Source organism: Xiphias gladius, chromosome 4 (genome assembly GCF_016859285.1).
Source record: "Xiphias gladius isolate SHS-SW01 ecotype Sanya breed wild chromosome 4, ASM1685928v1, whole genome shotgun sequence".
In the NCBI taxonomy this organism is placed as follows: Eukaryota; Metazoa; Chordata; class Actinopteri; order Istiophoriformes; family Xiphiidae; genus Xiphias; species Xiphias gladius.
This window is the reverse complement of record NC_053403.1, coordinates 7021801-7265593: the sequence shown is the minus strand read 5'-3', so window position 1 is coordinate 7265593 and position 243793 is coordinate 7021801. Positions and strand designations below refer to the sequence as shown.

At 41.4% G+C, this 243793-nt stretch overlaps 9 protein-coding genes and 1 long non-coding RNA gene across 23 annotated transcripts; 5 read left to right on the top strand and 5 right to left on the bottom strand.

Annotated features, from left to right (window-relative positions):
- Positions 1 to 3201: 3201 nt before the first annotated feature.
- Positions 3202 to 15136, bottom strand: rab15 (RAB15, member RAS oncogene family). 3 transcript variants are annotated; one of them, XM_040125665.1, is made up of 7 exons: positions 15083 to 15136; positions 6601 to 6661; positions 5886 to 5946; positions 5434 to 5511; positions 4696 to 4785; positions 3679 to 3744; positions 3202 to 3499 (listed from the first exon to the last, which is right to left on the bottom strand). In XM_040125665.1, exons 2-7 carry the CDS (start codon positions 6645 to 6647, stop codon positions 3338 to 3340), a joined length of 504 nt encoding a protein of 167 aa, XP_039981599.1. In that variant the 5' UTR covers positions 6648 to 6661; positions 15083 to 15136; the 3' UTR covers positions 3202 to 3337. The 3 variants fall into 3 exon arrangements, with proteins under 3 accessions (XP_039981599.1, XP_039981597.1, XP_039981598.1); XM_040125663.1 differs by lacking the exon at positions 15083 to 15136 and adding an exon at positions 14888 to 15044; XM_040125664.1 differs by lacking the exons at positions 4696 to 4785; positions 15083 to 15136 and adding an exon at positions 14888 to 15044.
- Positions 15137 to 16474: 1338 nt separating this feature from the next.
- Positions 16475 to 42877, top strand: fntb (farnesyltransferase, CAAX box, beta). The gene is made up of 12 exons (XM_040126127.1): positions 16475 to 16928; positions 19891 to 19955; positions 23420 to 23492; positions 25722 to 25813; positions 30835 to 30981; positions 33031 to 33114; positions 35329 to 35415; positions 35557 to 35686; positions 38647 to 38779; positions 39441 to 39552; positions 39674 to 39788; positions 42409 to 42877. The coding sequence occupies exons 1-12, from the start codon at positions 16830 to 16832 to the stop codon at positions 42574 to 42576; spliced, it is 1305 nt and encodes a 434-aa protein (XP_039982061.1). The 5' UTR covers positions 16475 to 16829; the 3' UTR covers positions 42577 to 42877.
- Positions 42878 to 43239: 362 nt separating this feature from the next.
- Positions 43240 to 55426, bottom strand: max (myc associated factor X). 9 transcript variants are annotated; one of them, XM_040125459.1, is made up of 5 exons: positions 55202 to 55425; positions 54885 to 54911; positions 47027 to 47185; positions 45466 to 45601; positions 43240 to 44848 (listed from the first exon to the last, which is right to left on the bottom strand). In XM_040125459.1, exons 1-5 carry the CDS (start codon positions 55235 to 55237, stop codon positions 44661 to 44663), a joined length of 546 nt encoding a protein of 181 aa, XP_039981393.1. In that variant the 5' UTR covers positions 55238 to 55425; the 3' UTR covers positions 43240 to 44660. The 9 variants fall into 9 exon arrangements, with proteins under 9 accessions (XP_039981393.1, XP_039981395.1, XP_039981396.1 ...); XM_040125461.1 differs by having other exon boundaries at positions 45466 to 45604; positions 47060 to 47185; positions 55202 to 55423; XM_040125462.1 differs by having other exon boundaries at positions 47060 to 47185; positions 55202 to 55423.
- A 6587-nt stretch (positions 55427 to 62013) lies between these two features.
- Positions 62014 to 71009, top strand: slc10a1 (solute carrier family 10 member 1). Its single transcript, XM_040125829.1, has 7 exons — positions 62014 to 62232; positions 62350 to 62436; positions 63292 to 63404; positions 66084 to 66288; positions 67299 to 67477; positions 67956 to 68155; positions 70860 to 71009. The coding sequence occupies exons 1-7, from the start codon at positions 62014 to 62016 to the stop codon at positions 70919 to 70921; spliced, it is 1065 nt and encodes a 354-aa protein (XP_039981763.1). The 3' UTR covers positions 70922 to 71009.
- Positions 71010 to 71154: 145 nt separating this feature from the next.
- srsf5b (serine and arginine rich splicing factor 5b) lies at positions 71155 to 77503 on the bottom strand. The gene is made up of 8 exons (XM_040125830.1): positions 77311 to 77503; positions 76906 to 77053; positions 75749 to 75819; positions 75497 to 75610; positions 74968 to 75040; positions 73514 to 73587; positions 73238 to 73345; positions 71155 to 72796 (listed from the first exon to the last, which is right to left on the bottom strand). Exons 2-8 carry the CDS (start codon positions 77029 to 77031, stop codon positions 72475 to 72477), a joined length of 888 nt encoding a protein of 295 aa, XP_039981764.1. The 5' UTR covers positions 77032 to 77053; positions 77311 to 77503; the 3' UTR covers positions 71155 to 72474.
- Positions 77504 to 78293: 790 nt separating this feature from the next.
- Positions 78294 to 116199, bottom strand: susd6 (sushi domain containing 6). 2 transcript variants are annotated; one of them, XM_040124872.1, is made up of 7 exons: positions 116048 to 116199; positions 104901 to 105086; positions 84418 to 84612; positions 83686 to 83880; positions 83421 to 83559; positions 81701 to 82176; positions 78294 to 80717 (listed from the first exon to the last, which is right to left on the bottom strand). In XM_040124872.1, the coding sequence occupies exons 2-7, from the start codon at positions 105043 to 105045 to the stop codon at positions 80692 to 80694; spliced, it is 1176 nt and encodes a 391-aa protein (XP_039980806.1). In that variant the 5' UTR covers positions 105046 to 105086; positions 116048 to 116199; the 3' UTR covers positions 78294 to 80691. The 2 variants fall into 2 exon arrangements, with proteins under 2 accessions (XP_039980806.1, XP_039980805.1); XM_040124871.1 differs by lacking the exon at positions 116048 to 116199 and adding an exon at positions 112783 to 113009.
- On the top strand, positions 115753 to 120938 carry acot20 (acyl-CoA thioesterase 20). 2 transcript variants are annotated; one of them, XM_040124870.1, is made up of 4 exons: positions 115753 to 115834; positions 118009 to 118575; positions 118687 to 118889; positions 119365 to 120938. In XM_040124870.1, exons 2-4 carry the CDS (start codon positions 118119 to 118121, stop codon positions 119953 to 119955), a joined length of 1251 nt encoding a protein of 416 aa, XP_039980804.1. In that variant the 5' UTR covers positions 115753 to 115834; positions 118009 to 118118; the 3' UTR covers positions 119956 to 120938. The 2 variants fall into 2 exon arrangements, with proteins under 2 accessions (XP_039980804.1, XP_039980803.1); XM_040124869.1 differs by lacking the exon at positions 115753 to 115834 and adding an exon at positions 115851 to 116031.
- A 667-nt stretch (positions 120939 to 121605) lies between these two features.
- gpr176 (G protein-coupled receptor 176) lies at positions 121606 to 138085 on the top strand. 2 transcript variants are annotated; one of them, XM_040124495.1, is made up of 4 exons: positions 121606 to 122116; positions 123036 to 123412; positions 132055 to 132307; positions 136004 to 138085. In XM_040124495.1, the coding sequence occupies exons 2-4, from the start codon at positions 123184 to 123186 to the stop codon at positions 137238 to 137240; spliced, it is 1719 nt and encodes a 572-aa protein (XP_039980429.1). In that variant the 5' UTR covers positions 121606 to 122116; positions 123036 to 123183; the 3' UTR covers positions 137241 to 138085. The 2 variants fall into 2 exon arrangements, with proteins under 2 accessions (XP_039980429.1, XP_039980430.1); XM_040124496.1 differs by lacking the exon at positions 121606 to 122116 and adding an exon at positions 122772 to 122854.
- A 25009-nt stretch (positions 138086 to 163094) lies between these two features.
- LOC120788904 lies at positions 163095 to 200304 on the top strand. Its single transcript, XR_005707320.1, has 3 exons — positions 163095 to 163303; positions 181794 to 181860; positions 200206 to 200304. It is a non-coding gene; the product is annotated as an uncharacterized LOC120788904 (long non-coding RNA).
- On the bottom strand, positions 197799 to 211179 carry thbs1b (thrombospondin 1b). Its single transcript, XM_040125159.1, has 23 exons — positions 210937 to 211179; positions 210690 to 210774; positions 209894 to 210453; positions 209564 to 209639; positions 209114 to 209197; positions 208857 to 208966; positions 208259 to 208384; positions 207149 to 207245; positions 206066 to 206239; positions 205668 to 205844; positions 205397 to 205570; positions 204990 to 205117; positions 204710 to 204862; positions 204242 to 204460; positions 203967 to 204074; positions 203419 to 203578; positions 203173 to 203291; positions 201807 to 202041; positions 201422 to 201649; positions 201049 to 201320; positions 200849 to 200946; positions 200613 to 200752; positions 197799 to 200476 (listed from the first exon to the last, which is right to left on the bottom strand). Exons 2-23 carry the CDS (start codon positions 210751 to 210753, stop codon positions 200469 to 200471), a joined length of 3510 nt encoding a protein of 1169 aa, XP_039981093.1. The 5' UTR covers positions 210754 to 210774; positions 210937 to 211179; the 3' UTR covers positions 197799 to 200468.
- Positions 211180 to 243793: the final 32614 nt, after the last annotated feature.

The following is a 243793-nucleotide window of genomic DNA, read 5'->3' as shown; positions in this document are numbered from 1 at the left end:
GTAGATGATGGTGATGACGGCCTCTGCTCAAAACAGTAACACTGAATTCCCTCCTTGTGTACATATGTGTGTGTGTGTGTGTATACATGTGTGTGAGTGGGCGCTATGTGTCAGCGTTCAAGCTGAATTGTTATTCTGTGCGTGTGTCCGTGTGTCACTCAGCCTCGTGATAGATACTGAGCTGTCATATCTGTCAACCAGACAACAGTCCCGCATGCATATTCATCATTATGCTAATTTCACCCAAAGCGCTTTAATGAGTTCACAAGATTAACAACTCAGATGAGCTGTTGAACAAAAGCTTTGCAGCTTTTTTTTCCTGTATTTTTTACTTTGAAAACCCCATCACTTACTTCTAATGACAAATTTATATGGCTATAAATTTTTCTGGGTTCACTAAATTAGTTTGTAGGGCCCTGTGCTGTAGTAAAACCATCAGGCTTTAAAGGGGTTCAGGAATAATGTGGACATTTGGCTATTTAAAGTATTCCGATTATGTTTAATTACAGTGACCACCGGATGACAGTTACATGTATGTGTTGTAACAGTTGGTTTTGTTTATTTACTGTTGTAAATATTTCGAATGGAACACTTTATGTGACTAATAGATTCCTCACCGTGACGCAGTTTAGGTTCCTTACACTCTACAGCGAGGGCAGGCTCCGAGGAGTAGAACGAGATAATGGGGTGAATCTGTCATCTAGTGGTCAAATTAAGGAGAGACACAAAACGTTGTGTCAAGTTTTGTTTTTTCAAGTAGAACAAAGTCTGTCCAGAGTGCTGTTGACAGAGCCTGTGCAAAAAGAGCAGTAGAACACAGTTAACTGCCTAGAACATCAATTTGGTTACTCACTATGTGATTTAACATACATACGCCATATCCTGATTTTTAGTCATAAGGCTGAGTCATATGAAAAGACAAGAAAAATGTGTTAACTTTCATAGATTTTTCTGTACTTCTACTTTAAAATTCTTGAATAAAAAAAAATAAAATGTTCTGCTTACAAATCAGAAGTTGAATCCAATACACTCAAGGGTTTTGCTGCTGCAGCCTAATTTGGTCTGGTATGACCAGTAGCTTATGCTAGTTGATGTTAGCTAACTTTAGATATTAGTGCATTTCTGGCATTACTGAGTCAGCTCACTGCCTTTATGACTCTTCTCTACTTGTGCTACTTTAACACTACTTTCTAGGATTTACCATTATCCTGTAACATTATACTGTTATACAGTTGCACTTAACCTGCCAAAAAACAGAAATTTCCATCAGGTCATTTTACCTATAAAAGGTTTCAAACAACTGAAATTCCCTGAATATCAGTATCATAAAAATATAATTATTAATATTGTGGTATTGTTGTCAGCCAAATTAACCCATCCCTAATTTGATGTGTTTTCCATTATTTTCTTCACTTTACATCTAATAATGTATTGCACTGAACAAATTCTACTAAGTTGACTCCCATCCCTTATTTTCTTGCTTTTATGTTTAGAGGATGAGTGCAAAATTCAGTCCATGAAGGACGAATATGGTTGTGCTCTTGCCTGCTGGATTCATGGGTCTCCGCATAACCAAGAAGCCACCCCTGGCACTGAGCCATATATCTGCAAGTATTTACTCATAAACATCGGACATCTTTCCTCCAGGAATAATAACATGTTGCGGTTTACATGTTGCATGTAGTATATTTCCACAAATACAATTAAAGTAGTCTAAAAGAAAGAAAAAAAAAAAGTTCTTGCAAACAACACAGATACATTTTGTATCCAGAACATCATTCAGTACAACACACTGCCAACTAACTTGAAAAAAAAAAAAAAAAAAAAGCCAAAGTTTGTCCTATCATGGTCATTCTGTGTAAGTCTCAAATAGGCAACTCTGGTCAAATGCGATACTTGTATTATGGTCAGTTGATTATAAACTTCATTGAAGTTGCAATAAAAGAAAGGAAAGAAGAGTGAATCGCATGCAAAACTCTCACTTGTCCCTTGTTGAATCTGATGGGAAAAAAGAAATGGCATCTCCAATGGACTCTGTACAAAACAGTGAGGACAAAAATGACCAAGACATTATCGTATTCACAGAGGGAATATTTCAGACAAACTTGAATATCACTGTGGACTTTTTTTATACAGCCGTCTAATTGTAATCTACAATCTACAATGCTGTGAAAATCCTGTTATGTACAATGCAGTGATGGGCAGTTATCGAACCATCCAACTATAGGATCGTTTCTGCTATAAATGTAGACTATAACATGAAAAATGTCCTCAGCTGTGCTACAGGGAAACTGAATAATTTTGCTCACAACGTTTCCCTCCCTCTCAACGCCTTAGGTGCACGTGGCCGCCTAGATAAAAGATATTACAAGCCGCGCAACTTTCCGTGTAGCCAACATTTGCATGAAAATATTGAAGCAAAAATGATAAAATGGCTGCATATATTAAGAACCCTTTCGCCCCCACTGAAAGTAGCCATTGCCAGTATAACTACAACCAAATTCAGACACATAAGAAAACAAGAAACAGTGTATTAATGTAACTTAACACTGAACAACTCTCAAGTGTGTGAGCTGTTTCCGAAATGCATGTAGCACCCTCTTGTGGTGATTCCTTACACTACATCTAATGCATTCAGTTGTGGAAAGGCTACGGGCGCATGAGTGCTAATACTCACACAAGGGGACACACTAAAGGGGGTGGAGGAAGGCCAGGTGTAATCAATCCTATTGTTGATTTGCAAGGCATATCAGAGACCTCTGAAAAAAAAAAAATAAATAAATACAACATTGTGAAGAGTTTCAAGTCAGGGCTGAACCATTCCAAGTCATTCCCTATCCTCTAGGTGCGGACTGCTGTACAAATTCTGTAAAGAAAAGATGATAAAAGCTTCTTTTCCAGTTCCTCTGGAAGTTTTGTATTTAGTCTTTTCAACAGTATGTCAAATGCTGAATTTGTAGCGGATGGGGATTGCAGTCGGTTACATCAAAGACACACCGAGCCGAGCAGGAACTAGTGCTTCAGACAATGAACATTCTGTCCCACTGAGGGAAAACTTGACATTTGGACAGCCTTCTGTTAGTTAATTCACCGCACACTTGGCACTTGGTGGCAAAATGTCTCTACCCGTGCTCTCAAATGGCTCTTTCTCTGACACACTGCTCCGTGAGACAGAGGGATATACACTGGCTGGCTTCAAAGCTGCAACTAGGTGCGCCTCTTTATTTCACCCTACTGCAAAAGGAAACACAGGAGAAGACGCAATTTTTTTTTTCCAAGAGTGTGCAAAGTGTGTGGTGATGATGACATATATTCAACAAAAATTCATGCTATCACTTCAGCACCAGCAGCTTTTGGGCTGGTCGCCGGCCGTGCTGTCACAGAGTCCCTCCTCTTCCTCCAGAGCGGCAAGGTTGAGCTCGTCGTCGGTGGACATCCGGAGAAGATCCAGGTCCTTTTTATTGGCCGCCAGCACCTGTTCAGCCAATCGTGTGAAAGTCTTGGAGGGAGAGGCAGCCACAGGATAAGAGTGAAAATCTGCACTGTCATTTATCAAATCATTTCCTCCCATTATAAAATTATGACTGCATGCAATGCTCTAATCTTTTTTAATATTCTGCACATGGTCATGAAATGTCGTGAGTTCCGTTTAAGCAGTGACTCTCCAGATCGACTCACCTCTGTTATATTATGGTTGGTGAAGGCACTTGTCTCATAGAAGTCCATTCCATAAGCCTTAGCCAACTGCAAGACAGATAACACTGACACATTAAAAAAAAAAAAAAAACAACTTTCTCTTTTGTACTTTTTGATTTAGGAGCACAGACAACTGGCTAGCTATTTCCTTTTATTCAGGCATGACTGTCTGCTGGCAGTCAGATAAAGTGGTGTGTTCAAGTGCAGCTTTTAATGGAAAATGTTGTCTGAGGTGAGATTGGTGCATCGGAGCCCTTAGAGCTTGTTTATGGACTAGAAAGCCATGCCTACCCCTGCAGCTTCAAACATGATGAGTACACGCTTTTGGTGAACTCCGGCCCAGTTCTGTCCCAGAACACAAATTGAACCAAAGATTACATCGAAAATTGATCCAAATTTTCAAGCAGAACACAGTCCGACTCATAGCCTCCCGATTTCTGTCACTGCATAAGTGTTTATTCATGCCTTATTTCATCTTGTATGTTATGTCCCATTGCTCAAAGAAAACACACACGCACGCACACACACACACACACACACACACACACACACACACACACACACACACACACACACACACACACACACTTGTTCAGAGCTTGTGGTGGACTTGAAAACAAAGGTTCGACCAGAACCTAAATGAAAAGGCCAAAAGGGATTAGGAGCTAAAAATACAATTTTCTCCTTTGGCTTCCCCCTTTTCTTTCCTCTCTGTCTCTGAATAATCTGTATCAGCTTGTTGAGTGAAATATTCAAACCCAAGATGCTATAGTTTTTATGGCTACAGCCGGCCAGCAGATTGACACATTTTAGATGTCTTGTGCATCATTTGATGAACATTTTCCAAAATTCAGCCTGACATATTTGGTATCTTTGGAGGCTACGGCATCTCAACTAAAATAAAGTTGATTTTGAACATTACAGTCCCTGTATTTTACAACACGAATTCAACCTAAACTAGTTTTCACTACTTTAACGTAGAACCAGTGATTGACCCACCTTGATACCTTGCTCTGTGGCCACCTGCCTTTTGTCCACCTCATCTGACTTGTTCCCTACGAGGATCTTCTGGACCTTGTCAGGGGCATACTGCAGAGGTTTGTCATGTGAATGTGAAGGGATATTTACAGATAAGAAAGAGGAATGAAAAAACAAAATTAAAGAGATTGCAAGAGAGAGAGAGAGAGAGAGACAGATTTCAAATGTCAAGAGAATGCAGAAGGGAGAAAACACAGGAGCGACAGCGCTCAGGAAATGAGACCTAGATTAAAAATAAGTGGGAAGCATGCCAAGATCAATAGTGTATATATTCAGATAAACCCACAGAGGAAATTGGATCCATAATGGCAAAATTAATAGAATAAAATCATCTGGGAAATGGCAGGGGGAGGCAGGGCAGACGGGACTGCTTTACAGAGACTGAAAGCCAATAGAAACAAAATGACTTCTAGAGGAAAAAATGTTCTAATATTTATGACTACACATTTGAAATTATGATGACAGGTATTTGAAAATGAAGATGGAACATAATAAACACAGCATAGGTGTCAGGTCAAAGCATTTGGTTTTCATCACACCGTGTCAGACATCTGTTCTTTGTCAACTTGGAGCCTCGGCACAGTGAGTAGTTTTGTCAGTTTTGCCCTTTTTAAAATGCAGGGGGGAAAAAAAACGTCGCTGATTTTCCACTGTGCCTGATTTATCTAATTCTTAAATCCCCAGAACTCCGTGACTCACCTCGTCCACGTCACTGGCCCACTTCATGATGTGCTGGAAGGATCGCTCACTCGTGATATCATACACCAGGAAGATTCCCTGAACAGAGACGGTCAAAGATTTAAAAAACAGATGAGAACTAGTGTATTTTAAAGCACTTTAGAGAGTCCTGTTCTCGATTTCTTGAACCTTAAAAGCTGCATTTTTAAAATCAGTACATCTGGACACACTGATAAGATTACTGTAAATCAACCAGACCACCACTTGGAAAATTTGCAGCCTCTACAAGCAACGCGTATCACGTTGTACGCAACCGGCTGGAAGGGAAATCTGCTGAATTGTTTCATAGCACACAACCGGAACGGGACACTTTCCTTCTAATTTCATTGCCAGTTTCTGGTAAATGGACAGTGCAATGTGTGGCAAATCACCTGCAGCGACAGAGTAGATGGAGGAGACTTAGGGTTAACTACCTGTGCTCGTCTGTAGTACTGCTTAGTGATGGTCTGGTACCTTTCCTGGCCTGCGGTGTCCCTGAACAGACAACAAACACATATGAATATGCACGCAGAACATTTGTGAGAGTATAACATGACAACATGCAGGGCAGTGGCCAGGATTTTAGAAATACTGAGGTCATGAGTTGACCTCCCAGTGCGTCCCCCTCAGAAACCTAGAATTCAAATTTCATTTTCCATTTTCCAACATGACTGCTATACATAACTGCTAAACATCAGCATGTTAACTTGAATGATTTCTTTCTATATATCAGGGGCTAGGGTAAGTTTAGGAGAAGACCGTGGCTCCAGTTTTTAAAAGCTGACTTTAATTGCAGATCTATGACGGGACAGAAACCCCAGTGCAAGATGTAAAAGTCAGATGTAAACATACTGAGTCTAAAACTGCAGGAATCAGTTTACAAAGCGCTCTCAATTGCACAGCTTGAAATTCCTCCAGGTTTCTGAAACCCCGCATTTTTCAACAAATACAGAGGTCACGACCTCAGTGTTGTCGTTGGCAGCTACAGCCATGGACATGACCAGACAACTGTAAGCTATGACACTTATGGCACAGTTGCAAACAAAAAATATCCTCTCTGTAAGAACTGCTGTCGAGTAATATCCAATAACATTTCGTGAATCTCCTGTACAAGGCGTTCCAACATTGTGCCTCTTTCCATTATCTTACCATATCTGTGCCCGTACTTTGATACCATCTATTACTAGTGTCTTCATTTTGAAGTCGACTCCTGCAAGAGAAGAGAAGATATGAAAAGAAGATAGGAAATACAATATTGCATTCACAGAGTAGCTCTGGGTTTTTTTTTGTTTTTTGTTGATACAGTATTTCTCCCAAAACCTGCGAGTGCCGTGCTCGGGCTAAACGTTCTGAACGTTCTCAGTGACGTGTGCACTTTCCACCCAATAAGTGACTGAAATCCATTCACCCGGCATGCCTTTGGGATAAAGGTTGCAGATAAAGGTTCATCGGGGTCTGCTGCAGCTTTGTAACATCATAGAGGGCATTAGCAGACTGGGCTAATGATCCAGTAAGCGGAGTCCTCGTTCAGATCTTTGCATCGATCGCATGGGAGGTGAAATAAGGGAGAAGGGCAGAGCGAGGGCTGAGCGCTGCGTAACACCCCAGAGGAACAGATGAGAGAAGGGGACGCAGAGCTGAGAAGATGAGGGGTTAAGCAAGAGGTCGCTCACACTCCGGCGATCCCTGATCTGTTTCAGACGACTCAGTGTGGTATTGCTCATCGACAGAAAATCCCAGGAGGGGACATGTATTTTACTTCCACAAAGGCTCAGCCTGTGCTCATTTTTTCAAGGCCAAAATTGATACGGACATTCTTGAGGAGTAGCTGCTGATATTTGGTCAGAGTGGAGGAAGATCACAGGACAGTTTAAGTCTCTATCCAGGATACAACATAGTACCACCAGTACTATTCAGGGTTTTAGACATACTGAGGTCTGAGACCAAATTCCCCCAGCACAACCTCACCTCCCTAAGACACTTTTCACCAGACCTGAATCATTTAACCTTTAAGTAGATGTTAAGTAAATGCCGTTGCCCTATGTGATGGTATAAATGTTGTTTCAAGCTTTTCCTCCATTTCCAGGTGTGTAATTCTGGTATCTTTTATTCATTTATCCCAACAGTCAAATTTCAAGATATTTACTCTAACAAAAAAAACAAAACAAAAAAATCAGAATCAGGCTTAATGAAAAAAGTGTATGCAGGTAGTAGAATGTTAACTCCTCTTCATGTCATTAATCAACCCCAAACTCCCAGAAATAATTGAGAGGACCATGGATGGATTACTGGGCACAGGCCCCTGAAACCACAACCTCTGTTTAAAGTGACTGTTATTCACATCTCTAACTGGAAAAAAATAAAAGAACTCAGTGTGTTAAGTGTTTTTTCTTGTTTTTTTTTTACTCCTGATCCCAGTGAGTAATTTAATATTGACTGTGCCGATACCTGAGGTTTCTTGGATAAATTCCTACAATTCATGTGCACAGCGTCTCATCGTTTGGGTATAATGTAGGATTCTGCAGTGCCAGAAAGCTCTGGGGAGGGTTTAGACAGTTTACCTTTATCTACAGCATTAAGAAAGTACTGACGCTCGGGTGACCTCATTGTCCTCAATGGTAGCTGCGGCCCTGGTGCCACTGTATGCTGTACCACTAATACTACCAACAACAATAATGAGCAATGACATGTATAGTCTGTTTATCTGTCATGATAAGATATAATCAAAACGCCTAAATAATAGTATTAGGTTTTTAACATTGAACCCTGCCTCTACATTCTTTCTCCTAATCTCTTTTCTCCATGATTGTCTCCTCACACTAATGCATCCAAGTCAATAAGAAGCAAACCCACCAGCTTCTATAGACGGCACTAATCCCTGAGAAATCAATTAACAGTTCATCCCAATTAACCTGACACTCAGCACCCATTGTGTCACACCCGGCATCACGCTCAGAGAGCCACTGGGTCCAATCGATTCACGTAACCGGAAGAACTGCTGTTTGTGGTTTTTATAGCTGCATCTCTGCGGCGGTTGTATTCCAAAAGACTGACATCGGGAAACAGCGGACAGATGTATTATAGCTGACTATAGCTGGCCTGGCGGATTTTTAGGTTCTGCACGCCGGCTAAGAATAAGTTGGAGTCAAGCGAGGACTCCGCGGAGTCTTCAGCTCACTGACTTGACAGTGTGAGGCCTCATTTAAGTCGCGAGGCGGCCTTTGCCTTTGACTGGAGAGCATTCAGACCAAGAAGTGAAAGGTCAGCATAACAATCAGCTGCTTGCCTTGCCTGAGGCTTGAGAAGAGAGAGAGGAGACTAATGAAAAAGAGGCTGTCCTCCAGTGTGTGTCATTGTCCAACTGTGTTAAACTCCAGCCAGAATCCATCCATGTAAACAGCAATGGTTTCAATATGAAATGCAGATACAGACTTATGGATTCTCCCGTTGTACAGTCAGTGTCTAAAGTAACGGGGTGGATGAAATCTGAAAACTTGATAAATGAATCAAGATGACTACACAGGCCAGTCCTAATAGAAAATCGAAAATCAGCAGCAAGTTGCTTAGGTATGTTTGGAAAAAGCGTAAACAGAGCTTCAGCCCACACTGTGCTTCCAGCTGTAAAACAAATCAATTTTATGGGCACCCATCGGATTGCTCTGCATTGTTTTATAACAGCTTAGCAAAGTGAGATCATTTTATTGGGACAGATGCACTCCTGACGTGTAAACCATGGTGCAAACAATGAATGACCTGAGACACAGTAGGCTGAGGCTGGTGTGAAGGTACACAAGATATCTCTCTTTATTAGAGGTTTATTATTAAGACTGTTCTGGGTGTTTCCATTTGCTGCACAAGTGCCCAATCTGCATGAGAAATTGTGTGGCAATTGACCGTTACTGTTAGGGGATAGATTAAAGGTGCATACGTGTACTCTGCAGCCAAGAAGGTTGCATTCAAGAGCAGCCTTCAGAATTATGGTGCCAGTATCTGGATTCAGTTGGACAAGTCAGTTGTTACCGTTTGTTTTATATGTACCCCGGACTCCCCGGAAGTCAGTGTTGGTACAGAGTGGATTATCTCGATGAAATAAAGTAAACAGAACTAAACTGAGCTGAGTCTGTGACTTCTACACATTCGACTTAACGGTGCTTTTTCTGCATAGCAGACCTTACACCTCACGCTGACGAGGGCCTTTGCATTCGCCAAAGGTTCAAGAAAAAAAAAAAACAGCCGTTAAAAATATGTTAACTCCTAAAAACAGCTTCCCCCCGTCCCCTCAGAGGGATCTGCGACAATGGGGACAAACACAATGTGAAAGACAGCGGTGAATTTAACACGGCAGCATTTCACAATTAGCAGTGTGAAAGCCATGCAAAAGCAAATGCGTACACACCCAAAATGGACTTGATTCATTACAAGGATGACTGCGTTCGACTATCAAGACGGATTAGGCTTTGACGCATGTCAGTGTGCCGTGGGTAATGGTGACAGACTCACCAACGGATGGACGGATGGATGCTCTGGCACTGACACAAATTCACTGGAGAATTGGTCTGTCATCCATGACTATCATTACTAGCTGAGGACAGCCAACAACAGTCAGCAGCTGCTGTCTCCTGGCCACAGCAGGACAAAGGACAATCATTTTTTTTCCCAATTATAAACTTGTCCCCAATCTGTACTGAACAATTAAGCTTCCTAATAACCTACCACATGAAATTAAACATGTATAATAACTCGGTGATTATTTCATAGCAGACCGGTGTTCCACAACATTTGCCTGTAGTGCAGGATTTTAGTCAAACCTTCAAATGAATCCGGATCCAGGCCGAGTGAAAGCTGAAGTGGGGGAAAAACAGTTTTGCTAAAAATTAAAAAAAATCTTTTAGAAATCCAGAAACAAACTTAATTTTGAGGCTACACTTGAGCCTGGCCGATAAACCTGCCAAACTGATATATTGGCATATGCGTATATCAGGGCAAACAAGTGACAAGAAATTGCAGTAGAGAAATGCCAAACATATATACAGTATGTCTGAATACAAAGGAGATGTCACTTGATGTCACAGAGCGGGCTACAGACCTCTGTAGCCCGCTCCTCCCCCCTGCCCGAAGCTGGAGGCCTGACGTTACACTAGCCGCTGCTGGCATAACACACAGGAATCCCCAACCGAATTGCCGGCAGTTGGGCTCCATAGAGGGTAATGTGGGCGCCGGGCTTTGACAAAGAAGAAAGAATGTGTGGAGTACAAAAGATGATATATCTGGTCATGCTGCATTGATTTTGATCTTTTTTTTGACTGTGCACCGTGAGTGTGACATTGCTACTGCATCGGAGTCGGTGGAGTACCCTTTTAAGTGTTATATTAGAAAGTAATATTTGCCGATATATAAATATCAGATTTTTTTAAAGCTCTCAAATATTTATTTTGGTATCAGCCTGCAATGTGCAGATCTTGTCAGGCTACAGCCCGCACCCTATGGTATAAAAGCCACACGGTAAAACTCAAAATTGCCTCATATAACAGCCAACCACAAATGAACTGGTTCCTTGGTTCATGGACTAAATTTCCACCAAATTTCACTGAAAATTGTTTTTCCTTTTTTTCGGCCATTTTTCGGCCTTTATGGAGAGACACAGTAGAGAGATGACAGGAAAAGTCGCAGAAAGAGACATGCAGCAAAAGTCCCCGGCCAGACGCAAACACGGGACGCTACAGTTAATGGTCTGCACTTTGACCTCTAGGCCCCCAGGAGTGGCCCCTGTCAAGCAGTTTTTGACATAAGCTGCCACCGGAACTAACAGGATAACAAACAAACAGGATCACAACTGTACCCACCTTGGCAGAGCTATAAGATCACGCCGTCTAAGTTCCTAGAAAGCCGGGTCGAGACTATGGCAACAGAATTCATGTCACTGATGACCCTTTTTACAGCAGGGTGGCCATCTTTGGTGGCTGTGATCCACGCCTGGCCCCCATTTAGGCTAATGAGCTCGTCAAACAGCAGAGGGCTGAGCGTATAACCAGGCCGTGGCCATAACACCGCTGGGATCACCGCCGTGTGGGCGCCTGCTTATTGAGCCCGGATACAGGGCAGGACCGCGCCCATACTTTTGACAGGCAGTAGCTCCGAGGAGTCCGGTGAGGAGGCTGCCGAGGTAACAGCGAAGAGGGCTGCGCCCAGCGGTGTGACTGAGTGCCGTTACTGAATCATCTCTACAGCTGTTCTTTGCCACAGAGATGTGCACACTGGGCCTGGATGAAAAATCTTACGCGGGAAGGGAGTGACCCGTTAAAATGAAATAGGATGGCTGGATGAGCAAGTGTATACTAATAGTTCAGGTGAGACCGGAATTCCTGCTGCTCCGATGATTTGGGACGACGTTTGATTTTTATTGTTTGAGCTTTTATTTTATAGTGAGCTATAAGCAGGGAATAAAGTCATATCCTTTGTTGATCCAATTGCCAGTTGTGCTATTTATTGCTCTCCTATTTCTGAGTGTCTCGTTTATTGTCGAAAAAGCCTTGGTGGATCAAATCAAAGACAAAAGTCTTGGCTTGAGTTTGAATGCAGGTCTCGGTCTGCGGTTTCGACACTCTTTCTTCTCTGTGGGAATTCTTTGATAGTGTGTATATAAACCCAGACTGTCTTTCAATTTCTCGAGGATTACAGAAATAACTTTACGAGAGCACAAGGCTAGAATATTCAGTATGTCTGCTGTATTTCATGTAGCCGGTAAAGACTATTAACAAGATCAGTGTAAAGGTTTCCCATTGACCCGTCAAAGGATGCAGAGAAAAAGCTGTGTTAAACGTGAACCCAAATAAGTATTTTAAAAAAAAACTAAAGTTCTTGAGACTGAATGGTAACAAATCCCCGTAGCCAGGGTCCAAAATCTCTCGGTAAGTTTTCCCTACAAGGGTGGAGGCTGTTACAGCAGCATTGATGCCCATGGTTTTGAAATAAGATGTCCAACCGTCAAGTAATGGGTGTCCACATACTGTATCAGCATCCGTTCATCGTCACACTGTTTGGTGGGAGCTCTCGGTGTGTGAATTCTTTGGGTTTTTCTTCTTTTGCGTAAATGCAGGAGATGCTAAATAAGACGTCGGCCAGCTTTTTATCCTCTAATGTTTATGTAAAAAGTTGAACGGCTTTGTCGGATACATCCCCCTCCTCTGTGGGTGAGAGGTCCCAGCAGATTCTGAGATAATTAAGAGCAAAAAGTGATTGAGTGGACTGTAACAGGAACTGGTGACTAATGGAGGTACCCTGGGGGGGGACACGGGAGAGGATTTATATCCCTCCGTCACCATGAAGGTCGGGAAATTATTTATTGATCCACCGCAGGAGGGGCACTGATGGTGGTCACTCTTGATCTCTCTCTCTCTCTCTCTCTCGCTCTGAACTTTGTTGGGCCTGTTTAGTCTGAGGAGAGTTTTGAATTACTGCAGGCCCATGAAAGACCCCCCCAGCATGGCTTATAGACAGCCTGCTGCCCGCAACCGTTCAGTCCAGTATAAATATGTGGACTGAGCTGCGCGCACGGACGCAAGAAACCGATTTCTAATCATCCAGCCCTGGTTGCGAAGACTTGGTACGCTGCAACGAAAACCACAAAAAGATCAATATCCTCATCTTCTTTTAACGTGCATAGGGGGGCTTTTTGTTTCGTCTAAGAGTCATCAGAAAAAAGGCTTGCAATGTACAATATGGGCATGACTCTACAGGGTGGAAGCTTCCTGTAGAGCAGTATAGGTGCACGACTTAATATAGCATACGGCAGTCTCTGTAAGCACGTGAGCATATATCGTAAACTGCCCAGAGCAGGTGGAACAACAAAAGAATTTGGGGTCCAGCGTGATGGGCTCTGTGTAATGAGCAGAAGAGCGCGAGACCTGAGTTTGAGCCTCATGCTGCGGCTGTTTGCAGCAAGCCCACTGAGCACTCAAAAAATCACAAAGGCTTTGATTTTGCTATCAAAGCTGCCGTGTAAACAAATCAATGGTCGAAAATAATGTTAAAATGAATAATTGATGGTGCAATTGTATCCTCGTTGTCTTTCCCTTTAGATCTTTTTAAGAAACAGCTGTCGGCAGATCCTACCCTGAACAAAAGTTTCATGGTTCGACGCCTCGACCTTATTTGGACAACATATCCCGTGCCATCCATCACAACCAGGAGGAGCATTTCCGGACTTTTACTCCACCCTCCAGCCACATGGATTTCTGTGTTTTGTCTTCTCCGTATTGTGGCCAATTACTGCAATCAATGTCAGAAAGTAGATGCTGCTTCAAAAAAAAATAGGAGCTTCCTAGGAGAAAATATGTCTATTAAGTGAATACACACACACACACACACACACACACACACACAAACACACACTTGGGAAAGACAGAACAGGTGCCACAAAAAAGAGGAGATAAGAGACTCCCCATGTCAAAAAAAACCACTGCTTACCGTACATCCTTATTTCTCTAACCGCAAAGCGAACCACGGTAATGTGCCTGTCATGGTCCACCCTCTGAATCCAAACTATGCAGACAGACACACTGCACAGCCGTTGACTGTGAGCAAAGAGGCCGGTTGAGCTTTACTGCGTTCATTTTGAGGGACGTGGCGAATCCGTGACTTCGTGTAGAAACCGATACTTTTAGTTTGTTTCTACAAATAGAGAGGGAGCTGACTTTGTCAAAATCAGCCTTGTCATGCAAGTACAGAAAGGTCACAATTCTCCAGGAACCTCATTTTCTCCACTAAGGTTTGATCACGTTTCCATTTTTAAAAAAATTCTTTTTCCAGCAACATGACCCCAAATCTTTTATTTCATCTTTTCTTTTAAGATGAGATTTCATATACAAGCCCGACATGATATTTAGTGGGCACAGTAACTATCTAGACACAAATGAAACAAGATGAAATAAAAACAACGGATCTCTTTGATCGGGAACCCCTTGGAGCCAGCAAAGGGGGACACCTGGGGACCCGCAGACTCCAGTTTGGCAGGTAACATGGGAGCAAAACAAAAGCCCTTTGCCATACGTGAAAGTCAGTGCCAAGTGCTGATAGTTATTAAACTCATCTGCGTGGCTGCCAAGTGTTGGATTCTTTTCTTCCTCAACCAATGCAAGCACGTTGATTTCACAGTTAACACTCTCGTTATTCCACGTGAATTCACTCCTCTAATTGAACCGAGACATAGCCTTTAAAAAGAAAAAAAAAAAAAAAACTCTATTTCTGGGGTGTAGATTGGAAATTCAGTGGCCACAAAGAAGAGAGTGATGCGCAGATGACAGAGATTAAAAAAATAAAAAAAATAAAAAACAAAAACGCTGAAAGAGCATTCAAACGGACGGGGGGTGCTCATTAAAACAAGTGCAGAATGAAAAAAAGAGAAGAAATAACTCCGGCTGGCAGCGCAGAGCCTTACCGATGGTGGAGATGTGAGACGGGTGAAATTCGTTGTCCGTGAATCTGCATAACAAACAGGTTTTCCCAACCCCAGAATCTCCGAGAAGCAGGAGTCGGAAGAGAACATCGTACTGTTTAGCCATAGTGTTGGACGTAGTGTTGATTTTTTTTTTTTTTCAGCTAACTCAGCGATGGATGACCAATCCCTCCCCACCTGTCTCCCATGTCTGCTCCGACGGTCAACACAAGGGGCTCTGGCTTCGCCTCGTCCCCCCTCGTCGTCTGGCGCTGGGTCGGTGGGCAACGAGACGGGGATGCTCTAGCCTCCCAGGCAGCCTCCAGCTTCCAGTGGGTGCGGTGGACCACTGTCGAGTCGAGCCCAATGAGGACGGAGCACTTCTGGTGGTGCTTTCCAGCATAAAAGCCCGGGCTACCTGGGAACATGTTGATTCCCGTGATAGAGGGAGGATTGGAGGAATGCTTTTTGTAGTATACTGGGTAGCAAATAGCATAACTGCATGGTAACCCCCCCCCCAGGATATCATTATCACTTCACAGTATTTGTTATGTCCGATGACGCTATACATTCACTCATCTGCTGTTTCTGTACTTAACAAAATCTACTCATAATACGTTCTTCACACATTAATCATCATTCACAATCCCACCTCCCATTTGCCATGGCTATTCATAATTTAATAATTATATTGTATTCTGTTATTTGTAATGCTGTATAACTTGATTTGATTTGATTGATTGATTGATTGATTTTTTTTCTTAATACTTCAACTCAAAAGGGCTAAAATTTGTTCTGGGCACCTGTGTAAGTAATAATATAATAATCATAATCATAATCATAAACATAATCATAACATACGTTTGTAATTAGTGACTAGTTTGTAGCATTTTGATTAAACATAATTTTATTTTGTAAATTGCACCTTTTTGTAACCTTATTGCACCTTATTTTGTAAGGTGCAGGGGTTGCCTTAAGGGTTCCCATAACTTAAAAGCCTATTTTTACCCATCAGTTGGGCCATCGGTGTCCATACAGCTTATATAAAAATTAAAGAATGTATTAATGCCAGGCTGGGTTAGTGGGCAAAGTGGGCAATTACCCTGCCCTTAGTCCTAGACCCTCAGGAGCTCCAAAAGCCTTAAAAGGCTAATTGTGGAACAGTTTTTTTTTTTTTGTTTATGTCTGGTAATTCGATTACTTGCAAATTTGTTTGGGAGTTTTGACCGTCTTGTAGAAGGGCCACGTGTTGAAATCTAGATCTAAAACATAAGTTTTTAATTTTTTATATATATATATATATATATATATATATAAAGCTCTGACTCATCAGATTACCACAACCTAATTGACACACAGAAAACCAGGGACCAGGTAGTTTTCCAGTATAAGAGTACTGGTGGGTTTCTGGGTGTCTACATCTGCACTTAACGTGAACTTAAAGGCAACGGGGGTACCCAAGGGCTGAGGTGAAGATTTTTATCCGTCGTTTGAGTGTTTATTTTGAAGGCTGAAAGGCCCCATGTCCGGTACTTCTTTGTTTGGGCAGGGCTGACTTGACTTGAAATAATACGCGCGGTTGCATTGCTTCTTTCGACGTCAATATCAAAACACCAATGAGAAAACAGGAATTAGATGGAAGCTTGGAAAAAGACCGTTACAAATACAAACACACTCGTCGACATATATGTTAAACTACAACTGATATTTCAACACTTTTACGAGAGGCTTTGTATGTATTTGTGCGCCCTTTTTCGCACCGAGGTAAATGAAAGAGGTTCGTTCCCTTGGAGACTCCGTAGCGGGTGTGCGCGCAGTTTCCGCCCACTCCGACCTCGGCAGGAAGTGAGCGGAGCCCAGTGAAAGTGAGCGAACTATCAAAACAAACTACGTGCACCGCCTCAGCTCCAGCTTCACTCCAGATAACGGGTTCCCTGACATCACCATGGACGGTGTACCGGCGACCCTGCGGTGCTCCAGTGAGTGCCACTCCGCGGAGATGTTCGTGGATGATGCGGTGGAGACGGTGACTTCAGTGGAGCAGGTGAGCTTCGTTAGCTAGTGTGGCTAATGCGAACGCTGCTTGGACTGACTCTTCCACTCTGGATGGAAACGTGTGGCAGAGAATCAACTGTCATGCACTTATTTATTTATTTATTAAACCCACGAATTGATCCTTAGATTAGAAAAATGATCATTCATGGTAATTACCTCGCCGTGCTTTAGCCAGCAAACGTGAGCTTTTAGGTAGCTAGCATTGTACCTTAATTGGATTAAGTTTGAATTAATTTAGCTGCTTGTACGGTAGGACGCAGCAGGGGTGGGAGATAATATAAAATACGTTACACCAGGGTCAGAATCACCGTAATCAGTATATCATGATAATGATGCTTTTTACTGTTAAAAGAAGCTCATTTATAATCACGTTAGGGAGAGAATTGTGTCATAATTTATGCTACTTCTGAATAAATGTCATGTACTCGATTAATTGATTGATATGAGAAATGTCCAAAAAATATTTAAAAATGCCCCTAAATTTTTCCAGATCTCAAGAAGACATCTTCACATGACTTGATTTGTCAGAGAAACAGTCCAAAAACCAAACGGATTCTGGTTACAGTGATATGTGGTAGTGAAAAGCGTTAAATCCACACTTTTGAGAAGTTTGGTACAGGAAATGTTTGCCATTTTTACCTGAAAAAAACGAGTCAGTTTCAACAGCTCTTTGAACCAAAGAGGTCATCACTGCGGACATGCACACAACATCAGCAGAGATCCAGCAATAAGAAGAGTATTCGTGTGGTGGAGGGATGGATTTTATTTTATTTTTTTGAATTTATTTTTTTGGTTCAATCCTATTCACACAAGTATTGATACCCAAAACAAATTTAATACCTGTAGCATTGATACTTTAGGGATCGTTCCTCTTACGATGCAACCAAAAAAAGAATTTCCATACCTTATAGTTAACATGTGGGGAGGATCACTCAGGGCCATAGCTATACAATGAATCCAGAGAGCCTGTGAAAGAATAGTGCCCCCCTTGCTTCATTTTTATTTTCCATCTCCAGCAACGTGCCCCTAGGATAGGCACCATCTATTCTACCTAACCAACCTACTTCTCTAAAGTGGGCTATAAAAATGAGAGCCTGACTGATGAATTCGCTTAGCTGGTATTATCGGCCATTATCAGTTAATCGCCAGTGTACAGTGCTGAGCAAGAAGTTTCAGCACCAGTGGGCAAATTACATATTTTGTTGATTTTTGAAGTAAAAATAAGTAAATACACCTACTTGAGCAAACAGACATCAGAAGAAAAAAAACAGAAATTGTGGCATGCGTAAAAGTTTGGGCGCCCTACAAAGTCAGTACAAAGCCCCCCACCCCCCTGCCAGCTGTAAAGCATGGTGGTGGAAATATTGTTCTTTAGGGTTGTGTGGCAGCCAGTGGTACAGGACACAATGAACAGACAGAGGGAAGAATGGACTCCACTGTTTGCTGATATGCAAATTCTGGAGGCAAATGTCCTGCAGTTAGTCAAGATACTGAAACTGAAAAGAGGCTGGCTTCTACAGGAGGGCAACGATCCAAGGCAAACTTCAAAATTCACCATGAACTACTTCAAGAAACCCAAGCTGAGGCTTTTGGAACGGCCCCCACTCTCCCCTGACCTGATAATTACTGAAAATCTGTGGAACCTGAAGTGCTCCTGCCGGCGAAGAGGTTACTAACTACTGATTTAGCAGGGTGCCTAAACTTTTGCACATGCTACAAATTACTGGGGGTTTTTTTCTATTTTTTTCAGTTCATGAAATAAAAAAGTAAAAATGCAATAACATTTGAAAAGTGGTTTCTTTTAAAAGGCTGTTTGCTGTTGTATTTACTTCTTTTAATTCAAGAAATCAACCAAAAATGTAATTTGCCCCGGGGTGCCCCAAACTTTTTCATACAGCTGTGTCGGAATTGGCATATTTGATTTTATTATTTACTTTTTTAACATTGCATGTTAAACAACGCAGATATTTGAAAGACATCAATGTAAATGTGCTGGGGTTAGTTCAACAGCTAATTTACACCCGTCACGATAAGTCGTCATTGTGTAGTTTGTTCAGCAGACCAACACTGACAAGTTTATTTTTCAGCTGTAATGTTTCATGCTCAGTACATATCTTGATCCTAGTTCTTTAAAAACCAAATTTTTATCAAAACTGAATATTGGCCCAATGTATAATTTTTTAAGCTCTCAAATATTGATAGTACCCTCAAAAATCAAGTACTGGTCAGGATCTAATCTACATTAAACATACTGACTGGTCAATACTTTGTCAGTTAATATTCGAAAGCAGAGATTTTTCTGCCTAGGACTTAGGACTTAGACTTTTGTTTTCAGGGCCAATAGCACCACCAAATGCTCAGAATCTCAAACTTGAAGTTTAAAATCTGAACTATTTGGGGTGATTAGGGGCTTTAATAAAATCAGGCAGTGTATCTTCAATAGTAAGCCAATGCATCCTTTCTCTTTATATCACGTTTTTATATCAAGTATAAACTTTATCATAATTAAAAGACATGGAGAAAGGCTATTCCCGTGGCCTTTTTATCTTAAATATTTTTGAAGTCCTTGAAGTTGCTTTCAGAAAATATATCAATTAATGTTTTGGATCCCTCCCATTATAAATTGTTGATTATTCATTAGTTATTGTTTATTTACTTTTTGTCATATATATCTTATTACAATTAAAAAGCATTTTAAATTGTAACTAATGTGTTGCATATGTTTTACAAACAACCCCTCACAGGGACCACGATAGAAAATACTGCAATCTTTGTATTTTCAGGTCTGTTGCAACAACTTGCAAAAAACAAAAACGTCTGCTCCGCTTTCGGCTTGTAGTAATGACTAGCTGATGAAAGGCTGATTTAATTATTGGTATTCATTAGCTCATGATGATCTCTATAATGACTGTTTACCCTGTCTTCTTTCCTGCTCTCTCTTTTTTAATTAGAAAAAAGTGGAATGCAGCATCGAAGAAGTCATCAGTGTTTACAAGCAAATGCACAACTTGCCACAGTAAGTATTCACAGTGTCAACAGGTTGGAGGGTTTTGTCTTGGGTTTTTCACTGACAGTTTGTTTTTCCCACTATTCCCTTTGGTCTTTTCACATAGAATTTTCTGAAATTCAGGCTTCATACTGTAATAAGACGTCTGACTTGAAAAGTGCCTAAACTTCGTGATCATAATAAGATCACAGTGGAGACTCTTTTAAACCAGATTTTCTGTTGTGTGGCTGTTCCAATTAGGTCTAAGTTGTTTTCACGTCGGTGGTTGTGACAACGTCACGCACTGCTTATTCACCCCATATCTGACAAGAAAAATCCCCACCAGGAAATACTCCTGCAGAAGAACTGTCTCCTGCAGACATTATTGCTACTTCCCAGCCTTTTCCTCTCAACTCTCAAAAGACGACAAAATGAAAATTCCAGCAAAGTGGGTATATCTTAGACCATTGTTATTCCTTAAAGGACTAGCATAAGATAGTTTTACATCCTAAATATTAAATATAAATGAATCAAATATTACATTTTTTTTAAAAATGCAGTTTGAGCTAATGACAAGCACATCACCTAGTAGCATTTAAGACAGGAATGCAGTCTTATTTTTGCAAAATGTTTTTTAAGCTTTCTCCTTAAGAGAGGTGGAACCGCCCTGTTCACGTGCAGAAGACGGACAATGAAGTTGCTCTGCTTTTGCTTCAGACATGTGATTCTGTTGGGTTAGATATTAATACAATAATTATGTGAAACTAGGACACACTAAATGGGCCTGACCCCAGTTCCAGCAGACATGGCTGCATGGAGATGCATGATGGTTGTTGTCTAAATGATGTGCTGTTCAACCCACATGCTTTGCTCCTGTTATCAGCTGTCGTCCGTCCTCTTTTAATGGGGTGACTCATCTCATTTCTATGACAACTGCTTGACACAGGCACTGCAGCCAGCGGGGATTTGTTTTTTTCGAAATGGTATGTGATATATGAGGGCATATGATAAGAAAATGACTGGTGTTCATCAGTAGAATTCATGTGTTTAGTAGTGATCATTGGTCTTTGTGTCATAACACATGTTCAGCAAATAGGAGAAAAGGTTAGCTTTCCGCATTCAGTTAAAAGGTAAAATAAGAGGGAGAGGTTTTGAGTTGAATTGAAGTCATAAAAAGGAAGGCATCCAGGCCTTGGTTATTTTCTGTTCTGCTTACCATAATTTTAGCAGTGTAATCAGAAATGTACTGATCCGTTGTTGCTGTTGTTTTGTTTGTTTGTTTGTTTGTTTGTTATTTTGTTTTTACGTCACTGCTGATATGTAGTATTTTTCTACCCATATCGGCCAAGTCAAATATAGATTTTTGTGTTTCTTACAAAAACATACTGGTGCAGAACAGGTTAAGCTTTGTTGATTTGCCTCCTGAATCGCCCAGTAATTTATTTCTCTTGGTTATTTGACTGTTGTGCTGAGTGGAAAAAAATAATTAGTGAAGAAACAAAGAAAAGCTCTTTTTATGGACTTTATATCAAATCTCTTGAATTTCTTTAGCATGCTGTTGGCTGGAAACAAAGATCCATACAGTTTAGAAAGGGCGAGATCTTCTTCTTTTTTTTTTTTTTCTGCATTAAATTAATAGCAACAACTCGCCTAAACACATTGACATTTCAAACTCTGCCTTCACACATGCTGACGAAGGCAGCATTTAAGTTCACTGTCGCTATTAATGGAAGAGAAATGCCAGAAGAAAATTTCTACGACTGGGGCCGCGGCCAGACTTTTAGAAATCCTGAGGTCAGAAGTCAAACTCCACCCACTCTCCCATGAGAGATGTTTGACTAGACACTAAGAAAACTTTCTTCCAGGAAACATTTATTCATATTCATTCAACTGCAAACTTATATTTTCTGTGAATTCCGACCTCCTACATGAAGAGTTTCTCACACTGCCAGGAATAAAGTTTAAGACAAAAATTCCTTCAACTCGTTTTTAATAGAACTTATAAAGATACTGACCTCGGAGAGTTTTAGAATAAGACCTTTAAACCCACCGCATATGATTTTCGTGTGATTTTTAGAATGTGAACTTCTCGGGTTGTTAAGCCCCCAAATTACAGGAAACAATACTGAAAAAATGACCTTGCTGCTTTCAGTGGTAGCTACAGCCCCTTGCACTACACACAAAAGTCACAAAAATGACCTAATCCGCTAAATATTGATAGTAAACTGAATATGAGACAAATAATGTTTTTTAAAGCTGATATCTCTGCCATTATCTGAGTGCAGGATTAATGGAAGTACAAATGGTAGGATATCAGTAGCATGAATTATTAAGCCTCAAACATTAGAGTAGTTGCTCCCTTTTCTGTTTCAGGTGTTTGTTCTGCTGAACTTGACACTGAGATTACGGGTTTAACTTACTGGCACACTCATCTGCAGGCCCCGCCCGCCCTCAGCATTCAAACAGCCGAGTTGAATCCTCATCTGATGCGCATAACTGTGGTGGGCGGGCCGACTTTTAGCTGCCTTGCGCTTGTCCTGTGCCCCCCACTGATTGTTGTTGTGTTGCGGAGTCGCTGCTATGAAACCTCAGGCGGTGATCTGTGACCAGCCCTGTGTAGGTAGAGTGTGATTTCAATTGTTGGGGCAAACACTGCGTGAAAAGGGCAGGCAGCGAATAGGACTGGGTGGGTGGTTGACTCACTGGCACACTTACTCTTGTCTATGTAAAGAGCTACAGATGCACTGGTGTTCCCACGGTGCAAACATGCACACTGACGTTAGAACCGTGGGAGGGAAAATTGTGTGACAAAGGCTCAGTTTTCTTATTTTTTCATATGATCACATGTACTGTATATATCTACTTCACTTTTGTCACTTTGCTCAGAAATACGAGGAAACGGAACTGTTGTTATAATTTGTACTTCTTTGTTTTTTTTGCACACATACTATATCAATGCACGTAAAGCACATTCATGTAGTTTTTGTATGTGAATATTCCCCTGCTAATTACAAGTGAATAAAAAAATTGAGCAGAAAATGAAGAGGAGACACTAATCAGGTTGCAGCAGAGCTAATAAAGTATAAAAGAACTAATAAAGTAAACTAACTTTTGTGTACTTTTTTATCAATGAAAATGAAAAATGAAAATAAAGAGCCTTATATAAATGCCAGGATGGAGTGTATGGTTGCACGTGAGTAGACAGATTGCTTGAAACATAAAACCATTTTTCACTTTGTACTACCTGGGTTGTTATGACTTGGGGTTACATATGATATTCAAAATAGCAAAGACAAATGTACCTCTGTGTCAGCTGAGCCTGCAATATTTTACACATGACTGTGGCAGAGAACGCCCTTTCTAAAGGTGAAGAGCCGAGTTCCTTCTTTCAGCTGTTTCTCCGATGTCTGTACCACCATTTTCTGTTACATTCTACCTGCTACGCATTTGAGACTGATCCTTCCACCCTGTTTTTTTTTTTTTTTGTTCTTCAGACCGACGTTGTTGCGGGAACAACACTACCAGTATCTCAAGAAGGGCTTACGTCATTTATCAGACGCCTATGAGGTATGGTGTCACACCTCCAGCATGCAAAGAACACATAGTGAAACACCCCTAATGGACATGTGCATGTGTGCTGGCTAACCCTGATGACACATGCAAGCGATTTCTCCCCTTCAAGCCAAGTTTTTCTACTCAAGTTCCCCCAGAGGTTGCATCCGTTCCAGTGTGTCAGTGATAACCTGTGCTGACCTGAAGGACAGTAACACTCACTCCCTCTGGATAGGTGCCTGATTGACTCTCTCTGCTTTAAATAGAAATACCATTGCATTCACTTTTCAAAAAAATATGCTTTTCTGCTCTCGGGAAAGTCACCTCTTTTTTTTACGTGTGTGTGTGTGTGTGAACTATTCTCTACTGTCTCTACAGAAAAGAGAGGGAGAGGAAAGAATTGGTTGCTCTCCCTACTTCCAGCTCAGTAACAGACTGACTTGACTGAAAACCAGATTGACAGCAAGCGTGTTCGTAACGCCGTGACAGTGTGCCGTATTTCTACGTTCAGCTAAACATTGGAGCAGTGTTGAAAAGACTCCGCAGTGGAAATTAGACGCTGAGTCATAATATTATGTAATAAAAACAGCACAAAAGACATTATATCACTATATCGTAGTGGTTGACTGATATGGGTCTTTCAGTGGCTGATGCTGATATTTAGAGAGCAGGGCGGCATGACAGTTATAGTACAGGGCTTGAAAAAACCTTTTTCACCACCTTCCCAAAACTGCCCCGAGGCATACTTTTATACGTTTGTTTATGTTTGTTGACGGACTCAGTTACAAGCCAAATGGCCACTGTAAGTGATCAAACACATTAAAAAAATAATACATTTGTTCACCCGCATTGCACAGCCTGCTCATATCATCTACCAGGTAACTAGAGGTGACAACAGTGTGATAGAGCGGAGATTCTGTCCCGCGAATCCACTGCTATCTCTCATTAGATACTGTGCCCTGTTAGCTCGGTGAATTGAAGCACAGACACACACACGCTCATGCAGAGGGAGAGAGACGTGCATAAGAGTGCAGAAACGTTAGCTAGAAGCCCATAACGTTTGCTCCCCGAAACATTGCTGGCCAGTTGATAACGTTAACACTAGCTTTCTGACCCCTGTAAACATAAGCCCACTTGTTGAGGCTATCTCTAGCCCATTAGCAAATGCAACCAACTGTAACTAACGTTGTGTATCATATAACTATCTAATCAATCGCTTTTCGATTGTCGATTCGAGACGAGAGGAGATGTTTATCGATCTTGTCTTCATCCTTGAGAATAGTTCTGCTAGCTGCTGGCAAAACTTGCACTGGCATAATCATGTACTGTATATCGGTGCCATTGATGAAGAAAATGTTTATGTTATGTAACGTGCGTAACAACGGCAGACCACAGGCTCACCAACAATAAAAGGCTTCACGGTTACACTTGTTTACCGCTCCACAACCACCCAACGTTTTGCGACCCCGGCTCGTCGGGAGTAGGAGTGGGGGCTGAGGACGCCCATACAATACTTTCTCAACCCTGTAAGCTGGTTTAGCTGGTTGAAGGCTTGCTGCTGTTACTATTCCCAGCTAACGTTATTCACATTCTCTCAGTAAAAGACCAGAATCAGTCTAATTATGCAGACCGTAAACATTGTGTACGTCATCAAGAGTGGCCAATTAAATATATTGAGCTTTGAAAGCTAGGAATTTAAGTCTTACCGTTTTCTCTCAGGTATGTTATATGCAGCATTGGCACGTTTCCCAATGTTCCTGAGCACCCAAGTCCAAAGGTCAAACTACCTGTATAGTAGAATGGCGGAATTGGCACAAGGGGGAGCGCTAACGTCGTTCCACAGCAGCCACAATGATCTGCAGACTTTTTTTCTTTTAATCGGCCTAATAAGCTCAGGCATCGACCGCTGCTGATTATCTCAAAATGCCAAAGATCGGCCCAATTGATCGGCCGACCAGTTGATCGGCTGACCACTACTTTATTGTTTGTGTCATCAACCCTAAATATGATCATGTATTTACAAACTGTCAAAATAAAGGGTGTTATACTTTTCCACGTGTCTCAGCACTATCATCTTCCTCCTTGGCCTCTTCTCCGTCTGTCTGGCAGACTTTTTTTTCCCTCGTGTCTTCCTCCGACTGACTGATCTCACTATCTCGTTTAATGCTATAATTGGTCATCTAATGTCCATCTGATCATGTGATGTGTGTGCTTGTATGGTGCTGTCTGTCTCCGTGCAAGTAGTGTCTGGATGCTAGCAGACCGTGGCTTTGCTTCTGGATTCTTCACAGTCTGGAGTTACTAGAGGAGCCCATTCCCTCTGCTGTCGCCTCAGAGTGAGTCACGCACAAACACACACGGACACATACTCCACTACTAAACTGCTACCAGGGGCAAAAATGGAGCCAAATAAAGTGGGTGCGCTGCCAAATGCTTTTTATTATTTATTTCCATTGCATAGTTCTCATAATTACTAAATGCTGCTGACAAAGCACATGCTTGTGCAATGCAAAATTGTTGATAGATAAGGAGCAGCAGGAGCTACACCTAAACTGTCTTTGCAACAATGGGAGTAGTAGTTTCTGTCCATTGTGTCATGGAAAAATGTACAAAATCACAAGTAATATAATCCTAATGCCCACCCCACATTGACTTCTGAGACACCAATCTAAGAGTATCAGCAGTATATATTGTACTGCAGTGTTTCCCACACATTTGTGGCAGCCCGCTACAATATCAACATTAACCGCCACGTATTGATTTTCTATTTTTCAAATGGGTAAAATCGTATTTCACTGCAGAGCTGTGCTCAGCGCATCGAGTCACTCAGCCCCTCCTTGCCCTGCTCTCTCTCTCTCCCCCTCAAAAACATATTGACAACGGACTCGACTCTGAATAGCCCCTCCTCTTCGTCCACACTGAATCAAAACACGATCATGCACAGGGGGAAGGATTCTTGTTGGATTTTCCCAGCAGAGAAGGCGGCTAGCATAGCTGCTAGTCAATAGCAACTGCTGCTGCAAGTAGATAACGTTAATGTCAATTCTTTAACCCTGACGCTGAATGTTTGCTCCCTCAAGCCAGATGAACATTGAAAAATATAAAAGACTCAAAAGTGCTCATCCTGAGGAGGCACAAAAACAGTCTGGACCACAGGTAGCCAAATGGAGTACCTAGAAACAGAAAAAAAAAAAAAAAACACGTGGGAAAACTGAACAGTCCGACCAGTGTGATTGGCTGTCCAATTAATTTGTCTTGAATATTTCGATGCTTCACCCAGTGCTGTTGTGGAAGGTGAAACAGCAATAAGAAGGTCTGAAAGGGATAGCTGTAGCTAATGAAGAGAGAGATGTATGCGAGGAGGAGGAGGAGGAGGAGGAGGAGGGCAGCAGCCAACATGCTGCTTTGGGAGAGCCAGCTAGGGCAGAAGCAACAGGTGAGATTGACAGCAAGCACAGAGATAGAGCTTTATATAGTGTTCAGTTATTTAGGTGTCACAAAGCACTCGGCAATTAATATATTTCCAGTGGAGCAGCTTATATATGAGGTATTAGATACAGTATTAGCTACCGTCAGCTACCACCACAAACAGAATCTAATTCTGTGGGAGACACGGGCACTGTGCAAAAGTCTTAGGTGCTAAATGTGGAGGCTGCCTTCAAAAACAATGCTGTGAATAGTTTTATATCCATCTATGAATTTTATGCAAAGTACAGTAAACGGACAAAAACCTAAATCAGATCAATATTTGGTGGTACACTTGCACACAGTTTTTCAAGGCACTTGGCAGGTAGGTTGTCCCAAGCATCTTGGAGAACTTGCCACAGTTCTTCTGTGGATTTAGTCTGTCTCGGTGTCTCCTGTCCTCTTCGTGTGATCCCAGACTGACTCCGTGAAGCTGCGATGTAGATAGTTCCCGATGACTCTGGCTCTCTGTTTGGGCTCCTTGTTGCGAAGAACGAATTTGGAAGCAGTCAGGCGTCTCACAATGGTACGTGCTGCGTGATGGATAAGAATCTAAACATCCAAAGAGCCCTAAAACGTTTGCACAGTACAGCACAAGCGATAACATTTATTACAACCACGGTTCCAATATGTTTAAAGACAGACATAAAATATGTAACCTATTCTGTATGTCCTTACTTCAAGCACTATATTGTACTGGTACACACACCTTCCTTCATTTTATAGCCCAAATTACTATTGCAGTGGTGAATCAATATACAATACAATATGTACACTATGTACTGTTTTAATCATATCTTGCCTTGTAGTTTCCATAATTAAGTGCAACAATTCATCTTAAATTTCCTCTGTAAGTGAACCCAAACAGTAATAAATAGTCATGGTGTTGCTCTAGGAAGCTGTGAAATTACTGTTTTTACTCAAACTACCATGACTGATAATTGAGATTAATAACAGTAATGACAGTATTGAGCAGAATAAGCGGATGTATTATCTTAGATATGTTTATGCAGCCGTGACTTCAAACAGTGCTGTTGTTGTTGCCACCAAAATGTCACTTGATCAAATTATTGCCAATCGAAAGTCACACTCTGCAAACCACGTAGCAAGGAGCAATGCCAGGCTGCATTCCCACACTTTCATTATTACTGTGAGGCGTGCCAACACACCGGCTGGCATTCCCCAGCGCTAATCTGACGCCCCCGTGCTCACACGCACAAACAGAAAAGGCCCTGTTCAAGGATTTGTAACAATGCAACCTACGACAGATTGCTTTTTCTGTCCCGTGAAATGTCAGTGTTGGCACTGGGCTGGTTGGCCAAAGTTAATGTAGGTTTCCCTTCTCCCTCAGTTGGCTCAAGGCATTCTCACAGTTTTGTGATTTCTCTCCATGGTCGGAGGATGAAGAGGACATTTTTTAGAGAAGCAGCTTGGTGCACGGAGGCTGGAAAGAAAGGAAGCTGTGGTTGAGATGGTGCCACGTCAGCTAGAGGGAACTAAACCAGTGGTGCATGTTTATAGTCTGCTGTGGCTCTGCAGGCCTGAGATGCAGAATCGGAGCGCTGATGATCTGAGGCACTGTGACAGTGTTGTTTGTGTGTGATATGCAAGAAAGGTGGTATGTCCCAGTGATGTTACTGAAAGAAATCTGTTTCATTGTACATTTGTTTTTGAATTTTTAGGAAAGCTAATTGAAAATGCATGATCTGCACAGTAAGTGACATTCACATGTGGGATCTGTCTTGTACAACCTCTGCTAGAAACTGAGTAGCTTCACTGGAGGTTAGTGAGAGAGGAGGACTTGGACTTAGTTAATAGTATTTAGCAGTTGTCTTTCTTATAAAAGTAGGGAAAGTTTTATTTCATTCATTTTTTTAACATTTCATTGAATATTTCTTATCTGTCACTGCAGTTATAATCTACATTGAAAATAATTCCAGATTCTTATGTAAACTTAGTGCATTAAATGTGCAGCATCTGAAAGGAACGTATAACTGAGTAGGCCAATCATATCAGGAATATACAATAACATAGCACAGTACTAGGAACACCTGCTTATTCATGCATTTATCCCATCAGCCAATCATGTGATAGCAGTACAGTGCATAAACTCATGCAGACACTTGTTAATGTTCGCATCAAACATCAGAATGGGGGAAAAGTTGGATCTCAGTGATTTTAAACCGTGGCGTGACTGTTGGTGCGAAAAAAAAGAAAACATCCAGTGAGCAGCAGTCCTGTGGACGGAAAAGCCTTATTGATGAGAGAGGTCAAAGGAGAATGGCCAGACTGGTTGGAGCTGACAGAGAGGTCACGGTAACTCAGATAACCACTCTTTACAAGAGTGGTGAGCAGAGAAAGCATCTCAGAATGAATAACATTTCCAACCTTGGGGCACATTGGCTACAACAGCAGAAGACTACGTCGAGTTCCACTCCTGTCAGCCAAGAACAGAAATCTGAGGCTGCACTGGGCAGAGGTTCACCAAAGCTGAACAGTCAAAGATTGGAAAAACGTAGCTTGGTCTGATGAATCTGGATTTCTGCTGAAGCATGCAGATGGAACAATGGCATTAGTCAATGGACCCAACCTGCCTTGTGTAATCAGTCCACGCTGGTGGTGTTGCTGTAATGGTGTGAGGAATGTTTTCTTGATGCACTTTGGGCTCCTTAATACCAATCAATCATCGTTTGAATGCTACAGTCTATCTGAGTACTGTTGCTGACCATGTGCATCCCTTTAAGGCCACAATTAACCATCTTCTAATAGCTACTTCCAGAAGGATAACGCGCCGTGTCAAAAAACAAAGCAAAGTTTCATGAACGTAATAATGAGTTCAGTGAGCTTCAGTGGCCTCCCCAGTCACCAGATCTGAATCCAGTAGAACACAATTGGTATGTGGCAGAACGGGAGATTGGCAGCATGAATGCGCAGCTGACAAATCAGCAGACATTATGTGATGCAGTCATGACAACACGGAGCAGAATCTCAAAGGAATGTTTCCGACATCTTGTGGAATCAAACCCACGATGAATTGAGGCTGTTTTGAGAGCAAAGGGAGGCCCTACCCAGTGTAGTGGTGTTATCTATAAAGTGCTTGGTGAGTGTCTTTTATCAGACACTATGCGGCAGGACCTGTTTTGCAATCAACATCAATGTATAGCTTCTATCAACATATATTCAGCCTCCACAGATTTTCCAAAACAGGCACCCTCATGGTGTCAGTCAACTATGCATATGAGATGTAAACTGTAGATTTGCAGATTCTTCTGCTGCTGTTGAAAGGTAGCCATATTTTCCAGATTAGCCTCTCCTCCTCGTAGCTACCTTTCTTGCCTGATTTCCTTCATTTTTTTAAACCTGTATCCAAAAGACGTTTTGGGGTTGCTGGCCTGCATTTTATGTATTTATCCTAACTTTTTAAAATAGCAGTGTGATGGCGACCAAACCAAATGTTATCCTGAGCCCCACTTGTCTTGTTGGGTAATTAAAGCTTATCTCACATACTTTCTCCAGACAGATGAGACAGTCTTTTGTGTTTTGTGATCGACGCTCTCATTTTAGAACAAAGTTCTGCGAGACACAACTTCCAATATATGCAAACCCACTTGTGATTGTTTTGATAATAAGATACTCGTGTTTTTATAACCATGTTTGATGTTTACATCTTCAACACATAAATCTCCATTGGTTAGGGTTACATAATTAGAGCAGATGTAGTAATCAAGTATGAAAGAAAGCCTTTGTTGAACATCATCTTATACAATATTTTAGTATCGGTATAGCAATATTCCATTGCACCCCTCTTTCTTATGGTGTCTATTTGTGCAAGTACATTTTTTTTTTAAAAATCCAAAAAAAAGTTCATAAACTTCTGCTCTTGTCCTCCCAGCGTCTGTCAGTTCCTGGCTCGTTGTCAGAGCCCAACGGGGGGTTTTGCAGGGGGACCAGGACAGCACGCCCACCTAGCTCCCACCTATGCTGCCGTCAACGCCCTCTGTATCATAGGCACAGAAGAGGCCTATAAGGTTATAGACAGGTATGGTACCGGTCACACAGCAACAGTTACCCCACTGTGTTGTACCACACCAAATAGTACCATGGTTGTAAGAAACACAACATTAAAGAACATAGAAAAGCAGATGGTAAACAGATTTACTGATTGAGTTGATTGTTTTGTTATTATACTATTTCATATTTAGTTTTTATTTCTCTGTTTTAATGTTGGACTATGTAATATTGTAGGTTAAAAGTAATCCTCAAGTCAAGTAACAAATTTTGATTACAGTAGAAAAAAAAGCCCTGTGTTCCAACATTAATATCAAGTATCGGGTATGTACACAGAAAAAAACCACTTCTGTCTACAAAAAAAATGAATTCAGCACATATTTAGAAAAGGACATGTACTGTATATCTGATGCCAAACATCTCAGCAGCTTTGATGTAGAGCAGGAATTTTGTCAAATTTCTCAAAGAGTCTTTGATATCGTAAGACTCCCAAGATCAGCATGTCGCGGTGACTTTCTTGGAGAGACGTAACTCAGAGTTGCGCAATGTACTATAAATACACACAACACTGCATGTATCAAATTGCCTTAAGGGTATCACAGTGTTTTTGTAATGAAATCTCATGCAGTCTGAAAAAAAGGGCTTCAGATTATAAAATAACTAAAACAAGGGTTTTCTTCATTTACAGTCTAGACCAGAAGTATTTGAAAGAATACACGTTTTTTTGTTCTTCAGGCTTTGAGCTTCATCACATTCAGTTTGAAATAAAATGATGGATACTACATTAAAGTGCTAAGTCTCAGCTTTAACGTGAGTAGATTTATATCAAAATCGAAATAACTGTGAAAAATAAAGCCCTTTTACCACACAGTGCCCAAATTGCAAGATTGAGGTGGAGTTGTCTGTCAGCATGAGGGGTAAAAGGAGACGGTGCGAGTGATGAAGATAATAATGTGGCTCAAACAAAGCAAGAAAGATGTCAAAGGAAGTTGGTTTGCGAAAAATCTACTGTTGGGTACACTCTTAAAAAAGCTCGAAAATGGACAACAAGTCTTGTGCAGAGAATCATTTGCATGGTGAAGAAAAATCCCTTCATGATTGTGCAGCAGGTCAAGAAACGCTCTCCAGGATGTAGGCAGACGCGTTTCCTTGTCAACGATCGGGAGAAGACTTCACGACCGTAACCTCAGGGGATTCACCACGAGACGCAAACCCCTGGTAAACATCAGGAGCAGAAACGCCAGGCTGCAGTGCAGAAAAACAATAACAAAGTTATTCCAATTAGTTTTGACGCCCTAAACCTTGGGCACTATGTGTTAAAAGGGCCGTATCTCCCACACAGTTCTTTCTCCATTGATGTAAACCTACTCACATTTAAGCTGAGTCTCGGCTCTTTAGTGTAGAATCCGTCATTTTATTTCAAACTGAACGTGATGAAGCACAGACCCTGAAGAACGAAAAAATGTGTAATCGTCCAAGTACTTGTGGTCTGAACTGTATATTGTGTATATCAGTTCAATTTTTTCACACATTTTAATAAGTCTCTGTATAATTATGTTTGAAATTGAAGATGAATGAATTGATCCATTAAAATCCTCTTCATTGTAATTGTATTTTTCTGCAGTGCTACATTATAATAACTATGACATTGTTACAGTTGTAGGAGAACATTACAGAAATCTTTTTTTATTTTATTTTTATTTACCCAGAAGCTAATTATAACCATCTGTATCACAGAGGCAGTGTTTACATGACTTTTTGCTCCTGATTTTCTCTGCATTTATTTATATTTAATTCTGCGGAACCGGCAGCAGGGTGAAGCTACTAATGTTTGATGATTCCTGTTTCATTGATGTGAAGCATCAATGAAGGTGTTGACTTAGCATTAGTGCTTTATTAAATTTGCAGGACTTACACTGTTCCACTTGCCTCCCACCCCTTCCCTCTGTCCCTTCTCTGCCTTATCTCTTTCCCTCCATCCACATCTTGCCCTTTTCTCCGGTTTTCACCACACATCTCCTCCTCTTCTTTCCAATCACCCCCTCCTCTCTCTCTTTCCTCCTGTACCGACCTTCTCCAGGGAGAAGCTGCTAGATTTCCTATGGTCAGTGAAGCGCCCAGATGGCTCGTTTGTGATGCACGTTGGAGGCGAGGTGGATGTCAGGTGAGAACCCAGAAGATAACGCTACCTCCTCCACCCTCGGGCCTCTATTCTTTCCTCTTTATTTCATGCCTTTCCCCAGTTTAGAGTTTGCTTTATTGGCATGAAACGGAAGGATCGGAGAGGATGAAAAACATACAGTAATAAGACATTATTTATTTTAAAAAACATTTTGTGTCCACGGTGATTGCACATTACTGTACAACAGTCAAAATATTTTACAGCTAACTTTGCAGAGTCTTCTTATCAAATGAGTAGGACGTTTTTAAAAGGTGCATCGCCCTTTCTTTCCCCTTTTAATTTTTTTTATGCTATTTTGTTCCTCTCTGTGTTGATATCAAAGAGGAGAAATACCCACATCTCTCTCGTGTGAAAGTGGATTTATGTTATTTGAGTTACTCTGTGCGTGTGTGTGTGTGTTTGAAGCGGTGGGTTTCTGATAAGCAGCTTTATCGTCTTCTGTTTCAGCGGAGAACCTCAGAAGTCACGGTTACCTTTTCAGTCTCAGGGGATTCTGTTATCTGTTGCCAACCAATTAATGTTCTGCTGTCATTTTATATTATTCAACTCTTTGCTTATCAGTTGCTGCCCTGTGAAAACCATGTAACTCCAAAATGTCATTTCATGTCTTTTCATGAACTTTGAAGCTTTGATTTGTGGGCCAATCCAATGGGTTTTAAAAGTGCTTTATTTTTCTTAGAATTTTTTCAGTCTTAAAGAAGCGTTTTATCGTTTGTTTCTAATATATGGACCCAAGACTGCTCTGGAAAGAAGTATTGATACAAAGTGGATTCTCCTGGTGAAATTAAGTGAACTAATCCTGCAGTTACATGGTTTTCACTGGACAGCGACCAATAAGCAAACCCACTTTCCTTCAAACGCTGGCAATATTCTGTGTTTTTCTTATTGACAACAAGTCCCATGAAAAGACCGGAACCAACAATGAAATTGATGCTGTTAATAAGACGTATCTTATTCCTCTGTGCCGTAGACCTCCGTCGCTGTCCAAAAGCTATTAAAAACATATGTCATGTTTTTTTTCATAATGGTGAACATCGTAGATAATTTTGTCTCAGTCTCACGTACACCATCCTGCTGCTGGAAATACTCAGTAGGGCACTAAATGTGTATTAATCCACAGCTGAAAACAGTCCCCCAACAAATGCACTGTTTAGTGCCAGGTTTCAGTAACGTCTGCTCGAAACCATAGTGCTCGCTGCTTTTGTTAAGGATCAACGTTCAGTCTGAGGAAGAAGGGGCCGGTAAGTCTGTCTGCCTGTGTTGAGAGAAAGACTGACACATTGGTTTTGTCTCTTCGTGAGATATGTTGACAATAAGAAAACCACAGAGCAGCACCAGCCTCATCCTTCAACTCATACGTGATTCAGTTCGTTTACACGTACATATAAATATGCTCTCTACAGACAGAGGGGGTGTTGTTGACTCATTTGCATTGCTGCCATTTTCTAAATGAGAACAATTGTTTTTAAAAAAAAAAAAAAAAAAAAAATTTTTTTTTTTTTGATTCAATCCACAAAATTCCCCTGAAGAGACCAAATCCAGCAATTAATCTGTCCTGTTACCAATTCTGAAGACTGGTGTAGTTTATTGTGAAAGAGCTCTCGGACTGTGTGGTTCTTTTTTTATTTTTATTTTTTTAATCTTTGTTGAGTAGTTTTAGTTTTTGAGCAGACATCACGAAGCGTGCTCTGGGACTTGCTTTGGCATTCGCACCGTTTAACCAAAATGACTGAATACGTCACCCAAACACAACAATTTCGCTCTTTTGCCGTCTTTTTAATAGTTTCTGGATGACAGCAGAGTTCTGTGGCACGGAAGAATAAACTGTTATGGGCTTATTTGCGGGACAAATCCATTGGTGGCCGGGGTCTCTGCAAGCGACGTGTTAATAATGAGGAAAAGGATAAATTAGCACCAGCCTCGTCCTTGAATTCTTGATTCTTGAAGTCCTATATTCTAAAAGTTTTTCAGTCTCCTGAAAGCAGTAAAAAAAACCGAAATATTTACAAGCTGAGGTGACTTGACAAACAGGGGAACACAAATAGCAAAATGGATGTTTATACGTGGTCTATTGGGGGTCTAAAAATACAGTGCTTTGGAAGATTATGTGCAAGTGTAGGAAGAGCAGACTTCCTGCTCCGCCACGTCTCCCTTTGTTGATCTGTATCAACATGCCTGTGTTTTTTCCTTTCATAGGAGTGCATATTGTGCAGCGTCTGTAGCATCGCTCACAAACATCCTCACGCCTAGACTGTTTGAGGACACGACCAACTGGATCCTCAGGTACAACAAAACCACCACAGCGGCTCATTCTTCACCTATTAAAGACCGTCTTGTTCCCCCTGCTTCTCCATAATCGCGGGAGTGTTTTATTGGGGTTTTTTTTTTTTTTTTTTTTTTAGTGACTATTTTCTCTGCGTCCAGGTGTCAGAACTGGGAGGGTGGTCTGAGTGGAGTGCCAGGCTTGGAGGCCCACGGCGGCTACACTTTCTGTGGCACAGCCGCCCTCGTCATCCTGGGGAAAGAACATATGCTCGACCTCAAAGCCTTGCTGGTGAGCAACCCATATGACCTTTTTTTTTTTTTTTTTCTTTCTTTCTTTCTTCTATCAAGGCATATTTTTGAGGTTATTGAACATAAAAAAAAGCATTAACATTACCGTACAGTCCTAAAACCCAAAAACGATGCGTTCGGTGTAAGTCACAACAGAGCCTTAGTGCTAAAGTAACACCTCTGTTATAGGCTTCTGTGAGGGACCAAGCAGAAGCACATAGATGTGATAAATTAAGAATACAGTGTTATGGCCCAAAGCGAGATTTCATTAAGTAAAATGACTGATAACGCCTGGTGAGAACCCATTTTAGCCTGAAATATGGGACAATATTGCTTATTTTAGATTTTATTTTAGACATTTCTGTTCAGAGATGGCACTTTAAGCAGTGCTTTGACATTATTTCATTTTAGTAATTTATCCGTCTAGCCACCGGACTCTTCGCATATCGGAGGACAAAGTTTCCATCAGTTTCTCCGACAGTGGCTTGTATTGTGACTGTTGGGATCCAGTGTTTTATCCCCAAAGGGAAATTCTCACGTCGTTTTGCCTGCTTCCACAGAAGCTAGAGATCAGAGCAATAGCCCTGGAGCTTCAGTGTGGGCAGAGCTTTGGTTGGAGCCTCTGCGGCAGGGCGGCTGCTTGCGGACACGAAACTTAAGGTCATCCGGAAGAGAGAGAGAGAGAGAGAGAGAGAGCGTGTGTCACCAGTAGCCCGGCCTGCGGCAGTTTTCACATCTCTTATTGAAAGGAGGAACACAGCTCCTGTTCAGAGCCAGCTCGGTTTCTTTTAGCCATATTTGCATTGATGGCTTAGTGAGAAAAATGAGGGCTTAAAATTCAAAATGTCATGCTTCTACAGCACCCTCCCAGCAACGGCCACCACCCTTCAAGCACATATTCAAATTTGGTGTGGTTAAAAAAAGTTACATTTGCATGGGACTGGTCAGAAAACCTGTTCCCCAGAATGCTTAGCAGGTTGTAAAATCGTCCGTCCGTCCTTTAAACGGCCTCCCAGCTCCGTGGTGATACTCACGCCACACTCAGCCCATGTTGCAGGTTAACAGGAGCACGCCCTCTGAGGTGTCCCGCGTCACTGTCCCCCCGCCCCCCCTTGAGACCCAAGCCGTACGGCTTTCTGTCTCAGTGGTTTGACCGGAGTGCCGGTGGAGCTCGGGGTGCCAGCTGGGGCAGGGAGGGTTTTTGGTGGCGCGGCAAAGGTTGTAAGTCGACACCAGGTTGAGAATATCCGCAGCAGCATGACTCACCTGCTGTGTCTCCTCTGCACAACACTGTGTCGCTGGTTTACAGCAGATACAGCAGGATTGAGTCCTTTGTGTCCAGTAATGCTGCAGTTTTTTTCTCTGCTCTGTATCATCATAAGATGAATACTTTTAGATTTTGTACTGTTGGTGGCGCATAACAGGCAATCTGAAGATGCCAGCTCGGGCTCTGGAAGCAAGTCAGTCAAGTGATCGAGAAATAATCAACAGATTATCCAGTAAAGAAAGGAAACATCTGTCTGTACAGAGTCCGGTCTCTGATTTATAGTAGCACAATCATAATGGGGTTTTCCAAGTCTCTGAGTTCCAAACTGTGTTAATATTTTTTTGAGAAAAAATTACGCAGTGCCGGAGTGGGTATGAAGAAAAATGCCTTTCGTGAAGTTGCCCTTTGCCTAGTGATGTAGGATGAGTCACGCTGCACAAAAACAGTCCCAGTTTCATCTCTGAGAGGACGAATCAGTCATTAACGGAGAGAAGAGATTCATGTTGGTGGCAGCTGTCAGATTCATGTGGCCTTACCGCGTTTTGTTTACCTGCTGTTGCCGGACTTTCATTTCACAGGACTGACTATTAACAATCGAGTGATGAGCGGGGACATTTTTCTCCTTGGGAACTTGTACAGCCAGTACAAACCTGTGAAAACCACCAAATGCCGCTCGTAAGAGTCTCATCGACTATATGAAACCTAAGAAAAGGACAGTCTGAAGTTCCAGGATGCAGTTGATGTGATAATATAATGTAACCCGTGTATCAACACCGGCTGCCTCATTTGACCGCGAGAACCTGCACCGGCGCTGCAGAGCGCCGTATCACACATGAGCTGTCAGGTAAAGAGGAAGGGAAGCGACGGAGTTCCCACAGTGCAGCCTGGCCAGTGAATTTCCGGCCCGTCTATTCCAATCGAATAAAGACTGCGCTGGACTCGGCGGCAGCGTGCGCGGAGCATCTGCGGTGCGGGCCGCCGATCAAAGATCGATGCGCGTGTCAAGTGCCTTCTCAGAACAGCTCCAACATTGGCACGTTACAGCTGAAAACGTAGCTGTGTTGAGTCTCTCTGCCATTTGTGAAGGCATTTACTCCGGCATGTTTACGAGTATACATGTATCCACCCTGCACACATAATATTTCACGTGGCGGAGCTGCAGCAAGGCTGAATATCTTCTCTGTTCACCGAGACACTGTTTTCTCCCTTTAGTGGCTGGAACGAATCAGCGAAACTAATGTTAGTAGGCTAAACATCGTCCTCCCTCTTCCGCGGGCAGTCGAGACCCCAGCCGGCATTAAACCCCATATCCCATAATTACTCGATCCAAGCTGAGCAGGCTGGATGGGCCACCGATTAGTGGTTACCGTGGCAACGGTACAGCGAATTCCTTCCCTTTCTGGACGTGTTTAAGACACCGCTGTCCTTTGCGCCTTCCTCTTCATCGCCACCCCTGGTCCCGTGTGATCCCGTGGGGCTCCAGCTCTGGTATAAATAGGAATTTCTCGTGTCAGCGGCAGCGTTCGGGGGAGACGTGAATACGCTGGAACACACTGTGAGGTCAGAGTTAAGCCTCCTCGTAGCTTCGACGGGATGCACATGTCTTAAAACACGCCGTGGTCTTTTTTGGGGGGGGTTTTTTTTTTTTTTTTTTAAAGCATATTAAATGTGTGTTTGTCGCGTTCCTTCCTCAGCGGTGGGTGGTCAGCAGGCAGATGCGGTTCGAGGGAGGCTTCCAGGGCCGCTGTAATAAACTGGTGGACGGCTGCTACTCTTTCTGGCAGGCGGGAATCCTGCCTCTACTCCACAGAGCCTTATTCAAAGAAGGTACTGTGTCCCCGGTCATATCCCCGAGGTTAAACATGATACGGATATGGTGTCGGGGGGAAAAAAAGAAATCCCTGGAAATACCGGAAAGCTTTGTGATTTTTTTTTTTTAACCAGTCATATCAATTTCTACTTAGTGGGATCTGTTGTTTTGTACGAAAAAATATCATTATAACTAAATAATGTAACCACATTATCAGGCACATCATTACTGCTCTTCTTCCCGGAGCGTCAAATCAATATCAGTTGAACTCGCCCACAAACACAAGAAAAATGGTGAAAACAGTGTGAGATTTCTCCTCAGATGCCACAAAATAATCAGCAAAATGTGTTTTTGCTCACAATGAACCATAAAATCCTCCATGTAGGGCTTAAGTGTGGTTAATAAAGTTTTCACTTCAGAGCTACACTGGACGGATGGATGGATTTAAGAGTGCTTTTTCCTCTGCTGGCTTGTGTGTCAGCTACACTGAATGAATATTAATGTGTTATGCTCTGGGCATTGAAGCCTGATATTGATAGAGCTGGGGAGAAGGAATGTGGGCTCACCATTTCCAGCTTTGCCGGTGTCTTTTACTTTTTTTATTTTATTTTTTTTATTTATTTATTTATTTTGGTGTTGTCATGGGTTTTGTGTTTTTACTGAATTGTGTTTGCGCAGGAGAGTCGGAGCTGAGTCGGCAGCGGTGGATGTTTGAGCAGCAGGCCTTGCAGGAGTACATCCTCCTCTGCTGTCAGAACCCAACAGGGGGCCTTCTGGATAAGCCTGGCAAGTCAGTACCACACCATCTGGACACACACACACACACACACACTCGGCACTGTTAAATGGGATTCATATGGTTTTACTCAGGCATATCATTTATACGCCATTATGTCTTCGTGTGCACACAGATCCAGAGATTTTTACCACACGTGTTACTGCCTGAGCGGCCTCTCCATAGCGCAGCACTTTGGAAACACGGACCTCCATCACGAGATGATCATCGGCAGGGAGGAGAACAGATTGGTGAGGCTGCAGCGGCGACGGGGAGGGAGGAATGGAAAACTGAGGGTGGATTCATTGACAAATCTACCATTTAAAGAAACTGAATATTTTTAGTGAAAACAGATGAGACCGTAGTAACAGCTAACGATGTCTCCAGCATTATACCTTTAACTTCTAACCAGTTCCGTAAGAGAAGAGTCCCTTCAGTACATCGGAGGCTCAACAGTATTACGTGAATATTGGTGTATATTTTGGCCTATATGCAAAATTGATTACAGAACAAAACGCAGATATGCAGATGTAAGAAAGACAGAAACCTCCGGAGACTTAATTGCTTATTATACAGTGGTTTTCAGCCTTTTTGGTTTCAGGGGATTTTAATCTGCATGTTATTTAATGATGCTAATTATATAAAATGGGTTGTGTTACAAATTTTTTCATACAATGTAGATTAATCCTGGAATTGTCGCTATTAGGCCGGGTTTTCTTTTTTTTCTTTTTTTTTTTGGAGTAGGTTTGGTCAAGTTTGCATTTGTGCTGCTGTCACTCAAAGTTTGGTGTTTCACTCATTTATCCATTACTGTTCAAGTGTCTATTTCAACTTCTCTGCTGGCCTGCAAAACCCGCTCTCACACACGGTTAATTGCAGCGCGTGGCGTTAAAGAAATTATGTGCAGGAAATGTGCTCTCTTGCCGAGAGTCAGAAGATTCATCCCACTCTCGTCGCCTGTCCGCTAAATAAGGAAACTGCAGCCAGCTGTTGGTTAGTGTAGATTATCATTAAGACTGAAAACAGCAGGAAACAGCTTAGAGGAGTCGAACTGACTCAGCTGGAATTCCTGGCCTGTGCAGTCTGCCTATCGTAGCAAGTAGTTTATTGGTTCGTGTGACAATAAAGATACTGAATATTAAGCCTCACACCAAGGCTGCAGGACACAAGTATGTGGGAATACTTTCAGTCATAATTTCAATTTTTTTTTTTTTTTTTTTTCCAAATTAGTTGAGCTACTCCACAATCTTTCCATGCGTCCCCTGGCTACTGCAGAAACAGCCCTCTGGGGTGCCCCCCCCCCCCTGGGCGGGAACCGCCGGTTAATTGGGCGCTGCTGCAAGAAAAATCTTCACAGCTGCACAGACAGTCGTGTGGAGTGTGGAGAACTTCTGTTAAGAATAAAACGCGAGTGGTTATGTAAATATATACAAGGAAAAGTGTAGGCTCATGAAGAATTATCAGATTTTTTTTTATTCCTAATTTTCTGTTTTGTTTTTTTTAAAAAGAAGAGTTGTTTTGTTTTGTTTTAATTTTTTGGTTTGTTTCATTTTCCCTTCGATGCACTTGCACCTTTTAATTTCCCCAGTAAATAATTAAACTACGGGCTTGTCATTTTTGCAGCGTGTCGAATTCATTTTCGTGTGAATGTAATTGCACGCGCCTGCATTAACTGTCAAGAGAGCTTCCATTTTGACACAAATCTCAAATGAGAAGCACTGGCAGACGTTTTAACGTTGGGTGGAGTTGAAAAGTAAAGCAATCGAAGACGAAGTGGTTACACTTAGAGATGTGAACAGCACTAGCAGTGGCGTTGGTTTTATTTTCCTGTTTCCTGTTGTACTACTGGCACTTGCAGTTGGTTACGGTCAGCCTGCCTCCCCATGCACGCCTCTGCAGATCAGCTCTTAGGTTGTAATAGAGCAGCCGCCTTGATGCCTTAGACTGGAAGTGGTTTTGTGTCCCGTCGCGTCTGTCTAAAAGAGGACATTGGGCTTCAGGTCAGAAACCACAAGATTTTTCTCAGGCTTCTCCATCTGTAGTGTTAAACCCACCGGGTTTGGACAAAATATCAGGAAGACATGTACAGTTAAAACAATTCAGTATATGAGCCCGGCAGCAAATACTGCCTCTGTGAGCGTTATGATGCTCTGTGTTTTTTCAGAGAGGTGTCGATTCAACTCAAACTTCAAATTTCTGAGCTTCTATTTTGTGGCGGTGTTGCAACGTCTCATCCGCTACCACGAACTGCCAAAATAAAAGGAAAAGGTTTTACAAAGGTAGTATTTATCTCAGGGCTGCTGTTGCGCGTGTTGATTTTCTCACCACCAAATTTTTTTTTTTTTATGTCTTGGTATCTTTTTGTTCCGCATTTGTTTTGTTATGTTGCTTTCTGAGACGTGTTGCTAGCTACGTTATCTGCCTCCATTCATGCAGATAGGTGATGAAAGAGCATGTGAAATTTTTGTTTTCATTCAATTGAAACTGGTCAAAAGTGCAATTTTTTTTTTTTTTCCTTTTTCTCCCAAGTATGTGAGTTTTACATACAGCTGCACACAGTGAAGAAGTGTTTAAAGAAATGGATTCTTCTTTAGACGGCCTGTTTCATTCACAGAAATCAATGAGAAGTGTCCATGGATAGCGGAGGGAGTAGAAACTGTGCTATCGTGGTTAAGACGTATTGTATAAGCAGTAGTTAAACTATAATTACACTCACACCAGCTTAGATAAAGAGGCTGGGAAATTGGGCCACTTTAGCTACAAATAATGTGATACGAAAAAGATAAAGGGGCCAGAAATAGGAACAAATAGATGCTTAAAAAATACTATGGTGTAACAAATGTCTTGTTTTCCTTTTGCTCTCTCCTGTAGGCTCCAACTCATCCAGTTTACAACATTTGTCCAGAGAAGGTGGCTCAGGCCCTGGAGCACTTTCACCGGCTGCCCGTCCCCGAGGACAACCGGCAGCCGGGAGCCTCCGCTGACGACGGGCAGCCGGACCCCGCCAGCGCCTCTGGATCACCTGACCATCAGTCCTAGTTAGTCCTCAGTGGAGACGTCACTGTGTGTGAACCAGCCAACTCTGCGGAACAGACTCGTAGCAGCAAACGGCAGTCAGGTGTGATGTGGACGAGGCCACGGACCGGCAGGATGGTGGACCCTCAGTAGAAACAAGGGCCGGAGGTCAGGAGGAGTCTGCCCGAATAAAGCTCAACAGCTGTGTGTGGGTAGCTTTGCATACAGCTGAATTTTTGCTTTCAATGCCTGCGGTTTTCATTCTCTGAAATAAAAATGAAACTTTATAAGGTTTCAGTATGACTGACGTTAATAAAACTTTATATAGCACTTTTCATTATGGTGTTGTAAAATGCTTTGACTTCTAAATGTGTTGGTAAAATATTTCAGACACATTTCAGACGAATCGTAATTTAAAATACAGGCCGGTACAACAAGCACCTGCAAAATCTAAATAGTATCCATACAGTATAATTTTTCTAAGATCCAAGAACAGACTGAACGTGGGGCTGTAGCTACAGCTGAGGACATTGAGGTTAAACCCACAGTAAAAAGTACATTATGCCCTCAGTCTTCCTCCAGACACCTGCCAGCAACAGGGGAAAACCGGAAAAACCTGAAGTCGTGCTTTCAATGCTTAACATTTTAACCCTTTGGTCTTGCAGCCAACAAACCACAAGGAGCGTGTTAAAGGATAAAATAGTTTATTTTATAGTCTCATAGTAAAGGTAGGCCTCAACTTGCAAGACAATTGTTGGCAGTATGTACAACATACTTGTAATTTCCATGGAATGGAATCGGACAAACAAAGACCTATTACACTAATTATATCCTCCTAAATGGAAATAAAATGGAAACAATATACATACACACACGTTTTTCCTAGACACGCAAAATGCTTCCTTTTTTCCTTGGGGGGATTCAGCAACATTGATTTTTACTGTGTAAAGCACAACACATTGACAGGGACTTGTTTCGCTTCCTTGTACTGCAAAAGACAGGAGCTACCTTTTGACATTCAATACCTATTATCATACCCTTAAGGAAAACTACAAGTGACAAATTGGCATTTTCCCATGACTTGTGAGATAACTACAAAATGCATAACACATTTTTGAACTTGAAAACATCCAATCAACGCTTCTTATAATATATAAAACGAGATGCCTAACGTATTCAGCCACCTAAAGTCATTCACTACTTCAAGCTAAAGGACAAAATACGATACAAGTTTAGGAATATTCTCCTTCAAAACATCAATTTCAACAAAGGAGTCATGTTTTCTTTCTTTTTTTAATCTTGTGTTAACAAACATGTCAGGCAGAAAACATCTGCAATCCAGTGGGCCTGAGGTGGGTATCACTTTAACATTTGCTTCAAAGCGTCTTCACATTCTTTAGTGGAAAAAGTAAGCTACAAATGTTTGTTTTTTTTATTATTTTAAAAAGGTAAACTTCTTCTCCAGGACCATTTATCTAGGTGTGTGTGTGTAAATTCTAAACAGGTTTTTATCAAGAATAACAAAATAAACAAAAAAAACAAAAAAACAAACAAAAAAAAATATATATAATATAGCAGTGCTAGGAGGAGTACGCCTGGCGCACCCCCCCACCCCCCCCAAACAACACAGGTAGGAGGAGGGGCTTTATTGAGGGTACAAAAAAAGCATCAAGTCCTTAAGTAGCCAAGCTGCCTCTTTTTGGGTTTTGGACTGCTGACGTTGCTAGAGGGGGAATACCAATGACGCAGAACCAGAGAAAAGAGAGAGGGATGGGAAGGGGAAAAAACCTGAAGCTCTCTAGATGTACTGAAGCAGTCGTCCTCCACCCCGCTAGCTTCCTCCCTCCTGTTCGCGGAGATCAGGTGGTACGAGAGGACTGTGATGGCGGTGTGAGGAGGTTTGAGGGGTCATGAGTCTCCAGTGCGAGCCCACCCAGAGATGGAGGAGAGAGAACGAGGACGACGGTAAGGGAGGCCGGTGGTGGTGGTTGTTGGCATGAGGGGGGAGGGTTCAATGAGCCTCGAGAGCTTTGAAGGCTGCGTTTCCTCTCACCCTCCCTTGTGCTCCGCCACCTCGACCTTACGCCAGGTTTTAGCTGCTCGGCTTTCTAGCTGGCCTCCACGCGCAGCTTCTTCCTGTTGGGCGGCTCCTCGGCCTCTGACTCGGAGCTGGAGTCGGAGCCTCCGTCGAACGCTGACACCGCGCTGCCTTTGGGGTTGGTGTACAGGCTGCTGTCAGACGACGAGTAGCTGGCCTGGAGCTGGGCTGAGCCCTTCACCTTCTCCAGAGCACGGACTGCATGGACAGACACAACAAACGCGGATGCAGACAGAAGGTGAGGAAGAGACACAAGTGGATTTCAAAATGATTTAGTCAGAGGAAAATCAGGCCGGGGACACATTACTTGGCTGTCCTTACAAGGCCCAGTCAAACCAGGAAATCTGTGCTGTTGACAGATTACAAGCAGTCTTGACGGCGCTGACCTTCGAAGAGATGCAGATAACCAGAGAATCCAACATGGACGAAGCCAAGACATTAGTTCTGTCTCACCATCCATTCTTATAGAACCCAGCTAACCCTGAGTGGGAAGCAATTTCAACAGAGATTTCTTCTTCGCACCCGCTTTGCCACAAACGAAAACTTGCCCAAATCAACAGGACCGCGCCAGACGTCGCAGCAGAATTTTGCCGTGCCACGTTCTGGTGTAACTCGACCCGTACAGGTAACTTAACTCACGCACCCTTTTGGCTGAATTGTAACAAAAGCCTCAAACTAGCAGTTTCCGACTTTGAAATTAAATTCCGGAAAAACAAAATTACAGGTACAAGCAGTAAAAAACCTCGTGTAAAGTGTCCTCCAGCCTGAGGGAGAAAATGATGGCGAAACAGTGTGAAATCCAGCTGTGTTGTTACCTTGCTGCTCCAGCAGTGCGTTCTGCCTCTTCAGGTCGTCGATGTCCTGCTGGTGCGTGTGATTTTTTCGCCTCATGTACTGGATGTACTCTGTGGCTTTGTCTAGGATTTGAGCTCGAGACGCCTGTTTGGTAGACTGCTGTTAGTGACACATGCAAAAATTGAAGCAATGACGCAAGTATACAGAGTCCTTATCACATTTCTAACACAAAAATTCATGCTCATGTCATGATGCTACACAGACTGGTGACTGCAGGAGACTACGGGAAAAGCTAAGACTAGGCTGTTTGTTTCTGCATGGCTTGCCTTCTCTTAACCTCTCAAAATCTTCAAGTACTTCAATCTGACATCCACGGGGCTAGGTCGTGACCCTGAGACAGTATTGTCACGTTGCTCGCCTCGATTACACCAAACAAAACTACCGCTGCAGCCTGTTAGTAGACTGCAAATCAGCTCCGTAATGTTCAGGGACGACGGACATTATCTGACAAACATTTGCAAGATCGCTGATTGACGCAGCATTGCTGTTATGCTTCTTTAGTCCAATTGGTGAGGCCGCTCACTGACTTAACACATACTAATGCCAATTCTTCACCCAAAGTTCTGTATTAATATCAAAACCAGGATTTCCAGCAGTGTTTTATTTCCTCTGAAGTCTGGCGAATGTTGTTTGACACTGGCCTAAGCAGAGGTCTGCGGTCCACTGAGTGCATTTTCTACTTTTTTTTTTATTGATTTATCTGCCAATTATTCTCTTTGGTAATTGGTTTAGTCTATAAAAAGGTCAGAAAAGATACTACATTTGAAATGCACATCGCAATTTTGACCAGTCATCGAACGCCAGTTTTTCTAGGTACTCAGCAGTCTTCGATACATGGGGCTAAAAATGCATTTCAGTGTGTATCGAGAAAGTATCGAGGCTCCATACCCAGCCCTAATGTTCACTGCTTCTACTCTGCTTCCTCTCACCAGAAACAATACAGCGTTTCAAAACAGAGCTATAATAGCAGTGTGGTCATGGGAAGAGAGGTGGGGGTCGAGGTCTGAGGCAGCTGTAACCAAACACTTCATACAAATTATGAGCAAAAGTCCCTCACAGCATCTCGTAAGCCCCCGCCCTTCATGCTGTGAGAGAGCCTCGAACTGGTCTTATAGGGGAAAATAAAACACAATGTGCCCAGTTACTGAACCCGCTCCAAGTGCTCTCAGTGTCATGGATGTCAAAACAGGAAGAGAGCAACAAAATTTCCCCATAATAACTTCCTGACACAGGTCCAAGTATTTAGACTGCATCACTGTCTTGCTGCTGCCAATCTGCACTCTTCCGCCATCTGCCCTCCTCCCAGTACAACTATTTCCGTCCACTGACACGCACATATTAAGCAAGTGAAGACATCTGCATCTCTGAATATTCACCCAAAAAAAAAAAAAAATCATTAAAATTACCTCATGGTACAAATGCTCTCATCCCTAAATCTTCTTAAAAGTACATTTCATACTGAACACAAATACAAACATCTTAGCAAACACATTTAAAATACAAGAATAAAAATGATCTTACATGACTGTGATGATCATTGCCTGGAGGACTTACACTCTGAGCTTTACCAACCTTTTCTCCCTGCAGGGCGGGCACCGAGTCCCGGAGGCTGTGAAAGCTGTCTTTGATGTGGTCCCTACGCTTGCGCTCCAGCGCATTGTGGTGTGCCCGTTTGTCTGCCTGCAATGACAAGAGTCACAAGGCCTTCAGCCTGGCAGCAGAGCAGCATGGGTAAGAGGACAGTGGGTGTTCAAGCCGCCGGTGGTCAAACCTACACAAACCGCTCTGCTGCCAAGTCCCAGTCTGCCTTCACAGCAAGAACAACACTGTCTTTGTAGTAATTATCATTCAAACCAAAAAAAAAAAAAATATATATATATATATATATATATATTCAGCTTTATTTTTTAGCCACCTTATGAGAGGTGAACGACGACGACCAGCTAGTATCTGACTTTTAAGAAGAGGCCAACATTAACAAGATGACATTACGGCTCCAACTAACGATTATTTTCATCATCGATTAATCTGCCAATTATTCTCTCAATTAATTGCTCTCTCTATAATAAAATACTAAAACATTCCCACCATAAATTCCTAATGCTCAAGGTGGCATCTACAAATGTCCTGTTCTGTCCAGCCAACACTCCAACATGCAAAGATATTCAGTTTACAATCACATAAGACAGTAATGCAAAACCTGATGGGGAAAAAAAGATATGTGATTCATTTTCTGACTTTCAAATAGTCAACTGATGGTTGAGTACAGCTACAGATGACACACTGATCTCACACTACTGTCTGTCAGTTTCATGTCAACAAAAGCTCATCCTCAAAGTTATTATTCTTGGTTGGAGAATATTTGAAATTAAGCTGCAGTTTTAAACAAAACCTCGACAAAAGAAGTCGTAACTAATGTACATCTGAGCTGTCCTTGGAGCAGTTATTGAGTTTTGAAGATAAAACCTGTCTTTTGAAGTAGACATCAGGTCTTAACATACTATCATGGGTTCTTGTGGTAGTTTAAAAAAAACAAAAACAAAACAGTTACTGACATGGATACCATTATGTGGCATAGACCTTCTGAAGTCAGTGAGTCAGCTAAACAACCGAGATGGGAAAAAAATCATCATCTTGCTGCAAATGCCGCTGTATTTTAGTTGTTGTTGGTGAGGGAAATTTCACTTTTAAAAGCACGTTGGAAAACTGCAACACTGCAGCAGCAGAACTGTCAGAAATGAACAAAGTCTAGACATTAAGATACAAGTTACCAAAGTCCAAAGTGACACCTTAATATTCTTTAAAGTTGTTTAAAAAAAAAAAAAAAAAAGTCATATGAAAATGTCAAGACCAGGCAAATCCTTATTATTACATTTGTGAAGCTGCAACTAGCAAATATTCCATATGTTTCCTAGAGGAACCAGAGAACACTTGGACCATGTATTTCAACCAAGGCTGCACAATCAAAATAAATTTAAATTATCACAGAAAACCTCTTACACTTTTGTATCTACACTGATATACAAATAGTAATAAGAAAACCACGGAATAAACACGCACTTTTTTCTCATTCAATTAATGAAAAAAATCTAAAATGTCTAATCTCACAGTGTTAGAAATGAATTTCCTGCATCACTTTAGTTTAAAGCCAAACCAAAAACTAATCAAACATTTCTTGGCATCAACTATACATGCAACAAACTTCGGTAAAACCCTTAACGTTTTTGGGATATCCTGCTAAGAGACACGCACAACTCATAATTAACCAACTTGGTAGACATGAAGACAAATAATCAATCATCTGCAATGTCACTGATTAATTTTCTGTTGTGGCAACAAGGTCAACAAACTGTAAGAAAAAGCTACTGTAAAGTTCAGTTCTAATCGCTAGTAGCTGCTGCATTATGTGACCATTTGTCCGTGACCAGATCAAAGTCAAGATGCTCGGATGGGATGAGAGCTGGGCGGACGACAACAGCAGATCCTGGATGAGGATTACACCGACTGAATTAAAAAAACAGCACAGTGACCAACAAAGGCCTCGTGAAATGCAGCGTTTTTGTGTAGTTATCATTGGATATTTGCTTTTTGTAGTCTAAGATTCAGGGTTTGTAAGGAGTAAAATGTAGCTCAATGATGTGCAGAAGTGTTTCGTTTCTGTACTGAACATTCATCTTCTCTGGTCTGCCCTGTACTTTCTAAATTACACAGCTTCAATCATATGACTTCCCGTGCACGGGGCCAAATTCATGGTTAGTTTCAGGCTGCCGTACCGAATCAAACTCCACGTTTTTCATGTCTTCTCCCAAGTTTTTAAAAATAACTGACTTAATTCTCATCGTATACATCATCAATTGACATGCAGAGGCTCATGTAACAGCATCCAACAGGCTGCAAATTTCAACCACACATTTGCATTCTAATGAGACTGTAAAGACGTAAGATGGCTGCCATAATCACATGGCCAGGGCCGGGCAGGAGATCAGTTTGCTGCCTGCAGTTCAACCTGTTTTTAGGCCAAACCATCGCGGCCTCCAATCACATCTGATTACGGACTAATCCACGCTGTCATTAGATCCTGTATGCTCAACTTATCATCTTGCTTCATACACCTCCAACAAACCAAAAGGCCTGGATTTAAATATTAGCTACGTAACAGCAGGGTGATGCAAGTGGTCACGACATTGCATCAGGCCGAATGGGAGACAAATTACAAGTCATGTGGTCTGGCATCATCTGACTCCTTTTGTCCATGGATCACAACGAAAACCAAACTCGCCACGAGTGAGACAGCACGCAGGTTAAAACAAGCCTTCACTGTGTCATAGGTTCGTTGGGAGGGACATCGTGTAAGGCGTGACTCAAGGACTACCCTTTATAACACACAGAAGAAAAACATCCTGCTGAAGTCGTTGACCATTCAACTGGTTAGCGCTTTAATGTGAAGAAACAGGAAGTGACCAAAGCCTACAGTATAAACTATCACCCAAGATGTCACACAAATGAAACTGAAACCGTAGTAACAACCATTAATTGAAATTCGCTGCACATTCTCCAAAATGTCTGTCTTGTGAGTAATCTGGCTGGCATGGTGACAGCTGCTCCTGCGGCACAAAAGCAACAAACCATCCAGGAGACACAAATCCACCAGGACCACGTGCTTCCTCGTATCATACAAACAGCCACTGAGAGGCGTGCCTCCAATCACGCTATTAACCCTGGCATAAACATATGACTGGTATCGATGGCATGTGCAACAAGTCTCACGCCCATTTTCATATGCAGGGTTACTGTGAAAAGAAAGTAGGTTCAGAAACTTACGCATTGCTGATTTCCTTATCCAACGAGTCTGGGAGAGAATATTAAAACCTTGAATACACTTCTGACTTTGCTTCTATTGCGGAGTCATCAATCTCAAAGTTGCAGTTAGCATAAAACATCTGCATTTTCAAGTTGTGTAAAAGTTTGGCGACACACACTACGCACAGATAATTTTAGAAGTGTGTGAACATCAGCTTAAAAGTATGACTTGTTTTAACTCTTAAATTTTTTTTGTTTTGTCATTAGGCATTGAAAATGAATTAGGATCCAGGGATCTACTCAGGCAAGACTCCCTGGAGTCGCTCCATCTACAATTACTAGGCAGTTTGAGCCATTAAGTGCCCCGGGTCATATAAATAAACTCTTGCCTATTAGCCAATTTACTACTTCTAACACTCCAATAAAGAAAATAAGGTGAATAAGGTGAAATCATCCAATCATTTTTAATCCAATAATGACATAAAGCTGAATTTTGGGTTTTATAGATTTCAACTATTCTTGCTCTTGCTCAGCATTTTTCTATTTAGTGAAATAATGTAATATAACTACAGGGTCTGCTGCAGTATTTTATAGTGGAGATGAGTCAACTCGCCTGAGATAACGACCACCTTCATTAGCAAAAAAAAAATAAAATTTTTTTTTAAAAATTGTGTACATTTTTATAAAATTAAACATTAGATTTTATGGAAAAGGGCCAAGGTTATGTTTCACACAGCACAGGCTACATATTTTATCATGTTTATTGGTTTAAATTTAAAATTTTTTATATATATTATATAAAATCAAAATTATATATAGAATATTTATCTTAACCTTAATGTATTGACTTGAAGTTGGTGTGCAGTATGATTGACGGTGTCTACCATTTTACTGTATAGATTCTGATTCATCTTAATTGAGTAATTGTGAGATGAGTGAGATTTTTCCTTACTTTCTAGTACAGTTGAGGATTATGAATAAACTCCTAAATCTACGTAGATGTAACTTTATATCACAATATCAATATGAATAACAGTATAGTAAATGCTCTGTAAAATCAAATTTAAAACCGTTGGAAGGATAAAATTAACAGACAGGATTGTCTGTTTCTGGCTGATCCAGAGAATTAAATCGCTAAAAAACCAACACATATAATTACATAAAAATCAAGTACTTCCTTAAAGCTTTACGTCTTAATGATTTGCAACAATGCCAATACGCCCTGAGAAATTAGACGCATAGATACAGCAGCAAAACAACTGATGGGTCTCCCAGTATATACTGTCACAATGCCCAACCCTACTTCTTAAAATTCTGTAAATTTCCAAGCTAACCCATTACTAGAAATTGAAGTATTTTTACATATATTTCAGACTAATGTAGCAAAATTTTATTGCATTTGAGTTTTAAGAACTCACAAACTGTAAGAACAAACTGAACTACAACCATATAAGTCATGAGAGCCAATGACCAAAGGTTCACTGATATAAAACTGGCTTTAAATGCAGCTAGCAGTACTCAGAAATGCTGCAGTGCCTTCCTTGCTATATGGTACGTGCTATCTGAGTAGTTAAGCACAGCAGCCATGAAAAACAGGTGTCCAATTACCTTACCTGCAACCATTATCAGATCATCATAAAACCGATACCTTTTACTGGCAGCCAAAAAGGGCAAGTCAGCTGAGCTGCTCCCTCCATTCTATTCATACCTGACCACGACACATTGCATAACTGCTCCAGGTGCCGAGTGGAGGAGCTGGTACCTGCCGCTTCCCAGCTACTGATGGTCATCTCACATTCTCAGCATGAAAGCCTACAATTTCTGTCTGGCTGGTGGAGATCATCGACAACCTTCTTGCACAAATAACTTGTGGAAACACAAATAAACCAGTTGCTCCCACCGGCAAATGAGACCAGTGTTGCAAAAATAAAATATAAAGTGTAAAATAAACGACATGTTCTTTCCAACTTTGAAGCTAAATTCAAGAAGAGCTGCAAATACCACAAACTTTTTTTTTTTTTTTTTTAAATCACTTTAACTACCAGTTATTTTCTTAGTTAACTGTTTGGTCTATAAATTGTCAGAAAAAAAAAAAACTTCCATCACAGGGTCTCAGAGTGCATGGCAACATATTCAGATGTCCTGTTTTGTCCGACTAACAATTTACAATTATATAAAACAAAGAAAAGCAGCAAATCCCCACATTGGAGAATCTAAGCCCGTAGATTTTTGCCAACTTTACTTTAAAAGAAAAAAACAAAACAAAAAAACTAGCAATTATCAAAATGGTTGCCCATAAAGTTTCTTGTATTTTTACCTCTACAAATCAGGCTCAACATATGACACAATGTGGACTATATGTTAAAGTCTTTGGTGCTCGGCGCCCGTTTCACCTTTTAACTAGTCAGTCGGTCTCTTCACTCACCAAGTAAGACATCTACAGACAACAGACCCACTGTCTACATTTGGAAACCCTTTCAATGTCTGCCACACTCTACCCACAATCAGTGTTTAAAGACATTTTTTCCTTATGTGCTTGAAAGGTTCACTGGTTTTTCGCTTTTATATGGAAGTCACAAGTTGTGGAATTTAAGAGCTGCAGTTTTAAATTTTAACTTTCGTTATCAGCAGTGTCTTAACAAGCCGTAGGCAGTGAAAGTTTAAGCCGGTTGCTGTTGATTTCACCAGCCATGACTACTGTCGGTAGTAAATTTACTCAGCTGAAGCTAATTAATGTTAATTCTGCGAGAAGCCAGAACCACAAAAAAGAAATCCTGGTTCCTGCCTGGTTTACAGGCTCTCTGTAGCCACTGTTGGTGAATTTGTGCATGGCTAATGATGGTCTTGTGGCAGAAGAAACACCGCTCTATATCATTTCTGATGTACGAAACAACAGGGTTTTTTTTTCTTTTTGCTGTTTCTAAAAGACCAACAGTCTTTTTCTACATAAACAATCTAGGTGAGCTGAATAGTTGTGGAGCGTAAATGACAGACATCTTGTGAACAGCTGGCCAGTACGCCGCTGAATATAGTATTTGAGTCATGTCAAGTATACCACTAATGTAATAGCTTAATGAATCAGAGCAAAATGTATTAATTTTTCTAGAGAAAACTACACACGTTTAGTTCAAAGTTGAATCTTCTCTACCTAACTGCTCTGATTTTATTAAAATAAGTTAGTGATTAGTGTTGGTGAAATCCTGTTTGATGCAGACCACAAATAACGGGCCGTGGTTTAATTTGTGGAAGGGAATCACAATTTTAAATAGCAATGTTTGACAGCAAAATCGTTCAGCCTTATTTGTGCTTTGTCTTATGTGCAAATTTTAAGGCCACATTCTCAGTCATTCGGGACAAAATGTGCAGTGTTGGAAGCAGCTGTCTGACTCTCAGAGGCACACACAGCTCTAAGGACATACATATTTATGCTTATAGCTTATGTAATCGAGTTAAATGACACTAACTGATCTGAAATCAGGTTTGAGGCTCTCATGTGGCCCTTCAATTGGGCTGATGACTGCTTTGAAGCAAGAAGGCCTGAGGTCTGTTGGAGGTCACCAGCATTAAAGCTCTTGTCTACCTTTATATCGCTAATGTATATTCTAAAATTTAAGACTAGAGCCCTAAATGGTTTTTCTGCATTTAAATTGCGGCTATCCGACTGGAGGCAAGACGTCGTGCTGTGCAGCCTGTGCATTAACCAAGTCGTGCAGGGTGTTTTTTTTTTTTTTTTTCTCCCTTCCCTCGCCGGTATGCGATGCAGCTATACGTCATTCATTTAGGCTGCCAGCCCTTTAGTGGCCTGTAGAGAGAAGATGGCTCTAATCACTGGCTGCAACACAGGAAAACATCCCGCGGCACCCCTTCCTGACACGAAGGCTCGTCCGAGATGCAGGCGCGGCCGCCGCCGCTCCACACATGCCTACAGCCCCCCGTGCCCCTTTGCCGCTAACGTCCTCGCCGCGGATGCAGCGCAAAATGTAAGCGGTCCCTCTTTACCGAGATGACCTAGATGTATAATTTGCAAATCACGAGCGGAATCCCCGTGGCGTGAAATGCACCGCCGGCGGAAAACGACTCGGAGCGACTAACCGGCTACTAACTCGCACAAAAACTAGCTTTGGGAAAAAAAAAAAATACACATGCAACAATAAAAGGCCTTTACAGCGGGATAAACATTTAGTGTAAATATAGATGTGTCACCGTCTCCCTATGGCCGCGTACACACAGGATGGGGGATACCCTGCAATGCACTACCAACGCCGATGCCGAGGAACAATCGCGGCACAATTAGAAATGCACGGGTAACTAGTTCAGCGCTGTAGAAAATAGACGGAAAGTTGCTGTGCACAAATTGTTAAATTAGGTCATACATTTTAGGCTGAGAGCAGCACTTTCACGACCTCTTCGAAGTAACGTCAACCATCCACAGTGCAATCTTACCAATCGATTAAATACTAAAAAAATAAATAAATAAATTAAAAAAAAAAAAAAAAAGATTGTGATGGATGAATTAACTTTGCAAACAACAGTGAGACATTTCTCGACAGTGGACAAATCCCCCCCCAGCATTACGCACCACAGAGTGATATCTCGGTGATTCTTCCTGCAAAGAAACAGAACAAAAAGTACAATTGTAGCCATAACTGTTCTGCAATTCTCACTGTTTCTCTGAGGTTACTAGAAACTAAAATAATTTAGCAGATTAACAATGCTCTGAGGCAAGACAGGCTAGTGCTGCTTATTGATTAACAAGAATCCCGACAAAAATACTTCTCACAGAAAAGCAACGCTAGCCAGCCTGCTGGTAGCTAACGCTAGCTGGGCAGCTAGTTCAGTTAAATCGCCAGCCAGCAAAATAACATCCTTAAAAAAGCGAAAAGTGGCCATACTCACGTCACTATCGACTTCGATGTCATCGTTATCACTCATTCTTCGATAAAATAGTCTAGTTTAAAGGGACGGGAGGCTAAAAAAACAACATGAATCGGTTTAGCACCGAGCGGCGCTCCAACAGTCAGACTGCTAACAGTTCACGTTCTGTTTAGACGGAACCGAAGTGGATTCTACCGTCTCCACGTGACTACACTACACACACAAGCCAGCCGATGCGTACCACGCATGCGCCACACCCAGGGGGGCGTCCGGGAATCGTAGTTGCTGTGTGCGGTTTTTCTGCGTATCATTTTAAAAAAACCGATACATTCTCGAAGGATTTTTAATGCAGACATGTATAAGGAGGCATCTTTGACAAGCGATGAGCCGAGCAAACATTAGCAAGCGGCTTTAATATTATTTAAACAGAACGCTAAGTTTATTCATAAACTACAACATCCAAGAGTCGTTGAGCTTGCTTGTGACATCACAACGTCTTTTTTTTCTTCAGCGGCGTTATGGGAATTGTAGTTTGAGTCGTTTTTGTATGTCAGTGGGGCTAGACAGGGCCATGGCTGAGACACGTGGATTTTAAGAATACACTCAAGACACACGAACTCAACACACACACACACACACACACACACACACACACACGCTCGGGTCCAGTTACACCAGCCTACACATATGCACAAATGAGGTGATTCCCAACTCTTATCCCTTAAAAAGCAGCCCTATTTATTTATTTTTATTCGATTTTTTTTTTTTTTCTTTTTCACTCACAGTCTGAACTGGTCTAATAGCAACTGTAGAACTGAAATGACTAGTCCACTGAATGATCAGCTGAGCCACAGAAAGTTAATCTGCAACTATTTTGATATATATAATTAATTGTTTAGGTAATTTTCAAGAAATAATAGCAAAAATTCACTGGTTCAAGCTCCTAAAATGTGAATATTTTGTGGTTTTCTTAGTCTAGTCCTGAATATCTTTAGATTTTGGACTGTTGGCCAGAAAAATATTTTACTGGACATTTATCACTATTTTTAAACATTTCATAGACTAAATGACTAATTGATTGAACACTAAAATAATCAGTAGACTAATTTATAATGAAAATAATCATTTGTTTCTAAGCATCTGACATACATTCGTTATGATGCAAAATTCAGTAACCAGTCACCACAATGCACATCTATTTTAGACTAGACTATTTTATATCACTGGTGGGGAAAATAAATAAATAAAACTATGTTATGTAGTGTGGGGGTGGGTCACAGGACAAATTGAAAATAATCTGCTCTAGTGCTTCCTTTTTCACAAAATTGTGCTGTAGATAAGGAGCTTACACCGGGGATTATTTTGCGCTGCAACAGTGGATCAGTCAATGTGTAAAAAACAAGCCGGGAGCAGCCTCATCCATTCCCCCGGCGGGTCAAGAGGCCACAGCAGCTGCAGGCGACACCCAGCCCTCCACCGCCCTCCCTGCAGAAACGGGGCTTTAGACCTGCACTGACCTCCATCCTGGCATCTCCTCCTCTACCTTTAAGCCGGTCTGGATCTGGATCATCCCCCATTCTGTCTTAACCTTTGTTTCCAGTCCTTCTCTGCCACTTTTGCCCCTCATCCACCATTATATAGAATTACACTGTATGTCCCGCAGCAGCAGAGCCAAACAGGGTCACCCAGAAATATGGTCGCCAACTGTATAGCCTATTTAAAGGATGATAACACAATCGGGCTTTAATAATGCATCCGCTGCAGCGAGGCCTCTCCGTCTTTATGGATGACAGCAAGGAAACATTTAGCTGTATTTGTGCACAACAATCACATTTGAATTAACCCCAGGGATGGGTAATGTTACAGGAAAAATATGGGCTCACTGAAACCGAGATTTTTCTCATCTGTCTTCTTGCCACACCCTTAATGCTATTCCCCCCAGGCCTGAGCTGAGTTATGAAGTGTTTTTAGCGCCATTTCAGCCCATAATATTCAGGCTGCAGGGAGCTCAAACATTGATTAGCTGTGGCTGAGTCTGGAGGAGGAAAAAGTGGTAAAAAAAATCCAGGCATGTGAAGCACTGGGCTGTAATTATAGTTAGAGAGGCTGACCAGTCCAGGCAGAGACTCCCTCCCCTCCCCCTATGTCCTTACAGGGCCAGCCTGTTAAACCATTAAAAATGCCCTCCTTTTGTCCCTTTCCAGCATATTGCAGACTACACGAAGGGGCCCCAGTATGCAGTCACCATTAGAGATTTTTTTTTTGTTTTTGTTTTTTTTGTTCTTGCCGTTGCTGTCATTGCATGACTTATCAAAGGGAGGGGAGTGGTGCACTGTAAGAGACACCATTAGATGAAGGGTAGAGTAGTTTCACTATGCCAGTTAAGTGCCCTGGATGAGTGGAATGTAGTTTCCAGAGCAGTTCGCGAGATCTGGTCTATTAACTGCGTAGCGTTAACATTTAAAAAACACCTTCAGTCAGACGTATTCACAGTAATGTAGCCGACAAGTGATCAATATATCCAATGTTTTGTGTCTTGAATAGAAACACAAACTTTGTGGTAGATTCAAACCAAAAAAAAGAAAACTGACACAATTAAGTACAGTCACAACCATCACTTTGCCTTGTAAGACTGTAGGATTTATTGAGGTATAAACTACGATACATTATCTTTATGATTTACGGTAAATAAAATTAAAGTTTCGAAAAAGGACTTACTCTACATTATTTCAGATACTTGCTTCAGTATAAGTTTTATAATTTTTTTTCTCATTGCTATTTGTATGATCTTCGAGAAAATGACCTTTACACGTGGATGGATTACTGAGCGGGCCCAGGGGTCATGGGGCCCCTGGACCAGAGCCTCTGTTTTAACTGTTAATATTCCTCGTTGGAGAGTCCATCAAAAAACTACAAAGACACGCGTAACGACCACGGAAAGACGCAAAATAAAGAGACACTTTATTTTAAAATACACCATGCTTAAAAATCCAGTGATGGACATTTACAGTGCTGTGATACTTTGATAAACTCGATGCGTAAATTTTATACAGATGTAGTTTTTTTCGCTATAGATTTTGAGAGTGAAATTAGAACAATGAGGTTTTGTGTTACGAGTTTTGCAGGTTGAAACTCCGTTGTCTGAACTGAGCCAACGCATTAAAAACTGTGTTGTTGCTGATATGTCCAGTTTTTTTCTAGCGTCTTTAGATTTTACATGCTTAAAGAATGCTACTCATGATGTTTTAGTGGAGGAGCATTGGACTAGTCTACTCTGCACTACTCTGCTTTATGCTTTTAAATCCTACTTACATGTGCCTTTTTATATTGTTTTGTGTGGGGTTTTTTTTTAATATCTTGTCTTAATGCCTTTTATGTCTTATGTAAAGCACTCTGAATTGTTGAAAGGTGATATATAAATAAACGCATCTTTATTTTGTTATGACCACAGAGGAAGACAAACCCGTTGTGCAGAGACTTATTTATTTATTTAACTTTTCATCCAGACTTGTAATGACTCATCATGATTATCCATCAACAAGTCAAACAGAATGAAGTCGGCGCAGTGTTTCCACCAAAAGAGCCCTTTGAGATATTTACAGTGTGGGGTGGTGACTTGGTGGCTTTTTAGCAGATGCCAGTCGCTGGTCCAACTCCCTCACTCCCTCTCAACTCTCCCTCCTGCCTCCTACAACGTCGTCGATCTCATCGCGCGGAGGCGCGCTCTTTTCCAAAAATGCCATTTCCAAACCCCTATCAGCACTGCTTGGGTTTTTTTGTCTATTGGTTACCAACCTTTGTCCTCTGACGTACCCCCATAAGCTCAAGTGCCCCTTCATCGACACCACGTGTCAAGTTACAAATGTGTTTATCTGACTTTAAACATACAAGACAGAGTAGTGGCGATCACAGTGATCCTGGAGTTGTCAGTGTTTAGGTTTAGCTCCTTGTTTGTTAGGTTCGGACAGCTGTGCGTTTGCTCTACTACCGCCTGGAGGGGCAGAGGTTGGATGTTTTTACCACTCACCCATGTCTTCGAGCAACCTATTTGGACCTTTCTGCTGGACTGCCAAGCACTTTTCACACACTCTCAATGGCAGGACATGATGTTCAGATGGTACAGCGGAGTTAGGCTGGTGGGAAATGTACAGGGTTGGGTTTATTGTAGCTGATGGTTTATTGGTAATAGATCAGCCTCACACCAATCTATAACCATATTTTTGTGTTTATTTTACTCCTGTCAAATGAGCTGAGCTACTCCACAATTTTTCCACACACATCTGGTTAAGAATCACCGATGTAGTGCCGCTACCTTTGTCGAACGTTAGGTACAGGACGACCGGCTCTGTGGCCAACACGTAGCTACATGGATGAGTTCAGTCTTCCATTCATCCAACCTCGGCCTCTGACGATTCTGCGGTCTCGTCAGCAACAGCCGAGTCGCCCCGCTCATGAAAGCCATCAAGAACCTTGGCATGAGATTTGGAGCTACAATCTGTGGACTGTATGTAATTTGTCATCATGTGCAGAGTTTGTTCTTGGCAAAAGCTAATCTGATTGGCTGGCAGAAATGTTGTCGCCAACAGGCGAGATGATAACATCAGGAGCTCACGTAGATGTAAAGCAAGACTGTACGATCAGATCATTCATTTGTGTTTTTAATGCTCCGCTCTTGACAAGTGCTGAGGCCTTTTTTGGCACCAAACGGTCATTTTAAGTCGACCTTCTGTAAATAATAAACCAAAAACTAGCATGTAAGCCTTTCTTTTGTTTAGTCATCAGTAAAAGCAAAACTGCTGTATGTTTGTTCCACCAGTGGTTTTCTATTATGAAATGTAATGAAGCTTGCAGCCTGCTGGGGCCGCTCTCAAGACTTTGATGTTATGCTTTGTTTGACAAAGAAAAGTTTAATCTCTTTGACCTTTTCCTTACTTCTAACTTTCTAATTTTAAAGCAGAAACAGTTGCCTCACAGTTGTAGCAGATAAGGACAAACAACGTGGATTATACTCTCACAGGGGCAGAGATGATAATTTAGATATTCTTCTCTTCTTCGCTACGACTCGTTGTGGCGACTAGTAAACAAATCCAAGAGAAAGCATTCAAAGAGCTTTGTGGAATGTCCACAGGATCTTCCCCTGAGATTTCCACACTGCAGACTCTCGTGCAGACGTCCGTCCTTCCTCACACAAATTTGCCCTAAAGAGGATAACTTGAAGTCAACATTAAAAAAAAAAAAAAAAAAGTTCTCTTCGGATGTTTCTGATGGATTCTCAGAAACACACAGTGAAATAAATTAAAGACTTGGTGGCAACTTAAAAAAAAAAAAAAAAAAAAATGGTTCCCGGCCTTAGCTACTGAGCAACATTGTGCCTATAATCCGAATTATGTTTTGGAAGTTTTATTTAAATGATCACAGTGCCAACCAAAAGTGCTTCAGCGATGACACACCGCAACAAAAGGACGCTTTCTGATCCTCTAAAACCAGACATATTTGTTGGATATTGGTTGATTTATCCTGCTTTTTCTTTGGATAAAGTCCGAACTGATAAGCTGTCCTGGTGCAGAAGTCAACTGTGCACTAGATGGCACTTCTGCACAACCAGTAGCCCTGGTGTGTCGTTTATGATTGACAAAAAAAAGACAATGGCAACACACGAGGAGTTGATTTTGTGTCAGAGAGAAGAGAAGAGAGAAGAGAGGGAACCTCTGGACCAACAGGTGATACAATGTATGAAATATAGCTGAAAACATAACTGTCAGTCTTACACTTAAAGCAGATATAAGTGTTTGTTTCTGAAAAAATCTATTTTTGGGTTTTACTTCTACTCTGTGCAAAATGACCTCTAAGAAAAGGTGTGCAATTCTCACCTACAGCACAGTCAAGAAATTGGTCTGCAGTTGTTAGACACATTCATGAAGCTCTGTGGTCTTTTAGTGTTTTTTTTGTTTTTGTTTGTTTTTTATATCTGTTTTCTTTTTATGGGTGCAAAATAGATATGAGAAATCCTGCGAAAGTAATTTGCCTGCACACAGCATGTGATCATGCCTGTAGGGAGGATGTGGTTGTCAACCCTGGTGATGCAGGTAAACTTGGCGCCGAAGCACAAAAGGAGAGCGAGGTTTGAAGAAAAAGAGGAAAAAATGCCACGTGAATGCACAGATTAAACAGATTTAAGTGACTTTCTGCAGAAATGTGGTGTCTCTGCTTTGTCATAAGGTTTTAAACACCTTTCTGGTTCAATCTCAACCAATGTAAAATTATAAACGTAAGCAAGGAGTAGGTTTAAGCAAATCGAGAAAACATTTGTGACTTTTATTTTGGTGGAAATTACCCAGGTGGATTTGGAAAAGGCTTAATCAGACACCAACAGCAGGATACACACTTTATAGATTGCATGTTTTACGATTGCTGCTAATATGTTTCAAACTACAGTCCGAAGCTGCACATGGAATATTAGGTTAAAGGTTCTCAGGACCATATAATTTGTACTATGAACTGAAAGACTATGCTCACTATGATCCCCGATCTTGCCTGATGTAGCGTGAGCAGGCTTATCAACGCGACGGTGACATTTCTGATGGTTGAAGATAGTGTGTATGAAATGTCCATGGAATAGCCGCCAGTGTTCGGATAACAGTTGCAGACTGTGGAAATGAGAAAAAACGGTGAAGCTCGAAGAAACCCTTCCGTGATGTTAAAATGATTGTGGTTGGATTCCACCTGACTTTATTTCCTGCCACACAATCTGTTTTCCGATCTCTCTGTCTGTCAGTGTTTGTGTCCGCTGGTGTTTGAAGATTCCCACTCAGTGCCCCGTGTGCCGCTCCGACATGGAAGGCGCCACGGACTACGCAGCTAATCTGTTTTCTGATCCCGATTTGGGGCAAAACGACAGTCTCTCGTTCAACACGACGGCTGCTAACACCAGCTCTGTTTACACGGCTATTATATCCCCGGTGATGGACAAAACCATCAACATACTTTTGATAATCGCCGTATTCATCACCATGGTTTCACTGGGATGCACCATGGAGGTGTCCAAGATCAAGGTGACTTCGGAGACACTCGGTTCATACATAATCATCGGTTTAATGTACATTATGTTAAGGATAGAGACAGTCTTGATGATCACTTTTACACTAAAACATCTTTCCCCCTCTCTCCAGCGCCACATAGTGAAGCCTAAGGGGGTGGCGATAGCAGTGCTGGCCCAGTATGGTGTCATGCCTCTCACAGCCTTTTGCTTAGCTAAGGTTGGTATTGCTGCTTAGTTCTGGTAGTTAAAATGACGAACACTTTATTTCACTATTCAGGAAGCATGTGAGTCCTCCTGCAGTCTGAAAGAATGTAAACCCTTATACTGATTTAAACAACATGAATGCTTTTGAATATATTCAAACTGATCAATACATCTTATTATACAGTATATGACATTATATATGATGTGTTTACCAATGTAGAGGTGTTATTTGTTCGTTTGAATGTATTTTTTTAACAGGGAAAATAGCAAAGTAATGTTAAGTATTGATGGTTCCACAATAGACTCGGGGGAAATTGTGATGGTATTTTTTTTAAAAATTTCGTACATTTTATACTCTAAGGGATTAGTCGATCCATCAAAAAGAAATACCCATAAATGAACTGACAGTGAAAACCATTGTTAGTTGCAGCCCTGATGTTTAGAAAAACGATGGGCCCGGACTAGTAAAAACCTTTTCTTTTTGGCAGATTTCTTACAGTTCCACAAAGTGAGGAGAAAGGAGCAGTAAAATAGCACATTAATGAAACAAGAAAAAAAAAGGAGTGAGTTACACCAACGGACTGTATAAAAACCTAATGCAGATGAAATAGGCTGAGGAATCAGGAATCGCTCAAAAATCGATAAACGGCGAAACATTTACAACAAATAACAAAAATCTGGCGAAATTACAAAAAGACAGTGGTTGTGGGAGAAGACCTGTCAGGGATTATATGTAGTGTGAGCTGTTATTTATATATGTTCAATTTATTTGTTCACATGATTACTGATTTCACTATTAGACATTGACATTTAGACATTGTGATCAGTGATAGACTCTGGTATCGGTGAGATGTTCGTGTTGTTTCAGGTGTTCCAGCTGGCCGAAATGACGGCTGTGGTGGTCCTGATCTGTGGCTGCTGTCCCGGGGGAAGTCTCTCCAACCTCCTGGCTCTGGCCCTGCAGGGGGACATGAACCTCAGGTGCGCACGTGAGCCACTTGGCGTTGACGAAACGAATATGCTCCAGAAATGTCACCGGACGTGATTAAGGCTCGAGTGAACACCCTTAGCTGAACCTTTTGAGAGCTTAGTAGCAGATCGGGAAAGGCTTTGGAGGGTCACATTGCATTATAGGCACGTTAAGTCACAGTTCAAGTGCACTCGAGTAGCTTGTATAATAAGATGCAAAAAGAGTGGAATTTGGGACAATGACAGTCACCCAAAATTACTTTTTGATTGGCATCCTCATTCAGGTGTCGGCGAACCCTTTGCTGTAGTTCTTAACTGCTGCGTTTCGTGTGAAATGAATGGGAGCGATTGTGCTCCAGGCATAGAGCTCAGTCCGTGGATAGACTGGCGACGGCGTGAGATGACATTGATTGTCAGCAGCCTTGCACCTTCATATCAAGGCGGGAGATCGTCTCTGTCGAAGGAGTGTCCCCCTTGAAATGACGGATGAAGTGGTACCCTGCAGACAAGCGGAAATTTCGCAGCCAGCATTAGACAACTGAACGTCCCACGGCCTGCAGTTCCCTCAGCGCGGGGACCGGGGCAGTGTGATCCCAATGATCGCCCAGAAACTTGTCGATTTCAGAGTCTGATTAATCCGACTTTTGATCTTTGCTGATTTCTTTGGAGTGTGTGGAGAAATCCGCATGTCAGATAACGGTCAATTATACTTTGAGTGCTGATAGAAATCTTAAACCTTAAAGGTTCACCCAAATCACTAAAACACATTTCCCACCTAACCCAAGTGGTATCCATGCAGATATGTTTTAGTTTTATGTGTCAAGGTAAATGTAAGCGCAATGTAAAGGAAAGACTCGTGTTTCTGTCGGTCAAAGCACTGGAAAATGACGTTCGCAGAGCTCAATAGTGACCCTGCCAGACAAAATGTCCCACTTTCTCTAGATGATCCACAGACCTCACTGTGAGCGGATTTATTGGAGGTAAATACCAAACAATAGAAAACAAAACCGAAACTCTTCGCATGGAATGAAATGACTAGTGTGAAAACGTGTGGTTTTGTGATTTTGCTGAACTGACCCTTTAAAGTAAAAGTGCAACAACCTCGGCCCGTTTGCTAGCACTTGCTTTCATGCGGCTGCAGTTAATGGCATTGAGCTAATCATTGATCATCCTGTGATCAGATTACCAGTGGAACAATTCCTATCATTATTAGAGTTGAATGGCCCGCAGGTCATCACCAGTCTGATCATAAAGCTATCATATTATGATCACAATTACGTGATACTGAACCCCTTCACTCTCAGACCCATCGCCTCATTAGGTGTCTCCTTCACAAAGGTCCGTACACTGCGGTGGCGCGTCACTCGGGACACTCCTGCTCTATCTGATCTCCGAGGATCTTATCTGGCCCCTCAGCTGCGAAGCGTAGACAGCCACGGGCATTAATGAAGGCACTAATGACTACAACAGACTCAAGTATTGATTAAAACAGGTTGTTTCGGCCATTGCTATAGTTTCTGCATCATTTAACAAAATACTTGAAAGAGAAAGGATCATTTGTTGAAAACAACCCCCTCAGTATCATCGTTAACCTCACCAACTTTGGTGTAGATGAGGAAAAGTAAACCTGTCACCAAATATCATGTTTGGAGACAAAAAAAAAAAGAGTCATAATACCATCATTTTTCAGAGCAAATGTGCAGGCACAGTCAGCTTCAACAACGACAACCATTTACGGAGTTCATTATTAGATTGTAAAGGTGGCTGTTGCATGTAGTTACACGGCTACTGTCATATAACGGGGCAGTATGAGGGTCATAAACCTTGGGCTGGCGGATAGTCTGTTGCATCTCAGAAAATATTCAACCTGCAATTGATAAGTCTAAGGCCCCGCCAGCGGCCCATGGAGGCTTCAGTTTTCATTACTCTTTACAATATAAAAGATGGACAGAACTGGACAGAGCTGACGCCATATAGTCCAAAAAAATACCAAGTAAGACCTCAGAATATCCGTGGAGAGTTCCAGATGAAAAGTGCTTATCCTGTAGGCAAACTCAAGGGAGTGTAAATGTGCTTGAAACTAAAGGTAGTTCTCGCTAAGTCTCAGAGAAGGTAAATCAAGGCACATCTTTAAAACGCATCTCAAAACCCGTTTGTTCTCTTTGCTCTTCTCATACAGTCTCTTACACAGTCTCCTTCTGTTTACGTAATGTACCGTCTTTGCCCTTTTCTTCATCTGTAAAGCAAAATGTTACTCAGTTTCCTTGCTTGCTTGCAAATTTTTGTCCGGATAGTTGAGGGGGTCATTAAAAAACTTTAGGAATCATGAACATCCCCCATAAATTTCCTGAATCTGGGGGGATCATAAATTATCGGGGAACTACAAATACCCTCACCACTTTTTTTTTGGCAAACTGGCCAGTATATGTTGAAATATAGTAGTGTGCGCTGCACCAAAGTGTTGGACGTACAAGTCCGGATAACTTTGCCGTGCCCTGGCAATGAAATCCAATCGAAACTGTGTTGATTTCTGTTGAGAAAATCCAGCAGGAGGCGTTTTTTTTTTTTTTTTTTCTTCCTGCAACCGCAACAGAATTCCACCCAGTAAGTTAGCCTGCCCAAGACTGGACTACGCATTTCTCACCATCAGCTCATGAACCTGTTACATTCGCTTCCCTGTCTTCCCCTCAGTATTGTGATGACTTCCTGCTCCACGGTGCTGGCTTTGGGCATGATGCCCCTGCTGCTCTACCTCTACTGCCAGGGTTTCAGTAACCTGCAGAATGCCGTGCCCTACGTCGACATCATCATATCGCTCATCATGATCATCATACCCTGCGGAGTCGGCGTCCTCATCAACTGCTACAGGCCGCAGTTCGCCAAGACCATCACAAAGGTCAGGGCGTACGCAAGAGGGTCAGAGGGTTGAATAGATGAGACGAAAAGATAGGTAGATTGATCAATTAGTAAACAGGCAGAAATGTATCTACAGGGCACAACATTATGACCATGTTCTCATAATGTCCTCCACAATTCAGCAAAGAACCTTTGTTGGGTACCACTCCCCATCTCTCTCTTGCTTCATTTGCTGTCAGTTATCTGCTGTCTAATAAAGAAATTAATCTAAATTCATCTACATTATGGTAACTTACTAACTGTTTAAGTAATATATCAAGCAAAAATGCCAAAAATGTGCTGTTTCCTGCTTCTCAAGTGTAAGGCTTTGCTGATTTGAAGATTTTTGGGATCAAACAAAAGCTGATCAAACAAAACAAGCAATTTGAAGACATCATAAAAAATTATTCTAAAAAAAAGTCATGGAAATAATCAACCAAAACTAACTTGAGCGCCCAGTCTGTGGCACACAGATAAAGATATTAAAAGCAGGTCACAAATGTATAATTTCACTTTTTAAAAAGGCCCAGTAATTTCCTTAAAAAAGCTGGTCCCTGTGTTTTTTGAGAACACTTCACTCAAACAGGAGTAAATGCTGCTTTTGTTTGGGACTACTTTCAGCTGCGGATGACTACATATTACGTTCCCCCCAGTGAGTATTGCCTGCAGCAAGAAGGTGTGCGCAGGACTGACTCAAAACCAACTACGGTGCCCACGCTCACTTTAACAAAGCGACATGTCACCTAGTGCAGCAGTGAATCTCATTTATGTTTTTAGTGGTTTTTTGGACAACAAATGGAGCTCTGTGGCACAGAGATATGAGGCTTTGGCTACAAAGACAGTTCTTGTGAGCAGGGTCAATTCATTACTAGCTCTGGTGTTTTCATGGGATTCGCCGACAGTAAGAAAACACAGAACATTAACAGACTTATCCTTCAATAAAAGTATAGAAACCAAATAAAAGGCAAACAAATCTACCGTCTGATTTGCTTCCTGTCCTGCTGTTCTCAGGTCGGCCTCACTATGATGATGCTCGCTGTTGTGGCGATCGGCGTCATTGCCAGCATTGCGATCGGGGGCTCCATCCTGACGGTGCTGTCTCCCCCTCTGATGGCCATCGGGGCCCTCATGCCTTTCATAGGCTACACCTTAGGATACATCGTCTCCTCACTCTTCAGACTCAACCAGTCGTAAGTCAGGCATTTCAGGGGCTATTTGGGAACCACGATCTGATAAGGAACCATTTATATAGGGTTTATTTATTGCAATTAATGGCTCTATTTCTGGTTAATTAGTCATTTATTAAGGATTTGTCCATCAGGTATATGCCATTAATAACAACAGCCTTTGAGTTGCCGCTTTGCAAGCACTTGCAATTCATTAGGGAGACCCTTCCGAACCATTAAGTATTCAGTTATAAACGTGACCAACGAATGGTACACAATGTGTAAAATCTCAGTAAATGATTGATTAAGCATCGTGATTGGTAACCATGAATAAATCCATAATTAAAGCCTATAAAGACTTGGAACCGTCACTTGGTTAAATTCAAGCTCTGATGGACAGCGCGACAGGCAGCATTAGTCGTGTCAGGGAATAAGGAGTAATGAGTCTTTCTTCATGTATCCATGACTTATGAATAAATCTGCCCCCCCCCCCCCCTCCCAGGGAGCGGAGGACCGTTGCCATGGAAACAGGCTGTCAGAACATCCAGCTGTGCTCCACCATCGTGAAGATGGCCTTCCCCCCCGAGGTGGTCGGCCCTCTGTTTCTGTTCCCCATGGTCTACCTGTCCTTCCAGCTGGCGGAGGCGGCCGTGCTCATCGTGCTGTTCAGGTGTCACCGGCGGCTCACGCCAAAAGGGAAAGGTAAGACCGACACCGGCTCGTTGAAGGGTTGATGGGATATGAGAACGTGAAGGGGAAAGGGAACTCGGGCCTCTTCATACGTTTTACTGGGGTTGGCTTCATCGCAGCTCACATGCTGTTCAGGAGTTTCGAGCTCAGCTGTGGCGAGGAACAGTGCGGAAAAAAAATGTCCTCGATTCAATCGATCATTAAAAGATAAGCCCGCTGATATTATATATTTTCCTTTTGACAACAGTGACTTGATCCTGCTAACGAATATTATCTGTGCATCCAAAAGCCTGATACAACTTATTCGTCCGTGCCATACAGCTCCATCGTTGTCCAGAAACTCTGAAAAAATACTAGAAAATACTACATACAGCTGAAAATACTCACAAACAAAAAACACGGTTCACTCCGGTTTGACTAATGTTTGCTAAAAACTACAGAGCCCAGCTGTTATCTCTAGTTATTTGGCCTTTTCTGAAATGAATGTTAAGTATTTACTTGTGACCTGTTTTTAAACTTTTACATCTTTAGGCGGAACAACGGAGTCTTGGGCTTGCTGCCACAGACCGAGGGTATTAAGAGAGAGACTAAAGCGCTGTGGCCTTTGGTCTTTTGACGTAATATATGGACTATAACAAAAATGTACAATATATAACATTGCCAGCTTCAAGCTGTAAAATGATTTATCGAGCAAAATTGCAGAACAATTGGTGGTTCCAGAGTCTCAGAAGTGAGAAATTGCTGATTCTTTTGTCCGTTTTATATCATTGTAAATTGAATATATTTCGGTTTTGAACAGCTTGTCTGACAAAACAAGCAATATTCGCCCAGGTTCTGAGAAACTGCGGTGGGTGTTTTTTCATTTGTGACACCGTAACACCACCACCCTTTTACAGACTAAACGATTAATTGCCTGATAAAAAGTAATCGATAATAAAAATAATTGTTGCATTGCAGTCGGACCAAGGAACAGAGGTACGTATTTGCAACACGGAACGGAAAGAGGTGGACAAAATACCAGCAACAAGACATGATGTAGGAAAATTAGGAACAGAGGAATATACACCACATCAGAATCAGCGCTGCAACTAACGATTATTTTCCACATCCAGTAGTCTACCCCTTTTTTTAATCAATTAATCGACTAATCGTTTCGGTCTACAAGATGTCAGAACATTTTCTAAACCCCATGCTGACTTCTTTAAATTGCTTTTAGCGACCACCAGTCAGAAATCCAAAAAATTATTAATTTACTGTCCTATAAGGCAAAGAAGAAAAAGCAGCAAATCTTCACAAGAGAGAAGCTGAAACCAGGTAATATTTGTCATTTTCGCTTGAAAAATAACTGGAACCATTAATCAATGATAAAAAAAAAAAGTTTGCTGATGAATTTTCGAGTGACCATTTCATCTCTCTATATAAAAGAGGGACAGTTAGGAATAGACGCCATTCAGGGTCAAAACGGCGGATTAAAGCCGGTAAGACCTGATAAGGGATGCACTGTTTTCCTAACGCTGCTTGGAGGAGGGCGATGGATGAAATCAGCAGAAACCGTCCCGCGATAAATGACCTCAGCTACAACGGGTTGGATCTGACCTCTCATGGCAGCGTTGGTGCTTGCAACCATTAGGCGCCAAAGGAAGCCTCTCCGGCGAGTGGGCCAGCATGTGCAAGACCACATCCTGCTACGGCATGTCCACAAGGCTGCCGCGACAAAGATCTGTACTGGTACAAAAAAAAAACACCAGTCGGGATCACACACAACCTTCTCGTAAACACAACATCCTCTGCGGCCTCCTCTCTTTCCTGTTTATTTCTACGCTGTCAAACATCCAATGGAGGCGAAAAAAAAAAAAATGGGGGCCAGAAAATATTTTTTTCTAATCTTTCTTTAATATTACTTGGTTAGATTAGAGGAATCGTCTCAGATTCCGGGTATGTACCAACTTTTAGTTCAGTTTTAGTCCAGTATCTTACCGCTGAAATGTGTGATCAACTTGCAGCCTCTGTCACGCCTACGAATGGCTGAATCAACGAGTAAACACTGGCGTTTGTGGAGGCTACTAGGAAGACCCGTGATCCGGTGTTTGCCCTGCACCTAGGAAGGCCTGCACAGTCTGAAATCCAAGAATATTCCACCCTCCTTCCCTCCACATACTGTCATTACCGTGTCGAGCTTTTATTAATGAGGTTTTACAGCATCATACAACCTTATTTCTAACACGTACAATTTCTTTTTTTTTACAAAAGACTCTGGTCCCAGCACTGAGAGAGGATGACTTTGATACTGTATTTCACAGTAAGACTCCACTAGAATCGTGTTTCATTTCGGTTTGCAACACGTGATGAGCCCACTCTGATGTAACTGCAGACTTTAGAAGCCTGAGGCCTCTGTCCAACAAAAAAGGCAGCATCCCAGTATTAAAACAGCAGGCACGGGATTACAACCTGCTACTGACTGGTCTTACTACAGAGAGGGGCTCTAATTATGTTTTCCATACAAGAAACAGTCTTGTCAGCCAACAGTGACTGTTTACGTACAACGCTAATGAGATACATTTTCTGAGGAACTGTAGATAAAATAAAACGTTTAATTCCAGGCTTTTTTGAGGGCCCTCTCGTTTGGGGCCCTGGCTACTTAGCTCCACGATTCCCCTCATCGGTGCACTTTGTGATCGGCTTTCTCCTTCAACCCCCTTTGCTGTGTAACCCGCAGAGACATACCAGCCGGCAACCACCGAAGACAACTTGAAAGAGCCCTCCGAGGCGACGGTATGACGATGTATGGACCCCGGACATCTCCTGAATTTTTTTTTCCCCCCAGTAACGTGGAGTCTTGATGACCAAAGCCTGATGGGAGACCGGACAAAGCCCTGCACTCCACTAAGAGGGCTCCTGCACTACTTGAAACAAGTATATTCTGAAGTGCCAGCTGAAAAGTGGCAAATTTACTTGTAAATGTTTCCTCAAGCACTGTTGAAGGCAAAATGTGTGATTTAGTTAAAATGCTTTTATTGAGTCCATTGTCTTCCTACAGCATACAAACGTCCATCATATTTTTCACTGAAAATAAAATCCTTATGTAAAAAATGTTGTATTTTCCAAACTCTTGTCTACATGTTCATTTGAACCACAGTAACACCAGTCACAGTACCAACAAGTATTTTTTGGAATTACATTTATACACTTATGTAAAACAAAAGTTTCCTATGCTGTACACAAACCCCAAACCAAAAACATAACATTCATCACAATGCTAGACTTAACTGCATTATGTGTCAACACCATTTTAGAGTGTGAAATCCAGAGTCAAAAAAAGTTGACCTTATTCTCAACAGAATAAGTTTATCAGTCCCTGCAAGAAACTGTAACATCCATGAAATTAATTTACTGTCCAGCAGGTTAACTGGTTGAACAATGTGCTTAACTGTACACAAGTGTTCTTGATACTGAAACTGCCAATGCCAGTCGTAATGATGGTTTGAATTTGAGTTTTAAGGACAAATAAAGTATCAATATAGTAAGAATATTCTCGATTATGATCAAATGAAAGCACATGCAAGCATCCTAAATTTATACAGATCGCAAAGAGCAGCTGTGGTGGGGACAGCAGATCAAAAAAAAGAGGGGAAAAGACATGTAAGGGCTCGGAAAACATGGGCAATAAGGACGAAAGTTTGGAAAGTGATTAAAAATTCTCCCACCTACAAGCAAAAGTATCACAAGAAGTAAAGAAAGTGGTCACACGACTTATTAAAAGCATCCTGTCACTGCTGAAAAAAAAAAACTGATTCCCTCTTGAGAAGTTTTTCAAAGCGTAGAGATTAACGACTCTCCAGTCCAATAACGGTGAATCTAGATGCTGCTTCACTCGGGCATTTTGGTGATGTTGTGGGAAGAAATGATGGCATGGCAGTGCTGGGCCTGCAGACCTGTGGGACGAATAAATTGAGAGGCGAGGAGTCACTGGATGTAAACATGCACGTGGGTCCGTACTTGAGGGGAATGACACAAAACAGCAACACTGTGAATCTGCTGTCTTCTATTAATGTTATTAAATTTAAATGCCCAATTAATGACAATAAAATATCTGACTCGAGATCGTTGTTCCTGCCTGACAATGTTTCTATATGTTTGATGTGAAAACGTGGAAGATAGTGATTAGAAAATTCCAGACAGGAAAAAAAACCAAACTTTATTCGAGGAAAACTCTCGTCTTGGCTGTCAGAAGGGTTCATGGGAGCTCCAGTGTGCCAACTCCTCCATGCCGATTCTACTGCCGAAACAAGTTGTCTCTAACTGTTGATTCCCATTAAACGTAAACAAAACTCTTAGCGCTGGCTGTCAGTAGAACGAGAACGGGAGCGGGAGCGGGAGCGCGAGCGAGAGCGGGAGCGGGAGACGGAGGCTCTCTGGGCAGGCGGAGGGGAGGGCGGGGTGGCGGACTTGCTCGTCTTGGAGGAGCGTTTGGCGGGCTCTTTTGATTTGGAGCCCGGGGATGAAGGGCTTCCGGCAGGAGAGCCACTGCGGGAGCGGGAGCGGTTGTGGGCCTTGGCGGGGCTGCGTGAGCGTCGGGGGGAGCGTGATGGAGAGCGACCACGAGAACGAGACCGCGAGCGCGAGGAGCTTTCAGACCGGGAACGACTTCTCGACCTGGGAAAGAGAAGAGAGAAACATTGGGATAAGACAACAATATATACCTGTACTTATACTAAGTATAGCACACACATCAAGATTGGCAGTCTGACTGTGGACAGGTGGTTCAAATAAATCATAGTCAACCCTGCTGGACGCTACTATGATCAGAAGAGGACTTCCTGTGTCTGTGATCTGACTTATAAAGGGGTTAAAAGAACTGTTCAGTGCTATTCTCAAAAGTGCCCAAGTGGCACAGTAATCATGGATGAAGTTATCTTGATAACAGTGTGCTCTAATTACGAATAAAAAGGCAGCCGGGGCTGAAAGTGGAAACAATCATCTGCTCGTTACTAGTCGTGAGTAAAAAAGGAATGCATCAGTCACAATCAGCTGACTTCTCTAATATGTATTGATTTTTTTTTTTTTAGTGAGTGGAGGCTCCAGCAGACAACTTACCTCTTCTTGGCTGCCTCTATGAGCTTGATTTTCCTGCCATTGATTTCCTTTCCAGACAGTTTCTCAAGGGCATTTTTCAGGTCGCTGTAAGAGGCAAACTCTACAACCCTGTAAAAACAACATCCGGCATTATTATTTGGAATGTCAGTCACACTTTCTGTCACGAAATGGATAGTTACTTTCCCCCAAATTGCAAATGCAAGCTCGATACGATACAAGCACGATTTGTACCGAGATACTCATCAGTCAGGTGATGCCGAGAGATAATGCTCTTACCCTTCGTTGAGCTTGGGGCGATGTGCATCTGCGAATGTCACCTCTCCAGCTTGTCTCATGAAATCTTTCAGGTCCTACACATATAAAAATCAGTCACCTTACGGAGGGGCTCAGGAACACAAGTACAGGCTGAGAAATTAAACAGGACTGATTTACCCAAAAAGAGAGATGGTTAGATTCTCTGAGAGGACTACACAGGCTACTGCAGATAAGGAGGAGGAGTCCAAGAACCTCAAAGACCATGTTTCATCAGCCCATCCTAAACAAAATGTGTTTTATATATTTAAAAAAAAGAAAAAAAAAAAAAAAAAAAGAAAAAAGGAAAAGGTATGTGTGCCAATTTAGATAAACAAATTCTGACAAGTGCTATTACTGGGTAGGCTGAGTATCTGCAACAGCTTTGAGATTCTTGGACCCACTCCTCATTTAAAACTACAGAGAGATGAACACCATCTGCATGAACTGAACTGCAGTGGCGCCGCCTGGGCAGCGTTTGGCACAAAGAGCCCCATTTTCCCTGGCAAGGAGGGCACGGGGCTCCGCGCCGGGACCGCCCCTGTCTCGGCACCCCGCCTCAGTAAAGAGAGTGAACAGGGTGGAAGAGAGGAAACTACTACCTGAGAGCGAAACCCTTTGGGGTGGGCCGCAGGCTCTCCGAGCCCACCATAACCTCGGGATAACAGCAGATTATATCCATGGGCACCTGGGAGGAATTCACACTCTCTCTCTCGCTCGCGATGTGCGGGAACACCACAGGGGGGAAGGGAGGGGGGGATATCGATCGATCGAAGCCCCTCAAATTAACGAACCATCGATCAATACGCCACCACCATCACCATCGACTCTCGCTCTTTCCTCTCCTTTCTCTCTGCCAACTCTCTGTTTCCTCTCTCTCGCTCTCAACCACACACCAGGCGTTGCGAGTGAGTGAAGGGGCCGCCAGCGCCTCTAGTGTGGAGCGAGCGCTCACATGACCAGCAGGCGTCAACTAGGAGTAGGACAGACTGGCTGACACCACAGGCTCAACCCAGACAGAAGGACCCAGAAGGGGTTAACTCCACCATAAGCGAGCTCTTCCATATGACACAACAGTCAGGCTGGCAAATAAAGGGGTGAAGAATTGGTTAAAATTTGAAAACAGGAACAGATTTAAGTGTTTTGTTGTTGTTACTGTTCTTTGACTTATTACTTAACTGCATGAAATGCAGACTGATAAGAGAGATGATTTTGAAAGAACACTTTGGGCTTATATACTTTATTGATACATATTAGCGAGCTAAGTCTATAATTATTGATTTGATCTCAGAAATAGATTATCTTATGTTGTTTTTTAGCATCACTTCTAGAATTGTATGTGTATATTGTTGGAGGCAGACTGGTGGAGGTGACAACATTTGTGGTGTTGCAGCTTTTAGAGGCTTGCTGTGTTTAAAAAAACATGTGCCGATACCAACCTGCCAGCTGACACGAGACGACAAATTCTCCACGATCAGGCGGTTCTCAGTGCGCATCGGAGGAGGGTTTCGACTGAAACGGAGACAAATGACTCAGGTGACTGTAGGATAACATTGTGGGGCTCAGATACAGACTTTAGCACAGAGCCTAGGAGCTCCCATTAGCTACTTGTCTGTACCCAAGGCTAATTAATATGAAGGATCTTTCAAATGCAGTGAGCACGGCTCATGTATTGCATTTTGAGTAAGATGTTGAAGATTTCCACCGTGTAGGTGATTTATTACATCCTAAGTAAACTGGTTCACATCATGAGAAAAAGAAACATAAATTCCCAGAATGGCTATTATAAACGTGGACTGCAATAATCTGACTATTGACCTTTCACCAGTATTTAACTGACCTATTTGCACAGTGCACGGATTTACATCTGTTCCTTACTCATTCGAATGAAAGCAAGTGCAACTTGTCTGCCATCATAGTTCAAGTAAAATGTTGTCACCAAAACTGAGGGTGGTGTGAAAACCTTACCTTCGACTGTTCTGGGAGCCTCGGCCGTAGCGATCAGAGAAACGTCCTCCTCCACTGCTGCCACCTCTGCCACGGCCGCCCCGCAGACGAACACGGGCGTGCTCAATGGTCACCCTAAAATAGAAAGAAAGAGTTTTAGGAAAAAGCACTTAGCATGGAAAGGGACAGAGAAAAGGACAGTGGGGAAGGTCAACTCATACAAACTTAGTTTATTAACACTAAAATTACATTTACCACGATAGAAATTCCTACCTTTCATTGCACAGCTCTTTGCCATCAAGCTCATACACTGCGTCTTCAGCATCTCTGGGGTCGTCAAACTCCTACAGCAAACAGAACATACAACAACATTTACAACTTCTATTCTTCACATTTGAGCCTTTTTAACATTGATTATATGTCATTGTTAAATGGGCAAGGAGACCAGTGCCAAACTATTTTAAAATATGTCAGTACAACCGTTCCTCTATTAGCTTCAAAATGCACAGACCATGCACAAAAACTGTTGTGACACAATTACATACTGTTCCTGGAGCTGTTTCACCCCCATCCACAGATCTATATATATATATAGATATATCTATATATATTTGTGTGAATGAGAAGCTTCATTTTTTGATTTTTAATAAAACTGTCAAAACGTCTTTGTCATCATAGGTTTTTGTGTGTAAATTAAGGGTCAACAAAATAAATTAAATTCACTTTAAACTTAGATAATGAAGTTTAAAGTGAAGTGAAATGAATTTTGCAAAAAGAGAAAGCATCTTGGGCTACTATTTACATTATTGATTAGCCTGCCGACTATCTTCTTGATTAAACTATTAATCGTTTAATCTAGAAAATGTATACAAATAGTGAAAAATGCCTGTTAAATTTTCCCAGAGCCCGAGGCGAAAAAAAAAAAAAAGACTGAAGCGATAATTCAATTGTCAAAACAGTTGGTGATTAAGTTTCTGCCATTTGAGTTACTGTATTAATGGACTTATCGTTGCAACTCTCATACTTCCTTAGTGTCTGTACTATCTAATTGTTTAAAGCTCGGTGCCTTTTGCAAAAATAGGTGTTATGTTGTTAAATTTGACAGGCTGAAAAACCCACCAGACAACACTTCATTCATAAAAACTCTCGATTTTGAGACGGTTCAGAGACATCATGCTGAGAGTTTTGCTGAGAGTGTGTGTCAGCAAATATGGTATGGAACAAAAGGCAGACCTTAAATTATTAATAACTCGGTGGTTGTGGGAATACGCCAACATGAATAATGCTTGATCGAGATACATAAAGATTCAGTTGCTTGTAAAGCAGAGTATAAATTGTCAGATTTTTTTTTAATATAGAGTTCTGTGACTTTCTCTGCACATGGAGGAAAGCTGTCGTGGCCCATTTTCTTGTAAGGTTACGCGACTCACCACGAACCCAAAGCCCCTCTTGAGGTCGATATCTCGGATGCGGCCGTATCCTTTGAAGAACCTCTCCACGTCCTTCTCCCTGGCCGAGGGGCTCAGCCGGCCGATGAAAATACGACATCCGCTCATGTTGGTCTTGCTGGAAACGTTTCTGCAGACAGGCGAGGAACACATTCATTTACTCTTCGGGATTTAGCTAACACAGCGTATTGAGAATTACACATACACCAAGACTAGGTCGAACTGGCGAATGCCCCATTTATGTTACCAGGCCTGTGTCATTTCGGTAGCAAGCTAACCAGGTATGTGTAACTTAAGGGCCTTTCCACCAAATTTAACGCTAACTTTTAACCGAAACAAGAACTGCATACTTGACGTTATAATGCGTTTTAATGTCTGTAAACATACCTTTGAGTGATCTTAATGGTATTTTTTTTTTCTTTTTTTTTTGCTAGCTGTCGACAGTGACTGCAAAAGCCAGAATCAAACAAAATGGAGCCTCCGACGTTCAGGGAAGGGGGCAGGAAAACGCGCCGGTTGACGCACGAGGGAGGCGGACACCGCAGAACACGAAGAAAACCGAAGCGCCCCGATAGGGTCTCCGAAAATGACGTCACAGGCCCAGTTCAGTTTCCGGTTCTGACCGCTAGGCATCGCTATAACACTTAGTCAAAGAGACACATCGCAGATATCGCTGTGTGGAGCTCAGCACTAGAGTATATAAATATATAGATTAAAAAAAATAGTATAACAGCGGGACGAAGGACGCGATGATAAACCACATCTCGAGCCAGAAAGAACCATTGTTACACAATTCAGACACAAAAAAAAGGGTCTTTAAGAAGCCGTTGTAAAGATACAACAGCTTCACAGGGAGCTGAGCTCCTCACAGAGGTCATTCTGAAGACTAATCAAACCCAGCTGCAATATTCAGGAAGCAGTCATGAGTCACTTGTAAATGATACAGCACTAAGGCCACCTTTGCCCAAGACCACATGTACTTCCACTTTTATAGTGATTTCACGACAGGTAAGAGTATCGAGAGTTACTATAATGTGACTAATGTACTACCATGTACCTCAGGCACAGTGGAAGTTCTCTTTAAACAAAATGTTACAGGGATTACTGGTGAACCAGTGCTGGGACATTCATCCGAGCTGATATTGACCAGGAGCAGGGGTTTCCCACGGTTCTGATCTTCCGGCATCTAATCCAAAGGAAAGTGGATACACGTTGTCGTGATTGATAGGTACTGGAAATGTCTTTGACATTTGACGTAGGCCTAGCCTTCAGTCTGAAAATGTGTACTTTATATCAGTAAGAATTAAACAGTAACACGGAGGAGAGGAATACAGTCCGACATGCGCTTAAATAAATGAAACATCATCTTCCACATTCAAAAGAAAGCTTTAATTAGAAAGTTATATACACACTGTAAAATTAAATTAAACTTTATACAAATATTAAATTACTATCTTCACACCCACTGCCATGTACAGAGGAAAAACCAAAGCTGAAAGCACTGAAACTATGAATCAGGATGTGTACTTTTTTAACCTGTTATTTTCAGGGAAGCAACACCGTACAACAGTGCTTCTGAACGCAAATTTGATTTTGCGTTGTTTTGGTTTTTTTTCAATCCCCATAATATTTGAATGCCTTGTAGCAAAAGAGAAGCAAAGGAAAAGTGAAATATAGGTGCTTATAGGTTCATCATCATCATCATCATCATCATCATCATCATCATCGCCACAGTTGCTGGAAAAGCTAGGGGAGGACAAAGAAGGATGGACATTCGTTCAGTCGTGTCCACAACAAAAGTAAACTCATTGATAGATACACAGACAGTTTTTATGCATAGAATAGAAAAGAATAGAGTAAGGCCATTGGGAAAACAGAACACGTTGCAATATTGTAAAGCAACCAACGTGGAGGTTTAAGATTATACATCAAAAAAAAGGAAAATGTACAAGTCTAAGGCAACATTCTGTTTTGCATTAATAATGTAGCCGTTGACATTGACAGACAGCCACAAAAGCCAAATAAAACTGAACAGAAATTCAGACAAGTCGTTGTTTTTTTTTTCTAAGCAGTTAAGCTTGAAAAGTGATTCTCAGGATCCATCTGAGTCATGCTGTTTCCAAGGTGACCAGCTCAACCGCCAAAGCTTTTCCAGTGGCAATGAAAACAGACGGTGACTTCTAACAAAATAACAAGATACTCTCTTAAATTTGCGCTTGGCATTAGAGGGGTGAGCGAGTGTATGTGGCGGGGGTGGGTTGCTATATAACAAAACTTTATTTATTTCACTGCAACCAGTTGCAGTTGTGTCGATAATGCACAAAAGTGGAGAGTCTTCAGTTCAGTGTGAAGGTGGGCGAGAGCCAGTTCCTCTAAGGAGACTTCCAGCCATTCAGCAGAAAATGATAAATATTCTAGCTAGAGACTACATGAATAATACACACATTGTGTAGTGGACTTGTTGCCTGAAGCGACGCTGGTTTGTTCATGTGACTTATTCAACACTGGGAGGGATATTTTCCTATGGTGAAAGACGAGGATATTGTGAAGCCAGCCTCTGATCTGAGGAGAGGCAAATCAGGAAATGGCTGTATCGAGGCCTACCATATGAGGACATAGTGCTCTCCTGCCTAGCTGACACACACACAGATGCACACACACGCGCACACGCACACATGAACCCTCAGATTCAATAACTCAGAGCAAACTGAGCCACACACCAAACAATAAATACAGTGGGAAGAGAACAAACAACCTTAAAGTTTAGTCATATGCCCAGTCACCATGTTCAAGGACAACCCTCTCCTCAGCTTTCAGACAAAATGTGACATTATGTCTGTCTCCCCTTATACAAGTAAAATGTGTAGCGCAGTCCTGGAACCAGAACACCAATTAATCCCACTAATGCGACAGAAGCAGCACCTTCCAGACACTGGGTGCAGCTGGAAACAGAAAAGAAAGGAGCAGGTATTTTTTATAGTTGTGATATGGTGCTTCGAAAAATGCTGCACTCTGCTTTTAGCTCTTGTGAAGTGGTTCGCAATCCCACTAATCCATATGCTAGACGCCATCCGGATACACAGATAGCTAGACAGCTAGAGAGAGAGACAGAGGAGGCTTCATGCTTCATTCAGAGTGGGACACTGTGCTATGACAGCAATAACTAAAAACAACATGCAGCATTCACAAAGAGGGCCGCAAAAACCCAGCCCGTCACTCACAACTTTTCAAGTACAGCGGGAAGACGATTCTGATTCTGAGCGCCTCAGCGTCAGGAGCGAACATCACAAGTTATTTGATTTTTTTTTTATCTGCAGTAACCCCAGACAGAGTCGATGTGTCTCGATTGCGAGCAATGTTAATATAGGGATCTACACCTGGAAGGAGGCAAGTGTATGGTAATACATAGCCTATAGTACACAACCTTGACTTGGTATGCATGTTTTACTCATATACATAGGATCTACAGGATTTATGTTGAGCTGGCACCACTTTGTATTTCTGACTTGTCTTCAGTTTGATCCAGTAACTGGGTCCAGTGGTGCTCCGTCACTGCTTACGGTGCAGTGAGTATCGGTTGTTGGCTTTGCTCTGCAGGGGTAGCAATGGTAGAAGAGGTTGCACTGGGGAATGGGCATAGTTCTAGTCTTTTCTCTGCTGGCTGCTGAAGGGAGTCTGGGGAAGTAGGTTGACAGCCCCAGTCAGTCCTGGTCAGCAGTAAGAGAAAGAGGGGCTCTGCTGCTGATGCTGATAGCAGGCTGGCAGGCTTCATGCTTCCTTCAGCAGGGGAATATCTGCAGGGAAACAGAGAAGACATATTAGAATACAGCAGAGGCTATAAAGTCATGCTTGGTGCAGTGCTCTACTCGCCATGGTATCTGTACCGCTCTAACAGCAATCCATTCCATCACCAGAAACATTTCAACGTAAACTGGTTTGAAAATTTTTTAGTCATTTGCAGTCGGTGGTTTTGTCTATTGTCAAATTTGGTCAATAAAAATGCCAATCTAAAAAAAGATCTGTATTAGACAGGCTGCTCACTGACTACTTCTAACGCTATAACAGTGTTGTCTAAACATTTCCCACTGTTTTACAAATGCATGCATTAGAAGTTTGAATGATTAGCTGAAATCTTTCAATTATTTGAAAGTTAATGGTTAATTACAAACTTTATCCAATAGAGAGAGTGAAAGTTTTTAATTTAAACTGCTCGTGTCTTTATAGAATGTCTCAATCAGTACCTGAGTCTATACAATGAATAACATTTAATATGAGCTGACATTTCTATTAAAAAGTATTGATTTTGTTGGCAAATAAAATTACTCTTGACAGGTGTTTTTTGTCTTCACTAGTCCTTGGCAACTGAGGAAAAAGTCTGAATGACTTTGTGTGTCTTGTTATTTGAGCTAGACCAATAAACTGGCTGATATTTGCTCATAGCATATAGTTGGGCAAGGTTAGTAACATGACACTGAAGTGCAGAAATAGCGAAGATGTGTTTGAGATAAATTAAAAATAATTTAAGAATTACATTATTTGTCCACCGAATTTAATTGTTCTGCTTAATAAATCCTTTGGTTATAATTCTTTAAAATGAAAAAGTTAAGGGATTCCTTTTAAAAAGGGTGTCCGCTTTGCGTTATGTGTTTATGTAAAGAACAGTGAATATCAGCCAATTTATCACTACTGAGTATTTATACCTGTCAAGTAGCAATAATCTGTATCAGTTGGGGTCTCCTTCTATGTATGTGTAATAACACATACTGTTCCCTCTTACCATCAGAAAATTCATCCGTAGAGGTGACAGAAAGCAGACTGTTCTGGTCGCTGCTCTCAGAGTCTCTACGGAGGGGTAGGGGGCCTGCGCATGCACCCCCAGGGTGCTCTCTAGCCCATGATGATGAAGAAGAGGAGGAGGAAGAGGGGGCCTGATGAACCAGCACCGTCTCTGCGTGACGGCGGGAAGAGAAGGATGATGAGGAGGAGGTGGATGGGAGACAGAAGTCTAAGTCTCTGTGGTGGCGGGTTCTGCTGGGGCCTTGGCCTCCCGTGGCCCCCTGAGGAAGCCCCTCAGAGAGCACGATGGGGACTCGAGACTCCGGAGGAGCTGGAGGAGGTGGTGGAGAAGGAGGAGGACCAGAAGCACCACAGGGTCCACCACTTCCATATACTGCCTCTTCATAGGAGGGCAGAGTCACCTGGACGCCCTCCACCATGATGGAACTGGCCTGGCCTGAGACTCCCTGCTCCCTCCTGATGGACGGAGGGACAAAGATAAGAGTGAGGCAGGCAGACAGACAGACAAGTGTGGACAAGGTGGATCATGACACCAGGTTCGGGTTGAAAGGCATGATGCAGTCATGTGTGTTGCGTGCCGCAGCAGAACGTCTGAGTGGAGGTGATTAGTGTTGACTGTACAAGCCCTTTCTAGCAGGCTGCACTAAGCCCTCAGGCCACTACACAATCAACAAGAGTGCCAATGAGCATTAGATCAAATCGTTCTGGCCTTTTTATCACCGAGGCAGTTAGCGACTGTGATGGGATTAACTTCTTTTTCGTGCTTTTACTTTCATTTCTCAGGTATTTAAGAAATGCCAACTCGTAAAACTAGTTGCCTTCTTATGTGGAGACCTTTACGTAACTGGTTTCAACCAAAACGTCTGAATAAAAGGTGTGTCCACGGAGAGAATGACGAGCCAAACCTTCAGTGTTAATTTGTAGCATAGTGGGAGGTAGTTTTACAACACCAAATATAAAAGGGCAGTGTTCTTCAAGAATAAACAAAACTAAAGCTTTTTAGGAGTTTCTAGCAACAGCAGGCTGTTTAAGTTGTGGAAAGCTGACAAAAAAAAAAAATCCTTTTTAACATGTTCAAGCTCTAATTAAAGCTAAACAGAAAACAAAGCGCACTCAGAGCAACATGGAGACTGAAGGGTCTGGGTCAAGAACTAAAACTAATAACCTGACACTTCTGAAGAAGTGTGAAGAAGTGTCAGCTAACCCAAGAAGCCAGAGGATCAGGTGGGTTTAGCCGGCAGGATATCTGCAACAACAATCTTTGTTGTCCGCCTCAGGGAAGAGACGATTAAACAATGTCATAGTCCAGACTTGCCATTTAACAGATCGAATGCCATGCACCAAACTGTGACTCAAATTGTGTGTGATTTTAAGCTTCAAATCTATAGCAGACATACATCTAGTACATGACTGTGTAAAGACATGCCGAGTGGAGTTTTTGTGTGCTTGTAACTATAAAAGTGAAATGTTATAAACAGAACTGATTGAACTGATGAGTCAAAACAACCAAAAAAAGATCTGGGAGATAAGATAGAGGTTACACATTGCATCAGCACTGTTCTCACGGGTCAAAAGTTATTTCATCAATTATTCTGATAATATTAATAAAATTCAGAGTCTAGCATTGCAGTCCTGTTGTGGTGAAGTTAAGGATCTGGCATATATTTGGGTGAGAATATTGTAATGCGGGTGTATCTTACCTGCTGTGATGGAAGGACTTGAGTTTTGGCTGTACAAGAACAAACAACACCACTAAAAGCAGGATGAGTGCCACAGAACTAGCTGTGGATGCCACAATAGACAGAGCCGGTATACCCAGCGGAGAGCTTGGCTCTTTGTCTGAGGGACACAAGGAGAGAGAAAGAGGAAGTGAGAATATGGTTCACTGATTCTGATTCTACATTTCCTGCACGAGGTTGTGTGATAACAAACAGAGACAGTACACGGAAGCTGAGGTGAACAGACCTTGCGTTAATCGGCAGCTAATCTGCATGGGACTGTCCCACTCGCCGTTCTGGCAGGTGAGGAACTTGTAGTCTCCCTTCAGAGCGTAGCCCTCGTCACAGAAGTACTCGATGACGGTCTTCTGGGTGAGGCGGTGGCAGGGAGATGGGTGACAGCGGTAGCCCCCGTTCTCTGGTTCGGTGGGGGGTGAACACACTGGGAAGAAGAGGAGGCAATTGAGATTTTGACCAACCATGGCTTTTGTTGTGCACAGAAAATGTCTTTGGCTGAAATTTCTACCTGCAGTTGGGGTTTGATTTCTGTGGTTCAATAAATGCTCAGATTTAGCTTTAATTTCCCATTGATCCCCGCTGGCTCTCATTGGCAACCTTACTGTTTGTGTTATGGTACTGTGTGCTTGAACTGATGTGATATTTCAGTTTTGATGCAGTCACGTTTTAAGAACAAATTCTCAAAGCCCATAAAGCTGATTCTGAAGTTCATGACTCCATGTACTTGACCAGTTATAACAGGAAGTTTATATAGGTTGGAATTATTTCTACTCAGACAGACAAATTAGACTTGCATATGAGCATAATAAGCCAAGAATGACCATTAAAAATCAGCAAAACAGACCATACATTGCTTTAAATTATACTAAAAACAAAAAGTAAAAAGTTTTCAGGAAACACTCAGTTATGTTGCTTGTGTGCTGGTGATTGACGTGTATATATATTTTTGAATCTTGCTCACCGTTGCTTCTGATGCAGTGTGGTGGTTGATGGGACCAGGCTCCAGAACTGGTGCAAATGATGGTGGTGGGTCCATCTGCAGTGTAGCCAGGCTCACAGTCATAGGTTAGCAGGGTGCCCGGGGGAAAAGAGCCCCGGTTAGCTTCGGTCTGGTTCAGCAGGTCTCCGTGCTGTACGCCAGGTGGCCGAGCACAACCTAAAGACAGAGAATCAAGTGAAGAGAATGAGAATTAGTTGGCTGCATAAAGGCCTAAACGATAGAAGCCCTTAAAGTTTTGCTTTCTAAACAGGACAAAAGTAAGACATGAAGCTTCTTTCTCTGGCTCTAGACTGGAGTCATGATCATTTACTGCTTATGTAGGGAACTTCTAGCTGCAGGCCAGCAGCTAAATTGGGATTCTGAACCATATTTTAATAATGTAAGGTAACAAGGTAATTATAAAAAGGTATGTAGGTAACCCTATTGGAGTCGAGACTGCCTCTAGACAGGATACGTGGCATCTTAATTTTCATATTATGCAGGGATTTCCATGTGTTAAACTCCTGCTGGGGAAACAGGGACAATTTGTCTTAAATGTGGCCTGGTTCTTTGAAGAATTATGTAATATTATGTCAAAAAACCCCAGTATTTACAATCACTAATAGTGTGTTTTGTTATGGCTGGCTCCATCAAAGGCTACTGGAGAACCTTGATAATAGTTTTCCAGTTACTCTTAAATTTTAGTATTACATTAATGTGGGGCCGTTGGAATATTGTGCCGTTTTATCATTACGCCGACATGAACTCTGCCGGTCCCCTCCAAAGCGCCTGCCACTGGGGTCAAACAACTTTTCAAAAGGGAAACTGTCAAGTTGAGTGGCTTAGCTGATAATTAAAGCTCAGAGGTATTGTTACTTGAAACTAGGCTGCATTTTACACAGGCAAGGAAGAGGCACTGTATCAACATGACAAGTTAGGTGGAGATAGCCATGGTGTGCAGTGCAGAGAATATCTCAAGTGCCTACAGTGGATTAAGTAGCTTCATATAGATCTAATTTCTCTCGATTATCTCCTGCTCATTAGACTGTGTTCATCCCACGCCACCACTGGTCTGTCTCTCAGGCAGTGAGACAGGATCTTTAACAAGGCTTGTTCTTGGCTCTAATGACAGACTTGAAGCTCTAAGCCAGCCAATGAAGATGAAACAGAAGACCTCAAGTTAATTGCGCTTTGATCCACCTTCCCATCATCATGTCTATGATGTTGCACTGTCACGCCAGCTTCTTGTGTCAGTGTATGTTTCATCACAGTGAGAGTGTAAATTATCTGAATTTGTGCTGCACTCCCAAAGCTCCAAACACTGTCCACACACACCCACGCTGATGTTAATATACACACACATTTCGAGCTGCAACCTGGCAAGAGCAGATCATCTAAATCCACAATCTGACATAACATTGCAACACCTGTGTAAACTGAGACACGACAGCAGGACTCTGACTTCACCTCCACTATCACTGGTCTGAGGACTGATCAATGTTCCTTGGAAATTACAGATGCTGACAACTCAATTTTATTATCACTGATCTGGCCAATCTGCAAAGTGATTATGCAAAATTTGGGCTTGGCTTCAATGGAAAATTTTTCACTATGAACTCTAAACACTTAAAACCCCTTTTGGCTATCATATAAAAATTAAATCTCTCGTAGTAAGTGAAAGATTTACAGTGTCTTATCTGTACATCTTATCTGTTTATTAAATTCAATTATATGATGTGCAGTGATTTCTCTCTGTAGGCGCAAACATAAGTAAATTTAAAAAACACCCCCCACAATAAAGAAAATTAAAAACGCCATCAACACAAATGACCATATGTCTCATTATTTAATCTTTGGTCTGATTATTTACAAAATCATATTAGCTACGGTCTATTGCAGTGCCTTATCACTTGTTTGACATAAACAAACACACCAACATTGCAAACAGCCACTTTGTCTTGCCTGTGTGTCTGTTTAGAGATTGAAAGAGAGACTATTTCCAGAGCTGTGCCTCTAACATCCTCTAATCTCCGGGGAGAAATGCTGCTCTAAGCTGGCAGCACAAGATTAAATGCAAACACTCAAATGTGCAGGCGCCTATTCGCTCTCTCTCACACTCACACACTCACACACACACACACACACACACACACACACACACACTCACACACACACACACACACACACACACACACACACACACACACACACACACACACGTTCCACTATCCCTGTGGGGACACCTCTTGCCATAATGCATTCCCTAACCTAGACCTAACTCTAGCCCGAATCCTAAAACCAAATCTTAACCCTCAAAAAACTGTCTCTACCTGTGGGAACCTAAATTTTTTCCCCCACTGATACGAGTCCCCAGTGGGTTAGTGTGCATTCAATTTAAAGTCCCCACTGAGACATAAAAACAAGTACACAGGCACAGGCGCGCACACACACACACACACACACACACACACACACACACACACACACACACACACACACACACACACACACACACACACACACACACAAAGTTAACATCCACAAACTAAAGAAACTCCCAGGACTAAGGCATGTAATACCAAAGGGTGTATTACTGAATTCAGCTGAGGACAGATTTGGTGTGGGCGCTCAAGGACTGCTAAGTGGAACAAAACATGGAGTTACCACCTGGTTATTAGGGATATACTGTAAAGCTGTAGTTGTGAAACTACTGTGGATATTCGGGCTGGTTTATAGCCTTCTATAATTCTATCTTTCTCAATCACAAAATACTTTGTTATAGGGCTGCAACTAATTATTACTTTAATTGGTTAATCTGCTCATTATTTTCCTAAATAAATCAATTATCATTTGGTCTGTAGAATATCAGAAAATACAGTTTTCCAAACGCCAAAGTGACCACATCAAATTACTCATTTTGTCCCACCAAGAGTACAAAACCAAAATATATTCAATTAGTTGTTTCCTAATTTTTCACAAGGAGCCTGAAGAACATACATCCTTTGAAACAAATCTTCCATGTTGAATCTCGTTTTTACAAACGAAATTATACCAACTAATTAGATTAAAATCAATATGAGAGCTACAATGATAAATTAGCCAACATCAACTCATTCCAGATAGGAGGAGGAGCATATGTCGGCCGATAAGTAACAAGAAATTGCAGTACAGAAATGCCAAACTACGTTTGAGGTCATTTACATGTAGAAACTGTAAAATGTCCTTCTCATTATGTATTTTTTTTTTAATCAAAAAATAAAGAAAAAAAAAGAAAACCAACCCAACAAATCCAAGGCATCCAATCTAGATTATTATTTTATGTTATGTATCTATGTAACAATATCAAATATCAATATCAAGTATCAATTGGGCTAGAATCAAATGCACCAGCCCTGTAAAGGACAGAGTAATACTCTGTGCATTAATGTGGTTTAGCTGTGATATGTAGAAAGCAACATTTTGAGAGCCAGGTATTGCACTGACAGTGATTATCCAGTATTCAGCCACGACAAACAGGCTGGTTTAATGTCTCAAACACTGAACTGAACATTTGCTTAACAGGATACAACATGCGCACGGTTTGTGCATTAAAGTAGTATCAATATTTCTTCCTCAAACACATCCATACTCTTGATCTCACACACAGAAACACTATTTGTACACTCAAATTCCAGGATGCCATTTGACACCATGACCTGAGCAGTTGTTCGCCGAGTTGCTTCAGGGCAACTAAAGGCCATCTGTGGAGGAGATGGAGCTGATGGAGGTGGTAAAGGTGATGCACTGATGACCCAAGGCAGCAGGGGACCAAAAAGGCCTTAGGGCACAGTTTAGGACAATAGCCTTTAGCCAGCAGCCACTGTTAGGTTCTTTTGTTAAGCACTGCAAGGCAGTCAACAGAACTGTAGAAGACTGATGAGTATTAATGGTATTCATCATCTTTAGCTTCTAAACTGCTCTCTCATCTGCAAGATTGTCTCAGAGATTAAGGCATATGCAAACACAAATGAATGAGCAAATGAATTTAAGTACACCGATTTATGTTATTCTTCAATGAAGGCTGATGAAAAACTCCACTCATGCTGCCTACCATGTATTTAAAAACACCCTTTCAGTACCTGAAAACCTAACTGTAACAAAAGCTTCCTCCACACTCTACAAGTCTACAGTGATTAGATCAGACTACATACTGTATGTAAACTCACTGCTAGATAAAAATAGTGAGGAGGGAAACATTGAGGAGACCAGTGGATGAGTTTCAGTAGGAAGAACATACAGCATAATCTGGCTTTAACTCAAAGGGTGACAATGTTCTCATCAAGTATAAGACTTTTAAATACCGAATGGGGCAAGCTAGTTATTTTTGCAGCTTTAAGCAAATCCTCTAATTTTTATGTTGTTGTTGCGAAGTCCATAAGGAACCTCCCTGAATTATTATGGGTTTTTTTGATAAAGCATTAAGAAATAGTTACAGTGCCAGATCTCACACAGTCGAGGGTCAATTCTTACAGAGAGATCAGGGCACAGAGGTTACTGAAGTCAGGTCAGTGCAAACAAACCATCAAGCCATTTTGAAACCTGTGGCCCAGCAAACCAGACTCTCCGTCTCATGCAAGGAAAACCTTGTAACCTGTACAAACCCCTTAGTTACATCATCTGAGTTTTCCAGATGTCATTTGCACCCACTGCAGTTACACAAGCACTTACATTGACTGTGTGGTTAGATGGCATTAGAAAATTCTGCTGCAAGCCTTTACCTGCCTTGTAACACACACAGCCAATTACATTGTTACAGCAAGTTGACGAGCACAATGTACCAACATGATTTTTACCAATATCTCCCATATTAGACGATACAACTTTTCGGACATACTGTATCTCCTAAGGTGTTTTTAAACAGTTGCTAATTGGACTGTACTAACTGAAACACTTGTAGAGAGAAAAGGTCACAAAAATGTCAATTTCACAAAGTAATAATATGACATAAGCCGATAGATAGTACACCAATATATATAAGAGCAGCTCTAGGTTATGTTACTATGCTGGTCCTAATGTAGTGCTTCATTGTATTAGAGCTGAAACAATTTGTCAATTATTCTTTGATTCAATCTAGAGAAAAGTAACTGGAACTTTTTGATAAACAATCAATCAATCATTCTACACATTTTCTGGTTCCATCTTATCAAATATGAGAATTTGCTGCTTTCCTTTGTCACAGACATTGTATAGTAGCACCAACTAACAACATAGACCCGAAATATGGACTAAATATGTATAAATGCACACACATACACACTTTCCTTGCACACTGCATCCCTTGAGAATAGAACAACTAAAACCCATGTCAGCTTAACAAGTGAAAATGCAGAAAAAATATGTTAAGACAAAGAAATATCTAAAAAATGGTTCTACAAGTTAGAGCAATGAAGAAATTTAACTTAATCTCATTCTCCCACAGGGTTAAAAGAAGTCAGCGCCTACCTTAGAACAAGAATGTTGGGCAGATATATAAATATATTCAACTTCAAATAACTGAGCCTAGCTTAAAAAACAAATCACGACTTTTGCAGGTGAGGTCAGGTTAGAAAACAGTGACAAGAGTAACTAAGGAACGGAGAAAAAAAACATACTGACAGTAAAATGTGCTCATCATCTGATAAACAGGCAGGAAGAAAGAGAGTGGGAAGGGAGAAAGGGAGAGAGGGTAAGAGAGCGCAGAAAAACATCAGCATCATGGAGCACTGTGGCCCAGAGCAATCACAAGCCAAAAAGAGACATGTCTTGGCAGGTTGACCAATAGTTCTGTGTGTTAGGGAGAGGCTCTGTACAACAACAACAATGGGAAGAGGAGGCAGCAGGCTGCTACAGTACATACCACACTATGGGCTGGGCTAGCACAAACGGAGAGAAAGAATGAACCCCTGCTTCAGTATCCAGAGATGGTGAAGTGCTAAAGATATATACCCTTGCAGTCTTTCCCCTTTCCATCACCCTCTCAGCCTAGATTGAATATTGGCTTTGAAAACACACACACACACACACACACACACACACACACACACACACACACACACACACACACACACACACACACACACACACACACACACAGGAAAAAAACTGATTAAAGCACTAAGCAAAGCCAGAGTGGATTTCAGCAGACCGTGTTTTGCACTTATGCGGAAGGGAATGAGTCACAGTTAAACACAAGCTGTTCTCCCAATGGTCTGATGGTAAGTGTTTGCTCAAGACAATGGGTTTCTTAGAAATGTTGAAAACAGTAATGACTAAAACAGATTCATAAGTTCCTTGTGACAGCTGGAAATAGTGGGTGAAAACGACATACTTAGAGAAATGTCCGGTACATTTGTGTTTAAAGTCAGAGATTATCCCATGTTTCCTTTCAATATCCACTGAAACCTATAACAGTACTTAAACTTTGGCATTTGCCATGTTGAGTAAAATAAAGTAGACATATAAAGAGGAAAAACTATTAGAAATCTTCTGGGCACGCAACTGTAAAATGATCAAAGAGTTTAATTGTTAAGGGGTTGGAGAAACACTTGAGGTGTAGTGGGAGGACTGGACCGGGGCAGAGCGCCCATGAGGCTGATTGCTAATCCCAACATCCAGCGCCTTAAGGCTGTGCTGGAGGAGACTCAGGACATGGGGGGCGTTAAAATCCCCCTGCCTTACTCTGAAGTGTCTGCCTGGCTGTGAATATCTCCCTCTCCCCATCTGTTACGAATGGCACTCGCCCGCTAAGAGTTAGAAGGAGGGGGTGGATTGAGGAAAACCCTAGTGGGGCGAAGACAAGGGTTTAAGCCCTCTTTGCCCAGGCAAATTAAAATTCTAATTATCCTCTATTACAAGCTGGGAGCACTCTAAAGCAGATCAGATACTGATGACTTCTGCAGCCGGCTGTTTGGTTGCTCCATATAACAATAGGCCATAAAAGAGGGTTTGTTTTCCACTGTTTGTGTGTGTGCGCATGCGTGAGCGTGTCCAAGTGTGTTGGAAAGCAGGGGAATTTGTGTGCATGAATATATGTTAAAGGGGGCTGTGCGTTGGATTAAGCTAAAGACTGAGGGGATGATGATGCTCTCTTTGTCCTGGTAATGTTTCTGTTCCGTTTGTTGGCTGCTCTCCAAGTCCGCTGTTGTTGTTTTTGATGATGTTGCTGTCATTTTTGGGACAAGGGTGTTTTTGTTTTTTGCCACGTTCCCCAGTCTCTAACAATAATCCAAAGGATTTTTAGCCAAGCTGTTGTTATTAGAGTGCAGTACAGTGCAGCAGAGCCCTTGGTGGGATAGAGAGAATAAGAGGGCTCACCATTCATTTCTGCTTCTGGAGGATGGTGGAAAAATAAAGAGAGAGGGCATCTTGTTTTCTTCCTCTTCTGAGATTACTTTTTTGGTATTTTTTGCCTTTATTAGACAGCTGACAGTGTAGCTGAGGACAGGAAACATGGGAAGATGGGGAGAGAGCTAATGATATGGTCCGCAGCTGCAATTAAACCATGGACACCTCTGAGAATGTCATGTTAAATCTGTCTTTGTTACAACCAATGACAAAAGTACTAACAACGTAAAGTAGTACTGAAATGATTAGTCGATTAATCAGTTCTGTCAACTGACGTAACAATTGTCTCAAACAATTTTAAAATTTGATATTTTTCAAACAAAAATGGCAATAATTAACTGTTACAAGCTTCTCAAATGTGGATATTTCCTGGTTCTCTTAGTCTTCCAAAACAGTAAGCTGGTTTTGGATTGGTGACAGTACGAAACATCACATTTGTAGACGTCACTATGGGCTCTTGTGATGGACGTTTTTTTTCACTGTTGGTTAACATTTTTGTGGGCCAAATGAATAATCATTGAATTTAGAAGAAAAATTAGTAGAGTAATACAATTACTGTCACCCTAAAGTAAAGACTTATCTATAAAGCAGTTAACTGAACAAAAGTTACAGTGCTTCACATTTAAGCACAAAATAATAAATACGCAGGATAGTAATATGCACAAGAACAATGGACATAACATGAAACAAAGATGAAAAACATTAATTAAGAAAAGCGAGGGTATATAAGTGTCTCTTGAGAAGTTTTTAAAAAAATTAATTGAGTAAAACTGTTCCTAAGTTAAAATAGCAAATGCAGGTTTTCCATTTGTTTTAAGTGAGGCTCTGGGAACATTGGTTGGCAGACCTGAGGGACTTTTCATTACTATATGGACATAACAATTCGGAAACCTGCTCAAGGGCTTCACTATGTAATGCATGAAAGGTAACAACTAAACCTTCGTTCTTTGTTAAAGACATATGTGTAAGATGGGCAAAAAAAACCAAAAAAAAAAAACAGTAATTTTCTTTATAACTTACAAAACAGAAACAGTTAGTTAGGTGATAAAAATGATACATCTGGGAAACACGAGTCTATCAAGTCCTACAATTCAAAGTAACTACACTGGTGTAGTCACTGTAGTAGTGTAGTAAAAGACACACAATGAGAAGCTTTGTAACGTTTGGTAAACTTCAGATATGATGTCACTCTGTCTTCAATTCCAGACCATTAAAGTACCTTTAACGTTATTTCGTAATGTAGACTCTAAACTAGAAATTATCAGATGAGTCATAGTGAAACTGAAAACTGTGATATCATATCTATCTATCTATCTATCTATCTATCTATGTGTGTGTGTGTGTGTGTGTGTGTGTGTGTGTGTGTGTGTGTGTGTGTGTGTGTGTGTGTGTGTGTGTGTGTGTGTGTGTGTGTGTGTGTGTGTGTGTGTGTGTGTGTGTGTGTGTAGAGGAAGCTTCCTGCACTCACTTTCCTTCTTTCACTAATACACAAAACATCAAAGATGAGGTTTCAGTGAGAAACACTTCGAACATTATGAGGTGACACATCTCAGTACACTGACCTGGATGGGTGACACGGGGCCATAACATGGGACTCTTAATGTCTGGGTGAGCGATACTAGCAGTGTCATGTTCTACTGTGAGCAACTGAGAAGTTGTCATGCAGTAATAGTAACACACACACCCACACACACCCACCCACACACACATCTGCTTTCATATTCTGTCCACCCATAACAGCTGGGCACTGACTGACTACGAACTGAGAGAAAGACAGAAAGAGAACTAAAGCACATTTTGTTGAACAAGGGGAAAGGTTATGGGAAAGAAAAATGTGAAAAAAAACTGTTATAAAAGGTGGACTTGTATTACTGTAGGGCAGAAAGAATGCAGAACAAAGCTAAAACCTCAAAGCATGAAACCCATTTTTCCAAAAAAGCACTGTTGTTCTATCTCCAGGGGCCTCTGAGGGAAGGTGGAGGGCCCTAACTGAGGAAGAATGGAGGAGGAGGAGTATGAAGAGGAGGATGAAGAACAGGGAGGCAGTGTGAGGGAGGTGCCGTCACATTTATATAAAAGCCTGAGTACACACAGATACAGGAGGACAGTTTATTCACTATGCAATTGTAGATTGCAAGTGTCCCAAGGCGCCTTTGTAAACAACAGGTTTGTGTTACTCACCGACAACCTATCTCTGTTGTGTGAATGTTAGGGGCACAGGGTATGAAGCTGAGTGTCAGACGGAGCATTGGGCCCTCGTGTCATCACCACACACTGCCACAAAGGCCAAGCAAGGTCCATATTGTACACTGGAGCCAAAACCAACAGTGTCATTTCTACAGTAAACAGGAAATTTGCAACAGAACATAAGACAAATAGCTGCGGGCTTCCAGAAGAGCATTTGTAGACAACTTAGCCGGCCTCTCATTACATCTCTTCCTACAGCTGCAACACAGAAACAAACACATACTGCATACACCCATGGTGAAGGAAGTCTCTAAACAGACAGAAACATCCTCCCTCTCCCCACCCATTCCTCCCCTGCTGTTGCAATGCATTTAGCAAGCCACGTGTGCTGCATTTACACCCCATTGTCCTCGCTCACCAAGGGATGGGTCACAGTGACAGATTTAAGCAGCGTGCCTCTGAAAAGCACAACAGACAACTTTGCATTTGAAGGGTTAAATATGCATGAGAGGCCAAAGTGGGTGAGGGCAGGGGGGAGTACAACCATTGTGTGACCCTCTCTTCAGCCTCTAAGATACAAGCATACACACACATACACGCACTTTTTGTCCTCGAGTAACAGATGGGAGGATGTTAGCGGAGGAGAACAGTGAGCTCCCCCTTCTCTCTTCTATCACCCTTACTGCAGAAGACAGCTGGGAGGCAGACATTCCTTCTTCTCAGCTTTCAGAGAAAAACAAAAGAGTGTGTGGGACCCCTCCTACACACACGTGCATGTGTTCAGACACACACACACACACGAACCCCCCCAAAAAACTGTCAATGCAACTGTGGGCTGATCATATTTCAGCAGCCTGGGCCTGCCAGGCAGCAGAGATATGAGTGCTGGGCCTGGGACATTTGTTGAAGGTGAAAGTCAGGGAGATAATCCCAAACCTGCTTAACAGAGCTGGCACGCTGATGTGTTATAGTACCAGAGCCATTGGTGAGAGCGGTGTAAGACTGTTGAGAGCTGTAATAGGATGGAAATTTTTAAAAACTGCAGTAAGACAAAAGCTTAGTGTGCAGCTGGCTGTTCTTTTCTGGCCGACTTATCTTTACTGGCACGCCTGGGTTGTTTGGTGAACAGGTTCACTGCAATACCACAGCACATACCGTACTACAGACAACACAATGGCTAGGACGAATGGAGCAGTCTTATTGCAGAGAGCAGGAAGACTTATTAGAATACAATAACTGTTTATTTCTTTTATGTTAACACAGTAGGATACAGGATTAGGCTGATGTATCCTTGTCAAAAACAAAAAGGCAGGGAAGAATGAGATTGTATCCCACATTTTGAATTACATCTCCAGTGATTCAACAATGCAGTCATTGTTACAGTCCAATGTCCATCATCACTGTAATGAACCCAACTGCACTTTGATAGAGCAACTGCTCAAGCACGTCAGCAAGAGAGTGAACAAATGGCACCAAGCACCAGTAGCCCATTTAACACATGCAGCCTGCTCCACTGTGAGAAGTGGTATGCCATTTTTTGTTAGTGTAGTCCTGTGTTTTTTCGCAAAAGTGGGTTCTTACATGCTAACATATTGTGTGTTTGGTTTACAGTAGAGACCTTTGCTGATTTCCCTAACATACACTATAGAGTACTATAAACTGAAACCGATCTTCGAATCATAGGGGGAAGCTGATCAAAGGACATGCTTGACAAAAGTGAGTGCAGATATTGCAAGTCTTCAGTTAATCTTGCTGGTAACATTGCTGTGGGATCCACAATCCAGAGACTTTTTTTTGAGTAAATGTATCACCTATATAATGTAAACCCTGAGTTATTTCTAAACCTTTGTTTGCTCTGTGTAGGGAAACTAATTCCACAAAACAGTGGATCCATCTCCTAATTAACACCACTATGAGCATATGAACAGTTGAGCATATAAAATATATGCATTAGAAAGCAGTGCACTGTGAGATGCTAACTATTAAAGAAGCTGGATCTTGATGACCGGCAAAAAAGATTTGATCGGGACATCCCCACTCATTGGTATCACTACGTCAGTTTTACTGAAAAGAACAGAAAAGCTAGGATTAGCCACAGCCTCTCCCTTTATTTGTCAGGGACACTGAAAATATTCCCAAGGAAATATATCAAGCTCCTGGGCAATTACCCATTAGCTTTAAGTAAAAGCCAAGCAATTGATGTCAAGACAAGTTGGACAAACTATCAAGTCTTGTCAGCTAGGAATATAACTGCTGGATAACACTGAATTCAAAGAGATACACATGCAAGAATACAATACCGAAACCTTTTTATAATAAAATAAAGATGAAAAATGCAAGAATTTTGGTAGACAAATTTCACCTAAGGCAAAAATACTAGATCACAGACATTTTGTTGTCAGTAGGAAGTCCAGTGACAGTGTTTCCAACAAAGTACTGTTTATCATCATGAGGAAGTACAAAGTACAGTTTATATTGCCAGCTAGACCTCCAACACAGCAAACTGTGTGTGGACACAAAACTTTGCCATCATCCAAAGCCTGGATATGACTCCTGCCAGCATGACGAGCAAGTTAACTTCACCCATACATCTCAGTAAATTGTAGCTGTGAGAACAACTGTGAGTGAAAGGAAGCACTGCACATTAACAACAAACACTACAGTTACTGACTTACACACACTGAAATAAAATTGTAACTTGAAAGTGGTTAATCCTCAACCTCTCAAATACGACAGGAGGTCACAAGTTTCAAGTTATTTTCACACATGCCAAGCATGTTACAAATAATCACATTTGACATCTATAATAATGACTTCAGCCCTCACATACAAACCCAAGGTGTCAAAGATAACATGTTTAAACAAGCTGTTATTCATACTATCAACAGAAAATTAATCAAAACCAGTTTTGATAATTGTTGCCTTTCATTTATTAATCGAAAAACTAAATATTTGCTGATTGCAGCTTTACTAATGCTTAGAGTTGCTAAAATTTCTCCATTTGTTATTATAAGTTGATTATTTGAGTTTTTTTACTGTTGGTCTGACTAAGCCAGCAATTTAGAGACGTCTCTGAACTCTGATGGCTTGTGATGGTCATATCGCATTGTTTTTGAATTGAACAGAGATTCAAAGATTCATCTATAAATACTATCCTGTACATAGATATGTAAATAAATATAGATAAGTCATACAGAAATATGCACGCTTCTCAGAAATCCTGACACCATTATCCAAATGGACTCCAGTGAAGCCTATATGAAGACCTTCGCCATTTGGCCTCTGTTTGTTACAGAGAGCTGTTTACAGATGATGTAATAAGGACAGAGGGCATTAGAGTGGGGCTAAGCCAACTGGCCGATAAAAATCTCAAAACTTCATCTAATGGACTGGATAGTTTGAGAGATGGGTCTTGACAGAATGAAAAGAAAAACATGAAATAATGAGAAGTAGACAGGAAATATTGATTGTTCATTAGGACATCCTACTGGCAAAAATTAGACCAAAGCATGTACAATGTACTCACAATTAAAACTGAATTATAGCCATGTTGAAAGGGTAGAGTAGAAACTAGGGAGGCCATGAATTCAGATTGTACCTAGGCTCAGGCCTATGAGGCAGCAACCATGCAAAATACTTAAGTATCTTTTATAAAAGGCATTTGTTCCCTAACAGCTCCAAGGGGTGCTGTTCTGAATCAAAATCTATAATCTGACTTCTCTCTGGAGGATGATCAGCTATGATTCATGATTTGTGATGTGTCAACCTCTCTCTTCTCCTTATTTACAATCTCTTTTAAACATCTATTGAACTAGAAATGGCCTAAAAAGAAGACAGCAGTGATAGAGCCATTTCTGCAGAACTGGAGCCAGTTAAAAAGAAATAGATGTACACCATCTCCGCCCATGACAACAAGCCACACAAGTGTGGCAGGATAGTACAAGTATAGCCCAGCCCTTCCCCTCAGGTCAATATCAACAAGTCTGTCAGATCAAGTGGTTTACTTTATTTTGCTCGCTGCATTGCTGCTATGACTGGCTGTGTATGAGTAGCCTATTTGCAGTTTGGATAAGTTATTTAGCAAATAAACTAGCAGAATTTTTGATGAGACGAAGCTAAAGTTGGACTAAAGCTAAATGTTGAATCAACAGATTAAGGCCTTGTTGGGGATGCAGAGCAATATTGCCCAATTTCCACTGTCTCGCTATAGCAGTGGCATGTTGATGCATGAACATTGCATTTCCAGTCTGTACTCTGCTGCAGCAGCGGATAACCACGCTGACTGGCAATGCATCAGTTCTGCTGTTGTGTTAAACTGACGGTCATGCAGGCAGCTAAAGAGAAAGCACTGTTAGGTTTTTAAAAGTCCCGTGAAATCCAGCTGTCTGTACTTTGGTAGCTTCTGTCTAACCTAAGAATTTCAGTGGTTACAAGTTGTAATTGCTGTGTTAAGATACTGCTAATGAAAGCCAAACGTACTGCTGCTGCTTCACATTAAAAGCCTTCAAATGGCGAACCCCTGGAAGGCTTCATTGTGAAGCAGCTAGAGGAAGTGTAACTTTATTTTTCACCAACATTGGCAAACACAGTAACTGAGCTCTCCTTGGTCTACACAGCAAGATATGGATGTTTTTCTTCACAATTTGTTGAGAGTTTACAGTCTAACTTTTCGATATAATGGGAAAAGGGTAAAAACCTTCAACTCGGCATCAAGTTATCAGTTTTTACCCTGCCATACTGTTGTCTGAAGAACCATTCATGCCATACCGCTGTCACGAGTTCTGATCACGGTTGCTCAGTCTGGCACAGTGTGGATGTCTCAACAATTGGCAAATTCAGCATGTGTGCTTGATGCCTTATGTGTAAGCTGATGAACATGTTTGAACATGATGCTGTTGTTGACTAATGTTGTGACGAAAAATTCAGCCCACACTGTTTCCGTGGGCCTGAAAAACACACATCAAAGAGTCGAGAGAGGAGGGAAATGAAAAAAGACAGGCAAGAGAAAATGGGAGACATAGTAGAGTTTTAAAAAAAGTCAAAAATGAAAGAAATTAACATGAAAATGTATTATGGCAAGAGTCTGAGTAGATAGCTTAAAAAGGCAAATAAAAAAGATACAAAAAACACACAAAAAAGCTAGAAAGTACAAAAGATAGTCAATAATGCAGAATGAGAGCAAAGACAAAAACTAAAGAAAAGGAATGAATAAAAGGCTGAAAGAGCAAAAGCAAAAGCAACAGAAGACAGGAGAGACTGGGGGATATATTTAGCAGCTCATTAGTCAGAGATGTCCTCTACTCAGCAGGCTGGTCCCTCAGATGAGGCCCTTTGGAAATCATTATGACTGCCTGCTGCTTCAGACAGCCACACACATTTCACTAGAAAACAATTTATACACTGCCTCTTCCACTCCCCAACCTTAATGTAGCTTCAAAATAATCGTGGCATTCCGGAGAGCGGCCCAGAAAGAAAACTTTGAGCAATGCAAAGCGAAATGGTGTTTTTAATAACAACTGCATAGGTTGTAACATTATATTCCCGGGATTAGCATGAAAAATAACCAGTAAGAGCTTGGCTATAAATGTGCCTCAGTGTATTTTAACTCTTTTTGTATGTTATCAGATTTGACCGTTGGTGTGAATGGTCATGCCAGCGCCACCACTCCCTGCTTAGACATTCATTAACCTTTAACATACAGTATCTTTCATCAGTAGGGAAATAACAGCGTGTGGTACTGCAGACACAAATTGCAACCACAAATATATGTATCAGGAGAACAATGTGAAAATGTGAAAAACAAACACCCAAATCAGTAAAAATCAATTAAAAATAACATCAAATTTGAGTCAAAATATGAAAATCACATCCTATGATAAGCTTAGTGTTCAGCAGATGGGCGGGAGCAACGTGTAGCTGACAATAATCCTGGCCATATGAGATCTTCACAAAGTAATGGAACTGTCTGGTCAACTGTTTAAAGTGAATGAAATGGTTTTGTGTCGCCTGTCCGCACTGCAGTATCTGTTTCCATGGAGTATTTCTTTGTCTGGTGAGGCGTTTAAAGTTTCCCTTTAGGGTTTGATTGGGTGGAAGAGCTGTTAAATGACACAGGGTCAGAGCAGAGAGTGATGGCTCAAGTGATGAACACACAGGTAATGAAAAAGAGAAAGGCTGATGGATTCGACCAGACTGCTGCTATTGGGCTTCAGTCTCACCTGGCTAATGGCCGGAGCCTTAGAAAGAGAAAGAGAGAGAAAGAAAAAGAACAGAAACATCATAGAAAAGGGGCTGTGCTGTGCTCAATATACCCCGTCTCTCTCTCACACACACACACACACACACACACACACACACACACACACACACACACACACACACGCACACACACACACACACACACAGAGTGAGTTAGCAGTCCTAATTGCAGACTGGTGATCTAGTGGAGCTGCAGCTTGCTGTGGTTTGGCCTGAGGTTTCCAATACCGCCCCTAAAAGCCCTCTTTGTTCTCACATTTCAGAAAGAAGCCAGTAGCCAACTTATTGCTTTACTCCTGCCTGCCTGCAAAACGCCTTGCTAACAGGACTTCAGGGGACTATTCTGAACAGTTAATTGCACAGGACACCCCCCCCCCCCCGGACTGCACTGTTTGTAAACCCAGCCTGTGTGTGTGCAGGCAGACTTGCACACTGTGGCTTTTTTGTACACTCACATCAGTTTGTTTGGCTACAGAAAGCAACAAGTCTCAAAGACTACAGCTATTTGAAGATGCCAGAAGCAGGGCATGGCTCATTCAGATATTTTCCTCTGTGGTCAGAGCAGTGACGCTATGCTAGCCACTGGAGTCTCCTCTGTTATTAAAGAGAAAAAGGGAGTTGTCGAGTCTTTTTCCTTGAGTAAGTTGACTTTCAAGAAAACATCCTCATATCCTTGGGTTGGTCGTACACGCTGATTCAAGGTCTGCCAAAACAAAAGGATCTCTCTGCGCAATAGGCCTTTTTCAGGCTGAGAAGAATGTATTTAACTCAAGCCAATAATGGACAATTGATTGTTAAAAACAAACACAAATCTCAGAGGAAATTAGAAAGGCAGCTCTCTGCTCCCTTTTTTGCTCTCCTCCCCTTCCCCCCTGCTCTTTTCTTCACCCTATGACTCCACTTCTCTTGTAGGCCCAGGGAAAGCCATTTCCCGTTCTCACACATTAACATACACAAACGTCACCACCTCCCAGAGCACACAGCAGGCTTGTTTGTGGGAGACTTCTGGACCTCGCTGCCAATTTCATGTACAGCTTTAACTCAACTTCAGAGGACAATGGGCTTTTAGAGGGCATCGTTTATCTATTTAACTAGACCCACGAGGATAGTCAGAGTCTTTTTGCCTCCTGACATATAACACTGTTAATGTCGAAAACAAGCCATGTGATCATGTGAATAGACTCTTCGGTGCTCTGAGAACCCATCTATACACTTTCAGTTCTGACTCACTGTCTAGGCTTACCACAACGGCTCACTGTAAGGAACTGACATCATATTAGGGAACTGAGCTCTATGCAGCCAATATAGTGGGATGTCAGATAGACTTAGAAAAGATATGAAAAAAGCGATATTTGCACTGTGCCCTGAAAATCCTCCAGACCGACAACATTTATCCTTTGCATACACAAAAGCCAAGGTACTGATTTGTAGCTGTGTGTGTTTACTGGCACTCTGCTTGAAAGCAGAGGATGTTTCCTTTAGTGTGTTGTTAATTTTGGTAAAATGTCCCAAATCATAAACACAAATGTAATCATACACAGCAATCACAAACACAAATTTGAGGGAGCCATTCACATAAGCTCAGCAGATACCCTGCTGGTAATCTTGTTTATAATGAACAGCTGAACGACAGATAAGAAAGACATGACTTGGACTGTGATTGGTTCTAAAAATACCTTGGCTCCAAAAGGTTTTGTGACTATGTCCTAACAGAGCGCATTAACAGGTACAAGAAATTGTTGTCCTGACCTTTCCACAAAGAACATTAAAACACCAAATGCAGAAGCTTAAAGATTTCCCTTTCTTTGTTAAAGGAACCAAAAGAGTACCTCAACCCTTATGGTGTATCATCCTGTCTCTCCATCTAATTTCTCACCACTGAAATGCCAAATTTCCTAAGGCAATAATAACTAATCTCCACAAAAGACCATAAGTGACACATAAAACTCCACAGACCATAAACAGAGGTTGGATGCTGCTCTGTGCTGTATTCCGGTGTCTGGCGTTTTGGAGCTTTTTCTCCAGAAAGCAAATGCTGTACAGTATTTTTTTTTAGTATCAATTTCTATTCATACCACTCACTGCTATTTGTATGAGTCTGGAATAAGCCTGTCAGCGGTGATGAAATTTCATATTCATGAAAATTTCCAGAGCAATCTCCACCCCTGGAACATGTCAAGGGATTACCTATGTGAATTTTGTACAGTGAGCAGGAGCGAGAAAGGCCAGTGAACAGGAGAACTGATAGCATGATGACTTTTAAAGCTTTAAGATGAGTGCCTCACCTTGGTAACACAATTATAGATTTAATTTCATACTTTAATGCTGTAAATGCTGCAATTCGTGTCTTGGTTGTACTAGTATTGTAACTGCTGTTATGTTTTCTCATGTTTACATACAACCCATTTATATTGTTCTTATTTATATTCCATTTCCTTCGCTATATCCTTTGTTTTCTACTACAATGAAAGTCATTACAGTTTCATCGTTTTTCCTCTGTGATCGGGACTCAACAGAAAATCTACTGGAAAGGAGCACTACGTTATGTTTAAAAATATCTCGTAGATTTCTTTCTGTTACTTCTGTTGACCATTAAGGAGGCAAGGCTCTAAATTCCTCAATACAAGTTGCTGTGATGTCTGATTAAAAATTTAAGTTCATACTACAATGCCTGAATTGAAAATGCCGAAAAACTGATCAGAAATATGAAATACTATACTCATTCATCATTAACAGATTAGGGGAAAAGATTTATTTCAATACAGTTTGCCTTGAAGCCTGTGCATAAGCCATTCACTAGTATTATTAATATATTTAGCGCATAGTCATTCAATAGAATAGAGCAAATATCATGTCTTATACACCATTTTGAAGAGCCACAACTCATGAACTGTGAGTCAGCATAAATTACTGCCTTGAGTACTATAAGGAAGAACATATGTTAAAAATACACAGCTATGACGACACTTAAAGTAACTTTTGTAGTGTCATCAGTTCACTCAGAGTAGAAGTTTCCATTACACTTCTGAAAGATAGGTTAATCACAACACAAAATAATTCCAGTGTCAAAATAAAAACAAAAGAAACAATGTAAAAAAAAAAACAAAGCCAGTTGAAAAGAGATCTAGCAGTGGAGTCTAGATAACGATCTCTCCTTTTCCACCATTTGACTGGCAGTCTTAAAAGGTGCAGTTGCATCATGGGTACTGGAAAGAAATTCTTGGGTGCACATTTGTCCCTACGTAATGCACCAACGGTCACAAAAACGGTCGATACAGGGTTAGTACTTTGGTAAACAGACTCACAGAATTTCTGGGTACAGCAAATATGTTATTCTATGTGCAACGTTCACAAATAACCAGAGTATGCGGAGCACACACATAAAGATTTGCACACATACATAGATATACACACCTACCAGAGAGCACGTGGGAGGACACATTTCTTTGGTATCAGTAGACAGTGTATGTGTGTGACTGTGTTGGACGCAAAACATGATTGCGATACTATCCCCTCTGGGCTCAACATGAATCATGTGTGTTACATAAGAGAGAGAGAGAGCGAGAGAAAAAGAGAAAAAGAGAGAGAGAGAGAGAGAGAGAGAGAGAGAGAGAGAGAGAGAGAGACACAGTACACTTGGGAGAGCAGTGCTCTCCCCTTGTCCATCCGCCCATCTCTCTCTCTTTCTACTCCTTCTCTTGTTTCTCACACTTACAAACACACACACATTAATTTATTTAAGGCATTAAAGAAAGAAAATCAATTAATGCTTTAAAAACATCCCAGAGCACCCCCCCCCCCACACACACACACACACACACGCACGCACACAGGCACACACAAACATTTACTTATTCATACATACACAGTCCGCCTGCTCTCTGTGGCAAGGACATTTGGCACATTTCACAAGCTGGCTATGTGTGGGGAGTGTGTGTGGGTAGTACATGTGTAGAGGTAGTGTGTGTTTGTGTGGGGGGAGGGGACTGGAATATTGGAGGGCTGGAGTGAAAGGAAAGCTGGCACAAGTGAAGGGGTTCGGCGAGTACAAGCCATCGACATTGTATTCCTTCAGAAGAAACAAAGGACACAAGCTCTATACGTCCTGTGGTGATTGATAAATACCTGTATTACCTCTGTTTACTTTAACTTCCATGTGTGAACCAAAATCCCTCCACTAGATGACAATCAGTTCAATTTTAAAACCTGATATCTCACATTCAAAGATAATAATCTAAGATCTCAGCCTGATATGAGGGCTGTTGTGGGATGATAACCAAAGCTGGCTAGCCATGCTAAAAGCTCTCAGAGGACACTAAATGTCGGGGCTGATTAAACCCTTATGACAGCAATGTGTCCACAGACAACATTTCTCTCTCCTTCACTCAATAGTGGAGGCAAACTGTTGTGACTCATTAGGGCAGTGAATGGATTCAGAGTGGGTGGGTTCGAGCACTCGGCTGCCGCACGGAAGCAGAGCAACCTGACCAACCCAAGGGTAAAGGAGACCAATTTAATCTAACTGACCTGCCAGACAAGGTAAAAATAACCTCAATCAATTTACAAGAGACGGGCAAAGATGGCGGTTTTGGTCGATGTGAATCATGTGGGAGCGGAGACAGAGAGAAAGAGTGTGTGTGTGTGTGTGCCTGTCTTACCTGATGCGTGACCGTGAGGGAGCAGGGTGAAGAGGAGAAGAAGGACAGCGGCAGCCAGCCTGTGGGCTAGAGAGGAGGAGGAGGTGGAGGAAGAAGAGGAGGAGGACAGGGCTCTCGTCTGAAACGCTAACATTCCATCGCACATCTTTTCCTCTGGCGACCAGCGAGAGTCCGCTACAGCTTAACCTGTCCAGGCCACGTAGAGAGGAAGGGATAGAGAGGGAGGGGGAGGAAGGACACGGATTACTATCAACATTCGTCGAGGATTACGTAACCAAAAGAAACACAGAGAGACAGGAAGGAATAAAAAAGGAGCTATAAATACAAGAAGAGAAACAGAGAGTGACAGAAAGGCCTTCCCGGCACGTCATCAATTAGCAGTTGGTTTAAGTGATGATAACAATAACTACATGAATGACGTGGTGTACTTCCTCTTCTCATGCGTTAGTTCCTCAAGACAGCATCCTCCTATTTAAACCACCCCCTGGAGACAGACAACAATTTCCAGCTCTCCTTTTTAAAAACCGCTAGCGGCAGCAGCAGCGATACTGGCAGCAGCAGTGACAGCGGCAGCGGCAGCGGCAGCAGCGATGAGAGTTCCTCCGATCTCCCCTCAATCCCCACTCTTGTCTCTGGCTCAAAATCTAACTAAATAAACCAGCCATTAGACTCTGCCGTAGATGATGTAACAGGGAAACAGATCCCTGCTGCTGACGAGGTAGCAGCATTAGGAGGACAGAGGCTTAAAATGTACGAGAGAGAGAGTCAGCATAAAAACAAAACAGTGATTACAACTGCAATTTTTACAAAAACCCTGTTAGTGAGTAGATGAGCTTGTCCAAAGATCTGTATTTTATTGAAATTCCATCATAAAATAAGTGAAATTTCAATAAGTTTATGACTCTGGCTTCTCCCTAGTGTCAGGCCAGTGTTGCTCACCAGAAAAACTTGAGATATTTGTTAATTTATTCGTTATTTGTTCTATATTAGTTTGTTTGTGCATTAATAAAAGCACATAAAACAGTTTTTAAGCAAAACTAGTTATTAAAGAGACATGATAAAGAGGGCACAGTATTTTACAGTTGAATGATAAACAGATGGTATTCCACGGTCTCCTCAGCTGTGATGCTAGTCTGCCATATGCTGCAGATTGTTATCTTTAATAGAGTTTGATGGACAAATTATGTAAAGATAACTACGTCAGGTGCTGCTTTCTGAAATATCTCCTGTATTATTACACCGCTCATATGGCCAAACATACTGCATAAGTTGATGATAGATGTAAAGTTTTTTTTTCTAGACAATATCAGCCAATAATATCAGTCTAATAAGTTTCTTTCTAATAAGTCTTGCACCGCTTTGTATAGATGGCAAACAATGTTTTTCTATTTATGTTTTTTTTTTCTGTTCTAAACAAAGTGTAAGTGCAGTGTAAGTGGTATCTGTGCTGTAAATGTAAAACATCTAATGTGTAAATGTAAAATAAAATGCTGTGTTCGCAGAACAGCTGGATGACCGCAGGGAAGAGCAGGAAGGAGATACAGAGTTACTGTGAGACACCTTTGAACAGCATCATTGGGATGAAAAAACACATTCATATGCACAGAGACAAAAACACCCCTATCCTCTCTCCACGATACCAACTTAACGAACTTCCTAAAAGCATTTATTGGTGGATTGGGGGGGGTACAGCAAAACATACACTATCATTACGAAAATGAGATGCAGGTGCACATAGAACTGGTTATGTTGCTTCAGAGACATTGCAATGAAGTGGCAGGAGCTGCATTTTGTGGGGAGCTAACTGGCTGGCAGGCAGCAAGAGAGGGCAGAGAGCCCATTATAGTTACACAAGGCTGCTGAGCTAATGGCTACTGTAATGGCATGGCTGCACTTAGACAGCCACAAATTTGATTGCAGATCTGCCGCATGGCCACTGGCACTGCCACATATATACCATCAGGAGCTACTGTGATGAGGAAACTAACAGTAAACAAACACAGGAGGTTGGCCGAGGTTGGGAGGGTGCATCCGCTGGATTTCATCAAGGCCAATACAGACCCTATTAAGTGGATCGGTTATCTGCCGAAAGTGACCGATCTAGATTAAATGCAATTTCTTTGTCAATGTCATTATGAAATTCAGTTTTCACAACAGACCACTAACTCCGTTGTCAGCGACACAGTAATCCCTGGCCTCATATTACTTTACATGGAAATTATCCCAGTAAGTTCCACTCATCAAGGTAAACAGATTTTAAAATTTGAAAAAAAGAAAACAATGGTATTGAATCTAATTGGTAGATACCCTAAGTTGGGGTATCGAAATTGGCATCATGAGAAACACTATGTGTATCTACCTTCTGTACCGGGGCGCTAAATATGCAAATTCAGCTTCAGCACATTTTATGCTACTGCCGGTGCGTCCACATTTGAGTGTCCTGCAGTAGGCTAGATTTCAAATTACCAAAGATCAAGATAACTTAAACTGGCAGAAAATTTCTAACAAAAACAAAGAGCAGGAACCCCTACTGCCTGTCACCTTTCTGATGTCCCCCAGAGTAGGTAGGATGGAGAGGCATACCTGCATGTGGTGAAGGCCAGTGGGAGAGAGTGACGTAAGTCAGTTTTGGCAGGACAGCTTGGTTACTGCATTGAGCCAAAGGGCAGACAGTCAAAAACACATGCAGGGGACCTGTGCCAGCCATTTGATCCATAGACACATTCTCATTTGTCCATGTTGGGATCAGAGCACTGCTGCTAAGACCTGGGTTACAGATAGGCTTTACATTAACTCGTCTTAGAAAAATCAAGGACAAACAAAAGTCAAAGGCAGGCACAATAAAATAACAAAGGCACTTGTTGGGGTGTAAACAACCTCTTGGGATGGCATTTATAATGCAGAACCGATCTACTGAAAGAGCTGAGGGGAGAGTATTGAATGACCAGTACGTTTGCAAAGTGAAAACTTAAGCAGAATTAGCTTAATTGCTTTCACACAGGAATATCTGAGAAAGGAGAAAGTAAGTAATTAACTGTGCAAAGGTATCCCACAAAATACAGCATTCCAATTAGCTGGTACAAGTTAGCCCTGAGCCTTAAAGGATTTTTTTTTGCAGATCTCTTGATGTTCTGAGTTTACGTCCATGCATTTAATTGATTAATAACACAGCAGGCAGTTTGACAGCAAAACACAGAAATACTTTGAAAGTCAACATTCTAACTCGCAACTGTGCGGGTTTCCTGTCAGATACCAACAAAGATGTTGAGCTTGACACATTACGTTTAAGAATGTGCTGCTATTTTAGACTTCAAGAGACTTAATTTCTGTTTCCTGGAACAAAGGTTTGTATCAAACCACATAAACAAACACTTCCTGCTCACAGCTGCATGAAGCCAAGTAACATCAGCCGTCTCAAATCACAGTTTAGTGCAAGTAATGACACTGGTGTATGTACAATCAAAATGATCATGTATAAATAGCTATCAGTGTCACTACAAAGTCATTCTAAATGACTGAAATTCAAGCCATTATTACAGTATGGCTACTTTCTATTATATTAGTTCCTAAGTAATGGGGTATTTGATAGAAAAGGGGAGTATATTATTAAACTGAATACACAAAGGCAATTGAAAGGAAGGTATGAATGAGTACAAAGCAATCATCTAGTGATCTAGACTGGCTTACTGAACAGATTTAATGAAAGTGTGTAAAGACATGACGTGTGAAGACATGTAACACAAAAGAGTAGAACAACTTACATTTTTCATTTTAAATAAAGCTGTGTGTCTGGGACCTAGATTTAATAATTTCAAAAGAGTGTTAGGTTCAGAAAACAAAAGTAGCCCTATATAAATTACATGAAGAATTATTGTCAGCACTGAGTGCCATACTGTTTAACTGGTCATCCCAATCAATGTGATCGCTTGTTCCAACCCAATGAGGAAACAGCATTCTTTGCAACAGGGTAATGAACGGCAGAGATCAAACCATCCAGGAAAACTGGTGTTGCCAGTTCTAGCTTACTACTATGTTCATATGGAGGAGAGGAGTATATAGTACAACCTCAAATCTCTGTCAGATTTGAGAAGAACAGCACCCTAATGAGGAAAATAGTGCCACATCCACAGCAAAGCTGCTCTGAAGCTGTCCACTTTCAAAAGCTGCGTTGAAATCAAAAATCATGCCAGGCCACCTCATAATGAAGATGCACCGTTGCCATTCATGAATTTATGAATGGCAACATATCTTTGTTATGCCTGATGTTAGTCCTATTTTTGTACATTTTAATGCTTAATCAAGAAATTTGTTTTTTCACTTAACATTGTGGTAAGATAGTAACAACAGTATTCTGAATTACTGAAATAAAACTAAAGTTAAAATGACTACTGGAGCAATTCTGATCATTTTGGTGATCAATGTGATAAAAACATATCAAAGTCATGAAGCAAAATGCCAGACATGGTGTGATTCCAGCTTCTCCAATGTGCATATTTGCTGCTTTTCTCTTTTTTACATCATTGTAAACTGAATATCTTTGGGCTTTTAACTGTTTGTCAGAAAAAGGAGCAAATTGAAGACATCACTTATGAAAATAATCAGTTGCAGCACTAATAATATTGCTAAAAAAGCTATGGTAATTATCAATTGTGTAGTTTGTGTTTCAGCACTTTACATGAAAGAGAGAAAGATAAGTTTTTAGAGCATAAATACTGTACTTGTCTGTTTAGTCTAACTTGGGGAAAAAACTATGCAACTCTCCACTTCAGACACCAGTGAGACAACCAGCCAGCCAGCAGACTGCTACTGCAGTTTTTCAGCTGCCTGGGGCTCCTGGAATGCAAAGGGAGCCAAGGAGAGCAGCAGCACAGGCATGTGTCCGGGAACAGAGAGCACTCAGTGTGCCAAAGAAACAGCCGAGAGAAGATTTCCACCCGATAGGCCCCAATGCTACTGCTGCTGGTGGAGCCCGTCTCGGCCAACGGAGGGAGCCCAGAGATGGGGCTCAGCATGGCAACACTGAAAAGACCCTTTGTTATGAAGCATTGTGTAGTGTTAAGCCCCACAGGGCCTGAGCATCCCTCTGCACTTCCTCAAGGAAGGGGACAGAAACAGACAGAAAAAGGGAAATGAGAAAAAAGGGATAAGGAAGAAAGGTAATAAGGAGAGAGAAGAAGGATGAAACAAGACAATATAAGGGGAAACACACTGAAATGAGAGAAACACTGGCATATGTTATGTTGACAATGGTGAAAGGTATGAATATCTGAGAATGGGACGGAAGCCAAACAGTGTTCCTATCTTTACTCACAAGATGTTTTCTCTAAGCCATGTTGTCAAACAGAAAACGCCTCCAAATGCTGGACCAGTATCATGAAACTCTGAATGCGGTTACACAATGTGTTCTAAATTGAGAACCATTAAAGCTGCATATTGTATATCTGCTAGTTACTCTGTGAAAGCCAGAGTGTGTACGATGTGCAAAAACTAAACAAGTTAATCCACACAATGGGAGTCAAATGACTGATTGTAACACTTAAAAAAATAAAAAATAACTCTAATCACTTCTGCATCTTTAAGTTCAAATCAAGCTATAAAAAAGTAGAACTCTATCCAGCAAAATAACCTGCAAAATACGCATCAGGTAGTGCTGATCATCTAAAATACTGTGTCAACAACTCACAGATGTGATAGGAGAACATTTTAACATACCAGGAAATAACAGAAGCAGGCACATCACCACACCGCATAAAATAACAGTCGCCACTAAAAAAAAACAAAAAAAACAAAAAACAAATCACAGACTGATTTTCCAGGGAGAAAGTGGAGCTAACTCAGTAATAACTCAGTGCAAACAGCATATTGTTTGGTCAAATTTTACAGTTGGACCATGAACACTGCACTGCTCAACAAAGTTGCATGGGTGTAGGATATTGTTCAGTGACAATGGATTTATAATTATGGGGAGAGCATGAATTTACAGCAGTGATAACTGATTTTGATAAAAAGAAAAAAAACGCCTCAGCGCGTGGGCAATATGGATAAATTACTACATCGCGGTAAATACAATATTAATATATGGTATCAGTTATTACGTGAAAATCTATTGAGAAATTGTTAATGGATAAAATACCATGACAGGATTGTCTGTGTTTGGCTAATCCAATTAATTAAACTCTGACGTATCAAGGTATTTCTTCAAGTTATTGCAAAAATCAAATTAAAATCCAATACTGCCATGAAACGGGGGAGTTACATAAAGGCTCTACCAATAGAGCTGCAACCTTAAGTCAATTAATCGATTAGTCGATTAGTCAATCAAAAGACAATTACAAGGTAACTATTTGACTAATTGATTCATCTTTTGCGTAGTTTTTCAAGAAGAAATACCAAACAGTAGATGGTTCCAGGTTCTCAAATGTGAGAATTTGCTGTTTTTCTTAGTATTACATTAAAGTATATTAAATATTTTGGGGTTTTGGACTGTTGGTCGGTCAAAAAAAGAACATTTAATGACATCACCTTGTGTTGGGCATTTTTCACTTTTTTCTGATGTTTCTCAGACCAAGTGATCAATCAGTTAATCAAGAAATCAACTGGCATATTAATCAGTAATGAAATTAACTGTTAGTTACAGCGCTACATACCACATAAAAATTGATAGCTACCAATCTATAAATGATGTGGCAAAAACGTGATAAGATGACAGATTTATCATATTCTCCACCCATATTCTCACAACAACATGCGGTTCAACAACGATTTGATGAAAACATTGGCCACAACAGCACAGGAAAACTACTTTTAAAAAAGGATCATCAGACCTGGAGACTTCCCCGACATCTCAAAATGTATGTCTGATGACAAACAAAGGCTCACGTTTGGACTTCCCTGCCCTTTTGCTGTGGCAAGTGTCACATATTTTACCCTACCCAGCCTTTTTAAAAGCAAGCGGCTCAAACTTTTCTTGGAACAAAAGCGAGGCGAGGGAGAAAGTGGTACCCCCCCCCCAAAAAAAAACAACCTCATTAATACATCCCCGCAACTGTATCAAACGTGGTCAACTGTCTTCGTAGCAGCCTTGAAGCAGAGTCACACGCTTCGACACGTGCAACTGTACTGCGAGCTATTTAAACAAAGAGTGTGGTGGGCTGCCAGCACACACACACACACACACACACACACAACGACAAAAACAAAGACAAAACCAAAGCAACCCCATTCTAACAAAGTAACATAGCTACGCATACAGTCGTTGGAGCTTTGTTTCCGTTAGTCTCATCTTTAACATAACCCAGAATAGTTCGCAAATTATGCAACGTTTGTTTTGTTTTTTGTTTGTTTGTTTTTCTTTTTCACTCTACCACAGCAAAACCTCTCGCTACGTTTACCGACTATTGTTCACATGACCAAGATGCAACAACACAGCGTCGGCGCAGCTGTTACAGACAAGACAGGAGTCACTAGCTACTAGAGCCGGCTCTCCGTTTTCCTGTATTTCCAAGCACTTCGTCAAACCGGGATACTCCCTCGGATTAAAACTTATATCCAGCTGAATACTACAGGGTAAACCCGACGGACAAAAAATACAGCATTTACCCTAACGTTAAAAGATATTAACGTCTATCACTGGTCAGGGTTAGCTTAATTAACGGCACACTTCGTAATTTGACAAACACAAAATTGACAACTCATTATTCTCCTTGGTAAGTTATTAGTTGTTGCCATAGCTTTGGCAACATTTTTTTGGGCGTTATTCATAATTATGTAATGAACAAAAACAGGCGTCGGACGGTGAGATAAAGAGAGAGCACTAGATCTCGTAGTGGCCTATCTGAGCTTAGCTTGCGAAAAAAAAAAAAAAAGACCAGACCAGACTCACCAACGTAAAGGTTACCAGCGGCGAGCCTCTCTCCTCTCTCTCGTTCACATTCGAGGCATTAACGGTTGTATAAAAGGAGACACCCAAACAAGAGGGTGGCAAGATAATACAAAAATATAATATTTTCGTCGCCTTGCTCTGTCAGTACTGCTCCGTTGTTCCTCGTCCTCGGCTCGTCAGCTCTTTATTTTTAGTGAGCGGAAACACTCGCTGCGAGGGCTCCACCAGCTGCCTCGCTCTCGCGCGGTCTCCATGGCTACCTCTTTAAAAGGGCGGGTCCAAATCTGTCAAGCGAGACCACAAGGCTCGACTTCAAAATAAAAGCACAGAATTTGCCGGGGGGAGACAAAAGGCTCCACAAAGGGCCAAATACACCAAATTCACAACAATAAAAACTATGAATGTCTTAATTACATGCTATAACTACATGCATTAGGGCGTATGTGTCATTAGAGAGCTTTCTCTATAGCCATCTACAGTTAGAGTTGTATGCAAACACCTAGGCAGCCGGGTACAAATTACATATTTTGTTGATTTGTTTAAGTGGAAATAAGTAAATACAACCCGTGCAGCACACAGACATAAAAACTGAGCCTTTATACAAATGTTAATGCTCTATAAGGTTTGAACTCATTACCTTAAAAACCTAAACAGTAGTGACATGTGCAAAAGTTTGGGCACCCTTTTAAGCATGGGGTGGAAATATTATGGTTGGCATTGATATGTGTTTCCCCTAACCATAACCTGAGCCTAACCTTCATCTTACCCCTAGCCAGTTCTGTCTTATGATGCTTAGCCTGAACCCAGCCCAACCTATGCCTAACCAGTTATCTCCGTCTACTCCCGAGCAGCGGAATCTAATGTTATCCAGATATTCTGCTTTGGGGCTGCGTGGCAGCCAGTGGCACAGGAAACATTGCGAAGATAGAGGGAAGGATGGATTCCACTGAATATCAGCCAATTCTGAATGCAAATATCCTGCAATCAGTCAAGAAACTGAAACTGAGAGGAGGCTGACTTGCCTGTGAGGTCCTCTGACTTGAACATCATTTAAAATCTGTGAGTAGATCTTAAACATGCTGTGTGTGCAAAACAGCCCAAAAAATACTTCAGTTACTTATTACTGAGTTAGTAGGTTGCCCAAACTTTTGCACATGCTGCTATCACTTTTTTTCTATTTTCTAAGTTCATGAAATAAAAAGTAAAAGTCCAACATTTGAAGAAAGGTTCATTTTAAGTGTCTCTATGGCAGGGATTGTATTTCTTTTCACTTCAAAAATCAACAAAATATGTAATTTGCCCTGAGGTGCCCCAAACGATTGTAGACTTTTTTTTTTTTTTGAATACTGTGTGATTATCTGCAGATTCTGGGCGATGAATGTCTAATAGCCAAGCTATAATAATGGAATCAAAAAAAGTGGATAAACGCCCTCCACCCTGTGATCTTGATAAGACCAAAAAAAAAAAAAAATTGATATGAACAAAAATATTTGCAACGAATCCTAACATTAAGTGCAACAAAATAAGGCAAATTTCTTTTCTAGAGTGACTATATTTATCAACTTACTTAGAGATATCCACAGACATAGAGGTCTGTGTATATTTTAATGTTTTGTGAGTGTTTTCATTTTTCATACATTGGTGTTTGCATCTTGAGCAATGTCATACAATTATTGTCTTTAAAACTTTGATCTATTTTTTTTATTCTTTTACCATGTCTGCTTCCTGGGGGGAAAAAAGCAATTGTTTGCTCATGTGATTCAAATTTTTTTTTGCTTTTTATTTCCTTTTTTATAAATATTTCTTAACGTCAGACATTGAATGCCTTGTTGGACATTTTTGGACTGTGTAAACATCAGGGACAGAGATGGAAATAAATTGCGGAATGACTGACAGTTCACACAGAGGTTTGACTGTTTCCTTTGCAAGGGTGTTCCATTTGACATGGTGTTTCTTTGTTGCTGTTGCTGCTGGAGGAAGCACTGTACATGATCACAGTGTGCAAATGAGTAAGAGCTACAGTTAAGTACTTGTGAAACCCAAAAGGTGGTCAATTCAAAACACGGATTATCTATGTGCGCGAACAGAATGAGTACATTTTGTTATATAACGTACAGTATTGTGCTGTATTTACACAGTGCACTTGCACATAAAAGATAGGCGAGAACGAGTGGGTGGAAAATTTACTTTCATTGACTCAGATGGGTAATGAAGTGAAATCTCTCATGATACCTAACCACAGTTCAACTTTCGCTGTAACCATGTGAAACATAATGCCTCACTAAGAAACATCAAAAGAGGAACTCACCTGTTGTTTAAATCCCTACCCACTTCCTGTACCCTGAGGGAGTTCATAATGTATTTGCAAACATCTCCTGTCAGAAAACTAGAGATCAGAAAAAATTTAGTCAGTCACATCATCCAGATATAGAGAGACGAAGGTCTATAGAAAACAGATGGGTTGTTGATCGTCTGGACCCGTGAAATACTGAGGGCAGCTGTAGCATCCAAATAAGGTTTATTTTAGAAAAATTGTTGACTAGGAAGATATACGGTAAACTGGATTTGGTTTAAATGTGAGCCTAATTTAATCCATATCATACAGTAATCTGTCCTTTATCCTCAGTGTCCAGTGCACTGTATGAAGCTCACAAGAAATGACACTCATATTAATTTTTTGGTATATTAATATTTTTACGGTAAATTAATTTGTAGTCTACAGCTTTATCATTTTTCTTTCTGCTTATAAATATTTCTAGTATTGTCCTTCCAATGCTAGTCTAACTAATAATCTCTCAGGCTCTCCCAGTGTTTACACTGTGCCAGTGCTGACATCTAGAGGATACATCGCCTTCCTACCTATATGCTCATGTTCCCGACTCTTGAGTCGATCACAATTATTTGGGAAATTAATCATGGGTGAGAGGAATAATCAAGTAATGAAATTGATTTAAATAGTACGGCTACTGTAAGAGACACGGGAACAGAGGCAGCTGATACAAACACCCCCCCCGTCTTTGGAAAGTGGTTGTGTCCAATTGTTTCTTACTGGGTAAGTGTGGCTTCTGTATTTATCGGCGCGTCGTGGTTGTACCTACAGGAATGATTTTTACTCACTTGCTGGCTGGTGGGAGATAATGTTTTAACAGTCATTAACAATATGACCCCAGATAATTATTCGCTGATTCGTTTCTCCAAGACAAAGGCAAAGGCGCTGAACACAAACACAAAAACCACACAATCAAGCTGGTAACGGCGAACTTACTTTCTTGCTAACTAGCTAGCTAGCTAATTATTCCACATCCACGGGAGGAGTTCACGCATAATGTGAGGTTCGCCCTCAGGTTTTGGTTGCTAGCTGTTTGTCGCTGGTTCTTTTTTTTTTTTTTTCATTGCGGAACAGTGGGCTGAGTTAACCGACCTCTCACCCAGTTAAACATTACCCTGTCCCTGAATGCAATCCTCTTCATCGACTGAAGAACCCCCCCCCAAAGCATTTCTCAGTTAGCTACACGAACATGTTGTCGATCACTGGCTCTATAGCATGAACAGCGATGTTTATCAAGTCTGTTTCAAACTGAACACCTTTTTTGACGACTGTGCGACTCTCATTCACCAAGTTTTAATTATCTGGGTGAAAAGTGACAAGTGACTTAACGGAGTTCAATTCGTTTGGTCTTAATGTAAACACAGAAATGTTTTTACCTGCCCTTATGTATGAAGCATGACTGTTGGTGCCACACACGCTGGTTTGACTATTTCTGAAACTGCTGATCTCCAGGGATTCTCACGCACGACAGTCATTAAAAGTTTACTCGAAAGGGTGCCAAAAAAAAAAAGAAAAGAAGCCATCCAGTGATTAGAAGTTCTATAGACGTAAAAGCCTTGTGGATATCAGAGGTCAAAGGAGAATGGCCAGACCGGTTGGAGCTCAAGTACGGTAACTCGGATAACCACTCTTTACACCTGCCGTGGGCAGAAAAGCATCTCAGGGTGAACAACGCGTCAAACCTTGAGGAGGAGGATGAGCTACAACGGCAGACCAACACGTCGAGTTCCACTCCTGTCAGCCAAGAACCGAAATCTGAGGCTGCGGTGGGCACAGGCTCCCCAAAGCTGGACAGTTGACGACTGGAAAAACGTAGCCTGGTCTGATGAATCTGGATTTCTGCTCAGGCGGCACATGGCAGGGGCAGAATTTGGTGTCAACAGCATGAATCCACGAACCCAACCTGCCTTGTGTTAACAGTTCAGACTGGTGGTTTTGGTGAAATGTTGTAGGGAAGGTTTTCACTGCACTTTTTGGGCTCTTTAATACCAACGACTCATCGTTTGATTGCTACAGTCTATGTGAGTACTGTTGCTGACCATGTGCATCCCTTTGTGGCCACAATTAACCATCTTCTAATGGCTACGTCCAGAAGGATAATGCACCATGTCACAAAGCAAAACTCGTCTCAAACTGGTTTCATGAACATGACAATGAGTTTAGTGAGCTTCAGTGGCCTCCCCAGTCACCAGATCTGAATCCAGTAGAACACCTCTGGGATGTGGCAGAACGGGAGATTGGCAGCATGAATGCGCAGCTGACAAATCAGCAGACATTATGTGATGCAGTCATGACAACATGGAGCAGAATCTCAAAGGAATGTTTCCGACATCTTGTGGAATCAAACCCACGAAGAACTGAGGCTGTTTTGAGAGCAATGGGAGGCCCTGTCCAGTATTAGAGTGATGTTCCCAATAAAGGGCTCAGCGAGTTTATAATGCTGGTGTACTTGGTTCCTGGTTGCATTTAGTGATGGAACTTTTAAACACAATACAGAAAACCCAGGTTTTCAGTTAACAGTGCAATGTCTCCCACTAAGTCAAGTGGCCAAGCTGTCATGTTGAATGAGTATAGTTTTGGTTCAGTTATGAATGTGTGAAAATATTGGTTGTTAAAAATTTTAATGCAGGTTTTGTGGCATGTGAGATGGCTTACTGAAATTCTATACATTATTTTTTTTTACTTTAATTTGCACAACAATAACTGTGCAGCATCAAAGAAATGTATAAATATTCCAATTAGAAGATTATTGAAGATTTCTGAAAATTCACACACAACAAAGTTTCTCAGTAACATTATATTGAGACTGCTCGGTATATGTTTTTAATGAATAAGCTGATATTCAGTAGCGCTTGCGAATGATATGATATTCATTTAATTCTTGATTGTCTTGACAGGTGCAGTGACATTAGAGCTGTACCAACAAGATTAAAATAAAGGCCCGAATAAAGGGAAAGGACATTCAGGCCATTACGGTGAGTCATTGTTCCCATGTTGAAGAACTGAAATGGCTTACTCACAGGTCCGGCTGAAAATTCTCCCCAGCGTTCGTTGTCTCTTTGATAAACTGGTGCAGGTAAAAGTAGAGGGACTTGCTCCTTTCAAACCAGTAGAACTAAGGTCCAGATTGGTCGACGACAGAGGGGTGATTTTCAAGGCCTCTGCCCTGTACAAAGCGGACGCGGCGGGCCAGGTGGACGTTTGTCGTGCACCTTCTCTGGGAGGAAGTTACACCGGGGTGGAGCCCATGGGTTTGTTTTGGGCCATGGCACCAGACACTCCGCACAGCAAATTCCTGAAGAAGAATGTGCTCAGCCCAACGCTGGTGGAGATAGCGGCACTGAGTGGGGAGACTGGTGAGCTGTTAATCTCCGAAACGAACGAGAGAGGATACATGACAGAGGGGATGAAGAGAATACCTGTGCAAGAGGGCAGAATAGTAGGAGTCCTCTTCATACCGCCAGGTTAGTTGTGTTTAACTTGAGGGAGAGTTGAGAAATATACATAAAGATTAGAACAGTGTTGGTATTTAACTCACTGTTCCTTTCCATTTTTTTTTTTTTTTTCTTCTTTAGGGAAGGGTCCATTCCCTGGAATTGTGGATTTGTACACTTTAGGTGGAGGTCTTACTGAACCCAGAGCCTGCCTCCTGGCGAGTAAAGGTTTTGTCGTTCTGGCACTGGCCTATTATGGCTACCGGAATTTACCGAAGAACCCTAAAAACCTGGATTTGGAGTACTTTGAAGAGGCCGTAACATACCTGAGGAGACGGCCAGAGGTTAGTGCTGAAGATTAAAACAGTAAAAAATAATCATACTCATAATCTCAGAATCTCCGCTTTATCCTCCTTGTGTGATATTTACTTTGCTGTTTTATCGTGAAAACAGTGTCCAATTAATTCATAACAAATAAAGTGAGAGTGCATCAGAGATATAGTGCATGCTAATATTTGTGCTTGCTGTGTCAATGCTGCCATCTACTGGCTTCTGATGACACAAGCCAATGGCTGTGACAGAGACTGACTAGTTTTTAGATGAAACCATTAATTGATTAATTGGGAAAGTAAATGGCAGATTAATAGATAATGAAAACAGTTGTTAGTCGCAACCCTCTTTTGTGTAAGCTCCGGTTTTTGGATAGAACTGAGGCATGGTTGTTATTTGTTGATCAAAAACATATTTCATCACATCTTATGAAATAGGACTAGATAGCAGGGGTCCACCCGCTCATTAACACAACACCTCTCTGTACAGGTCAAAGGTCCTGGGATCGGCATCATATCAATCTCTCATAGCGTAGCTTTGGCTTTGTCGATGTCATCTTTCTTCTCAGGGATCTCGGCAACCGTCTGTATCAATGGCTGCAGTGCGAACACTGTGATTCCTCTACACTACAAGGACATTGTGTTTCCTCCACTCCCACCTGTCATAAAGAAAGTTAAAATCACAGACTCTGGGCTTTTAGATGTACGCGATGCCTTAGCAGACCCTACGCTGGAAAAGAACAGAGCGTCTTTGATTCCAATTGAAGGTGCCAGATGCCAGTTCCTGTTTGCTGTTTCTGAAGATGACCACAACTGGAACAGCGCTTTATTCGCAGAACAGGCTGCTGCAACACTGAGAAGTCAAGGCAAAGAATCGTTTCGGGTGGTTACGTATCCTAAAGCTGGACACTTTCTGGAGGTCCCTCACATGCCTTATTGTCCGTCTGCCTTTCATGCAGCAGTGGGGAGAGCTGTGGTGTTTGGTGGGGAGCCAAAAGCCCACTCTGAGGCTCAGCTGGACCTGTGGGAAAGAGTCCAGGAGTTCTTCAAGAGCCACTTGGACAACAAGGGCACTTGTTAGCAAGCAGTATTGCATCAAGTGTGTCAAGCATCTCCGGAATGGCTGCCCCTAGCTATGCCTAGGCTTGTTTTGAATTTCTAATGAATTAATTTGTCAAAGGGGTATTAAATGATACTTCTTGAGCATTCCTGTTTTGAAACTTGTGATTTGTGTCTTTCCCAGACTTGAAACAAACAAATCACAGTGGGATGCCAGTTTTTGTTTTTTTGTTTTGTTTTTTCCATATGCTTCAATGTGGATGTGTGTCCACGGATTGCAAGGCCCAAACGTTAAAATGCCTTTTTCACAGCCGGTATTTAGACTTTTCCCTTTAAGCATTCCACTAAGGCATCCCACTGACACATCTGAACGGATTGCAGCCAAAAATCACCATTTTGCTTTTCCTACAATGACCTGACAAAATGTCTGCGGTGAAGGAGACCTATATACCCCAGGCTGTGAAATGCCTCAGAATATGAGTATCATATTGTGTGGTTGGATACTATCATTAATCATCAGAGATAACTTAAGATCTCTGCATATAACGCTCCTTGCCGCCGTGTCAAATGCAGTATTATCATACTGAATTCGCAGTGTTTGCCTTGCGGCCGGAAATAGGGTGGCTAATAATTCAATTTTATATTTTTCTGACTTTGATTGGTATCAGATCGTGATGATATTGTCATATTGTGTTGCTGTTTTACGAAATTAGAGTGAACAAATGAAAAAATTCCAAGAATAGTGGAATTAAAATCTCATAAAATGAGGGATCATGTCGTGTTCAGCATAACAGTGGAGCACAGTTCACCACACTGAACATTAATGTGATTTTTTTTAAACATTGAATCGTGATACATCGATATCGAAAAAATATTAAAATGATAAAAGTAGATTGGCTTTATCCACATTGCCTAGCTCTAAGTATGAAATGAAAACACTGCATTTTAACTTAAGAAGATACTTTATTTTGGTTAATATCGTTATATCACTGCTGTTCGAGGTTTGGAAATCTTACATATAAGAGAAACAACTAAGAGGATTGTAATAAAAAAAAACAAGAATGTGTTCTTACACCAAGCTGAGCGGCAATTGCATCATCTCGTCGTCTCAGCCCGTAATTGTAAAAACCCTCTCCTCCACCAAGTCTCCCAGGATCTACTCCATTAACGTGAATTATCGTTTGTGCAAAAAAAAAAAAAAACAACAACGATGGCATCTAGTGGCAGCTCGGCCCTGCTGCGACTGTCCCTGGCGTTCCTCACGCGCTGCGCTGCCCCGCGCGCCGCGGTGTGAAACGGGACCGGAGGAGAACGTCGGTGATGAAAGAGCGTGAAACCCGAGGCGGTCGTCTGGAGTGACAGTAACCCCACCATGGCGGCTTTAACCCCTTGTTAACGTTAAGCAAAAACAAAAAAAAAAACCCTTTACTTTGATGGTGTAAAGCTTCCCTCTTGGGGATTTCGTGACCAATATGTGACCCGCCCCAAAGAAGGGAGCCCGACGGTGAAGTCGGAGACGAAAGACGCTGACACCCCCCCCCAACCCCCCGCATCCGTCCTTTATGAACGCAGTCTCGCACAGACTCTGGCGTGGACGTCTTTGCGGGTCACGCCGGGGAGGAAAAAAAAAAAAAGAAGACTTCTGATTCGTTGATTCAATTGTCCACTTTGTCTAAAAAAAGATGTCACATGCGTCTCACTAAACCGAACAGGAGCGCTTAAAAATGGAAGCACAGGAAACGGGAGTTTGACGCTCGCGTTGCATGATCGTAAAAACAGATTTAAAGATTTTCAGTTTCAGCTTGTTTTCAGAGTGGAGGTTTATTTTATAACGTTCCCACAGATATTTAAAAAAAAAAAAACCCACCAAACAACAACTGTAATTAGTCTCTGAGCCCCGTCGTTCTTTCATTCTTACGCTCGCACCCATCGATCTTGTGGGTGAAACACTGGAGGGGGGGGGGGGGGGTCCACCTGGAGTGCACGACGGAGACTACAATGGACTCGGTGTTATGGACCGACACATAGGGGGTTGACCATAGGACGCGGTTTTGCATTATTGAGGTATGCCCTCGCCTATTTTGGGTGTTTTCAGCGAACCAGAGGGGAATGTCACAAGCTCCCGTGAGAGCGCAGGCTGAACGAGACAACAGCGGCGGAGTCTTGTGAAAGGAGACCACCAGGTAGACTCAAGTTGTACCTCATTTTAAACCCCCCCCCGAGAATTTAACCACCTTTCTCACCAACATAGTGATGTTTTTCACTTGCTTTAAAAATGTCTAACTTTTAGACTGATGTAAGGTCGTTCATTTAAAAAAAGAAAAGAAAAGAAAAACATACTTTCTCAAAGTATAGCAGATCGATCTCCTTATGGATGACGATGACGACCTACGTGAAGTTGGCCCTTATTCACCGTTACTGATCGGCGTGCGACCCGGGCTCCACACCGCTCGTCATTCATAAGATTCGGTGGAGTTTTTTTTTCCTCGTTGCTCCTGGGAAGAGGAGGGGCTCCCCTTCTTCCGCTCCCGCACCTCACGCTGTGAGACGCTCACTTGCGCGCTGCCCACGCCAGCCGGTCTAGCGATAAACGGCCCCAGACAGTGCGGCCGGCAGCGGGAGCCGGAGCCGGAGCCAGAGCCGGAGCCAGAGCCGGAGCCAGAGCCAGAGTCAGCCACGATACTGTTTTCTGGACGACGAGAGGCGATGGTCGCGTCTTCTCGCTGCCGCAGGCTTCGTTCCCGGAACGGACACTTCGCGAGCCGGTGCGGCTTCGGGTGCGCTGGGCGTCCGAGGGTAGCGTCCAGCCCACCTCTCGCTGCGCACGGATTTCCGTGGCTCTGAGTGATTTCCACCGTGCGGCCGCGTTGACAGATGATGGAGCCTCCAGCCCAGGCTGATCATTTTCCCTGTGCCGTTATGTATGAGTGTGACACCATGTTTTTTCCTAATTTACCAGACATATTTACTGACAAAACATCATCTCGTTGCAGGCAGCGGGGCGCATTGCCTACCCGTGCCCGTCTCACATCTCCATTGACATCCGCTCTGCAAATAATCTGTGATCTGTAGATTTTTTTTTTTCCTTCCGTTTTTTGCAAGGCATCATCACCATCATCATCATCATCCTCATCCTCATCACCCCCACAAGCAGTACATCAGTCCAGAGATGCCCCTTCGGTGTTGGCTGCTGACGTCCCGCCAGCCCTCTTAACAACCGTCGGGATCTCGGGGGGGGGGCTGAACCGACATGGATGGTGAGAGCCGGGCTGCGACGGTCGGCGACGGCGCAGCCAATTTCACAGCAGCCCACCTCTGGCTGGATGTCCTGAACGCTTCGAGCCCGCCGACCCGGTGGGGCGGCAGCCCGTCCGCCGAGGAGACCGGGCTGGACGAGCAGCAGCGCCTCGTCCGAGAGCAAGCCTACCGGGACTTCACCACCACCATCCAGGTTCTCATCCTCATAGGTTCGCTGCTCGGTAAGTCTGCTCCGCGCACACAAACACACAGTGCATGTTCCACACGCAGGCCCCAAATGCCACAAACCCCTGCGAACTCTGACGGCCAAAACATTTCCATTAATCTGCGTGAAAACATCGCGCATTCTTACGGGACTGCTTTATTGAAACGTTCACACTCCTCGTGATTCCACGAGCCCCAGCTGTTTGTTTCCCCAAGGTTACGAGGACATCCGCTGTGGCAGAATACTAAAAATATCCCAGGAAATTTGCGACAGCAAACAAGTCTTCCAGAAGTAACTAAGTCATCAATGCCCTAAAAGCCAAAGATGGGGTCTTTGTAATGGTCCTGGTTGATGCAAAATGTCAAACGATGGTCACTGCATATAAACACAGGATTGGATAGAACAATTTTTAGGCCATCTCTCTTTTCCTCTCAATAGCCAAATGCCCGTGGGCCTGTTTTTCTTACACACAAGAGACATAAGTAAATGGCTGTTTTGCATTTTCCACAAAGGCGGCAAAAGGAACCAGTGTCAGGGAACGAAAGGATCTGACGTTATAGGCTATTGATAAAAACACAAACAGCGCTATGTATTTTTGCCTCTGTTTTTCTGGCATTTTCTGTTCAAACCACTGGTGACTTGTAACTGCAGCCAACTACTGCCCAAAGCCTGCCCATTAGTGTTACTCAAGACTGTTGCAATGCCAACATACCGAACCCCTTAATCATTTAAACTGAAAAATATCGAGGTGTCATGTCTCCAAATGCTTTATAGGTCACCGTGTCACTGTTGTCAATGTCCAAGACTTTACATGACATTAGGAGGCAGGGTATTTCTCAGGATGGAACCGGACAGGTTATGCTTTGTTTTTTGTTTTTGTTTTTTTAGTTTTTTTTTTTACCTTGATGTGCCCACTGCAGCTGGAAATACTCCCTCTGATGATGCTTACATGATCCGGACTGTAACTGGACTCAACACTCAACTCCCTTCTGTCATTTTGAAATTATAGACAAGTCAAGACACCCACCGGTTCTTTGGTAACTTTAAAACTTTGCCGTTAACAGCCCCCCCCTTACTGTAGCCCTGCGGCTGTCCATAGGGATGCACTTTGGAGTAAAATAGGGAAGCCTTTATACTTAAGCTTGGGTGGCTTAGGATATTGGTGCACTCCACCATTCAAGGAAAAAGCATACATATATACTGCACACAAAGAGTCTTTAACTGCATCCTATGAGCTCGACATTATTTTAAAGTTACGCTTGGCTGGTAAAAGCATATTTCCGTGCCAGAGATTCTTGGCCGCTGAAGTCAGGCTAGTCAGTTTAGCACTACACTGGTCACAAGTTGGCCTGAACCAAGAACTGTATGATTACTTAACTGGAAGCCACGTCCAAGCGCTTGTCCTTCACTTCAGAAACGTGTGCCTGTGTGTTGTCTGTCTGTCTCTGTGCGATTTTGTGTACATAGTTCAGTTAATTTGAAGAATCTGTGCTGGCTCGGGGAAAAGTACTATTCCTGCTGGTGCCAGAAGAAGCACGGGCTGCTGCTGCTGCTGATGATGACGAGAGTGAGGAAGGAGCCGTGCGAACCGTGCATGGATCTCACATGGTCCCGGCTTTTTGACATCCTCTCCATCATACTGGCAGCCGGGAACATAATTCTCCTGCCTAATGAGCACAGTGTATGAATGTGTTATTTGTCATGAATGTGGCCGTAATATCCTGCCTCGTCGCTGCACAAAACACACTCGGCCACGACAAGTAGTGCTGTTTGACAAAGTATGGAGTCCGTGAGAGGCTGGACTTTGTGCCGCTTGCACAAAGAGTTCGCTACGATGAAATCCGGTGAAACCGTCACCAAAACTGGCAAAAAATGACTAATGCGCCGACTTAATACCAACTCTTGCTGTGCAGCGCAATGCGGCAGGGTCGGGGAAGCATGACAAAAATGCTTATTTTTTCGCTATACGTTGTGTATATGGCTCGGCAAACATCTAATACACCTATTTTCTCTTCAGATGACCCCATTTACAGGAACCCAAGAATGTAGAATAAATAAGAAATCCAGCACATTACGTTCCAAGAAGGCTGCTATCTTAAAGGCAGAGCTTTCTGCAGTGCGTAACTGGAACACCGGACAACAACAAGGGAAATGTAGTAAATGGGAGCACGTAAAAAACACAGGCATGATCCTTGAATGCTGAAGCAAAGGTTGCCCTCTGCCAATAAAATAATTGTGTCGACTGAAAAGATTGAACTTTAAATTTCCAGTGACACAGAGTGCACGACGGTTGCTTCTGGAATCGTCAGGCAATATTGTCGCCGAATAAATAAAAAATAAAATGCATCAGATAACTGAATCGGTGTTAGGATCCGTCACTATTATAACAACCATTGTAAAGCTGAATTGGAGACAGCAGTCGTTTCACTCCACCTATACAGCAAAAAGCAACAAAACAAAAAAAAAACAAAAAAAAAAAAGCAGTTTCATTAGCAGGCAACTCTCGACCTGACTATGAATAAATAAGTAACCCAGAGAGTAAAACAATGAATAATAAAAACTATGATGGTCTTTTGGGTTTAGATTTTCAAAAATGTGTGTTCCCAATTCTCAAGCCACTTTTTAGGATATCAAAAACATTTTCGTCCTATGTTAAAAGCCAGGATATATATATATTTTTTGATATGCAGACTGTACTTATTATCGGGGATGCACAAGAGATGTTGGTTCCATCATGTAGGCGCCTTTGTTGTCCTGATGGGGGTGTGATTGAATTGCTTTCCGTCTCCAAAAGGAAATCGTTGTGAGCCGCAGAAAAGTGCCAGCGGTTTTCTCTCGTGGATATATATGCGTCGTCAAAGGGTGCAAAGAGTCCAAATCTTTGATACGGTATACCTTCGGTGGATGCGGCCAGAGTTCACGTGCGTTAAACATCTCCACAGATCAAGCATGATGCCTGATGCTTGGACGTGGAAAAGGAGTTACAGGCTATAACTAAATGCTTTGTGTGCCTCTTCTTCACCGCCCTCCCTTGTCCTTGACACACAGAGAGATACGCAGAGGTGAAGAGAGGCTGTGACCCCATGTTGTTCAAACCACACACTCACATTAAAGGTCTCACTCTGGCAACAACCAGTGTATGTGGTTGGCAGGATTGTTAGTATTTGCACTTTGTACTGGTGTAATCCTCTTAATATACAGTTTTATGTAACTTTAAGATGGGAGAGTCTTGATATTCTATACTGTCTGACGGTATTATTCTTCACTGAAGCGTTGTGAGGTTTACGCTGAGTGAAATATTCGGACCCATGACTCCAGGTTTTTCTTTTCACCGGCTGCACTGTTAAATCAAATTGTTTGATAGAGGTTTTCCACAACTCAGCCCAATACTGCATATCTGGTGTCTTTGGAAACATCTGGATCTTCACTAGCTTTTTAAGTAAAGTTCTGTGGGCAGCACAAGTTTATAAAGGATTGGCCCATGGCAGGTCAGTGATCTTTATTAACTTAAGCCATCCAGGTCCTACTGTATGAAACACTAATGCTCATATAGGTTGCTTTGTACTTGTATTTTGTCTTTCAGGTATGAGGACATGTTGCTAATTGTGTCATTTGAATAATTATAGATTGAAATCAGTCTCTAATTTCCCCCCTTGTCCTCCTCCCTCAGGTTAGGGTAAAAAACACACATTTACTCTTACCTGTACTTCAAACTCTACCCATAAACAGAGACAACGCACAGAAGTACTGGGCAAACGGACGAGCTGTTTGTCAAGATTTGTCAAGAAATCGTTCCAGCGCTTGACGCCCCTTAAGCCGCAAGTTGTCCTTTTCACTTTTCTGTTTGTGCAGAGATAAAACAAACAAAATGCAACTGGTTAATTAAAACGCTTAAGAGGTGGTTGATAGGGGGGGTTTTGAACTGTTTCCCCTGCCTGTAGCAGTCTAGATCTTTTCATCTAATTCTCGGAAAGAAAGCAAATGAGCTTATTTCCAAAAATGTTGAACTATTCTTTTAAGTTTATAACATCCCGACTAATAAGCAGAGCCTATTATCTGTTTTGTCTGGTAAAGTACAGATCAAAGTTTGACTGTAAATCTGATTAATGTGCCACAGTGTGCATAGCACTCGCTAATATTGCCAACAACTGTAATCAGGTCTGTGAGGAATTACGTGAATTATGTGGCTATCTGGCTCTCTATTCCTCCGTGGGTTACCATTGATAAAGAAGTCCATCACCGAAGCTAAAATAATTATACCACCACAGGGATGCAACTGGGAAGGTGTTAAACGTGTTAATGATGTTTCACACTTGAAATTTTAACAGCACATGCTACTATATTTAGACGCCTGGATGAGTCTTGTTCCTGGAGGCCCTCACCGATAACAGCAGCTTATTAACACCAGTCCGGAGAGGACACAACTTACTCTCATGTGCAAGAAGCAGACAAATTAAGGCTTTTTATTTTTTTTTTTTTAAGTCTTGTGGGTTGTTTTTTTTTCATGTTGCTACCTACATTTGCACTGCCATTTGATAAAGGGAAAAAGCAATCATGTTTAGTGTTTGCTCTTTCTCCCCATTGGCTACCGTGAGCATGGTTGCCAAGGTGTTCCTCAAGTGCCAGGTGAGTATTTCAGGCACAAAGGGACAAAGTGATTTTACAGACTATAAAAAAAGTAGAGGTCCAAATGTTGTCTGCATGAAGACACTTAAAAGGACACATGTTTTATTAGTTAGTCACAGTTATGCCTTTGTTTGTGAAAACACTTTGTCTTAAAAACTGCTGCACAAATACCTTTATTTTTATAGATATTCTTAAAAACCATTTACATTCTTAGTTATGTAATGTTTGCCTAGACTTGGGGCTTTTATCACAATTACATGTAGGATTATCAACCAATATTGCTTATATAGGATAGGATAAAATGTCTCACAACTGAATACCTTACTTGTTAAGTGGTACCTGAAAGACATTAACAAACTCCCTTTTTCATCCTGCTTCTTTTTTAGGTGGAGATTCTATAAAATGTGTTTAACAGAACATGTTTTTTTTCTAATATTAAATTTTGTTTTGAAAAATTCGCTTTTAGACTGTCCACGGAGGAAAAACGGCAACACTGGTTGCTTGTTCAAATGCCTAAAATTGGTTTTAGTTCAGCTCCAACACAGACCTGCAGTTAACATTGGCTTTTTAGCCATGGCAGAGAAGCGTGGCTCTAGGGATGCCAATGGTGGCCGGTCGGTTGGTCCGCCACTTTGATCCAGACTGAGCTATCTCAACAACTTTCGGTTGGATTGACATGAAATTTTTTACACATTTTTTATAAACATTTTTACATCACCACGAACACCATCTTCGGGTCAAAATTTCATTTTGGTTTTTCTGACCAAATACCTGCAAAAAATATTGACATTCCCATCAACAATAGCTGCACTTTGTGTTTAGCAAATGTTAACATGCTAACATGCTAAACTAAGATGGTGAACATGGTGGACTTTGTACCTGCTTAGCGTCTGCATGTTAGTATTATCATTGTGACCATGTTGGCATGTTGTTGTTGGCATTTTAGCTCCACTGTGCCTGAGGACAGACTCACACAGCCGCTACCATGGCTTTAGACTATTTTCCTATCCTTAACTAAGTACTTTAGTTGACTTACTCTAAGCAAACCTACATAAGCATACCCTTTTTTCTTTCTTTCTTCCTGCAAGTATTGTCAAAATGTTGTCACAGATTGTAATCTAGGGTTTTGCAGCATAGTCCAATATTAATGTTTGTGTCGGACAATAGGGTTGAAATGACTGATGTTTACATTCTCCTGACAAGGATCCAGTGACCATGCAAATTAGGACTTTCGTTGCGCAGAAGCCAAGACGGAAGTGGCATCGCTTTGTTGTAGTGCTGGAAAACCTCTAGGAGGGATACTAGGGTAGATGCATAGGCATAAAAAGCCTGTTTGACACAGGAGACTGCTCTCTGCATTTGTTTTCTATCAACAGCCTAATTCTAGTTTCTTTTAACTACAACTGTGGTCTTTCCCCAACCATAACCAAGTAGTTTTTGTGCTTGAGCCTGTTCAAAACTAAACAATGGTGGAGATTTCTACAAAAGCAGTCACATGAATCATTGCAGTAACAGTTAAAAGGGAGACCAGGTTAGAAAACAGTAATATGAATATAATACTTTTTTTTCTTATTATTACAGACTGAAAAGGCGTTGGCTTGTCAACAGCCTTAATCAACAGCCCCAATAAACAGAAGTTACAACGTCTGTACATGTAGGAATCTAAATACATATTTGCCACAAAAATCCCCTTTTATGTGATGCTGTGTGGTAAACAATGTGTATTTGTGCTAATTTCATTAACCCATGTGAGTCAGCTCCACAGAAAGCAGAGGCTGTTCGTACATCATCATTAATTACCTTTACATTAGGGTTTCCCAAACATACTCTGTGGTGTTCTGTCAGTATTACCAAAATCCTGCACTGGTAGAAGCTAGCAGGAAAAGCAATACCCTTGTCTCCTTAAGAGCAGCTTCTTCCAGCTCCATCTAAAACCTCTCAGATTTCAACAGCATAATACATGATAATTGATTGTTATATCTAACCTTGCCCAAAGTTTCTTTCAGGACCATTGCATGTTTTTCTTGCACACCAATAAATGGCGAGTGGTGTTTTTCTCAGACTGACTGTGCCCTGTTTTGGAACATTGACAGACATAAGAACCTCAGGAAAAAAATAAAACAGTGTTCCTCAGCAGAGAACATCTTGCTCTGTGTCGCACAATGAGAGCACAGCTAACACTCTGTGGGTAATTACATTTGGAGAGGCTGGTATCACACATGTCTCTGTGTGACCTGACATCAGTCAGCGCACCACAGGGAGTACAAACTTCACCTTTTTAAACCTAATTAACAATCATTACTGTCTCGTCGCTCCAAATTATGGAGGGACTCTAACATGAAAATGGCACAGTTCCCTTGCTTGCACTTGATCGTATGCTGTCTCACTCGGTTCGGGTTTAATTGATTTCCCCTCCCTGCAAAGAGCTCCTTGCGATTTCTATCTTCAGTAGCTTATAGTTAAGGCTACACCTTAACTATAAGCTTTAACTGTACACCTGCTTATTCATGCAGTTGTCCAATCAGCCAGTCACGTCAACATGGACCCGTATCTCAAAGGAATGTTTTGAACATCTTGTGGAATCCAGGCCACGAAGAATTGAGGCTGTTTTGAGAGCAAAGGGAGGCCCTACCCAGTATTAGTATGGTGTTCCTAATGAAGTGCTGGGTGAGTGTACGTTGATCACTTGTATGCAACTATGCAGCACATAATCAAATATTTCTTACCACTGTTTTTAAATTGTGTCAGATCGACCTTCTCAAAACTACCATTTTAAACACAACGATCCTTATCTGTAATTTTAAAACATATCACATGGGATCTGTTATAGCAGAGTGGAAGGTTTTCCCATGAAGAGATTCCTGAATGAGTGCTATACCCTGCAATCAGGTCTTTGCAAGTGGCAGGAGTACATGTTGTCCCTCATGTACGATTCTCAGTTCTTTTACCAAACAATACCTGGATATTTTAAAGGAGCAAATCTGTTCGAAGTGGCTGTGATCTGGATTTTATATTACCATGGGTCTGAAACTTGTAGCATTTCCTCCTGTAAGCAGACACTGATCACCACAGTTCACAGTATAAATGAAGTCTTTATGCATATAGACAAAAATGATTGTCTGCACGTGTGAACGATCATTTCCAGGTGTGATTTCCCCCTGAATTTTTATATTATTGACTACAAAGTATTGTGTCTGAATATTAAGCCACACTGAGCATGAATTACCTGGGTTGTCTTGCCTCGCTATGTTTCACAAAAAGCAGTTTTTTAAACTACATATTATGTAGTTAAAGCTTTACTTCTCACTCCTTGGTCCATGCAATCATTTCATTCCTTAATTTATTCAATCGCAGTCTCTGTGCTGGATGGAAGTCAGGAAAACGTGGTGGCTAAATCATCTATCCATTTGTGCTAACTCGTTGATTAGACAGTCGGTCAGCCTTCTTTCGTAACAATTGGCACGACCCAACTGCTGATATTGGAGTGCCTGGAGGATACCTAAACAAATATGAGCGGAGGATACAGCTAAATCTGGGGGCTCAACCTCTATAAAAAATTTTGTAGTATTTTACTAGTGTTCAGAGAGGTTACCCCCAACTTTGAAGGATTTCCTCATTTAGTTACATTCGGTTGGACAAGTCACAACGATGACAGTAGAATTCAGGTGGCAAAAATAACGGCATCAATATTTCTGAAAGTGTAATTTTTTGTCCTTTTACAAGAATCAAAGCCTCAAAATAAACCAAGGGCAAACAGCAGTCTGGACCGTGCTGCCAAGAAATCTTTTTGGGTACATGCCATCCTACCAGGTTATTAACAGTCTGTCCAATAAAAAAAAAAAAAAGCCTTTTAGTTTATGTTGGATGTCATAAGAAAACAGGTCATAAAAACCTAAAATAAAAAAAAAATAAAACTACCCACATACACACACAAAGACGCAACCAGCTAAACTTTTCATCTATGACGTTTTGAAATCAGAACAAACTGTTTGTCTGATCTTATTCTAAAGCTCTTCACCTTTCTCCACACAGGAAATGCCACAGTGTTGTGGTGCACGTGCTGCACAAACGTCTTCAAATCCGTCACCAATCGCTTCATCAAGAACCTGGCGTGCTCGGGTATCTGTGCCGGCCTGGTGTGCGTTCCCTTCGACATGGCACTCGGAGCCAGCCCTCGCTGCTGCTGGTGGCTTCACACTCTGCTGCTCTGCAAGGTCATCAAGTTCCTCCATAAACTCTTCTGCTCCGTGACTGTACTCAGTTTCAGTGCCATCGCACTCGACAGGTCAGTTCAAAAAACAATGTTTGACATAAAATCCCTTTTTTAATTTAGACACATAGCTAAAGTAGGCAGAGATAATAAAATTTTTGGTCCTAGATAATTGCGGGTCTTACTTGAAATTAAAATCCAAGCATCTTACAGAAAAAAGGTAAAACCCAAAGGAGCACTCTGTCCCAGAGTAGGATGAGTGATGTTTTGTTTATTTGCTCACTTCAGCTCTGCCACCGACTTTGAAATATGTTTTTCAAAAGGCTAGTGGGCACATCCCACTCACTTCACAGGATTTGGAAGTGCCACTTGAGAGAAGTGGATGATTTAAACTGATTTGCTCATCAGTTTATCAACACATTGCGTGGCTGAGTCAGCTGAAGCAATCCTCCTGAAACTGGACGCTCGGGAGCACAAATATCTGGGCAGCACAAGTGGAGCAACATCAAACAGGGACCAAACTCTGGAAGAGTTTATGTCTTTTCCAGTCTCCACCCACACCCTGTGGTGTGGATAAGAGGGGGTAAGGGATTTCGACTGATGGAGCATGTGTATGCCATGCCGAGAGGCCGTGTCCCAGACCTCCCTGCAGTGCTAAAAGCTGCCAACAAAAGCAGCCTGAGATGGCTTCTGCTGCCCACATAAAGCTTCACGCTTTTAAAAGCAATGCTGATCATGCCCTTACTTATTTGGAAGCAAGTTTTACCTCACCTAAACATTTTTCATTGTGTTTGTAGCTCTCTCAGCCAATTTAAACCTTTCTTTAGCAGTATTTTTGTAATACTACCAATAATGAAATCAGTAATTCTCCAAGTACTGTTGCTATTTCTATTGCCCCACCTACCTGGGCTACATGGTCTAAATGTTCAAAGTCTGGAGAAACCCTTTTCGTTTCTTATTATAATATTTCCCTAAAATCAGTGACATTTCTGAATGTTTAGTGTAAAACATTTCTGAATCTGTCTTATAAATCACTACATGTGTTGTCATTAAATGTAAACTTGTCACAAAACCCACCCTCACTGCTATCTGTTGTTAGTTGCCCTGCCTGCTACTACTTCTGCTACAGGCATCGCCATGTCAATCCAGCTGTCAGTCTATATGATTCAGTATTCCTCAACAAAAGTACAAAATGTAAAAATATTAGCCACTTTTAGCTACTAGTAACGAAGAAAGTAACACTAAAGAGAACAGAATCACTTAACATTGTTGTAGAGACGTGGTCACACCAGAAATGGGAACAGCGAAATTCATCCCTTGTGCAGGTTAGTTGGTGAACGACTATAGCTGGCGAGCAAACGGCTAAACCGTTAGCCAGCCAGTAACGTGCTACTCCAGTCACAGTAGCTCTGGTAGCTTCTTCATTTTTCTGTATGTTTAGCCCTTTGCAATTTGTTCTTAGCATTTTCATCATATCAATCAATAAATGCTCTCAAAAAACAAACACACAAAAAGGAATAAAACGCCCCCAAAACTCCAAACTTTCTGTCAGCTAACAAGCCCGTTAGCTCAGTTGCTAGAGGGACATAATTTTCCACGGCCTGTCTCATAACTCTATGCAAACTATTCCTCTTTAGTCTAGCAGTTTATACTGACTAGTGACAAACAGCTAATATAGACTATAGCTTATACTGATTAAGGACATTTTTATTTTCAGTAATTAGAAATAAAGCAGCTTGCTGTAAACCAGTAAAAAAATTTTTACATTTTGGGAAAAATGTTTATTTGCTTTCTTGCCGAGAGTTAGATGAGAAGACACCACTCTCAAATCGCAAAATATGAAGCTAACGTCAGCAGCTGGCTAACTTAGCTTGGTACAAAGACTAGCCTGGCTCCTTCCAACCATAACAAAATCTATCTACTAGCACCTGTAAAGCTTATTAATAAACATGCTGCATCTTGTTTGTTTAATTTATACAAAAAAAAAAAAAAAAAAGTTGCCAGGCTACTAGCAGCTACTGGTCCTGACACACAAGTAGACAACAGCAACAATTTGTCGTTTTTAAAATTTGTTTTTTCCCGATTTAACAAACAAGAAAAAAATGGTTAATAATGAGATGTAGAGGTGCTAGTAGGTAGATTTTGTTACTTGTGGAAACAGCCCGGCTAGCTTGTTTCTCCAGTTTCCAGTTTTTGCGCTAAGCTAAGCTAACTGGCTGTTAACGGTAGCGTCGTAGTGTACAGACAGGAGAGTGGTATCAAACCTCTCATCTTACTCTTGGCAAGAAAGCGAATAAGCATATTTCCCAAAATGTTGAACTCTTAATATTTAATTTGTGACGTATGTATGAAAACCATGCTGTTTCCTCAAAATGTACCAGACAATAGATATAACAGTGCAAATAATTAATATCGGGTGACAGAAGTATATAGAGGAAAAGCTCCACAAAAGATGACTGACATTTCTACACCATTAAACCTCATTCTGTAAAATTCAAAAATCATGCAGGACTTCATCAAATCAGCATAACCATATTGAGTACAGTATAAAAAATTTAGGTGTGGGTCTCATGGGCTTTTACGGTGACTGCAGTCAGATCCTGTATCGTTGCAGCCTCGCCTCAGCCTTGGTTTCACTGCAACAAAGATTATATCACCTCCATATCAACTAATACAAGCAGAATGCTATCAAACCAATGAATTATTAATTCTCAGGGAGGGAAATCGAGGCTGTGGATATACAAGCAGGCTGAGCCTGCAGCACAGTTATATACACTCGCATGTGCTGCTGAAGAGACAGTCCATGGAAATAAGCAAGTCCTTTATGCGATGTGTTTTGCTTATGTTTAAGGGACAACAATAGGATGAGCAACAATCTACATACTATTATTATCTGTAATGGAGATATGAGGAGATCTAGTTATAATGCTGTTGTGAGTGTGCATTAAAAACACACCCAAATGATTTCAACTTCTGAATAAGGTAATACACCGCAGATAAAGGGAGAGAAAATCCTTTCATCCCATTCCAGTTAAATTATTGGAGCATTAAATATGCCAACCTTTTCTTTTCCCTCCTATTTTTTTTAACAAGTAACAGTATGTTGCAGTAACAATGTAATGTTGGAAGAGGCTGCAGGATTAATTTGGTGTCTACAGATTACATTCAAAAACAACTACGCCTCTTTCGATTTTTGTCAGTATTGCAGCTAATATAAAAAAAACAACAACAAAAAAACACTCGAAGCTCTACTTCAGTGAGACAGGGTCACAGTTTCAATTTTAATTCACTTACTTGATTAACTATGCAGCCACAAAATATAGTGGACATGTATTTTCAGAGCAAGATATAGTTAATGATGTGGGTATTTTAAGTACATTCATTTTTATTTTCCACTTTGTTTATTTGTATTTTAATGTAGGTTGTTCTAAGAGAGATTTTCATAAGCCGTATCAGCACAACTGCTTTGAGGCAATGCTCTGGTCAGACAATGGGCCTTTTTCACAGCAGACATTTTGACTTGTCATAGAAAGAAAAGCACAGGTGTTGCTAATAACATTAACTTTAGCGCTGTTCTATCCAAGTGTCCCAGTAAGACACTGCAGTGTGACGGTGAGTCAGCATGCACAATAAAGCTAAACTAAATTCAGACAAAACATACATTTTATTATATATACCTGTGCCTTTTGTATTGCAATATATCAAAATGTCTTTTTTAAATGGCCTATATGCAAGTCTTTATGCTGAAATAAATTTTCTTTTTGTCTGTAGATACTACTCTGTGCTGTACCCATTAGAGAGGAAGATCTCAGATGCGAGATCCAGAGATCTGGTCATTTATATCTGGGTCCATGCTGTGGTGGTGAGCCTCCCCGTGTTTGCTGTGACCAATGTGACGGATGTGTACGTCACCTCCTCCTGCTCAGACGACCACGCCCGCTCCCTGGGCCACATGGTGTATGTGTTGATCTACAACGTCACCACAGTGATCCTCCCTCTCGCCCTGGTCTTCCTCTTCATGCTGCTGATCCGAAGAGCACTCAGCGCCAGCCAGAAGAAGAAGGTGATCATTGCGGCCCTGCGGACTCCACAGAACAGCATCTCCATCCCGTATGTGTCCCAGCGAGAGGCCGAGCTACACGCCACTCTACTGGCTGTGGTGCTGGCTTTCTCTGCCTGCAGCGCCCCCTATGGGGCCTTGGTGGTTTATCGCACCATTTTGGCAGACACCAAGGAGCTGCCCATCTCACTGTATCTCACAGCCCTCTGGCTCCCAAAGTTGTCTCTGCTCACCAACCCACTCTTGTTTCTGACTGTTAACCGCACAGCCCGTCACAGCTGGTTGGAACTGCTGGCCAGAATTCACAGACGTTACAGCCGCCGTAACGTGGTCAGCACCGGGGGTCTGGCCTCTTTAGGACCAGAGGGGGTGATCGGGGAGCCAGTGGGACTGGAGACAGCCGGCCGCACTGGGAGCCAACTTCTGGAGATGTTCAACATTGGCCAGCAGCAGATCTTCAGACCCTCTGAGGAAGAGGAGGAAGAGGAGGATGTGGAGAATGAGATCCCTTCTCAAGGATCTGGAACCTGCTCTGGGCAAAAAGAGGACCTCAAAGGTGGGTCGAGACTAGGGAGCCTCAGAGGGGAGGTGATCACCAAAAAGGACCCTCTGCAGGGCACAGGAGGAGGGCTGGTCATCACCAAAGAAGGCCCTCCTGCAATCACAGCATCCCGGGGATCTCCAGTCCACACAGGCGCTTACACCTCTTCATCACAGGTGGCGCCAGCTACGCCTACAGACGCTGAGGACTCTACACAGTTTGGTTTTGGACCATTTGAGCTACCGCCTCAGTGGTTACCTGAGACCAGGAACAGCAAGAAGAGGCTGCTGCCTCCACTGGGTAACACACCTGAGGAGCTGATCCAGACCAAACTACCCAGGCCACGGCCTGAACGGAGAATCAGCAGAAACAATAAGGTCAGCACCATTTCCACTGTGGACCAATGAAGTATTCCTGCTGGCCTCTGATCGGCACTGGACACAACTCGTTACAGGTTCGGCCTCTTGGGTTGACCAGGCCTTGGCAGGATACTGATGTGCCAGGCTGCTCGGTGAGATGCTTGGTTTCTTTTGGGTAATTTAAACCTTTTGAATTTTTTTTCTGATTTTGTCAGATGCAGTAGTAGCCATCGTACAAGTCCAGGTTTTTCACTTTACTGCACAAAAGCTAGACGCCTGAGGCACTGCAGTTCACCAATTTGATATCAAATATTTACATACTGTGAGAAATATGCCCACTTAGTCCAACTTAACTACCACTTGAACAGATCTAATTCAATAATTAAGGACTTCGACAGTGACTACACAATTAAGAGGACAGATACCCTTTTTGAACCGCCCTTTTTCGATTAGAGATGACATCAGTAGTTAAATGAATACAGTGTGGAAATCCAATTATCCCGAGAGATCCACTGATACTGGATATATTTCCATAGCAAATAATCAAGTGAGAATATTGAACCTCCCTAACAAAAACGTTCTGTAAAATGGTTATGCTGTGATAGCACTCTGTAAGTGAACACTTCATAGTGTCCATGCTTGACAAGTTTTATGTTAATATTGGGGATTAACTTGCCCTTTGCTGGCCCTTTTTTGCCTCAAGTCCCACTTTTGGAATATTCACATTTCTTCTAATGTAGTAGATGTTGTTGTCGTTTGTATTTTAAATGTAAGTGGATTTAATAAGATGAAAAATGCAGATGTACAGGATGCAAATACATGTTATAAAAATGTGACATTTTCAGAGTATTAACCGTGTGTTTAGATTTGTTTTCTGGAACCCAAAGTGCAACAAACAGACAGAAAAAAGATTATCACTAGTATGTTTTTATTTTTTTTTAAAAAGGAAAAAAAAGAAAAGATAGTCATCGAGGTCAGCGATCTTTTTTGTTGCCCTTTGATCGATTTTATTGACTCCTCCCAGGTTTCCTGATAACCAATTGCTCGTTCAATTTGCAGACTAAATCAAATGAGAGCAGGTATTCAAACACCCACTTTATATCTTCAGAAGCTCTGTGAAATGATTCTCAGTTTCACATTTCTCTGACTCTGACACTGTCGGCTCTGTCCTCTTTGTGATGCATAATTCAACAGTAGCTGCCTCAACCTGAAGCTTTGGCTGAGGTAAACAGAGCTGGGCAGCACTTCAAATATTTGTTAAGCCGTAACTCCCTTTGGGGCTACCCACAATCCCTTGCTATGTCCACAAAGAACCTGAATCTATGCCGCATCCTACCCATGCTGTTATCAGGCGAAATTGTGCAGTCACGCCTGACTGGAAACGATATCCATTGCTACTACTTAAAAGCGGGAAAGAGATGAGTAATATGTTTATTCTTATACGTCTATTCCATTGATGGCTGGATTAATGTTTGTATTAGACAGTTACTGCAGTATACAGTAGCCGCTTTGCACAGAGGGAATATTGAGCCCAGAAATGCTGTTGGAACTTCAAAGTGTCACATTAAACAGGAAGAACATTGATTTTTCTGGCGAGAGTGTTTAAGAATACACAGGCCTTGGCTCATATTTCCCGCTTGACTTGATTCAAGACTTATTCAAACAACAATCTTTTACTCCTGCGACCATTAAGAGCTTGGCAGCAGAGATGCGGTGCAGCAATATAACTCAGTCATGAGTCACGTAAAGCGAGCGAGTTTAAAAAAATCTTCTGACTGATATGCTCAAGAGGTGGTCCCAGGAAAAAGAGATAGAGTTGAATAGCTGAGATACCTAGAGTTTCAAATTTAAAATGTCACTCGGTTCAGAGTGTTAAAGGCCCTTAAACCTATTTTCTCAATCAGCTTCTTATGAGCGATGGGATCCTACATGAGCAACAACATTTTCTGGTAAAGATTTTTTTTGATTTCTGTTTTTGTTGCTGCTCTTCTCACTGGTTTGAAGTGGGCTGTTGGAAAAAGCATCAGTCGGAGTTTAGTAACATTTGAATTATGATGACAGTTGGTGGGTTGTTTGATTATGTTGCCAGGTCACTGTGAATCAGATTTGATCCAACCACTGCCACACAGTCCTGATGAAGGTGACTAACTGAAAAACATTCTCACAACAAGGTCCATCTAGTAGCCATTATGGAACTTTTGATTATGTCGCGCTATCCTCATTAGCATCTGTTTCCAAGGTCAAGAAGGAGCTTTGAACCTCAACTTTCAAGCCAGAAATGTATGAGAGGTAGTAGTTTTTAGGAAACATGGAAATTTGAACATCTACAACATGCATCTACATTTTCATGAGAACTGGCCCAACCCCATCTGCTGATGAAGATTATGTGATATGACTGAGAGCTCCAGAACGGCTATTTAATGGACCTTGTGTTGATATTGTGCTCTCGAAGTGTATTATTATGAAGTATACTTAAATGCAAACTCATTCTTGCTGTTAACCAAAGAAATTGGTGAAAATCTGTAAATGTTTTCCACTTACTGTGACTGATAACATACAGCAAACATGGTACCCTAAGTAATCTATAGAATCACTGCACACGTAGTTAAACTCCAATAGGTATAGTTGTTTCTCCAGTCTCAGCTGACTTTTCAGAGAAAGCAATGGTTTTTATTTTTGCCATGTTTTCAAGGATTTTGTTGTTGTGACTCATGGGGTAGTGAACGTCTAGACGTGTTAATAAGAGATCGGAGGTTTGCTGCCTACGCAAGGGCTCTAAAGTGTTCTGTCAGCAGCGCAAACGCTGGGCTTGTATATAGCAGCCAGCAGCACGTTAACGTTAACACTCCCACTTTAGATTGTCAGAGTGATTTCGAACCATCTTTTGAAGCTTGAAACCGGCTCTCCTCATGGAATTTGTTCAAAGAAAATGAAGAAGAAATCGTGGTTGCAACATTTTAAATTGTTGCAAATTATAGCAGCTGTAATTGAGACTATAAAAGTAGAGTTTAATCTTCTTTGCAGTCTGTATGAGAAGGAGCACATGAGGAGCTTTTGAGTAACAGAAGCAGGAGAACAAAGCCCCTTTTTGTTATCAGCTTTGGTTTATTGTAATCTAAGCAGGAATTGCCGTCACTGGTGTCGTCATTGTTGTCCCACCTCCGCCTCCAGTCTTCATCTTCATGGAAAGTCCACTATGGCTTTGCACGGTGTTGTCCACATCACGGGACACAATCGTTCCGGTGGTGTTCAGGTGTAGAACCAGTCACCTCACTGCACAAAGTAGGTAAGAGATTGAAATTGACAGGGACATGCACAAATTGTGCTGTGATAGGACGGACGGAGGGTTTTATGTTATTTCATTTTACTGAAATCTTAAATTGAGAGTTACTGCGTATTCAAATATCCCTTGTTTCCAGGCCGGTTCAGAATAACTTCTGAAAATGCATCACACCAGACTTGGTCATAAAAAACCACCCATTTGAACTCAGTGTGATTTCAAATTTATGTGGCGTTTCTCATTTAAATTATAGGAGACGCTACTTTTGGCCATTAAGGATCCAGTGTTGTAAAGCCCCACTCATATTTATTGAGCTTACAACAACTAATAAATTTTATTTCCTAAAAGTCTGAGCCAAAGATGAGCAAAATGCTTATCTTTAACAGTAAAAAAAAAAAAAAAAATCCGTTGTGACCATTATGAGATCAGTTAAAAATGTGTAAGATCCATTTAACTACAGATAATTTACATTAAAAACGCTCAGATAGGTTTTAGAGATTTTTGAGCAAATTTTCTGCATCAACCCCGATACAATGGAGGTGAATGGAATTTTGATGTGTTGCTCATAGCATTGATAAATTACATTTAAAAAAAAAAAAAAAAAAAACTAAACCAAGTCTTTACAAGCCTTTCTCAACAAGCCCTCCGCTGGCTTCCAAAGCAATCAGTATCAGCATTTTCTTATCAGATGCCTTTATCGGTTAGAGTTTGTCTGTGCCTTAAAAAACAAAGCAAAAAAATGATTCATAAGAGCATTTTCTGATCTCCCAAGCGTCAGTACTTGCATGGCCGACCAGAGATTTTTTTGTCATTGAAAACAAAGACATAGGTCGTAATATTGATTGGAGCAATCCACCGAAGCTGTCGTTTTTCTGTCTTGTACCAGGGACCGTGTCCCCGTTGCTCTGGTTAAATCCATTGCCCATCCATAGACTCGAAAAGATGGAGGTTCGCAGCAGCATGTGTGACCCAGCCTTTTAACCACCAATCAGCTACTGTGCTTGGCTGGCAGAAAAGTCCACGGACGTAACCCAGAGACTTCAATTACGTTGTAACTGGGAGGCAGAGACCCAGTGTGATGAGAACATTTGAATGACAGTTGCCTTCCTGCTTCAACCCATGCTAAAAACGACATTTTAAGAACATGGGCTTGATCTTCAGGTGTTTGACGGATATAACTATATTTGCGTGTCCCACGTCATTTGGCTCAATATGCAATATTGTTCATATTCACTGAAATGAATTCATATGTGGCTCTCAGCTGCAGCTGCTGAAGGCTGTAAGCGCACAGAGACTCACAGAAAACAACAGTGCAGCATCTTATGAGACTGGTTCATCCAAATGCACAACAATAATTTCATATGCTCCCTCCCCTTAGTATGCAGTAGTCAAAGCTTATTTTCATTAGAAAAAATCAATCACCAGAGGGTTAACAGAGCCATCACTGAGTCCATGGATGCATTCATTAACAACACATCAACTTAATGGACTTACAAATACAGAGTTTTTAACAACTTGATTTTTTTTCTTTTGGCTAGCCATTACTCCTAATAACCGGAGGCAAAGACCGATTTAATTAGCATTGTTGCTAGGCAACAGGTAACCCTGATGCTTTACAGCAGGGTCTATAGCAGCTACAATGTTTCCCTCACTGCTGTCATCAAACACAGGGTTGAGGGCAGTACAAGTGAGAGGCTAAGGACATAATACAGCGTGATGGCGTTAATTTGGAGTGGTGCTGTGAATGATGGCCATGGCAGATGGAAGCAAAGTCCTTTCAATTCATTTCAAGCACCCCAGAGGAAAGGAAATTTATGAAGATTAAATTTTTTCCCCCGCCGGTTTCTGCTTGACAAAAATTAGCTTCTTTTAACCTTCTGAGACCCAAATTTAGACCTTTCCAATTCTGCATACCTTTGTGTTTTGCCTTATAAAGTTGTAATTTTTTTTTTTTTCACAATGTCATCACGTTTTGCACATCCCAGAGTCAGCAAAACCTCAGCTAAAATCATCGTAACGTGTTGTCTCTTTTGTCATGCTCCGATTCGGCTTCCGAGAAACAATCTCACTTTGATTCTTACGTTCGGAGTTCAGAGTGATTGAATGTTTTTTCTTGCACTTAGTGAACGGTGTCCTTTTCCACAGCTTTTTGTGTCAGATGGGAAGTCGGTATCAGCGATGAAGTTCAGGTATAACCAGTGCACACTTTCTTTAAAAAATCTTTTAAATTCTTATATACTACACCTAGGGATAGTATGTCGTAGGTACAGTGGAGCTAAATGCTAAAATCTAATGTTAACATCCGTCCAGTGCCGTTGCTAGCATGTTGATGATTAGCAAGTGTTATGTTAACCATGTTCACCATCTTAATTTAGCATGCTAACATGCTAACATTTCGTAATTAGCAGTAAATACAAGTACAGCTGCAGCTGGTGGAAATGTCATGAGTTCTGCAGGTATTTGGTCTTTTGGTATGTGATTTGGTACTAAATGGAAAAAGTTAAGGGATCACCAAAGTTATTACAGCTCATCCTGAGGGGACGTGGACATGTGGTACGAAACCGCAAGACGATTCCATTCAATCGTTGTTGATACATTTCACTCAAAACCACAAAGGTGAACCTCATAGCACTAGAGGAAAAGTCAGGGGATCACCAGTGTTATTTGGATTCATCCTCTGGGAACCATGGGGGAGATTTTTCTTTTTGAAAGAGCTATAAGAGGTTAATTTTTGGTACGTTTTAAAAACACTATAAAAAGTTAAACTTGTATTTGACACTTCTGTCAACCAAATTGCTCCAAAACGGACAGACACATATGGAAAGAGAAATTCAAAATCAGATCAAAATGTTGTATCTCTATAAACAACAATAAGATCTCTGACACCAACAAAGCAAAAGGTTTCTTTTTCAGGTGTAAGACTTCTGTCTGATCTCCAAACTATTGTTGTCCTTGTCTTTATAAATAAAAAGAGCCCAGTCTGTCAGGTGGAGGGCTGTTGTTTGAGAGCTGGAGGGCAGAGAGACCCAACCTTTCTTCTCACCTTGGCTCAGATCATCTGACAGCCAAACTAGTGAGTCACAGTCATGGGCTTTCAGCCGAGTTTCTGTATTTCTGCTTGAGTTTGATTGTGTCAAACAATTACCTCGGTCTGAAACTCATCAGTAACTGATGACTAAATGGTTGTTTGATCGGATCTTAGAAAAGTGAGCCACGATCTGAATAAAAAATGAATGGTTTCCCGAGAACAGTATCTGGACATTATTACTGAAATCAGCAAAAAGGTTGTGTGTGTGTGTGTGTGTGTGTGTGCGCTTGCTGTGTAGGTGTGAATATGTGTGTGAAAGGCGCGATCACTCTTAGTGTCAGGTCAACTTGACTCTGGTACTCAACCACATCTGTGAAAGCCTGACATGCAGAGAGCAGTGTTTCGAAATGCTCCAATTTCGCCCATCGACAGGGACCTTTGTTTTCAACATGTGAACATAACCCCCCAAATATGACAGAAAAATAATATCATTTTATATTCAGATTTGTTTTGGTGTGGACATGGCCTCAGAGCTCGGCTGCCACCTCCGCCAGTAGCGCTCACCCCCACCTCTGCCTCTCATCTCATGTACTGTATTTTCATAGAGAAATAGAAGCCTGTCATAATAAATCTCTCAAGACTTTGGAAGAGCTGATGCTGGTGTTGTAGAACCATCTGTAGACCCCTGTTTCCTCCTCAGAAAGACCACGTTACTCCCCAGAGGGATCCACGTCACCACCGTGTTTATATCTTGAGCAGATATATTGTACTATACATGTGTGCAACTGTGCACTCGACACATTTCTGTTTTTTAACCAGATCAGCATTAATCAGTGTTATAGTCTACAACCAGGGAAAATGCACAGTTTTTAGGGTTTAATCAAACTCCAGTATATAAATGAAGCTAATTGTATATTATATAGAAAGTGTTAGATTTTAGTTTTGATTTATGCTGTGATTTTGCCAATTGTTTTACTTAATTTAACCATAATGGGTTTTTTTTGTTTTTTTTTAAATGTTTTTGGCCCAATAAAGGAGTAGTTTGACATTTTAGGAAATATTTTTTGTTCACTTTCTCTCAAGAGATTGATGAGAAGATTGATGCCACCCTCACGTCTGTGCGTGAACTACGGAGCTGGCGCAGGGAGATGACTAGCTTAGTTTAGCAAAAGACATCTCATTAACTTCCATCTTGTTTTGTTTAATCCATACAGAAATAGAAGTGTAAAAACTATGATCGTAGCTAGATATAAGGAATTTCTTAAGACCATGATATTGCTCCTTTCGCAGAAAGAATTGCACAAGCGTCAACAAAGTGGTTGCAAAACTGCTGCAAAACCACCATTACTGGCAGTTACATCTAAATAAAATCCAGTATTAACACTGATGTACTCATTTCAGCTTCGATTCTTGTCACCTCCGCCAAGGAGGTTGTGTTTTCACCTGTGCCTCTTTGTTTCTTTATTTGTCAGCAGGATTACGCAAAAAATACTGAACCGATTTGCTCCGAACTTGTTGGTGGGAGGGGCCGGGGAAGAACCCCTTAAATTTTAGGGTGGATCCGGATCATTGACTATGAATTTCATTTTTTTTTTGTTGTTTGACGTTGGCCTTGGCAGAGGTCTGCACTCTCCGAGTGCCCTTCTAGTTTGTATCTGGTTTCACTTGTTAACACGTTGCTACAAATACATAACCAGCGATGGAAGACATATTCTGATCCTTTACCTAAGCGACAGTATCAGTACCACACTCTAAAACTACTCAAGTGCATGTGGTCTAAGTGGAGCTAATTTGAAGTATTTTACATATTGCCGGGTAGCTTAATCTTTAACAATACGTCGCAAGATTGTATTTAGCTTTTTAGCATTTGATAATCTAAATTAAGATTTCTACTGATTTGCCATCTGTCTTTGGGATATTTGTATTTGTTGTGCTTTCTGACATCAAGGGTTTTGTGCGTTGTTCATTTTTTTTGTTTTCTCCATGAGTACCAACAAAATAAAAAAATCCAAAAACCAACAACCAAACAAACAAAACAATGCCTGACATGTTCTTATCCTGTCATTCTGTATATTTTGTATGTAAAAATCATAATTTGTAAAGTAACTAGAAGCTAGCTGATAAATTACTGTAGTGGAGCAAAAAGTACAATATTTCCCTCTGAGTCCCTCGGTGTATTTGTCTGTGTGTGCGCATGTGTGTGCGTGGGTGAATGGGAGTTATTGTAACACCTTTTGTGCTCGGTATAAAGGTACCATGTACTGTAAATGAAGTCCATTTACCATTAAATGCAGTCCATGTGGAGGGTTTTTACATCTGCTTTAAATGGCTAACCCATGACAGTTAACATTTACAACAGCAGTCACTTTTAGTCTTTGTCAGGGTCACTGTTTGGTATTGTTGTTAACGGATATGCCAGCAGAGACTGCTTTGAAAAAATATTACTTGTTGGTGCCTTTCGGGGCTTCGGGGACACTCTGAGAGCAACGAGGACTTGAGAACCCGCTGCCAAAAAGCAACCTTTGAAATGAAAGAAACAACCAAATTCACAGGATCTTCATTACAACATTTCATTACCCCCACCGCCACAAATATCACACAAACAAAAACAGAAAAAGTACATTCAAAACCTTTTTTCCTGAATAGTTAATACTGCTTATACCAAACAAATTGTACCCATATTGGTCTATTTTGCAAGAACATGCTCGAAAGTCAGTAAAGTGGTGAATGAGGGCATTAGAGAGAGATAGAGAGAGAGAGAGAGGGCGAGAGAGAGGGCGAGAGAGAGGGAGAGAGAGAGGGAGGGAGGGAGGGAGGGAGAGAGAGACAATTACCTGTTCTGGTGAATGGTGACAAGCAAATATCCCCATGGCAACCTCTCCCCCAATTCTCAGAATAATGGTGATGATGCTGAAAGCACACATAGACCAACGTGTTATAAAAATTGTGAAGTAAGATAGTACAGGAAAAATGCACGCCAGATTCCTCTTTTCTGATAAGATTCGACAGATTCTTTCTATTTTTGCCTCTCCTTTTCCCTCACAGCCTGCACTTCATGTCTCAGCGAGTCAAGTTTTGATTTACCGCAGGAATAAGGACCTTAAATATCATCGTTCGGGTGTGCAGGGACGGCATATTTACAGCTAAAGCACCTCGGCTTTGTCAGCGATATCTAAGTGTGAGAGACAAAGCGCAGGGCAGGCCCCCGCCTCGTCTCGTCCGGGCCTGTCAGAGATGTTTAGGCGACAGGGCATCATCCCTCCCGGAGGCCGGTGTTCGCCCGGGGCGTCTCCGGGGCTGCTCTCCAGGACTCCTGCGGGGTTTGTGTCGGATGCCAATTCAAGGGCCGACGACAGCGAAATACATCCCGAAGTCTACGGGAGGTCTGGAGGTCTCACTTCAAGACAAGCTTTCAATTTAATCAATTAAAGTTCATCAGAGAGTTCATCAATTAAAGGGTGACTTGAATCAATAACCAATAGTTTCAGCAGACTAATGTCAGGTGCTGCTGAACTTTGGTCTAAATTTATTATGGCAATGCTTGATTGTTTTTTTTTTGTACTGTCATTTCTGTATAGATCAGCCGTCAATCAGCAGCAGTCATCACAATTAAAACACCTCGTTTGCCTGAGGACTTTTTCTCTTACTTCTCTCTCTCTCTCTTTGAACGAGAGGGATGCTACAAAACTTTTGTTTTTAATCTCTGCAATCCCTCCGTCTCACCAATGCGACACTCAGCACGGCACTCGGTATTTTTTTGATCCACCTGACCTTCATTTAAAAAGGTTCCCCATTAAAAAGTACGGAGTAGACTTTGTTATCCGTGTAGGGAAAAAACAGGACATGCAGATGATTTAAAAAAAAAAAAAAAAAAAAGTAGATATGACACTAGATCCCTTGCACTCAAGTGTAAAGTCTATGCCTTCTGAATCACAAGCTAATACACGCAGAATTACTTTAAAGAAAGTATAATATCAAGAACTTAAAATAAAAAATCTTCGAATAATAATCTTTTTTTGGTCAGAGAAACCTTATTACAGGATCAGCTGGACACGGTTTTAGGCAAAAACAAATGAAAAACACTGGTTGTTCTGCCAGTAGGGGGCAGTACCGCCACACTTTTTGACCTTGCAGTTGCTTTCCCTTTTATTGACAGTAGCATCTGGAGGCATAGACATGTCCTACATGTTGATTTCATTCCGTCATATTCTCGCATTCAAATATTCTGTTATCAACACTGAGAGAAAAAAAGACAGACATCTGATCAACTTCGGATTTTCTTGAACAAGAGGGTCATGAATCATGGCAACAAAACTGTCAAGTGTAGAAGAAATGTAATCTGGGTCAGATAAAACCAGTAATATTCTCAAGTCATGTTGTTGGGGTGAGAGACGTCTGGCTGTGATGACTAGCCGTGATAACAGGCCGTCCCATACCAGAGGCACTCACTACATTCCTGACAATTAAACACACGCTACAGGACAGCTTTCGGACACGAGACTGGCCCGTTTTCAGGCTTTTCATGTTTTCGTGACAGCGGCCATCAAAGCTTCTGTGTTTTGGAGGATTTAAAGCAGTTTCTCACGAGGAATGTGAAGAGCAGCGGCGGCAGCGGCCTGACGGAGAGGGGGGCGGGTGCTGGCGTGCTGACGGATGCCCATCGATCTCTTTCTAACAGCCAGCCGGTCACTGACAAACACAGCCTAGCGGGCGTCTGATGGACGGTCGTGTGCGGGCCGCGGCTGATTTCGGCCTCTTTTCTGTTTGTTAACACGACATGCAGGTTCAACATGAAGTCAACCAAGCATAAAGGATTCGCAAGGATCACGCTGACCACGGCGACACGTGGCAACGTCAAACCCGGGCTTGAACGATCAGTTCATACGGGTGTGGTTTAGAGTTTTAATTGGAAAAATACATAATGCATGGAATACAAAATGAACACAGAATATTCATAACTCTGGGTTTTGCATTGCCAGCACTGCCAGGGTCAGTGGAAGATCTAAAAGCCTGGATAGGAATCAGAAAAGTCAGCAGCCTCATTGGCGACGACAGAGTGGGAGATCACATTTTGTTTGGCTGTGAAAGCCTGACACACAAAATACTTATATTCCAAAACTTTGGTGTTTATTGAACCTTCTGACACATTATGACATACTGACATCTTGTGTTGAATGCACATAAAACCGCGTTTATGTTGTTCTCTGGAAATGACGGTAATGGTGGCAAAAACTTTCATGTTTCCACTTCACAGGGATCCAATTTAGAGACAGTCGCAGAACATAATTATATTGTTATTCGGATAGATGACAAATTCACATTCAAAAATCATGTAGACAATCTTGTCCAGAAATTACGACAAAGACTTTTTTTTCTGTTTGGAAACAGAGATGACTTGCCTATGCTTTGAAGGAAAAGGATTGCTACAGCCGTTTTTCTCTCTGTTATTGATTATGGTCATGTGATTTATAGGTACGCCACTGCCTCCACTCTTAAACCCTTGGATGCCATTTAGGTTTATTATCGGTGATGTTTATAGTACTCATCACTGCATCCTGTATGAGAAAGTGTTGTGGTCTTCTCCGTCTGAAAGACGTGACAGGCATATGTATTTGTTTATCTACAAGGCCCTTATTGGGAAGCTGCCATCTTATATCACGTCTATGCTAGACTGGTGCTCTGGGCCGTATCAAACTCCGTCTAATGACTGGCTTTCACTGCAAGTCCCTTAAGTCTGTACTGAGCTCGGAAGATCTGCTTGTAGTTTCTATGTTCCAACCACCTGGAGCTCTTCACAAAGCACCCTAAAAAATTAATTCTTTGGGAACCTTTGGTCAATTTAAATCCATGATCAAAAATCATTCAGCTTCTGTTTGCACCTGTTTTAATTAATTTGTCTTTTCTGAATCTGTATTTTGTATCTTTAATCAAATCTATTTAGGAAATTCAAAGCGTTACAGAGTTTTTTTCATCAGTTTGGCAGGATCAGTACATAACTTTTAACAATGATTAGACTTAGAGAAATAGTTCCTCCATTTTGGGATATATCGCAAGATCGATAACACTGCCGGAGTGTTATCGATCTCCTCGTCTAACGAATAAGCACATTTCCCATAATGTCCAACTATTCCTTTAATTTTTTTAATGCAGCAAAGACACCAGAATTCAAAACTGTGGTCTCCATCCCTCTCCATCCCTCCCCGCTTTTTCTTTGGGGCTCATTTTAAGCTCTCTTTTCTAATAACAAAATTTTATTAGCAAGGTCTGCCCTCAGTTTATTTTGCAAACAAGCTAGACTCATACATCGGGCTGTACTTTTGCCACAAGGCTGCACTGACCGTCGTCCCAGACTACATCAACTTTCAAATTATTTGTACCAAAATTCAGCTCAATTTGAATGAAACACAAACTGCAGTTATGCCTTTTCCCAGCAGCGTTCCCGCAGTAGTAGCAGCAGCCCACATCAGGACTCCCTGCTCATGTATAAATAATAAATAATGGTTTTGATCACTCACGTCGGGGGGGGGGGGCTAATTAGCACAGGATCTCTGGGTGGCACCTGGTCTGCAATCAGTTTCATTTCACACTGATATAAGCCTACGAGCCCCTTTCAGATCAGTATTACCATGGAAATTCACTATCAGCTAGATAATTACGGCCAAAGACATTAGACATTACATTACCTCCGATATAGGGGAATTAAAAAGAAAGAAAGGGAAAGGAAAGCAAACAAAAGGAAAAGGAAGGAGAGGAGAGGAGAGGAGAGGAGAGGAGAGAAAAAGGACAAGGAAAGAACAGAAAACTTGCACAGAAAGAAAAGGAAAGCAAGGGAAAGAAGGAGGAGAGGAAAAACAAGGGCAGGAAAAAGAAAAAAGGAAAGGAAAGAAAGGAGAGGAAAGGATCAAAAGGAAAAGAAATGAAGGAAAAGTAAAAGAAAAGTTTTAATCAGTTTTGACATATAAACGAGCTCCACAAGCTGACAGTCTGCTGACAGGGAGACATAAATCTGTTAATGGCTGAGCTTTGTATCATAACACCATTAAACCAATGTCCTTCAGCGACTGGCACCATTCTTAGCCTGCTGCGACACGGATCATGTAAATCAAAATGGAAGAATGTCTACTCTTTTTATTTCATTTTTTATCCATTTCTTTCAAAAAAAAGTCACATGGCCTGAAGGACAGTGAAAACAGAGAGAAGACAAAATTTAAATGTGCACAGACTTCTAAGATTTCTCAGTATATTTATACTGTTTGTGGCAGTAACCATGGTATCTTTTGCCCAATTTTGGTTCCATTGGTAATTGAGGTTTGATTTTACTTTAGCTGCACACTACATGTCAAATTGAACCTGTTTGTAAAACATCTGTTGGTCAACCTATAACAATTTCTAATTTTGTGAACGCACTCAGAGTGAGGTGCAGATCAGTGCATCCATCCAAGAGTAAAAACATGTCGCACGTTGCTTCTTAAGAGCGAGGCGTTCCGGATTTCTGAAGTGGTCACCTTCCGCTCACGAGTGTTGAACAAGGCTTGAACAAGTCTTTCTGGTCCACTGCACTATAGTGTTTTACTGCAGAGCTAAAGGATGGATGCGTTAAAGCCAGCTGTAGATTTACTTTGGAATCAGTTAAGGTTATCCCCTAAATATTAGGAGGGAAGAGGGTGTAGTGTTTTGAAAACTGAGGTTAAAATAAGAGTTTAACTTCAGTTAGAAGTTAAAAGAGATTCATTCATTTTTACCCTCTGATGATGGTTAAGATATAAGATTGTGTTTGCTCAAGAATATTTTGAAAGTTTGTTGTAATATTTAATGTTTAATCTTCGTGATCATGTACTGTAGATTTCTCTTGTAAATTTCTATATTCACCAAGAGTGATATATGGTATTTTGTGAAAAGAATTTGTAAAAAGAAGACAGATAATGCTGGTTCGCATACCTTGCCTCCATTGTGACCTACCCACTAGTCACGGGACTGACTGATGGACCCTGCGTATAAGGAAACAATCGCAGATGCCGGCCTGATGAAGAGAAGATGGTTTGGTCATCAGTTAACAGGATCTTGAAAAAGCATATAAAGCGACAGTCAAGCTTCTGTTTATACTGATCTTACATATTTTCAATCATCTAAAAATAATCTTACAGTAAATTCTGATAGTTGCCCTTCTGTAGATAGTTAAAAGTTTACAAGACAGCATGTGCAAATAAGTGCAGTATGCAGTATATTAAACAATTCATCTTATCTAACCTTAATTGCCCTTCTTATCAAAATCTTCAATCGATTCAATAATTATGAAACCCGAAATATCTCCCCGCAATATTTATTTGTGTGTCTGTTATGTGCTTTAATTCCCAACTGATGTCATTTAATTAGATTTAATCAACCAGAACAACATGAATCAGTTTCAGGGAGCAGAGCACAGAGCACAGAGCCTGCTAATTTTTCAACTGCGGTTCTTGGCAAGAGGCTCTCAAGCGGGCGAAGTCACAGGTTAGGAATTGACGGCGAGATGCTGCCGTGACAGCAACAGCAACAGAACCAGCAGTCTCAAAGAAAGACAACCGGAAGCCATATGAAGGAAAAGAACGCAAAAGAGCAATACCGTGAATAACTACATTTTGCAGTAGTTTTAAGCAATAACAGATAAAGAACAAAAATTAACAAGCGTAATATTAATCTTAATAAAAAACCTTCATATAAATAGTTCAAGAGCTAGTGAATGATAGTTTTGAGCAATAAACGCTAGGCTGTGTGGCTCACTGTAAAAGCATTAGTACTATATTATTAATAGAATTCTAGTAACTCAAGGCATGTTGTCTAATACATTTAAAGAAGGCCAAGTGCATGAAATGAAGGCCCATGTGTATGTGTTTAGCTGAGAGACTTTAATTTGTTTTCCATCAGCTGCTTTCCCCACAGAAGCACACAGAAATACAGATTGTCCTCCTCCGGCGCCTGGCCTCACCCAGAGGCAGATATTTGCTCGGTGCACGTCCAGTGGCGCCCGGTACGACCGGACAGGCTTTGGTCTAATTGGCCTCAGTACATTTGTCAGGTTTTTTTTGGGATGGGCTCTAGTTCAAAAATGTTGTTGAAAAAGTGCAGCTGAAAGGAATATATCATCAGAATTTAATTCGGATTTGCGGGCTTTGTTTGGGTTTGGCAAGGAATGTTTCAGGCCTTTACGGAGTCAAAGGTCTATATTTACATGGCTGGATGAGATAAGAGTCCCTGAAATAACATAGCTTTGTCATTTTTTTCACAAATCACTCGGGATAAACTCGTAATTGTGCCAGTCCAGGGACTCCACTTTGTTTGGAGTTCTAACCCCATCTGCTGGATAAAACATGATAAAGCAATTAATTTACACACCGCAGTGAGACAGTTTTGATGTGGACTGACAACTACATTTTAGCTCTGAAACTGCGCTGCCATTTTTACGTGTGTGTTCTTCAAAATGCCAACAGTTAGGGTGTCTGACACACAGGCTAAAATGACAAAGTCCGGAGGCCAAATGTGATGAGTAGAAACCTCTGGGTCACTAAATAAAGGTTGACAAACGGGCAAACATGAATGCAGATAATGAAATATTACTATTTGTTCCAGTACATGTGCTGACCACGAAGCTGCGCGATGCTGAGTTGCGGCTTTCCTGCATGAGCCGTATGAAAGATTTACCAGTTCTCTACTCTGGGGAGAAGTCTGTTTTAAGAAAATTTGTTGTTCTGTGGCCGAGAGCATAATGGACATTTGCAAGTAGCACAGAAAAGGGTCTCACCCCGGTGCCAGAAACACCTCCTGGGTGCCAGATGGACTTGTTTTTAGAAAGGGAGCCCTTCAAAAGTAGGAACATGCAAGGCTGCTGAATAGTCTTTACATCGGTGGCAGAAACATAAACAACTTTTCATAAAATATAAGCCATTAATCTGTTTCCATATTTTGTGTACATGTCTTTAATTTCATGTAATAAAATAACCATTAGCATTAAAATACCATCCATTATAACAAAACATTTCAGGCCAAAGCAGCCAGAGAAAGCCTGGCTTGTTTTAACATAACTAAGATAAAATGCTGCAGACTTTATTTAAACGCTACGGAGCCTGAAGAGCAATATATATTTTTAACAAGTAGTGTGTCCCAATTAAAGGCCTTTACGGATGTTCCTCTTAATTTCTACAGAGGAGACCTTTTGTATGGATGTTCAGAGGGCTCCAGGTTTTATAGCGTGTCTCGTCCACCATTGCGTCACCCTTGCATTTTCTTTCCCGTTTTTCCGCCTTCTTTCTCTGTTTCTCCTGCTCCCAGCCTCAAATCCTCGTCTCTCTGGTCCATTGCCCTCTTGTGATTTTAAGGGGAGACTTTCTGGTTTACCAGCATACTCCGCTCCCCACACTGGCTCAGACTGTGTGCTCCTCTTGTTATTTCCATCCAGTCACCTCTCTCTGCCACATACCAACTTTACTGTGTCTCATATAAAAACATGCACAATGGCTCTCAGAGTCTCGTTCTTGGGGCGGAGTGTTGTTGCTACCGAAGTTCAACTTTATCGGCTAGAAAATTCACACATTTTGTGGCATGGTAACAAAAAAAAAAAAAAGGGGGAGGAAGCCAAAGGTTTCCAGCCTTGTTGTTGTTGGCAGTATCCCACAGTTACATGTGACATTTGATCAAAGCTGCAGGTTAGATCAAAGTGTAAATATGTGATGTTTGTGACTTATTTTCATTTTGTCAATGCCAAAACAACATGTCCTAAATATTCTCAGGAGTATTTGATGCAGGAATTTCATGTGTTTGCATACAGTGCTCAGAATGGGAAAGGTTTAAGGTACACTTTTTCCATGCATTACACCTAAAACACATAAAACCACTATGTGTGGGATTATTATGTGATTTTAATAAGATTAATTCAAATGGCATATATTGTTTGTTGTAAAAAAATAAATAAATTAGACAATCGAAATGGAAATTAGTGCAGTCTTTGATGCTTTCAGCTCACTCATTTCAGTGTCGTTGGGTTGAATCTCTTGAGTAGCAGTGTGCATTGCTGTTTTTTTTTTTTTTTGATGCTTCCACTGGGGAGCGCCCAATTCCTGGATTTTAGTATTTTAAGTATCTTTAAAGCTACACTAGTCAATATTTTTACAATTGTTCACAAGACTATGTGTAACGTAGAAGTTTTGACTCCTAGTGATGGAACCATAAAGGATTATCACCCGATTCTGCAGTTCCCCTCAGCCCTACTGAGCATTTTAGCGTCTTTCAGCTCCTTGTTTTGGTTTTTACTGCCTGCGATGTTACTGTTTTGGTTCACTGTCACCGCTCTCATCAACCTCGTTTCCGTCAGCTGTTTTGTAGCGAAAAAGCACCAATAACCTCACTATAAACAACTTGCCCGACAAAGTTAACTACTATGGCAAGCATAGTGGAGCATTTAACAGCTAAAAAGGAGTTGGTGGAGACTAAATGACCAGAGCTAAAGGAGAGTGAATATGATAACTTCTTTCATCAAGGTGCCAGAAACATTCATTTTTGTGTTTGGTCTTTCTTTTAGGAATTCACCTACATTCATATCTAGAGTGATTTTGGAGGCGTGTTCTCAATTATTGTTATTATCAAAATGTTTTTTAATTCAATAATTTTACTTAAACACAAAAAACAAGATCAGAAATCACATTTAGATAAAACTGCAGCTATGTAAGGACAAATAAAATCTCCGCTGTCACCAATTATTAACAAACAAACACACTCACCTTGTAGCTGAGAAATAGGCAAAAAACATTTATTTTTGTTCTCTCTTGAAAATAATATTTTAGACTATGACATTATGGACATGTTTTTCAGTTTTTTTTTATGATGTATCTAGACCGCAATTCATTTGTTGTTATTCAATCCAAAGGCCATGTAATGTGTTTCCACTTATATTACAAGCTGTTTAAAGTAAATCATGCAGCAATCAACTCCACATTTGAGTGAGTTGTGTTGTAAAACAAAAGGAATACAAATGACCTGAACCATAACCAAGTACTTTACAGCCACTTTACCATTCAATAATGTCCAACTGCAAGTGGATTTGGACTTGATTAGTCATTTAATGTCACAGCCAGCATGTCAGCGACTTGTAACATTTTTGGTTTTGATCAATAGAACCTTTTTATGCAGCTTGTGTGGCTTAGGAAAATAATTCACAAAACAGTTTTTCTGTGTTAAGTTAGATCGTGTTAAAATGTCTGTTGGATGAAGGATGAGCAGCTCACAGCTGTTTCCATCGATTGTTTATGTTCATGCATTTGGCCGAGCAGAGTTCACGTGAGGGGAACTTTTTTTTTTTTGCCAAGCGTAGGTGAGCTCAGGGAAGAGCTGAGGGCTTATTCTTGTCTGCGTTTTTCTCGGTCAGAGCCGTGTCTCATAACACCACTAACTTGGGCTAGGAAAGCAGGGCCTGGAAACAAATGATGGGCTTCCCATGTGAAAGTGGTTCCCTCGCGGACCAGCAAAAGCTCTTGTCCTAATTAGCGGGAATGAGTTACGGCTGGAAAAGCTGAGCTCAGGCAGGCAGTGTGAGATGGAGCAACAGCAGCAGCCATATTGCTGTGCAACAACTGTTTTAACACTGTGACCACTGACCTGCCAGCCAGCAGGGCTCAGCTCCTGATCCAAAGCAGCAAGGCTCAGAAGCCCACACAGGACAGGGAGGTGAGATTTTAGCCGAGAGTCCGAACAGCACTCGAAAAATCTTGCATGGGAACATATAAGGTTATGATTTAGCTAAGAGCAGCTTCTGTAAGGAAGGTAAAAAGCCGAAAGGGTTCAGTGTAGGGTTGAGCGTACCACTGGGATCTCCCATCAAACCCTCCAGCAGTTGGTCCAGGAACTGGAGTCTGGAGATGATGTAAGACCCACAAGGCAACAAAGACTCATTTGTGCCACTGTGCCACACAGTGCCTCACAGTGCCCTTCATATGCACCAGGCTCTCTGTGAGATTATGTTTCAGGAAAAATACCTTGCAGTGCAAAAACTGTTTCAATATGTACCTTTAAGGTCAAAGATTTTTTTTTTGGATAGCCCTAAAAAGCAGGGGATGTGGGTACGTTAGGATGTAGCCACATCACATATCAGAGGTGAGGGACGTAGCACTGAGGCTCTTCTGAAAAAAGACAACTCGTGCGCTGGGACTGTGCAGGGCCAGACGCCGGGCTAACATTACCAGCTGCTTGGCTCTACACTGAATCATCCCATCAGGTCAAACTTGGACTGATGTTACTGGTTTGCTGCCCTAACCAGACAAAAATGCCTGTGCAGGTCAGGTATGGAGGGATGGAGACTAACATGTGCCTCTCCCGCCATCGTCCCCTGGATGTGTAAATAAGTGTTTGCTAACAAGTAACAAACTTATCAAGCTAACTGCATATCAATTTAAGTCGTGAGAAATTACAGTATGTTTGCGTTACAGTGAAATGGCCAAAAAAAAAAATCACATATTGCAGGTTTAGGATGCAGCCCGTGAACTTTTTCCACAGCTTGTGGTGCTGTTGCCTGAATGTAGTGACTAGTCTTTTGAAAATTCAATTAAGTCAGTGCGCATCCTCTCCGGTACAATATCTTGTATTGTATCAGTCTTTATAGGGGCGCTTTGGACAAAGTTGTTGTGGATAAAGTTGAGTGGATTTCATTGTGCATGGTTTAAAGACTTCACTAATAACTCATTTTATGTGGATGCATTTAGTGTAATAATTGGTCCACTGTTCATCACCATAGGCAGTTATTGTTGTCTTGAAAATAGAGCATTTGGGTTTCAGTGGCACCAGCCACTGAAACCCAAATGTTTGAACTCACATTTCGAAAAAACCCAAATAATCTCACAAAATCAAAAGACTGAGAACAAAAGGTTTGTTAACATTGTTAGGCTCTAACCAAGGTTATAATCTTGATCTGATTAAAAATAATTAGGGGCATTTACATAACAATTCAGGTCATCAGCATACTAGCGTAAATGGATAAAGATTAAATCCTCATTGTGCATGTAAACATAATCACTGTGATACACACTGTTTGATTTATGGTTACAATTATGTTAGGTTTTTTTTTTTTTTTGCCCAGGTGTTCCATTTAAAAAGAAAATAAAAAGTAATCCTATTTTTCCATAGTGATCATCATGTGACCAACCCTGAAAATTGAAAACATCTTACAGATCGTACTTGCTCATGTCCCTGCTTTATTGCTTTTCCATTCATTTTCAGGTACGTCTGTCTGTTAATTTTGTGATTTTAATGCGTCACTTACATTCTTTTGTGGATTGGTAAAGGGCAGTGGATTTCACGTTGGAAGCGAACAGTGATGTGTTTTTCCAAAGCACGTGCAGGACGTCCAGGAAATGTCTGGCTGCAGCTACAGTAGCAACACAATGCGGCTCGAGGCCTCTCTGCTCTGCAGGAGCTTGTGCAGGGCCTTGACTGTTTTAAAAACCCGCAGAGACCTTCTCCACAGGTACATGCTGTGATGTGTCATGTCAACTCTGATCTGTAGGAAAAGAAGAGGACACACTGGCTGAACGTGCTTCTGGCTGCAGGGTAAATGCACATAAATTCTGCTAATCTGGGTTTTTACTTGCAAAATATTGGTACATTTTTCAAACTAGATTTGGTTTCTTGCAACTCTTATCACAGGTACATGCTAGCAATACAGTTTTTTTTAAGAATAAAAAAGTAATTGGTGAAACCGGGCACTTATTAGGCAGGAAACAGTAACAGCACAGAAAAATCCAAGTTGACTCCACATGAGATCCACGCAGGGGCCCAGGAGTTTGACTCCATCAGTCAGCCTGGGAACAACACCCACGAAAACCCCGTCATCTCTGAGGGTTAGTAGCCAGCAGACACTATAAGGCAGCTTGCAGAGTGGCCCCATGCTACCACTCATCAGCTGTTGATTAGCGACATGCGCCCTGCGGACTGCGGAGATGTAGTGATGCGCAGTCTTTCTCCTGGCAAACTTAACCCGTGACCTTTGATATCTCAAGAAGGACAGAGCTGCCCATTCTTTGATCAAACCTGATGTGGGCTTAATGGATGCTGTATGTAGAGATTACAAGTGTGCTACAATGCAAGCAATACTGATTACTGATGAATATCCTATTTTTCTTATCGTTCATTCTGTATCAATATTATTATTATACTATTATATTTCGATTTATGTTTAGTTTTATTTACTTCTATACATTGGCAACTGTCATTTTTAAGATGCCAAAAACAGATTCAAATTTACGATTTTTTTAGTTTTGTTAAGAATACAGTTTAAAGGAGCAGTATGGAGAATTTGGCAGCAGAAATCACATTAAATTCTACAGTTCTTTATGTTTATGTGGGTCCTTGAAAAACTTTTGAAGTACATGTCTTAAAAGAATTGAAACCCTCTCGCAGCCAGTAATGTAAGAAAGACTTAGAGTCTGAACTCTTTCTTCCAAAACAAGAAAACAGCAGGGAGCTTGCAAGAAAATATTTCAGTTGTCCCACCATCCTTTTTTTTTTTTTTTTGTCGTATATATATTCTTGTCTTTTTCCTAAGTAATCTTTGCATTCCAGCCCTGTAGTATATACATACAATATAATATAAGGATTTCTTGAAGCAGTCCAGGGGAGCAGCCTGATGCCATTATCAATTTTGTAGATGTCTTTGTCAATAAGCTCCTTTCTTTGAGGGACTTGGATAAGCAGGATTCATGGTCATATGTAGTCCCAAAGCGAGGGAGATTTCTGAGGCAGAGGGGACATGTAAGTTATGATACTGCAAACCACTGAAACCACATCTGTTACATCAGAGCCACCATTCATTTGTAATCATATCATGTTGCTTGAGTCAAGGTCTTTGCACTTCTCTTGGGATATGATATTGGCTCTTGGTCCCTTTGGACGGCATTGTTACTGTTTTAAAAATGAAAACCAAGACCAGTTGTAAACTTTTTATGCATCACTTTGTCACTATGAAAAGCATTGTAAATAAATACTGTAAGACCATAGTTGGTCTCATAGTATTTAATTGCGGGTTGGTGACCTCTATCTAACTCCAGCTGAAAACCACATTTCCAATAAAACCTCTCCTCTCCTCTTTTCAACAAATAATAAGTCCTGTCCTCCAATGGTTAAACACCTACACAGTGTCAGAAGAGGTTTTGGTGCATTGTGCCACCGCCCTCTTGTTAGGGCCACATCAAGCCAGGGGACAAAATCTGTAAAATATGGGAAAAGAGCAAGTGACGACTGACTGGCTGCTGGTTTTGGGTGGTGCGCCGCTACAGTTACGCTTCTATTTTGGAAAACTTGGCTGTGCCCAGATGGGAACTGGCAAGGGGAAAATAATGGATAGAGAAATGTAAAGGAGGAATAATGACGGGCAGAGATACAGAGAGCTTGCTGTGGGTCGGTTGTTGTTGGCCTTCAGTTCGTCTAGTTATCATGGCTGCATTAGCCACAGATGGTCACAAAGTCATGATAAACTCGTGACCAGCTCAGACAAACTCAAACAAAGTTCTGGTCTCAGCGATATCTCATTAAGGAGGCTCAGAAAAGTGAGCGCTACCGATTGAAGTTTTTCTTTGTTCAGTTGACAGTCTGTGCATCATCAATGCAGATTTCAGGTCTACGACTGTCTAAACACTCTGAAATAGCTGGGACACACTTTGTTATTGTCCATGACTAGTGAAAAAATTGCTATAATGTAGGCAAAAATTAAAATAATAATCATAATGAAATAGAATAAAATAAAAAGTTTAAACTTAAATCTGAACCAACTTTTTACTATTTCAGAGTTACGATATCACACTGTAAAGTGTCCTCATTTTGCACTGAGTAAAGTCTACATGGAGTGACGTTTTTACACTCTTGCACTTTTTTCCATTAATGCCTTGTAAGACAAAGATCATTTGGTGAGTATTCTTCAAAAAGTGACTCTTCCCACAGTTTGACTCCCACATTGCTGAGCTTGAAAAAGATTTCCTGCCAGTGTCCGTGACTGATACATTACAGCAGCAGGGGCGCCATGGTTCTTCTAAAACTGCGGTTCAACTGTTTGAATTCGGCTGATATGAAGGGGTTTTATATTCATACAAACTCATGCCTAAAGCGGCTTAAAAGTTGAACGACCTCAAGCCTCGTAGAGGAGAAAAAGTCACGTGGCAAAAACATAGCCCAGTGGTCGATGTGAGTCACATCAATATGTTCACGTTTTAACTTATAAACTGCACCATGACAAGCGCTAAACTTTGGGAGTTCCCTACAGACAATAAGAAACCTTCTTGATTTTTTCTTTCTGCTGACCGCATTTATAAATGCGGTTATGATGTCACAGTTCCCCGCTGGGTGTATGGGTTGTGTGGGGAGGCCACGGCTTGGCAGCATCCAATTAACAGCTCTGACTCCAGCTGACCATAATGATGGCTCCAAATTTTAAACCCTCATCAAAACACAACAAACTAGGAATTTGAGGACAATAGTGTTATTGAGCTCAGATGACCAATTTTACTTAAATATAGCTCATTCATTGCGTTTAATAGCTTGAAAAAAACAAAATGAGTGAGTAAAAGATGAACAATCTTGACATTATTTTAGTTGGTGTTGTCTACTCATTACTGGACGTTTTATTCAGGATGAATCCCAAATTTGGCTTAAGATCAACATTATCATAAACTAGAAATCATCGTCAGTGTCCACCTGTTGACCTTCAGCACTGACTAATTATGACTGACAATGGATTTTGAGTGACTGAGAGGGAGTTGATCATTCCAGGTTGTCATTTTTACCAGTGTAGGTAATAACATACTGGTTTGCTATAGCCATTATGGAAAACATTATTCATGGAGAGAGCAGTTGATGGAATTGTAAGCCAAGGAAAAAGAAAGAAACAAAAAAAGATCAATTATATGTCCTAAAGGCCTCACCTGTCTCTCCAATATGGCAACCTGACACCTGTGTCTCGATAAATTGTAATTCATCATTTTCTTTTACAGCACAGAGCTGTGTCAGTCAGGAGCAAAAATGCAATACCTCAGCTCCGGTGGACCTAAGATTGCATTCCTGGTCACATGCAAATTGAACTGCCGCTGAAAGGGCAGTTAGACTCCAGCCAGGCCGGTGAAAATGAATTAATTTTCTCTGTCAGATTCTTGGAGGAGCTAGCAGAAGACATCATCTGCTCAGGATCACTCGCCTGTCAACGAAACCTTCTGCCCGTAGTACAGGATGGACTGGGAGAGAAGTAATAAGATAGTGGCTTGCTGATGTGCAATAAGAGCTGTATTAAAGCCAAGGTAGATTTCAGGTCATGCGAGTGTCATGGTCACAGATAAAAAGTGTGTCTGTATGTGTCTCCAGGAGATCTGAAAAATCCAACTTTCCAAGCAAATACTGCATCATATTATGGTTATTTTTTAATTGCACATTTTATTTCTCTTACAACATCCATATTGGGATTTCTTGGACACAACAATCTTCCAGACTTTATGTTATTTCAGTTTTCATTCTTTATGGGACATTTATGGAGCCGGCTGGCAAACTAGTTCAGGTGGATAACTGCAGTTTGCTGCTGCACTAACACATGAAATACTCTACTCCCTGAGGAACTGATTAAGCAGCGTGTTTTTCTAACTAGCTTACTACCCAGTAGTAGTAGTAACATCACCTTACTTCCGAGGCAAAAAGTTAGCACATCGTTAGCTAACGACAACCTTCTGTTGGGTTACAGAATATGTTAGAAAATGCCCAGTTCGGGACTGGAAGATCCACCGGATACTACTAAATCAAAGTTTACCATAACATTATAGCTGGATTGGATTTGGAGAAATTCAAGCTCCATGCTCCAGCAACCGCAGACAAACTCATAATCCCTGCGGCAGAATTACATTTGCTGCACACTGGTCAGTCTTCATTCTCAAAGCCTTTCCTCTTGGAAAATTTAAATATAATGTTTGGACATACAAGCAATAAAACATAAATCTAACTGTGTGTTGCGTGTCCCAAGTTTGTTTTGTTATTTTGTCAACCAAGCAGGGTTATCATAATCCTTGTCATAGCTTCCTGTACTGAAATTCTGTATTCTCCTCACATTTTACCAACGTGCTGCAATACAAAAACAATGCTGCTCCACAATTCCCATGTCGCCTGTAGACATCCAGTAGGTAAAGATGCTGCCTCTTTGCATGGCCTTTTTTTTTTAATGCGTCTAGACTCTAGAGTTCAAAACAAGTCAGTCAGACGGAGCGTTATCAACGGACTCACCTGGCTAATGTTAATTAGCTAGCTGGAACTGGAAAAAGTCCTGCTCGCAACAGCTGGTATTATAGGCGGCAAAATCGACAGTCGACAACTAGAAATGACGAGCCTGCTTTCGTCTACCTGTGTCTGAAATCAAAGACTCGTAGACTTACTAAGAATTGGGAGCGGCACATTTCCCCGCACCGTTATCCCCGCACAGCTGCCTGATGCGCTGTCCCAGGGTGGAACCGTGGGACGTAGCAACAGTAACTAAGGAGGCGGGGCTTAGCGAACGTCAATCGCATTTAGCGTTTGCCGCGCTCCTGCCGCCATTTTTCAAACGCAGGTCATAACAATGTCGGCTTCAAAGGTCATTTTAAGAGTCAAGTCAAAGATGTTCTGACCTGCTGTCCACTCTTGCTAGAGGACTTACTCTATGCTGAGACACAGGGATCACTGCTTCACTGCAACAAGCCAAGTGTTTGCTGCTTGTGCTGGTGTTGTGAGTCCTTTTAAACTGTGTTTAGTTGGTTTTAAGCTAGTGCTGCCTTACCTGCTAAGGTAAGCTGTTAACAGCGGTCTAGCTAGATTTGTGTGTCGGCTGACTGTTGCCTATCATTGCTCATCTTTGGCTGATAGTGTTTTCATCTTACATCTACTCGTGTATTATTTGTTTGTATTGATTGTGAATTGATTCATTGTAGCCTAAAGCCCACTTTTCTTTGTTGAGTAGCATGCACTACCATGCTTTCATGCTGTTTATTTTGCTGTAGTGAAACCTGAATACTTACATTGGAGTATTATGGTTTCAGGCATATTTTACCTTTGGTTGTTGCTGTTGCCTTGGAGCGTTTCCTGTTGCCTCACTTCGCTCTTTGTGCTCTCTGTGTAAGTTGTAATGTATGTTGGCTTTAGGGATGTAAACATAACTGCGGTCTTGCACACAGCCCATTAACATCCTGGCAGTTATATTCCTGTAACACTGGCTTTATGGGAATTTCAGCATGGCTATTGCCTCACATAGTGTAGCGTCCTCTTTTTAAACTTCATATTAGGGAATTAGAGAAATACTTTAATTGAACGCAATCTTGTAGGGCTTGATTTAGTGTTCTTCCTATCAATGATGGCATATAAAGTGCTAAACTCCTGTTTTGTCACTGATTTATACTGCTGCTACCCTCATTTGGGCTTTTATCCGTGCACGGATGGTTATGTGCTACTTATCAACACTGTTTCATACAAATGCTTTTTGAGTGTTTAATGGTTAAGCAAAAAAAAAAAAAATCTGCTGCATGGCTGGCATGTTTTAAATTGCTTTTGCATAGCACGTGGATTGCTGCATATATTTATGTCCATTTCAGTGATTATTGATGGTGAATTTCCTGCCGTGGTTGGAGGTGTTTTGGGGAATGGCCACATGGCTTTTGCCCTACCCACACATGGCCATTTCTACGATATAAATAGTGTTTGTTTTTATTTATATTGTAATTTTGGAGGGACGTTTATTATTGTCCCTTTCAAACCACTGCTGTGTTGATCTTGGTGTTGACTTGCTGGGAATAACAAGGCCTGAGCTTAGATGCTAAATATTAACTGAGTACATACTTAGTTTTGATGTCAATACATTTTTTCCATGTCTGTCAGATGACTGAAATCTGACTCTGTTTTTCTTTACAGCTTATGTTCTGTGCATAATATTTCTAAAAAATATAATTTGAATGGAAATAATGTGTTTATTTTGTTTAACTTCATATGACAAATTCTAATAAGATATACAGAAGAATGTCCATATTGGTGAGGACGTTAAATATACATTAGCAACACTTTTCATGCTATCCTTTTTTGGTATGTAACTGCTCTTAAATAAAAGCTATTATTTTGATGAAGTGACTTGGTTAGGCTGCAAAGGATAGTCATATTGCTCATCTTGGTTTGCATAATGCAGCTTTCATTCCCTGCCAGCAGTGGCCAGAGGCTCAGTTTGCTCTGCAGATTGTTCTCATTCTCCCATTTATGCTGGCTATGCTTTAAGAGAAGCTATTATCTGTCTGAAAACAATGGCGTGCCAAATGCAAAGATAAAAATGTCCTGTTTTCTGTTTTGTACACATGTTAGGCCAAAGTTACATTCCCTTATTTTCTGGCCTTGGAACTTGTGAGGTCTGTTGTGATTAAGAGGAAATGAGGAAACACACCTGCTTGAAATCATATCAATCACATCAATGGATGATGTCCCAACAAAGTGGCCCCATAAATCACGATTCAAAGAATAAATTGCTGATTAAAACGAACGGCTTGATTTTGTAGCTTAATACTATGTGAATGCCTTGGCAGTTTCGAGCTCTTGCGTGTCTTGATGTTGACATTGATGCTTTAATAATGTGTGGTCTGTGTGTTTGAGTTTATATACATCAATGGGAACCACATCCCTACCCCAGCCCCTGGCCTCTAATCCAGACTCTTGTAATCTGGCCAGCTGCGGTTTGGCTGACGGAATGACAAGCAGCCTCCACTTCTGCTCTACATTCCCTACCCAAACCCCACATTGACCCATATAGACAGCAAGCCCTCTCACTCTTCACTCCTCACAGTAACTTCGCACGCCATCAAAGTGTCTGTTATGATGTTTAATCGGCAGAATAGTCCTCATTTAGCTCAGGTGGCTTTAGAACCAACTGAGAATTTACAATATGCCTATATACATTTTAGAGACTTTTTCAAAAATATTTACTTAAACTATTTAAATTTTGACAATCTCTGTTGATGGGCAGAGTTCTGACAACATGGACTTCACTTCACAGTTCTCTAACATAACTCCTTATCAGGATTAAAACAATTTTGCTTAGGGCAGCAACTAATGATTATTTTCATTAATGATTCATGTGCAGATTATTTTTTCAGATCAGTCAGTTAATCATTTTGTCTATAAAATGTGGATAAAACCAATTTTAACTTCCCAGAGACCAAAGGCATGTATCCAAGTTGCGTGTTTTATTCTACCATCAGTGTAAACCTCAGATATATTTAATTTATATCTATATATCTATCTATATATTCCTTTCATATATCGTTGAGAAAAGAATCAAATAATCTTATTTATAAAGCTGGAACCAGCAAGTATTTGAGATTCTTGCTTGACTGAAGGAGTAATCGATTATGAAAACAGCCAGAGAGTTACTGATCAATTTTAACTTGATAGACTAGTTAGTTAACTGACAGGTCTAATTTTCATAATCAATTAATCACTCATTTATCAATTAAAAATGTATAACATACTATGCTTCCAGCTTCTTAAATATGAGGATTTCCTACATTTTCATGTTTTATGTCTTTCAAATTTAATATATTTGGGTCTTAGACTGTTAGTCACACAAAACAAGCAATGTGAAGGCATCACCATGGGATCTGGGAACTTACGGGTATTTCTGTTTTTTGGAATTTAATAAAATCAAATGATTAATTGTTTAATCAAAAAATAAACCACAGATTAATCAGCTGTGATCATTAATTGCAACCAGATCCATCTCCACCCATTAACTACAGTGGCCTGTATTTGAGAGAAATGTTTGCACAATAAAAATAGAAATAAGCGATCCAACAGGAGTCCAGCAGGAATGTCTATTTGGTCTTTAAAATCCGGCTTTTTAGCCTTCTTGGGCTGAAAAATCTTGCAGGGAAGGGCCAGGACTTAAAATTCCTTAAAAGTACATTTGGTACTTCTTGAACCAAAATAATAAGGACTCGAATTTGAAATTATGAAACTGAAATCCACAAGTGCGTGATGAATGGACTGCTTAGTTACTGGTCTTGATCATAGGTCCAATCAATTGTTTGTGTAATTTAGAGTATGTATTATAATATGCACTTTTTGAGCTTTTGGGTAGTATATTACCAATGGTCTCTTTGGGAAGGCGTCCTCATCTCTTCCACTTTATCCTCATTCAGTTTTCTGTGAACATTTGGCTTTCATTCTGCATAAGTGCTTGTGTCAATGGCTTGGTTAATCACTCTTGTCATCGATTCAATAAAGTGAGCACAAATCAACAGTAGTTTTTCAGTGGGTTGCATCAGTCTCGTAGTTAAACTTGTATATAAACTGCACACAAAGACATAAAAAAGCATTATGTTTGTCTGTCTGTGGTTAGGTCAAATTAATAACTGAAAAAAACCTGACCTTTCTATTATATATGTGAATGCCCTGTTTTTGACCTTGTTGTTTATGAGGGGATGCTGTAATTGTTTCAAGATAATGCCAGTATCCATCTGCTTTCACTATGAATTTGGCATCCCCCTGCAGATTGAAATAGATCTCTTGCTGTTTGTGTTTGTGCGGTCTTATATGAATACAGTTTGTCTGTGTGTCTGGCAGCCATGACACCAAGGACCATTGTGGATCACTGAGAGCCCTTTTTTTGAACAATTTGGGTTTGAAATGGCTATGCGCTGTGTAATAAGTGGTATGCTCGCCCCCTGAGGCACATCAGGAATCTGCGCAGCATATGATTTCATGGAGACATTGTATGATAATGGCTGGTTGGTTTGTGTAGTCCTATATAGAAATGGGGAGTGGATGACTGCAACATCCGTGTCTGGTGTTTCTCAGAAACTTTGTAGGCAAGGAAACAGTTGATTTACAAAGTGCCACAGCTGGACTGAGGTCAAGTAGGTGTTAATCTGTTTTTGGGCTCTCAATTTTTCCACTTGATGTCAATTTTTATCGACAGTTAGGGCGAGGATCAGTTTAGCAGCCTGAATGTAATTATATTTCCTCGATGTGGATGGCTTTGAGACTAGTAAAATTTAACAGCATTATACTCCTCCACTGCTCCCAGTTAATGGAAAGATTGCTTTGAAGAAGTTCATTAAAATTCAAGCACTCTCACTTCTTTCTTTTAGTCCATTTTGCCAGTTGAAGTGAACAGTGCAGTTCAAACTCAGACAATGCTAGATAGTTGCACTAGAGACCCTTGCTCTCTGTCTGTTTTAAGCTGTTTGCATTGTTTCTCAGGCACGAGAACGTAATACAAAACAACTATAGGTGACATGAATGTCTACGGGCATAAAGAGACAGTTGTTGACATCTGATAGTCATGGGTTCCTCATGTTCATAAAGCTTAGCATAACAAAATGAACCAAGGGCAAACCTGGAGGCACATGAGGTGAAATCTTCTCATTTATGTACCAAGGAATTACTGTGGTATTATCACCTGAGGCACAGATTAGTCCAGTATGCAAATCTAAAATTACCTGCTGACAGGAAATCTGTATCCGATTACAAACAATAGAGTTGCAAAGTAGGAGGAGCGACTGGTATATAAAGTATTTTACCCCACTCTAAATGAATTTAAATGCTCAATGCTCCTCAACATAAAAACACAGGAGTCTTATGGCCATCAGATTGACTTATTTCAGTTTCCTTTCTGAGAAATCGTGTTTTTTTTTTTGTTTTGTTCCCCCCCCCCCCAGTCAGTTTGGTATGGCAGATGGCTCTAAATACTACAATAGCCATGAGGCTCAGGCGCCCTTGTTATGGAAAAGAAGTCGGTCAGAGGCACAAGTGAAATTAAAATTAGAGCCGTACTAGATTCACAACAATTGGTTGTTGCAGTTGGGAAAAAAACATGGCTCCACTGTTTCGGAAGTCTTCCAAAACTTACCCAGAATCCTAAAATTAAAGTGATTTTAAACTGCAGATTTGAACTGTGGACGTTGCAGTTAAGTGGTATGTACCCGAACCACGAGGCTACCAGGCTTCTGGAGCCAGGTATTTTCTAACACATTTGCCCATCTTTTGTGTTCATGATTCAACCATAGTTTTATGGCCATGCAGGCCTTGGAAATGCTCTTGTCAGTCCCTTAAAGAAATCTCTACAGTAAATGAACTGGACTTTTTAATTACAAAATAACTTTTTGTAAAAGTAACAAAATAACTTCTTCCACTTTGCATCTGATTTGTGAGTTCATGTAACAATTTACTAGTCTGCTTACATTTGTGCAACCCCCCCAACCCCAAAACAAAAAAATCTATTAACTTTATTTTAATTGTCCAAGAGTCGTCCAACTAAAACACTGCAACAATTTGCAACAAAAAACATCCCTTTCTATACTGTGTTTTGCCCCTTTTTCTCAATTGCGTGATATATAAAGTCCTTGTCTTCACCATAAACTCACTCAGAACACTTTAATAGCTTCTGTAGAAGTAATGTCAGTACTTAATCCCCTCTGGCCTGATGTGCTAGAGAAACCTCTCTGCTCTCTTTTTTTCTGCCCGCTAATAATTCAATTTTGTCCTGGCTTGCTTTAGCAGTAAAGAGGAAACATGACGGCATAATTCAGCTCAGGGCCAAGACTTCAAATATGGGACAGTTTTGACAATCAAATGTGTCTTTGTCCTTGCAAGATGTTGGCCGTATGGCATTAATACAGAGTGTGATCTTAATGCTTTGGACAAACATGTAAAGTTGGTTATAAAGAGTTTTGTTGTTTAGCCAGTGTTCATCAGTTCTTGGCAGAGCCATTTGTTATTCATTTAGATTGGAGAGAGCACACTAAGTACAGATATCGTTGAAAAATTCAGTTATCTTTGTTGCTATTGCACATGATGTTTTCATCAGGTTTCAATATTTAGTTTACAAGTTATGTCTAAGCATTTAGTTTGATTGGATTATTCATGAATTTATTCATAAATTAGTTAGCAAATGTTTAGTTTTTAGTTGAAGTTTAATGATACAGGTTAATTATCCTGTTAGAATTTACTAAAGTTATCCACAAATTCTCCCACCCTGGACATAAACAGAGAGATGAACATTAAAGAAAACATCCTATGTCATGTTATTTTAGTGTTTTGTTTTTTTTTCTTTATTAAATATCTAATGTGCCGTAGTTTTCATTTTGGGTTTAATTTTTCTCATTGCTGTTACGTCAAAATAAAGTCGACACTGCTGTATTGCCATTTTTACTGATCTTTGTTGTAGCGTCACTGGGCTACAGAGCAGTTCTCCTAAAAGCTGGCGTCTCTGCGTTGGTGATGCATTCCCTTCACAACTTGTTGTCAGCCTGAAATCCCAAACACTACTGTCAGGAGAACAAAAACTTGCATATACTATCAGAGAGTGTTTCGTGTGGTGAGCTCCTAAGCCACAGCATTTTGTTTGGAATAAAACTGTAAAGCGTTGTTATTGTATGTAGGTGAAAAGGCCTTTCTCAGTAATGTAGCCTAATCCTTTAATATGTTTGATTATATAAGTAGATGTATAGAAAAAGTGATTAACACAAAGTGTGTAGGGTGATGGGGACAGCCTGTTTAGAGCAGAAAAGAACTCCGGCTGGGATAAGGTTATCTCTTTCGTTTTATAGAATATTTTTTCCTCAACGCTTGGGAGCACAACAACCCATTCACAACATGGATCAAAAACCGTGAAAGCTAAAACAAACCTGGCATCTTTTCAGGCAGCGCTGGCAGTTCATTGACTGCAGAGATGCGGTGTTAACGTGGCATACCCTCTGCAGGGCAGCCTTCTCTTGGTCTGTCCAGCTTCCTGCATACATACGAATCTCTGTAAGTCTGGCTTGCTGAGCGGGCTCCCTTGCTGCGTGTGTTTCCGTGTCTCGGTTTCCAGCCCCGAGGTGACATCTCAGAGCAGAGCTGAGGATCATACAAGGACAGGCGCATCTGGAAAGTCTAAGCTGGCTGCACTTGCCAGAGCTGGTGCTAATGAAAAGCAGGACTCTGCCTACCACTCAAATTGCCTGGTTAGCATTAGTTAGGCCAACCATCTGTACTTCTTAACATACTTCAATAATCTTCCAGTCTGATCACTTTTCAAAACATTTTAAATGTTTTTTCCACCTTCGGTATGTGCAATACATTATTATGATTTTTGGAGGCTAGTTTCAACACAAACAGAATATGTATCAAATTCTTTGTGGTCGTTATGTCAAGACAGCAGGACAAAATTTAAAAAGAGAATTATACACTTGGATTATAGGGACACCGAAAGTTATAATTTGGTTGCTTGATATCGTATGCAAGGTCATTGGATGCTTTTGTTAAGACATGCTGTGGCTAATACAGAATGTTGTGTGTACATTTAGCTGCACAGCAGGACAGATTGTTAGTGGTTTTAAGAATGAGTAAGTTCACAAGGCACTTGCTTTTCCTTTATCCTTGGATGTCAAAGTAAGGGACATCCCGGTCACATGGCAGTGCATTTATGAAGGCACTCTGCAGGGCTACTCTCGACTATACACTGTTTATTTAAACCACTGCAACCTGCATGCTGTGTGGCTTTCTGTTCAAAGTGTGCCAGCATTCGGTGCTCTAAAATCCACCGGTCACGAATCTTTCCTAAGCACGTGACACCGGCCCTGCACATGACTGAAAACCACAACCAGCGGCTCACAAAGCACAGAGCCAGAGTTATTACCGTGATTTCGCGGGGTATGCAGGGTCGTTGCCCTCTTCCGAGCTGTCCAAGGCCTTCCCCTTTCTCCTCATCATCCCAGCCTCAGCTCAGCCATGTCTCAGGGCTGCAGGCTGGGAGAGGTGAACAGGTGTGACTGGAATACCGACCCCCATTCAGAGGGAGAGGCCATGGGGCAAAGGGGAGCGAAGGATTTACACCACGTCCACATCTTTTACTGTATGTGGAGATTTACAGCCTCGCCCAACGCAAAACACATTTCGAGCCGAGGACTCCCCAACTTTTAACAGGACAGTCACTTGTTTACAAAGTAGGCAGGTATTTTTTTTAGAGGTCAAAAGGCAGTTCCTTGAATTAGTCCCTGCAGAAATTTATGATTGGGACTGTGAGGAGATGTATTGGGGTCCAAAAGTCTGAGACCACTTTCCCCTGAAATAGCTTAATTTAATGCCACGTTTCACATACCCTGACATTCTGCATCATAACTTTCATTTTTGTCCTGTTCTCAGAGAAGCCTTTTTTTTTTTTTTTTTTTTTTTTTTTTTACTATTTCACTGTAATTTGTATTCTTATCATCCATTCGTCTCTGCTCTGTCAGCACAGTGAGGCCGCTATGAAAAAGACTATTCAGTGCAGAAACAGAAGGCCTCAGTTTCTTTTCACCCATGCCATGGAAGTCAGCCTTAAATATACCAAAACATTTCAAACATTTCTTTTCAATGTCCGCTAGATTTTGAAGACAGTTAAAGTTTACAACCTAAACAAAAGATTTTGAAAAATAGTGTTTGTGTCAGTTGTTTAGGACCTGAGGAAACCAACATGGCCCGTTCTCAAGTTTCTTAAAGCAATGTTTACGGCCCCTGCTTCTGTGTTTGCTTCTGAGTCCTAACAAAGATTAAATACACTTCCCCCGACAACTGTTAGGTTTGCTTGTTTAATTAAACGGCTTTATGTTAATCTGTCTTTTTCAAAATTTTTTTATTTTGATTCGTGTGCGCGAAAACATTTAAGGAATGCTTTTTCAGTTTATATTTTATAGGTCAATGTGAGGCAAAACTGGCTCAGAATTTTTGTGATTTTAACAAAAACACTGTGTCAGAATAAACTGGCATATGCTCAGTAGCACCCACCACTTCATCAGTACGGTTCTGAATCATTAGATATGTCAAGCTTTTGAACCGTCGACATATTGCACACAGACTGAAACCCTGAACTTTTTGCACATATGTTTATGCTTGTGAACAGACTGTTTTTCAAACACAAAACATACTGTTTGAATTCGGTGCATTTCCTATCATCCAATACTAATCCAGTGACGTAAATGTCTCTTGGAATTGAAGCCTGACAGTTCAGCCTGTCAGTAATCACAACAATAAGTAATTATATTATCTTACTGTCTTATCAACTGGCTTTCCTGTCTTACACCTTTTAAAAAAAAAAAAAAAACAACTGCTTGCCTTAGATGAGTAAATGTAATTTGTACGTTTTAAATGATAAAGGGCCACCTTGGATCAGCAGTCCTTGTTCTGGTTTCCGGACAAACTGAGGAAAGAAGATATCATTATTTCTGCCTCCAAGGGAGCAGGGACCAAAGGAAATAGCCGAAGTTCCCGCAAGAGCCGAGTCTGACTGCTCCCATCCTTTTCAGATAGGCAGTGGAGATCTGCATCATATTAAATGCTTCTCGTGCCCTTTGTAGTTGAGTATCAGTAAGCCGCGGCGCTGGCCCTGCGTTTCCAATTTTATTTTGGAAAGAAAAACGTCGGGATGAACATTAACCAGTGTAGATATGAAATTGTCTGTCATAGTTTGAAGCGATAATGATAAACAGGCATGGTAAGAACATTCATCTTCTGATATGGACAAAATCTTCCCCGATACCTTTTTATTCTCATTTAGACCATTTTAAGAGGAAAAAAATAGGACACTCCAAAAGTGCTTCAGTGGTGCCATAAAGACTGGGAAACTTGTAAACCCTCAGAGCCAGGAGTGTATAGGAAAGTATGCAGTAAAAAGAGCCTTTATAACAGGCGAGCGGTGGATTGAACGAGGGTCAAACTGATGGATACAGAGCCAGACACGAGGACTCGGGGAGTCAGGCTACTCAAACAGCTGACAACATGCACATCAGGCTAGGGTTTCTAGCAGACTGGTCTCTTACTGGAAAAAATGGCTTCAAAGAGGAAAAATAACCTGCCCGGCTTGGTTAAACCTCAGAAAGCAGAGTCCATGAACCTCAGGTCTCGGGGACCACGAGCCAACTAACTACCTGCTTGAGAGGCCAGGAAGGGTCCTGTCTGAATAAGTTCTCTTAATCGAGGAAGATCAAACTGTTATATGCCCTAAGTGGATATAAAAAAGCTATAGGCTTGTATGCCTAGTTTAAAAATGCAGGGTCAGCCAGGTAGCTAACTGAGATTCAATAACTTAAAACAAATACACTACTCATTTTTTAGGTGGTTTTCAGTTAAGGCTAAACAAGAGTAGCAACTGTGCTCTCTAAGTTTGTCTCGTTTTCTCTGGACTTCAGCCTGTTTACCAAGAAATGTTTGTTTAATGCAACTCTGATTTATCTTAACCTCCAGAAGAAGGAAGGAATAATAAATTCGACATTCCAAATTCAAAATAACGTTGTTACTCATGTGCCATACTGAAAACACCACCTAGGGTCCCTTTGTGGCAAGTACATTACTTTAAAAAAAAGCTAAAGAAATAATTTGACGTACATTGACAGTAAAGGGCTGCCACTGCTGTGACGCATACGTGATATACTGCTGGACGACGTACTGTACTGTTCTTGTTTGGCTTGATTGAACTAATGACTGCTAAATTTCTTGGCCAATCCACAGACTGCATCATTTTGGTGAAAAATGACTGGATTATTGCAGTTATAAAATGTAGATTTTAAGTTGTATTTGCAGCATGTCTAGACTTTAGTAATGATAGGTTGTAATTTTCTTAAATGTAAATGTTTTTTTTTTTTTTTTATTTGACTGTAGCTTTGTTTTTGTAATACATTCACTTAGATATTTATTGCTCTAGAGGGTTTCAGCATGAACCTAAAACAAAGGAAACAGAATCACTTGATTCTTTATTAGTCTTGGTAAAATTAAAGCAGGGACATAAAGTCAACATTTAGGATTCAATTATACATAATGGCACACTTAGCACCACCAGACTTCATGTATTTTCCAGGCCAATATAAAATGGAAGATGTGTGACAGAGGACTATAGATGTATTTGAGCAATGTGAACTGTGAATTAAAACATAATGAGATTTGTCTTTTACAAACACAATTAACGTTATATTATTTAATTGAAATAAACTTTTAATTCAGTCTCATTATTTCAGGGCAGTGTCCTACTTTCCTTAGGAATGATTCAGTCTTCTCTGGGTCTTCTGGGTTTAACACTGATTTACGTAGGCTTCATAACTAGTAATTGTTTCTTCTGTAACCCCTGGTAATTTACGCACAAATATGCATCTGTTACGATTTGAAATGCTACATACCTCCCTAGAGTTGGGACATGAATTATTCTGTGGACCTCCCTTTTCCTCCTCCCATAAAATATACAGCTCAGTCTTCCCAAACCACCCTGGCCTTATGCACTGTGTCTTACAGTTCATCTACAACCAGGCCCAAAACAGACAGCTCCAGGACTCCATCATCACATTGAGAGAAACTCCAGAGGTGTCCACCTTTTGTGGTCCACATTTTCTTTTCTGTTTTGCCTCGATGATAAGCTGACAGAGTCAACCTGACATCATTAGTTGTCTAGGGTTTGTTTGGGTTTTGAATCGCCGCTGTGGTGTAAATCAGCAAGGAGCTGGCGGCCGGTCAGACAGCCAGAAGGCACATTAAAGGAGAGGGGCTGCTTCTCTGCCACCGACCACATTCACTGCTCCGCCGCTTCCTATTGTTTTTCCTCCAGGACCTGGCAACCGCTGTTGCAGACTTGGACCTGGCAGCTGCAGCCGATGGTTTTGGTCATATTTCTTCTCACAATTTGTCCCGTTACACCATATAATCTAGGATTAAAGCCCACAGTGAGCTTTAATGTATCAAACTGTGATACTGATTCAAGTTAGGACTGCGGTTTTAGGTCATACGCTGTGGATTCTGTTTTTAGATATAACATGGACATGCTTTCCTGTATTTGTGCTAAAGTAAAGGATAATGTTTGCATTGATTCTCGCTGTCTACACAGTGTACACAAACTGTGCCACGCAGTCTCATGCAACCATATAAGTAGAAATATAGTGTGCATAAGGGTCACATATAGTAAGAAATATAAATATAGCTGCTTTGCTCTTAAAATTATGAGGCCGAGGCACAGACGGGGAGCCAGGCTGTCTGAGTAGACCTACTTTTCGGTCCAAGGGAAACTCTCGGCACGTGCAGAACAGTTCACCTTACAGGTCAACAAGCCTGAGAGAGGAAAGTTGTTGGAAACATGCTAAATAGAAACGGGGAAGAGAAACTGGGGCTGTCAGGAGGCCCCTCCCTCCCAGTGGAGATATTTATATGACAATCCCAAGGCTGTAATCGTGGTCTCTTAACTATGTCTTTGGGATTGTGGAATGGAAGTGTTTATCTGAGCCCTGTGGAGAAGTGACAGGAATAGCCGATGGCAGTATAACATGAAACAGCCCTCTGCTGGCCAGCGTGTAGCTAGAGTTAGACCTGGCTATTTTGGGTCAGGTACCTCATTTTCGAGCCTTTCCAACTGGCCCTGTCTCTAATCAAAGGATCAAAACGACTTTATTCCTAAAAAGGACAATTACAGTACCAACTACATAATAATGGCATCAAAGACTTCAGCTTAGTCTTTGCTGACTTGTTGATATAGTGGGATTTTCGACACAGCTGCGTAGACTTTTAGGAAAACATGCTGACCAGATATTTTTCATATTTTTTAATTTTTCAGTTGTACATTTTTAATGTACACCATTCATCTTGTAAGCAATTTTACCACATTGCAACTGGTTGTAGTTGTGACTGGCAACCTCAAAAACCTAAACATCTGCAGACATCTCTGACATCACTGGTGCAAGTGTGAAGTCCTCGTGCATGTCTAGCGTTAGTTATGCTGTGACTTGCGTGTGAGATTTATACTCCAAATTTAAAAGATAAAGAATGTGAATAGCTTCAACTTAAACATTACCTTTTAATCGTCTAATCCAAAAGTTGTAAAATGCATGAAGTAAATGAGTTGTTACATAAAATCAAGAATATCTGGAACCTATAATGTTAGATTTAGATTTTCCTCATGCAGAGTGCTCTCATAACAAAAAACAAAAAATGAAATCAAATCAAAACATGACCCCTCCAACTGATCCACAGTTGTGTCTGACGGTAACAGATGCTGGACACTCATGAACTTGACCCTGAAGATTTAAAGAGCCCGTCGTTCAAGTGGTGAACATATTCTGTTACAGTGTTGTGGCGTTACCCCCAAAACGTGTCTTTCAGCCGTCAGCATTGGCTCAAAGTGGATAAAAAGGCCGGTTCATTAATCAAATTCGTTACCTTGTCTTGATGTTCTGCAGAATGACCATGCTTGAGTCCCCGGCTGGACTACATTGTGTTGTGATATTACCTCCCCCCCTCCTCACCCAAACACAGTCCATAGGGGTCCCCCATGAGAGGCGGTCAGCCCCGCCCTGGGAAGGACTAAGCTTGGTGACACGGCTGTCAAACAAAATCTCTGCGCTTCCCTAAGTCGTCGTTGCCAGGGGCGAACATCAGGAATGTCGCTGGGTGACAAAGGACGATTAGTGGCCTGATTTCTCCATATGCTGACATTTGTGAGTTTTCGTGTGTTGTATGGGAATTCTTGGCATTGAGATTGGTTTGGATACCACAAAGGGTCCAGAAGGTCGTCTTTCAGACACCACAACAAAGGATGTTGTTGAAACACATGAAATTTTTGTCTCAATCTCGCAAACTAGAGAAAGTAGCTGGATCAACAAGTGTCGATTCCCTTTTTCCCTTAAACGCTGACGTTTACGGCAGCGTTACTTTTTAAAGCGTATATAGCTATTTTGCTGTCACCTTAAACAGAGCAATAATAAGTTACTATACAAAGTTTTTCTGGTTAAGAAGAGAAGTTTTGCAATACCTAAGATGCCGTAGCAATATGGCTTGTGAAATGCAAAGTGTTTTTATAGCAGAGGTGCCTCACCTGAAATACAATGGCCTCTGCTAAAGTCATAAGAAACTATTATATTATTTATGAAATATGAGGCTTATTATGCTTCAGGGAAAGCAACCAGTAGCCCCACATCAAACAGCAAAGGCCCTGTATTTAAGGAGTGAGGTGATCATCATGATAAGGCTGTCATCTACACACTGAAATGTGTTGACATCAAGGCTTTATTGTGATATCTTTTTATTACAGAAAGCCTTTTTCTCATTTACATCAAGCAGCCTTGGATTGCCTTTGTTTCGAAATATTCACAAATCCAACATTTTGGACCCGATCAAAACCGGACCCATGGAATCGGACCCAGATAAATTCATAAAAAATAAGGGGGAAAACGGATCCTATCCAAATGGGACATGAGGACGGTGATAACTGATCGAAATAAGTCTGAGCATAATTACACCTAATACATAATGGAGTCGACATGAACATACCCATATAGAAAGAACAACAACACCGGCAGCAGTCTGGTGTGACGATATTGCTGTACCAGGATATCAGTAGTCCACCCAGATCCAGTAGTCCAGACCCGAGATCTCGGGCAGTACAGCGTGACCATACCTGACCAAGTTATACTGGACATAATTGTAACTGGGCCCAACCCCAAGCCCTTGCTGATGACGTCTAGCTTGTTGCTTGGATGAGATGCAGTGATATTTATTTTTTTCTACTAAAAGAAAACGGCATTAAAAAAAAAAAAAAATCATCAGTATGAATGAAACATACATGTAACACAGAGACAATTGAAAGAAAGTTACTAGTTGTTAATAGTTACTTTGAACTCAACGTCATCTTTCCCACTGGTTTTGTGCTAAACCTTTCGTCTTCTGCTGGAATTAGTGGCATTTTTATATGTATTTAGGAAATGCATGTCAAGCTCTAAATAGCAGATGATCGCTTTATGTAACAGGGCTGAAATGCTGACAAAATTATTAAAAAAAAAAAAAATCGTTGCCCCCAGAAGGCACTCCTGTTCTTTCCGTATAAGACATAAGGTCCTTGTTTAAGGGATGAATACTTGTATTTTCCAAATGATCCTTTGTTTAGAAAAATGAATCTGTTTGCATGCTTCAGGCACCCAATCAGATTTACTTGTGTTACCACAGTAGCTAAGCCTGTTGATTCCATAGGTAATCTCCGCTGGACTTCTAATGGCGAACTTGGGTGTTTTCGGGACTTCCTGGTAAAAGCAAAGCAGACTGTAATCACCTCACTGAACTTTGAGTCTGTGTAATGAAGCGATATAAACCAATTTAGTCAAGTCTCTGGCTCTGATCCGTTTGATATGACGTGCAAGTGGCAATTAGGTGTTGGCTTTTTTTTTTTTCGGTCAGAATGAGTGCCCTGTGTGAGCCTGAAACAAACGCCCTAATCTAACAACAAAGAGGGATATTTTTCAGGCGAACAAAAACCTGCTCATTTCCTACTGCAGATCGGGGGTTTGGATTCATACCCAGCGAGCATTTTGTGGATGGCAGCGTGCTAGAATTCGACAATTCAACTAATTAAATCGCAAAGCTTTCCCGAAGAGATCTTTAGCGTGCCCTAAAAAAATGCAAAGGCATCTCTGAAAAGTTATAGGAACTGATGATAGAAAGGTATTCATTTTACGAAAGTAGCACAGTTTTAAAATAGAATATAAACATAACAATAAATCTTTATACTTTTTCAATCACCTCTGAGAAGAGTTACCTTTTTACCAATTGACCAATCAGCTTTATAATAAAATAAATAAGAACTTAGTTTTTAAAAATTGTATCTTTCAATAGCTGACATTATTTATATTTAACAGTGCTATTTATCAAGTTATATTTTTATTTTGTCCAATAACATTTTATTGGGGTTCCACACACAAGAGACCACACAAGAACGTTGCCAGAACGTAATACGGTCTAAAATTTGCAGACTTATGATTTAAATCAAGGAGCTGAATGAGCATATGTTACAAACTTGGCGAGACATTCTAGGCCATTTTCTGGTACTCTGTGCCATGGGCATGGGTAAAAAAAAAAATGATCGAGGTTTGATACCCACCCCCTATTTACACGGGTTTTAAATATTAGTTACTCTACGTTGAGCCTATATGTTTAGCCCCATGTTTAGCATCCGCTTTGTGTGTATAAGCTTTTTTGAGAGTCGGTGTGTAAAACCAGTCGGGTTAACCTATGCCTTGAGGGGACGTGGTCTCTGTAATTTCTATTAGCACCCCTTTACCACCTGGAACACCCTGGAGCTGTGGCATTCTCCCCCCCATTAATAGCTAAGTGGCCAGACCCAGCGTGGGCCGAGCTGGATCACATCTGGCCACTGCAGCCACAGCCGGGTGTATACTGGGCACGTCTGACATGCTTGCCTCTCTCTCGCTCTTTCACTTATATTGGACTTTAATTGCATCCAGGCCGTCCAGTAGCTGGCGGAGAGGGGTTTCCTCAGGCGCGTCCAGAGAGTTGGCCCAGCAGCAGCAGCAGTTTCATTTAACTCAAACTAATGTGAATGGCTGCGGGAAAAACACAGATGCTGTTATGTACACACATGCTGAGGCTCGAACAAGCACACACACATACGCAGAGACTGATGCACTCTCACTTGCACAGATTTTACAACTCACAGTAAAAAGGAAGAGAAGGTCTTTGAGGGAAATTTCTCTTTAACAGCTGTCAAGTCGGATCTTATTTTTCATTTAAAATGTAGCATAGCCATTGTTTGGTGAACCTGGCTGAACCTATCAGTGTGTACGTTTGCGTAAAAAAATTGAAATATTCCTAAATAGCGGGAGCTGATGCACGCAGATGCATTTAATATCCCACTTGAGGTACAATAGGAAGTATCTCATGTACTATATGTTCATGCAGGTCCTTGGAGAATCTAGTGTTTTTGATGTCGATGTTTTAACCTAAAAACCTTGAAAACTTGGCCTTTTTGGGTAAAAAGGTTGGCAGTTATATACATACTATATACGTTAGTAGTTTGGTATAGATCTTGCTGTGTATGTTTGCTGTTACTGTTATTAGATTCCTTCTTTCTTTTCTTTCCCCTTTCTTAACATCTATTTCCTTTATTTCCCTACATCATATGTTCCTGTATTACCTTTCCTACTTTTCTGCCTCTGTCTCCCATGTCCCCTACCTTACCTCCATCCTTCCTTCTTTTTTCCTCCAACTGTATCGGATCCCAGCTTATCTGTCCTTTTTTCTTCTTCTCCCTTTTGTAATTTCCACCATCCATCTCACCTTCAATTTATTTCTCTCCTTCTTCATACCTTCTCTCTGAACACAAGTCCAACAGCAATTCACATTTTGTGTCTCGCTAAAAAGCCCACGACAATTAATGACAGCTCTGGCATCTGATCAGTTCCCGTCTGTGTAAAGATAAAAGAAATAAAACTTCAGCCGGGGGCATTGTCCGCCGTCTGGCGAAGCACACAGAAAGACGACAACAGAGTATGTCAGTGGAAGTGGAGATAAGTAGAAGCTGATGTAGCGTGGTGACCCTGCTCAGAGGGCAGTGTTGACTGACGCACAGTGGTGTCGTGTGCAGACAGAAACATGTCAAACACGGGGATATCTATTTAACTCTTTCCAGGAGTGCAGAGGACAATTAACTCACCTATACTTAGTTTTTTTTTTTTAAAGTTCCTAGACTGATAAAGTTTTTCAATTTTATCTCAAAATTACCAAGATTTGCCGACATGTAGTACATGACACCCTTGCTGTTTTCAGCAAGTACACTGAGGTGAATGCAGGATTAGTCGTTATCCCTCATTGGTGCTCCTTACTGAATTTATTCAAAAGGAAGGAGTGTACCGTCTGTGAGGATACATTTTATGGTTTTGAGACAATTTGTGTGGATTGTGTAGAAAGGCCTGCGGGTCAATTTCAGGAAGATACTCCACTTACTATGTACGGTTATTGTATGTCCTTATAGGTGGCGTCAACTTAAAGGGGCCCTAGGGAGTTTTTCTTGCAAACAAACAAAAGTAATGTTAACATTCAGTGTTATTCACAAAAACACATAGTGTGTATCTTTTGAGTACAAACAAATGTAATGAATGCATTTTCTTCCTTATAACACACTTGCAAAGGCGATTTCTTTTAAGTCTTGGTGTCTTTGCACATGTGCACAAGATAAACAAAATGCGGACCCTATCATAGAAGCTATTTTTGGGGTTTATTTTCCCAAAGTAAACCACAGATGCATGTTTTTCTGAAAATACAATCTATTTTTGTAGGTGGAAATTGGCCCTTTGATGAAAGCTAAATACAGGTCATACTTTAGCTGGAATGCATTGTAAAATTAGAAGAATAACTTAAAGGTATGATTTTTAAGCTTTGAAAAGTGCAAATGCTTAAAACTCAACTGGTTGGAAATGAAGATTGAATCCTGATGAAGGCATTTAAATTTTTTTTTTTTTTTTTTTTAAAGGAACTGAGCAAACTCCACTTTACTGATGAAGAAAGTGAGATGCAGTTGAAATCTTCAGCAAAAGCTAGTAAGTACATCATGTGTTAATGTTCATCTACTACTGTATTCCCAAGGTCAAGAAGGAACTTTTTTAGGACAAATTTTTAGGACATTTATGGTTCTCTTTCTTCCTTCCATTCTCGTCCCTATTTCCTACATTTATACCGCCTTTCTTTATTCATTGCCTTTGTTGCTGTGTTCTCAGAGTGCACAATTTGTAATATACTGTAGTTTGCCTAATTTGTATATGTTTTTGTATAATTTGTCATATGCCTCTTTTCAGTGTGAGCATATGTGTTAACAAGAAGTAATAAAACGATTAAGAAGTCAAATAAACAAATTTGGGGGTAGTAGTTTAGTAATAGTTTAGTTAGTCTATCTATTGTCTCTTCTGTGTGTCCACAAGCTGGGACCACACACATCTGACCGACAGCTGTTTTGTTATCAGCTCTTAAAAACCCTATCCAGCTCATTTTTTGCTTCAGTGAAACTACCCACTCCCCTCAGCCTGGCCCTGCTCCGCTCTGGACGTACCCTGGCCGCACACGATCAAACCGGCTACAGGTTTAAATGGATCATATCCACACTGATAATCACAAACCAAGATTGCTGTGGTAGATTACGTCTAATTCCTTGGCCTCGTTAAGACTGCAGACACATTTGAGTCTAATTTCTTTGGACAACTTTACAGACATGATGGTTATACCAGGCTTAACCCTCGCCAGGCACGGCGCTTTAAATGGCTTCATTAGCTGGGATGCTAAGTAGCCAGCGCATGTAAGCCCACTATGTACTGTTTGGTCACTGTCTTAAAGCAAAAGCCGCACACATGCTTTGAGGTGATGGTAAAATGAGAGCAATTCCCTGCCTTTTTGTGGTCAGCATCCTAAAAGTCTTTAATTTCTAAATTGCCATGTAGATAACTCCATAAATACATGGTTGCTAAGCATGCGTAACACTTTAAATGTTAAATGATGTAATTAGAGATAAAAATGGCAAATATGTCAGTGTTTTGGTACACTCATTGGAATGAATGCAGAAATATTATAATTATGCAAACAATTGAAAACATTAAGCTTTAGTGTGAGCTATTATTATTCCTATTACCTCCATAAGTTTGCCTGTTTCCCAATTATGGCTTTAAATATAATAGTACCAGTACCAAGGCTTTGTAAGATCACTGATTTTAGGCCAAACAAGGAATTCCGTATAGGGCTGCAACTAATGATTTTCATTATCAGAGAATTTCCTGATTTATATTTTTAATTAACTGGTTAGTCTTTTATTCTGGAAAATATCAAATAATAGTGTAAAATGTTTACCAGACCCCAATGTTATGTCTGTAGATTGCTAGTTTTGTCCGATCAACACCAAAAAAAAAGTTAACAATAGTATAAAACAGAGAAAAAATAGCAACACCTCCTAATTTGAAAAGCTGGAGCCTGTTTTGGGGTTTTTTGGGGTTTTTTTTGTGGCGTTTTTGCTTGATAAATTACAGTTTTAAAAAAAAACAGTAATTACTAGTAATTACCAATTACATGACTCATAGTTTCCTCCAGGGATTTGGGAGTTTGTGAAGCAGGACTGGTAAGCCACTCAGATCCTGACGCATCTTGATATCCTTAGATCCGTTTCGTTTGGCCTAAACAATAGCAACACTTGTGAAATATATGGTAGTTACTATGTAAAATATTGTCTGTGTGTGTTAATTTTTGATGATGCCAGCGGAGGCCGTCTTCATTTCAGGCAAGGTGGCCCCACCTCTGCTGTATAACACCGCAGAAAAGCCGGGACATGTGCTGGGAACACAGTTTACGGTCGGTGCCTTAACCCCTAGCCCCCCAGGAGGATTCCCCTTAATCAATGGACTAATAGATGTTACCCTCTCATTAATTAATTAATCAACTACAGGAACTGTCTAATTATTTCAACAACACTTCTTAAAATTTAAATTTTTTTTGAATTTCATAATTCATCATAATTCCATTTTTTAAACACTTGATCCAAAGTCTGTTAAAGGCAGAATTATGACCACGTATCATTTCTGTACTTAGAATTCAGTTTAAGGTTCACTTTAAGTTTCACCAGACACTTGCCCCATGACAACAGACTTGCCATGACATGACCCTACCTCCCTCACGTGGCCATAAACCCTCAGAGCCTCCGTGTAATTACGAGTGTCCCTCTCCAGCAGGTGACAGCTGAAACAGTTTAGTGCCTCTTTAAAATGAAGGTCAGAGATTTATTTATCTCTTTTTTCCTACTACCGAGCTCTTTGATGACACAAACACCAAAGGGTACAGTAGATGAAAGAGGTCGGCCAGGATGGTACCATTACAACTCATCTTTGGTTTGTACTGATGTTACTCTGTCATTTTCAGAGTCTGCCAACCTGACGCTAATGAATTAGGTCACAATGTCTGTCGCCTGTGAACTGGAAGTAGCCTGTGTTGTGGCCTGTGTTGGACTTGGTCAGAATTGCAAAGGTTTTTACCACAAGCTCGACTCATGTAACCTACACTGCAAAAGTCTAACAAATGGCAAATCTTATATTCGTTTTTGTTTTTGTTTTTTTTTTTTGTTTTTTTAACAGTGGTTGCATTTTTCTTTCATAATAATTAATATTTCCCAACCCCTGAGCTGAATGGTTGGATTTTGCCTAGTCAATAATGGCATGCCTTTATGCAAAAAACTGTGATGGCTGAAATCAACTGAAGGACAGAAAGCCAGCAAGTTTATTGGCCATAGTGATGCTTCTGTGTAAGTTTGGGAGCAAGTCATTTTGTGTATTATTGGTTAAACATCCTATCAAGAGCATTGTACTTCCACTGAAAGAAATGCTATCTCATTACGAACTGGTGTCATAAATCTGGGTTTGGTTTGATGGTTTATAGTACGATGAATGATGATTATAGAATAGCGTGTGTCCCTTCAAGTCGTCTTTATTTTCCCAAGCTAATGGCTTTAATCGGTGAGCGTAAAACAGTTTTACCAGCGTCAGGATCCTATTAGGATCTTGCACCATGCACATTCACCAACGAGAGGTGATACTGATAATTTTGAACTTAAATACAGAGGAATCATGTAATAAAATGTGAGTAAGCTGTACCTAGAATGCTCATGTTTGCTAAACCCAACCTGTCTTTGAAGCTATATCAAAAATAAGGATGCATTTCTACCATGTGAGAGAATATGAGAGTTTGGCCCAACTGGCCAATCACGGTACTGCAACAACAAAAAAAATCCACTGCAGTCTAGGCAGTTTCCCCCTAGACACGCATTATAAAAGAGTCATATGTAAATCTGTTGACAAAGCTGAAAAAAGTTTTTTTTATGTGCCTAACGTCATCTCAATGCAAAGTCTATGGGAAAGCAAACCAGGAATTAAGAGAGGTTTTCACATCAGTTACCTGGTAATGTGAAAACCTCTGGCTTATTCACGGATGCACGCTTCATAGGAGTGAACAGGTGGCATATTAATAATAGATATCTAGTTAGTATCCAGTTTAATAGATAAGGTATCTAGTTAAATGGTACAATGCACCTAAAATCAGGCTTATTTGATTCATCAGATTCAACATGATTTGATGTTTTTATCTGCTTCTGAATGAAGGTGTCTCATTTTCGAGTAACTATTTTATAAAGATAAATAAATACCCCCTCATTCATTTCTTATTCTGATGTTCTGAAATAACTACTCAGACCAATTCTGTGCCACCTGTATCAATTTTGGCAAATTTCACACATAACTTACTTAGATCTGTGGTTGTGCATTGATGTAGCCAGACAGAATCTCTGACTCTTACATTGGTTTTTCAAATATGTATCCGTTAATCTCTATACCTTTTTAACCAAAAGAAATGTAAAACCTCAAAGATGGCAAAGAACCTTTAGAGAAAGCACTACTTTATTCTTATGCAGCCCCATGCTATGATTTGGTTCAAGACAGGTATATTTTTAAATAAAGAAAAAATGCTTTATGTGGCTTTAAGTGCCTTCTGTACGCCTGAAATGGGTTTCTGTCTGCTACATTCTTTCTTTTATAAACCATACATGGTTCATTAAGGGACGTTTTATAAGACAGAACAGCATATTGTCTGTGCGCATATGTCTGGCTACAGTACTGTATAAGGAGTCCACTGTTCTCCTAAGCTGCCACGTTCTGAGCAGTAGCCTGTAAGTTTTCCAAGGAATGTTGGTAATTAGCTCAGTAATCACAAGCTTTAGGAAATCTGCAGGAAAACAGACTTTATCGCTGTGTGAAAGTCTTCTGTCTGCGCTGCGTTGGCTTTTCTGAAAGGCTTGTTTTTATTGTGATGTTAAGGCAAACAACATATGAACAGGTTACAGTGTGTAGGGTGGCTAGATGGTCCAGTCTAAGAGGAGTTTTAGGAAGATTCAGCATCGAGGCTGAACATAAATTTGCTGCTAAAATGTGTCCACAGTCTGTGGTAACCTGACCATAAAGTGGATATTATGGCTATACACCCTTTTATATGTTCTATTCTTTTTATTACCATAAGGCCTGCTTAAGCCATTAAATTAGACTTCTTTAGTTTTATATGGGTTTCCTCAAATCAGACTTGAAACAAAAGGCTCATATTTCCAGTGTATTACAAATGGAAAACCAAAAGTTTAAAAATACTTTACAGTCAATTGACTTGACCTGCAGCAGTTAATATTTGAGGTATTTTGCAGATGCTATTATCTATAGTGTAATATAAATCAAACACTATGTATGAGACTAAATAGAGAAACTGGCTTCAAGGAGCTGAACTTTTTCATCATGAATTACAAAAAATAAAAAATTGCTCTGACTTCTTTCTGGGATATGACTTGATTTAGTTCCCATGGAAACTGACTACCTGTTGATGCTGAAAAGCCCCAGGGAGCCTGCAGACGTGGCTGTCGGTGTTCAGAACAGTAGGCGTCTGCTCCCAACAGCAATTAGCGTTTAGCTTAGCTTCGTGAAAACCGTGTGGTACAATATGTGAAGACACAAATTCAGGGACGCTGTTTACCAGATAGACAAGGATAAACTCAAGGGAATTGTTCCAGCTGGCACTGATGTAGAGCTGACATGTTACCAACATTAACTGTTCACTAATAATAAGGCAATAAGAGTGAAAAATGACCAAATGTAGGGCTGCAATTAATGATTATTTTCACTATCAATTCATTGTTTTGTCTATAAAATGACAGTAAATAGTGAAAATATAGTGTGTGCATCTATCTATCTCTCTCTCTATCTCTCTATCCATCTATCCATCTATCCAAACAAGTAATTTGAATATACTTTATTCATCTTCTTAAAATGACTTTCATTTTACATACAATAGAGGTATTTAGTTTTTACATTAAATTAACTTCAAAATGTAAAAGATACAAAACAAGACATGTGAGCAGAAGATGATTAGATAAGAACTCCATTGTCCTTTGCTTTTGTCTTCTTTCAACAGGTACACATTAATCTAGCTTGATATTTGAGCATTCATCACATTCCCAATTATGTAAGTAGTTCAATCAATATGCTGATCCAGGAAATCTTACAACTTCCATCACTTTTATGTTGAGGTAGACAGAGAAAGGAATGTGGACAGGTGACTTTGATAGGGACGTAAAATCCCACGACAGCATTGATAGACGAAGCACTGAGAGTTGTCTATAAAATCCCTTTGGGTATCTCCTAGAGACCTGGGCCATAGTCCTCAAAGGTAGCCCCTCATGGGGATTCAATGTTTGTCTTTTTGACTGAGCACTTGGCTTTTGCCCACCTGGCTGAGGACTGTAGATTTCTCATTTTTGTTTTGGCTGATTTGCAGGAAAGCTTCTTTGATGCAAGGGTCTTTGTTTAGATCATGTAGTCCTCACGGGAACCGCCCCGATGGTCTGCAGAACTTTCTTCTGGATTTTGCATACAATACATGTGCCAGTTTCTCTCTCAATTCTTTATTGCCTGTGTGTGTGTGAAAAGAGAGAACGGAAACAAAGTCAGCTCTCAATAGCTACATCAACTCAGGGTTCTGTATTTGTGCCAGGCCTCCCACACAATTTAAAAATGACAAAAAGCAGCGATGAACAGTCTGGTTTTTTTTTTTTGTTTTTTTTCCTCCACAAAAAGGCTAAAGTGTCAGATGAGATGAGGACGGTGCTTTTCTCGCTCTCACAGTTTGTGCCTCCACCACACAAATTTGATTGTAGTGACTCAGCGAGCGGGTGAATTCACACCAGCTCTAAATGCCTCAAACCCTCCCTCGCCTCGCTCTCACAGGCACTTGCAAGCAGAGGGGACCCTGAAGAGGGGGCCCGTGTGTGTGTGTGTGTGTGTGTGTGTGTGTGTGTGTGTGTGTGTGTGTGTGTGTTATCAAGGCAACCCATCTCCCCTCCGCGCTGAGTGCTTCTCCAAGGTGTACAGTACAGCCAGCCAGGCCGGACAGAGAAAAGACTCCATTCTTCTACCCCTCCTGACTCACGGCAAAAGTGCAGCACCACCTCAAGCTCTGGTTTCTGTGGTCCCTTTTGTCTCGCCACAGATTGAGGACACAAAATGGGCCTGGAGGGAACCTAACACTGCACCCTCATGTTTCTCATCGCCCCTGTCCAAACTACAGTCACAGGGATGAAAAAAAAAAAAGGCAAGCTTTTTTCACAAAGAAAGAAAAACACTCAAACATTTCATATTTGATTAGCATCTTTTTCGTAAAACAACACATCCTGCATTTGTATATATACTTAGTCATCATCAATCCATCACCGTTAACGTGATATTACATAAAGCACTACCATCTCCCTGTAACCTTTAAGTAGGTATTTCCTACTTACACTTGAAACTGTCCCATGTGTGCTGACCAGTAAAGCAATGCCATTGACCCAGTAATTTGAGCAGAATGCCTCCATCTGAGTAGCTCTGCGCTGCTAGCACTGGACCAGAACATTTACAGAGGCCGGTCGAAGCAGAGGCTCGTAACTGGAGCTTTTTGGTGAATGAATGTCGCCGGCGAACACAGATTTGCCATTAGATATGTGTGGTACCAAGTCTGACCTTCACTATCAAAGGGATACAGTACCCGTGTGAGATCACATGCCAGCGGCTGAAAGAATTGCGCACTTGTGGCTGCGTGTGTGATGTGAAAATACTATAATACCACATGCACTTAATGCTGTGAGATCCATATTTAGGTTGGTAATGTTATTTTGGGAAAGATGATTTATCTAACCCCTATTTATCTAACCTGAAAGGGCTTTACCTAACTTGTTACATTAATACACCCATTGATAGTCATTTGTTACTTTAAACTCACTCAACCTCACGTTTCTCGAGTGGCAAGTCTTTTGACGGAACATCGTGCGACACCCAGAGAGCATGAAGGATCTACACACAAAATTATCAAAGCTGATATTTGAACCGAGATCTTTTTTACTGTGAAGCAACGAAGCTTTGGTAACTGACAGCAGCTGGTCCTTTAGCAAGGCAGTTAACCTTCAGTGAATAGGAGTATACTGTGGCTGTTTTTGCGCAACTGGTGTGGATGGGGGGGGGGGAAAGCATGTAAGCCCAGTCAACACTCCCTGGATAAATAAACGAATAAACAGACAAATACGGTATCTGGCATTTTAATCATGATTCTACGCTCTATATTGTATTGCACTCTATACATACTGCTTAAATAATTCCTCGACCCGATGGCTCCATAAAAGCATCTCTCAGGTCTCTGTTTTTCCCCCTGTGATGCCCGGTGACAGATTGGCACCAACTTGTCAGTCGGCCTCATTTGCAGGGAGTTTTTTCCCACATTGACTTTCCCCACTTTCAACTGTCACACGGCCTGGCAGGGGCCGCCGTGGGAGGCTTTTTGCAGCTTGAGTGGAAACCTCAGGTTCTGGCCTGGCCCTGTAGGCCACATTAATCACTTCTGTAAACCTTGTCATAGCATCGGCAGGGGCTCGAGACTGGAGGTTTGCCCGTCTCTCTGTTTCATCTTGGTCTGTTCTTTCCTGGCTCAGCATAGCCAGCGGAGCTCCGGCTCTGATGGGCCCGACAGCAGAGCAAAACGGACTCTCGAGCCAAACTTTTATCTTTGTCAAATGTTTGAAGAGGAAGTATCTCAGGCATGGCTGAGGATGTGTACCGTATGTGCAATCAGAAACTGTGATATGTCAATCTACACCTTTTTTACAGAAACTTGAATTTACAAATAATCTCAAGAAGTGTAGAAGAGACCACAGTAATTGGTCAGCTGCAATGCAGATTAAGATAAATTTTAGAAAAACAAGAATTTTGTATAATTTTAAGGCACTAGGTAGAATATACATATTTTCCTGCAAAGTTCTGCAGGGCTAAACATCCAGGAGTCCAATGTTATAAGTCAAAGAGAGAAGAATTACAAAGAGTTGAGTTTTTCACTTTTTATAAAGGCCAAAGTCTAAAAAAAACAAACAAACACCTAAAAGCAGTAAAGATGGCATAAATAACTGCAGCCAAAGTGTGTTGCTAGTACAGGATCTATTTAATTTAGATTTGATTCGATTCAATGATTGAATCGAGTGATTCAGTTGCATCAGATAAATACCAGTGTTTCCTAAAGTGCTCGTTCAGAATTTATCCTGGGAACTTACATTCTTTCTGCATTCAACAAGTGAGCAACACTGTTGTTTCCTTGACTATAAAAGAGTGTAAATTGCCCATTATAGGCCAAATTGTAAACACACATGCCAGTTTATAAAACTGTGAACCAAGGATTTACTTTCCTTGGCAAATGCAAAACACCTGAAACCTGACATCTGTATTTTTTAAGTCTGTCTGTGCAAAACAGTCAAGCAAGAATAATAAAAAACTTGCACCACTTACAAGGGCCTCATCATTATGCATATTTTAAAAAGATAAATGCTCGCTCATACAGCTACACATGGACTGTCAGTAGCTGATGCTTCAGCTAAGTACAGACATCCACTTTAATGAACACTTTAAGCACAGACTGAACGTCTGCCCACTAATTCATCTGCACTGTTTGTGTTGAGAACATCGGCCTGATATCTGCAGACAGCTGTTAGATAGTGTTAGCTACCCGACAGGGCCAGACTAAATAAAGTAGAATCCACACATTGTCCTCTAGACTTCCACGGCCTAACATCACGTAGCCAGAGATAATATCTCTCCAGCAAACACAAACCGAGAGTTCAGATCAGCGTGCAGTCTTTTCAGTCCATCCCTCGCATTGATGCATAGCTCTGCTATGGAACATCCAGAGTCAGCTAACCACCCCAAATCACAGCTGTCCCGTGAACTGCAGCAGGTCCGCATAGACTGTAAAGACTCAGTTTATGGGACTTCCGTGACTCGAGGCGGTTTATATATCCAGCTATCATCTACGTTACTTTTTAACTTTAAAATGACCTTTTTCCGTATGTTGACTGCATTTCTTTTTTTTTTTTAATCCAGCCCCATTCCTGACTTTCATGACCTACTTAACATATAAGCCAGGGAGCTTTCCGTCAGCCACATTTCACCATCGCAACATATGTCAATTCAAATAAGACTCTCCTGGTATCAGACTTCATCCTCGCAGCGACACACAAACGAAACACAGGTGTCTCTATCTCAGCTGTTTACATCTCCGTCTCTCACGCAATGCCGGGCTGTAGGGAAGTTTAGTGCCTGTGTGGAAATCTGTCTGCCACAGCTATCTCTAATATTTCACAGCTCTTTGTGGAGAGTGGGGGTGGTCGATTTGTGGTCAACAACACACAGAATGCTCGACTTCCTCTAGTTAGTCGTTCATGGCTGTGAATGTTCAGGCAGAAGACATCATGTCCGCACTCAGAGCCTACTCTGTGTCCTGCAGCCAAGTTTAGAGCCACTGTTTGTGGTCTTGCCGCAGTGAATAAGTGCTCACGTCTCAGTTTTGTGGATGATCAGTTGTAGCTGTAGAATGTACTGTACGCCTGGTCAGTAAAGATATTAACTGAAAGTGTAATAGAAAGAATGCATAGGCACTGATTAACAAAAGCAAAAAATGATATGGACTGTACAACACTGACTCAGCCTATTGTTATCAGTACTAGAGTATGTTAACTCTAGGCTATAGTGACGTTAATGTGCAGCTGGGTCACACTGGTACAGATAGTGGAGGTATACTGCGGTGGCACACTGTGTCTTTGCCGTTTCAGGGATGCTGTGTGTTTGAAGCTGCATCTGTAACTTGACACAAGGCCGAGGCCAGGAGGAATTACAGGCCATCGGACAAACAGAAGCTGTAGAGCAGTAGCAGGGCGTGCTCCCTTCAGGAAATTAAAAGCCATTGCCTCTTCCCTCAGTCTCCCTATCCTCTCTCATCTGCTGCCAGTTTGGTTAATGAATAGCACACTAATAGTGTCTGGGGTCTTTCTCTCCTGCTGTTGTCTGGAGCGGACATTGACCTTCAGACTTACTGTGTGATATGAGCACAAAAAAACTGGACACTGCTGTCACTACTACATCAGTGCCATGAAGGAAATCAGAATTGTTTTGCAGATGTACAACCGTTGTTGTTTTATGTACTGGCATAATAAATACTATGACTTAGTGGTTGTTTGCTGTAGCTAATCGGTGCATCGTCAAAACCTTTGTCAACTTGCGATTGCTCAAACAGACTGGCAACACAGCTGCGCTATATCAAATAATCTATATTATGACGAGCAGGTTTGCTTTTTGCAGAAGTGAGAAAAAAACTCTGTTTTATCAGATGCCAAGTTCTGGGAATAAGAAGGGAGAAAAAGCTCCTTGTATTTCAACAAACACCTCCTCAGAGGGGAGCAGTTACAATTGTTTTCAATTGTTAGGTGACCTTTGTAGTGTTACCATTTAGGACACATTGGGATATTTAAAATGCCTAAATGCAAATAAATCCAAACGCACATGCACTATAACATTACACAGGAGTCCTTCAGTGCCTGAGCCGGATGAGAAGATGCACATTCGACACTTCCGCTGGCCACCACTTTACATCCACTTCTTTATTATTGATTGTGTATAGGAAAAATGTTTTCTTTGGCCAGTGTGTGTCACGTGATGATCCCCGAAGTTGCACTACCTCGTGGGGCTGCTATGGCAAAAACGCATTTGAAAAATGTATGGATATGCCCTTGAGTTCAACATGAGTCATCAAAGATATTGTAAAGTTTTATGGAAGAAAAAAGCAGAAAAAAATTGATACAAAAATTTTGAGTATGGTTATAACGGATTATGCATACAGGAGACATCTGAACAATTTACAAGGGAATGCAGGATTGGAACTTGCAAAATGTACTTTTTATTTCAAGACATAACCTGTCAAAATAAGGTCAAAATATACCTGATGATTTTGGAAACTACTTTTACCTTTCAACATTTTAATAATGAGCCACACATGAAAAAATGATTCTCTTTCATTGTGGTTACCCTGGGTAGTGGAAGACTTATACATTAAAGTCAAGGAAAGCATGTGCCTGGTGTTTCCACACTGCTGAGTAAAAGCAGGCATTTGGTGTTCACCTCAAAGCAATAAAACGGGGAAGAAAAACGATTTTCATCCATGATGGAATTCTGGTCACACACCAGGCGTTGCCAACGTAGTCCTCTTGGGGTTGTTTTGGAACATTCGTCTGTTCGCTGCTCAAACCGTTTTCTCTGCCTCATTTGTGTCCAGAAGAAGATGGAGGAAAAACAAACAGAGGTAATGTGCAAAGAACACACCGGGCACATGCGATGCGGCTCAAGAGCCAAACAAACATGTTTGCCACGTCTCAGTCAGCACCTTTAAAAAAAAATAAAAAAAAAATGTTGGTGAGTACATTTCAATGCATGGTTCTCATACCAGACACTTGAAAACGATCAACAATTTTTCACCTCATTGTTTTTAAATTGTGAACTTGCTTTTCATGACCTGTCATTTTATTGCCCTAGAGAAATACCAACATGAGAGTGAGGATTTATGACATCCTTATAATGATGTTTAGAGACAGGTTTTTTTTTTTTTTTTTTACCTGTCGCTATTCATCAAAGGTCATGGAGGTCACCTTTTTCCATCAAAATATTCACTCCCTGTTTGAGTTTGCCAGGTGCAGCCAGCCCAGGGGTCAGAGGTCAGAGCACATCCTAGTCAGGAATCCCATCAAAGCTGCCAACAATCACAGGAACTGTATTGTTCTCCATGGGGAATTCATTTAAGAGGGCTTACAGAAAAGCAGCCAAAGTATATATGTGATTTTATGGCTATTATGTCACCAAGCCTGACATCATCAAAGGGACCATTTCCTTGTTTGACTGATGCCATGACTGTTGTAAAATTGTCCCAGAGTTATGTTTTGTGGCTGCTGTGGGCCCTCTGGTTTGACAAATGTTCAGACAATCCTGGTTGTTAAAGCAAGTGTCCCAAAGTGTGCTATTATATACTGACCGCTCATATACGGCGCTGACATCCACCTGTTTGACACTTAAAGCTTCTCGGGAGGATATTTTTATTTCACAAGTATAAAGCACTGTCTACAATTAAGCAGTATTACAGAGAGGAGAGCAGTGAACATTTCTGGTTCAGTTCGTCATCTTTTAGGCACTGGCAAGCCTTCTTAAAGCTGCATAGACTAATCCGAAAAAAAAGAGAAAAAAAGAAAAAGAAAAGCGAGAAGCATTCCTACAAATAAAGTTAGATTTACTCTATTTGTCCAAGTTAATTCTGGTTCCAGATGTGTACACATCTCTACCCTCAGGAATGAAACATCAAAACACAGAGTGAAATTAGTGGTTAATAAAAGAGCCGATTAATCTCTTGAAAGAAAATTATTTGACAACAATGGTTATAATGGATTAATCATCGAAGTCATTTATTCAGCCAAAAAAAAAAAAAAGTTATTTCCTGTTCTTATCTTCTTGAATGTGAGGATTTGCTGCTTTTCTTTGCCTTATATCATTGCTCCCGTAGAATGTACTAATACAAGCTCTACTGCCTTCTTCTCTTTTTCTGTAAAAAGTCGTGCATGGATCCTAGAACTTTTTTCTACGTAAGTCATGGTGTAGAGACTTTTTCAGTTCAGCCTTATTTTATTACAACAATTAATTTAATTGAAGAAATAAGGGTCAGGTTGATCAGTAATCAATTATTGTGGCCCTAAGTGAATCACAAAAGGAATTCTAAAAGGGGCAAGAAAGCATGTAACAAAGTAGAGATGACCAATATTAGATTTTGCTTCTCTGCTGCTATGGTATTGTGTCTCTTGGCTTCCACATATAAATGCTCCAGCCATCTGAAGCCCCTTATCTTTAGAGATCTCTATAAGAGCAGAGCCCAGCATGTGCAAGACCGAGAAAGCACAGATGACTCAAGATGTTACACAACTGCTGGGTTGATTAAAGCAAAGATTCTAACAATCCTGGTGCCTGCAGCTGTTCTTTTCTTAGGAACAAACAGACTACAGGTGTCACTGAGGTTTTATTTTGATCACACCCTACACACCCAACTAATACTATAATGGAAAGAAATTCCATGACTAAACCACCTCCCAGGCCTATTTTCACCAAGTCTTTATTGTTCAAGAAAATGTTATTTTATTCTTATTTGAGTCTCAAATAGTGTCTGTACAGGTGGCGTCCTACAGCTCCTGAGTTGGATGGTGGGTAAATGCGGCAGTATTCGGTGGGGGGTCTTCCATCTGAACTTGACACTTCAACACCTCAATGCGCAGCAGCATGAAGCATAAAGGTGCTGAATGACAGACTAAAGGAGGAGGGAAGCCAGATCAAACGTAATGTTTCAGGTTTTAAGTTTGAGGTTTTGGGGCCAATTGTGGCAGCGGATTCTGCAAATGGAGCGCAGTCTCTCCACTTCCCTGGGTGGATTACAGGAGCTAAATAAATCCGTTGTAACAGCAGGGTGGAGGGCCCTTTGTTCCATTCATCAGCAGTTTGCATTAGTCACCACACTTCAAGGCTGATATATATATATATATATATCATTTGACTCAAAAAGGTGTTTTTGCAGTCCATTAGGTGGTGCTGGAGGTAATTGGGTGGATCTCTTACCAGCTTTGGTCTGTCATTATTTGAGGAGTGTGTGTGGCAAGTAATCATTGTAGTGAGTTGTGACCGGAAGGCTGCCAAATTGAAGTCCCGGTCTTGCTGGGAAAAATCTACGGGTGGGCAACAAGACATGCTGGGGTTTCCATAAATGTTCACCATCAAGGTGTCCTAAAGTAATTCTTCTAACTGGTGATAGAGCAGAGTAGCCATTTGTACATCACTGTATCAGTAGGAGACAGCGGCAGTGTGTGCAGAAAGCATTGTGTCCTTGAAATTGTACCCTCAATATAGAGGCAATGAGACAATTAGTCTATTAATCATTTATATAATGGACAGAATATCAGCATCTATTTTAATGATTAGGTATTAAAAAGAGAACTTGAATAAGACTAAATATTTTTGGATTTTGAATTGTTGGCTGTATAGCAAGCTATTTGATTATGTCACCTTAGGGTATTGGGAAAATATGATGGATGTTTTTCACAATTTTCTGAATTTTATGGAGAAAATGAATGACTCATTGAATGACTGAGAAAACAGTCAGCCAATTATGATAACAATAATGATAGCAATCGATGGTTGCAGCCATACAATAGCTCAGTTAACTTATTTGTTATTTGTTTGTATTTGTTTGTTGGCTTTAGTTTAATTTCTCCAATATAAGGAAATTTGTTTAAAATAATACATTGGCAGGAGCCATGATTCGTGCAAGAAAATTGCCTGTGTACAAGCAAGTGTTCTTTAAAGTGGTAGCAGCACTCACATCTTGAAACGCAGCCTAAAGAAGGTCTGAGGGTAAACGTGGGTGTTTGTAGGCAGCTGGCAGAGATGTGTGAAAACTGCCGCTGGTATTAAGATGTCTAGCATTCGTTATTGCCACATTTTAATAATCCATAATAACCCATGCCTGGCTGTCATCATGAATAAGAGAGAGTTTATAACTGACTTCCTAGAATTAAAAAAAGGCAAAAAATGTAATTGCGTAGACCATAAATTACTGTTTGCTTATCTCTATTTGATTGCTACAGAATAACTGAGTCATCCTATACACTAAGTTCATTAAAACTCTTACTGAACCTGTATAAACACACTATGTCTCGAAAGTTTTTCCTCAGTAAAAAGCCCTGGCACACAGGACATTGTGTTTTTCTTTCCTTTTGTAGAACAAACTTGTGAAGAGCTGGGGTTTTCGCATGAGCAGAGATGTAGCCACCACGGCTAAATAGACGAAGAAAGTCCCAGACACTCGAAGTCTATGTCAGAAGATACCACAAACTGTTTGACCAGTGATCAGAGGTCTTCACAGGTCTACTTGGTTCCTAGTATCCACGACCGGACACGGGTCGGACTGTCTCCTACTTATATTCAGTTTTTCTTGGGTTGGCTAGGGTCCCGCTGTATTGCCGTGGGTCTCAGGTTTGTGTGAAAATATGTCAAATACCCAAGCAGATTGGAATGGCCTTGCTCTCAGGTCTAATCACATGAAGTGTCATAATCATTCGAGGGGAGGTACAGGAAAAAATGATCTGTATTGCTACTCTTTGGGACCCTGCTGTTTGGTAATTGGTGGTACATCAGGCGGTTGCCAGTTTTGGTGTTCTTTCTCTGTTTTGGGTCTGTTCTGTTTGACTGCGTTTTTGATTGGGTCCTTGAGTTTGTTTGGATCAGGCCCGACTGTCCTTGGGTCCCCTTTCAGATTGTGTTTCTTCTGTTTTAGGAGCGGGGTATTTACTGTATACACGACAGGTTCAGGTAGATTTTCCACAGGTCTGTTTTGGATTGTTTTGCCTAAACTTTCGGACAAGTGACGACATCTACCAGTGATCTGTAGGACATCCAGTGCAGAGATATCACAACAGTGACTGCTTTAATGCCAAAGATGGAGTCTACAGTACAGTCAATAATTATAATCACTATACAAAAATAAGAAAAAATAGATGGTAATACTGATGATATACAGAAGTGGAAGAAATACAGTTTGAGGAATACCTTAAAAATTGTGCAATGAATTCAGAACATTTTTAAAGTTTATGATTATTTGTTCAGACTGTGTCAGAGTGGTATTGATACAAACTATATGCGAGGTCACAGTTTAGGGTCTTAATTTTCTGCGTTGTGTTCCTGTTATTTTGTCCTCTAGTGGATTATCTTAGTGTCTGTCTTCCGAAGCCATTGAGCCAATGTCAAGGTTTGAGTCGTCCTAATATTTGCTCTTCGTGACGTCTAACCTTTTGCAGAGGTCAGATGCAGATCTCGGAGAGGTCAGGCAGATCAAGCTGCGGAGCAGACGTCTGTGTCACATTCCTCATGTGGCCTTCATCACAGAGACGATGTGTGCCTGTCTGCAGAGAGAGGGCCTGAGAGTACAACTCAGTTTGTGCCTCAGGGGAACAGGGCAATCATTTTGACTCTGAGTATATTCAAGTGTTTGGCATTGTGGCTACAGTTGACCAAATTAAATCTCAGTTCTTTGCGATGTCTTCAGGTTGGAAGAGGCCTAGTCTGGTCTGAGTCATCCACCAGTTTGTGCGTAATTTGAAACATGTCTTTGCATGTCCACATCATTTAACCAAGTTCTAGACTTGGCCAACCATGGACTTAGCTCCAATTGGACAAACAAAAGCATAGACAGCCTTGAGAATTTTAACAACTATTTATTGTGTTGAAGTATGTAACAAAATAATCGCTATGAATAAAAACAGCATTTTTGCTTTGTACAACTAAGAAAATGTTTACAGACAAGCAAAACTAATTGTACAAAAATAATGGTAACATTGATAAACAACAAAAAAAAAAAAAGTTAAAAACGATAAAGAATAGAACATCCTCAGGTCAGTGTGCAAACCGTTTATACAGATGGAAATGTGCCATTTTGTAAGGCAGCAAATCCTGATAAATTATTTAAATAGCATTTATCTACACGCACGCACGCACACATACAAATCAACCTCTCACAAACAGCTAAGACAAAACAGAACAATAATTTATCTGCTAAGAACAGCACTGGACATACATGATAAAGCAAAATTATTTATAAAAAATGAAACCTCCCATTTTACCAACATTTTCACTGGGCTAGATAATGGGATTGGGAGCTCGGCTGTGTTTTTAGATATGAAATGTCATACTATTTACAACTCATGCTACAGTAGCACTAAGATGTCCATAATTTCAAAGGAATATGGTTGTGTTTTTGTTTGATCAAATTATACAACAGCAATGAGGTAATATTTGTACATCAAAGATTTCCTTTGTTTTTCATCTCTCTCTGAAGAAAAGGCACACAAGTCTCATACACTTTATGCTAAATAGCCCTATCTGGAGAATACCCAATTCACTTTGTACAGCGGGAGATGATACACTGACGAGCATGCATGCTGCATTTGACACCTGAGTGTACCGGATTTTAAGTCATTTTTGCTTTGTGATATTGGAAGGAGTAGTATTCAGATTTTCTTTGCTGCCTACATTGTAGGCAAGACTCAATAAATTACATGTATTTACATAATTTCAATTTGAAATCCTCAAAAGCTGAGGGAGATAAATCTCTTCAGTGACCAGGGTTTGTAAAATGGGGAGTATTTTGATGGGAATACTGGCTCTGAGATGACTGGCTCTAGCAAATTTTTTGTAAAATATAATCCTCATATTTTTTTCTTACTGGTTTGAAATGGGAAGGTAGTCACTTCCATCTCACCCTGAGAGTTGTTTATTTAACCAGACGAAATCAACAAAGCCCGTGATAGTTGTATGTTCAAAAGATAGCTAACCTAAATTTAATGTTGTATTTCTCTTCTCCACTGTTCACTCTTTTCTACAGAGCGTCTTGGGTAGATGGGTAAAAGAACTTTCTTGTTCCATTAATGACCAGTCTTCCACACACTGTACATGCATGAACACAAACATCCACAACATCTTCCACTTATTTCTAACTCTCTCCACACCCAAAAGTTTTCTTAAGTCAAAAGTCCTTAACAACAAAGGTTCCTTAAAAAATGTTATTGCTGTCTTCATCCTTTGAGTCCTCAAAGGTTGTATCATAAAGAATCTACATCCTGGCAGATCTGGTAAAGCAAAGGGAATATTTCATCAGTTTGTTTTTTTTCTTTGGGATTTCCATCCAGAAGGTAAGGCAGAAAGGCACACAGGTTGGAGAAGTGAGACAGAAAGACAGAGAGAGATGTAAAGGCTTGGAAGTGCATAGTTGTCTATGGGGAGCCGTTCCCGCACAGAGATGAATGAGGTCTTTCAGAGAGCGAGAACGCGGGCAGTGCTGGGATAGAAAGGTGTTGGTGTCCTACTGGCAAAGCTAGACAGCTTGTTTTTTCTTCTTTTTTTGCCCAGCTCTCCCTGCTCTCATGGATGCTAACGGTGGAGGAGAAGGGGCTCTCTGATCCTCAACTGGCAGTCAGCCGGTTGGTGCTCTGCCCAAACCAGCTTCAAGTTACCCTGAGGCTGACCACATGCCCTTCGCCCCATCCGAGTGTGCGTGCCGCAGAAGAAAGAGTTGCGGAGATAAATCAGTCCCTGGACTTTGCATCAGAATACATAAGTTCATACTACATACAAAAAAAGGTGCATTCCTCAGAACTTCCTGCGCCACACATTTATGCATCTGTTAAAAGAAAGAGACGCAATGTAAGAAGTTGGATATGGCCAAGTCGGGGACATTGATTTTAAGAGCAGATATTCAAATGCTTGCTGGGAAGCTGCTTTTACAGTATATTAGTTCATTTTAGATAAATCCTTACCTCTGCATTCATACTTGAGATCTGAGAAGTATACCATCTCTTGTGAGAAGACAAAAAGACCTAGCCTGCCGCCTGCATATGTCTTGTCATAGATGCTACCAGAATCTGCCATTATCTTTTTGCCCTCGTACATCACAACTCTGTGGAAATAAAGGAAAAATTAAAGTTGGGATTTCAATGTCAAACTCATGCGAATTGTGAACTTCTCTGTGGATTAATCAATGTAATGTGCCCACCTAATATGTCCTGTTCTTGGTCTGTGGATCAGATGCCATCTGTAGGCAGTGAAGTCTTTCCATCCAACATTCTTAGGGTCATGCCAGAGAGTGCGGACCTAAAGCATGGGGAAAGAAACAACCATGGGTTTATCTCTTTACACATCCCTAATAACATATAAAAAGCATCCATTGGGCGATAGAACCTCGAAATGTCGTACCTGTCCAGGGGTATTCCCGGTGTGCCAGAGGGCGTTTCTGAGGTGCTCTCCCGGGCCGGTGGTGGAGTTAACCACTTTAATGGACAGGCCAGAGTATCCCTGAGCCTTGGTGGGTTTATTCGACCAGTAGGTCTGCGTAATCTGCTTCCACATCACCACATAGAACCTGGAACTGGACTGGTAGCCAAACACAAAGCCGGCGTAATCATCATCCCTCTCTGTGTTGATGAAGAAAGTCCCACTGAAGTCCACTGCATTGAACTCGTGGTACCCTGATGAAAGAGAAAAAAATCAAGTTAGGGGACAGCGCTCAAAAGACTGTATTCGTAATTCTGTAAACAAACCACAGGAAAATCACACATCTCATACTCACCAACAGCAATGCCAGGGTCGCAGTTGACAGTCTGAACCAGCTCTTTGCCCTGATGGCGGACAACCCAGTTAGGATCAATCTGGGAGGTGCCTTTGGGGTCCAAAGGAACCATCTGGAACTGGCGGAAGTCTGTCTCACTAATGCCAAAGTTCTCTGGACACACGTCATAGATGTCAGGCACATTGTCTTGGTCAAAGTCATCTTTGCAAGCGTCTCCACGGCCATCACCTGAAAAATATACATTACATATTAATTAATAATAATAACCAAGGTGGTTTGAAGATCTTTAGACATGCTGTGAGTTGTGTTACAGCGTATTGTTGCCTCAGAACTCTTTAAGGCAACCCGTGTCCTTAAGGGTTGAAACTTGGCCCATTTTGCTCACCATCAGAGTCCAGTTGGTCTGGGTTGAAGGCCAGTCTGCAGTTGTCCTTTTCATCAGGGATGCCATCGTTGTCATCATCATAGTCACAGGCGTCTCCCTTGCCGTCCTTGTCATGGTCAGCCTGGTTGGCGTTGGGGATGTACGGGCAGTTGTCAAGATTGTTCTGATGTCCGTCCTCATCGATGTCCTGGTTGCTGTCACACTTGTCTCCCACACGGTCATCATCTGAGTCCACCTGCAATGGTACAATGTTTTAGTGTTATAGTTATGACTTATTGTATTGCTTAAGGGGACAGTGAATTATTAGCACACTAACATAGGTGATTACATTCCACCATGTTAATTTCCTTTCATCACTGTGTTTACTGTTGCCCTTGTTCTTTCATCTCTCCTCCGCTTTCATTAAGGACTTTCCTTAGGCTCCAATCAATCTTTGCCTCTGTAAAGCTGCCAAGCTCAATTATTTCAATATCTGTCTGCAGTTTTCATATACTGACAATCGAACATAACTCTCCAGCACCCTGTTGTTCCTCCTACTCCAATTTGCTTGTTGAGCTCCACTAGCGTCTGCATTGAAAGGCGAAGTCATGCTAGCGCTACTTGACAGGACTAGACACACCTTGTGGCACTGAGAAAGAATAGGGACAAGGGGATGAATGGAAGGAGAGAGAGTGGGGGAGAAAGGAAACACTGAAAGGATTTGGGTAACTGTGCAAAATCAAAACTTCTGCTGATTAAGATCTCAGTAAGATCACAACCTTTGAGAGGGGCAATTTTGTGCAGTGTGGTACTCTTTGTAACAGCAAATAACATTGCTGTGCCCGTGTCTGGACATGTCTCTTTTTTCCTTTAATTGTAGTGGTCAATTCTTGCTTCATAAACCACATCAGTGTAGACTTGGACGCTCCCCTCTTTCCCCCATTCTTCTTCTGACGCTTGTTGTTCAACACATTCCTATTTCTCAGTGTAGCATGGCACAGGTGGACTGAGCAGGCCTGTGGTGCGCCGACAAGGCATGGACGCAGCCCCGGGGCCAGCCCGTTCCTCACTAATATCCAGCCTAGGGCCTCTTCCCTCACTTTAGCCAGCTAGTGTCAATGGGCCATTGAAAAGACCCCTAGCCCCCCACCACTCCTTATTGAACTGATGTGCCCTTGAGTTGCACACAGGATTTAGTCCACCTTTACATGGCGTGATAAAGCTTAGACAGCTACACTGGGCTAATCACTGAGGCTCTCTCTCAATTGAAAGACAGATATATGCTGATCTTTGGAGAAAGGCAGGGAGATGAATGTGGATTATTGTTGGTGGTTGAGGTGGAAAGAAATGGGGAGGGGGCGGTGTGTATATGTGTGTGTCCACGCACCTGATCAGGATTATGTTCCAGAGGGCAGTTATCGCACATGTCTCCCACTCCATCCAGATCTGTGTCTCTCTGGTCAACGTTGTACACATAGGGACAGTTGTCCTTCTCATTTAGTATACCTGGGGTATGAATGGTAATGTATGATTAAAAAAAGCCAATTCAGAAGTTCAAAATATATATCTTTTTAAAAAGCATAACAATATAGATGCCCCAAGGACTATTTTTATTGAAGTTTCCAGTTCTCACCATCTCCGTCAATGTCCACAGCACAGGCATCTCCCTCTCCATTGTTGTCTGTGTCTGTCTGGTCTGGGTTACTATTGTAGGGGCAGTTATCACAGCGGTCACCCACATCATCACGGTCATAATCATACTGCCTGGGGTTGTAGACGAATGGACAATTGTCCTGTTTCAAAAAGCGAGAGACAGAGAGGAAGAGAGAGAGTTGTCATTTGCTGTCTCAGTGTGAGTCGATTTATTTACAGGGATGGAGTGATGCAGAATGAAAAGCTGCTTTATTCTTAGGCCCTGTCCAAAATCTAATGTTGGGATTAGCAAACACACAGTGCAGCTCCTTCAGAGCTGTACCTCAGTGCTGGAATTTGAGGTTTTGGCTCAGGCAGGGAGAAACATTTGCTTTCCTGCTGAGCCTCCCCTCCCCTTCCCCCTCTCTCCACCTGCCCTCTTATTAGACAGCATGAATAATGAATGCAAAAATCATTCAGTCAGAGAACACACACACACACCACTCCCTTGTGCACTATCATGGCCACATCTGGAGAGGTTTCACTTACCCTATCATCAGGAATGCCATCATTGTCGTCATCATTGTCACAAGCATCTCCAATGCCATCCTTATCGTAATCTTCCTGCCCAGAGTTAGGGAGGTTGGGGCAGTTGTCCTGAATAACAGGAAAACATGGTCAGACACTCGGAGATTGTAACAAACATACAGCTAACTTGACATTAACTATGCAAAAACAGTAATTTCTCATATATACTTTGCCTCACGTAACTTTGCTCTTTTTTTTTAATCATCTCAGAGCCTTCCGCCTTCACCACTACCTACCTTTTTGCAGTGGTAGGTGGCATTCTCCACACAAACCAAGTCAGCGTTGGGCCATCCATCCAGATCTGTGTCTTCTCCGCAGATATGGCCGTTGCCAGCATAACCGGGCCTGCACTCACAGCGGTACATGGGATCAGCAAAGTGTCCGAGGTAGTTGCAACGGGCATTTTTGTTGCAGTCGTGGCTTCCATCGAGGCAGGGATTACGTGGTGTGCACACCTGGAGGAGTGATTAATAGTTTCAACAATCAGTGATCTGACTGGCTTTGCATTGTCCAAATTCATGACATTCTGTCCTTAGAAAGCTAGACATCCATCACAATAAATTAGCCTAGTCCTGCCATGGAGATGCACGTGTACTTGTACCTTACATAACTATTCCTCTTCTCAGTATCTATTTATCATACATCTCATCAACTTGTATCTATTCTTGACAGAGCATTTGCTTTTCGCTCAAGACTGTACTTGCCTGTTTACTAGCAGCAGCCTGCTCCGCACCTTTGCCAAAGGGCTGGGGTCCTGAGTAGCGAGGAGGGCAGGGCAGACAATTGTAGCCAGGGTCTGTGTTCTCACAACGGTGCACGCCATTAAATTCAAAGCAAGCATCTGGGACCTCCTTGCACTGTTTTTTTTAGGAAAAGAGGGACATTTGTGATCACTAAGCTAGAGATTTGGTTGATTTTGCAACAGAAATCAAACCCTGTTTGTAGCTGACAAAATCATAACAAAAAGGGCCAAGGAATTTTTACCTCATCAATATCTTTACACTTGATCCCATTGCCAGTGTAGCCAGCTGGACATTTTCCACATTTCCATGAACCATCGGGGAAACTGGTGCACTTGGCTCCAGCAAAGCAGGGGTTGGACAGGCACCCATCTGAAAACAACAATGTTGGCTCATTATCAAGGCATCATCTGCATGGTATCAGATGTAACCTTTTTTTAAAATCAGGTAAATCCCGTTCCAGTTATGACCTCAATGTGAATGGAGATCTAAGTGTATAGAAATATAACTAAATAATTAAAACTTGCAATAGAAAAAATATTCCGAAAACAACAATAATATAGTAAATTAATGTACCATAAACACTGCAGGATAAAATAATACAGACACATGGAACCTTTAGAAAGTCTGTAAGTGATTAAAATGCCTCACCAATGGGGCAGGCTTGCTTGTTGCACTTTTGGGTCTCTTTGTCTTCACCAACACACTCTTTGCCACCGTATTTTGGTGCAGGGTCGTTGCACAGGCGTTTACGAGTCTGGCCACCACCTCCGCAGGTGAGAGTGCAGGTATCCCATGGTGACCAGGGCCCCCAGTTGCCATTGACTGAGGGAGACAAGAGGAAAACATGATTCATTCCTATCCTTGCCGTTTACAACACATGAATGCAACCAGGCAGTGAATATCAGACGGTGGGACCTACTGGGGCACGGAGACATCTGACACTTCTCAGTTTGTCGGCCCTCTCCCTCGCAGTCCTTGCCTCCAAACTGGGGGATGGGGGAGTTGCAGAGGCGGATATGCGTGATGACACCAGAACCACAGGTGACGGAGCAAGAGGACCAGGGTGACCAATGGCTCCAGCCGCCGTCCTGCTTGACTGAAGTCCGTAAAGAGAGGTCAGAGGTCAGTTATCAGGAAACAAATCGTTGGACCACTGTGGCGCTCTTGTCATATGCTACATCACAGAGATGAGGACAGGCCAGCAAACCTCCAGGTAAAGTCACAGATAACTACTTGTGGATCAGGTTGGCCGCTTAACAAGACCTACTTATTTGTTTGCGTCTGGTTGATGGGTGAGAGTCTGTTGTGTTAACTCACAGCGTTTGTCACACTCCTGGAGGTAGCAGTCGCGGGTCTGCACAGAGGTGCCCTCACAGTTGTTATTGATACGGTCGCAGGAGCGCCCGCGCTGCTGGATGCCCCGCCCACATGACACGGAACAATGGGTCCATTCAGACCACGGCGACCAGCTACCCTCTGCATAGTCACTCACTGAGCAGGAGGGAGAGGGAGAGAATATGAGAGAGAGGGTAAGAGGGAGACAATAAAAGAGCTATTCCAGTGAGGCAGCACCCCCTCACAAACACCCCCAAGCCTAAATGAGGAGGGAAAGCTCTTAAAGCGGAGGACTAATAGCGAGGATTTAGCTGGGCCTTAGACAGAGAGAATACCTTCTGTTGAGAGGGAGGGCAGAGACTAACACGCTAAGAGTAGCTGGGGAAATAGAAAGGGCCACTGTCCTCAGGATATACAGGGATGCCCCATTGACTTATGTTTTCCTAAAGAGTTAACTGATTTTGCAAACATGGCCCTGGGTGTGTAATGACTTCAACAAGTGGCTGAGGTCAGGATGAATGTGGCTCCCCCTGTTTATTTAGGTTTTAGGGAGGCACTGTAGCCAAGCCTGCATAGGTATGAAGAACATGTCACTTTCCCTCATGTAGAAGATGGGATCAACTAAACAGCCAACCAATTTTCCATCCCGCTTTAGCCAATTTAGCAAATTACAGCCATTTCAACTTGAAGTTTCAAAGACGTTTTGGAGCACAAAGCGCCTATGTTCCAAACACATAAGCACCCTTTCATTTACTCGGATGTTATTGCAGTTAAATCATCTCTAAAATTAACATGTTTTCTCTTGAATAGAAACCTTTACATCCAGGGAAATATTTGTGGCTTTTTGTTTTATATGGCACATAACACGAGAGACGGCTCTCTCAGTGAATGGGGCAGTGTTTGAATGATCTGTCTGCTAGTTGAAACATACACATTCTATCTTTATGCGGACGTTTATGCAGATGCATAGAGTACAGGTTTACATAACTGTAATTACAGCGTAGTTTACTATAGCTATGCAGATTCTAACAACATGAGTTGGCTTTAGAGAACAGAAATGCTTACGTGTTCCGCAGCGGGGGCAACACTCCCCATCAGGAACGGTGGCATTAACACACGGAATCAGGGGGCAGGAGATCTTGCGGCACACAGTAGCAGAGTTCTGCACAAAGACAGAGATCAAATGTAAGGTTAAGCATATACTCAAATATATGGATATCGCCCATAATTTTCTTGCAAATTATGTCCAGAGTTAAACCCCCATTTCCAAATGGAACTGAGACACTACAGACCAGTGTTACTAATGTGGAGTGTATTGTTGTGTAAACCTATTTAAATTAGGACGTGTTGCAGGGTTTGTTTTTTTTAAATTCAAGTCTTAGTCCCTGTCCATGCAACCAGCTCATTACATTTTCTGCTCAACATCTAAGTTTGCTCAGATTTACCATGCCAGAAAAACTAACAAGCAGAGTTCTGGCTGAGAACGGAGACCCCTGCAGACAACCACCTGCCCACTGGGTCAGGGGAGGGTGGGAATGAGGCCAAACTCCTAATAATGGAAGTCGGTTTCACTGCGGCGCTGGACTGGGCACCGAGCCCCAAACAAGTAAAGCCAGCCTGCCAGCGCAGCCTGTGTGGGTGCACTGCGAATGACTCAGGGATAAAAACCGCCTCTAACTATGCATGCTAATGTTTTCTCTCCTGGATCTGATCACTGACGGGGGGGAGAGGGGAAATAGGGACAGCTATCGGTGTATCAGTAGAAGAGGAAATCAGGAAATAAAGCCCATCGGTGAAATGCGTGGTTCTTCCCTGCCAACTATTTTGCACTTTAACCCATCCCTTCTAAGGTGTTCTTAATTAAGGGCAAGGCATCGCTTAAAGTCTGGTCAAGTCTCTCTAGGCCACACTCTAGTTGATCTTCTGACAACAGACCTCTCATTACAACAGTTAGGGCTGGTCTGGCCCTCTGCCAGGCCTTCACGCTACTCATTACTGGCCAGATCAGTTGAGCGGGGTTAAGTGTGTGCTCCTCGGTGTGGGTTCTCTTTATACATGAGTGTGTGTGCATGTGCAGACAAGTCGGCGCATAAGGTCCCATCCCCTCACACGTGTGTTTAAGCACTTAAGGCACAATAAACACAGGCCGACGGCAGCACACTCCCCAGACCTCACCTGGCAAGTGCACTCGGTGCAGTCATCAACGGTCCACTCGTCTTTGTTCTTGTGCACGATGCCGTTGTGGATGCAGACGCCGCTGTGAATGCCAATGCGGTTTTTAATCAGCTTGTTCTCATTCGTCTGAGGGGGGTTGTAGGAGAAACAGACAGAAAACACAGCCATTATTTATTGTGTATGAGTTCTTACCTGGGCAAATACCACTCTACCTGGGGTTATTCTGCGCTAAAACCGTGAAAGGTTTGTTGTTAATCCAAACAAGCCCAACATTATATGATGATGTACAGAGTAAATATGTTAAAGTAAAACTTCATATAGGTTTGGAAACAGATGAACGGATGACATAATGACTCAAGGCTGCCTTGTTTTAAATATGCTTTTACGGTGCAAAACATAACAAATATGTTAGATTTACCACATCTCCTGAGCTAAATAGGCAGTATATATCTATCGTATTATGCCGGACAACTGTATACAGGTGGTGATAGCAACCCAGAGACCAGACATACATCTAAAACACACACACACACACACGCAGACAGGCAGGCAGACAGACAGACAGACAGGCAGACAGTCTGATGGGTTTCCTTCTTACCAGCTGTCGGAGTTCATTGGACAGCTCCTTGACCACCACACCGAGGCCCTTCAGCTCCTTAAACATGCCGACCAGGTCCTCGCAGGAGAAGCCACAGACCATCTGCAGGTCTTCACGGGGAGAAAAGTCACCGCTTGTTAACACAGGTAAAACATTTTTCATTGTAACTCTAGTCTAAGCACTGATCACCAGATGTGAGCCAGTGTGACGGTCTAAGGGGAGGTGCAGATGTCAGAGTCACATGCAGCAGTGTTCACCTTTAGTCTTGTGTCCAGTGTACTCCGTTCTGATGGCCGAGGAGCCATTGAGGTTCTCCAGCATCATGTTGTCAGACGCCATCGCTGAAAGAGAAATCGCTCCATGAGTCAAACCTCGTATCTGCACATTCATTTTAGGGTATTCGTACCTCATGTTGCACGTCCCACAGCGTTATGAATTATCATGAAAAGTTGTTAGTGAATACTGTGCAGCCCAGTGAACATACTTCAACACCACAGTACCCTGAGATATTTGTAAACTGGCATTCCTCTGTAATGATTAAAAAAAAAAAAAAAAAGTGGCAAACAGCTCCCCCAGGAGTTTTTTTTTAGTGTAGAAATCAGTGGGCAAATTAAGTATATACAAATATTTCTGGATAAGGGCTTGCTAGGGTTTGGCAGTACATCAAGCAGATGAGTGGCGGGTACATCTTGGTCTAGATTACTCACAGCTCTGGCATCCTTTGTTGCGCAGGATGGCATCCAGTGTTGTTCCAAACACAAACCGCACGTTTTGTAGGACCCCCTGCAAGCATCGATGTTCAAGGTCAAGCTCTAACCCGGTGCAATATTTCATAGAGCATCTAATCATTGCAGCATTGCCGAGCGGATTAGGTTGATCATTATACTCAGTCCTGCCACATGAGCGTTTTGACCTATTAGGACATACTGTATTTACGCGTTTGCTTTTTAGACAGAACTCTCAGCTGACAACATTTGAAAAGAGACGTCGGTCAAACCGTGGCTAACCCTCCGGTCCGCAGTGCCCCGCTCTCTCACCTTGAACCTGTCTTTCACCGCTCCCTTGCCGACCCGGAGCTGCGCGCTGGCTGGGGTCTCCTGCGTCAGGATGCTCTGGATGGGCGCGTCCAGCTCCGCGGTGTCCACCTCCTCGCATCCAGCGTACAGCTGCGCCCGGTCCTCCTGCACGAACAAGGTGATGTTCTTCCATTGACCCGTAGCCAGATCCACGTCTTCGATTGAAACCACCTGTTGCTTGTTCGCGGTGGAGAAAACTATGTCCAAGGTGTTCGCCTTGCCGTTGGAGACCACCTCAAACACGGGTCCGGAGCCGTCCTGCTTCTCCACGGTCAGGAGGCTTCCCCTGGTCCTCTTGAACTGCTTGAAGTTGAGCAGGAGGAGGAATCCTCGCTCGGCATGGATGGAATCGATCAGGTCCCTAAAGGCGCTCTCGGGGACAGGGGGGATCAGGTCCGGGTTGAGGATCTTGTAGGCGGGGCTGTACGGGTCGTCTCCTTTCACCAGGGTGACCCCGTGGTTTCCCTTGGGGACTTGGACGAGCTCAAACAAGTCATACACGCTATTGTCGTCTCGGCTCTCTGCGGGCGAATAACAATAAGCAGTCAGCCTTTGTCCTGCAGCGCACTGGACGTCTGTTGTTTTCAGTTTCAGTGCGCATTGCGAACTTTTTCTAAACCGCCCCGGACTCTTGTATTTATTATAAACGAAAACTCATCTCTTTTCTTAAAACTAAACAAAGAAAGAGAGAGAGAGAAAGAAAAGAGAGGGAAGTGATATTCTGAGAAGTTGCACAAGTTCAACCTGAATCACTCACCTGCGACTCTCGCACTCTCGCAGGTCCAAAGCATCAATAGCAGAAAGATCCCTGTCAACTTCATGGTCACACACCAACCTGCTGCCTGTGGCAAATAACGACACACAAACCGAACAATCCAACCATTTATAACGTTAATGTCAGTGGACGACAGGTTGAATACGTTTAAAAAAAAAAAAAAATCAAGAATTTATGCAACTGCAGCTGCAGAAATAGCCGCAGTCCTTAAAAAGTACCTGCCACTCACCTGTTTGATGAAAACAGCAGAGCAAAAGCAATAAAATCCCGCAAAAATGCCTCGAAAATCCAGCAATAACTCTCAAGAATGAAATTATGGCGAATTATTTAAACAAGAAAAATTCCACCGTGAAAAGAATTTGAAATAATGAAATCTTGCTTTTTTCTTTCTTTCTTTTTTTTTTTTTTTTCTGTTACTTGATTGAAAACTTGTCCTCGCTGGTATCGCCAGCTGAAAAACTCCCTTTTTTAAGCCGAGGGGGGACAAAGTGCTATTTAAATAGTTTGATGCCATTCCTAAGAAGTGGCCTCGTCCAATCACGGTGAGGGGAGAAAAAGGGACGAGCTTATCCTCTTACCTCAGAGAGAGAGAGAGAGAGAAAACCCGCTCTCCGAGGCGGGACGAGGGACCAGCTTCGGTGTGCTGCTCTCAGACTTTTAATGGGCCAGTGTTTCCTCTCACGGCGTCCGTCCATCAGTCCTCTCAAGGCGTTTTCCAGCTCGGAGCTCCTCATAACGCCCGCTACAAATCGCTGCCTCAGTCGCCTGTTCCTGTGATATTATAGTAGTGTGTACCTCCGGTGTGCACAGTGGGGGGAGGAAAAAAATAAATAAAAAGTCATAAAAAGTCAAAAATCAATCCTGCGTTATTCCACAAACAGCTCCTATGGAATCAGTAGCTGCCATATAGCCTCCCTATAATATCACCTATATTATTCATATGAACTATGTCTGTGGCTCATTATCAGCATCTACAGCATATTTTAGGTGTTGCCTTATTTTTTCAATATTCACATTTTAAAATTATTTCATATGATGTTAAATCATGCCCATAATCTTCCTCTAAGAGACGTTAGTCAGCAGTTTTGTTGTGTATCCTTAAATATACAACAGAATTACCACTACTTCTCCTTATTGTTTAAGCTATTTGGGGGGGGCGCAACAATTTTTTTTTTTTTTTAATCATGTCAAAGAGGTGATACATTAGGTCTGAACAGCAGTGAGCGGCAGTGGGCATTAGCCTCGGCTCGTCGCAGTTCCGCCTCCAACCGCTAGGGGCCGACGTGAGTTCACTGGAGAGTCGCCGGAGGGAGTTTTTGGGGGGCGGGGGTTGGCGCCGCGGCGCGCACCCCGAGCCGACGTCCGGGGCTTGAGGTCGTGAAGCAAACGGCAAATAAAAGGAACAGGGAAAACAAAAGCGGCGATAATGTAATGCGGTGCGGTGCGTCCCATTTCAAGGGCGGCCCTCCGGAGCATGCAACCCCGCCCCCCCGTGGGTCACCGGGCAAGGCACTCGATTGCTTTCCGAGGAAGAGGAGAATAAGAAGGAGGGGGGGGAAAAAAAAAAAGAGAAAAAAAAAAAAACACATGCTGTGGAAATGAAGCATATTGGCACTGCAATATAAACAGGTGAAATAAACGAAACTCCCTAATAAATTGAAATGTAGAGAAAATAAGTTCTGTTCGGGTCACTCCAGACCCCAGAGACCCCAGAGACCCCCTGCCTCACAGTCTCAGCCTGCACACTGGCTCACTCAGGGCTAAGGGCGTCAGTCATTTATCTATTTCATGTCCCACATGCGCCTTGTATGTCTCCGCTTCTGCTTTGCATGTTTAAATTAGTGTCTAATAATGCAGCACAATGTTGTCTTAATTAGTCCGTGTTTCAATGAACATTCATATTCCCTGTTTCATTGCTTTGTATGTCTTGTATTATGTGCTCCTGTGTTGCATATGTTAAACTACCTGAAAATCTAGTATAATGGTATCCTGAATGTTTTTTTTGGGTTTTTTAACTAATATTATCTTGTCTTTTTATTATTTCCCTGTACGGTTATAAAGGATCCCAAAACCTTTGTAATTTTAATCTTACATTCCGCTTTTTAGTCCAGGGACATCAGATGAAAAAAAATAGCTTTGTATTTAGTGCAGTACTTACTAACGCCGCCGTGACTGTTAAATACACCAGGAAATGAATAAAGCTCCCGTTTTGAGCTTTTCCAGTAATATCTCAGTCCTTGATTTCACACAGATGCAGGTAGGATACAGCACAGATGCCTGCTCGGAAATGTCACACCATGCAGCGAGAGGAATTTTCGTATTATCATCAGTTAAAAATACACCGTTTATTAGTTAGTGATTAAGCAGCGCACGAGCAGTGTGGTGACATCCTCCTTAGTCCTTCACGTATTCTACTCCAGCAGCTGTTGCTTCAGATTTTGCGGCGTCAGATCATCTAAACCCAAACAGTCATTAACCTAGTTATACAGTTGTTGTTTTTTTTATATATGTACATGCAGGGTCTGTGTAGTTCAAAGTTGTAGGGGTTACAGTGATGTCTCATCCCTTAGTTCTTCATCTGCCGGAATATTCCCCTTTTTGACCTGTGTGAAGGAGCGCTTTAGAAAAGAGACATATTTAAGTCATAATAAAGAGGAAGAAGGGGCAAATGTGGAAGCACATGTTCCCTCTCCTCTCCTGTGCAAAAACAGGCTGTGTTTTGACTACCTGGTGACGGTAGACAGATCCACCTGTGACAGATTGGTAATCGTGCCTTTTGCCGTTCCCTGACACAGAGAAACTCAAGCTCTCTTGGCCGTACATAGCAGTGTAATCTATCTACTTGATGCATAAGACACATGCCTTTATGTGTACCGCGACGGGTTTCAGCGCTATGGGTTTAACAGGCAGGTGTGTACCGGTCCCTGTGGCGGAGCTGGAAGCCGGTGTAGACGTCTGGGGATGGAAGTTGTAGCCTGTGGGGTCCTGGGGTCAGGGCTGAGCTGACTCCCGTGGTGCCTGGGAGTCTCTGTCTCAGATCAAGGACCTTGATGGAGACTGTAGGTAGCTTGTTTCAGCCTGTGGAGGCCGCATTATCTGCGCTTCAGGTGACAGGACAGTTGTGTGCAGCATTACATGGGAATATACACGGGTGAAGATTTATCCGTTTGGGAAGGCGTCAACCTGAGCGAGCAAATGGAACGACCCGTGTTTGAGTGATGCACAGCTTGGGAGCTTGTTTAAGCTCATTTAAGACTCATGTTAATGTTTGGTTGTTATTTCGTAAACTAAGCCTGAAGAAAGAAGAAAAAAAAGAATGTGTTGCTGTTTTTGGCAGGAGACAATATAAATAAAAGGATCAAGGGGAAATTTGTCTGAACACACACATGCTGCCACACGCATTCACTGCAGACTGTTGGCGTGTAGACGTATGCGTGTACGGTACACGGGCACGTGCACACGCATACACACACGGACACTGCTTGTCTTCCTCTCTTTCCTTTCCCTTTCGTAATTAATGAGGAAAGGGAAACAAAGGAAAGGAGAGGAGAAACAAGGAAAGGATAGGATAAACAAGGAAAGTAGAAGAGAAAGGAGTAGAGGTGAAGTGGCAGAAAAAAAAACGGGGAACGTAAAGGAGAGGAGAAACAAGGATTGGAGACGGGAAAGCAGAGGGGTAATGAGGAGGGGAAGCACGGGCGAGGAGAAATGATAAGTAATAGGGAGAGGACAGAGAAAGAGAAACAAGGACAGTAAATGACAAACAAGGAAAGGAGTAATGACGAAAGGAGGAAGGGAGAGGAGAAACAACGCTCTTTCCTTGGGGCGAGGAGAGGAGAAACTGAAAGGAAATGAAATGCACATACATGTCATTTCACAGTCACTGAATGGAATAATCCATCAGCTGTTGCAATGTGTTTCCTGGCGTTCCAGGTAGAGGCAATCACCGACACACCTTCCTATGGAAGGTGCCGGTGAACTCGCGAATGAGTCAGCGGCTGGGCATTAAAATGTTGTGAAATGTGTTGAGCCTTATCGTCAGAACTCCCGGAAAGATGCGTTAATCTGCAGTCATACAGATTTCCAGTCACCCGGTGAGCACGATGTACACACGAAGCTGCGTCATACCGCCTTGGAAAAACACAAATTAATGCTTCGCAGTTGGCCGGTAATTTCTTTGTTGCCCGATGAAAAGGAAATATTAGATGATCAGCTCGTCATTCGGTTTATAAGATATACAGGAGGCTGATTGTGTTGTTATTTTTCTCCCTTGGTTATGCAAAGAGTTCACTAATTTGTGGCAATTGTGTTCTAGTGCAAAACTTTATGCAACATTAAAACTAGAGCAAGAACTGAATGACGTCAAATTTCAGTAGGTTGGAGGTCTTCATTTGTTTGCCACTTGCGTCCAATCTACCACCGCCTTTGACAGGTCCTTCCGAAGGCCCTGCAAAGTTTATTCCCACGCCCTACTTGCAATTACTGCTCAGATAGATGACACAGGGAATTTTTCCCAGTTAGCAGCTCATATTTACTGTAAATCCAATATGGCATGAACCCTGCATTTGCTCTTCCCCGATGCATCATCAGAGAGCCGAGGAGCTGAGATTCTGGGTCAGGGCATAGCAGGGAACCGGAGCCAACGGGAAAACGGGGACAATTTTTTTCTTTTGGCATGGAGTAAAAGTTGAGTTTGCCTCGACCTGAAGCGATTAGTCGATAATTGATCGCGAGAAAACAAATGAGAAACTATTTTGGCAATCGATTAATTGTTTCACTCATTTTTTTTCATGTAACAATGCCAAATATCTGCGGGTTCTACCTTCTCAAATCTGAAAAATTAATGATTTTCTTTATCATATATCACAATAAACCGAATGTCATTGGATTCTGGACTATTGGTCTGACAAAAGAAGAGACTTGAAGATACCTTGGGCTCCGGGAAACCGACAAAGACAAAGCAATTAATCAGTTAATTGAGAAAATAATCATTAGATTAATCGATAATGAAAATAAAAGTTACACATGAGCGTAAATGTAAATGTCAGTGAGGGTCTCTGCACAGTCCCACATTTATGACCGTGTGTGCTGACAAATGTGTGAAGACGTCCATGTATGCCGAACCCCAATGAACTGTGTGTGCATCCAACGTCCCTGTCTTATGTCCATGTCCGTTTTGGGGTTCGTCTGTCAAGCCAAACATTTACTCGTTCCAGTTTCTCAAATGTGCGGATTTGCCGCCTTTTCTTTGTTTAATGTGATTGCATGTTTGGGTTTTGGCCTGGTTGAAGAAATCAAGCAGTGGGAAGATGCACCTTGAGCATGGTGAAATTGTGAGGGGGATCTAAAAAAATTTTTTTTTTTGTTGCTATTTTCTGACATTTTACAGCCATAACCATTAATTGAATCAGATAAATAATGGGCAGATATATTGATAATGAAAATAACTGTTATTTGCAGCCCTGCAGTGGAGAGATCCTTCACTCGGAGCTGTACACGGGCGCTTAAGTGTGTGTTCTTTGTTCAGTAGGGAGAGACTCTGACTGAGGTCACACACTCCCATGGGAGATTACTGGTGTTATTGCTCTGTGCGCAATGCAGGACCCAGACAGACAGACACACAGACAGACACTGACGGACACAACCAACACCCCCCCCCTTCCTTTGCATCTTTATGGCAATTAAACAGCACAAAAACACAGAGCTTCAATGGTTAAATTATCCCCAAATACATTTACTTGTCAGCACTGGCAGATTTTAGAAACCTTGCTCTTATTAAAATTAATTTCTGGTTAATGCAAAACTTGACAGCCTTTTATAATGTGCAGTATGTTGCTTTATGGCTGAAAACACTCAGTGATTCTGTTCCTAATTCTGAACAGCGAAGTGATCGTTTCAGTCCATACGGGACAAACACAATCAGATCTGACGCATTCCTGAGCTCAAGATCCATTTTCCGGCGATGCAGATCCAACAGTTGACCACCTGTGCATCTCTTTCACTGGGTCCCCTCCCTGCTCCCACTAATTCCTAATAAACTACTCATTGGAGTGTTCACCCATGACATTACTGTGCCCGAGCCAGGACCATTAGCCGGGAAAAGACATTGGTTGCCGAAGGCTCAGCCGCTCAGTGATTTCTAAATATCCGATAGTGTCTAGGAATGTAGTCTTGATCCAGTTCCATCTTCAGCCTATTAGAAGGTCACGGTGTGCCAGCTTCTTTTCATGGGCTTCCATGGACAATGTAATTTGCATTCCAGAGCTCAGTGGGATGGGGAAAAAAGACATTTGGCTGTTCTGAATCATCTGATATAATTGCTGCTGAGAGCGTAACTGCTGATTCTATTTAATTCTAATGGGGCCTCTAGTGAAATGTTTTCCCCAAATTTGGCAAATTAATACAGCAGTAGCCTGTCTTGACCATTAGCGATGGCGTAGCTGTTAAGCAGCTGTTTATTGCTATAAAAAAAAAAAAAAAAAAAAAAAAAAGACACTCATAACAGGAGAATTACACAGGCAGCAGGGTAGAAATGACAAGCTTTTAATTGATCTCCCGATCTGCTGGCTTCAATAATCACTGAATTCATTAACAATTAGGGAAGCATGCTCTTTTAATCAAGTGCAGTGACAATGTTGATTCACAACCACTCATTGATTTCACTTGTTACTGAATTATTTCCTGTATTAAATCTATCCCTGAGGAGGAGTTACAGTTAAGCAAGTGGCAGTCAGTTTACAAAAGCAGTTTGAAGCTTTTATTTTAATTTGCCTATGGCTTTAGATACACACTATAGACGGTTGATGGGCGAGGTAAGATAAATCGCAACTTTTTCCACGGTTTATTCTTCTTTTTGTTTCAAAAAGACATGGATTCCACAGCCATGCTTGCAGCTGTGTGAGGCTGTATTTAGGCACAGTGATGCTTTGCGCTAAATGCTAACGTCAGCATGCTAACAGGCTCACAATGAAAAAGCTAACTTGTTGATGTTTAACAGGTGTAATTTTTTTTTCCACTATGTTCACCATCTCGGTTAAGCGTGTTTTATACTGCAAACGCTTGCTATTCAGCACAAAACACAAAGTACAGCTGAGGCTGATGGGAAGCTCATTAGTTTTTGCGGGTATTTCGCCACCATCGTCAAGTCAAGTCGAGGGCGCTAGATGAAAAGTTAGAGGATCGACAAAGTAATTGCAGTTCACCCTGAGGGAGACATGAAAGTATGTACAAAATTTTCTTTGTCGAGACATTTCGCTCAGAACCGCTAATGTCAGCCTCATCGTGGTGCTAGAGCAAAGGTCAGGGGATCAGCAAAGTGTGTAGCGTTGATCCCCTGGGGATCGTGACTGTCGGTACAAAAGTTCTCGGAGAGACAATACAATCCAATGCAACAGATTTTGAGATATTGTAGTCTGAACCAAAGCGGCGGACCAACGGACCGACGTGGCTAAAAACGTTATCTTTGTTACCATAGACATAATTTTTGGGGAATTTCAAACAGTGGCCGTCCTCTACGGCTCCGCACACATTCCTTTGTTAAACAAACACAAACCCTTGTGACCAGGGCAAAAGCAGCAATAAACAACTGTCAGCGGATCTTATTTGGAGATATAGAGAGGTCACCTGCCACGTCCACATTCCTGGGATACCTCTGTAGCGTACATAAATATCCTGGGAGCCTTTTTTCCATATGCCCTGCCTGTTTATCAGTCTAAGAGCTGGACAGAAATCACTCTGATTGCCTCTCAGCTCACTCAACACAACAAGAGGCACTACAATACCCCCCCTTGTCATGCGCCATCAGTGAAAGCAAATCTGAGATCAACAAGGATGTTTTCTCATAGCTAATGGTGATGGACTTTGTATAAAAGGCCTGTCACGTTCAACAGCAGCAGCACAGTACCATAGTTTTTTTGTTTTTTTTTTAGGAACATCTTTTAGATATGCTTTTCTGGCACAATTTGGGGGTGATGTAAATGTTGGCATTTACCTGAAGCTCATTCCCAGGGAGAGTTTAAAAAAAAAAAAAAAAAGAAGAAGAAAAAAAAAGAAAAATGCAGTGTTGAAATAGAGGCAAGGGGGCATGGACAAAAGGGAGGATCAGTCCAGACCTGCGCAGCCAAAATCAAGCAACACACAATTAGATGAGTGTCTAAAACGCCAGCAGTCACAGAGAACAGGTGTGGATCAGGACCTGGCAGTGACACGCAAAGACCAAAAAAAAAAAAAAAAGCCTCTCAGTCATACTACTTGCAGGTACGGGCACTCCAAACTCTGGCTGGCACCGTCTTTCCATCCCAACATCCTCAGATTATCTGCATCAGGTGTAATGGCTTTACTGAAGGATCTGCACCACACCTCATTCGTCTCACATTCAAATCTGTCATAGTTTCCCACCCTACATTGCAGAGTGAGCACAGCCTGAAGCGGCTGATTCTACTTGGATGACTGAGACCGTTTTAGTGGCCTTGGGACCTCAGAATAAACTTGCACGACATGCTCAGGGACCGGTTTTACCCGCAGTTCTTACCCTTTTTGTGAGATTTTCAGCCATTTTGTGGTTATTTAACATTTTTATTCACTTTTGAGAGAGTTTTCTTTGGCTGTTGTGTGTCCTATGTGAAGCACTTGGAATTGCCTTTTTGTTGAAAGGTTCTATACAAATAAATTTGCCTTGCTCCTTAAGTCTTTTTCAATTCCATGTCTCTCAGTGCTTTGTATTGATCTTTTATTGTTACTGACAAATTCAAATTGGACTGATTAGAGAACTGATATGGTTCTGAGTCAAATACTTCATCGCAACATCTCGACCATCGTCCTCCTGTTTCCCTGGCTACAGAAAAAACGATTCCTGGTAAAATTCATCTGTATCAAACTGCTTTTGAATAACTTCGGTCTTAAGACTTTTTACAACCTTCCCCTTGACGCCTTTGTGACCTCCCCTCGAGGGTCACAACCAGCAGGTTAAGAGCCTCCGAGCGAGACGGCGTCTTTCAGCAGCTATTTGGTGCATGAGTGAGCAAATGACTGTTCGAAGACTCCTCCCACCCCCTGCTCACTCTCGAACTGCACGTTACACACCAGCGTCCCCGCAGTCATTCCAACAAACCCTCCAGAGTAAACAACAAAGTAGTTTTTTTGGTGATTTCCTCCCAAAATGCTCCACACGAGTATTGTCTCACCTGATGCTCCGATTGTGACATCATTTGTTTGACTTCCAAAACTGTTCAGTCATTCATATGACCATTTTCCAATCTGCCCGCTAATTCACATGGCTACTAAAGGCCCTTTTCAGTAAACACTGATCCTTTTAGGCATTTAAACAACTGACTAATGCTACTGGTAATGTTTGGGAGGCCGATCTGAGTCATTCTGACACTGAACAAAAGTTTATAGGATGTTCTAATTGAAAGCAAATGTTTAGACTACTAAACCACCAGTGCTACTGGTGGTGGGCGATATGGATAACATCTTCTGTCCCGGTATACACAATGTTTTACTACTAAAATACATTGCTTCAAAATTGTTTTCACAAGTGTTTAATGTGTCTTTTTTGCTATTTCCCTTACTACCATACTGTAATTTTTTGGAGTTGAGTGATGAATGATGGTTGGCAATGTTTAAGAATACTCAAAGTTCCAATATCAGAGAGTAGTACATCGAGGAATTGTCAACCAATGTCATAGTGTCCCAACCAATGTCATAGTTGCCTCCAACGAGCTGGAGGCAACACCCTGACCGTCGTGTTACTTCATGTTATCAGTGGGATTGGAGTTACAGTGGGACGTTAGAGGTTATGTGTGCATGTTCTGGAGTTTAATGGCTTCACAAAAGGCTAATGTGAAGCGGGTTTCCGACGCTGAGAACCTCTCAGAGCGTTTGGTCTCAGAGGAAGAAATCTTTTGTTTACTAAATCTGTCTGACAAAACAGATGTTAACATGTCTGTCACGCAGACATTCATTCAAGTGTTTATTTAAAGCCTCCCTATTTGTAGTTTCATGTTTGGCATTTTATCCTCTGGCTTTAGCATAACAACCGTGCTCGATATAGGCTACCTCTTTCCAAAGTTGTTGTTTCTGTCTCAGCTGGACAAAAGAGGAAAGGCAGGCCTCTGTAAAGTCGGTTTCAAAGATTTTGACTGATTTTTAGAAGCAGCTATTGTTTTTCACACCTGTGACGCCTATACAACACCGAAAATCAAACAAAAACTGTTGCTGGCTAATATCCAGGCTTAAGGTAAAAGGATTATTCTGAGGTCTCCCATAATATTTTGAGAAGCCTGCGCTGGCTTATTAAATGGCGTGTAAGCTTATTAAATTTATCACACTGCCTATGGATGGTGGTAGCGGGGCAGTAGCTTGCGATAAAGCCTCTGCAGTGTATGGAAACAGCTTGACGTCATTTAGAAAAGCTCAACTTTAAAGGAAAGGAGGTTTTCTCCTTAGGTTTTTGGAATCAGGGCGCTCCATGACTTCCAGAGCAGCAACTGCAGGGTTCATTAAAACCACTATGATCCACTTACTCTGGTACTACTTTAAGCTCTTTTTGTGCCAGAACTAAACGATCCTTTTTGATTGACCATTCGTATTTTTTATACGATTTTGATGTCTTTTTCCATATGTGAAAGGCTATGCAGCCATCAATAGTTTTAGCACACTTCGGCATCCTTCTCTCTGCCTCTGTAGGTTTAGCTCTGCGTTTCAAGTACCACGTATTTTTTATTTGTATCTCTTCTGGCTAGGGATGCAACTAATGATTATTTTCATTATCAATTAAGCTGCTATCTCTGATCATTTCGATCAGTTTTTTGAGCCATCAATTGCTGGAAAACGGCGAGAATTGCCCACAACAGTTTCCCAGACCCCAAGGTGACATTTTCAGATGCCTTTTTCTGTCTGATCAGCAGTCCAAAATATCCAGTTTGCAATTATATAAAACAGAGAAAAACTCAAAATCCTCACATCGGAGGAGCGTTTAACAAACAAATTTTTCGGCATTTTAGCTTTATAAATGACTTAATCAATTAATCGATTTCCTAAATAGTCACAGATCAATTTTCTGTTGCTCGACTAATCGATTGATCGACTAATTGTTTCAGCTCTACTTTTAACCCAGAAGGTCTCCTGAATACATGTTTAAATCACTTGGAAAAACATGAGCAAAATGCACTATATAGCATATACAAACATATTATCTGATGTGACCAGATCATATATGCCCGTAGACACAAATATAAATATGCATACAAACACGTATTTGAACCTGCGCCTTTACAAACCTATTTATAATAAAATAACACGCGAAAAGGTTAACAGCTACTTGAAAAATGTCAAATGTGAACAACAATACAACTATTATAGTATTTTTACTTGAAGTATTAAACTGGTTCTCCACTTGATCAGTTACACACATCCTCAATTCACGATAATGTCTCTTTAAACCATGTATCCAAATAAACAGTGGCTTATTTTGGCAAAATGGAATATCATTTTTCTTCACAGTAGCCAAAATGTTTTCAGGAGATGTTCCCAAAATATCTCATGTTGATCTTCCGCTTGAGTCATACAGTAGTTGATACAAACCAGGCTTGTCTCAGGGGGCTTTGTTGATGAGGTTGCAGAGCAACAGTGGGATACACGGAGGAGGTTGGACGGACCTCAGGATGACACGGGAGCCGTTTCGGGGTTATGACCCGAAAGAAACGGACATGAACCCAAGGAGATAGGTTGATATGTTGACATGGACACAGCCCACTCTTGCCTTGTCTCGAGGATGATAAAAACAGGAGTATGAGCATGACCTCGTTAAACTCCACAGTTAAACTCTTCTTGAAGTTCTAACTGATGCTGTCTATTCGGAAAATTAATGAGTTGCTAGCTTACCGACAAGAATGCTACGTTGTTCTGGTGTGTTTCAGTGTTCAGAGCTTTTTTTACCCCTAAAATCTTCCTGATGTAAAAATACAAATCCGAGAAAGGCACTGGCTGTTGTACTGAAAGGATTTGTCGATTAATCGATTTGACAGGATTTTTCATATCCTCCCCAGCCAAAATGCTAAGTCCTGTCTGTAACCAGCCTCTCTAATGTGAGGATTTACTGTTTCACATCATTGCAAATGAAATAACTTTGGATTTTGGATTGTTGGTCATGCAAAATAAGCTATCTGAAAATGTCAATTTGTTTTCTGATGGGTTTTTTTTGTTTTTTTTAATTTTATTACATAATCTATTTTAAAAAATTGCAAAAAATAAAAAAAAAGCTAATCGGATGCTAAAACCTCCAAGAGAAAACTTGAGATCACGATTCCCTGTGATTCACTTGAGATAATAGTATATAATGCTCATATTTATGATTTGAATCTTGGTATCCTTTGATTTTAACATAATTTTTAGGATCTTTTATCATTTCCTTCTCTGGAAGTAAAGAAGAAACCTTCGCCCTTGACATTATTATTCCTTCTTGAGCAGCTGGGTAGTTCTCACTGCTCCGATTCTGTTGTCGTTTGTCCAGTTTTAAGCTCCTTAACATACCTGGGTCACTGAAAACATGTCAGGCGAGTTGCCTTTTACTTTCATCTGCTGCAGGCCATCCTAAGGGGTTTGTTGTGACACCAGAATTAATGTTTCTGCCGATACTTTGTTTTTCCAAGAAACCCACTTGACTGTGAAGCACTAATACATGACAGCGGTTCATGTTTTCAGGACATGGTGAGTCAAAATGCATAAAAAAGTTAGAGTTGAGATCCCTTTTCTGGTTCCCGTCCGCTCTCCATAGACAGTCAGTCTTGACACTGCCATTAGCAACGCTCTGACCTCTCATGTGAAGCACAAACAACACCACCAGTCCTGGTTGCTCCCCAGTCTCTCAGCCCGTCTCCCAACGATTCTGCAGGCTGCTCTCACCTTTCTTGAGGGTCATGAGTTCAGTGTGTCAGACGCAGCACTATGACGAGTGGAACCAGAAAGAGGCTGTTTCACGTCAGACCCGCGGTCCTGCATCGCAACGAGAACAGGGCTGTGTGTACCCAGCTGCTGAGGAAAGAGCAAGAACGTGAAGAGACCAGGGGGCGAAAGAAAAAGGGGCAAAGTAGGGGTGTGGGTTGTCAGAAGAGTGTCATCTTTTATTGGTTTCATTTATACACCAGGACACACCATAAATGTTCAGCAGAGACTCTGGGGACCCTTTTCTAACTCGGGATGAGGAGATGGACGTCAGCAGCAAACAACATCTCAGTGGCCCCGCTACCCCACTACCACTACTGGCATCTCGGGGGCACCGGAAACAACACAATGTCGACATATCATCGAGTGGGATACGCTGAACCTGTTGTTTAAAGTTGGACGGCTAATCAATGTGCCGAAACTCTACAAAGCTCCATAAAGCCGCGTCTAGCTGCAGATACAGGCGATGGTTCTCCGTAGTGACCCCTTTTATAGTGTGACATTGTTTTCACGTCGTCATTTGAAACATTGTTATCACAGAAATATTGATTATAGCCACTTTAAGGTTGTTCAGGCAGAGGAAAAAATGATTCCAGATGGGATGACTTTCCAGAGTTTGGTAATCCTTTTTTGCATCTGAAAAACGTCAGTCTCAAGGATCTATTGCTCTCACTGGACCTCCTGCATCTTATTTCATCTTTTCGTCAGTATCCGAAGCTCCTTGAGTTTTTAACCCAGTTCTATTTTTGGTCTGTTAAACTATCGCATACTGAGGTTAAAAGACTGCATCTTGAATGCAGACGATGTGGGTCGTCTCGGTTGCCCCGCACAGACAGTTTACTACACTTACTTGAAGAGATGCCAGTTTATTCCATCAACAGCTTTAACTATACTCTCACTGTTCTAAACACCTCTTCGGGTAATCTTTCCTGGGAAAAAAAATCCGTCACTAAAAATACTTTAAAAAAAATTCTCATTTTTTCGGAATAAGCACAATCTATGATCGGCAGTTTATTGTTTATAAGACAACAGACGCACAAGTATCTCCGATTTAGGGGTCAGAGGGTCAGTCATTTAACCACTTTCATAGTGACTTTTCATGATGGCTTGATTAATTATTGGCTACTTCACGCCCAAAATGAAATAAAAATATGTGATAATCAGATGCCATATAGAAACCCATAAGGTACATCTGATCTGGACAACGCTGTCGTTATATAACAAAGCGGCGTTGTTGAGGACAGACGTGTAAACGTCATTGTCATTTGCCATTGAGTTGTCGGCAGGTTCTTTTCTCTTGTTGGGTTCCTCTGTGTGATTATTAAATACCTGAAGAAAGAAACTAGCAAACGTGAATGGGCGGAGTGGCTTTGAACTTTCGCGTAGCAGCAAATAAAATCAGGAACTCATTCATTGTTGCTGGTGCGGACATGGTTTTGTGCAACGCATTTTACACAGGAACCAAGTGCTTCTTTCCCTCACAAGATCTCCAGTTACTTCTAAAGAGAAAAATGCTTCACCAAAACACATTTGTTTAACGGCTTTTACTCGTTATTAACTCTTCTCCTCCAGTTTTAAAAACACATCAAAACCATTTCTGAGATCCACTGGAATGTGAGTTCCCACAGCGCTACAGCCCTGATTAATTAATCTTTTTTTTTTTTTTTTTTTGTAATGGTTGTAGTAACTCCTGCAAAGCTAACACTACCGTTGCCACTGTATCTGCTTCTTCTGCTCTTTCTACTGGAGCATAGGTTGAACTTGGCTGAGGTCCATACAAAAGAGGCTGATCGCTGCCCAGGTATTCAGATACCAATGGTGACGTATTCGGTGTCTTGTGATATGGTGGAGGTGGTGGGGAGCACCCATTATGCCCTAAAGTGGTTTTGTACTTGATGTGAGGTGTCAATCCCACTGTGACTGCACGTGGTGTAGGTTTTTGAGTTTCATGCCTCCATACTGGCGACAACGCTCCGTCCTCCGTCCCTCCCTCCCATTCCTGTGAATGCGATATCTCGGGAACACCTCGAGGGAATTTCTTCAAATTTGGCACAAATGTTCACTTGGACTCGACGATGAACTGATTAGAATTTGGAGGTCAAAGGTCAATGTGACCGCACAAAACACGTCTTTGGCCTTAAACCAAGAATTTGCATATCAATTCTGATGAAATATACTTAATACCTTTCATTAAATTCCTTAAAAGTCTCCAACACATACAGTGTATAATATGAGGAAAGACATGAATCTAAACTGCAACTTGACTGGTTGGCGGAGGCCTACAACCACAAGGCGGTAATTCTATTTGGTTAAGCAGTGTATTTCACTTGTTGATAACATGATTTCAAGACTAGACGTCCGTGATCGGGCTGTATTATCATGTAATTAAATTCTCCGCAGTACAAGCGGCCTACACAGGCACTGGAGTTAAAACTAGAGTTACATCCAGGTGACTTCTGTTTTGCCTTATGTCATTACTGGAGAGGAGACTACTGCTGTGCAATTGCCACTTTTACAGTCTAACTTTATTGTGATTAGCTGAGACTTTCAACATTTAAATCAAGGTATCACCTAAATGCACAACCCAGATATATCGAAATTTTAGCATTATATTCAAATGATTAGATTTTAAGTATTTTGTTTTTGCCTCAATTAGCCTCTTATCTGTAGCACACTCTGGTAAAATATAAGTATCTTCTATTTATTGTCTTGAAGCCACTAAAGCTTTAGATAAGACCTTCGGTCTATTTTGCTTGATAAAACAGAGGAAGCGGCAGAAAAACACCCTGACATGCAATGATATGCAATCATCAGTTTCTGCACATTTCAACTTAAGTATGGGTAAGGTTAGGGAATGATTTTAGTCATGGGAAATAAAATATGGTTAAGGGATGGTTGGGGTTAAGCAACTAAACACTTTAAAGCTAGGGAAATGTTACGGTTCAGAAAAAGGTGAGTGTCAACTGCAGGTTAACCGCTGCTTTCTGCATTGGCACTGAACAGTGGCACTGGACATAAATCGTGATCGTGAGCGTGGAATCGTTCAGACGTAATGCCGTGCTCACGTTCTATTGGATGGACGGTAGTGGTGGGAAACATTCACATGTTAATGACTTGGAAGGGTTCACCTCAGCTGTCAGCTTAAGGTGGTTATACTGTAGGTTGCGTGAGAGTTAAAACGCAGTATATTGAAAAATATACCACAATGGAGATCCGAAGCCATCCCGACAGGTCCGGCCTTGATCATTCGTTTCATCTCTGTGTCCTGTTGGGTCCATATTCTAGGACAAATCAGCTCCACTACAGCAGCCGCTATAGGACATTCAAACCTTTGTGATTTTAACAAAACCTACACAACAATTATCCTGTGACCAAATAACATACTACTGCTCCCGTGTAAATGTCAATTCAACTTAGTCTTGTCCATATACATAAAATTCCCCAACACTCTCTCCTAAAGTTTCAGCTTTCTAGCTGTAATCTCCGCTGCCTAAGAACTTCTACAGTTTTCACTCCTCTCTGTCCTGCTGTTGTTACGGACACGTCAAAGCTGAATGCGACACCTCGACTCACTCGTGGGCTCGCCTCCTTTGCCGAGCCATGGCGTTTAGTCCCTGAAGGTCTAGGGTTTGTGGGAAACTGTGTTCATTAAATGCCGCTTAAAAAAAAAAAAGAACAGACAAATCCAAGTTTCAAAGCGTACTTACAACTTAGATGTTATCGTACATGGTATTTAGGATTTGCAGACAGGATATCTCTGACATGACATGAACACAGCATAATTCCTAGGGATACTGGGGGGATTAATGTATTGTAGCATATGAGGAATCATCCCTGCACAACGGCATCTAAGGTTGTGTTTACACAGCGAGACGTGCTTATGTTCATGGACATGACATACAGTACCAGAGCAGGTGGAACCAATTTTAAAGATTAACCTTTTTTTTTTTTTTCTTTTGACTGTCCTAATAACCGACAGAACCCTTCTCCGCAGCTCCTTCGGTGTCCAGCAAATTTCGCTCTCTCTGTGGGGGTCTCCTGAGAAATAGCTGCAAAACAAACACCCGTCATTCGTGCGCTGGCCCGGCCCCGAACAGCAGCAGAATCCTGAATAGAAATGTCTGCAGAGAGGTTTATGGCCCTGCCTCCGTGCTGTGGGAGTCAGAGGGGTCATGTTTGTGTAGATATCAACAGGATTTACGGCACAATAGCAGTCAAGTCCTCCTCTTTGATCCAGAATGTGTGACACATGGGTGCAGTGTGAATTTGTTTCTGCCAGGCTCCCCGTTGCTTATGGTCAAGCCTCCTTAACAGGGCAGGAAGTTATTTTTAGTAGATCTGCAAATGAAAAGGTAATTAAGTGGGGTTTTTTTTTTATTTTTCCTTATGGGGAGTCTTCTTTCAAAGGCAGCAAATGTATCACGCTCATGAGCATTGTAAATCTTGAAGCAGTGCCACTGAGACGAAAAAAACTTGCAATGTGCACCGTAATAGGAACTGTATTTAAAGCAGCAGGTTTGAACCCTCTGTGCAACAGGAACACAGCCTGACTCTGTAATGTATGAAAACCACTGTAAATTATTTTAACTTGCATTCAAAAAACATCACGGTACAATAGTTGTGTTATTGTGAAGTCATCTGATTAAATGTTCCTGGTTATTATCAATTTGAGATCCACTGAAGGATCTTGACATGACCTGACTTGCATTAAGCATATTTGTGGATTCAAAACATTGATATGAAATTTCAACAAACAAAAACTTACCATAATCACTTTTTTTTAAATGTTTTCCTTCCACAGTATCAGCGATTTAAGGTTTTAATTTACTTTTATTCATTCCATGCTTTCGATTATGCTTATGTAAGTGATCAAACCATATTAATTAAAAAAAAACTTGGAGTGAGGCTTTCAAAGTAAATATCTCGAAACCAGTCGCTGTCCCTGACATTGCAAGACTGAAGGCTAAAGTGTTCCCCGCTTCAAGTACTATTTGAGTTCATCTAATCTGTGTTACTTTCGTGTTTTTCCATGGAAATGTCAAAAATAAACAGACCGTAATCTTGCCCCGAGGAGAAACAATAGAGCTGGAATAGCATGACCTTGCAGTGATAAGGAGGCACACTGAGTTGAGACAGAAGCGGCTGATGGACTGTTGTTGGCTGTCCAGAGAAAAACATTTCAAATTATGGTAACCCTGTAAATTACAGGCCAGAAATATACTCCAAATTAGAAAGTAATTAACCCAAAACCTTTCCGAGATTTCTAGTAGCTACATTGAAAAAAAGACACCTTAAGATATAAAAATGTTTATTATGTAATTTTGTGATCTTTAAATTCGTTCTTTTTTCGATCTACCTAATCATACTTTTGTAGAGGCTTTTGGCCGATTACTGTTAAATATGAAGTGAATTTCCTGCCTCTAATTTCTAAAGTTACCAAAGTTTTAAACAACGAAGCCACTCAATTCTTGTTTTCAGACTTTTTTTTTCCACCACAAAGCGTTCCTTCATGAGGGAGCAGCGTTTGATTTACAAGCATTACATGAGGTGTGATCCTGGCGGAAACTCACATCAGAGTCGCATCATTGTCACGCACCTCCGATAACACGTTCCAGGATGTACCAACATACAGCAGCAGTGTGAAGATGTCACGGAGGTCTGCACTGACAGTGTCCTAATTTAGACTTTCATACGTTGCTATAAAGAGCAAAGAGCTGCGTGGTGTTGTGCTCTTCCAGTGCGAGCCTTGATCCAGTCAATCACATGGATGCATGGTGCAAAGGCAGATCTTAGTTGTGCAGCTTGTATTTGAATGCTTGAAATTGGTGGGCGTCCTGGTCTTGGGAGTGGTCTAGACGCATTCCATTTAAAAGCAAAATCCCCTTGATCGGTTCAGTTGCATGTAATCCTCTGTGCCACCTTTCAGCTCTAACGTGGTGCCTAATAAAGCCCCAAAAAAAGCCCAAAGTATGTGTGGAAAACTGGAATTGGACACTGAGGCCATGGCAATAAAAACATTTCATATCAGTAATCAAGGGCTGAGGCAGTGTCACCATGGACAGAAACAATTAACAGCAGTGTAAAGAAACAGAAACAGGGGCCTTGATTTGATATTTGTGCAGACACCAACTCAGTCGGAGAAACGACATAACTCCAGTGTGACAAGAATATAAGTATAAAAAATGGGTGTGATATATGTTATTACTGTTATTCTGTGTGACTTGTCCAAACATCAGTTCTGCTTTTGCTTATTACTGACATAACATTTCATATTCAGTATCTCTTTGTACTTGTTATGCATTCCTTCCTTTTGTTAATTGTTTCACTGTAGCATGGTTTTTTTTCTGTCTTTTTCTAAAGCACATTGTAAACTGTATTTAAAAAATGCTGCCATCAAGTCAACATATCAGTTTCTTCTTATTATTATTATTATTATTGCTAACAGTCATGTTGTTTCTTGTAATTCAAGTCACTGCAGGCATTTTCTGTATTAAACCAAATATGTTGTTTATTAACAACCTTTCATCGCGGTAACAGAAAACACAATCCAACCAGCATTGTGTTTATGGTAATTAGTGCTATATAAACATCATTTCTAGGAGACAAGGTTGGATATTGGGAAGCAACTGAACCATGACATGCATTTAAGCTTACTGGCCAACTGGCAAATACACGCCTATTGCACCACACATTTAGTGCACTGACAACATTATCCACAAAAGACTCTACATGTAACTCTACACTGTTAGACACCTCCACAAATGCTCCGGGCGAGTCTGTCCTGAGTGCCAGCTCTTTATTTCAGTGGTCAAAATGGCAGTGTTCTGAGGAGTGGACTTATTTATGTTGTCAGTAATGGGTTTTTTTGCCCGTAAAGCAGAAGGTGGTAAACTTTAGTGTTTGTTCACGGACCGTGAGCTTTGCTTGCACCGAAAGTCAGTACTTGCACCTCCCTCCACTCCCACCCCACTGTGTAAAGTCGGAGGATTGCCATTCAAATCCTAAAAACAGCCCCTTTCTGCAGGTGTTTGGGCTGTTTTGATACACCTCGGATAAGGCCCTTATCACAGCCCCGGATTCCTTACTGCTTTCCTGCATCAGTTAAAGCCATCGGTTGTTTGGAGATGGAGCTGTGTTTGGCCCTGGGAGCCATCCTGATTTCTGTGAAAGACTGTCACAGTCACGGCTAAGGAATGCTTGTTGACACGGAGGATAGGAAAACCTGCTGAGATATGATTATTAACACAGTCTTGGGTATTATATCGGGTTACGCCAGTCCTGATGGAAAAGATAGAAAACTCTTAATACCTCACGGTTAGAAGTGTCTTGTTTTTGACCAGCATCTATGGAGGGATTTAATCTTATAGTGAGTAAAGGATAAAAGATTGAATTTCCACCTTCAATACCTGTAGATAGAAATCTGACTTTAGCTTTAAATGTCCCTGTTTTGTGGATTTTTTACACCGGTAAATTTTTGGTACTGGGGGCCCCTCAGGAAATATATTCTAACACAATCAATAAAGGGGGCCATGCTTTTCTCATTAAAGGCCCACCCTAGTGAAAAACACAATTTTCCACCCTTCTGTTTGGTTTTGAGGGACTGTCTTTAAACTACTGTGAAAGAATATTTAAGAAAACTGTGAATTAACTAAAAAAACGTACATGTCACAAATCTTCTCCGTGTGCAAGTCTATAGATATTTTTGAGAAGCTGGTGACCTAAGTACTGATTAACCCAAAAACTAGTGGACTGTTGGCACTGGGTTTCCATCCACATCAGAAATTTAATCAGTTCCACTAATCATCAAAAAGCCACTGTTTGTTACTCACAGGGAACATTAGATTCCATACGCTCCGGTGTCGCTTTTATTGTTGATATTTAGTTATGATGAAGGCAAACTTGTGGTGTGGTGAATGTTTTACCCTTTTCACGTTATTATCTGTAAGGCTGTCATTGTTTTGAATCCTATTTTTGATACTATTTATGGTCCACTGTTTAGAGATTCAATGTATTTATGTCCTTCACTGTTACTGTTTTTCATTTTATCTCACTGACAAAACTCTGTTTACTGATAGCTCTCTACAGTCTCATCAGAGCTGTGTTAAGCCTGCAATAATGGGCATTTTGGCCACTTGAGGGCAGAAGAAACATCCTTTTAAGTAGACATGGCGAACTTTTAAAGCAAACAGTTGCTTATTTACATTTTTCCTCCAGCAGTTACAGTACAACATTATCATTCATTTGGAGTCATGTTTGTTTCCACCTGGTAAATGTAAATCCAATATTCACTCTCTTTTAGCTCTGTTTTTGGTCTCTTCCAACTCCTGAGGGAAATATCTGCAGCTATAGTTTGCAAAATGCTCCACTATATTTACCAGCTAAGTCTCTAACTGTGTCTGTTTGCTGTTTGGTGCTGAGCAGGTAGTGTGCAATGGATTTTTACCGCTGAAGCAAATCAAAAATGGTCCACGGGTGATTCATATTAAAACTGGCCAGAGGGTGAACCACTTTTAATGTGAAGCAACCGTGGGAAAAGCATTACATTTGTCACTGAAGTCAGCACTGGTGGCCATTGGTCCTTAAAATTGCATTTTCAGCACTGGTGGTGATTTGTCCATGGATCAGTTTTAAATATTGAAAGGGAGTATTGAACCTCTTTACTGCCGTTCACACAGCATGAGATCAGAGTCCGGTTGGTCGTGGCATGATGGTAAAAATGCAAATTGTCAACTTTTTTTTCTATATAAAAGCAACATGGCTCTGACTCTTCTCCCCCATGGTTTGTTTGGCTGCTCTGTAAACAAATACAGGAGTTGCTTGTCTTTTGCTACCCTCAGTGATCGACTTGTGTGATTACGAATTCTAAGTTCAAGGCCATTTTTGAAATAATTTTGCAACAGCACACACTGAATTCCATCCACATGCTTTTGTGTGATGAGACAGCATTCACCCTGCATGAGATGGTCAGGGCCACAAGACAGCAACAAAATATGGGTTCAATTTCTCCTCGTCTCTTCCTTTATTGGACCATCTAAAGAAAAACCCACTCCGTGTGCTAACCCCCGGGTCATGTCCTCAGTCACAGGTCCAATGCCATTTGGCTTAAAGATTGTCCTCTGCCCAGGTCCAGCATCTTGAATCAGCATCTCTATTGCACTACTTGGCTTTTAAGAGCACACATCAGCAATACCTTTACTGATAGATACCTTACTGCATAACCAACACACATGTGCCCCAGCTGTTCAGCTTGTTTTTAATGGTGAAATGGAGTTCCTTTGGCATCTCTTGTTTGCACCTTTTCATTATTCGGCACCAATGCTCTTTTGTTAAGGGCACCCTGGGATACCAAAAGTTTTTCAAAATTATGTAAAATATCATTCTTTACATATGAAGTAAATTCCATTAGTAATGGAAATAGATTGCTCATAAAATCTGACCTTAGCATTAGCCTGCTCTGCCAAAAAATATGCTTTTCACGTGGATATGTTTCCAAAAGTCAAGCACTTGTGCAATAAACTCAAATTAATTGACTGAGGATGCCATCAGCACAGTTCAAGGAATCATAATGCCTCCTCTGTTCAACATCAAGTAGCATCAAAGAAAGAACCTGCTCAAAGATGTAAGTAATTCCCAGAGCAATCCTGAGCTCTTGCACATGCAGTTTTATTGGGATCCTTTGGTTTGTAAGGACTCTCAGCCTATGAGCAAGTTTCATCGTGTTGTGAACTGTAAGGCCAAGCGGGGAGCTGAAACAGAGCTCCCGACAGAGGCTCAGTAAAGACTCTAAATATGGCTGTAGGCATGGCAACAATCAAAGGAGCATTTCATCAACTCCAACCTTTATCAGCCTGTAGAGGTGAGCAGTGGGAAAACTACCATCAGAATGTTGCCTTGTCATGGTAGGGTAAAGCAAAGGTGTAACTTATTAATGATAGTGTTGTTGTTATTCAAGTGTCCCAGTAAGATATGCTGAATGGACATCAGCCTCCATTAAATTTGTTGCTTATACCTGTCCTTCTTCTGCTGTTACACGTCAAAATAACTTTAGTCACATGGTCAAAGCCTAGTTCCTTTCAGTGCTGGGTCATGGTGAGCTATGATGAGTGTGGGTGGCCTGTAATTTGCGAAAAAACATTAAAGGCTCACCTACCAGCCCAATATCTCTGGGAATTACTTTCATTTAACCGTACCCACACCTCAACCATTCTGTACCTGCCATGATCGCGAACGTTACTGTTGTAGAGAGCCAGAATTTTGAAAACGTTGGCATTGGATGTGCAAAAACCATAGTCACTGAGTAACTGAGTTGTTTTGTCTGTAATTTGAGGTTTTGCAGAATTTCCAGCAACAACATTGATACAGTTGCACAAGCAAGACAGCTAGCTAATTTTGAGCCTGTATCAAATCTTGGCAAATATTGAGGTGAAGCAGTGTGTACTTAGGTGGACCGGAGGGTTAGGGCTTGAGGAATACCATAAAATTCAAAGCTTAAAATATTTCAATCAGTTTTTGAAGCCCGGCAGGCCTCTCACAAATACACTGTGAACACTTTCTGCTATTTGGCAGTAAACTCTTTATATTATGGCTCTTTTCATTTGTCAGTTCCTTTAACATCCCCATGCAAGATGCCTACATGTACAGTACAGATTTGACTCTTGAGAATGTTTCTAATTAATCTGTGACTGATTATTTCACTTTCAGAGAAGACATGACACAGAGAAATGCAAAAATACAATCCAGAATGTTCTTGGTAACAGCCTCACCAATAAATGTCAAGAACGGCTCTTGGCAGCAGTAGCTTTGTGCCAGTGGGGTTTGTATGTTGCTGTAACAAGGGAGGTCATGGTAAGCCACTAAATTAGCAACCAGTGATTTACTACAATGCCTTCGGCCCCGTTATTGTATGTGCAGGTAAGCCTATTTCTCTCCAGCCTGCCATTTACACCCGGGTGGTTAAGCCCCACAGGTATGCAAGGTATTTGTCACAGTAATGGAGCAAGTAAAGACTCAGTTTCGAGAAAATGTGCCGAGGTTGAATGACTTACATGTGGCCCGACCTCTGAAGAATGCTGGGTGTGATGTACTGTACGTGTAGGTGTTGCATTTGTATGGACCAGTGCAAGAGACGATTCTCCACACGGTCAAAAGCAAATATTTGGGAAAATCCAGTGGTTTTTCACTAAAAAAGTGATTACATAAAATGAAAAGCCAATTGTGTAACTGTGGTCAGAGAACAGGCAGAAAAAAAGAGGAAGATAGAGAGAGCAAGAATGAGCATGTGGCTCACATGTGTCTCCCAGCTCCAGCCTCCTATTGTGTGGATTTGCATACAGAGTGGCACATGAAAGACGCAGCAGGCCAGACAAACAATGGGCAGACGACTCATTAGATGCGTGCGGCTGCTGTCAGAGAAAGTCAGAGCAGAAATCAAACGCCACTTTGAGCACCCAACTGGTGTTTACTGGAAGGAAGCAGGAATGCCAAGAATGTCTGCCGTCTGAGTTTGTCCCTGAATGAAAGGTGCTCATAAAATGTGTCTCAGGCAACCTTTGAAACGGTCTTCATTTCAGAGAATGGGTGCTGGGAATCCCCATCTTTCTGTATCCCTTTACAGATTAAGTGAAACAAAAAATCTGTTGCATGTGTGAGATGGAAATCAAGAAGTGACATTAGCAGCTGAGATGCAATGCAGACAACAACTCAACTGTCACTGACTCCCCTTTTTATATTAAAAAAAAATCAAAGATAGACGGGGGTTGGTTACAATCTCTATTTGACAATAATAAAAAGAAAAAGACTACAATCACTCATTTCTGACATACGATTAAATCGTCGAGGATAAAGACAAAACAAAGCTAAAAGCTTATTTCCATTGTGATCCTCGTTTGAAAGGTCATGTGATTATAACCGAACCATCTCTGTGACAATTTAGCAACTCCATCACTTGAGCTAGGCCACAGGTAGGGCTGCAACTAACAATTATTTTCGTCATTGATTAACATTTGGCTCATTTTATTCATTCAATTTAATCAACGCGATCGAGACAGTCGATCGCGTTAATTAAATTGAATGAATTGTGTTTTGCATTTTTGCCGAAAATTTCTATTTATAGGATTAAATCTAGATCAACTAGCTACAGTTAGCATAGCAAACTATTGCCCCGGGGGGACACTTGACAGATCCCTACAGTACAACTTGCAAGGTGAGGGTCATGTGACCGGTGGAGAAGGCTGAAGGCATCAGCACTAGTTTTTCTGTAGCCCTGCCAGCTCGTCTGCTTGTACTGTAGAAGAGGGTAAACAGTGAAGAAGCCTATAACAACAGACAAGCAGCCTGGTCTGATCACTCTGTCTCTGTTTGTTCTTTTCTTCAGACAAAGGACAACTGCCAATGGAAGCAAGAATGCTGAGCTGTGTTCATGGCCCTGGCAGAAAATGGCGACAGTCATGTTAGTGATGGTAACAGAAATAGTTGACGGTATTTTTACCATCGAAATGTTTCACCACAATATATAGTAAATATAGTATAAAGGCAAATCTCTACTGTGCAAAGTAGCAACTCACTTCACTTAATCTGCTTCGTATGATTATGATCAATGTTGGGGTAATAGGAAGCAAATAGTTCTGGGATATCCTTTATTTTAAGAAGTAAAGACTGCATATGGTTCATATTTTGCATTTGGCCTCTTGTCAAGTGCTAAGTTTCCTCTTCGTGTGAAACCTAGGTTGAAAAGTTCTCCATAATCTGGCTCATATATATCCTGACACTTGCATGCCACATAGTGCAAGGTTGGGAGGGTTAAAACCGAGTAGCCACTCAATGTCAAAAAGTGCACGAGCAGTGGTGAGAGATCATCGGTGTGGAAAGAGTGTATTGTGACATGCAGAATATGCATTCAGCAAATCTCCCTGTCATGTTGGTCAGAACGCTTTGTCTTCAGGGGACGGGGCGTCTCTCAAGCCGTTAAATTAATCTTATATGAAGCTGAACTCAGTGCACCCAAGACGCAGACTGACACTCACTCGTTTGTTCAGTCAATCTGAAGAACCTGATGCTAGGGGCCTATAACAGTGATCCCCCTGATCCTCGCAAAGACTCTGCAGGCCCAGTTTTCCGAAATGAAGTTGGCCTCGTTCCTCTTCTTAGTTTAGCAACTTGCATGCATGGTTCAAATTAAAAGATGCCCTGAAAATAGTCACAGTAACGGTTGGAACAATGAATCAGCCCAGAGATGCTGATGTGAGCAGAGTCTCAATCTTAAATCGCTGTCTAAATGTTTAAAGTCTGGCTTGGTTTAGTTTTACCCATAGTTCCCTGGGTGCAATGAACTGTAAGAGGTATATTTTTACCTCAAGATAAAAATTCAGCAAATTGGAACATTAATTTGAGGCATTTTCACATAATTGTCGTCCTTTCTGCTCTTCTGCTTGAAAGTTTTTATATTGCTATTTTAAACAGCCTATCTGGGACCTAGGTCACACAGGAAGTGATGCATTTTATGTTTCCAGCAGCAGCAGCAGCGGTGGTTTGAAATAAACAGGGCAAGGACTGCAATTAACGTAAGCAGTGATAGTCACAGTGGTTGAACAAAGGAAAGCGCTCCACCCAAAGAAGCTAACACTTCCTCAGCAAAAAGAATCCAAAGAAGACGTCACAGTACTGGACACAGTGTTTGACCAAAACGTTGGCAGAAAGAGGATAAAAGAGTGAGAGAGTTTTTGTTTTTCGTACCTGTGGGATAGAGGAATTGTTTCGAGCAATGGTTAAAGGAATGTTTCAGAGCAATCGTATATGAGCTTGAGTCACATCCTTCTATCCAAGATAACCTGAGAAAAATGAGGAATTAACTTGGATTAACAATAGGAAATTTACTTGACTTTATTTTTTATGGCAGAGCAGGACTTTATTATCATCATTATCACATCATTTACTGCCCGTACATCTTCGGCTGATGAAGGGTGACTAACTCAAAATGCAGATGTTATTTAAATATATACTTTGATGTAATTGGGTGCGATCCCCACAACATTCCCCTTTCTTTTCTTTTTTTTTTTAAGGCATGTTCCATGCTCCCTGCCCATACAAGCACAGCGGTCACGTTGCTGGCCTTGTGACTTAGCGCCACATTGAGGCATGTTTTGAACAGGCAATTTAGCAGGAGCATAAATAGTTTGCACCCACTTTATTAAAATGACTCGTGCTGGCTCTCATGCTTGTCATATATTACCTTCAATCCCTGAGGAAGTCGACTGAAGATGCCCTCACAGTTGCTATACCAATTACCGTGCTAACAACATTGGGGGACGGGAAAAGGATGGAGAGACAGCAACGGGAATTGGAAAGAGACAACGCTAGAGACAGAAATGGAGAAAATATAGTGAGTGGGCTGTCGGTGTCGATGACTCCTGTTTGTGGTATGCGTGACTACTGTAAGTAAAACCTGGCAGACAGGATCGGAGATCAGTTGCCTTGTCCTGAGACATTTATTACTCCCCGGGAATTCAGAAGATTCCCAAGCTGATAAGGTAAAGAGAAGGAGGAAATTAAATGATATGTTGCTTTGCACAATTGAATCCCCAAATCGACTTTGTGGTTTACGTACATTGTCATCAACAGCTGTTCGTTCATTCATAGCTTTATGTCTTGTTGTAGCTATAGTTGTTATGCGTTGCCTCAAATATATTAGACTTTAGTTTTGCATGCATACACGTTTTTCTAATATTTCTAAGATTTTCTTTCACATGCATGAGATAATAATATATTTTTTCAGCCTAAAATTTAGAATCTAAGCTCTCAGTACATGAACTGGGAGCTGGAAACCAAATACTAATCAGACTTCTATCTGCACCTTCTATCTCAGACGTTCACACCATGTTGAAAAACATGATCCACCTTTCATTTTCAGCTCCATAATAAACCAGATGACACGCCGTGCATCAGCCTCGACTACTTTTGTATTTTCAGTGGACACTTCTGCCCACTTCCACTGGGTTTAAGGGGATATGAGATGAGGCGGGGTCAAGATTTACTCATTACAGTCTGCCCCCCAATATGTCTATAGCGCCAATCACATAATGAAGGTGATGACGCTCATACAGGACGCGGATGAGAGACCCTGGGGTAATCTCCAGAGCAGCCTGACAAAAAAGATTTCAAGTCAAAGCCGGATCACTTTTAGAGGCCAATCGTTCACAAGAGATTCAGAATCTCTGCATCTGAGGCTGAAGACTGGTGATAAGACCAATGTTTTTACAGCAGTAACCGGCCACCCCTTGAGCTGAGACTACGTTTCTGAAAGAGAAGGTGAGAATCTGTGGTTACGATTCTGCTTAGTTAAGTAAAGTTACCCAGATACTTTTCATCTTCAGTGCTACCTATGAGTGGTTTTGCCATTATGTGATATTACGGGTAATGAGAAATGTGACTCAGTGGTGTCTGTAAATGCCCTAAATGATTTCTGTTGCCAGAGCAGGAACATTTTAACATGTCTGTTATGCCAGGACATGCCACGGCTCAGAAGAAATCAAGGCTTGATACGCCACAAACTGAAGAGTCTGAACTGCACTGAGGCCTTATTTAATTTGGCTAGTTTAGGGTTTCAAATTTTTGTTTTCTTGAATTTTTCTTGTTCATTCCTTCTTTGACTTCCAAGGTGTTGGGGATGATTGATTTACTGAAACCATAGCAGGCCCAGACAGACTCCGAGTCGCAGTTCAGGCAGCTCTACAACTACCACTCACTCTGGGTCGATGTAATGTCAGCTCCACACAGTGCTGCGGCCTTTACTGTCTTTCAGACTCTCACCACTAATGATAGTGGAGGATCCCACTTTTAAATTTCTGTTTGCATTAAAATTACAGCTTGCGTGCCACTACAGCATGGGATCGTTGGTTTTAAGTATCTCTGGGGAGCAGTGGGAAACCACAAGTTCTGGGGAAATGTTACACGTAAACATATCAATTTGGGATTAAATAGAAATATTTGGATATGCCTTTTCCTTTTATGTTTCACTTAATTTTTTGGTGTGGGATCTATCATTCTCCATTTAAGTCACCAGTCACAGATTACCAGCTGTAGCAAATGTTTGCGTCTGGACTCATTTTGGTTGCACTGTTTGGAGTTCAGGACCACACCATGGCAGAGTTGTTTCCATGAGCGAGAGTTGACCAGATTTTCTTTCATGTATTGCCTATAAAATATCTGAGCAAGCATGTCACAAACACAAAACATCAAAACTCTGTGTTTGAGAGCAGCGTCCCCCCCCGTACACATCTGTGTAGTTTAATAGCTGCTGAGAATTTAAAGCCCAGAAATGTTTAGTGTCATTATTCACTGTTTCAGGTGACTTTGCAGGATGTTGTTAGGAAGATCAGGGGTAGAGGGCACAGACTGCTGCAGGTATACACTGCGAGTTTTGATTTGGGTCCAGTCAATGCATTGTTTATTTGAATAAACACATTTCATTGATAGTGGACTGGTAAAGGGTCACTTTTCTCAATCACAGACATAGACTGTGACTCCCACATGGTGCAGCTTACCTAGCCTAGACCACAAACAGTCAACAGCAACGTTTCGCTGTCATTTCTGACTCTTCTCAGGTCCGGCTTTCAAGTCAATCAGTGACTCTTTTATCCCTCCAGTTTCTCTTCTCTCTTTCTATTATTTTGCCCTCTAGCTCCCTCACCCTATACAAATCACACTCTTCTATCTTTAATTCTTGCGGCACTGGCAGAGCCTGTGACCGTTTCGCAGCACATCAAAGAGGCAGTCACCCAGTCGGAGGAAACATCGTTAATGCCGCTGATACCGTGCCGTCAGCCTATTTGCAGCATGTTCTCAATAACAGGAAGCCAGGAGAAATGAGTTCTCCCATAATTATGTCGAGCTTGTTTTTCCCCTTCCTCCCAATATAGTATTCTGGGGGTAAACCAGTGCTGAGATCAAAGACTAGAATGTTGAATCTTGATCTTAAATCAGAGGGGACTTCTAGAGCACTGCAACGCTAGTTTAATAAAACACTAATAACACTTCATAAATGCGGCCGTACACTCTGTATGTATACAGAGCTGGGATCTGCTCGTGGATAGGAGGACAGGTTTGGACTGCACAAGAATGATTAATGTAGGAGCAACAAACCAGGATACAGTAATTGCTACACTGGGAGACAGTTTTGCTTTGGAATACGAGCATTTTACACAGTTGAACACATAAGGGTTCCACTGATGTGGATCTCTGAAGGGTGGTGCTGATTACTGATGCTGGTGTAGTTTTACAATAAAGTGCGTTTTGCAGTCGTCCGTCTCATGCGCATCTGATGAAACAGATGGGTCTGATCAGGTTTGATAAGGGATTTTGAAAGAATTCGCATTTGATACCAATATTCGATGAAATGCTTTTGAAACCCAACCCTACTTCGATACTATTGGCTCTTACTGCAGGTCACACGTCTCTCCAGTGTTGCATGGTTTTTTGGGGAAAAATGCTCTAATGGATTTACAGCGAGAGGTGGTGGTGGTTCCCATTCTGGAGAGGAGATACCAAGAGATGCAGCAGTAGTCATGAAGATTTCAGGTCACACACAAAAAAAAGTTCCAACTGTTCACCGTTTTGTGCAACATACTGCCTGCCAACATACTGACATACTGCTTTTACGAGACTTTATTCACCATAAAACAGCAGTATTGATCCTTCAGTCAGAAGCTTGAAAATGCCTATGTTCATGCTTCCTGCGGAGCGAGCTCCTGTGGTTGTACAAATAGCGATTATCTTCAGTAGCTTGTTATTGTTAGGAGTCTTGGTGGATGGATGGCGTGCAAAGGGTGCGACTTCGACATTGGCAGTTTGCGTGCTACCAACAGTCAACGCTGTTTTATTTTAACCACATGTGATGTTTTCCCTAACTCTAACTATGTCTATGATCTTTCCATAACTGTAAGCATGTATTTTTCTTAGTTGCCTAAAGATTACCATAAAAGTAAAGGAGCAGAAACTGACCCTGAATGACCACATATGAGTAATAATCATGAGTCATTTTTAGAGATAAGGAATCTTTCCCTAAATAAGTTGGGGTTTTTTTGTTGTTTTTTAAAAAATTTTTACTGAATATTACGGCGCAGAAGAAATCCTGTTAAAACAGCATTTGAAACACTTGACCATCTGAACTTTTTGCCACTTTCAACCTTGGTGCAGGCTTTTGTTTCAGCACTTATTTAATGTCAGAATGTTTCCTGTACTGGACACCTGGACAATGTGAAATACTAATCACCGAGGAGTACGTAAAGCAGCCGGGAGCCTGAGTTTCCCTTTAGGAATTAAAAAAAAAGAAGGTTTAGTGGAAGGTAAAGCTACTATGTCACTATGACAGGCAGCTTTTTTCCTCACAGTGTTCGACTAATACAGAATATATGATGCTGATATTGGCATTTTACATAAATAAATGTACATATGTGATTAAGGATTATCCAATGTAGTACGATTCAGTTTAACTAATTATTAACACTGGATTATCGCTTAATGTTTTGGGATTTTTGTTTTGAGGGGGGAAGGTATACATGTGTATTTGTGGTTTTGTGTTACATGATATTAAAGCTTACTTTTGTTTTTTATTTTTTCCAAAAATAGGAAGGTGTTATTAATGTAGTATGTTATTAATAGTAAACAAAGTAAAATTCTGATTAAAAACATTTAATAATAGTTTATTTTACAGGTCTGTAGTTTGCTAATAATTTCCTAAGAAGGTTCTTATAAAAAACTCTGTCATTTGGTACTAATTATGGGGAAAATAGTAATTTCCTTGAAAGAAAAGCTTCATTCAAACCCAAGTAATTATACATGTTTTAATTTTTTTACTGGAATCATATTTACTCCATGTATGTTGAATTGTATGTTTGCCAAATGCCACTTTAATACTTGTTCAGCAGACCTGTTGTGCACTGGCTGAAATACTCTCTAGATTTAGAATGAATTGGAATTAATTGATTTCAAGTGCGTAAATTGGACACTGCCACTGTTTTCGCTTTAATTAGTACCAAATTACAAAGTTCTTGCCATGAAACGGTTTAGAGATCATAAAGAAATGATTAAGACATTTCTTTATTTGCTTAGAGAGACTATCTTGTCTTTTCATTTCCAAGATATCTAAAGCATTTTCTGAGCCATCAGAGGCCCTTGTTTACTAAGAAATGATCAGTGTCATCCTGCAGCAGGAAACAGCCTCAAAACCAGAAAACCCGAGTGAAAGTCGACATAATCCAACCTCATTAAAAGAAAACTGTGTATTCCTCAGTAAATATAATGTCTATATCAACATGGTGTAAATTCTACAACCAACTTTTGTGTGTGCCTCTGCCTGCACGTGTGTTTGTTTGTTTGTTTGTTTGTGTGTGTGTGTGTGTGTGTGTGTGTGTGTGTGTGTGTGTGTGTGTGTGTGTGTGTGTGTGTGTGTGTGTGTGTGTGTGTGTGTGTGTGTGTGTGTGTGTTTCAAGGTGAGTAGAGGGTTTTCAGGAGCAACTGGAGGAAGCAATTAACAGGTGCCAGGGGCTTGACAAGTGCTACAGGCCGAGTACTTGACTTTACAGCGTGTGTGCGTGGAGACACATCAGTCTCATCTGTCTTAGGCTGTGAGGAGTGTGTCTCAAGGGTGCACTTGGCGTGTCGGTCCTTGTAGAGAAGAGGCGAGCTGACAGGCTAATCAGTGCCACTTCACCTCCTGACCTCCTAAAGGCCTGAGACGGTCCGCTGAGAGCTCTCTGTGCACGTGAGTGTAGATATGCTTGTACTTATGCTTACAGTGTCGAGATAAAGTAAATCCAAAAATTCCATAATGTCAACTCTAAAGTCAGGTATCTCTTAAGTGTGTGCGTAACGCACGTGTGTGCGGGAGGGGAGTCCTCCACTGACTGGAGCTGACCTGACCTGGTTCCCACCACAGACTGAGAGACCCGACAGCCAGTTCCTATCAGCAGAGACTGAGCAAATACCACCTTCCTTACAACTAACAGAGCGAAATAACTGAATGTGATGATTCTGGAAAATGTGATATCCATTACAAGCAAGACCGAGCTTGATAAATAAAAGCTAAATATACAAATCAGTGAATGAATATGCTATCATACAACAGATATTGTTTTTGGTTAGACAGTAGG

Coding starts and splice junctions, on each gene's coding strand:
- rab15 (XM_040125663.1), bottom strand. CDS start 15,011: ATGGCTAAACAGTACGATGTTCTCTTCCGACTCCTGCTTCTCGGAGAT. Junction 4,786..5,433: donor GGGCCAGTGACGTGGACGAG/GTGAGTCACGGA, acceptor AAACCTCTGCAG/TATGCCCCTGACAAGGTCCA. Junction 3,500..3,678: donor CCAACCATAATATAACAGAG/GTGAGTCGATCT, acceptor TCTCCCTCCAAG/ACTTTCACACGATTGGCTGA.
- fntb (XM_040126127.1), top strand. CDS start 16,830: ATGGACGGTGTACCGGCGACCCTGCGGTGCTCCAGTGAGTGCCACTCC. Junction 23,493..25,721: donor ATTTATCAGACGCCTATGAG/GTATGGTGTCAC, acceptor CCGTGCAAGTAG/TGTCTGGATGCTAGCAGACC. Junction 38,780..39,440: donor CAGAGCCTTATTCAAAGAAG/GTACTGTGTCCC, acceptor GTGTTTGCGCAG/GAGAGTCGGAGCTGAGTCGG.
- max (XM_040125459.1), bottom strand. CDS start 55,237: ATGAGTGATAACGATGACATCGAAGTCGATAGTGAC. Junction 45,602..47,026: donor GCAATGATCATCACAGTCAT/GTAAGATCATTT, acceptor CACTAACAGCAG/TCTACCAAACAGGCGTCTCG. Junction 44,849..45,465: donor CGCACTGCTGGAGCAGCAAG/GTAACAACACAG, acceptor CTGTCCATGCAG/TCCGTGCTCTGGAGAAGGTG.
- slc10a1 (XM_040125829.1), top strand. CDS start 62,014: ATGGAAGGCGCCACGGACTACGCAGCTAATCTGTTTTCTGATCCCGAT. Junction 62,233..62,349: donor TGGAGGTGTCCAAGATCAAG/GTGACTTCGGAG, acceptor CCCTCTCTCCAG/CGCCACATAGTGAAGCCTAA. Junction 67,478..67,955: donor CTCTTCAGACTCAACCAGTC/GTAAGTCAGGCA, acceptor CCCCCCTCCCAG/GGAGCGGAGGACCGTTGCCA.
- srsf5b (XM_040125830.1), bottom strand. CDS start 77,031: ATGAGCGGATGTCGTATTTTCATCGGCCGGCTGAGCCCCTCGGCCAGG. Junction 75,820..76,905: donor AGAGGGGCTTTGGGTTCGTG/GTGAGTCGCGTA, acceptor TGTTTGCTGTAG/GAGTTTGACGACCCCAGAGA. Junction 73,346..73,513: donor CGCCCCAAGCTCAACGAAGG/GTAAGAGCATTA, acceptor TTGTTTTTACAG/GGTTGTAGAGTTTGCCTCTT.
- susd6 (XM_040124872.1), bottom strand. CDS start 105,045: ATGTGCGATGGAATGTTAGCGTTTCAGACGAGAGCCCTGTCCTCCTCC. Junction 83,560..83,685: donor TAGCTGCCGATTAACGCAAG/GTCTGTTCACCT, acceptor TGTGTCCCTCAG/ACAAAGAGCCAAGCTCTCCG. Junction 82,177..83,420: donor AAGTCCTTCCATCACAGCAG/GTAAGATACACC, acceptor TCCGTCCATCAG/GAGGGAGCAGGGAGTCTCAG.
- acot20 (XM_040124870.1), top strand. CDS start 118,119: ATGGCTTACTCACAGGTCCGGCTGAAAATTCTCCCCAGCGTTCGTTGT. Junction 118,576..118,686: donor AGTCCTCTTCATACCGCCAG/GTTAGTTGTGTT, acceptor TTTCTTCTTTAG/GGAAGGGTCCATTCCCTGGA. Junction 118,890..119,364: donor ACCTGAGGAGACGGCCAGAG/GTTAGTGCTGAA, acceptor CTCTCTGTACAG/GTCAAAGGTCCTGGGATCGG.
- gpr176 (XM_040124495.1), top strand. CDS start 123,184: ATGGATGGTGAGAGCCGGGCTGCGACGGTCGGCGACGGCGCAGCCAAT. Junction 123,413..132,054: donor CCTCATAGGTTCGCTGCTCG/GTAAGTCTGCTC, acceptor TTCTCCACACAG/GAAATGCCACAGTGTTGTGG. Junction 132,308..136,003: donor AGTGCCATCGCACTCGACAG/GTCAGTTCAAAA, acceptor TTTTGTCTGTAG/ATACTACTCTGTGCTGTACC.
- thbs1b (XM_040125159.1), bottom strand. CDS start 210,753: ATGAAGTTGACAGGGATCTTTCTGCTATTGATGCTTTGGACCTGCGAG. Junction 210,454..210,689: donor CGAGAGTGCGAGAGTCGCAG/GTGAGTGATTCA, acceptor ATTCGCCCGCAG/AGAGCCGAGACGACAATAGC. Junction 207,246..208,258: donor GCACCGAGTGCACTTGCCAG/GTGAGGTCTGGG, acceptor GTCTTTGTGCAG/AACTCTGCTACTGTGTGCCG.